The following is a 264,765-nucleotide window of genomic DNA, read 5'->3' on the forward strand; positions in this document are numbered from 1 at the left end:
TTTAGAAATGCATCTCTTAATTTCCAAGCATCTGGATAGTTTTAAAATAACTTCTATCAATTGGAGAGGCGACTGCATTACGGTTAGCAAACATACTCGGTCTTTTGAAGTTGAAACTTGATTTAGGACCTCAGGAAGACTTTTCTGACTGCCTACTTCCCCACCCCATATGCTCCTCTGTCAAGCATTCTCTTAGCATCCTGTACTTACTTACCTGTGACAGTGCTCATCACTACTGCTCATTACTTGTCCTATGTTCTTTTTTTTTTCTAGATTAAAACCTCTTCGAGGACAAGGACCACATTTATCTTTTTCATCATTCTTCCTCAATTCTTTGCTTAATGTCTGGTGCGTAGTAACCCATTAGTAAAGGTTTGTCTAATGAATGAATACATTTATTTCATTATAGAAGTAATTAATCAAAAGTATTTGGAAATCAGACCAAAGCAATAATAAATAGAGAAATTAAAAATTTTAAATCCATAAATACTAGCCTACTATTTTAAATGCCATTGTTGACATTTTTCTTAAATTTTTTGGATTGAACACGATAAACATTTATTTCTCATAAATCAGCTGAAAGTCAGCTCATGCGGCAGCACCAGGATCAAGTCTAGTTCTGGTTGTTCTGCGGTCTCCAAGGGCCACACCCTCCTCCGCATGGTCTTGATTTCTTTCTTTCCAGTCCTTTTTCCTATGTGGATTTTTTTTTAAACACTGAAGTAATAGAATATATATACTTTGATATCTTGCTTTTAAATTATAAGCACTTTCATGTCATTATATACAAATAAAGGGAAATGTAGCATGTGGCTAATAATCAACGTTAAGGAGAAGACTGCAATTATAATACAAATGAAAACACTTGAGTAAGTCCTGGGATGGGGGCTGGTAAACCCCCAGATGGTGAAGCAATCCAAGAGATGAGGGGACACATCTAACTTTGTAGAACCCTAGGATGGTGACCCGAATCCAGAGAGATGAGGACTGCATGGTAGGTCCAGGTAGAGAGGGCCTCGGGAAGCCTGAGAGTATCTCTTTCCCACGGCCCAAGGTAGGAGCTACCTAATGATCTCTCAGCAGTGGGGAGAAGCACAGAGCCTGAAGGGAGAAAGGCAGAGCTGGACCTGGACAATTCTTGTCACCTTGACTTTGGACTTCTGGCCTCCAGAACAGTGAGACATTTCTGTTTGTTTTTTTTTTTTTTTTAAGATTTTTTATTTATTCATTCGACAGAGATAGAGACAGCCAGCGAGAGAGGGAACACAAGCAGGGGGAGTGGGAGAGGAAGAAGCAGGCTCATAGTAGAGGAGCCTGATGCAGGGCCCGATCCCAAAACGCCGGGATCACGCCCTGAGCCGAAGGCAGACGCTCAACCGCTGTGCCACCCAGGCGCCCTGAGACATTTCTGTTGTTTTAAGCCACCCAATTTGTTGTGCTTTGTTACAGTGGCCCTAGGAAATGAATGCACGTGTGAAATAATACTCAGCATCACTAAAAATTTAAGAAACGAACAAAAAATCCCCACAAATCAGTGTTTTTTATAGTACTGTTAAATTTGTTAGATATCAGGATAAAACCAATCGTAGGTAAGAAGGAGAGAAGGGGCGCCTGGGTGGCACATTTGGTGGACATCCAACTCTTGGTGTTGGCTCAGGTCGTGATCTCAGGATTGTGAGACAGAGCCCCGTGTTTGTGTGCGTGTATGTGGGGGGGTGTCCGTGCTCAGCAGGGGGTCTGCTTAAGACCCTTTCTCCCTCTGCCTGCCCCCCCCAACAAGCTCACATGTGCGCACACATGCTCTTTCTCTCAAATAAATAAATGTTAAAAAAAAAAGAATGAGAAGAGAAAAGAACATTCATACAAGGTGATGATGTAATGATGTGAATGGTGGTGGGGACTTCGCTGTAGGGCAGGGCTAATGGCAAAAAAGTAAGCCATAAATATATAAAAAACTCCTTGACTCAACAATTCCGTTTAAAGGAGGAACCTAGGAAAATAATGTTTGGAAAGACATGAATATGTATGTTTACTATGGCGTTTACAATAGTCATATTTGGAAACAAGTAAATGTGTAACAATAGGAAAACTGATTAAATAATTAGTAAAAGTACCATGCAATGGAGTGCCCTGCAGGCATAAAGCATAATGCCGTAGGAGTATTTTTATTGACATGAAGAAGAGATGTATGTTGTATTTGATTGGGTGAAGAAATCAAGTGACAAAGGAGTGTATATCATGATTTTATATATATGAAAGTTTGAAAAGTTACACAATAAAATGTTAAGGTTTGTTATTTATGGGCGATGGGATTGTAAACGATTATAATTTTCTTCTGAGTGTTTACATGGAGTTTCTAAGTTCTCTGCAATTAATATGTCTCTCTTGGTTATATGTAAATTCTCTCAAGTTAAAACATGTCATCATAATCAATAAGCAAGAGAGCGAGGACTGATTAGCTCATGTAATACTGCGGCTCACTCGGCAACACTTTAAAATTGTTATTTTTGCTCTTAGGTACTTCCCCCACAAAGACTTAAGGTCATGGAACTGGCCAGATATGCTATGTGGACACGAGGTTAGCATGGGCAAACTCACCACGTGGCAGCTGCTGCTGTGCATTTCTGTTTCCATCCCGACAGGTCGGCCTGTCTGTGACCGTAGCCGTGCCCAGATTGCCTTAATGACAGACAGCCTCACCCGGCTTCCCGAGCGGGTGCATTCCTTCCTCCTTGGATCACAGAACGCTCTTCTGATTCCCGAGGGTGTGGCCCGTCCTAGCTTAGTACCTGCTCGCTAAGGACCCGCCCTGACTCTCCGTGTCTTTGGTACCAACAATCTGGTTGCCACCACGGGGCTTTATTTTATTTTATTTTTCTTCTCAGCTCCTTCGACTTGAAGAAAACACCCTCCTACTCACTTCTCCTGCTGTCCTGCCCATGTAAATCCCTCTAAGGTTTAACCGAATTCTCTTTCCTCTGTTTGTAACTTTGGAAAGACAGGTGACCTGGTGTGTGGCAGGTTTAATGGAATTGCCAGAGCACACAGAATATTTCTGATAGAAGTATCCTGGTAACGTGTTTACAGTAGATAATCATGAGGAGCTGCTGTCAACCTTTCCATAGATGCGTGTGCACACACGCACATAAACACACAACTATGAAAAGAACTACAAAGTGCCCTATAATTGTTATCTTATTATCAGGGATGCTTTGGGCTCACTTTTTAAAAAATTAATTTAATTTTTATTTTTTTAAAGGTTTCCTTTATTTATTTGAGAGAGAGGGAACACAAGCAGGGGAAGTGGGAGAGGGAGAAGCAGGTTTCCCGCTGAGCAGGGAGGCCAATGGGGGGCTTGACCCCAGGACCCCGGGGAACACGAGCCAAAGGCAGACACTTAACTGACTGAGCCACCCAGGCGCCCCTGGGCTCACTTTTCACTTCGATTCTTTTGAGCATATCAATGAAGTAGAAACAAAAGTGCTAAGGACAGACATGGAAGTAGCTTTTCCCCTTAAGCAGAGATTTGTGACTAGAGCCTAAGCCTCTCAATGAGGGCAGGTCCTGCATTGTATTTTTTTGTTCCTTAGTGACCATTGACTTTCTGGAGAGAGAATGACATTTACTGAACACCTGGTATGTGCCAGGTTCCCTAATAACCACTTTGGTTCCCAAAGAGCATGTTCAAAGACATGTTGTTTCATTTCTCCAAAAATGGTGCCTTTTGGGGTTGTTCTGAGGTGCATATGAAATAACCATGTAATCGGGACTGGCATATATTCAGTAGTAAATAGTTCATTTATTCACCAAAGGTTATGTGTTAATCAGTTGACAAAAATGTGATCATAGGCTTGCAGGAATCTGGTATTTCCCTGTATTCCCTATATTTCCCCTTGTAGCAGTTCAGTATTTGCTAATTCAGCACTCATGGCAAATTTATTGAACTATGTGAATAACGAGAATAGATTATCCTTTGCCTCACCCAAGGTAGTGGACCTTCATTAGTGCCTAAGAAGGTTTGAGTGCTGAGCTGGGCAACTAGAGGACCTCTGGAGTAAGACATCCATATTCCTAGACGCTGCAGCTTGGGCCCCAGGGCAGGCCCTGCCTTGGCCTCCGGCACCTGGTTTATGAGGCTCCGAGTGGAGTTCTCTCTCCTCTGCACCCTGTTGTCCAGGCACCAGCATAACGTTCCTGCCTGCTCCGCCACGCAGCCCACAGGTGCCTGGGGAACCTTATAATTTAAGCCTTTTCAGTCTGCTGCCAAGTTTTCTTTAAGGACCACGTACTGCTTTATAAATGTAATAAGAAAAAAACACAACCCACAACCCAGAACAGAAAAGCTCCTGGGCTGAGGGCTGAGGTCCTGGGGGGCTGTCTGAGCTTCCACCCGGTGCGCAGACCATTTCTCAAGCAAGTCACTGCCTGACATGGTGCGGGTCACTGGCCCTGCCCTGCCACCTGCTAGCTCTCCGCCCCACACCCATACCCCGGGCCAATTTCTCTTTGCTTTTTGCCTAGTTTGACAAGATTAGCAAGAGCCATTCCCAAGAATGGGTACCGAATTTGACAAAATTATTTTTCTACATTTATTAAGATGATCACAGGGCTTTTCTTCCCATCAATATAATACATCGTATTAATAATATTTATAATGTAGAACTGTTCTTACATTCTCCAGCTACTTCATACTTGGTCATGATATGTAATTCCTTTCAGTACTGCTGGGCTCAACTTGCTGTTGTTTTATTTAGGATTAAAAAATACTCTTCAGAAGTGAGAGTGGCCTCGTGGGGATACAATGTACAGCCGGATGACTATAGCTGATAATACTGTATTGTATATTTGGAAGTTGCTACGTAGATCTTAAAAGTCTTCATTAGGAGAAAACAATTCTGTGACGATGTACGGTGATGGCTGTTAACTCGACTTATTGTGGTGATTGTTTTGTAAAATATACAAACATCAAAAAATGCAAATATTGAATCATTATGTTGTACAGCCGAAACTAATATAATGTTCTATGTCGATTATACCTAAATTAAAAAAAAAATGGAAAAACAAAGAAATGAGAATGGTCTATATAGCTTTTTGCCTCGTACTTTTCTTGATTTTGGATTCCACATTATGTAAGGTTATGGAATCTTTCCATTTTCTATAACTTACTCTTATTTTTATTAATTAATTTTTTAAAAAGATTTTATTTATTTATTTGAGAGAGAGAGACAGCCAGCGAGAGAGGGAACACAAGCAGGGGGAGTGGGAGAGGAAGAAGCAGGCTCCCAGCGGAGGAGCCTGATGTGGGGCTCGATCCCAGAACACCGGGATCACGCCCTGAGCCGAAGGCAGACGCCTAACGACTGAGCCACCCAGGCGCCCCTATTAATTAATTTTTTAAAAATTTATCTTATTTATTTTAGAGAGAGAGAGTGCAGGGGGGAGGGGCAGAGGGAGAAGGAGAGAGAAACACAAGCAGACTCGTGCTGAGTGTGGAGCCCAACATGGGGCTTGATCTCACAACCCTGAAATCAGACCCCAGCCAAAATCAAGAATCGGGTGCTTAACCAACTGAGCCACCCAGGCACCCCTATAACCTACATTTAAATGAGTTTTGAGGAGGATGTCTCTGTTTATATTGCACTGACTAGTCCTCGGCCAATCAGCAGTTACTGTGTCAGTGGGTAGCTGGTCTAATTATCACTAGGTCCCCAATCTTCTGTCTCTCTGCTGTGACCTGGATGGTAACTTTTTGGGGTCTTGCTTCATCTTGTGTCCTGACCCCAGGACCTATCCCATTCCTGCCTTATTTAGGGCAAACTTAGCCTTGACCACAGTCTTCCTGAGTCCCCTCAAAGATGGGCAGCTGCTCTTCTGCCCCTTGACCCCCTCCTTATTTTCCAATACCTTCCTCTTGATTCTATCCGACCCCCTTATGGCAGATGGAGTAGGTTGGGCAATCTGGTAAAACTATCAGGGCCTAGTCATCCAGAGGGGAGGCCCAGAGACCACTGCATTGTCGATCAATCCAAATCTGTTCTTACTTGGGGTGAGGAGACAATTTTTTAAACCAGAGTCAAATTCTGAGCCTTGCATGCCCACCTTGATTCTCCTGATCACAACCATCTCTCCAAGTCCAAACTCAGTCCCCCCAAAGTGTCTCCATGAACCACTGGAAGCCTAGGAGTATTCTTGAGTTTGTACATTCTATACACATTTTTAATATTGTATTTCTATTTTATTGATAATCTTAAAAAAGTACAGTCATTTCTTAGACTGCATGGATGACCAAATTTTGTGTAGATTCTCCCATGTGATTTCAGGACCCATGTTTGCATCTCTGTTTACCACCACACCAGCACTAAATCACACCCCAAAATGTCTTTTTTTTTTAAGTTATAAATTGAAGTATTTTTTTCTAACTACAGCCTTGGAGAGGCACGTAGACAAGTCTGCAAAAAGAATCTTAAGTCCTGAAAGTTTCCTCCTCCAAAGAAGTCTCCACATTCAAGTTTCGGCAGAACTGCTCTAGATTGCTCCGTCTGAAACCACTCCTCTGCCAGGGGGCGCTCCTTCGAGTGCCTGTGCTCACTTCTATGCCTTTCTAGCCCTCCCTTGCTTCATAGGTTTTTCTGCAGTGTCACCTCCTAATCTACAGCTGGAATCTGCATCAGCACCTGCTTCCAATCCATGGGCTTTGGTGTGGGTGAGTGATGGCTTGGGCAAGACCTTTGGGTACGAGGAGAACAGAAGGTCCAGAGCCCCTCCCCAAGTAGGCGCCATGGTTTTCATGTTGCATCTCCAGGTCCCGACAGCAGGGGTCACTACACGAAAAGTTATAACCAGGTGGCAGCTTTTCACCAGCTTCCTGGTGTGAAGTCAGGGGAAATCAGGGCAGCTGGGAGCCAGTTGTTTACCCCATGGGGTCTGTATAACTATGCCACTGTACACAGTGGAGCTGAATGGGTCTGACATCATCGTGGCTTCTGCCAGCATTGTCAGCAGAGAGTGGGAGTATGCTGGGCATACTAAGGACACACAGGCAAATCAGATCGATCTATTTTAGACTGTTATTTAGAAACTCTCTAGATGGTTATACAGATTAAGAAAATAATAAAATAGCCAAACAAGCCCCAGGGACCAGAACTCTGTTTTAACTACTTAACATCTTGAAAATTCCAGTAATAGCTCCAGTTCTTGTATTCTCCCCATGAATGCCAGCAGCCCACCGGTCCCTCAGGGGGCCCGGGCCCCCCTCAGGATGGAGACCAGGAGAGGTCCTTAGCATGCCTGCGAATCTTCTCTAGATCTTATTTCCTCCTGAGAGTCTGAAACAAAGAATAACTTACCACCTTGGGCAGATCATTTCCTCTTCTTGGACTCAGTTTTCCCAACCAAAAATGAGGTTAAATCGGTGTAATAAATTTCTCTTCTGTGAGGTGATCCCCCAAATCCTAAAATCAACCAAAACCAAACTCTCAACACAAGGCAGGTGTTTTTTCTTAAATGTATTTAAAAACATGCAATAGGATAGAAACACACACGCACACTGTGGTTATTATTTTGTAATAAGCTGTCTCCGAGGGGTGGTGACCCAGGCCTGGGAACAGGAGGAGGGTATGCTGCCAAGGCAGGGGTGGAGGTCTGCCGTCTGCTGGAAGATCGCTGCCCTGTCAGGCCTCTTGTAATTTCTACAGAATTTTGTCAGAGGTGGTGCTTTTTGTTCTTCGTGCAAGAAAACTGATTTAATATTTTCACTCTATTATGAGATAAAATAACATATAAATACACATTGAATCATTTTGTGTAGCATTTAACTTCCCTGTGAGACCGTTTGACTGCTTCGTTGAAGCCAAGTGACCTTGCTCGCATTCCGTCCATGGGCGATGATTAAAGTTGGTAAAGCTCTTGAGAGAGCTCTGGGTTGTAGGACCTTTAAATTCCTTTTAGGCCAGTGAATCTATATTAATAGGGATGGAATTCTGGGAATGGAAGAAGGAAAAATGTAGGAGGCCCCATCCAGTAGGAACTTAGGGATCTATCAAAGCGTGTGTATGTGTCTACGCGCTGCGTGCACAGTGCGGACGAGAGACGGACACTCAGGTACAAGGAGGCTGAAGGTAACCTCGACGGATAAGGGCTGCTCCTATCAGGAAACACCTCATGTAAAGGGCCTACCCAGGGGTCCTTCCATGGCTACACATACGCCCGACACACCCAGAAACACACTCAAATACACCCAGACACACATACATAGACACACTCAGACCCACTGAGACAGATGTGCACACACACAAACACATTCAGATATACCGACACACACGCAAACAGTTTTGTATTCTTTTATGAGAATACAGTCAGGTGCCGCCACAAGAGGAGACGGGGGAGGCTCGGGAAAACAAGGTTTAATATACTCAGAGGTAGGTCCTGGAGACAGGAAGCATGGCATGCCATACGGGGCCACATGGGAGAGACAGCAGCATGGTCAGGAGGCAGGAGCAAGGGAAGCATTTAGCCCATGGCCTTTATTGGGGTTTCCTCGGGAAAGGCAAGGCGGAACAGGGTGAACAGTTTAGGATAGGCTAGTTTGAACAATTTCGGTGGGCTCTAAGCTCTAGGGGGTGGTTCCTAGTTGCTGGAGCAGATTGGGCCATCTGGTAAAACTTGCAAGACCGGTCTGCTCGAGGTGAAGCCCAGCGACCCTTGCAAAGTTTATTAATCCAAATCTGGTCTTACTCCGGGCAGGAGGGCTTGTGTGTGTGTGTGTGTGTGTGGCTGGTTCTGGGAAGAGTAAGGCACAGGAATATTGCTTCCCCGCCAGACGGAGGAAGTGAGGCCAGGCTCTGATTGCTTAGTTTGCATATCAATGGTATGCTCCTGGCGGGGCCCCAGGGAAGGGCAGTCCATCCTCAGTAGGAAAGATTTTTAAAGATGTCAAAACATGATAATGTACTGAAAATATGTATTATAATACATCTGGGTGTGTTCTATGTATATATCTGTATATATAATATATAATAGCAACATATTTTAATATATATTACAGGACATGCCCAGATGCACGCGGAGAATCACACAAAGACACAGACATATACTAGTCCTCAGAGATATAATCTTTCTTTACTTTATTTTGCTTTTCCCTTCCTTCCTTCCTTTTTCCTTCTTTCTTTCTTTCTTTCTTTCTTTCTTTCTTTCTTTCTTTCTTCTTCCTTCCTTCCTTCTTTCTTTTCTTTCTTTCTTTCTTTCTTTCTTTCTTTCTTTCTTTCTTTCTTTTCTTTCTTTCTTCTTTTTTCTTTTTACCAATCTCTTTTTTAAAAGATGAAGGTGTTCCAGGCTTGGCCCTCCCTTTCAAGGAATCCTACGCGAGTTTTCTTGACAATCAAGGCTATTCCCAGTTACATCCATGGTGCTGGGACACCTCTCAGTATTCCGACTGGCTTAAAGGCCCTTGAATGATAAGGGAATTCATTTTCTGGGGAATTTGAATTTCAAACATGCTGCTGACAATCCTCAGTGATTTAGTAATTCTCAAACTTTAGTATGCAGATGATGCTCTGGGGGGCTGGGTTGAGATGCAGTCTTGGGCCACATTCCTCTGATACAGTAGGTTGAAAGAGAGGCTGAGGGATCTGCAGTTTTACAAGCGCTCAAGTGATTCTGATGCAGGAGTTTCATGGAGAAATGTGTCATCAAACCGTTTCAGAAATCCCATTAATGTGGGGCACCTGGCTGGCTCAGTCGTTAAGCTTCTGGCTTCGGCTCAGGTCATGATCCCAGGGTCCTGGGATGGAGCCCCGCATCGGGATCAGTGGGAAGCCTGCTTCTCCCTCTCGCACTCCCCCTCGCACTCCCCCTGCTTGTGTTCCCTCTCTCGCTGTGTCTCTCTCTGTCAAATAAATAAAATGTTTTAAAAAAAATCCCATTAATGTAACAATATTTACTGAATCAAGGTACTAAGTGTTCTAGAAAAAACATGCACAAACCACCTAGAATACACCTTTCTTGGGAATCACCTTTTTCTTGCTGTCACAAGCAGAAGGCATCTCTGCTCCTTGTTCTGGTCTGGACACCTGTAAGGTGCTTATAAGGTACTAGAATTCCCAGGTTCTTGACTCACTGCGACTACAATGGCTTCAGCGGGCTTTGGTTTTTGTAACTCCTGGGATTGCAATAATAGTCTGGCTTCTCAAAACTTTAAACATCTTCTATGAGTCATGGGAACAAATACATTTTACTTCTTGATCCAGATACAAACACACACATTTACTGAAAAAATTTTCTCAATACTTAAGCCTTCATGATTATATTTTCCATTCTGTTCTGTTCTCTTCTACTTAGTTTTTATTTAAAAAATTTTTTTAATTTATTTTTTGAAGATTTTATTTATTTATTTGAGAGAGAGCGAGAACACGAGGAGGGGGATTGTGAGAGGCAGAGGGGGAGGGACAAGCAGACTCCCCGCTGAGCAGGGAGCCCTGAGATCGTGACCTGAGCTGAAGGGTGAGCCATCCAGGCGCCCCTCTTCTACTTTGTTTTTAAAAACATACTGGTCATGATACGCTAGATTGAATTCATGACCCACTCTTCTAATGTATCTATTGCTGCATAACAAATCACCCCAAAACCAAGTGTCTTAAAACAGCACCAATAATTTTGTTACCTTGGGAGGGGCTCAGCAGGGCTGTTTCGACTTAGGTCTCTAAGTGGTGGTAGTCAGTCAGTGACCAGACCGGGTCAGGGTGGGGCCGAAGCCGCTGTCTGCTGTCTCTCACGTAGTCTCCCCATGGGCTCTCGTGGGGTTTCCTCACAGTATGGCAGCCTCAGGGCAGTTAACCGATTACATTACAGGTGGCTCAGGGTTCCAAAGCTGAGAACCAGGAAGAAGATAGATTAGTCACACAACACCACTTCTTCCGTCATCACAAGCCCACCCCAACTGCTGGACAGAGAACGGGAACTCCATCTCTCGATGGGTGGTGGAGTGACATAGTCGCATTGGAAGAAGTGCCTGGGTGATGGGAGGTACTGACGGGGCCATACCCACCTAAAGGGCAGCATTGCAATTTGAAAAACACTCCTGTAGAGGGCACTGTTGTCATGTGACATTGGATCCATTTCTCTTTGGGGGACGGGGCGGGGTGTTGGGTAGGATTTTGGGAAGAGAGAAAAAGGAATTTGAGTATTGGCAAAAGTGGAGCAGCTCATCCCTTTTGAACGGATCGTTCTTTCTGTTGCATAGAACACATGATGCTGGGGTGGGTACATATGGCCTTGTGGATACCCTCGGGGAAAGGAACCCAGCAAAGGAGGAGGGCTGCTGACCTGCGTGCAAGGCTTTAGGTCTGTGCGCATTTCCCCCAGGACCTAGCAGAAGGCCTTGCACATGATCTGCTTTGACAGTGAAGTATAAAGTGCCGCAGATCACCAGGCAGAACTCCAAGCTGTGGGTGGGACAGTGCCACCCCAACACCCTCATGCAACCCACAATTCCCAATAAAGCGTGGCTGGCACCATGCCTCTAGTACTCAGGGACTAGAAATGATGATTTGGAAGAATATTGTGAGCTTGTCCAGGGACAGTGTATAAAGTGAGAAGAGAAAGGGCCCAAGGAGAGAAAACTGAGCAACCTTGGCATTTAAAGAGAAGAGGAGGTGGCGAAGGAGACTCAGAAGGTGAGGGATGATCAGAGAGGCAGGAGGAGAACCGGGGAGCATGGTGACGGGCTGGGACAGGCTTTCCAGGAAGAGGGAGGGGCACTGAGGGTCAAGTGTGGCAGCAAAAGCACGATTTAGGAGAGACCACCAGATTTGGCAACATGGCCACTCTTGGTGACTTTTAGGAGGACATTGGCAGGAAGCCAGGTGGGCAGGACATTATCGGAGTTCAGTGGTGATGGGTGGGAGGAGTAAAGTGTAGAAACTTGAGAGGGAGACAAAGGTCAAGATTTTTTTTTTCTTTCTTTTTTTTTAATCTTGGGCAAGACAAAATTTGTGCATAGGTGGGGAAAGGAGACAGGGGAGGAGAAACCAGGCTAAAAAGGAGCGATTGATACATCTGGCCTAGAGGGGATGGGGTTCCAGGTCCAGATGGAGGGTTAGCCTTGGAAGAGCAAGGTGGCCCTTTCTTCTGAGACAGAGAGAGACAAACCGATAAAACGGGGAAGAGGTCAAGGTTGAGGGAGAAGGAGGGGTGGTCGACTGAGCTAGTTCAAGAGGCCTCCGTTTCCAGAGTGCGCAGTGAGGAAGGGGTAGTTTGGCTTGGAGGAATTTTCAGTTGGTCCGATGAGTGACAAGCCTGCTTAGTTTCAACTCACACATATTTAGGACCTACTCTGCATTAAGAGTTTTCACAGAAATTACTTTATCTTTCCAACAATATGTAAAACAGAAAGCATCCCTATTTGCAGGCTTTATCCTCGTTGGTGAGTTCCTTGCTTCACTCATGCATGAAGAGACTATGGCTGTGAGGACGCAGGGAGCGTACTTATTCCAGGTCCGTCCAAGAGCTCACAGGAGGGGTATCATCTAGCCCAGGGACCCGTGGCCAGACAAATTGCCTATTTGAGACCAGAGAGAGCAACCCCGTTTTTGTTTTGAGTGTGGAGGAAAGTGTTCTTATGACATTTGTTCAGGGTCTAGGTAAAGCGAAGAGGAGGAGCTGGTGAAGTCTGCCCTCCGGAATAAACGTGGAAGAAAAGGTCCCCTGGGGCAGGTGGATTGGTGCAGTGAAAACAGCGTGGCCCTTTCGCTCGGTTCTTCCTGGCTTTGTACTCCTCAACAAGGCGCAGAATACTGAGCCTCTGGTTCTTCATCCACCAGAAGGGGTCAATTCTCCTGACTCTATGCATTTGTGGAATGCAAAGTACCTGCAAACCCTTACCACCCCAGAGCTGCTATGTTGTTATTTTATTTTCCATTTCAGAGACAGTCAGGAGCTCCTGTCTCAACACCAGGACTGCAAGAACGTGGTAAAACTTAAGACATATTTGTGACGTATACCTATTTTTATCCTTCTTTTAAACATTCCCTCTTATCCCGTGATGATAAACAATTCTTAAACCGGAGATTCCTGGGTACTTCATCTCTGGGGAGTAACACACAAAAAGAGGTGGGGGGACAATGTCTGACTCCACCACTTGAACTGGGGAGAGCTGGGGGGAGAACCCAAGGCTAGTGTGGCTGCAGCTGCAGGGAGAGGGCTTGCTGCTGGGTGGGAAGGGGACCGGCAGTGTCCAGGAGGCGCATTCCTGCCCAGCTGAGAGCCAGACCTGCGAGGGGCTCAGGCTAGGCCGCGCACAGATCTTATGCGAAGGGAGGGCTTCCTTGCCACTTCCTGCCACTGTGCCACCTGCACTGCCCGGAGGCTGGACAGCCGCCCTGATGATTAGGTTCTGTGTTTCCTTGTCCCTCCTGCGTTTACCTTGATCACAGTATGAAGCCTTCTATGCTCGCCTTACCTGCATCGCTTACCAGGCAGGAGCTGCTCGAGCTGGGACAGGTGGGGAGATTTTGGTGGCCTCTCTCATCCGATCCGGGAACACCAAGGTCAGACCCAGTCCAGCTCTTCCTTGCCTTGCTCCGGACAAATGACCGAAACAGCTCTGTGGGTGGACGAACATAAGCCCGCAGATGGCCCTGACTGAGAGAAGTACACAACCAACCCTAGGGCCACGGGAGTGGGGCAAGAAGTAGAGGGCCACTTAGTGATTTTTACTTCGTTTATCTCGATCAGCGGACCTCTGTTTTAAGAAGCAGGGCGCTAGGGGCACCTGCCTTCGGCTCAGGGCGTGATCCCGGCGTTATGGGATCGAGCCCCACATCAGGCTCCTCCGCTATGAGCCTGCTTCTTCCTCTCCCACTCCCCCTGCTTGTGTTCCCTCTCTCGCTGGCTGTCTCTACCTCTGTCAAATAAATAAATAAAATCTTTTAAAAAAAAAAAAAAGCAGGGCGCTAAATGCTTAATGGGACTGGCTGGGCCATGGGCTGGCCACGGCTGCCTCTCTGCTTCAGGCCACGGCTCCCATTGGACAGCTCTCTCCCACAGCTGTGAGTCTCTCTGGGTTCCAGCAACCACTCCCTCCTGTTCCCCACCAGGTCTAGAGACAGTAACAGCTCCCACGATTGCTAGTGGCAGGGTTCAGCACAGGATTGCTCCTTTCCTTTCCTCCTGTTAGAAGGCAGAGGAGGGTCAGTATAGTACCCTCCAGGCTGAGAAGACTCTTTAAGACTGAAGAGCGAAGCGAGCCCCCTCCCTACTCTTGACACAGAGTTTTATTCAGGGTATCTTACTGACGGGGGAAATTGGGTGAGCAATGCAGATGGTACGTAGCTATTCTCCACCCAGTCCGGACCTTAATCCTCAGCTTTTATAGGGCAAGGGGCATGGTGGTGAGGTCACAGGGTAGTTATCTATAAAGTGGGGCCCTCTGTGCACCAGTCATCTCTACTAGTTATCTAACGTGGGGCCCTCTGTGCACCAGTCATCTCTACTAGTTATCTAAAGTAGGGCTCTCTGTGTACCAGTCATCTCCACTAGTTATCTAAAGTGGATTCTGTGTGCCACTTTAGGGAAGATCAGAACAACCCTTCCCGTGTTCTAGTCAGGGCATACATTAACCTCCACGGGGCCTGGACATGTAGCCCTGAGGGAGGTCATTGTGCGAACATGAACAAGATGGAGGGCCCAAGATGGAGTCAGTTGTCAACACTCCCACATCTGTTCACATCATTGTAATTCATCTCTTTATTATACTCTCCTCATTTATGCTGCTGGGCGTGCCCCATTTTTAAGTTCAGACTCTTCCTTTGAGTTCTTGGTGCCCCAGTCTTAGTTTCATAAACATCTTGCTTAGCTTTAGGAGTCCTGGAGGGTTCCTCAGATGTTACTGGGTTTTCCAAGAATTCCTTCCCTGAGGTCCTTCCCTGGGGGCCCTATGAACACGAGAGTGGAAGAATGAGGTTTTGTAAGTAATTATGCAGCCTCCTTATTACCCCTTTTGCCCCTTATTCCCCACCCCCCCACGAAACCCTAAAACCCTGTCTTTAGAGGGTCTTCCTCCAGAAGCCCAGGGATATGTTCTGGAATGAGAAGGTGATGAATAGGTGTTCCAGTCTTTTCTGAGGGCCCAAGCCCCTTTAGAACAAAAATCACGATAGGATACAATGTTAAGACAAAGATATCAGTTATAAAAAAAGCATACTTTATATGATTTAGATAAAGCCCCAAACCAGGTAAAACTAACTGTGGTGTTAGAAGTCAGGACACTGGGGCGCCTGGGTAGCGCCGTCGTTAAGCGTCTGCCTTCAGCTCAGGGCGTGATCCCAGCGTTCTGGGATCGAGCCCCACATCAGGCTCCTCCGCTAGTAGCCTGCTTCTTCCTCTCCCACTCCCCCTGCTTGTGTTCCCTCTCTCGCTGGCTGTCTCCCTCTGTCAAATAAATAAATAAAATCTTTAAAAAAAAAAAAAAGAAGATGAAGTCAGGGCACTGGACCATGATAGATGAATGGATAAAGAAGATGTGGTATATAATACAGATGTGTGTGTGTGTGTGTGTGTGTATATATATATATATATATTACTCAGCCATAAAAAAAATTTGCCATTTGTAACAACATGGAAAGATCTAGATGGTATAATGCTAAGTGAAATAAGTTAAAGACAAATACTATATGATTTCACTCATATGTGGAACTTAAAAAACGAAACAGGGGCGCCGGCTCACTGAGTTGGTAGAGCGTGTGACTCATGATTTTGGGGTGGTGAGTTCAAGCCCAATGTTGGACACAGAGGTTACATTAAAAAAATGAACAAAAAAGACAAAAAACAGACTCTTAAATATAGAGAACACACTGATGGTTGCCAGAGGGGAGGAGAGTAGGGGGATGGGTGAAATAGGTGAAGGGGATTAAGAGTACATTTGTTGTGACGAGCACTGACTAATGTATAGAATTATTGAATTGTACTGTATACCTGAAAATAATACTATGTTGATTATACTTGAATAAAGAAAAAAGAAGTCTGAATAGTGCTTACTGTTGAGGAGAGGGTGGAGAGCTCCTGGGAGAGGGCACAAGGGAGCTTCTAGAATGCTGATAAAGTTTTGTGTTTTCTGTTGCTAGTTGTACATACATTTGTGAAAGTTTGTGAAAATTCAAGTTGAACATTTATGGTGTGTGCACTTTATCATATGAATGCTATGCTTCAATTCAAGGTCCAAAAAATATTTATGTTATTTCCCAGAGTAACAAAAACTATGAGTCCAACAATAAGCCTAAGCAGATATGCAAAACCTTTATGGAGAGCATAAAAGACCTAAAAACACAGAAAGTGTAATGGTTAATTTTATGTGTCAATTTGGCTAGACTAGGGTACCTAGCTGTTTGGTCAAACAGAGGTCTAGATATTGCCGTGAAGGTGTTTTTAAGAGATGAGATTAACATTTAAAGCAGACTTTGAGTAAAGCGGATACTTTCCATAGTCTGAGTGGGCCTCATCCAGTCAGTTAAAGACCTTAAGAGAAGAGACAGAGGGAATGCCTGGGTGGCTCAGTTGGCATAGCGTGCAACTCCTAATCTCAGGGTCATGAGTTCAAGCCCCACATTGGGTGTAGAGCTTACTTAAAAAAAAATAAGAAAAAAAAAAAAGAAGAGACTGAGGCCCCCAGTGGAGGAAGAAATTCTGTCCTTAGGCTGCCTTAGGACTCAAGACTGCAACATTAACTCCTGCTGGAATTTCCAGCTGGCCTGCCCTGTAGACTTTGGACTTTAGATTCTCTCTCTCCTTCTCCCTCTGCCACCTGCCTCCCCCCTGCTGCCACTGCTCATGCTCTCTCTCTCTCTCTTAAAAAAAAAAAATTAAATTAAAATTACAAGTTTTGTAGAGGTTTGATTTTCTGAGGTCCCCGTTTGTATATGGAACCTTGAATTTAATGGTGAGGCATTATGAATTATAGGGAATAATGGACTATTCAATAAATATGCTGAGACTCTATGATGGCTTTCCATAGAGAAAAATAACATTAAACCCTTCTCTCATAGGCCATACAATGTAAATCCCATATAGATTAAAGACCAAATGTAGAAAAGTGTAAAACATTTATTTATTTTTAAAGATTTTATTTATTTATTTGACAGAGAGAGCCAGCAAGAGAGGGAACACAAGCAGGGGGAGTGGGAGAGGGAGAAGCAGGCTTCCCTCCGAGCAGGGAGCAAGATGCGGGGCTTGATCCCAGGACCCTGGGATCATGACTTGAGCCAAAGGCAGACGCTTAATGGCTGAGCCACCCAGGTGCCCCAAAAAGTGTAAAACTTTAAAAAGAAACACTGAAGAATATTTTTGTAGAGATAGACTTCTCAAATAAATCCGAAAACTTCCATGAACCAATCTGACAATATTAAGATTGAAAACCTGGCAAATACTAAAACATTTCATAACCAAAGTTAAAAAGATAAGCTATAGAATGAGTGAAGATGTTGCAATGCATATAACTGACAGTTAGTACCCAGGATAAATAGAGATTTGCAAATCAATAAGTAAAAGACAATCCAGCAGAAAATTGGCAATGGATATCAATGGGTGATTCATACAGAAAGGACCTGAATATCCACAAACTTATGGACAGATGCTCACACCCACCGGTAATCAGAGAAATACCCACTAGAACAAGGTAACATTTATTTAATTTAAAAAAAATTTTTTTTAAGTAGGCTCCATGCCCAAAGTGGGGCATGAACTCACGACCCTGAGATCAAGAGTCGAATGCTCTACCTGACTGAGTCAGCCAGGTGCCCCTAAAATAAGATTACATTTCATAATCATCATACCGAGAGAAAAAAAAAAAAGAAGACTGGACTACCAAGGGCTAGTGAGTATGTGGGTAAATGGGAACTCTTACATATTGCTGGTAGGAATGTAAGTTATTTCAACTGCTTTGAAGAATAATTTATCAATGTCTAGGGGAGTTGAATATATATATCTATATATTTATATTTGTATTTATATATACATTGGCCTTAAACCCAGCATTTCCACTCTTGTCCATCCCCCATAGAAACTTTCACTAGTGCACAAGAATGGCCACTGCATTTCTTTGTAGAGGGGAGAAGTGGGAACAACCTAAACATTCCTCGGGAGGTATGGGCTATATTATTTTCTCTACTTTCTCTTTGTTTGAACAGTTTCCTCCACCCCTTCCTCCTCTTCCTGTCTCTCTCTGTCTGTCTGCCTGGACCTGGTGTGGGGGGTGGGTGTGGTGGGAAGGACCCAGGATTGGGATCCGGGTAGGCAAGAAGCCCAAGGAGCATGAGTCTATGAGGAATGTGTACAGAAGCCTCTGAGGCTGGTCCTGAAAGTGGGAGAAAACGAGGTCACTGGCTAAAACCAAACCAAACCAAACAAAAAACCCAGCTTTCTAGAGATATAATTCACATACCATATCGTTAACCCATTTGAAGTATACATTTCAATGTTTTCTAGTATGCTCACAGAGTTGTGCAACCATTACCATAATCAATCCCTGGTGATTTTATTTGATTTTTTTTTTGGCTTAAAACAACAGAAATTTATGAGGCGCCTGGGTGGCTCAGTCATTAAGTGTCTGCCTTCAGCCCAGGGCATGATCCCAGGGTTCCGGGATCGAGCCCCACATCGGGCTCCCTGCTCTGCTGGGAGCCTGCTTCTTCCTCTCCCACTCCCCCTGCTTGTGTTCCCTCTCTCGCTGACTGTCTCTCTCTGTCAAATAAATAAATAAATAAAACCGTTAAAAAAATCCCAGAAATTTATTCTATTGTAGAGAGGCTGGAAGGACAACAGATATCCCTTCCAGGGCTTTTTTTTCCTTTCTTTTTTTTTTTAAGACTTAATTTTTTTTAGTGCAGTTTTAGGTTTACAATAAAATTGAGAGGCATGTAGAGATTTCCCATATATCCCTGCACTCTCTCAAGCACAGCTCCCCCATTATCAACACCACTCACCAGAGCAGTACATTTGTTAGCAAGGGTGAGCCTACCTTGACTCATCATTATCACCCGAAGTCCAGAGTTCACACTAAGGTTCACTCTTGGTGTTAGACATTCGATGGGTTTGGACAAACGTACAATGATATATACCCGGCGTTATATTATCCTACAGCGTATTTGCAGTGCCCTGAAAATTCTCTGTGCTCTGCTTGTTCATCGCTGCCCCCTCCTTTACCCCAGGCAACCCCTGATCTTTTCATTGTCTCCATAGTTTCGCCTTTCCTTCCAGAAGCTTTAAATCAGTGGAATCAATTGCAGAGAAAGAACCCAAGAACCTTCTTTTCACTCCCTGAGATTTCTGAATACTCTAAAATTATTAAACATTAGTGATTTTAGTACCGCAAAAGAGGAGATCTAGAATAATGAGCACCAGTCCAAAGAAGAACCAAAGGATGACTTAGAATGAGTGTGTACCATACCAATGCCATGCTTTAAAACAACACTGACCATTTATTATAAAGCTGCAAAGAGCCTATTGCGCTCAGGGGTGCAAATAAGCCCGGGCCAAGCTCAGCACCTATCAGTGCATGATCGTCCTGACTGACTCAGGAAAGACTGGAGGCTTGAAAGATGAATCAGACACCTTGCAGAGAGGGGAGGGCCATGGCCGCTGGCCAAGGGAGAAAGAACCTGTAGATACTGATGCCAAAGCCTTCAAAATTCCCACGGAGCAAAGTTAAAGGGAAGTCCAAGGTATGCTTGAATAAACGTAAAGAATAATTTAGAAAGAGATCAGGGGCAGACTGGTCCCATAGTTAAAGGATCTGGAGAACAGCTGACCTGAAAGCTTACAAAGGCGAGCTGAGTTTGAAAGACCAGATGGCTCACATCGCCAAGACTTCAGTGTTCTGAGGAGCCTGTGGCAGGAAGGAGAACCAGGCCTGGTTCTGTAAGACGCGGATGGCGGCTCAATGGCTTCGGTCTGGAGTAAGATCGATGAGGGGTCAACCCGGATCCCACGCGACCATTTATGTAGCACTTTGTTGGAGAGCTACTATTTCGAGATGGTGATGCCTAGGGGCATTTCGCCCTCCGATCACAAAGCCGCAGACTGAGAACCGGAAACCCCCAAGTATTGAAGTGACTTGCACATGGTTAGACTGCCCCCAGCGTTGAAGTTTGGAAGGGTTCCCAGAGATAATGCGGCTTGAGCCACACAAGCCAAAGAACAACATTGGAGGGAACACAGAAATCAAAGGATTCGGGTGGATGGCATGAAGGGTTGGTTTCACTAAAAACTGTCTTTCTTTGTTTAATCATTGACCTCGTTCTAAGGATGAGGCCTCTGTCTAGTGCTCCTTTTTGTAGAAAGGTCAGCTGGGTGGGTCAGGCAGCTGGGGAATGTGTGCTTTTCCCTGAGTTCAAGCTTCTTGACTCATAGGGTGAAATTTAGCTTTCTTATTGCCTCTCTGAAAAGGATGAGCTCATTGGTGGTGACAAGAGCAGCCCTCTGTCCTTCCTTCTCTTCTCCAAATGCTGGAAGAAGTGGGATGTGAGTTCTCAAATGTCACAGAAGCCTACAAAACGCTGACTCCCGGATGCCAGGCATAACTGGGGTTGGCTCAGAACGTGGAGACAGGGCAACATCATCATCTGCTAAGAATTCATTGTTCTGCAACTTGTCTGGGACACAATGGCAAGACGGAGGCAGGAGGGCTAGATGTGGGGCAGGGTGGGGGCAGGCAACCTGGGTGTGTCTTTGCAAACACAGCCTTCTTCTTCGGGGTGGGGAGAGAAGCAGTGCGGGATTAGTCAATGGGCCCACTGTGTGTGGTTTAGGACACCAAGAAACAGGGACACAAAACCCCCTGATAGTACAAAGCACAACAAAACATATGTCCAAAAAACCAAAAGGAAGGGAGAGCATTGGTGTAGAGAGATCTTGATAGTCACTGCTTTAAAAAAAGCATTAAAGTAGTCATGAGAAAATTCAGAATTTTGTTTAGTGTTATGTATTTGAATCACAAATGGTGGGTGGGCACCGTGACCTTTGCAGAGTCTAGGGTGCTATTTGGATTAGGAGGTCTGGATTGAAGGGTGCCAGATTCCCTTGTGGGCAGAAGGGCAGCTGATGGCTGCTGGGCGTGCTTTGAATGGCCCTGAGCAGATCCCTGACGCTTTCCAAAGGGGCTCTAGAGGGTTAGCAGTTGAAGTGGGATTAGAGATGATTTTATTTGCTTCTTTGTTCATTGTGTGTTTTCCAGATTTTCTTTGGTGTATATGTATATGCGCATATATTTTTAAAACCCTAATTTTATTAATGTAAAATCACACAATTAACGTGTTATTGCATTCTTGAACAAAATGACTACTTTATGGTAAGAGGAATCTAAGTCCCCTTTGGCCACTGTTCCTTTTGGGACTTGTTCTATGCATTCGCACACATATATAGAAACACACACATGAGAATCAGATTGCTTCGCGTGAGGGGCTTGTTTAAAAACAGAAGTGACATCGGACTGCACATTTCTTTCCTCAACTCGCATTTTTCATTCAATAACATGTCTTGGATATTATGACACATTGCTCTGCTTCCCTTTTCATTACAGCAGGCTAGTCAATAGTATGACTTTATTATAATGATTTAGCTGTTCCATTTTCATGGACATGTAGGTTGTTTCCAATTTTTCACTTTTGCAAACAACGCCCAGTCACCATCTTTAAACACGACTCCTTGGGTACAGGTACAAGGGTCTCCTCAAGGCAGATGTAGAGGAACGGTGGGTCCTAAGATTTTCAATTTCAATAGACACTGACAACTTGCCCTCCATAGGGGCTGTGATAATTGATATTCCCATTACAGTATTAAAGTATCCATTTCCCTCAACTTCGTCAACACTTGATCATAAGGAAAAAATTGCCAGTCTGATGAATGAAAAGTGATGGCTCATTGGTTTTTTTTGGCATTTCCCCGATTACCAGTGAGGCTATTTTTATTTATTTCTTCATCCTTTCCTGCATTTAATTTTTTCCTCAGGAAACATGACTACTTTCGTAATATTGAAAGGAGTTCTCTTCTTCTTTTACTCTTCCTCCTCCTTCTTGTTGTTGTTAATGCAGGCCCAAGCACATAGATGAGGACTATTGGCTCTGATTGGACCACCCAAAGTCAAATGCCCATTTCTGAGCCTATCACTGTTAGGAGACAGGAGAACCTACCACTGTGGGAAGGTAAGTGGGATTCTCCTGACTGGCTTCTTGACTGCTCTTGAAGCTGGGGATTGGGTCAATTCCACGGTCCTCATGACTACTGCTGACTAGAGGAGGGCTTTGTTCATTGTGCAATGCCCCTTTCCAGTTCTGATACTCTCTGACTGCAAGAAGTACTGACATTGTTTGCTTAATCAATGATCTTTTGGTGGAAAAGAACGGAGACCTACTCAAGCTAGATCAAGTGATAAGAGGGATTTATTTGGGGGTGGAGGGGAAAAGCAGGGGGTATCTTTCAGAACGCAAGGTGGAAAAGAGAGCTGGGCTAGGATAACTGGAATGCCGGCAGAAACAAAAGTCACTCTTTCTCTCATCCTCTCTGTTTTCCTAGGCACATCTCCCTCTTTTTGCCCTTTCATTCTGACCAAGTGCTTCCGCTCATATATCTTGTATCTGGCCTAGGCTAGCCATCTTTACTTTGATTTAATTTAATGTCTTTTCTTGCTAAGTACCCACCATCTATTTCCTAGGAGGTCTGTCTGGGTCTCCTAGTTCAACTTTTATGAGGATAAAAATATGATTGGTTTCTAGCCAGCCAATGGACTGGCTGATTTTGAGTCATGTGTTCAAACCTGATCCAATCAGACTTGTCTGCCTGAGGTGGAGGACAGACCTGCCCTGTCCAGTGTCTATGGGTGTGGCAAGTCTCATTCATTCATTCATTCATTCATTCATGAGAGAGAGCATGTTGGCACAAGTTGGGGGGGGAAGGGGCAGAAGGAGAGGGAGAAGCAGACTCCCCGCTGAGCAGGAAACCCAACGTGGGGCTGGATCCCAGGACCCTGGGATCAAGACGGAAGCCGAAAGCAGATGCTTAACGGACTGAGCCACCCAGCCGCCCCTTGGGTGTGGCAATTCTTCCAGAAACTCCAGGGGCAGGTCAGGGAGTGGAATGTGTCTCCTACAAAGGCGTGGTCTTCTAAAATCTGAAGAATTGTACTGTGTTCTAAAGTATGTAAGCAGAAGAATAACATGAGCTCCCCCCAAATGTTCCCTTTTTTCTTCCTCCTCCTTTGACCCCCAAACCCAAATCCGGAAATTTAAGTGAAGTTTATGCACAAAGATATTTTATAAGTGTTATATATAATATTGATAAGTTGAAATGGACACAATGTCTTGTACACAGAGGATGGCTAAATAAAATGTCCATTGTATGCAAATTGTGTCATAAAAGTGACATTCATAAAAATTTTAAATAACAAAGCATATGCATATTATACTATATAATAATAGTAAGTATAAAAGCATATTTGTATATATGGCAATATGTACATATGATCACAGCTATATAAATAAAAACAAACATATATATATATATATATATACACACAAACATATATATATATATATGAATGATGTGGTTGATGACTCTTCTCAGTAATGTCTGATAATAGACACTGAGCAAATATTTGCTGAGTAAGTAAATGAATCATGAATGAATCTTTAAACTGAGGGTGATTTGGTGGGGGGAGATGAAGTCAGTGGCCATTATGCTGTGGGATTCCAGCCTCTTGCCTAGAAGTTTGAGTGAGATGTGCTGATCATTGGACACGGTTTTGGGAAGCCCTGCTTGATATAGCTGACTATGCTTCCAACCCCTCAGCTTTTCCAAACCAATAATCCTCACTGGAGAAGAGAAGCTCATTTGGAGTCCCATTATCACCTTCTCAAGGCCACCACTGGTAGCCCAGGGGACCCCTTTGGCTCACTCCCGTACCCACCAGTTTGCTGACATCCAAAGTGCTGGGGACTCCAGGCTGGGGAGCTCAGTCCCCCATCTATGCCCGAGAGCAGCGGCACACCCCGTGACAGTCCCCACTATGACACAGGTCTTCCCTGTCTCAGCACTGGGCGTTTCTGCAGTTGGACTGAGGTTTTGCTAAAACCAGAGCTTTCTATCCTGAGAGAGATGAGGATGCTGAACTCTATCAGTGCAAGAGATTATAGGTGTGTGTGTGTGTGTGTGTGTGTGTGTGTGTGTGTGTGTGTGTCTGAGAATCAAATTCTGAGATCAGTAAATCTACTGAGAAGGAGTTGTCCAGTGTGTCTAACATCTACTAGTATTTGTGTTGAATCTTCTTTTGGTCACTGAACACTCTCGATCCTTCACCCTTCTAGATTTCATCTCTTTCCTCTTTTACCCAGTTTTTTTTTTTTAAGCTTTTATTTATTTATTTGACAGAGAGAGAGAAAGAGAGAACACAAGCAGGGGGAGCGGGAGAGGGAGAAGCAGACTCCCCGCTGAGCAGGGAGCCTGACATGGGACTCAGTCCCAGGACCCTGGGATCATGACCTGAGCTGAAGGCAGACGCTTAACTGACCGAGCCACCCAGACGCCCAGGATTTAACGAATATTTACTAAAGACTTAACTACGTGTCAGGCATCTTTCTTGGTGCTGGGGGCACAGTCATGGACAGAGTGGAACTGGTTCCTGCCTTAATGGACCTCACTTTCTCCCTGGGAACTCAGACAGCCTTTGAGCAGCAAGGTTCTGTGCCAGTGGTTCTCAACCTTGGCTGCTTTTTGAAATCATCTGGGAGGTTTGAAAAATACTGATGCCTGGATGCCCCTTCCAGAGACTCTAATTTGCTTGGTCTTGGGTGTGGCCTGGGCATTGAGATTTAGACAGATCCTCCCGGGGGGATCTAATGGGCAGTCAGAGTTGAGAACCCTTGGTCTGGGCAGGGGTAATAACGTGAGTAAAACCCAGAAGTGGGAAGCGCTGTGGTACCTCAGAAAGTGGTTTCTCTGGGTGGAGGGCCAATGCTAGGGCAGCAGTGGGGCTTGGGGCAGACACCGTAGGCAGGGGCTGGGCCACGCTAGGCCCTCTGGGGATGTCAAAGGTTTTGCTTTCGTGAGCTAAGAGCAACGGGAAACTACTGAAGGTTTTCAGCATGGGGCTGAGCTTGGTTTAGGAAAGATCTCTTTGGCTGCACTGAGGGGAGGTTGGAGGGGAAGACTAACACTGGGGAGACCAGAGAGACACTTGTGGACTAATGCTGGTGAGAGATAGTAGTTGCTTGTTGCCTTTTGGCTTCCCAGGAGCAAACTCTGATGGAGTTGGGTGGGCAGGACATTTATTCTTTCCTGTGGAAGGGAGGCAGGAAATCCGGAATGGGCAGAGAGAGAAGCCCAACTGCAATGCAGGTGAGGGGGAGCAAAATATGTGACCCAAAATATGCCTCTGTGGCCCATGGGTGTTTTGAGCTGAAGGTTATCAAGGCCCAGCCAACTCAGGAAGAGGTTTTTTTTTTTGCTTTTTTTTTTTTTAATTTTTTATTTTTTTTACCTCTTCCTTAACTGTCTAAAAGAATTTAGATAGAGGGGGCCTGCCTGTACCAGGAAGATAGCTAATACCAGAGATAACTTTTTATATCAGAAAGACTTATCTGCCTGGTATGGCAAACATTTATTTACCAAACATTTGCTCTTCCCATCTTCCTGTTGAATTGCCTTCCACCCCTTTGAAGTTCCAGACCCTTACCCCCTTCTCCTTAGCTCAGGAGAGCATATAAGCCTCAACTGCCTGCCTGTCTTTGAGTCTCATATCGCTGGGGTTCCTGTACATAGGAAATTAAAGTTTTTTTCTTCTGTTAATCTGTCTTATGTCAATTTAATTATTAGACCAGCCAAAGACCTTAGAAGGGAGGAAGGGAAAAGGGTTCCTCCCCTCTGCACGCATGACAAAGCTATGGCCAGGCCCCCTGGAAGGTCCGCACTGTATTTGGTCTGACAGATGTCCTTCATTAGCCCAGAAAGGCCAGGCAGTTATACCCGTGTCTCGATCAGCTTTTGGGTTCGGGCTGCCGTAGGACGGTGGCTCTCTGCGGCTAATATGGGAGCGGATAGCCGGGCAAGTGCTTTCCTGGAGAGGGGTGTGCATGGAGCCTCTCCACATCTAGCCTGCTGGAGTAGTGTGGGGGCACTGAGACAGAGACCAGAGGATGAACAGGAGTGCTAGTAGAAGGTAGAACCAGTGGGGCCAGATGATTCATTAGATTGATTAGATGTGGGAGTTCATACATTCCTTCATTTGCTCGGCAAATATTTACTGAGACCTATTATGTACCAGGCACTGTTCAAGGCACTGGGGATTCAACAGTGAACAAACAGACGAAAATCCTTATCCTTATGGAGCTCGTATTATAGTAAGGGAGACAGAATAACAAATACACGCAAGTGAAACACACAGAATGTTAGAAAGCGATACATGCTAAGATACATGCTAAGAAGAACGATCAGGAGGAGGAGGAGGATTGAAGGTGTGGGCATGGGCGTGGGTGTTGCAGTCTTAGTAGGGTGGGCAGTGAAGGCCAGATTTAAAAAATGACTTAAAAAAAAAGATTTTATTTATTTATTTGAGAGAAAGGGAGAGCAAGAGATGGAGCGTGAGAAGGGCAGAAGGAGAGGGAGAAGCAGACTCTCTGTTGAACAGGGAGCCTGACATCGGGGCTCGATCCCAGGACCCAGGGATTATGACGTGAGCTGAAGGCAGATGCTAAACTGACTGAGCCACCCAGGTGCCCCCCAAAAGCAACTTTTGAGTGAAGATATAAAGGAAGTGAGGGAGCCGGCCATGTGGATATCTGAGGAAATCACATTCTCAGTGAAGGTACAAGCACAATGCCTCTGGAACTTGAAGTGACGGAGACAATATTAATAATGAAGGTTGAATTTACGAGTATCATATCTGTAGCTGTTATATCGGGAATAGCACAAAAGTGAGGAAATATTCTTCTAGTGGTATCATGAGCAAGCCACTTTTCCTGTAAATGAAATACAACCCACATTCATGTCAGAACCACAGCCATTTGCCAAGTGCTACCTTAGGTTGTCTACCCACACAAGAGCTTGGCAAACATCAGTGACAGCCTTTGGCTTATTGATTCATTGGATCTATGGGATTTACAATAAAGAGTATTGTATATTTTACTATTATTTGTAAATTACGTACTGGACATCCCTTGTATCAGTAAAATTTATATGCCAGAGGCCATCCCACCCAAGCTGGTGGTTCAACATCTGCCACTACAACACTGGGCTGGAGAAAGATGTGGAAGGGAGCTGAGCGGTGGTGCTGGCTTTATGGATTCCTGGCCATAGGTAACGTGAGGACTGTAGCACCCAGTAAAACCGAGCTGCAACCTTCCTTCTGAGGTCTCAGATTTCTTTAATCTCCTTCCACTTTCCACTTAGAACCGTTTGAGTTCATCCAGTTCCCATGGTATCCCTTTCAGCTATCTCGCACTCGGAGTCTCTTCCTCTCTGTCTTTGGGTGGTTGAGTCTCCTGGAGAGGCTGCCTGGCAGTGGATTCCTGGGGGGTACTGGGTGGTACCCAAAGCTGCAACATATTACCACCCCAGACGCCAGCTTCTCTGGGTGAAAGGATCAGACATCTTATCTTCCTCAAGAGAGTTTAACTTTCCTGCATGTAATAAACTGATTAGTAATGCCTAATATTTATTACGTTTTTTATTTTTAATGGTAGCTGATATTTTTTGAGCAGTTCCTCTGGGTCAGGTGCTCGTCTGAGAACTTTACATGTGTTATATCTGATGCTCCCTACCACTCGTGAGGTCATTTTACAGAAGAAGAAATTAAAGCTCATAGAAATTAAGTAGCTTAAGGTCACATGTCTATTAAGGTAGAGTTTGGATTTGAACCCAAGATCTGTGTGACTTCAAAGATAGCTACTTTAAACTACTATTCTAGGGGTGCCTGGGTGGCTCAGTTGTTAAGTGTCGGCCTTTGGCTCAGGTCATGATCCTATGGTCCTGGGATCGAGCCCCACATCAGGTTCCCTCCTTGGCTGGGATCCTGCTTCTCCCTCTCCCTCTGCCTCTTGCTCCCCCTGCTTTGCTCTCTCTTTCTGTCAAATAAACAAATAAATAAATAAAATCTTAAGAAACAACAACAACAAAACTATTCTATATTGCACATGGACTCTAGCCTTATCTACGATGTAAAAGGAAAAATTTTAAAAATACACAAAAAAGTGAAAAAAAATTAATTAGTTGACATTTTTATAGAACATTACAACCTGATAAAACTGTTTTCATATACAATATCTTCCCAAGAGAGAAGGCAAATTGGGCTGCCTGAATATGTCATAGAAGGTTCATTGGAAACGTAATTAGACTATTTTCTGTGAAATAGTCTCTTTGGACTGAGCAACCTGTTTAATGAAACAAAGCCAACTTCACTGCTCTTTTCCTGTCAGTCTGATTCCCAGGAGCAAACTAACAGTGGTGGGAACTGACAGCTTTGAGGTCTCTCTCTGAATTTCCCTATCTCAGTTCTGCAACCTCGCCTTGGGCACCCCTAGGGAAAGAATACAAATATTCTGTACTTTAAAGATTTTATTTATTTATTCATTTGAGAGGAGAGAGAGCAAGCAAGTGGGGGGAGGAACAGAGGGAGAGGGACAAGCAGGTTCCCCACTGAACATGGGAGTCCGATCTTACAACCCTGAGATCATGTCCTGGGCCGAAATCAAGAGTCGGATGGTCAGCTGACTGAGCCACCCAGGTGCCCCCAAATATTCTGTGCTTTAGCCAAGTGACTTTGCATGTATGTCCTAGGGCATCGCGTAGCCCGGATCAGATAGACAAATGTCTAAAGTCTTAATCTATCATAACTTAAAATTATTTGGAGATGTGGATAGAAGTGAAGATAATGGAAGGTTATTGCCCTACTGAATTTTTCCCCCCTCCCATCCTCCCTTCCTTCCATCTTTCCTTCCTGCCTTCCTACATTCATTCTCCGGCACTCAGAAGTCCTTGGAGGTTCAAAGATGGATAAGACCTGCTTGCTACCCTTGAAAAACCCACAGCTCGGGAAACAGACAATCTAGAATTACATTACAATAATTTTATCATTTACTTTATTTTCAATTCAAAGTGGTAGAGACCAGGACACCGGTCTTTCTCCAGCAAACATGACCCAGTTGTTCCAGTTCTAGCTACAGGGAAGCTTTAAGTAAGGGCTACTCCCTGGTCCCCATCCCCCGCTTCCTCAGAGGCTGCTTGATTCCACCCTGCAGCCCCCTCAGCCCAAGGAGGGGGTGGAAGGAGGCACCGGACCAATCCTGGGTGGCATTCCTCCAGGAGGCTACAAGAAGGACCACTCTTTTAGGCTGGACCAAATGACACTTCCTGTTTCAAAGAGAAGAGGCTTATTGTCCAGAGGGCTTCAGCGGCTTGGCGCCAGCCAGTGGAAGAGGTAAATATAAAGTCAATCGAGGAATGCAACTTCACTTCCTCTCGAAATGCAAACTAGGTTTAAAAATCCCAAGGTGTGTGCTTCTGGGCACAGCTGGATTCTTTCTTCTTTCTTTCTTTCTTTCTTTCTTTTTCTTTCTTTCTTTCTTTCTTTCTTTCTTTTCTTCTTCTTTCTTTCTCTTTCTTTTTAATATTTTATTTATTTATTTGTCAGAGAGAGAGAGAGAGAGCACAAGCAGGGGGAGCAGCAGGCTCCCTGCTGAGGGACTCGATCCCAGGACTCTCAGGACGCTGGGATCATGACCTGAGCCAAGGCAGATGCTTAACTGACTGAGCCACCCAGGCCTCCCCCCCCACCCCCCAGCTGGTTTCTTGAGGTGGGCCAAAGGGAGGAAGCCGGAGAAAGGCGCTGGGTGAGTGAGAGGGTGTGTGGGTTTGGTGTGGGCAGGCCTGCTCACCTGCCAGGGCACAGGGTGAATGAATGTGTAAGAAGCAGAAAGGTTTTCTAAATCTTTGATGGCCATGGATTGCCCTCTCCTCTGTCCCTGGGCGGCACATCTCCCAGACCTGCCAATGGAGGCTCACAGTGCTGCCTTGACATTGCTAGGAGCAGAATCCTCAGGGATTGAGTTCCCAGACTGTTCTAAATCAAGGTTCATTTCACTGAGCCACAGCTCCCCAGACTTCGGCTGGGTCAGCCTAGGACCTAGCTCAGACTTTAGCTCCTATTTAAGACCAGGTGATAAGTTCCCTGGGCCAAAGGCTGTCTTCTTAATTTTATGTCTCCAGAGCTTAGCATAATGTATCTGGCACATAGGAAGTGCTTAATGAAGTTTATTTGGTTTTACAAAATAATTCAAAACTCTTTCTCTTTAAAGAACCCATACGATGTTTTTAAATGCAATAAGGATAGCTGTACAATTTTTTATGAAAAAGCTACAGGTTCTTTAAGAACATGAGGGGTGGTGTCTTAGTCTCCTCTGGCCGCCATAACAAAATGCCATAGACTGGATGACTTAAACTACAGAAATTAATTCTCTCACTGCTCTGGTGGTTGAGAATTCCAAGATCAAGGTCTAGCACTGTGGGTTTCTGATGGGGCCTCTCTTCCCAGCTGCTAGATGGCTGCTGTATTCTCACAAGGCCTTCCCTCTGAGTACAAGGAGAGAGAAAGTGCATTTGCCAGTGTCTTTTCCTATAAGAACACCAATCGTGTAGAATCAGGGCCCCACTCTTATCACCTCATTCAACCTTAATTATCTCCTAAAGGCCCCATCTCCACATACAGTCACATTGGGGGTTAGGGCTTCAACATATGAATTTTGGGGGACACAATGTAGTCCATGGCAGGTGGTACAAGTAATAAACATGAATATCGCAAGGGTAGCCCCAAATGAGAAATGGTCAGGATGAGCCCTTTCTCTCAGCAACCAGAGGTGCTGCTCTGTGCTGCTCATTCTCGCAAATCCCTTGCTCCCCAAGCCCCCTTACTGCACTTCCGTCCTCGAGTCCTCTCCATCACTCTGTGAATTAATTTTTACCCAGGCAAGAGGGAGGGAGTCACTTTCATTGTCCACAAATGGATCACACTGGATTCCATTGCTGACCCTTCCCTCCTTTCCCAGAGGCAGGGGGTCTTGGGGCAAATGGAGGGTTTGAGCTACCAGTGAACTTCACAGGGTTACCTTTACCTTTGCCTTCTCTCCTTCTCTCTGAATGGGGAAGTGGGAGGGAGCTGAGATTCGGCCTAAGAAAAGCACCTGACAAACCTACAAATACACTGTTATTAGAAAGGAAGATATAAAAGTGGGTCTAAGCAAACTCATTACCTTATTTGAGTGTTAAACTTTGTCTTTACATGGCATGTGTCTTTTTGTACCAGTGACTGACATCTGTGAAGCATGAAGTTTTGGACTGTTTTTCTGGTGTATGTAATTCTGGAAGGGTCCAGAATGTGGTTCTGGTAGGTCTCCTGATGGGGGGAAAAAAAGGCCCTGGTACTATCTCTGAGAGGGACAGGTAATAAGCATTCACTAAACTGCCTAATGAGCATCTTGGTGGAGATTAAAGGCTGGGCAGGTGTTTTTCCAGGCCATATATATAATTTAAATTTAAATCTTTATTTATTTTACACTGATTAGTCTAGAAGTTGTTTTCTTAGGAGCAAACGCGGAGCCATGCATATTTCCATTGTAAAAAAGGAAAATAAAATATCCATGAACAGCAAGAGGCCCTTCAGGTTCTTGGCCAAGTGCCAGCTCCATCCCCCCTGTGCAGGCATTGGGTCATTTATTGTCTTGCAGGTGCTGTTTGTTTCCTAATCCCTGCTCTACCTGTTTCTCAGTGTCTCAGGTCTTGCTTTGAGTATAGAATATGTTTTATATTTTCCTCTTCAAGGACTGTGTGTGTGCGTGTGCGTGCGACTATAAAAGCAGTTCACATTCACCATAAAAATGTGCCAAGTGCAGAATGACACAAAGAAAAGCAGGAACAAAACCCCCACTCACGCTCCTAGTACTTAAGCACTGAGTATGGGCAATTTCCGTTCATATTGTGTTTTATTTCTTTCCATTTGATTGTCTTTGTCTTTTTGATGTGGTTGAATCACATTGTATCTTTCACTCTTGTATCCTGTTCTCTTCCCCTGACGTTATTTCTTAAACAGTTTTCTTATCATTCAAGCCAAGAACTCTGTAAACATAATTTTTAATGGCTGACTGATGTTCCGTCTTGTAGGTAGTCACTGGATCATTCTTCAGAGGTAAAATCATGACTCTCCTACAAATGTAAAATGAGCAGTCAGAGATTCTATTTCCGTCAAGAATGAATGAGGGACCCAGAACGATGCTGCAATTGGTTCAAAGGGGAATTGGAAGAACTACACAGATACTGACAATGGGGAATGCCGGAATGAATTGACAAACAGATACTGAGCGGGTCTCTCCAGAGGGCGATAGTCGATTGCGTTCCCCTGGATACAATTTATTTGCATTTCTAAGGATACAAGGAATTTGCATTTTTATCTGTTTCTACACCTTATTCATAGACCATGAAAGGCACTTATAACCCAGTGATCTTTTTTGGCCCCCTGAAAGTCTCCTACAATTTTTCCTGGCAAGACGTAATATGATTTTACTTCGCAGTTAGGACTAGGCGCGGTGCACCTACGCGAACGCGTGTAACGGGAGGACCGGCTTTCTTCCATCTGAGAAAGATGCCGCGAGTCGCTGAGCCTCTCAGGGCCCTCAGGGACTCATCTGTGGAGTGAGGAGAGCTTGGGCGTTTCTGAAAGGTTCCTGAAGCTCTGATGTCCTCAACTCCCCCAATTACTTCAAGGCAAAGGTCCACGTGGGATGCATAGCCGTTTCTTCGTCTATCTCTACTCTTATCATTCCTTTAGTGAGATCATACAGGCAGGATATTTGATTCTAAGTCCTCATAGATTTAACATCACAGTCCATGGATTCTGAAGTTAAAACAACTTTTTTTAAAAATCAACTCTGAAATTGGGGGTTTTCTTGAGAGATGATGTCTTACGACGGCTTTTGAGCAGGTAGGTGGGAATCATGATGTGGTGACCATGGTGCGGGCATACACATGTGTTCACTTGACTGTCATTCCTGGTGGCTTGACTGGACAGCTTCTACTCTGACTTTTCAGTCAGCGAATCGTTTAAGGAAGGAATTAGAACCTTTGGTTATTGCCTGAGAACCTTTGGTTATTGTCTGAAAACCTTCTGTTAACTTCTGGAAAGATTAGCCTTAAACCTTGCAGAATGGGTGGCAGTGGCTTGGGAGATAATGAAGCTCTCTTGGAAGGAGTACTGTGTCACCAACAGTCCGGGGACCCCAGAAGAGAATACGTACGTGACAATATGTATGGACATCAAGGACTCAGAGCTGAAAAGCGATTTGGAAGGGTTGGACTCGGAATGTGAAGATAGTTTAGGAAAATCTTAATTGATTGTTTTCACTTAATTTTCCTTTCAAATGTAAGCCCAAGGGTGAAATGAGATAAAAATCCACGTTCAGTTAGTCTTCAAAAGAACCCCTCTTTCAATAAGTTCAGATACATTATCAAGAGTAGCAAAGCATTGTGTCATAGATTAATCACCATTCTTTTTGCTTTCTTCACGTACATAAAATAATGGTGCTTCTTACTGTTGATGGTGTTTTTATTTTTATTAATTTATTTTTTGAAGATTATTTATTTATTTGAGAGAGAGAGAGAGAGAGAGCACGAGTGGGGCAGGGGCGGCGGGTCAGGCAGAGGCAGAGGGAAAAACAGACTCCCCACTGAGCAGGGAGCCCTGGGACTTGATCCTGGAACTCTGGGATCACAGATCATGATCCCAGCCGAAGGCAGATGTTCAACCGAGCCACCCAGGCGCCCCTGATGGTGTTTTAAAATTGAGGAAATAGAGTAATAGCTTTACAGACAGGAGAAAGAAACATCACTGTAGAAGTAAGTAGATTACAAAATGCATTCACATTTCAAAAACATTTAAAAAAATCGAAACCAAGAAACAAACAAAAACCATGAGACTTAGAGTTGAGAAAATATGGTATTTGCCTTTGGTCAGCGGCTGGAGAAAGCACTAGAACCCGAACCTCCTCCTGCCTCATGTACAGAAGGGATTTGGTAACCCAAATAGAACAAAACAAGCAACAGTCCGAAACTGTGTATTTTTTTTCCTGATTGCAAAAGTCATACTTGTTAGAAGAATCTCAACTGATGAGGTATACCCCTGAAGCGGAGCGTTACTGAACCATGACAAGGAATGAAGTACTGATACATGCTACGCCATGAACCTAGAAAACGTGCCAAGTGAGAGAAGCCAGATACAAAAGGACAAATATTGTATGATTCCATTTATACAAAATTTAAATGCAGAATAGGCAAAATCACAGAGTCAGAAGATAGGTGAATGCCTGCCAGGGGCTGGGAGGAGGGTGAATGAGAAGTGACTGCTTAGTAAGTACGAGATTTCCTTTCAGGGTGATGAAAATGTTCTGGAACTACATAGTGGTGACAGCTGCCCAATACTGTGAACGTACTAAATGCCACCGAGATGGATGATGTGAAATGGTTAAAACGGTAAATTATATGTCATGTGTATTTTACCACGATAAAAATAGCTAAATAGCCTCCCCCAAGTAGTATTTGTTGAAAAATTTAGAAAACTCTGAATTGTAAAAAAAAGAAAAAGTGAAGGCGTATTATTGATGGAGTCTTGAGTCCCATTAGTGATCAGAGCTTGTCGCTTACTTTCTGTTGCTTTTTGTCTCACTGAACCCAAGGGCTTACTAGTGAGGCTGACAGCAACCAGATACCTGAAGGTCCTTCCTCCCTTTACAGGGCCACTTCCATCCTTGGAACGACTTCTCTGCATCCATGAGAACCACTGGGATGGGCAATCAGTTTCTCGGGGCCTTTACCAGGGTTTCTGCTGCAGCGTCCAGAAGGCTGTGAGGTGGCTCTCCCATCTGCCCCAGCCTTTCCCCACCATCCTCCATGGCTCTCCTCACATGCACGTTAGAGTACACAGGTATTCATGATGGAGAGGAAGACAAGAGCCTATGCAACTTCCCCCAGGAAACTCGAGGTGCAGTAGGAGGAGCTCCTTTCCTTGCACGAAGAGAAGTTGCTGGGCACTACCTCAGAGAAAGTGCTCTGAGGGGTAAGGGAGAGAGGACGGAGAAAGCTTCTCAGTGGCTGAGAGCTGAAAGATGTGTAGAAGTTAGACACGCGAAGTTCTGTTTTCTAAAAAAAAAAAAAAAGTTTCTGCTTAAACTTTCTCTACATTCTACCTCAGAAGTAGCAGGGCATCTTTGCTTCAGGTGCATTTTGAACAAGCAGGAGCTGGAGCTGGAGAGATGGTTCCAGGGACAGAGAAGAACTGAGGAAGGCTGGGAGACGGGGAGACCTTGGCACGCTGGAGGAGCCCAGAGGATCTCCGCCTGGCTAGGGTTGGAGTCTGTGAAGGTCCCTGGGGTGAGGGAGCTCCAAGGTCAAATCATGGAGGGGCTTTGAGGCTTTTAGTACTTCATCCTATGATCAGAGTGAACCTCCTTTTCCTTTCTTTTTTTAAAAAATATTTTATTTATTTGACAGAGAGAGAGAGAGAGCACAAGCAGAGGGAGCAGCAGGCAGAGGGAGGAGAAGCCGACACCCCACTGAGTGGGGAGCCCCAAGGGGATCATGACCTGAGCCAAAGGCAGACCCTTGAACAACTGAGCCACCAGGCACCCCTCATTTTCCCTTCTTGATACAGGAACATTTAAGAAGTCATTTTCTGGGGCCCAGATATATTATGAAGGGCAATCTGCTTTACTCAATCTATCAATTTAAATGCAAATCTCATCCAAAAACATCCTCATGGAAACAGCCAGAATGATGTTTGATCAAATATATCTGGGCATCCTGTGCCCCAGTCAAGTTGACACATAAAGCTAACCCATCGCACCAGCTATGATTTGATTTTTTTCCATTTAACTTTCAATCATTTTGGAATTGATTTTGATATATGGTGTAAAGTAAGGATCTACATTGATTTATTTTATTAATAACCAACCAACCAACCACCCCAACACTCTACATTGGTTATTCCTTTCCATTTCCATTGAACTGGGTTTCAGTTCAGTTTGTTTCAGCTGAACAGATGTTATTCCTTTGTCTTGTCTTAAAAATCTTATATATTTTTTTCTTTTATATAAAAATCTTCTAGGCTATTTTACCTCCTATATGGCCAATGTCTTGAAGAAGCAGGGAATTCTCCCTTTATGAAAAAGAAAATGAAGAAACAAACAAACGAACAACCCCCCCCCCCCCAATTTACCCTCTGGCAGGGCACCACTCTGCTAGGGCACTCCATCCATATGAAAAAGCCTAGAGAATGTGCTACAATATAACTATATAACTAGTGACTTTATTTTGCATGTTGCAGAAAAGCAAGGATCAGCATAGACTGGGTTTTGGTAGGGACATGATGGAAGAAGGGGGTTTGGCCTGGAAAAGCAAGTAGTGGGAATCTAAGAGGAACATTTGAAGAAAGGTGGAAAATAAATTTGAGGGTGAAAGTTGTAGCCTGGGAACTTGTTTGGGGATCAGTTATCAGCATACTTGCTGCCTTCATTTCTGGATCTGTGAAATGGGTCTTATTTCTCCAGCTCCCTCCTTGATGAGGGGGTGGCATAGAGAGAGGACTGAGAGAGCATTTGCGACGCATTCAGAGTTCTTTAGAGAAAAGCCAAGTGGACTACAAGGCATTTATTCATTAAGTATGAAAACCTTTTATCCCCTACCCCACCCCCCACCTGGAGACCTTGGTTATAAAGAAATAATGCAATAATTGTGTTGCAACATGGTTTTCCTCTGGTCTGTTTCTTATTCCTCTGGAGTAAGAGGCATGGACATTTAGATCTCAACTGAAGGCATTGATTGGGAGGGTTTCTCCCAGAGTTGGCCCACTCGGAAACAAGGTAATCCAAGCTAGAGGAAAAAGGCGAAACCCCCAGCTTATTAGCACACACAACACAAAGCTTTTAACTCAGATCAGAGAGTTCAGTTGGCCTTTATGTGTGAGCCTGTGAGCCGGGGGCTGGAGGCGGTTGAGTTCGGTTGGAAAGGGGATGGCAGGAATGCTCTTGCTTTTCCTCAGTCAAGAGTTTGTTGGGGTGGGAGAAGTGGGGAGGGAGAGGGAAATTTGCCAAAATGGGAAAGGAGGAGCTAGAGAAGGGCGGAGCGAGCTAGGAAGTATTTGAGAGTTATCAGGAGCCGAGGCCTCCTTTCATGGAAACCTGGCTGTTGGGTTGGTTGACGTGTTTTTCCAAACTCCAAACTCCTGTGATTCAGGACTGTAGCTTTCGTAATTATCCAAGCACTACTTTGCCCTTGTGCGTAAATGGCCAATTATCTCAAACTGTCAAAAGGGCCCAGAAGTCTCAAATAAGGATCAGTTTCCTAAAGTCAGGGAAGGAGCTGACATACTTTTAAAAAGTTCCAGACATAGATCTGGAGACAGCATGGCTTTGTGCGGGTGTATGGAAGTGTGGGGCAGGAACAGAGTTTCATTTTTTTAAAAAAACGGCTTGATTGAGATATAATTCCCATGCCACACAATTTACCCATTTAAGGTATACAATTCACCGGTCTTTAGCATACAGACGGAGTTGTGCAACCATCACCAAAGTCCATTTTAGAACATTTACCTCTTCAAAAAGAAACCCTGTGCCCTTTAGCAACCCTCCCACCCCCAACTTCCTGCCCCACCTCAGGTCTAAACAGCCATGTACTTTCTGCTGCTATAGATTTCCCTATTTTGGACTTTCATATGAATGGAATCCTGCAATATGCGGTCTTTTATGATTGGCTTCTTTCACTTGGCATAATGTTGTCAAGGTTCATCCACGTTGTACTGCGTGTCAATATTTCATTTGTTTTCATGGTTGAATAATATTCCATTGTATGATTATGCTGCTTTTGGTTTATACATTCATCAGTTCATGGACATTTGGGTTGTTTCTACCTTTTGGCGATGATAAAGAACGCTGCTGTCCGCATCCACGCCAAAGTTTCTATGTAGACAAATGTTTTCAGTTCTCTTGAGTATGTATCCAGGAGTGGCACTGCTGGCTCATATGTTAATTCTAGGTTTATCTCTTTGAGGAACTACCAGACTATTTTCCACAGTGGCTATATCATTTTATATCTTCACCAGCAACACAAAAGCATTTCAATTTCTCCATAGCCTCACAAAAACTTGTTATTATTTTTAAAAAATATTGTAGTAGCCATCCTTGTGGTTATTAAGTGGTATCTCATTATGATTTTGATTTGCATGTCCTTAATGACCAGTTTTGAGCCGACTTTTGCGTACAGTACGGGATAAGGTTCCCACTTTGTTCTTTTGCAAGTGGCTTCTAGCATCTTTGTTGGAAAGAGTGTTCTTCCCCATTGAATACTCTGGGCACACTTGTTCTTTTTGACCATATATGTATGGGTTTGTTTATGGGCTTTTATTTTTACTTCATTGGTTCATACGTCTATCCTTGTGCCAGCGTCACACTGTCTTGATTACTGTTGTTTGGTAGTAAATTTTGAAATTGGTAAATGTGAACCTTACTTCGTTCTTTTTCAAGATTATTTTGGCTATTTTGGTCCCTTGAAACTCCATATGAATTTTACAATTATCTGATCAATTTCTAGACACAAGTTAACTGAATTCTGATAGGTTCTTTCGTTGAATTTGTAGATCAGTTTGGGGAGTTTTGCAATCTTACCAATGTTAAGTCTACTGATCTGTGAACATGGGATGTTTTTCCATTTATTTAGATTCTTTCATTTCTTTCAAGACCATTTTGTAGTTTTTAGAATCGAGTATAAATTTTGCTCTTCTTTTATTAAGTTTATTCCTAAATATTTTATTCTTTTTGATATTATTGTGAATGGATTTTTCATTTCTTTTTTTCCTTTCTTCTTTTTGTTAACTAAAACAGTTGACAATTTTATTTTCACATTTCACAATACAAATGAAAATTGCTTTTTTTTTTTTTTTTTTTTTTTGGTCCCACTACTCCCCTGCAAAAACTATTCTCTCTTTGATAGGAAGGGGGGACAAGTCTTCCTGGTTATCCTGTTAGAAAACACCCAGAGTCACAGCACCTTGATCTCCTGGTGAAGTACAAGAAGTAATATAAAATGGATATAAAGAGGTTCTCCCTCTCCTTATCTGTCTGATCGAGTCATTCCTGGCTGAATGGGTACCATCATGGGACAGGTGGGAGGTCTCATCGCTGCGGGTGCAGGCATCATTGGCATGTGGCCTTCCATAGGTGGCCTCTTTCCAGGAGCGGGTCCCACTGGCATCATCCCAGGGGAGGAGGACCCATCACTGGCATCATGGGAGGGCCCCTCCATATGGGATGCTGGCATCATACCAGGGCAATGAGGACCTGGGAGACTGGGTGGGGGGGGGGAGGTGGGATCATTGCCCCTACAGGAGGAGGAGTAAAGAATGGAGTAGGAGGTATCTTTTCTTATTGAAATGCAGTGGTTGTATTGTGGATCAGGCTCTGAGCCTGCTCTTCCATCCACTTCTGATAGTAGCCTTTCACATTCTCTGGGTTTCCTACCACTGACTACAGTGTATCTTTCTCACAGATGGAGAATCATGGGTGAAGTATGTGTTGCAATAGTGACAATAAACCTTAGGTATGTTGCTTTGCAGGCCGTTGGCCACTCTGTCCCTGATTTGTTTTCTTAATTTCGGATTATTCATTGCAAGTGCATAGAAATACAATTGATGTATTTTGATCTTGTATCCTGCAATCTTGCTGACTTGGTTATTAGTTCTAATAATATTTTTTAGTGGGTTTCTTAGGATTTTTTTTTAAAGATTTTATATTTTATTTGACAGAGAGACAGCCAGCGAGAGAGGGAACACAAGCAGGGGGAGTGGGAGAGGAAGAAGCAGGCTCCCAGTGGGGGAGCCTGATGTGGGGCTCGATCCTAGAACTCCGGGATCACGCCCTGAGCTGAAGGCAGACGCTTAACGACTGCGCCACCCAGGTGCCCCTCTTAGGATTTTTTATATACAAGATCATAGTATCTATGAATAGAGATAGTGTTACTTCTTCCTTTCAGTCTGGATACTTTTTATTTCTTTTGCTTAACTTTTGTCCTAAGGAATGGTCTTAAGAGCTCAGAAAGACTAAAATGTACCGGACCAATCTCTGGAGAGAAACTTAAAATGTACCCACTGTATGCTCAGCATGCTACGTGGTGATCATGTTTGTATCCATTTATGGAAAACAAAATAAAATATGTGAACATTCATGGTGCCCTAAAAGTCTAACGGGAGTGTTCTTTTCATTCTTCTCCTCTCAGGCTAACATGTTTCCTTTTCAGTGGACACTTATTGAGAACTTCTTTTTGACATATTTTCTAGGTATCTAGGATATGGTGCTGAACAGGAGTGGCCAACACTGAGCTCAAAGTCTAATCAGGGAGATAGACAAGCCAAACTGATGATTATATACTCATGAGAACAACACATTTTATGGGAGGGATGTACAGAGTGATAAAGGGAGCATAGAAAAGGGGAAAGGGAAAAAGATTCTCAATGAAAGCAGATTGGATTGGGACATCTTGAAAAGTAGGCAAGGGACCCAAGTGTGTTTCAGATACACAAAGCCCCAACTGGTCCTCCACCAGGACCAATTCTCCAGTGATTTCTCCTTTCCTATTTGATTAGTGTGCAAATAAGAGTGTGTAGACCCCAGTGGGAGTCCTCCGAGGACCCTGAAAGAGTAAGTCAAAGAAAGGAGAAATAGAAAGAACGGTTGAGGCCAACCAGGAAGCATAAACATGACTTCCTCTTGGCTTCTTGAGAGAAATTACTCATCCTGTTATTCTTCTCTTCCCAGCAACCCTCTTCCCTTGGCCTGTCATATGACTTTGTTCTCTGGCATTCTGCTCTAGTCAGAGCAAGGGGCCTCAGTTCAAATCCTGCCTTAGGTAGCCACAAATGTCTACTTTACTTTGTTCAGTTGAACAGGCCACAAATGGACCATCAAAATGCCTGATTGTAAGGTGGCCAACCATGCTGGTTTGCTTGAGGGTATCCCAGTTTTACCATGGAAAGTCCTGCATCCTGGGAAGCCCCTCGGTCCCAGGCAAACTGGAATGGTTAATCACTCTCTCAGTATGTCTAGACAGGAGCAATCTTCAAAGGAGTTTCATTCAACATCTGAAACCAAAGGTTTTAATGTATCTGGGAGCTACTATGTTCTATTGATGATTAGCTAAGACTCTGAGGTTAAGACCTAGGATAGACTTTCAGCTCTGCCAGTTACAGTTTCCAGGCTTTGGGTCATTTATCTGTCATTCTGAGCCTCACTTTTCACATCTCATAGCACTGTTGAGAATTAATTGAGAGAATGCCTGCAAAGTGCTCGGCACAGGACCTGGAACATTGTAAGGGATTGATAAATAATCAGTACTCTTGTTCAGCGGTCAGCAAACTGAAGACAGTGGGCCAAATCCAATCAGCCTCCTGTTATTATAAATAAAGTTTTATTGGAGCTACATCCATGTGTTCACACATTGTCTGTGACTCCTTTCAAGCTATCAAGGCAGAGTTGAGTAGTTACAATAGCTGCAAAGCTTAACATAGTTTCTGGTCCTTTATAGAAATAGTTTGCTGATTCTTGCTCCTATGAATATCACCCAGGGCTGTTAAAGGAGTCCTGACCAGGAAGCCTGGGCTCCAGTGTGACAGGCACTAGCTCTGTGACTTCAGGGAGATCACCCGACTCCTCGCTTGGCATACAAGTAGATGATGTATGATAAGGCCCACCCATGTGGCCAAACTTCAGGGACCTATATTTTGAACCTATAAGATGGTTACAGAAAGAAGTTCTGTGGAAGGTGGGTGAAGTGTGCAGTGAATTCTGTCTTTGATGCCTCATTCTTGAATTCCCCAGATTTGATGAGGTGTTCCCTTCCTGAGCTGCGCCCTTTACAGGAAGTCCCAGCAGCCTTCAGAAGGGGGCGGGATGAGCAAGCTCGTCCAACCCACCTGAAAGTCTCTGTCCGTGGCTCTGGAGAAGCCAGGGGCTGTGTCCTATCCCACAGGGAGCCTGGTTTCTGGTGTGAGGAAGCGTGAATCACAACCCACTCCTACCCGGTCTACCTGCCTACAGGGGGTTGTGGAGAGTCACCCCGATTTGCTAATGGTAATTTTTAAGTGGCTCTGAGCCACCTCAGAGGTCTGCCTCTACTCTCCTGAAGTGCTGATTACAGAATCATGTCCTCTGGTTTCATAACTGGACAAAATGCACATTAACAGATAGGAAGAGAGAGGGAAAAAGGAAGAGAGAGAGAGAGAGAGAACCAGGCTCTCAAGAGATTTCCATACATAATAACTCATTACATAGGAAACTCCCACCAACTCTTTAGATGTAACTCCATTTTATAAAGAAATCTCTTTCTCCCCTTTTTTTTCTTCCCCCCATTCCAAATGCTTTCCCTCATTTGTCTCCCTAAACACTAGTTTAAGGCCTTCTCCTTTGAGAACCTACTCTGGCTAAACCAGGCCACCCATCCCTCCCTTCTCTGTGTGCTTGGAGCCTCTACCCAGCACCTCCTCACACCTGGTCTGGGTTGTTTTCTGAGAGTTCTATGGGCATTTGTCTCCCCTTCCCAGGACTGTCATTTCCACAAGGGTAGGACAGGGCTGCGCTGTCTACCTCATCTGCACGCCTTGGGGGTTTGGGCTTGCGCTCGGCACAGCAGGAGTCGGGGGGCCTGGTAGAAGGTTCTCCTCACCTGCCTCCAGCCAGTTCCAGGGCTGGGACTTCCCATCTCATCCAGGTTCTGGAGGCTACATTTAAACCTCTCCTACACCCAGATTTCCTTTCTGAATTGTTATCCTCGTAGGTGGGTTGATTCATCCTGCCCTGCTCTTTCCTTAAGGCTGTAGTACGACAGGGCTGGACTTTTTCCCTGAGTAGGATAACAACGTCAGAGCTTGGCTGGTGGCAGCATTTCCCTAATGAATTAAAAAAAAAAAAAACAACCAACTGTACTGTCACCACGGATGAGTGCTTATCTGCCTTGTTCTCTTTTTGCAGAATAATTAACATTCTGTTGCTCGGAAAGCCATGAATGTCTTGGGGATGCCTAATTGCGTTTATCTACTGGCGCTCTTCTGAGTCTCTTTACTTTGGTGTCAACTTTTATTTTGATTATATGGGTAAAAACCAACCCTTTTTAATTTTATTGTTATTTTCTTAAGTTTATTTGAGGGAAAGAGAGAGCGTGAGTGTGGAGGAGGAACAGAGGGAGAAGGACAAGCAGACTCCCCTCTGTGCATGAAGCCCGATCTCCCAAGACCTGAGCTGAAATCAGGAGTCAGACGCTCAAGGGACTGAGCCACCCTAGCGCCTCAAACCCTTTTCATTAAACTAATGTGGCTATTAATGATTACCATTCATGTTCTAGCAGAAAAAACACACAATCAAAAAATAGGGTGTTCACTTCCTGCACTTTCCTGGGCAGCGTGTGGAGTGGCCCCTGGGAACTTTGAAGGCCGCACGGACATTTCTCCTTCCCACTGAGGAGTGGGAGGTGTGGGCCAAGCTAGTCGGGATCATTCTCGCACTCACTTTTTGTTGGGCATCTGCGAAGTACTAACAGATGAGAAGACAACACTTTCCACCTGGATGATCTGTGGTCCTCACATGGACTTTGGGTGTTCTAGTTTTTCGATTCCTATACAGCACACACCTGGTTAACCAGGCTTCCTTAGAATTCACGTGTAGTTGGACACTGAGAGGAAAAATTCACTTTCTACAAAGCAAAACACATGGGAGGTGCCAGGCATGAGGAACCATTTGCTATTCCCTGAACCGGTCATACTTTCCATGGAGGCGGTGCTTTGTGCCGGGCCCATAAAACGCCCTAGGGACTGACTACGGCTGATGACCACCGTGAAGCCAAGGGGCCAATGAGCTCTGGGGTGGGACGTCACCTTACCTAATTTGGGTGTATCTCCTGTGACCGGCCTGCCCCACCGACCCTGTAACTACAAGGGAGTGTGAACGCGAAAGGTTTGGGTGGCTTTTGGCATTTTGCTTTGTGTCCAATATTATCTACTCCTTCTGACAAACGGGGGCCAAAGGGCTATTTGCTCTTAGGTAAGCAAGTAACCAAAGTTTCATCTTACAGAGATGTGCACATTTTTGGTAGACAGGCTCATTTGTAAATGGTCCAATGAGTCCAGGAAAGCTTAGAGAAGCATTTTTGGTGTTGCCTTGAACCTTCTGGTCCCAGTGCCCCAAATACGGGGCATAATTCATAACATGGCTCCCACTGCCTGCATTTTTCTTTTTTTAACCAACACACACTTCGCCCTGTGTGCTAGAACTTCTGTGCTGCCTTTATGGCCAGCTTCTTATAGAATTTAAGACTATTTTTAAGACTTAAAACAACATTTCCTACTAATTTGGGGTACTGTTTTGCTCTTTGACCTTGTGGTTTTCCAAGCACAGGCAGGCATTAGCAGATTTGCTGCAGGAAGCTGCTGCAGATGTGGGAAGAATATGAAGAAAGTGTGAAGCCAGAGGAGGAGGGGCTGCCCCACCCCTGGCTCGCCAACTTGGTATAGGTTGGCCGGGTTGGCAGTGGCCTGACCCACCTCAAGGCCTGGGGCCGTGCTCGCCTGGGCTCAGGGCAGGGCCCCAGCAGAACCTCCATCTTGTCAGTATTTGCCTCTTACTCTTTAACTCCGGCCCCAGCAGAACCCGGTTTCTCTCAGAAAGTCTTCTGTTTATTCTGTACTTGCACATGGAGATCATGGACATTGGTGAAGAGAATCCGACAGGAGGACGTGGAATGATTCAGAGAAATAGCTCCTGAAAGGGTGGCAGGTGATTCTTCAGGGAGTCCTGCAGTCCTGCTCTGGTGGCTGGATGGAGGGACTCCAGCCCCACTGTAGCTTCTAGGCCAATGTCCCATCAGACTAACCCAAATTCCCTTTGCAGAATCGGGACAACTTGCCACTAGTGTATTCAGGAGAAAACATTACTGGGTGTTAGGAGCTGAACTGGGTCTCCCCTTCCCCCCACCATTCATTTGTTGCAGTCTGACCCCCTAGTACCTCAGAAGGTGACTATATTTGGACATAGGATCTTTAAAGAGGTAATTAAGTCTAAATGAGGCTATGCAGTGGGTCCTAATCCTATATGACTGGCATCCTTAGAAGTAGCGGAGATGAGGACACAGATAGACACAGAGGGAAGATCATGTGAAGATGCGGGGAGAAGGCAGCCATCTACAAGCCAAGGAGAGAGGCCTCAGAAGAAACCAACTCTGTTGACACCTCAGTCTCAGACTTCCAGCCTCTAGAACTGTGAGAAATTAAATTTCTGTCGTTTAAGACACCTAGTCTGTGGTATTGGTTATAGCAGCCCTAGAAAACTAACACGCTGGGTCTGGTGCTCCTTATTTTTCTGGCAAGTAGGAGCTTCTTAACCAATTCCAGGTGTTCTGTGGGACTTCTCTTCTGCAGTTCTTAGTGACATTGTCCTTCTTGTCCATCAGTTTTTCTTTTTTTTTCCTTTAATTATTGAAGTCTTATTGACATACAATGTTATATTAGTTTTAGGTGTACAACATAGTGATTCGACAATTCTATAAATTACTCAGTGCTCACCACGAGATATGTAGTCACCATCTGTCACCAAACAACGTTATTATAATATTATTGACTCTATTCCCTATGTTATTCTTTTCATCTCTGTGACTTATTTATTTTATAACTGGAAGTTTGTGCCTCCTAATCCCCTTTATTTCACCTCACCCACCTCCCCTCTGGCAACCATCTGTTTGTTCTCCATATTTAAGCATCTGTTTGGGGGGTTCCTGACTGCCTCATTCGGTTAAGTGTCCGTCTCTTGATTTGGGCTTGGATCATGGTCTCAGGGTCATGAGGTCGAGCCCCATGTTGGGTTCTGAGCTGGGCACAGAGTCTGCTTGGGATTCTTTCTCTCCCTCTGCCCCTCATCTGCTGTTCATGCTGTCTCTCTCTCTAAAAAAAAAAAAGTGCTTTTGTTGTTTGTTCATTTGTTTTGTTTTGTTTTTTGGATTCCACATGTAATCTTGTCTTTCCAACCAAAAAAATTTTTTTAAAGATTTTATTTATTTATTTGAGAGAGAAAGAGAGACAGAGAGCAGGAGCAGGGGGAGACACAGAGGGGGAGGAAGAAGGATAAGTAGACTCTGCGCTGAGCACAGAGCCGGAGGAGGGGCTCAATCTCAGGACCCCAAGTTCATGACTTGAGCCAAAACCAAGAGTCAGACGCTTAACTCGATGAGCCCCCCAACGCCAATCAAATTTTAACACAGAGTTTTACCCCACTTTTTTATTCTTTGCATTCTTTTCCTCCTGCTGTGCTGGGAAAACCTGGGACCGGAGATGAAGAGACTGAAGCCAAGAACATTGTTATCAAGCTGTGTGACCTTGGGGAGGTCACAAAAGCTCCTGGGCCTCAGACTTCTGGTCTGTAAAACCAGTGGTGGAGCGGGGGCTCTTTGAAGCCCCTCCCCATCTCTGACAGATACTCCTGAGTCTGCCATTAACCTCTCATGGACACTCTAGTGAGCTCTCTCTTTTCTCAGGTTGCTGATTTCTCCCGTTCATAAAGTAGTGAGAAAATTCCTTCTTGCTAATATCTGTAAAGGAGGCCCACAGAAAGAAGGTCCTCTCAGAGCTCACATGTGCTAGTGAGAAAACCAAGAAGTATGGTTCCAATTCCTGGAGTAGACCTGAAATTCTAGAGCTGTCAGTTAAGTTCCCAGTGCTGCCTCTGACTTCCTTTGTTCAACAAGACAAGTTAATGAATTACTTTTTGTTTCAACATAGGCAGTGGTTGAGGTCAAACGTTCCTTGAAACCTGGATGATCATGGAGATGTAAAATAGTGCAAAAATGAATTAATGAGCAGTCCCGTGAACCTGGCACCTATTCCTGGAAAGCTCTGCCATTTTGGCAGCATGGCTCAGCCAATGGTTTGGTGTTGAGTCTGGGTCCAAATGAAGTAGGGCTCTTCCTCCTTTTCCCCATTCCAGCGCAGCCACTCAATCCAGCCTTGAATGCTTTGTCAGCTTATCTGCTGTAACAGGTAGAGCTCGTGTCATTCTGGCACACACCTTGAGCCCATCCTAGGGTTTATTCACCTGAAATCGGAGGCCGCTAACCATCTTCCTGATGAGTGCCCCGTGGCTTCATGTTTTGCTGTGTGCCTCTCTTTAATTCTGTGTAGCTTAATGCAGCTTCAAAAATTTAAGTATTTCCTGATCTATTCAGAACCATAAGGATACACAGTATCACATATAAAAAGACTACATGACCCAGTTGTAGACTCCAGAGAGCTTATGGTTTCCCCAGGAAGATAAGATACATACATGAAACAATCTGAGAAAAGTCAGGAGGAAAGAGCTATAGTCCCTGTTGTGCTGAACAGAGTCTTGAGTGCTCAAATGGATAATTGAGTCAGTAAGTTCCGGGACTGGTGAGAAAAGAGAGATACTGGAGATGCCGCAATTTTAGGAAAGAGAAGATGTGGGCCTTGATCTACTCTTGGCATTTTTAGAATGAGACAGGTGATACCAATTTATGTGGGCATTTCAGGTGCTGGAGGATCAGAAGAATCCCCTAGACTCTGATGGAAGTGAGACATTGGGTTGAGGGAGAGAGATCTTAGGAGAGGTAAGAATTAGTAGAGAGAAGGGCCAGCGATGGAAAGTGGACTTGAAGAAACAGCCTGTTTAATTTGGACCGTGTGAGATGGTTTCCAAGAAAACACCCATCCCCTTTCTCCATCCCATACCTTTTTCACTTTCCAGACCCTGATGTCATGACTCAGCACAGCTGCAGTTATGTATCTTTTCCTTTCCGCTTGAACCCCCTCAGCTAAAGTACCATTTTCTTGGCACCCAAAGTGGAGTGCACTGCCAGTGGAGCAGATGAGAGATTGATTTTGGACTGTCAGCCTTGATGGAAAGCTGAGGGCTACTGCATGGCTTTCTGGGAGGTGGCCATTAAAAAATGGTGTGGGGTGGGTCTTCTAAGAGGGTGGAATTTGCAAAACTCTTTTCTAAAAAAATGGGCACTGGGAGACTTTCATCCTTTCTAAATCAGTCCGGACTCTGACCCCCTTTAGATGGAGTTCCAGGGTTTATTTCCATCCAGTGGGACAGGGATGCCATTGTGGTAGGAGTTAACGTGACGGTTTACCTGGTAAGGTCTGAGGGCTCCAGAGAAGAGATGGATGCTGGATGAGGCAATGGCCCCTACCAAGGTTTTATAGGAAACTACAAATCTAACAGGAGAGAACAGATTTTCTTTTTCACCCTGACAGGACAACTACTTCCTTGGAGAATGCCAGGAGCCATTGCTAACAGGTAACTTTGTTACTTAAAATATCATCGAGAAGAATTTGGGATGGGCCTTGGTCTTTCCTAGGTGGAGGAATGGACACCTGACCTAACGAAGGTTTCATTAAGACGAAGAGGATCATTGTTTCAGGGGCCTTAGAAATGGTACCTTCCTGAAATGCTGGAATATTCCTGTAAATTGATTCACCTATGCCCATCTCCTCCCAAGACAAGTGACAGAGGGGGAAGGTAGACCCATAGAGAGAAGACCATACGTGGATGAAAACACAATTTCCTTTTACGCTGCTGCCTCCATCTGCATTATTTTGGGGCAGTTAAGGGTTGGCACGGCTGGTCACCACTTTAGTTCTGGTCTGTGATAGCATACCAGGAACAGATGACCTTTGTGGCCCAGTCAACTCAGAAAGGCAGTTTTGCTGCTTCCCAGCAAATAACTGAACAATCTGGGTCTGATAGAATTTGGGCTTGATGTCCTTTCTTGTGAAATTTTGATATAAGAGGAAAAAACAGGCAATTCACTGATTTTGTTACCTTGTGAGAGGCAGTATACGGTGGCGGTGAAGAGCATGGGCTTTGAATTCACTTGACTCATATCTTGCGTCCCTTGCTTAAGAGCTATATGCCCCACACCAAGTTCCTTCCCTTCTCCAAGCCTCAGTTCCTTCATCAGTAAGACCGGGACAATAATCCTATCTAACTAAATCCAGACCTAAAAGTTGCTTTAAGAACTGAGATAATATATGTGTGGCACATGGTGATACACCCGGTGAATGACAGCCACTAGTAATAATGATTACTTACGGAAGATTTGGATAGGGAAGATATTCGGTGGATTCAATGAGATTGGCCATTTGGCACAGAAGTTCATTCTAATACTCATTATTAAAAACAAACAGGGTCACCTGGGTAGCTCAGTCGGTTAAGTGTCTGATTCTTGATCTCAGCTCTGGTCTTGATCTCAAGGTCATGAGTTCAAGCCCGCCTTGGGCTCCACACTGGGCATGAAGCCTGCTTAAAACAAACAAACAAACAAACAAACAAACAAACAAACAAATGTCAAAAACACTGGGAAGAGATATAAATAGGACAGATGTTCTTGACTTCCTCTATGGCCATATGGCAATAACCTTTGACCACTGGGCAGCTGACTGAGGCCGGCTAGCTGGCTTTCCCTACGCCGTGACCTACCCTGTTGTCTGGCTGGTGGCTAACACAATAGGTCTGAGTTGGAAACTAAATATAGCCCCTCAAAGACTATTTACTGATCTCCTGCTATATGCCAGACACTATTGTAAGAGCTGGGGATCCAGCAGTGACCAATGTCCTTGACCTTATGGCACAAACATAGAAGTAGCTACATGTAAGCCATTAACAAGGTCATTTCTGATAGTGATAAGGGCTATGGGGACATCTTCTTTTCCTCCAGACCCATATGTGAGAGGCTTTGCCAGAGCAAAGACTCCTGCTGATGTTGAATGTGGCTTTCAAGGCCACTGGGGCTGATTCCACTGCGCCTACTTATGCACACAGAAGACTCCAGAGCAAAGCTTCTGACTTGTGAGACATGAGGGCCCCTCTGAAATACAGAGCTCCACTCAGTGCGGGAGAGCCTTGCAAAATCCTTTTTCCCTCCTCCTGGGATTATGTGAATAGGTCTTATAACCTAAAAGGCCCCTTTGCAATAAAATTCATGTTTTTAACCAACTCAGTACTTTCCTGTCTTTCCCATTTGCACAGATCTCTGTTATTTGGAAGTTTAAAAAATGTGTAGAGTCCTCGGGATTACATGTTTCTTAGTCAAACCGAAATATGTTCCCTTTTTTATTCTCCATGCAGAAAAGTATCTCTGGAAACATATACCAACCAATGCCAAATGCCTGGGAGTCAGGAAAAGTGACACCTGCCAAACTTTTAAAGTTGGATTTTCATCCAAAGTGAAAATTAGGGAGCTGGCTCTCCTGAGCTTTGGATCTGTGACACAGGAAATTGAGCGGGCCCTGAACTAGAGGTCAGGGGAGCCCAAGTTCTCTGGAAGTTATTAGTCATGTTACATTGGGCAAATTGCTGAATATCTCTGGGGCCGTTTCCGCATCTGTCAAGTGGGACAATTCATGAGCTGCTGTGGGGGTAAAATAAGGTAATGCATCTATTTGCATGATCCATCCAACACCCTGGCTTTTTTGTTCCTTGACCTCACCTCCAAAAATCTCTTTCTGCAACCCAGTTCAGCCCTCCGCTCTCATGGTTACATCCTAGGCCATACTGTCGCCCCCAACTGCTCTTATCTCTAAAATTTGGTTTCAAGGATTCCCTCCTCTGAGAATGATCTATTCTTTCGGCTCGCTGGCACCCACACTGCAGAATTCCCTGAGCCCCCCAGGACCATGCATCCACGGCCCCTATGGGGTCTGTCATTGTTCCTCTCTCCCTTTGGCCTCACTTCCCTTCTTGTCTACTCTAGAATCCGTGCTTTATCATAACCACTCCCTCTTTTCCCTGTTATTTTGGCACAATCACAACTGTAGTTGAGCCCAACTCTTCACGTTGCTGCAGCTGAACGTAATTGGGGAAAATCACACAATGGGGCAATTTTTTTTCCCATTTAAATGTCCATGACCCCTTACCTTAAATATGCATTCATCGCAGCCTAGCTACCCCATTATGTTTCCCTAGTAGGGTTGCTTTGCAATTCATCAAAGTGGCTATTTTATACTCTCTTCTCCTTTCTTAAAACTCCGCTGTCTTAAAACTGCCACTGCTGGTGAACCTTACTGCATAATTCAAAGAGAGTTGAAGGATTGGGACAGAAACACCGTCTTTCTACCATCCAATCTACCAGCCTCTCCACACCTGTATTCACATTCTCCATCTTCCTCCCACCACAGAGGGAAATCTGCCCATTTTTGCCCAGAATTCCTTCCCTTCTCAGCAACTTCACTCCTGTGGTTAACTCACCTTCTTTCACACATCCATCTTCTCTCTCCTGGATCCGTTTCCCCACGTAGAAACATGCTGTCATATCTCCACCTTAACACAAAACAACATACATTCCCTTTTGACCCTGCATCCTCCTGCCATCCCAGTTCTTTGCTCCCTGTCAGTGAGAACCTCCTAGAGAGGTGTCTACACTCCCTGCCTCCACTTGGCCACCTCACATTCGCTCTTCAGCCCACCGCTGTCTGGATTCTGCCTCTACTGTTTCACTGAAGCCGCTCTGTCTGGGTCACCGATAACCTCCATCCTCTTCCGCTGTCCTCTTACTGGACTGTTTCTCAGCATCCAACAAGATTACCTCCCTCCTCCTGCTGGAAACAGCCACCTTGTTTAGGTTCCCTGATGTGCCCTCTTCTGGTTTGCTTTTAAACCTTCTGGTAACCCCTTCCCAGTCCCCTTGGTCTCATCCGCCTATTACCCAGTGTCACCAATATGCTGACGACTTCCTAATTAATATCTTCAGCTTTGACTTCTTCATTGAACTCGATTCACATATACAAACACAAACGAGACGCCTTCACCAGGATATCTATAAGCCATCTCAAATGTTAACTTTCTAGAACAGAATTAAGGACTCCTCCCAAAACTGGTTCTTCTACAGCATTTCCTACTTTGGGTTAATTGGCTGTCTTTTCCCCTAGTCTGTGAGCTCCTTTGGGGTGCTTATTCATCGTTGTATTTTAAAAATCGTCAGTGTGTGGTAAGTGTTGGTGCTTAGCAAGTATCTGTTGAGCGAGGGGTGAAGGAAAGAAGACACGTGGTTCATCTTCAACTCCACGCCAAGGAGAAGGGAGGTCTTTGGTGTCATGGAGAGAGACATTCATCCACACTGTCCCTGGGTGAGGCAGAGACCAGGCTCTTGTTTGCCCCCTCTGGGGTGAAGGAAAGTAAGCCAGTGAGTGGCAGTTAGGATGAGACACTGTGTTTTCTCCGTTACATGAGGAGATCTCAGGTGGCAAGGACTCCTCAGCCTGGGAAACCTGTGGACCCACCTGTACACAGGTGAAGTCATTTGAGTGTGCACCTGTAAAAATGGGGTTAACCGCAGCTGGCTTCGCCATGTCTTCTTGCCTTGCTCCACCCTCGTGTGAGCTCCTGTGCTATTCCCCAAACACCTGCCTAAGGGTGGTGATCGTGTGTGTTTAGAAAAAACTCCAGAGACCAGGCCTGATTTCGGCACAAGCCTCTAGCAGGGGTTCTCAAACTTGACAGCACTTTGGGATCACCCGGGAGTTTTTGAAAGACGTGGATACCTGGGCCATCCTGGAGATTTTGCTTTAATTGGTCTGGGTGGGGACCACAGATTGGTATTTTTAAAAAAGCTCCTAAGTGATTCTAATGTGTAGCCAGTCTGAGAACCCTGTTCTAAATGGATTAGATGGAATGTTCCTTTCTTGCTCAGATGGGAAGGAAGAACCTTGTCGGCAAAGGGGTAGAGGACTGGCTGCTCTGGAGGCTTTAGTCATGGTTCCCTAACCCTACCCCCCACGCCACCTCCATCAGGAGACCCCATCAGGACTTTTCCTCCAAGATAGGGGTCAGCACACTTTTCATACAAAGGGCCAGAGAGTAAATATGTTAGGTTTCAGGGGCCATTTGGTCTGAGTCATAGCTACTTAATTTTGCTATTATAATGGGAAAACAGCCATATGCAATATGTAAATGCACAAGCACATCTGTGTTCCAAAAAACTTCATTTATGGACACTGAAATTCGCATTTCATACAATTTTCACATGTTATGAGATAGTCTTCTTTTGTTTTTGTTTTTTTTTTTCAGCTATTAACAAATGTAAAAACCATTCTTAGTTTGTGCACCATATGCAAAAAAGTGGTGGCCTGGATTTAGCCTTCCAGTTCCCTGCTCCAGGAGATGAGTGGCAGCCACACTTCACAGCTTGATAAATGGCAAATGCCTTCCCACCTTCCCCTCTCTGGGCTTTCCCATTCTCCATTGGCAATGGTCAGCAAACCAGTTCTTCCTACAAGGAGTGTCAGTCAAGAGGAGAATCCTACTTTATCCTGAAACGAGAGCTCAAGTGTATTCAAGCAGGTGATCTTTAGAAAAGATAAGGCTTAGATTTTTAGCTCTTTGAGTCATGCATTTTCTCCAAGAGCTGAGGACATTGTAGCTAGAACTTTGAACAGACACTCTTCCTTATGGAATCCTCACAGGAAGGAGGAAGCAGCAAGAGAGAAACTTTAAGTGCTGAGAGAGAGAGAGAGTAACTAGAGTCTAGTTGTCTCATTTGTTAATCCTATCTTCCCTGACCAGATTTAGAGTTTGGAGCAGACACTGTTGGATGATGCCTACCTATGTCCTACTTCTTGCTGTCCACCTTCATGTCTTCAGAGGGGCCCTGTGCCCAGCTCCACAGGGTGAACCGCAAGTAGTCTAGTTAAGAAATAGATACCAAAGAAACAGTCCCTTTTCTCCTTCTGGTTATTGTCTTGGATGTCCGTTGATGCCTGCATGTTGATGCCTGGAACTGTGGGAGCTATGTTGGGACCATGAGGCAAGTTAGTCTGAGTAGGACCCACCAAGGATGATAGAGCAGAAAAGTGGAAGCAACCTGGATTTCTGATGACATTGTTGTGCCACTGAATGAATCAACTCTGGAGCTGCCCTGTGCTGAATAAATTTCCCTATTGTTTAAAGTCATTTTTAATAGGGTTTTCTGTCTCTTACAGCTTTAAACATTAAAACTCATAGAGAGGTCTGGAATGATACATCCTCCATAGCACCCAATATGGGGCACATAATGGGTTTCTAGTTGATTAAGGGAACAATTTAAAATGCATGCATCCAATTATTATCTAGCAAAACAACTTTTGGTAAAGAAGTCCCTCTGTAAAAGGGTTGCCTTCTTCCAGCATCTCTGCAGGATAGCCAGCTGCAGCTTAGTTACTTGAAGCCTTAGTGACATATAATAATAATTAGGAGGCCCCAAGCCCGTTTCAGCTGAAGAGCGTGTAGACTATGAGCCGACCCAGGCCAGTAACCAAGGCTTTGCTGGTGAATGCAGCATCTTCTGAGAATCCCACCACTTTGAGGGAAGGACTGATAACATCAACACACAATGGATCGGTTGGATAGCTGCAGTCACCCTGGTAACAGTGGGATCTACTTTATAGTTTGACATACAGTTGAGTTCCAATTGCTTTGGCTGCCCAACAAATTACTCCAAAATGTAGTGATGTAAACTACCATTTATTATGATCACAGATTTTGTGAGTCAGGAGCTCCGGGCACAGCGGGCCTACTCACCTCGGTGGGGCAGCTTGAAGCCTGGGGCTAGAAGCATTTGAAACATCACTCACTCGCCCACTCACAGGCCTGGTGGTTGCTGCTGGGAAGATTTAAGGATCTGAGGTTCCTTTAACCTCTCTCTCCTTATCGTCTCTCTATCTGGTCTCTCTAGTAGGGCAGCTTCGGGGTAGGGGACTTCTTACATGTCAGCTCAGGACTCCAAGGTATAGATCTGGAGAGAGAGAGAGCCAGATGGAAACCATGGTGACTTTTACAACCTAGCCTCCAAAGTTATGTAGCATCAATCCTCCCCCTTCTATTGCTCAAGGAGTTCAAAGGTCTGCCCGAGTTCAAGGGGAGGGAATACAGACTCCATTTCTTGATGGAGGAGTGTCCACATTATAGGACATTGTAAGAAGAATATGTGGGATGGGATATGAACGGGTTCATGCTCCAACCTGGACATTCACCATCTCTCTAGGACCTGTGGGGATCCCAGGAGGTGAAGGCAAAGAAATAGGAAGGAGGCCCTGCTGCTGACAGCTCGGCCAGTCTGCGTCCAGATAATGAGAATGCCCGCTCTCAAACTGCTTTGTCCCCGGTGGAGCTTGGATGGGTTCTTAATAATTTAGTGAGAAAGTTCCTTCAGGTTCTTGCCTCAGAGAAAGGGATGTAGATCTCTGTAGCTCAAGACAGCTCAGGCTGAAGTCAAACCCAGAGGAAGCCCTGGTGCTTGGTGACTGGAATCTTCTATCTTTGAGCTGTTGCCACAGATTCGAGTGGTTGTCAAGAGGCCAAAAAATGAATCAACAGGCGGATGCTGCCCGTGCAGGAATTTTTAGAGTTTATGAAGCATTTCAAGCTACACGTTTTATTGACAGATCATTTTAAACAAGCATTTGAAGTTCATTTCAGCTCACTAAGCAAACTATCAGTTACTGGAAACACACAGAGATGAGCGAAGAGGAAGGTGCAAGGGAGAGGAAGCTGAGTGGTGGTGGGGCCGGACCGGGAGGGGTGAGGCAGGCGGCCGAGGCGGGGAGCCCTCCCAGTGTGCTTTTAGGAGGCGGGCGCAGACCCTGACCGTGCTTCCCATGGGGAGCAGAGAGCAGAAAGGCAAACAGATTATACCCAAGTCAAAACAATGGTACTAGAGAGAAAAAGCTGTGTGTCTTGAATGAAAAGGAAAAGGAATGTTTCTTTTTTTTATTATTTAAATTCAATTAGCCAACATATAGTACATCATTAGTAGCGTTTAGTAATTCATCAGTTGCATATAACACCCAGTGCTCATCACAGCATGTGCCTTCTTAATGCCTGTCACCCAGTCACCCCATCCCCCTAACCCCTCCCCTCCAGCAATTCTCAGTTTGTTTCCTAGAGTTGAGAGTGTCTCATGGTTTGTTTCCCTCTCTGATTTCCTCCCAGTTTTCCCTCCCTTCCTCTATGATCCTCTGCGCCGTTCCCTATGTTTCACATATGAGTGAGATGATATAACTGCCTTTCTCTGATTGACTTATTTCGCTCAGCATAATACCCTCCAGTTCCAGCCACAACGATGTAAATGGTTAAGATTTCATCCTTGTTGATGGCTGAGTAATATTCCACTGTGTATCTATATACCACATCTTTATCCATTCATCTGTCCATGGACATCTGGGCTCTTTCCATAGTTTGGCTATTGTGGACACTGCTGCTACAAACATTGGGGTGCAGGTGCCCCTTCGGATCACTACATTTGTATCTTTGGGGTAAATACCTAGTAGTGCAATTGCTGGGTCAGAGGGTAGCTCTATTTTTAACTTCTTGAGGAACCTCCATACTGTTTTCCAGAGTGGCTGCACCAGCTTGCATTCCCACCAACAGCGTAGGAGGGATCCCCTTTCTCCACACCCTCGCCAACATTTGTTGTTTCCTGACTTGTTAATTTTAGCCATTCTGACTGGCGTAAGGTGGTATCTCACTGTGGTTTTGATTTATATTTCCCTGATGCCAAGTGATGTTGCACATTTTTTCATGTGTCTGTTGGCCATGCCTTCTTTGGAGAAACGTCTGTTCATGTCTTCTGCCCATTTCTTGACTGGATTATTTGTTGAGTGTTGAGTTTGATAAGTTCTTTATAGATCTTGGATACTAGCCCTTTATTTGATATGTCATTTGCAAATATCTTCTCCCATTCAATAGGTTGCCTTTTAGTTTTGTTGATTGTTTCCTTTGTTGTGCAAAAGCTTTTTATCTTGATGAAGTCCCAGCAGTTCATTTTTGCTTTTGTTTCCCTTGCCTTTGGAGACGTGTCTAGCAAGAAGTTGCTGCGGCTGAGGTCGAAGAGGTTGCTGCCTGTGTTCTCCTCTAGGATTTTGATGGATTCCTGTCTCACATTGAGGTCTTTCATCCATTTTGAGTTTATCTTTGTGTATGGTATAAGAAAATGGACCAGTTATTCTTCTCATGTGGCTGTCCAATTTTCCCAAAACCATTTGTTGAAGAGAATGCCTGTCTTTTTTTCATTGGATATTCTTTCCTGCTTTGTCAAAGATTAGTTGACCATAGAGTTGAGGGTCCATTTCTGGGTTCTCTATTCTGTTCTATTAATCTATGTGTCTGTTTTTGTGCCAGAGGAATGTTGAAAAAGAAAACCAAAGCTGGTGGCATCACAATTCTGGACTTCAAGCTATGTTACAAAGCTGTAATCATCAAAACAGTAAGGAATGTTTCTTTCATCAACATTCTTTTATTTATTTATTTTTTATTTTTAAAGATTTTATTTATTTATTCGACAGAGATAGAGACAGCCAGCGAGAGAGGGAACACAAGCAGGGGGAGTGGGAGAGGAAGAAGCAGGCTCATAGCAGAAGAGCCTGATGTGGGGCTCGATCCCATAACGCTGGGATCATGCCCTGAGCCGAAGGCAGATGCTTAACCACTGTGCCACCCAGGCACCCCTCATCAATATTCTTTTAAACACGATAAACCCAACCCCTTTTCCTACAACTTAAGCATTGTTGCAGTGAAACCAATATCACCAAAAATCAGATACTAGTGACAAGGAAGTTTTCTGTGTCACCTGTGTAACAATATTGGAAAAAAAGAAGCAGTATAGAGGGAAAGTGAATTCCTAAAGATAAAAATGCTAAACAAATCAACTTGATCTGGCAGACCTAATTAGTCTCAAGAGAGACTGATGCTTGGGTTCAGATAAATGGGATGGGAAGCCATGTCCAGGAGGTCCTGGAAACCAACATCTGGCCCAAAAGTGATGGGCATTGTTTAGGATGTGTTGAATAGCAAGTCTTCCTAAATTAGGACCTAAGTTCAACATGCACAGAGAATTTGAAGGTAAGTGTAATTTTAAGACCGGCAGAGCTAGTCTACCGTGAAGGCCTGATGAATCTCATCTAAGGGGGAGAGCCAAAGGCCAGACCCCTGGGAATAAAGCCCTAAAACGGGAAGATCAAATGAACCTGAGTGTTCTAGTTAGAGCTGTCATAGAAGAGAGTCCAAGGTCACCCAGAGTCTGACTTGGAGGACAAGAGAGTGTTTCCCTGGATTTTGGCACTATGAACGCTCTAACAAGTTGGGGTGCAGGCCCTCACACACTTGGGTATCATCAAAAAGTGACAACAATCCTCTTCAGTCAGGATGGCTGATACCAAGGAACTCAAAAGAACAGGAGTGATGCTCCCTCAGGGACAGGGAGAGACACTGGGGGATAGGTGACCACTGAAAGCCCTGTAGAGGACAGGCTTGCCTCCAACCAGAAAGGAAGCTAAGGAGGATTACGTGGTTGTCTAGGTAGGGGTGGTTCATCCCATTATTGTGATCTCCAGCTGCGATGGCCTAAGGTCCACGGACTACGTTATTGGTATGTATATATCATCTGCTGATTTGTATAAATACACATATAACTGCTATTCCTAATTCTGTGTAATCTCTTTCTGAGGACAGGGGAGACGCTGGGCAACAACGTGCCGGCAACAGCCGGCTCTAGCTGCAGGGAGAGAGACAGCGGCGCGGTATCGTGAGCGCGTCATCTCGCACATCCCTTTGGAAGATTCCAGGGTTTTGATCTTTAAAGTCTGGCCTGAAAGAAGTCAGAATTGATGTGAGAAATCCAAGGTTTCCAAGTGTCTCTCCCTCATCTTCAACTTTCAAGAGCTAGATTATAAAGATTAAACACTCATTTGTGTTGAACAAGACTCCTCCCTTCAATATTCTAATTTGGTTTATTTCATTTGAGTGTTCCTGACTGACTTTCTGTTTAACCATCCATATTTCCTTTTTTTAAAATTTAATTTAATTAATTTATTTATTTTAGAGAGTGAGAGAGAGCAAGTGGAGAGGGGGTGGGGAGCAGAGGGAGGGGGACAAGCAGACTCTGTGTTGAGCATGGAGCTCCACTCGGGGCTTGATCTCATGGCCCTGAGATCATAACCTGAGCTAAAATCAATCGACTGAGCCACCCAGGTGCCCCTAAACCATCCATATTTGCTTTTTAAATATGAAAGAGACTTTTGATGGCTGAGAAACTTCTAGGATCCTATTCCCATAGAATGCTCCGGAGAAGGCATTAGTGAGGATAAAGAAACACCAATGGGTAGGTTTTCATTTAGCTTGGATCCTGTAGGAAAAGTGAATTGTCCTCAGAAAGCACCCCTGGGCTCTAGGCCGGGCAACAGGTCCTGGAGGAGATGACCCATCCGTTGGAGTCAGCCAGTACCTGACTCTGGACTCTCAAAGATGATTCTTATGAGGTTCTGATATGAAGACTGAAAAATAAAGGTCACCTTGGCACTGGGAAGAGTTTAGAGAGAGGATATACGGCTTAGGAATAAACAAAGGAGGGCCACCTGGGTGACTCTTGGTTTCCACTCGGTTCATGATCTCAGTGGAGCCCCAAGTCCAGCTCAGAGCTCAGTGGGGAGTCTGCTTGACATCCTCTTCCTCTGTCCCTCCCCCACTTACGCTCAATCTCTCCCTCTTCAATCAATCAATCAATCAATCAATCAATCTTAAAAGAAAAAGAATCAATAGGAGCACCTGGGTGGCTCAGTCAGCATCTGACTTCGGCTCAGGTCATGATCTCAGGGTCCTGGGATTGAGTCCTGTGTTGGGCTCCCCACTCAGCGAGGAGTCTGCTTGTCCCTCTACCCTTCCCCCTACTCGTGCTCATTCTCACTCTGTCTCTCAAATAAATAAATAGAATCTTTAAAAAAAAGGAATAAACGAAGGAATTATAGGTAGGTTTCTCCATGGTCAAGTGTAGGGATGCTCTTTTTCTTAAAAAATATTTTCATAAATTCCCACATAAAGGTAATACCCAGTTTGGGGCGCCTGGGTGGCTCAGTCGCTAAACATCTGCCTTCAGCTCAGGGCATGATCACAGAGTCCTGGGATTGAGCCCCGTATTGGGCTCCCTGCTCCGCTGGGAGCCTACTTCTTCCTCTCCCACTCCCCCTGCTTGTGTTCCCTCTCTCACTGGCTGTCTTGCTGTCAAATAAATAAAATCTTAAAAAAAAAAAAAAGGTAATACCCAGTTACATCTGTAGTGTTTTTTTAAATAGGATTCCAACAATATTTATAAAGTAATGAGGTACTTAATATGTTCCGATCATTCTTCTCAGTACATTACATATGTTAATTCTCCACCACTTGCAAGCCGTGTGACCCTGAGCAAGGACTTCAATCTCTTCGTGCCTCTGTTTTGGCATCTGTAAAATGGGTGTAGTAATTGTATCTCCCTTATAGGGTGAATGTGAGGATTAAAAAATAATGGCTACCATTTGTTGAATTCATTGAATTCTTACCACATGCCAGTTATTATTTTAAGTCCTTTACATGATGATCTCATTTAAAAAATCTGTACACATGTAAATATTTATTTTATGGAAGTAAAATTGTACAGTACATAGTACTTTGTAAGCTGTTTTTTTCATGTAGAAAAACAACTGCCACATTTTGTGTCATTAAGTATTCTTATCTCTCATAACTTTTTAAAAAAAGATTTTATTTATTTCTTTGACAGAGAAAGACAGACACAGCGAGAGAGGGAACACAAGCAGGGGGAGTGGGAGAGGGAGAAGCAGGCTTCCCGCTGAGCAGGGAGCCCGATGTGGGGCTTGATCCCAGGACCCTGGGATCATGACCTGAGCCGAAGGCAGCCGCTTAATGACTGAACCACCCAGGCGCCCCTCTCATAATTTTAATGACTTCATAGAATGCCATAATATCCATGTTATAATTTATTCAACCAATTCCCTTTCGATGTAGTTTCTAGCTTTCATCTATGAGAAACACTTTCTAAAAAAATTATTATTATTAGAAACACTTCGACGAACAACCTCATCAGTGAAAGTTCTCCCACATTCATCATGATTTCCTCAGGATAACTTTCTAGAAGAGGAATAGCTGAGTATGCATTTAGAACAATGTCTTATGCTCTTCAGGCAACTTGTTCTATTAGCAGCTCATGTAAGAGGCTCTGTGCTCCCCGCTCTCACACCATGGGTGGCCTTCTGCCTAAAATCGACAAATTGATGGTGGAAAATCTGTGTCTCCATGTCATAATAACCTATATTTCTTCAGGTTTTGGAGCTTAATCTTCCCTTGGGTCGGTCTTCACTTTGCAGTTATATTTTCACATACGCCCTACACCATTTCCTCAGGAAAATTCTTAGAAGTGGAATTGCCGAGTCAAAGGAAATACCTATTTTTTTGGCTTTTATTCTCGTGCCAAATTGCCCTCCAAGAAGGTTGTGCCAAATTACATTTCCTCAGGTAGAGTAGGGGAGTACTCATTTCCCCACACTCTAACCAACATCCGGTATTATTGCTGCTATTATTATTATATATTTACAAATTTCGTTATGCAATGTGTCAGAAGGTGGGATATAAGGGGGCAGATGTCAGCCACGGCAGGGAGCAGGGTCCCGGAGGCCACACATCTACCCTTTAGTTGCTTAATCATGGGGGTGTGAAGCAGGGTGTCAGGGCAGCCAGTGAGGCCGGGGAACACAGGGGTCTGGGCAGCAGCTCTTTATTAACTAGTCCCGAGTATTCGCTGCGTGAATGGAGAGTCAGGCCTGAGCAGCAACACCCGCTGCGTGTCCATCCTGGTCACTGCATCGCTTCCGCTATTATGAAGTTGGAATGTTTGTCTTACATTTTTTGCTCCCATTCTAGTTTTTTCTTATTGATTGGTATAAACATTTTATAGATGGACTGCCATATATATTGAAAATGGTTTCTCCAGTTTGTTATGTAACTTTTCATTTTAGTTACTTTTTTTCTCCTATGAAGAGATTTTTAACATATTTTATCTTTTTTAAAGATTTTATTTGTTTATTTGAGGGAGAGAAGGAGAGGGAGAGAGAATCTGGAGTAGACTCTGCACTGAGCACAGAGCCCGACGTGGGGCTCGATCCCACCACTGCGAGATCATGACTGAAGCTGAAACAGAGTTGGACGCTCAACTGACTGAGCCACCCAGGCGCCTGAGACTTTTAAATGTGTTTAAGATTTTATTTATTTATTTGAGAAAGAGTGAGTGAGAGAGAGAGCGAGGGCATGAGTTGGGGGAGGAACAGAAGGAGAGGGAAAGGGAGAGAATCTGGAACCCGGTGTGGGGCTTGATTCTGTGACCCAGAGATTAGGATCTGAGCCGAAATCAAGAGTCAGACGCTTAACCGACTGAGCCACTCAGGCGCATTTAAATATTTTATATGTTAGTCATATTTAATTGGTCTTTTTCTTTGTATGGTCTTTGCATTTGGTACCATGTTAATAAAGCTTTAGTTTTCACCAAGATAAAAGTAGATTTACTTTCTTTTTCATGAATTCATTTTCTACACCTAAATCTTTGTCTGTGATTTATGTCGACATATGGTATAAAGTAAGGATTGGGGCGCCTGGGTGGCGCAGTCATTAAGCATCTGCCTTTGGCTCAGGGCGTGATCCCGGCGTTCTGGGATCGAGCCCCACATCAGGCTCCTCTGCTATGAGCCTGCTTCTTCCTCTCCCACTCCCCCTGCTTGTGTTCCCTCTCTCGCTGGCTGTCTCTCTGTCAAATAAATAAATAAATAAAATATTAAAAAAAAAAAAGTAAGGGTATGGTTCTTCCTTCTGCCCCCAAAGGTTTACCCAGGTGCCTCATACCATTTACTTGAGATGATTCACAGTGACATATCTAAGTTTTGTATTTCTTGGGGCTGTTCCTGGACTTTCTATCCTGCGCTGCTGATTCGTTGCTCTGTTTCTCTACCAAACCACGTTGTGTTCAATCTTTTACTTTTGTAGCCTATTTTAATATCTGACAAGGTGAATACTAAATGAATTGCATTTTCAAATATTTCTTTGCTATTTTATCTCTGTTATCTTTCAGTTGAACTTCCAAGTCATGATGTCAAGTTTCAAGAAAAGTCCATGTGCATTTCAACTGGTATCAAAACAAACTTAGAAATTATTTTAAAGGAACTGATGCCACATCATTAATTTGACAATAGATTCTTAGAAAACCCAAACCAAATAGTATGTTACATTCCGAATTTAATGATTCTTTGAAGTCACTTTTCTCCGTGAATAGTAATCCCAGTGGCAGGCTCCCTCCCTCTCTGCATTCCCAGCATAAGCAATCAGGAAATTGATTATCTTAAATATTTGGAAGTTCTGAGGTCAAACACACTTCAGGGCTCGTTGATTCAGCCACCCAACAATGTCATCAAGGTCCCAGCTGTGTCCATCTTTCTGCTCCGCCATCCCGACTCTACCGGCTTGCCCTTCAGGCTGCTGGCAGGGGGCTGGAACAGTTCCAGAACACTGCATCCAGACACAGTGAGGTCCAGATAGAAAAGGGCTGTCTCTCAGTCTTTTTCTCAGGAAGAGGGAATTTTCTGAGAAGCTTCATGGCTTTTTTTTTTTTTCCTTTTTCATTCCAAGAATGGGGTCACCAGCTCCATCTGAAACCAATCTCTGTGGGGGAATGGAGGCCACCATAACTGTCTAAGGCTGAACAGAATGTACCCTGGAGGTGGTTGGTGGTGCTGGTTGGTCACGATTGGAGATCTTAGACCGTGAGGTCCTAGAGGATAAGCGTGAGGGGCAGTACAGAAGACCTGCCTATTAAGCTGCCTAATTTAATCAAACTCTCAGTTTCATTGCATTAATTTTATTGGAAATTAAAAATGTCTTTTGACTGGTGCATAGTCGGCATCTCATGGATAATTCTTCACAACAGGTATGACTTGATCACCCCAATCTCTCCTCGCTTTGGACATTCTAGTCTATTCTGAGGGACAGTTTAACCGAGCTGCTTTAAATGTGGCAGGAAAAGTTCTACATGACATAGCTTTCTGTGTCAGTGCTTTATCGTGATGTGGTCTGTTTTCAAAGGTGTTTTGGTTGGTAATTAGGGATACAGACCTAAGTTAAAAGCGTGAATGGCACTAAAAATGCAAACGTTCAACTGAAGTAAGAGTCAAGTGAACAAATATTTCTAAGCATTGGGTAATTTCCCATATGCATGGCAAATAACAACAGCATTCTAATTTACTTCTCTGCTTGGTAGCGGTTAGGGTTCTTTTGACATTGACAGTAAGATGATATCTTGCTTTTTCACACCATTGACATGAAAAATCCTGTATGTTGGAATGGAGGCGGAAGAATAGAGTGGTGGTTTATACCCTACGTCGGGTCACAGGATCAAACTTAAAGTCCATCCTGATAATAATTGACTGAAATTAACGGGAGGCAATTCAAGAGGGTGAGATGTTAAGTCACACTGTGTGTTAAAAAATAATCAGTATGATGGGGGGGATAACTCTTCACGGCAGTACACTTGAACAAGAGGTGAAGGGCTCTGATAACATCAAGTTGAACATGAGCTTGAAGATGCGGTGGGTAGTGGCTGGCTAACATTTTCAGATACTATTTCTACCCTGGGTATTCGCTTTACCCATTTCTACACTTAAGCAAGCAGTTTTCAGAGAGCCTAATCTTTTAGAGGAACTCAGTCTGAGGAGCTCAAAGGGAGGAGGGTAATTGAGGGCAGAGTCAGGAAGATTGGTATCCGCCCCCAAGCGAGAGATTTTTCCAGACTGACAGGGGGTGGAAGAGGTAGAGAGCAGTTGGACTGCAGAGAACGGCCGGACTCCATGCACATGGATCCTCACAAAATGTTCATTACCTCGTGTGGCACGGTCTCAGCAGGGAGTCCCTGGATCCGGACAGCCACGGGAGCAGGAGGCAGTGAGCCTCTCAGGGAACCTGTGGGGACAGATGGCTGATGACCAATGGGTCCCTCTACTCCTATCCCAGTGATACCCTGGTGCTGACTGCATAGAATCCTGGAACTCTTGACATAACACACCGAGAATACACCAAGGATAACCAAGTTAAATTTTCTGCCATCCTGCTAACAGACACATGAAAAAATGTTCAAAATCATTAGCCATCAGGGAAATTCAAATCAAAACCACACTGAGATACCACCTTACGCCAGTTAGAATGGCAAAAATAGACAAGGCAAGAAACAACAATTGTTGGAGAGGATGTGGAGAAAGGGGATCCCTCCTACATTGTTGGTGGGAATGCAAGTTGGTACAGCCACTCTGGAAAACAGTGTGGAGGTTCCTTAAAAGTTAAAAATTGAGCTACCCTATGACCCAGCCATTGCACTACTGGGTGTTTACCCCAAAGATACAGACGTAGTGAAGAGAAGGGCCATATGCACCCCAATGTTCATAGCAGCATTGTCCACAATAGCTAAATCGTGGAAGGAGCCGAGATGCCCTTCAACAGATGACTGGATTAAGAAGTTGTGGTCCATATATACAATGGAATATTACTCAGCTATCAGAAAGAACGAGTTCTCAACATTTGCTGCAACATGGACGGCACTGGAGGAGATAATGCTAAATGAAATAAGTCAAGCAGAGAAAGACAAATATCATATGATTTCTCTCATCTATGGAACATAAGAAATAGGATGATCGGTAGGGGAAGAAAGGGATAAAGAAAGGGGGGTAATCAGAAGGGGGAATGAAGCATGAGAGACTATGGACTATGAGAAACAAACTGAGGGCCTCAGAGGGGAGGGGGGTGGGGGAATGGGATAGACCGGTGATGGGTAGCAAGGAGGGCATGTATTGCATGGTGCACTGGGTGTTATACACAACTAATGAATCATCGAGCCTTACATCGGAAACCGGGGATGTACTGTATGGTGACTAACATAATATAATAAAAATCATTTAAAAAAATTTTTTCTGCCATCCCGATGGGAAGGGGGCATGGAATCTGAAACCAAGTCATAAAAAATCAAGAAGGGATACTTCTTGCACCCTTGAGCTTGGCCACCGCAGCTCATGACCTTGGGCTGAACGGACAGTAGCAGTGCAGCTATGACGTAACCCATGTCCTGTGCACTGGGACACCGCATTTCGTTCCAGGGTTTTAAGTACACAAGCCGAAGGCGGTTCTTGCCTGCTCTAGGGCATGCTCAAGATGCCCTCCCCCACCTCGCTCTCCCCCTTTCCCGGGGTGTGGCTCACAGGCAAAGAACTGAAAGGCCTTCTTGCTGGGGCCTGGCCTCTCTTTGGAGGAGGCTTGTTCTTCTCTTGTGGGGTCTGTGTGAGAAGACACTCCAGCAGCTTCTGCTGGCCTGGGAAGCTGAGAAAGCCTGAGTTGGGTTGGTTTTACTCCGACCTTTATTCTGAGCCCTGTCTTTCTCTCTGGAAAGGACTGAGTAAGTGTGGGCCTTGGGAATAAGGGCCCAGGAGGCAGCTTCCATTCGGTTTTAAGACAGGGCCTTAGGCTCACAGCTGGAGGCTCATGGCTGCACACACTTCAGTCCAGCTCACCCGGAGACCAACGAGAGCTTGGGGCAAAAGTGTTATTGAACAAGGTGATTTGAGGGAGGCTGACAGAGCAGTGTGTTCTCTGTAAGCGGGAAGACCACCATCCCTACAGACTAGCGAGCTGTTTCACTACTACGGTGTCTATGAGGGACCAGTCCCAAGGTGGAGAGTCGCCTTCCCTCAAACACATGAAGACCAATCCCATCAACCTGCATTCCTGTTCATGGCCGTTCCCACCAGAAATCTGAGACTCCCAGGGAATCTACCACCCAGAAAATCTACCTCTGCAAGGTGGCTCTGTATATTCCCAACCTGACCAATCTCCTACCTCTCTCTGCCCCCAGTGCTCCTACTATGCCTTCTAGAACTCTCGGTCTGTCACCAGAAACACTGCTTGTGACTTCAACCTGTGCTTTGAACAGAACTGGACCTTGCTTCAACCTGGCTATCTCCCGAGGACAGTGTTCTTTGGGCATCTTTCGTAAGGCCAACCAGGGTACAGAAGCTGGGTAGGGACCCTCCTTGCTCCTCATGCCACTTCTAGACAGTTTCTCCCTCTTTCTTCCTCAAAACCCTGCAGTTTCGGTGAAGCATGTGCCATCAGACTCTACTCACAGGCTGTTCCTCTTTCTTAAAGTCACTGACCCTCCTTCAGTCATTCCCCCTTCTTCACGAGGATTTCAGCTGCTGGCTCACTGTCCTTCTTTCCACTACTGCTCCTATTAGGCGTTGTTGGTGACTTAAAGCAGTCCATCTGATCTCATCGCCTTCCCCTCTCTGCCCTCTAACCAACTGGCCTCTTTGTTCTCTTCAAAAGCAAACTAGTTCCTTCCTAAGGGTCTTTGCATGGGCTGTTTTTCTATGTGTAATACACTTGCCTCATATGCTCTCATGTCTCTCCCTCACTTCATTCAGATCTTGATCTTAAGAATTAACTTACAGGTGTTGGGGCGCCTGGGTGGCGCAGTCGTTAAGCGTCTGCCTTCGGCTCAGGGCGTGATCCCGGCGTTCCGGGATCGAGTCCCACATCGGGCTCCTCCGCTGGGAGCCTGCTTCTTCCTCTCTCACTCCCCTGCTGGGTTCCCTCTCTTGCATTAATAAATAAAATCTAAAAAAAAAAAAAAAAGAATTAACTTACAAGTGAGACCTTCTTTGACCATCCTATCTAAGAGAGCTACCCATCCCCATGGCTTTTTAGTCTCTGATCCTGCTTTATTATTTTTTTCTCATAGCACTTAGATTGTATACAACATTACATTACATATTTGTTGTTTTTTGCCTGTTTCCTCTGCTAGAATGTAAGCTCAGGCGAGACAGCAGGGACTTTTCCTGTCTTCTTTTTCATTGCATCTCCAGTGCTTAAGCAGTGACTGGACATAGAAGGTATTCAATAAACCTATTTTGAATGACTACTTGAATTAAAGAGAATGATTGCTCCTGGCCTGGCCCTGCGCATAGTTTCTTTAAGAACCTTCAATGGAGGTGAGTGGCCCAGGTTCTCAAGCAAATACCACCTCATGGCAACTAGCAAGCATAACCAGGGCTGGTGAAGGGTCCTGTAGCCTGATCTGACTGAAGTCACTGAAGGCACATCTTCTGAAAAAAAGATGATTTAGGAAGGACAGGCTACTGTTTTTAAATATTAAGAAGTATCATGTGAAAGAGGGATTCGTTTCATTCGTTATTGCTCTAAAACTCTACTCTGCAAATTTTAAAAATTGTTCATCTGTATCAGTAAAATATTTTCAGCATGTTTTTAGTAAATTCATCTTTATTTCCAAATTAGATGCATATTAATCATGGATGATGACAAGTTCACGCAACTTTCTCTCTTGGGAAGAACGAATGCCCACTTCCGAGGGTAGACCACCCGCTGGGTCCCTGGGAAGGCCTCCTGCACCTGATGACAATTGGCTCTTGTTTCAGGTCCCCATGGGGGACCCCTACAGTCCTGTCCCTAGTCCTGTCTTGGAAGTCCTCTCTCCCTCGTTCTGCACGTGGCCTTATCACCTACGGTCACCTGAACACATGTCTTCCCAGGACCTGAGCGCACCTCCCCGGAACACTGTTATAGAAGGAAACACTCTCGAATGCTGAGAGCCACCCAGCAGTGGAATGTGGCGGCCTCTCAGGAAGCGTGTATTGTCTACGCACTGAGCTTGTTTCGCTCAGGCGGCATAGCTTCCTGGAAATCTGCATCCCCTGGAAATTTGGGCCAGACCAGTGTTTCTCAAAGAGTGCTGTCTGCATCCCAATCAGCTATGCATGTGAGGGTGCCTTTGCGGAGGGGCTGTTAGAAATGCAGATCTCTGGGCCTTTCACAGACTGCCCGGTCAGCATATCTTGGGGAAGGATGTAGGAATCAGCGGATTGAAGTTGAAGCCTGGCTGCCTTAAACATACTGGGATGTCCGTCCCCACTCTAGGAGTCCCGGATTCAACTAGTGCCGTTTACTAACTGGGACCAGCTGGAAGCCCTCCAGCATGTTAGTTAACTCTTTGAGCCTCTGTTCTGTCATCCTTTTTTTTTTTTTTTAAGGTTTATTTATTTGAGAGAGAGAGCACAAACGAGTACACATGAGTGAGGGGAGGGGCAGAGGGAAAGGGAGAGAAGCAGACTCCCCACTGAGCAGAAAGCCCAACTCAGGGCTCGATCTCACAACCCTGAGATCATGACCCTGAGATCATGACCTGGGCCAAAATCAAGAGTCAGATGCTTAACCGACGGAGCCACCCAGGCGCCCCTGTTTTGTCATCTTTACAACAGAAGTTAAGCTATAGTCTCTCTTAGCTCTGGAATCCCATGCCTTTCTTTTTTTCTTAAAATGTTTTATTAACATTTTTATTTTAAAAGTTGAGATAAAATTGATACATCACATTGCTTTAGTCTTAGGTGTACAACATAATGATTTGACGTTTGTATCTTGTGAGATGATTATTGGAATAAGCTCACCCATCACCACACATAGTTGCAAATTTTTCTTTCTTGTGAGGAAAGCTTTTAAGATCTACTCTCTCGGCCACTTTCAAATGCATGCTAGAGTGCTGTTAACCATAGTCACCACGCTGCGCATGACATCCCCGGGACCGTGCCTCTGTTTCCCACCTTGTCTCTTATATTTGAAGCTTTGCTTCTAGCTGGGTACACGTGAGCATGTTTAAAAACGTTTCGTTGCAGTGAAATGAAATATAGTAAGTGCTCAATAAATTTTTGTTGCTTGATAGCTTGGTTTAGGGTTAGTCAAAGGAGACCATTCAAAGCAGGAGGAAAGCCACATCTTAGAAGCCTGGAGCTTCCCAAACCTTGGCTCACTTCAGAACTTAACATGAAAGCCGTTCTTTAAGTTGTGTTTCTGAAGTGGGCTGGAGGGAGGGGCCTGACTTGCCATCACAGGACTGCTACGGGCCAGTAAACGCTCTGTTAGCCGGGCCTGCTGCCTGAAAGAGCTTTTCCCTGTGTGGCTTTATCAAAGGCCACAGGCCAGCAGCTCGCCACACAGAGCGGTTCCTGTGTGGGCACAGAGAGTCCTTGTCGGGCTGCCCCTCGGAGGAGCCACAGGGCTGGTTTCCATCCCCTACGCAGGGAGGAAGACGAAGGAGGAGAAAGGGGCCTGTGGTGTTTCTCCAGGTCCCACAAACAGCAGGCAAGACGCGCAATGTTCACGGTCACACCTAGGGATGAGGAAGACGGTGGCTCTGGCTGCAGTGTCCCCATCTACTTTGTATTTAAGATGACACTTAGGAAAGAGGAGAGCTGCATTTTTGAGTCAGGGACATTGTATGTTGCTGGAAGCCTGAGGGAGGCTCCTTTCTGCGGAGACCGACGGGGCTCCTGTCCGCCAAAGACAGCCGTTCGCAGGCAGTTTGCCTGGCTGGGCACCTGGGCTCTCTTCTCAGTTTTCCCTCCTTTTCTGGAGAGTCTGCATTCAAAACCCTCTGGGTGAGTTGGTGAGTTGTTTCTGCCGACGGCCTTGGTGAGGACCCCAGGAGAGTGACTCGGTGACTCTCGTCCCTTGCTGTCAGGGTCTGGCCTCACACAAGCCAGACTCAAGAGTCCTCAAGCTCCCGCCCCCCTCGCTTGGGCCCCTCCGTTTTCTTCCCTGAGTCCCCTGCTTACAGAGATAAACTTCCAAGATTCACCAGAGAGGTGAGGACTGGATGACATCCCAAGTGTCTTTTTCCAAACACGCTCCCCCCAGAGAAGAGAATTTGCATTAACTAAGCACCTACTATGTGTGAGGCACCCATTATATGTTTTACACGAATGCTCTCCAAACTGGGGGGTGAGATCCCTAAGGATGACCCACTGGGGAGCAGGAAGAACATACCAGAACTTCTATTTATATTTATTTTCTAATCTAAAAAACAGGAAAGAGATTAAGAACTCTTGTATTTAATGGAAACCAGCCGCTTTATGCTGGCATGTGAGGCATCTTGAGGATGGAATGGCAGTTACAACCACTCGGAAGGCTGACAGTGGCATCCTTGGGTGTTCATTTGTTCATTTCTAGCATATTGAGACAAACCGCTATGAACATGACTTATTTAGGGATTTAAAAATAATCCTCACAATTGGCAAAGCTTGGAGTTGGACCAAGTTGACCTGACCCCTGCTCGTTTTAGCCGGTGAGAGAGATGTGTAAGGGAACGATCGGTTTCATGTTGGTACAGCTCCCTTAGGGGGCCCATGTGAAGAATGGAGAGGGCCAGGGTGGGTGGTGAGACCAGTTTTGCTGGGACAGTGACGGTTTCACAGAAGGGGAAATGTTTTAGATGGCTCTAAAACATGTTCTTAAATTTGGCTGGCTATCAGAAACACCCAGAAAGGTTAAAAGAAAAGAAAAAAAAGGCTGATTTCTGGACTTCTCCCCAAACCTATGAGGTCAGTGTCTCAGTAGGGAAAACTGAGAATCCACCTGTGTTGGTCCCAACAGCTTTCCTGTAGCCAGACAGAGAGCCTGGAAGGGCCGGCGGGGCAGGGCAGGAGCTGGGACCAGCCCCAGGGGCCTCCAATTCTATGCAGCTGCAAGCTGCCCTCTGCAGCCCTGTCCCCTGGGGCTGAGCTTGGGGCCTTCTGAAGGGAAGGCCGGGGTCCTGCCTGCTACTCTGAGCACCGAACTGGGTCCAGGGACCAAGGTCCCAGGGTCAGGGCAAGAGCCTCCCAACTCCATGATCTATGCCGCACGGACTCACTTACTGCCATCTGCCCTTGGCCTGTGCTTCCAGAAAAGATTTCTTTGTCAAAACACACAACAGTGAGCCTGCTTTGCCCCAGGCTTCTGTGTCATAACTCCTTTTTTATTGGAGCAAAGAGAAGTACCACAGTATTGTTCTTCTGCTCCACGTTTTCTCATGCATCAAGAGAGCAACAAGCACTTTGTGCGAACAGAAAAGCCTGCTTTGTTGTCTGAGGACAGGGAGGTGAGAGAGCCAGGGAGGCCTTTCACAGGCCATAAAAGAGACACGCCACACAAAGCAGGCTTGAGGCGCCTGGGCAGAGGGCTTGGGAATGGGTGGGAAGAAATCATTTGCACCTGTTCACTGGCTCATCAGGGTTTCACACATTTCACTAGTAAAAGTGACCTTAGCAGGCCTGTGTCAAGGTTCTCTTGCTACCGGGAGGGTCATCCTGGGACAGCGTGGTGCAACGGTGATGTTTCTGAAAAACGGAGTGAGTTGATCAATCTGTTGAGAGCACTTCGCGGTTCTAAGACACCTTGGTGCTAAGGATGTGACAATGAGTAGTGTGCTTTCCACGGGTCCTCTCTTCCCCATGGCCTGCGAGGGGTCAAGGTGGCTGTTGTCATCATCGGCAGTGACAGAGGAGGCCACCAAGGCTCAGAGAGCCTGAGCTCGCACAGCAGAGCCAAGTTCAATTCCCAGTGCATGTGTTTTGCTTCACTCCAGTGACGTCAGAATCCATTCAGTATCGTAAGGACTTCCCTATGTTCTTGGCTTCACAAATCTGCATTTTTACGCACTGGACGTTCTTCAAGAGAGCATGAGGTCGATTCCACTGATAAGTTAGCATAACCTAAGACGTGTACATGACTTTGAGAAGCAGTCCTCTTTAACATAACTAAAATTTTCAGCAGCGCAGAATGAATAAACAAGTAGAAATTCCCCTGTCAGCTAGGTCTCTTCTCTTTCTACCTCCAGAAAAAGGCTCTTACTGGAACAGCGATTCTCAAAGTCTAGGGAGCGCGGATCACCGGAAGGGCTTGTAAACCAGATTGCCGGGCCTCACCCCTACAGCTTCTGATTCAGCTGGTCTGGGTGGGGCCTGAGAATTTGTGTTTCTAATAAATTTCCTAATAAAGCTGATGCTGCTGTACGGGGACCTCACTTTAAGAATCACTGTTTTACAGTGTTCTTATTTTTCCTATGTATATCCCTGTCGCTCTGCACGTATATACACACAGTTACTAAAAATGAACCCATTTACTTAGACTTTTGAAATTTGTTTGTTATCCTAGACTTCATTCCAACCCTATAGATTGGGGTCTACATCATTCTTTTTACTTTATTTATTTTTTAAAGATTTTATCTATTTATTTGACAGAGAGAGAGAGAGCACCCAAGCAGGGGGAGCGGCAGGCAGTGAGAGAAGCAGGCTCTCCACGGAGCGGGGAGCCCGACACGGGTCTCGATCCCAGGACCCTAGAATCATGACTTGAGCAGAAGACAGATGCTCAACGGACTGAGCCACCTGGGTACCCCTACATCATTCTTTTTAATGACTGCATAGATTTCCATTGTATGCCTGTACCATCATTTATTTAACTAGTCTCTATTGCTGAATGTTTCGATTGTTTCCATTTTTTTCCTACTACAAACAATAGTATAGCTCTTTTCATCTATCTTTACACATTTGTGCTAACAATTATGAAGGATAAATCCCCAAAAGTGGAGGAGATGGCCGACAGTGATTACGTGTCTTCAGATGTTATATGACTGTTCTAAATTATATTCCTACCAATAGAATTTGAAGAATCCTTCATCAACATCAAATATTCAGTATGATTTTTATTTTTGCTCATTGTTAGGTAAAAAATGCTATATTGTTATTTTATTTTATTTTTTTGAAGTAGGCTCCACACTGGGTGTGAATTGGACCCTGAGATCAATACCTGAGCTGAAATCAAGAGTCGATGCTTAACTGACTGAGTCACCCAGGAGCCCCTATACTGTTATTTTAATTTGCACGCCTATATTAATAAAGTTGGGCATATGTTATCGGCCAGTTGTATTTCTTTTTCTGTAATATGCCTGCTTATATCCTTTGCCTGTTTTTCAGGGAAAGGGCATTCAGAAGGGCAGAAAAATTCATGGCAATGTCTTCCCTGCATTGGGCATAGCTTGGGCTCCTGACACCTTGCTGAAGCATTTTGGAGGTACTACAGAAGAGAAACAGGAAACAACTCAACACCAAAAACACCCCCAAATAATCCGACTAAAAAATGAGTGGAGGACCTGAGCAGACATTTTGCCAGAGAAGACACCCAGACAGCCAACAGGTGTATGAAAGATGCTCAACATCACTCATCATCAGGGAACGCACATCACAACCACGGTGAGATCGCATCTTACACCTGCCAGAAGAGCTGGAGTCGAAAAGACAAGAAGTAAGCATTGGTGAGGATGTGGAGAAAAAGGAACCCTCACTCACTGTTAGTGGGAATACAAGCTGGTGTAGCCACTGTACAAAACAGTATAGAGGTTTCTCAAAAAATTGAAAATAGAATTACCATATGATCCAGCAATTCCACTACTAGGTATTTACCTAAAGAAAATGAAAACACTAATTTGAAAAGATACATGCACCCCTATGTTTATTGCAGCATTATTTACAACAGCCAAGATATGGAAGCAACTCGTGCCCATACATAGATGAATGGGTAAAGAAGATGTGGTGTGTACACACACACACACACACACACACACACACACACTGGAATATCACTCAGCCCTAAAGATGATGAGATATTGCTCTTTCTGATAACATGGGTGGATCTAGAGGGTATGATGCTGAGTGAAATAAGACAATCAGAGAAAGACAAATACCATGTGATTTCACTCATACGTGGAATTTAAGAAATAAAACAAAGAAAAAAAGAGACAAAAAACAGACTTTTAAACAAAGAGAACTGGTGGTTGCCTGAGGGGAGGTGGGCAGGGTGGGGGGAGGAGGCTGAAATAGATAAAAGGATTAAGAGGAACAACATTCCAATTCCATAATAACTACGTCACAGCGATGAAAAGTCCAGCATAGGGAACATAGTCAATAATCCTGTGATACTGTTGTTTGGTGACACACGGTGACGACACTTACTGTGGTGAGCCCCAAGTAATTCACGGGGTTGTTGAATCATGCGTACACCTGAAACCAATCTGACACTGTTATGTTACTTGTACTTCAATAGAAATACAATGAAAAAAAGAGAAACAGGAAACAAGCCACAGAAATGAGCAAACACGATTAGAGGAGTGAGTTTAGAAGATCAAAATGAACAGAGATCGTTTAGGCCAGAGAACAGAAGCCCGAAGGGGCAGTGAAAAGGAGAAAAGCCTCAAATTTCCGAGTGGTGAGTCTTTCGAGAAGGGTGGCTGATGTGTATGCTTTCTGCTGGAACGTGGGCCAACTTGAATTTCCGTAGGTGGGCTTTCTTCAGGTTAAGGAAGGTCTTTCTCATTCTAAGTGCCAGCCCTAGTCTACATTTCTATTCTCAGAGACGCGGCAACTCAACGGGAGGTAATTTTGATGCGGTTCCTTCAAATCGTGGAGCGTGGTCTTCCAAGTACCTCTGTGTTCCTTTTTTTTTTAAGCTAGAGAAATTTCAAATACAGTGGTCAGGTCAGTCTGATTTCATGTAATGTAAAGTTTGGGGCTCTTTGTACTGTAGTGTTTGGAACTGTTCCTCCAGCCTTCCCAGCAGCATGTGGCCTCAGTGCTTTTCAGGACCCATTTCTGGTGCTATGTCCTCTGCCTGGATGTTGACTCTGGCACCAGAGTCAGTAGGACAGCAGCCCGGCCCAGCAGCTGAGAGGTCCCCTCTCTCCACAGGACCTGAGCAAGTGTTTTGCATTCAGGGAGTTTCCAGGGATGGCATATAACCCAAACATCAGCCCTCCTTGTGTGTGCTCTGTCTCGGCTTCATTGCAACAGTCTTGACTCTGATCTCATTACTGGGCTCTTACCTTATTCCTCAGAAAGCATCCTCTTGTACCCAATGCAGGAGTGAACAATGCAGTAAGAGGAAGGTGCTGTCAAGACTTCGGGAGCCCCTGACTTCCCTCTCCTCTGAACAGACTTAAGAATCCAAGGTAGAAAACCTAGGCACTGTCAGCTCCTTCTGACTCCTCACCCCCACGTCCCCCCAGTGGCTAGATCCTACCAAATCTCTAAGATCTATGATCCACTTCTTCATCTTTATTATCCCTGGTTTAGTCTAAGTCCTTTCTTCCTTTCCTGAGCAAATGTATCCGTCTGGGGACGCCTGGGTGGCACAGCGGTTGAGCGTCTGCTTTCGGCTCAGGGCTTGATCCCGGTGTTATGGGATCGAGCCCCACAACAGGCTCTTCCTCTAGGAGCCTGCTTCTTCCTCTCCCACTCCCCCTGCTTGTGTTCCCTCTCTCGCTGGCTGTCTCTATCTCTGTCAAATAAATAAATAAAATCTTTTAAAAAAAATGTATCCATCTGCTGGCTTCCTCCAGTCACATCCCCCTCCTATCTATTTAATCATATATTCATTCATTCATTCATTCATTCATTCATTCATTCATTCTGATGTTCTGTGAGAATTGACTTGTCTCTGTGCCCATATTCAAGAAATGCCACAAGACTCTGAGTTATTAGTTACAAAGAAGATATCCAGGCTATCAACCCTCCTGGTTCGAAGGAGTTGGGGACCCTCCGGGGTGGGGTTTCACAGGCAGATGAACTTGAGGTGGGCCCTGAAGTGTGTGTAGGTAATGTGGAAAACTCCACGAGTCAACTGCCTACTAGTTAGTCCCCATTCTTTCTTGCTGCTGTGGTGTGATTTGTTCACCTCTATGCCCAGCGAGGCTGCTTCTGACTTCATTAAGGTCACTTTTAGTTGGGTCTTCGGTTATTAGGAGCCCAAAGTACTGTGCAGGTGGGCTGTAGCCCAGTGCAGGTGGGATGGCTCTTTCCTGGCTTGGAGTCATGAGGTCACAGGAGGTGCCATTTGTTTCTCTGATTTTCCCAAGGTCAAGCCTGCAGACTGGCCTGAGGGAGGAGACGAGGGTCAGGAGCTGGCACATGGGTCAGGGAGCTTCTTTTTCATTCTTATCTTAAGCCAGGGAGTGCCCAGCACATCCAGAAGTCAGGAGCACCCAGGCTGGGAAGGCATCTTGGCCATCCTCTAGGTCAGAGGTCAGGCAGGTGATGTAAATGAAACAGATCTGTGTTTGCACGATGAACATGGAGGAATAGCCTTCATTTTATGAAGAAAAGTGCTCCCTAGAATTTGTCCTGATGCAGATGGACCTCTTGGTTGGCTGTTCATTTTTCTTATGGGGGACGGAAAAGAAAAACAGTCTCTCCTGAAAAATAAACCACCTAACACTCAGCTTCCAGGCTGCAGGGACAATAGGCTGTGCGGGGAACGGGACTGGGCACGGAATGACCACAGGTGGCACCACATGGTTGTTGCCAGATAGGAATCCTGGAGCAGATGAGAGGTCTTCCGATTTCTCAAGAGAAGCCTGAAACACGATTTAAAAAACTAAAAAAAAAAAAGTCCCTTTGTTTCCTGCACGTGGGCGCTATAGGAATACACAGCGGGCGGCAGGGTCTGGAGAGAGAGGCATTTGGGGTTAGGAGTGCAGGGGGAGTGGGGTGAAGACGCAGGGAGATGGGGCCAGGAGCAGGGGCTTTTGAGGGACAGAAGCTGAATTGTGGTCTAGGTGAGAAACGGGCAAACGAGATCAAAGAGCACACATCGAAAATGCAGAAAAGCATAAAGAAGAAAATGAAAGTCACAATCCTGCTACACAAAAATTAAGAAAGTGAAATTAAGAAAACAGTCCCAGGGGTACCTGGGTGGCTCAGCTGGTTAAGCGTGGGACGCTGGGTTTTGGCTCAGGTCATGTTCTCAGGGTCGTGAGATCAAGCCCCACACTGGGCTCTGGGCTCAGCATGGAATCGGCCTGACATTCTCTCTCTCCCTTGCCCCTGCCTCCCCACCCCAACGCACGCATTCTCTCTCTCTAAAAAACAAAACAAAATCCCATTTATAATTGTTGCACTGAAATCAATAAAATATCTAGGAATAGACTTCACTACAGAAAAAGCCCTAATTTTTTTTTAAAGATTTTATTTTTGACAGAGAGAGAGACAGCCAGCGAGAGAGGGAACACAACAGGGGGACTGTGAGAGGAAGAAGCAGGCTCCCAGCGGAGCAGGGAGCCCGAAGCGGGGCTCGATCCCAGGACCCTGGGATCACGGCCTGAGCCGAACGCAGACGGTTAATGACTGAGCCACCCAGGCCCCCGAAAAGCCCTAATTTTTAACATTTTTCCTTATGGTCTTTTTTCCTCTTACAGTCAGTCATCTTTCCCGATGTGAGATTATAATCATTTTCCCCTCACAATTACAGTCTCTCTGCAGCCTTACTTTTGAACGGCGGTATCTCAGCGCAGTGCGGGGGGCAATGGCTCATACAACTGTACGTATTCGAATTCTGTCAGAATAAAACTGGTTGCTCTGTCTGCTCACTGAAGGGTCACCTGTCAGGCTACGGGGGTAGAAGGGCTGCAGGCCGTGCTTGGGCAGCGGCTGGCATGTAGGAAAGGATGAAAACTAGCAGAGAGAGAAATCTAGGCAGGGAGAGGGGCAAGGCTGAGCCAGTCACTGCAGATCTTTAAGTGGAGCTGAAACCAAACTTAAATCATGCCCCGAGTGTGAATCCCTTTAGGAACGTTTAATGACATAAACTGCGTGAGTATAAGCCACACATGCTCCTGGGCTCCTCGGGGGCTCCAGGAGTGGGAGGGAAGCTTGGACCTTCGCCTCCTGCTGCTATTACTCTCAGATGGCAGAGCTAGGAGCGGAAGAAAGGGTACAGCAAATCCGTGTCCAGTCTGGAAGGACGACTCCAAGTGCTGGCTAAGGAGCCATTTCTAACAGGGCTGCGAGCCCCCCCCCCCCCAGCTGTCCCCTCTGGGGCAGGTGCCCCTGGGGCCTGCTGGAGGAGAGGGGGCCAAGTGAGGAGGGCCTGCCGAGTCCCTCAGGAATGAGGCTGTCACATGCCCTCTGAGTCTCATCTTTGTGTCTGTCACCTCTCACTGCCCTCTGGTTTGGGGTGGGGGGCCCTGGCAGACACACTATACCTGCTTTGTGACTACGTGCGTCTCCCCGAGGGTGTGTTCCCGGTGTCTTGTGCAATGACGGCTGAGTCGCGGGGCACACGTCTGAATGCATTTCCCAGGCAGCTGGCGTGATGAAACCGGGCTGGCCCAGCTCCCCTGTGAACGCTTGGCTCCCCGCATCTCTACTGTGTTCCCTGACATGGTAGTGGGAACTGGTTTCAGAGAGTGTTCACAACACACCTGTGTCGAGTGAGATTCTGCTTTGTGTGTGTGTAGCACGATTCCCAGGGATCAATGAGGGGGAAACCAACAAAACAGATGTGTAATGTAGATTGTTCGTATCACTAATAATAATACAATAGCTATTTACTGAGTATTTGCTATGTGCCAGTCTTTGGGCTAAGAGCTTTAACGCATTAACTTATACAAGACCTCCCTGAGTTAGGTACAATTAATATCCTCATTAAAAAAAAAATTGTTCTGGGCCACCTGGCTGGCTCAGTTGGTTAAGTGTCTGACTCTTGATTTCGGCTCAGGTCATGATCTCAGGGTTGAGAGATCGAGCCCTGCGTTGGGCTCTGTGCTCCGCAGGGAGTCTGCTTCTCTCCCTCTCCTTCTCCCTCTGCCCCTTCCTCTCCCTCTTCACTTACCCCCCTTCCCACCGCTGCACGCTCTCTCTCTCAAATAAATACATCTTAAAAACTTCCCTGAGTTTTTTAATTAAAAGTTTATAAATTAAAAAAAATTATTATTGAAGTGTAGTTGACATACAATGCTATATTAGTTTCAGGAGCACAACAGAGTGACTCGATAATTCTATACACAATACGCACCAAGGTAAGTTACTTACCATCTGTCTCCCTGCACCAGTATTACAATATTATTAACTGTATCCCCTATGCCATGCTTTTTCATCTCTGTCACTTATTTATTTTATGACTGGCAGTTTGTGCAAAAATAGGTGAAGACGATTAAGAGGTACAAGCTTCCAGTTATAATACCCTCCTTTTAATAATGAGGAACCTGAGAGCCAGGGAAGATAAGTAAACTGCCCAAAGTCCACAGTCATGGGGCCCAGACTTAAAGACATGTCCAGGCACCTGACCATGAAAACATGTTCATAGGAATTAACTGTAAAATAAAGAAAATATTGAACTTACATCATTTATATTGTTTTATTTATCACTGTCATATATTAAGTTTTCAGGGTGTAAGTTTAAAGGAGAAGAGGAAAACTTTCCTGAGCAAGACAGGAAACCCAGTACATTGGCAGATTTGAGGATTTGCAGAAGTCATGTTTGTGACTCATTTAACATACACAGAAAACGAGCCAAAAAAAATTGCATGTAATTGACTTAGATGATGCCCCTTTTCTGAGTGCAAAATTTGGAAGACAGCTTGTACTTGGCTGGAAACTGTCTAAAATGCACACAGATAATCAATGGCAGTGTGGATGTTGATTCTAAGAATAGCAGAGAAGAAAACCTGATTCAGATGGAAGAACTGCTAAAGCTTTGGGGTCACTACAATTTGCAAACCCACGAAAGCAAACTGAATTTGCTCCAGAAACTGGAAAAAGCAGCTCACAAAAAAGGCAACAGCTGGTTCTGAGAAGTAAGTAATACCAGCGAAGAGTAAGGTCTGTGATCACCAGGGTCTCCTGATTTTCAGTGGAATGGACTTGGTGACTGCCTCGATGAAGACCGTGTGGGATGTTTCCATGCTTGTCCTGCCTGGGGTTCCACCAGATGTGGAGCTCAATGCTGCTGAGACCTCAAGCCGCAATAAGAGCAAATTGAAATCAAAGGAGGAGAAATCATTCATAGCAAACATGCTGGATAATTTGTGGTATCAAATTATGGGATCTTTAAAGATCTCTTCTCTATTTCTTTTTTAAAAAGATTTTATTTCTTTATTTTAGAGAGCAAGAGATGGAGGGGAGGGGAAGAGGGAGAGGGAGAGACTCCCCACTGACCGCAAGCCCCGTACGGGGCTCCATCCCACCACCTCAAGATCACGACCTGAGCTGAAACCAAGAGTCGGACGCCCAACTGACAGCCACCCAGGTGCCCCGAAAGTCCCTTCTGTATTTCTAAAACTGTCGTTCTAAGATGCATTTTAAAGTTGCCTGCCAATGATGAAAATTCGAAAACCACCTCAACACGCACTCAGTGAGCACTAATGTTGCATTTAGGGGGCAGTAAGATTCATTATCCGGGGTACATTTAAATGGGCCCTTACTCAGCAGTCAGATTTAAGCCTGTCTGGGTCAATGTCAACAAATAGGTAAGGGCGGTCCTCGATCAGCACCATTCAAATGTCAGTTACCACCGCATAGACTGTAGTAGCTGCCTGGACTACGACCACCCTGCTAGCTCCCTGGTCCACAGATCATTACGTAACAGACGTGCTTCGCGATCAGTGACCAATCACGGTCCTTCTCTCAAATTCTGCTAATGACTGGTTACTGCACATCCCTCATTCACTTTGCTCAGAGACAGCAAAGCATGGGTGTGTTGTCTCCCTGTCACCCACGTGACATTTTACAAAAATGGATCTTCTAAAGAACTGGCCAACAAAGATGAAAGTTCGGTGAAGAAATGAAAAACGTTAACGCTACAAGTGAGATTTGAATTGAACGTAAATGGAGCTGTAGAAGAAATCACTGATGGGAATGTTGACGCTGCTGCTATTCCAGAGCTGAAACATGCAGCTAGAGGAACCTTGTGAAGGCAAACAACCTAAATGGGGAAACTGGTTGTGATGAAAAGGATGAATACGGCCCAAAGGAAGTGACGGTAAAAAAAAAAAAAAAAAAATTCACGGTAAAAGGAAATTGCAGAGTGATTTTACAACATTGAAAGCACAGCTGATAAAAGGGCAGAAGCGGATCCAAACTGAGAGTATGACAATTTGCAATGGCAGAGAAAACATGCTTACTCAGTATAAGGTAACAAAAGGCAAGTACCGTTCAAACTACTCTCGATTAGCTGTTTACAATGAAATAACACAAATTCTCAGTTTCTAATGTTTTAAATGACAGTGTACTAAAATACTTTTTACAGTTTTTCAATTTATTTTACACTGATAACTGACGGTAAGAATTTTTAATGTTTTGACAGATTTTTAAAAGGCACAGAACAATCATTTCCCCATCGGTTATTAAGATTGCTTTGAATGGCCATTTTTATGGTCCGACACTACTGTATAAGGCAAGGACTGTCTGTAGCTGGGGACGGTGACTACTTCAGGGAAAATTAATTTTGATAAAACTAGGTGGTTGAGCATTAAACTATTTTGGAAACAATCTACATATCTAAGTGCTAAAATATTTCTTCTCCCTGCTTTCCCTCAAAAAAAAAAAAAGTTTTGTATTGTATTTGTTCATTATGCCTATTCAGGAGACCAGACTTCTAGTGAGCAGGCAGAATGTTAACAGAGAAAAGTATATCTAATTTAGAGTACTCTGTAATGAAAGCTGAGTTTGAGGAAAATTTAAAAAAAAAAAAAAAGACAGGAAATCCAGAACCAATTAAGAAAAAAGTAGACAAAATCGACTACATATAAAACAGTTTTTTAAACATGGCAGAAGACACCATAAATAAAGTCAAAAGACAACAAATATTTTGGGAAAGTATTTGTAATACAAACGACAGAAAAATAGTTAATATCACACAAAAAGATTATACAGGTTATAAGGAAAAGAAAAGCCAATTAAAAATGAATAAAAATTTTGAATAATAATTCAGAGAAGAGGAAATCCAAATAGCCAATTATCATATGACAAGATGCTCAATCTTCTTGTGAGGAAAAGTAAAATGTCATTGGCATACTTTTTCATATATCAGACCAGTAAAAGTGCAAAAGTTTTCATATATGGGGTTGATAAGGATGCAGAAAATGAACACTCATTCTATGAAGGAACTGTGAATTATTACAATTTATTTCGAAACTGTCCTGGCAATATCTATTAAAATAAAATATACACTATGGTGGACACTGTTAGTTGCCTACCCAGCATCCACAGCTTTTTTCTTCCTTTCCAATAGAATCGTAATTTTGTTTATGAAAGGATGGCGATAAATTGTAATTGATTTAAACCATCAGGACAATACTGTTCTTTTCCAGTTACTCAATTTCCCAGTCTAGCAGTAGTGTTTTAACCCACTTCTGGTCAGAAAATGTAAAGGAAAGAGTGCTGACAGATCTCTGGGAAGGCCTTAGCTTTGCTTTGCTTATTTAAGACACAAAGGTGGGTGTTACAACCTTTCCCCCTTTACCTTGAATATAAACGTGATTGATGCCTGGAGTTGTGGCAGTCATTTTGTAACCATGAGGAAGCAAGTGCGAGGACAAAATGCTAGCTAACACGCTTAGAATAGCAGAACAAAAAAACATGTGAAAGCTTGGATTCTTTAACCAATACCCATTACTACTTACCTCCAGACCTTTGTTACGTGAAAAAAACAAGCCCTTGTTTGTTTAAGTCTCTGTTAGTTGGTTTCCATTATTGATCGCCTCATATACCTCTAATTGGACGCATACATTCCTTTTGACTCAGCCATTTCTGTATGTGACTCCACCCTAGAGAAACGAAAGTACCAGTATGTAGAGATTTATGTAGAATTTATGCACAATACTGTTTTTGGAAGCAAAGAACTGAGAACAAATGGAATGTCTATCAGTAGCCAGATGGCTAAATAAAATGTAGTCTATCCATACAATAAATTGTTATACAACCATTAGAAAGAATGATCTAAAAGGAAGTCTATTGAACTTGAGGGATGTTCATGATGAATTATTAGGTAAAAAGAGCAAATCGAATAGTTAATATTTATAGTACAATCCATTATTTGTGGAAAAGATCTCCATATGTGTGTAAATGTTTGTATAATTCTACACAAGCATAGGAAAAAGGGATAAAAAATGCCTGCAGGAATGAGGGGAGAAACACATTTGAATGAAATAAGGCTGGTAGGAGAAAATAATCTGCCTTAAATATTTAAAAAAATATTTTATCTATTTATTTTAGAAAGAGTGAGAGAGAGCGCGAGAGAGTACACACACACACCTGCGTGCACGTGCATGAGCGTGAACAGGAGGAGGGGTAGAGGGAGACAGAGAGAGAGAGAGAGAATGAATCCCAACCAGATTCTGTGCTGAGCACGGAGTCCGACCCGGGGCTCGATCTCATGACCCTGAGATCATGACCTGAGCTGAAATTCAGAGTTGGTCACCCAACCAACTAAGCCACCCAGGTGCCCCAATCTGCCTTAAATATTATCAAACTTGATTTTTATTGAACTATGAAGAGAAGCATCTAACGCAGCATAAATATGCATGGTACTGGCAATTATGTTTTAAATACGGAGCTGAATAGAAGAAAATAATTTTTAAACACACAAAACATAAATTTTATTATATAATAATTTTTTTAAGTAGACTATTTTTTTTACACTTTTTCAAAGTTTTTTTTTAATTCCAGTATAGTTAACATACAGTGTTATATTAATTTCAGGTGTACAATATAGTGATTCAACAATTCCATACATTATTCAGTGCTCATCACAAGTACACTCCTTGATCCCCATCACCCATTTCACCCATCCCCTCACACACCTCTCCTCTGACAACCATCAGTTTGTTCTCTAGAGTTAAGAGTCTATTTTTTGGTTTGTCTCTTTTCCTTTATTCATTTGTTTTGTTTCTTAAATTCCACATATAAGTGAAATCATATGGTATTTGTCTTTCTCTGACTTACTTCGCTGAGCATAATACTCTCTAGCTCCATCCATGTTGTTGCAAATGGCAAGATTTCATTCTTTCTTATGGCTCAGTAATATTCCATGCTATATGTACACTACCTCTTCTTTATCCATTCATCAATCGATGGACGCTTGGGCTGCTTCCATAATTTGGCTACTGTAAATAATGTTGCAATAAACACAGGGGTGCATAGATCTTTTCAAATTAGCATTTTCATATTCTTTGGGTAAATACCGGTAGTAAAATTACTGGATCATAGGGTAGTTCTATTTTCAACTTTTTGAGGAACCTCCATATTGTTTTCCAGAGTGGCTGCGCCAGCTTGCATTCCCACCAACAGTGCATGAGGGTTCCTTTCCTCCCCATCCTTACCAACACTGTTGTTTCTTGTATTTTTGATTTTAGCCATTCTGACAGTTATGAGGGGTCTCATTGTGGTTTTGACTTGCATTCCCCTGATGATGAGTGAGGTTGAGCATCCTTCATGTGTCTGTTGGCCATCTGCATGTTCTTCTTTGGAGAAATCTCTGTTCTTCTCGTCTTCTGCCCATTTTTTAAATTGGGTTATATGTTTTTTGGGTTTTGAGTTGTATAAACTGAATAGAAGAAAATTTTTAAATTACACATTTTTGTTTTCTCATAGTTTCTTACTCCCTTTTTTTATAGAACATGAATTCCAATTTTATTTCCTTCTGTACCGAGAATTCAAAGATAGGTCTGATTTTTCCTTCTAATGATGTGATGGCAGAATTTAGTTCTGAATCTTGTACCTGGTGGTGATAGCTTTCAGAATGAAAAATATCTGTTAACAGCTTACTCCTAAACAGAAACACCGTGTTTGCACAATTAAACAAAGGAATTAGGGTGACTATCACAGGAAGACTTGCGGAGTTCTGGTGTACCAATGTCTTAGTTTTCAGGGCCAGATCTTAAAAACTCTTCATAGTTCTTTATACCATCAGTGTTAATTAAGAAAGACAACTGAGTAATGCTAATTCATTTTCACAACTTTAATGACAATGGCTCATTTACGGAATTCAATCTTCACTTCCTCAAATTAGAGTGAACTTGAGATCATCACTTTCATTACTAGAAAACTGATTTTTGTGTAGGAAAATGAACCAGGTTATTTCTTATCAAGTACGTTTCCCAAAGACATTTGAGACCATGTGGATGGGTCTTGAGAGAATTATGCTAAATGAAATAAGTCACACAGAGAAAGATAAATACTATATGATTTCACTTCTATATGAAATCTAAAAAAGCTGAACTCAGAGCAACAGAGAGTGGAACGGTGGTTGCAAGGAGCTGGGGGTGGGGGAGATGGAAGCTGTTGGTCAAAGGGTACAAACATCCAGTTATAAGAGGAGTAAGTCCTGGGGATCCGATGTACAACAGGGTGACTATAGTTAACACTACTGTATCATACACTTAAAAGTTCCTGATAGGTGAGATCGTCAATGTTCTTACTACTACAAAGATGGCCATTATGTGAGAGGACGGAGGTATTAACGACCTTCGTTGTGGTAATCATTCTGCAGTAAATACGTGTATCAAATTACCACACTGTACACTTTCAACTTACATAATGTTATAGGTCAATTATACCCCAGTAAAGCTGTGGAAGGAAAAAGAGGAAAACAGAACATTCCTGTCAGATCTACAGGGGCTGTGACAAAGTTCTTGGTAAACCACTGGTCAGAACGTGTAATGCATTCTTGCCGAGAAGCAAGGCTTCTCAGGGTAGATAGGGAAGCAGGAAGGGTCCCCACGACCTTTTGACCTGTGAGGTGTCTGACCGTAGCAGTCGATGCCAAGTGTCTTCATCTCATCCCCCGGCCCCGCAGGACCCAGGGGTCCCATAGGACATTGCTCCCCTGCCTCCAGGGACATTGCTGAGTCCATCAGTATAGCCGATGATTTTGTTACACAAAATATTACTGCGTTACCTTCCGTCCTCAGGCATCAGGCTACATGCTCGGCTATAAAGACAGAGGACGGAGGTTCTTGACCTTGAGGAGCTCATGACCTGGGGCACAGGACAACTTGGGGAGGACTTGTCACCAGACGTGGTGGCAGTGGGCTATGTAACAGAAGGGCATATACCGTGAGGCCTCTGTACGGGGGCTCCGGGCAGGCCTCAGAGAGAAAGTGAGGCGTGAGCCTTCTGTTCCAGAAGGAACAGAAGTGTGCTCTGACAGAGCAGCAGAAAACAGGCGTTTCCAGCAAAGAGAGCTGTGCCGGCAGAGAGGCGTGAAAAGGCCTGGCAGAGCCGGAGCCCAGCAAACAGCTTGCGAGTGGAGGCAGCAGACGGATGGTGACCCGCAGACAGATTTTGGTGGGGCCACAGCGTGCTTTATACATTCGAGCTGCATTTAGAAATGGAGATATTTTATGAAAAAGTCCAGATTTCCTGCTTCTCTTGGGAAAAAAAAAAAAAAGGAAAATCTGGCCACCGTGCTGCAGACCCAGGCGGAGCTGGAAGGGCGGCGTGGCGCCCCCTTCTGAAGAGGTCTGGGCACTCCAGCTCCTCACAAGGGCCGCCGCCCTCCCCAGATTCCCAGACTCGGGCATTCGCGCGTCCACCAAGCAGTCCCACTCATTTGGATTACCAGCTTCACTCCTGGAAGCATCTGAATTTCTTGCCTCTGGTTAAACATTCTTAGAAATTAAAGAGCAAGCAGGGGGAAGGATTGGCAGAGTGTTCGTGGACAGCCATCACCAGCCCCTGGGCTGAAGGGACGAGGGAAGGAAGTGGGGTGAATGAAGTGTGGTGAGGGCCCAGTCCCGGGGTGTGATTCCTGTGGAGCATGGAGGGAGTGGGGGTGCACCTCAGTTCCATCCTGGGGCCTCCCAGTGGCCATATCAGAAGCCATGGGGCAGAGAGGGCCCTGGGCAGGCTGTCCACAGGGGCACGGGGTGGACGGTGGATCTGAGAGGGCAAATCACCAGCACACCTAGGCACTTAGGGATAGAGAGACCCAGGAAAGGCCCTCTCCTGAGAGTCATTTGGGCTGTGGTCCCTCTATGGGGACCCTCCTAAGGATGGTAAAGCCACAGGCTCGAATGCCAGCAGATGGGAGGGAAGGGCTTGGGCAGGGCCTGAGATGCCCCTTCCATTACCGGGAAGCCCTGGGAGGCCACAGGACCCATAGCAGGACAAGGGGAGGATGGAGGCTCAAGTCTGGGCTCACAGACTGTTCCAGAAGGGGGCTGTGGGAAGTGGAGGCTTGAAGTGCTGGTAGCCCATGGACCCTTGGAGGGGAGGCAGTGGTTAGAATGCTGGAGGTGAACTGGACCCCAGAGGTTTTCCAGCACATGTTCTAGTCCACCAGGGGACCCTCTGTGCCCTGGTGGCGACCCAGCCTCTGCTCGATGGCTTTGGTGTTAGGGAGTCCCCTAGGCCAGGAGGAGGCTCTGGCTATGAAAAAGACCATCTCTTGAGCAGAATTTTGCCTCTGGCTCTACTCCTTGAGGCCACACTGCACAACATTCTATGTCCAAGGACAGTTTCCTCACTCAGAGGGTCCTTCGCTTCTAAAGGTCACACACTGGGAGCACGACCCTCTGATTATGGTCCTATTTGCCACTGGCTCTCTGGAAATAGTTCTCATGACACGTCCCTCTCCCCACGCCTTCTACCTTGAACTACAGGTCGGCAGAGGATAAGAGTAGAGCCTCCCTTGAACTGGACAATATATTGGTGGCATTTAGGATTGCACTAGATTTGTTTTTATTCCAAAAATCAGGCTGAGCAAGTGGGAATTTGTAAACTTTACCTCACCGGCTCCCTCAGCTAAAGAGGCTGGAGCTAGATAGACAGGCACTGGGGGCGCAGGAACACCCCAGGGTAGCACTGCCAGCAAGAAGCAGACCTGCAACCGACCCGAGTCTTCGCCCCCGGGGCCTCCTTCCACCACGGGGTCCAGAAGCTGTGCGCTCTGGTTCACTCTGCTGTGGGGTCACCTTTGAGACCAAAGGCAGGTGGGAGAGTCCCGCCGCTCCCTCTGTTCTGATGGGACAGGTTGAAATGATGCTGGCTCCGCCCAGCACAGCCCTCGGGGGAGGTCACGTTTCCAGACCTGAGGATTCCCTTTCTGGAACATGCAGGGCAGCCCAGCTCCAACGCAGTGGAGCTGCTCCTTTGTCCCGCTCTCAACTCCACTGCCCTGACCTCCCAGGAGGGGCTCCCCTGCAGGACTGGGACTTGGCCCGGAGGACTTCACACCACGGGGCAGCCTCTGGCCCTAAGGCAGCGACACAGCTGCTCACCAGGGCCTGAAGCTTCCACTGGACTAAGTGTCCCTGGAGAGAGGCTTTGCTTTGCTTTTTCTCTCTCCTGTTTCCCTTTTGGCATAAATGTCACCATGTTTTTATTCCCAGTTGCAAAATTTGGTTCCTGAAAAGCTGTCGCCCACTTGTGCATGACCTCAAGGGCTAGCCACGTGGTACTTCTTACAGGCTCCTGTTCTCACAGTTTTCTCACTTCTCTGCCCTGGATGATCCCACCTGAAAGGAGGTCCGAGACGCCATGCTTCCCTAGGGGCTACCGCCTTCTGGATCTATGGGGTACAGAAGCATGGACGGGGTGGGGGGTCGGAATGCCCCAGGTGGGGACCAGGGACTCACAGCTCCAGCCACCACACCTCTCCTATGCCACCTGCTCCCTGGGGTGTGGTGTGTTCAGAAGGCACTAGGGATTGGATTAGACTCTCCAGGAGAGATTTTAAAGACGCCCAAGCCCCACCCCGACAGATTCTATAGTTTGATTGATTGGGGGTGGGAGATGCTAGCTTCGTGGAAAAGGCATTGCTAGCCCCAGGTTGTGTGCCCACGAACATATCACTGTTTCTGAAGGTGAAAGGCTGGGACAGAAACCTCAGGGCCTGCCAGGGTAACAAGTGCAGAGAGCAAATGAGAAAGAGTGAGTTTCAGAAGATGGAGGAGGGAATGCTGGTGCTGGAATTCCTGGGGGCTACTGGGCAAAGAGCTCAGGGTTGGCAGGAGGCAAGGTGAGGTCACACACACCCCAAAATGGGGCGAGGTAGGAGGCTGGGCACGAAGAGACTAGGCAGAATGGGGTCTGAGGTTTGGGCCAACAGCATCCAAAAAGACTAGCCCGGTCAGTCCAGATCATGGATTCAAGCTGGCAACCACAAGTCACCTGGATAAATGAGGGAAGATTGGCCTGGCTTGACTCAAAGTTCATCGGCGCTTTTTCCTGGGGGGAGTCCTGCCTGCAACACCCCGGACAGTCCAGGGAAGATGGCTAGAACCAGGGGCGGCCACCCGATACTGGCTCTGGCAGAGGGGGGGCCTGGCAGGAGGGCTTGGAAATCATGGAGAAGGAGCTGGACAAGAAGAAAATCCCATGGGTTAGAAACAAGGCCTGGAGAGGTCCCTGGAGGCGGAATAGGGTCAAGGGGTGGGAGGTGTACAGGTGTCTCCTACAACCGAGTACAGGTGTCTCCCTCCCTCTCCCAAGAGGCGGGTAAAGGCCCTGCTAAGGGACAGCTACCAGGCCAGCGCACGTGGGACAAGGAGTTGCCTCGGTTTTCGTCTTCCTGCAGATCAGGCAGCTCCTAAGCCCTCCGGGGCCTGGACAACAGGCTCTCCAGGCTCGCCCTCGCTCCCGAAGCTGGGCGTCCCTTGGGGCCAAGATCTCTCGCTGTTCCGCCACCGTGTCGTCTGCATGAGCTCCTCCGAGGTGGCACGCGTGAGGTCCACACGTGGGGTAGAAACGCAGGGGCCTTAACCAGGGGATTCAAGCACAGCGAGGCTTGTAAGAACTGGGCTGACAGTTGTAGCAAGTTCCCTACAGTGAGAAACTGGGCAGTGGGGAACGGGGTGGGTGACTGAGGGTGGGGTGGGGTGGGGGGTGGACGGTCCTGTTTTTTTCCTTCAACTAGCTGAGAAATTCCAAATAAACGCAGGCCTCAAGTCACGACCGTACATTCTGCTGGCCATTAACTCGGAACACCTAAGGGGCAAACTGCGTTGCTTCACTTGCTCTGCAAGGCCTCTCTAAAGCTTTTCCTAAAAACTGTGTCCCCACACTGACTTGCCCTTCGCTGAGTCTGAGACTACAGTGGTTCTCAAACTTGAGCATGTATTGGAAGCACCTAGAAGGTGGAGGGGGCATGGGACACCTCTGGAGTAGAACAGATCTGGGATGGGGCCTAAAAATTCACATTCCTGAGAAGGTCCCAGGTGATGCTGATGCTGCCGGTCCGGGGAGCCCCCCCAAGAACCACAGCTGTTCACACACGCTCGCTCTCATACAATTTAGGCCTTCTTTGCATTTTGTCTGCGATTGGTCCAGAATTAGTTTTTACACGTCAGTCTCTCAGCCAGATCTCAATTCCTTCACGGGCAGGGACTGTGTGTTTTATATTTTCCTCTGCATCGTTTAGCCTATTGTCAGACACATGGTGGATGAACGACTAATACACTGGGAACTCCGGAGGATTCCGTTTCTTCAAGCAGACAGGGATCAACTCTGGTTAATTTTAGGATTCCCACATTTTGCAAAAGAGCATCTAATTTTTCCTCATCACTCACATGTGTGGAGAAAATTCTTAATTTGCTTTTCAGCAACATGCCAATCTCATGAAAGAAAAGCTCCAGTCTTGATTTAGGAAAAAAAAAAAAAGAGAGTTCATTCCTTCATCCTTTCAAACAAGGTACAGTACAACTGGACAACGCACGTGACTGAAAAACACAGCTGCATTTTATATGCTCACTACTCTTTAAATAAGTATAATGCAGGTATTAAGGAAAAGAACTGCTAATCACATTAACACATTACAGAAATCAAAATTAACTTATCACACAAAATAAATTAAAACATTAAATATTAACCTTTTCAGTGCAACATATACAGAAGTCAGAGTAACAAGTTCTAAAAAAAAAAAAAAGCATCGGGTTTGTTATAATAAAGATAATGAAAAGTTGAATACTTCAGTAAGTTACTACCCTAGGAAGAGGGGCTGCTTTTCAGTACTGCATGTATGTTCACCACGATCTTTCAGAGAGCCTGGTAAAATCAGCGGCTAGAGAGGACAGGTCTTATGTTCCAACACTGAGAACAAGCATTATGTGTTCGTCTTCCTTCTGCGATGTCCCCTTTGGTGCCGGGCTTTGGAATCCTCCCCCTTCCTTGGCTGAGCAGGTTGGGAGAAACCAAAGCTCAGACGCTATGGGCGGGCAGGGTCTCCTGAGTAGTGCTGGAACCTTGTCGATCCATTTCTGCCAAAACTGCCTGGAAAAGCGACTCATGGCCCAGGCACACTGAGACAACCCGGCCCTGGAAGATCTGGCTGAAGATGCCAGCTACTCTTCTCCACCTGCAGAGCAGTTTCCCAGGAAGCTCTAGAAGCACACCTCCTCCCATCTCCGCAAGCATTGGTGGCGGAGTGTCAAGCCTACTTCCTCCTTTCTTAGGAAAACGGACTCTGGGACACTGTGCCCACCTCCTCTGCTGCGACACAATGGCCAAGATCATATCCTGCTTGAGTCCATGTGTGTCAGGAGTATCTTCCGGATCAGGGTTGGCCGCTATCTTTCCATCTAGGAGAAAAGGTGTCCGGCCAGTATGCTTAGAGGCGTCACAGCCTGTCAAGCAGTGGGAGAACCTGGGCTCCACAAAATATTTGCAAGCACTCCCTCCCTTTTTTTAATGGGGGCTTTTCATTTCTCCTGAGATAGACATTGGAAGCAGCTCTGCTCCCTGTTCCCAGGTGTGCGGCTGCTGGCCAGGAAAGGCCTCCGGAACAAATCCCTAGTCATAATCCTTGGCTTTCTAGAGGCCAAGGAAACACAGGGAATCTGCAAAGATGGGTTCGAAGATGCATTTTTAAACCTCAAAAGGGGGCATTTTTACAGCTAACTCAAAACGTACCAACACCATGAAATGGCCCAGGAATCCAATGCTTGTTGGCCATCTGAACTTTTAAAGAGAAATCACCAAAGAGGCAAGGCTCTCCTATCCTGGGCATGGACAAAGGTCCATCCAGGCCTGCCTTCACCCAGCCTCTGCTTCCAGCTCTTTTCAGACCTGCTGGTTTAGCAAGAACTGCTTCCGGAGCCACTCACAGGGAGGCACACGCTCGTTCACTGCACGGTTCCCTGCACGGTTCACGGAAGGATTGCACAGGCTCGAGGAAAGGGGCGCTGGCCACCGTATCGTGAGGACTGGAGCATTCATCGTGAGGACCGAGAAGGTTCCCATCCTCCTCTCTTTTCACACCTCTGCAAAGGCTCTTGGCCGCCTGGAGACTGAACACGGGTCCTGCCCTCCGTCAGGTGAAGAAAGCCCCACACAACATTTCACATCAGTTCCTAGTCTCTAGAGGCAATCAGACCTCCGCTAGTCTCTCAAAGACTGAGGAAAGATTGTCCTAAAGTAAAAACGTGACCTTAAGTTAAAAACACACGACGCCACTGCCATCGGTCTCTCTCGCCAGACTCTCAGACTTTCAGGAGGGTCTGATGAGAGAGGGGAGTGAACACGGGGGGTCTGCAAACCCGCGTCAAGGGGACCGTGTCTGAGCAAGACGCTACAGGTGAGTCTCCGCCCGCATCCCCGCCGCTGCAGGGTGGGCGCAGGAAATGCAGCCAAAGCCTGGAGCTGCGCCGCGACACCGTGCGCCGGCCAGCTGGCGAGCAGACCCCGTTTCTGCCCCCACTGCTTCACGGGCAGCAACATCCCCTCAAAGTGCCAAAGCTAAGACACGGGTCACGCAATTGTCTCAACTGTAAGAAATAAAGAGACAATTCATCGAAACGGACAGATCGGGGAAGAAGAATTAGGGGAGGACAAAACAACCTGACAGAAATGTTAAGCCAACTTGACATATTTTAAAGGTCCCTTTTGTGATGGGTGAAGCTCGATGTGCTAATAGGTAGAAATCTCTCATTTTTCAATTATTAGTGAATAAAGAGTTCCCTCACATAAGGACTTCACGTATTATTTCACTGTTATGCTGTTCATAATTTTTAATGAACATTCCTAGGGATGAGCTCTCTGCTGTTCAGGTGGAGGGAACCAGTGTTTTCCACAGGCAAGCCCAATGGGTCACATCATACCCAGATGCCCATGAAAACAATTTCTCCTCTCAGGGGAAAGCAAGACCCACCCCGGCGGAGGTGACTTGTTAGGGTTTTTGTTAATAAAACCAGCATCCTGAATGGAAAAAGGGAAAAACAAAACAAAACAAAACCCACGAGGATATTTCTCCTAATGCTAGAAAATAAATAGGAAAGTTAAATTTCTCCTTTTAAACATAAAGCCACAAATCAACCAAGCAACAACATGGAAAGTAAATGACCAGCCCCCCTTTCATGGATGTGGCCCCAAATGCCTGTGGCTCTCTGCTTGCGCTCTCTTTCTAAACGTATGTGCTTGCAGGGAGCACCAGGAAGTTAATCCGCTTAATCAGGGAGCAGGGCAGTCCCGTGTCTGTCCCGGGTCGGTGCACGCACAGGCACTCTCTTCCTCTCTCCCCTAACAAAGCTACCAATCTCTGCGGCTGGACTGGCTACCTTTTCTACTGGAATGTATCGGGGGGCATTTCCTTGCGTTGTGTCTTAAATGGCAAGACCTCTGAGCCCCAGTCTTCGCTCTCATCAGCAACTCCTCCTCTGTTTCCATCTCTGCACCCCCGGGGGGCTCTTCCCAAGCCTTAGCTGTCCCAAAGAGGCCAGATGGTGGTAAGCAGTCAGCTAACTTCTCAGCCAGCATTACATACATCAGTAATGTAGAAGTCTGAAAAGGTTTTATGCTTTTTACATTGACTTAAGAGATTAAAAATGAAACATCATCCATCACATAAATAAGAAATTATCTCCGAGGCTGGTGACGTCTTGGGAAGGTCCTCGGTGTCGTGTGTCTGTGGAAGACGTCAGGCTGGTTGAGGGGCTCGTGGACAGAGGACATTCGTGGCTCCTCTTACACTTGGCATCTTCGTGTAACCAACAGTTACCCTTTTTTCACCTTCTTCTCCAAAAAACGGATGAGAAAAAACTCAACTACGGCAATCTCCGGGGCCGGGCAGGATGGATACCGTTGTGGGGAGATGGGCCCATGACAAAGAAACACGGCCCAGCATCTGTGACTAGCAGAAGACGACAGCACACACACCTGGGCTCCGACGCCGGCAGACGCACACACCTTAGCTAGGTAAACAGGAAGTCCACCCCTTTGCAATTCTTTTTTGAGCAGTCTTTAAACCGTGGTCCATTGACTTCTTCTCTAGGACACACCAAATAACCCCAAGCAGACAGAGTTCTCGACAGAGTTGTGAAGGAAGGCCCACAAAAGACGAAAAGCCTGCACAGGTGATCGCTGGCAGAGGAGCAAGGTCTGTCGGCTCGTCCTGAAGAAGTCCTTTCTTCCTCAGGCTGCCACAGTCTACCTGGCCAAACTCCCTCTGGGCTCTTCAGACCACTGGAAGGAAGGAGAAACAAGTTAAGTGCCACAGGCCAGCCCCCAGCCGTGCTAGGAAAACAAGCTTGGGACAGAAACTTGGAGATGCGTCAGCCAAGGTGACCGGGTTCTCTTGGGCAGCAGGCCCATGTCCAAATTCCTCCGGTTCAACCTCAGGGGCAGCAGCTTCTGAAATTGTGCTTCTGGAGCCAAAGGCAAGGCTGACAGAAAGTGAAGCGAGTCATAGCCGCAGAGAATGGGGACGCACCGTGTTGTGAGGGCCTTCGTTCAACTGGAGGAGAGTCAGGGCAGCCTGCGGTCAGTTCCCCCAGAAGGGGGGGGGGCTTGGCGGGCAGCTCCTGAGCTGGTCCCCGACTCTGGTGGCAGAATGGCTTCCCCTCAGGCCATCTAAGAATGGACCCTTTTGTTTCTCAATGGGTGGGGCTCTGAGGCATCCTCTGCGGCTCCCAGCTCCCGGGAGGGAGGCAGCATGGCCCTAGCTCCTGGCAGCTCCAGAGCCCAGCTCAGCCTGGACATCTTCCTGCCCTGCTCCCTCCCACGGTTCCTCTGGAGGTGGAGAGGTGTGCACCATCTCAGGGAGGGGGCTTCAGCCTCAGTGGCCATCTCTGGAAGGCCAGACCCATCTGAGGCGCAAAGCTAATGGCCTTCCAAATGTGGGCAGAGAAGTAACATTAATAGGAAACTTCCTCTACCTTACACGGCTCTCCTGAGGTGCACACAAATGGGACACAATCTACTATAAACTTTCTTTAAAGATTTAAACTGTTTTTCTCTTGGTTCCAAACAACAGTATAAAAACTTCATTAGCTCAGTGGATGGTCCTCTGAGGCAGCAGAAGAGAGAGGTGAGGGGGGCCTTCAGAGGCCCCGATTCTCATCCTAGCTCCCCCGTGGACTGATGGTTGGACCCAGCAGACCTTTGGCAGACTCAGTTTACCCTCATCACTCACAAATCCTCCTCCTCTTAAGGCCATTATAAGGACTCATGGATTAGCATCAAGAGCTGCGGGCCTCCGGGCCTCCTAACTGCCGGGAACAGCTCACGCACAATTACCAGGCTCCCGAAGAACAAATAAACTGCTCCTGGGCCTTCGGTGCCTCCCAGGGCCGATTGCCAAGAGGTTTAATGGACGCGTCGGAGCTCCAGCTTCCCAGGCACCCTTCTTCCTACCCTCTTCATGCAACCTTGAGCTTCTGGAATGCCAACTGTTAACTAGAGAAGGTCACCCTTGGGGGATTAGCCTGTGGTGACTGTCTCCTGTCCACTACTTCCTGAAAAGGAACTTCACATTTGTGATGGGCTCTATGGGTCACAAGAGCATTCAAGAAAAACTTGTTGGTGTGTGACTTTCCAGGCCTTGTCTGGAAAAAGGAGCCATTTGCCTCCATGAGCCCCAAGCCGGTCATGCTCAGGGCAGGACTCCTGAGACGCAGGTTTGGTCCGACTTCCAGATGCCCAGCATTCTTCATGGATATCAGTGCAAACAGTCATCAGACAATGGTAAGCTTAAAGATCACAGGATCCAAGAGCTAAAGAGTCCTGTAGACTTGTGGGCCAAATCCCTCACTTCACCGATGGGAAAGGGGAGGGGACTTTCTCAAGGGGAACAGAATGAACATCGGTTGTGTGTCTACAGTTTGTGATACGCTCTACTCGGTCCTTTATAACAGTACTCATTCAATCTGCACGTCTTTTAAACAAGAAAACGGAGGCTCAGAGAGGCCAACCAACTTGTCAAAGGCCAGACAGACCAGTCAAGATAAAAGAGCTTCCTTCTGAGTAAAACATACCTTAGGATAAACTAAACCTGACTTGGGAGGGTAAACACCCTTTTCCTGCTTCACACTCTAAGAATGTCTGCCCTGCCCTGGAGAAGGCGGTGCTTTCCTCCACCCAGTTGTGTCTCCGAGGGGAAAACGGCCCTCCTCGCTGCAGCCCCTTACCTGTTTCTGAGTGGCAGCAAGCGGTCCTTCCCTTCAGCAGGGCACTGGGCTTCTCGTGCCGGCAGATGAGAGCCTGGCACCACTCACAGTGTTTTCGGACCTGGCAGCAGCTGCGGACAGAAAACACGGGCTGGGCAGGAGCCTGGTGGGGGTGCTGGCTAGTGCCTTTGGGCTCTAAACCAGCTTCCCCGTGGAGGCCTCTGGAAGGCTGGCCGCACACAGCAGGGGGCTGAGTGCCTTGCGGTGTGGTGGCTTTTGGGGCAGATGCTGGCCCCCCGCAACAAAAGCACCTGTTGGGCCCTCAAGTACCGGCTCTGTGAGCACAGCTCCTGGCTTGTGGGGCAACCTGGCCGCCTACCCCGATGCTTTCTCCACAACACAGCAGGTGGGGAAGTCCACCAATGTAGCAATGGCCTCAGAACTGCTGTCAGAGCTGGGACAAAGCAGCCACTGCGGGCTGGCAGGGCTGTGAGGGTTTGGGGAGGGGAAGCATCCCTCAGTACTGCCAGCGGCAAAGCAGGGAACGTGGATGGGCTGAGTGGACCCATGGGAAGAATGGAAGAACAAGTCACGAATCTCCATGCCCTTGAATCTTTCCGTGGACTACCATTCTCTAGCTGTGGCAAACCCAACCTCTTGGCGAACCCGTGTTACCCGGAGCCCTGAAGCATCAAGGTCACGAGTGCTCCTGCCTCTCTCTGTGGGCAGGAAGAGACGGTGTGCAGAGTTCGCATGAAAAAAGAACCAAGGAACCCAAAAGAGAGGCAGAGAAGAAAGCACTGAGGAAGACACTGATTACGTAACACTTAGAGCTGTTTCCCATGGGATACCATGGACTTGTTTCTACCCGTTTTACCCATGACATGTGTCTAATCCATGCGTCCACACACTGGGGCTGGGCAGGGTCTTCTGGTAGACAGGAGCCCAGAAACAAATGAGAAAACAAGCCTGTTGCTGGACTTCCCTCTAGGAGCCTGGTGGCATTTCATGATCCCCACCCCAGCCCCTCTCTCTTGGCACTGTCTTGGGAAGGCTACCAGGGCCCCCAAATCTTTGGGAAGCAGAGCTGAGAAGGAGCCTGAGACCTTCCTGCCCAATACACTTCCATCCTGGGTGGCCAGAGCAGTCTGTCTCCACACGGTGCCCTCCGGAGTTGCAGAGTCCAAGATCTGGAGGGATCTAGAGGACCTGATTCCAGATCCATCATCAGAGACTGCTCTTCTGCAGTTGGCTAGCAGGGGGCTTATTCCAGTCACTTCCTAGCAAGGAGCATCCCAGGGCTATGAAACCAAGGCCTCCAGGTCGACTGGCATGGGATAAGCTGGTCCCAACCAACTCTGCCACTCAGGAGGGCCCCGTGCTCAGGCAGCCAGCAGCTTGGTTAGGGTAAGCGCTTAGTCTCTGGCTCAGGGATTCTGGACTTGGTCTCTAGCAAGGGTGGGCTGGGAAAAGACAGAGGGGAGGTGGGACTGGCTGCCTCCCTGGGAATGAGAGAGGCCATCCAGGCATCTAGACTGTCCCTGTCTCCAGAGAATCTGGCAAAATTAGCTTTTAAATCCCTCTGGAGGCGTTCGCAGGGGCACCCAGTTCTTGCTCCTGAGGCTCTGGGGCCCTCCTGGCCACAGAAACAGAGGACTATGGATGTGATGGGTGAGCACACACAACCAGACGGCCGTGAGAACTGCCCTCATGCGCGGCAGAGCCTGGGCTATGTTCCAGCCCGAACAGGGCTGCCTGTCCACCACCTTCTCCAAGACAGGTGGGAGTGGAACACATACTGCTTGAAGAGGAAGGGAAGGCCAGCTCAGTTCAACCTCATCCCTCACCACTTCACACTGGCTTGGGCCAGGAGGAGTGAAACTATGGCCACCATCAACAGGGTAGGGCTCTAAGGGGCACTCCATCCGTTGCCAGAACCAGAGGTGTGCATGTTGCCCCAACAGCAACAAACCAATAAACAAACAGGACAGAGACTCATAATTATCTGTCCAAACTCCAGACCACCTCAGAGGGCTACCGTCTGGCTTCCTTCATTGACACACAGCTGCTTCCTCCAGCCTTTGCCAGAACGGCCCATCCACTACCGTCTCTATCGTGAGTTAGTCTACACTGCGCTGACTGGGAGCCTCTAGCTCTTCTGTGAATTCCTTATGTGTAGCCAAGTAGGTATAAATTCTCAGAGGGCTTACTCTGTGAATTAGATGTCTCTCGATATTTCCAGGGACTACATCTGGCCAGGTGCTGTGAAGAGACACTAGGGCGTCTCCCTCTGTGGAGCAGTCTAGTCAGGAGATATGGGCAAGCAAATAAGTCCAAGAAAAGGGTCTCTATTGGTCTAGGGCTCAGGAAGGCTTTCTGGAAGATGCAAGATGTGTTTTGGAAGAGGAGGAGGGACAGAGAAGTGGAGAAAGGGGGAAGGGCTGCCATTAGCCCATCCAAATAGCAACCGAGACCTTTTTGGGATTTGCAAAGGGCCTTCGGCAGAGAGGAAACACTTCTGCCACTTGGCAAAGGAAGGTGGGAGCCACTGCGAGTTCACCTGGGAATACCTGCCCGTCCCCATCATAACTCCGAAGGCTCCAAACCCAACAGTGGGGAGAGAGCGTGCCCCTTTGCTTCTCCACTGGCTTCCAAAAGCATACAGACCCACTGTTGGGGACCCTCCCAGGATGCGTTCCCTTGACACGGTGTGGCTTTACCAAAGTTCTTCTCAGCTTTGCTGACACCACTCAGACACCACAACACTAAAGCACGCCGAGGTGGCCCTGTCTTCGGGGCATGCTGCAGATGGCCCTGGGAGGGGGACCTGGCCTTAGGGGCGGCACATACTTACTGTATCAGCACACACGCGATGATGAGGACAGCCAGGGCCACGATGGAGACCACCACCAAGGCGGTGATGGCCTGCTTCTTCTGGCTGGCAGCCACCACGGCCAGGAGGTCGGCATGCTCACAGCGCGCGCCCACGTACCCAGAATGGCAGCTGCGGAAGAAAGGACCGTCAGCATGCTCTGCTGACAGAGGTCTCATTCCCCCAACCCCCGCAGGGAAAGCTGGGCCAGAGCGACCCAAAGCTCTAGGAAAAGCCCCAGGGGGCCCCTCCAGCCTCTGCGACTGGAGGCAAAGGTGTCCGCAGACTCGCTCCTGCTTCCCTGCACGGGCACCTGTTGCTTGGAGCGTGAGGCACCACTGATCAGCCCGCTCGTGGGAGGAAGCCCTCCACTACTATCGTTACCGCGTCAGATGCTGAGGATAAAGGAGGCAGCAAATGTGTCGAGGACACCAAGTTCATTTTGGCAGTTCATAAAAATCCAGGTTATTTTAAAACTATTCAGAATTGGATGATGAGAGAAAGAAAACACGCTAAACCAGTGGGAGACACGGGCTGTGGTTCGCTTTTTTATGGTCTTCATCAAATTTAATTAGCCCTGCGAGCATTTATGGGGGGGGGGGCTCAGTGCACAGAGTAGTGAAGTAGGGGCCAGTGCCACCATCTGGTAAATGCAGGGCCTGGGAAGCCACCACTCTGCTTCTCATTTCCAACAACACCTGGCCTCGTTCCACTGGAAGATCAGTAAGGGCACGGAAGAGGTCACGCCCTTGAACGTGCCTGTGACCTTAAAGGTCACTACCTACACCAAGGTGATGTCACTGGTATTACTAATATCCAAAGGCTCTTCAGTAATGGCCTCCTCCTGTGTGCGGAAGGCTGATGCTGCTCACCCCCAGCCCCTCCTGGCGCCGCCACCAGGGGTTCTTGTACGACGTTCCTCAGGACTGGTTCCAGCCATAAGGAAGGGATGGTCATTTTCTGATGCAGGCATTTCTCCCCCTCCAACCATATGAGTCTGCTCAGCGGAAGACACTGCACTTATGCACGGGTCCCTTTGGCCGGGTGACTTTGTCATTGCAAAGAAAATGTTTGACCACCACTGTCTTCCCAGGTGGGGAAGCTTCCCTCCCACAGGGACTTCCGCAAGAGCAGCCTTGCATCAAACATCACACGTTGGATTTAAAGTTTTGTTTTTTTCCCCCAAGACAGGTCGACAACTAAAATTTTTTTTTTTTAGGAGTCTACCTTTTGATGGAATAGCCAGTCTGTCACCTTCACATTTAGATTAAAAGGCCTTTGAAGAGGGGCGCCTGGGTGGCGCAGCAGTTGAGCGTCTGCCTTCGGCTCAGGGAGTGATCCCAGCATTATGGGATCGAGCCCCACATCAGGCTCCTCTGCTAGGAGCCTGCTTCTTCCTCTCCCACTCCCCCTGCTTGTGCTCCCTCTCTCACTGGCTGTCTCTATCTCTGTCAAATAAATAAATAAAATCTTAAAAAAAAAAAAAAGGCCTTTGAAGAACAAGGAGAAATAAGAGGGGATTAAGGGTCCTGGTTGCCTGCTATTGTGCCAGGGGCATTACATCTGTGGTTCCCCTAAACCTGTACTACTGGGCCGCCAGACCCTAGAGGCCAGAGGGAGACTTGGGGCCACGTGATAAACACGGTCGATTTTTCTGAAGCATAGGTTTTGCTCAATGTTAACAAAAATTTAATCACTTTAATGTTAAAGGAACAGGTACGGTGTGGTTTAAGATTTGTGACAAACAGGAGATGATGCAAAACTTGCTGCTTAAGGCTTCACCCTGGGATACCAGAGCTTACAAGCTTCACGGAAGTCTTTCACGGAGCTCTTTATCCCATAGCCCACTTGTTATATACTTAAAGGTGTTTTTTAGTTTGAATTCAGGCCCTTGCTTTTCTGTTAACGGTTACTGTACATTTGACCTACGTTTTGCCTTTTAATCCTTGCACAGAAAAGTCATTTGCCTGTGCCACCGTGCTAGAAGAGAGGGACATTCACACCCAGGTCTGCTCAGCCCGGAGTCTGCGTTCCTGCAGAGCCCAGTGCCCGCGCAGCTTCCTCCCCAGGCAGTGCAGTGACGGTCTGGACGCCCGTTGGTGAAAGGTCCAGGCTGCAGAAGGGGAAGCACTCCCATTTCTGAAACGTTCCTACTCTGCTCTGCACACCCTGGGATAGAAGGGTTCTAACACCTCCCCAACCACTTGGTTCTGGGAAACTTATGGATTAACCTATCAACACTGGGGACTCCAAAAAATCCCATTTAAACAAAAGAGTGGCATCCAAGCGCTAATTACAACACATACCATTTATTGCTAAGCTCCCATATCAATCGATCTCTTTTATTGCCAACAATCACAAATCATGTGAGGTCAGGGCTGCTATTTACCTTCTTTATAGATGAGGAAACAGGGCTGGGGGGCTTCTGGGTTTAAAAACTAACGATCTCAACCAGAAAGGCTGCCTTTCTAGGGTAATGCAGATTGGTATGGGAGATACTCTGGGGTAGTGATTTCATGACAAGCTCACAAACCTCACTGCAAGAAGACAGACAGATTGCTCACTGCCCCATAAAGAGGTGTCCTTGCTGTGGGTGTGGCAAGTTGCCAAGGTTCCCCCAAACAGTGCCATCTTAACTAAGAGAGATAACCCTCTGGGCTGGGTCACCTTCTGCTGACTTTCCGTATTCTCCTTCCAGAAGAACACTCCCCATTTGTGTGCTGGCCCTTCACAACCAGCCTGGCCTCAAAACTGTCCCTGGCAGGGGTTCTAGCCCATTGGGAAAGTCTTCATATCAACAAGAATGTCTCTGTCACCTACTGTCACAGCTGTAAATACTCACATCTCAGGCTCCCTGAATTAGGGAGCCCAACGTGCTTGTGAACAAACGCTTGCCCCACGGGGCACACGGTTGCTGCCTCACAGGGGCGACTCCAGGTCACGGGCTAGGTGAGCTCTGAGGACACCGGATCTCTGCCCCAAGCAGCCCAACTATAACTGGGAGACAGAATAACCCATGGTCCAGATCCCTGGGCTTTTCCCAAGATCAAAATCTCTCTGAAAATGGGTGTTTTGAAGAAAAGGCCAAAGGACTTCTGATGAAGCCAGAGTTGAGAGCCACCATGAAGGTTTTACTAGTGACATCCACTTTGGCTGCCCCCTGGAACTGCCTGGGGAACTTGAAACATCCTGATGTCCAGGCCACACCCTGGACCAACGACATCAAAATCTCTGGGAGTCAGGCCTGTCATGAGTGTTTTTAAAGCTCCCAGATGATTCCCCTGGGCAGCCAAACTTGAGAGTCACAATTCAGACTCTTTGGCCTTGGGGTGGACGGAGGTCCTTTCTCCTCCCCAACCATCTGTGATAGTGGGGATGCTTCCCAGTTGCTTTTTTATGAGGTGGGGGAAAAGAAAAGGTTTGGTGACATAACTTTTCTTTAAAAAAAAAAAAAAACTTCCCAAGCTTCTACTGAAATTAGACTTAATTATGCTGATTATATGAGGTACAAATCACATAAGGAGGGTAAGAGTCACCTCACCTGGCTGCAAATGAATCAGGCTTGACTCAGCGGCTGTCCTCTCCTTTCCCTCAGGTAGGCCCTGGTTCCCACCTGACTGCACAGTGGAATCACCTGGGACGATGTGGAAAATGACAGGGCCAAGGTCACACCCGCAGAGATGCTCATGCGATTGGACTAGGCACCCAGGTGATTCTACTCTGCATCCAGGCCCGAGAACCACTGAGGCAGAACCATCGTCTAGGTACACAGAGTCAAGAACCAACAATTCAAAACCTGCCACGTCCCCTTCTCCTTTCTCCTTCCCTCCCTCTCTCTGGGCATGTCCCCCAGGTGGCGGCTGTAAAAATGGGCCCCCTCATATCAGGCGCAGGAGGAATGGGAGATGCTACGCCCGTTTCACAAAGGAATCTGAACGGAACTGGAGTTGTGTTATCACAAGGGGGAATGGAATATGTGTCAGGAATGAACATTTTCTTACATCATCTGACCAATTTCATCTGTCTGCAGTGGCTTTTACCAAGACCCTGGAATGCTGTTTTGTCTTCAAAATTCTGAACTGAGGCTCTGGAATTCCATTCAGCTATTTCTTCCAAAGAAGAACCAAAAAGAAAGAAGTGTACAAGGAAGAAAGGGTGTAGCACGGAAGGGAAAAGGAGGCCGGCGGAGCCGCAACAGGAGCCATCGTGGCTGGAGATGAAGGCGTGAGCTCCGGCCAGGTGGCTCCCCCAGGCCTCTCCATTTTTGTTACTCAGTCAAGACTGCTTTGCTGCTTTTCGTAGGAGTGCACTGTGGCTGTAGGCCTCTCCATTTGAACAAGAAGAATGAAATTACCCACAATGTGCCTTTCTCTCTCTCTCCTCTGCCCTCCAGTCCGGTAGACTTGCTCCATTTTCCCTGTAAGTCCCCGTTTAAGCCCTTTTCCAATTTTCAAGAAATATGATAATGCATATAGGGCTATATGCTCTTAAACGTTTTTTTCTTAAAAAACTTCTCCAACTGGAAAAGGGTTGTTTCTAAGCAAATTGGAAAGTACGTAAATTATAATAAAGCAGAAAGAAAAAATCAGCTCACACTCTTGCCAACCCCACTTCCCCCAATGGCAAATTGACATGTTTCTCTCTTTAAACTATTTCTATCTGGTTTTTGACATATATATATATATATATATATATATATATATATATATATATATATATATTACAGCTTTGCATCAATATCTCATTTCACATTTCCTCATGATGTTACTATGTCATTAGAAAATTGCCAGGTCACTTAACATGTCGTCCAGTAATACATGTACACAGTTTGTTTCACCAAACCCTTACCATTTAGGTTGTACCCAGTTTTGATATCATAAATGCTGTCAGGTGGTCACCTTAATGTACACAGCCTTGTTTGCATTTGAGATTATTTCGTCAGGATATGGTCCCACGAGAGGGCACAACATGGACAAATTGTCATGGGTTCAAATCTCATTCCTCACTTCATGCCTGTGTGACCCTCGGCAAATTACTTAACCTCTCTGTGCCACTGGTTCTGCATCTTTCAAACATGACAGTAAAACTTACAGAGCTGTTATGAGAACTGAGTTCATGTCTCGTGAAGTGTCTGACCCGAGTGCAGCGTAAGTGTTAAAAATGTAAATAAAAGGATGGGAGCATTTTTAAGGCTCTTGAGAGACGTTGTCTTTATAAACAATGACGTATTCTCTGGCAGGAGGCTAGTCCTCTCTGAGCCAAGTCTTTTGGCACAGGTCCCAAGATATGGGCTTCAACATGAGGGCCAAGGACTGAATTGATTAAGGACCCAGGACCATGGTTTTAGATATATATTTACACGAACCGGCCTTTAACACGGAGAAATTGCACAGGGCTGGGGTAGGAGTGGGTCTGAGCACAAGGACACCTGTCCTGGGCTTACATACTACTGGCCTTTTAAGAAGTGGATTCGCCAAGTCCTGTAGCCTCTCCACTTCGAGGCCTGCGGAGGAGGGAGGGGTACAGGCTTCCTCTCTGCAGCTCTGATCCCGGGGCCTCACGGACAGCCATGGGTTTGGTAGTCTACCCGACTTCCACTCCTCCCTTCGGCAGGGCCTTCCAATACCCTCCAGCCATGGCGATGGTCACCGTGTCTGGTAACCGAGCCCTCCTGCTCTGTGGGGAACGGGCTTGAATGTTCTCCAGCGCTATCTCACAGAACTGTTACAATGGTGGAAACAGTCCTATACCTGTGCTGTCCCACAGCGTAGCCACTAGCCACCTGAAGCTGCTGAGTACTGGCACTGTAGCAGGTGAGCCCTGGAAGCTAAACGTTAATGAGTTCATGTAACTGGCCCTGTGTGTCTAGTGGCTCTCATCTTGGACGGCAGCAGTGCTGCATGCATTATGGCGCCTGGGTCCTAACAATCCTGTGAAATATTAATATCCCCATTTATGGGGCTAAGCCATTGTTTGAGAGACTCAGGTCTGTCTGACCTCCAAATCCATTCACTGCTATGTTATCCTGCCTGGTGCACGGCCCTGAGTGTCTGCTTCCAGGGTGGGCAAAAGAATGCACTTTCTCCAGACATATGGATGGAATAATGTCATAACCTTTTTTTTTTTTTTTAAGATTTTTATTTATTTATTTGACAGAGATAGAGACAGCCAGCGAGAGAGGGAACACAAGCAGGGGGAGTAGGAGAGGAAGAAGCAGGCTCATAGTGGAGGAGACCGATGTGGGGCTTGATCCCATAACGCCGGGATCACGCCCTGAGCCGAAGGCAGACGCCCAACCGCTGTGCCACCCAGGCGCCCCAACTTTTTTTTTTTTTTAAAGTAAGCTCCAGGGACACCTGCGTGGCTTAGTCGGTTAAGCATCTGCCTTCGGCTCAGATCATGATCTCAGGGTCCTGGGATCAAGTCCCGCATTAGGCTCCTTGCTCAGCGGGGAGACTACTTCTCCCTCTGCCAGCCATTCCCCCTGCTTGCGCTGACAAATAAATAAAGAAAAATCTTAAAAAAAAAAAAAAAAGTAAGCTCTATGCCCAACATGGGGGTTGAACTCATGATCCCGAGATCAAGAGTCCCATGCTCTACCAACTAAGTCAGCCTGGCGCCCCAATGTCATAACTTTTTTTTTTTTTCAAATTCTAGTTCTATTTTCTTTTTTTCTCTTTTCTTTTTATTTAATGATTTTTTATTATATTATGTTAGTCACCAGACAGTACATCCCCGGTTTCCGATGTAAAGCTCGATGATTCATTACTTGCGTATAACCCCCAGTGCACCATGCAATACGTGCCCTCCTTACTACCCATCACCGGTCTATCCCATTCCCCCACCCCCCTCCCCTCTGAGGCCCTCAGTTTGTTTCTCAGAGTCCAAGTCTCTCATGGTTCATTCCCCCTTCTGATTACCCCCCCTTTCTTTCCAATGTTATAACTTAACCCTGCTACCCCACCATCCGCCTACTGCTGGGATGACAGAAGATCTACCGAAAGTGGCTCGAGCCCCAAACAGCTCCCTATCTTGATCTCTTGGGACATCCTCAGTCACATCGCAGCTTGCTGGTGGATGACAGACTCTTCTCTTTGGATGTTTGACTCTGTTCAGATCCCACTAGAACGCACCGTGGCCAGGGTCATGTGAAATGTTTTCCTTGGCTCAGCAATTTGTTTTCACACTTTGCTGTGGGGAAGTTAGGTCAGGGAGTTCAGTCACTGAAGAGCATTTTGGGCAGGTGAGAAACTTCAAACTGGTTGCCACCGGCTGATGACACTGGAACTCTTAAAATATGTCACCTGGGTGTCTTCCTTCCACTGTTTCCCTTTGTTTGAAGGCTTCTGCAGGCAGCAGATGAGCAGCCTGCTGAATCTGCCTCAGGGGGAAATGGTGTGCAAGTCCTAGCCTTGCATTTCTATGGCTTTACTGTATTTGGAAATCCCTCTCCCATTGTTTCCTGATGTGGCTGGGTTTTAGCGCTGATTTATTAAAGGAAGACACAAAATACCATCTAGGAGTTCAACTGAATGTTTAAGGATTTTGTTCATTACCTTTGGCTATTTCTAACTAGTTATATTTGTTTTCACTTTTTTTCTTTACCTCGTATTTTAGTGTGAGATGTCATTTTAGATTCTCTAGAAACCTAAAGACCGTTGTTCTTATTTAAAAAAAAACAAGCTTAAGCGTGACAGTATTTTAGAAAGAACTCCCTCTTTTTAGACTATCATCTTGGGTCACTGTGGGGTTTTCTTTATAAGGCCATGACATATATGGCCTTACCTCAAGGTATGTTGGTTTTATTGACCAGAATGTGTGTGTCAGCAACCCAAAGTCGGGCCGGTTCATACACGAGTGAGAACAGAATGTTCTGCTTTCTCTGCACGGACTCAGAGTTTCTGGTCTAGTGGGAATTAATGAATTATCACACTCTTCTAGGTACTGTAATTACAAAGGGTGTAAGGTGTGGTCCTGTCTTCACCAAGCTTACCAGCTCACATGGCAGAAGGGAGCAAAGTGGGCTGGCGTGAGGCGAGCAGAAGCGGCAACGGATGGTCAGGCCGACATCGGCTTCAGCGTTGGGGAGCAGTGGGGAGAGGTGGAAATGAGGACCAGAGAGGGCAAGCCCTGTCTGGGGATGGTGGGGCAGGCGCACCTGTATTCTAGCCAAATGGCACATTTGGGAGTTCAGGCCTGATCTGATGCTGCCATGGGTCTGTTCATTCGATAGGGCTGGGCCTCCAGGTGGAGAGTGAAACATGACTTCTAAAATGCTGACAAACTAATTAAAACTACCAAAGAACAAAGCAGACCATCATGTTCTGCCCCACAGAAAACATCCGTGGCCTGAATACCACCCCCCGGGCTGCCAAGCTCCATGGGAGAAACTGAGAGAAAGAGGGGGTAACTGCTTGCATGGCTGGGCACCCCACAAACGGACAGCCCTTCCAGACCACAAGGATGGCCCAGCTGTTTCCTGAGATCCCGCACTCAGCCTGTGGAAAGGACCTTAAGAGTCTGTGGTCAGGGCAAAGAACTTGGGAATGACCTAGATGTGTCTCTCTACATGCAGGGGGAAGATGCCAACACCCTTCTTGGAAAGGAAACAGCTTAGTGATTTGAGATGTTAAAAAGCAAAATTCAACTGAGTAAATTTTAAGATCAAATTGGCTTTATTCGGTGATTTATGAATGGGCTGTATCCCATCTAGCAGGTAGAAAGGAGTTCCGAGGAGCTGTACAAGATGGGAGACTTGTATAAGCAGAAGGGGGCGGGGACAGGGAAAGAGTAGATGACCTCATCTTTCTTTGGGGGACAGAAGGGGTCTATCAGGCGGACAACCTCACTAGAGCTGATCAGAGAAATTCCAGACTGATTGGCTAAGCATATTTCTGGGGCAGGTTGAAACTGCAATTGGGTTAGGTATTACGTTTTGGTTTGGTGATATGGGCTTAGCACAAGTGACTCCATTTTGGACCCGTTGTCTCTTTTTTTAACAGAGGAAAACTTTTTAGGGCTGAGACAGAGTGCCCTCCGGGGCAATAGCTGAGAACATGGGTTTGGGAGTTGGAATCCATCAGACTAAATCCTAAGCTCTGCCATTTACTAGCTCTGGGACTCCAGGCAAATTGCTTCCGTGAGTCGGCTCAGTTTTCTCATTTATACAAGAGCAAGAATTCCCACTTGAAAAGGGAGTTGTAAGGACTCTATGAGTCACTATATATAGAGTGCTAGGAGCCCGGTCTAGCACATAACTACAGCTTTTATTGAAAGCTTATTATTAATAGCAGTATCCATAATGTGAATGGGGGGGAGACGGTTAGTCATCCCGATTATGAAAATGCAATGGTGTCCAAGCGTGATGGACAATTAGCTCGCTGAGCCAAGAGCAGGGCTTGGGATCCAGAGTGAAGAGAACAAGAAAGCACCTGCCCCTGCTACTTTCAGAAGGCTTCCACCAGCTGATGGGGGTCTCAGCCACAGATGAGGATACTGCTTTGGCCCATCTGATGATCCAGGCTTGGGGCTATTGACTCTCACAAAATTTATACCAGCCCCTGATCTGCAAGCACCGGAGGAAGAAAAACTAAGCTGAAATCTGGTCAGAACTTGGCAAAGACTTGCCCTCTTTCTCCAAAGACGATTCTTCCAACCCATAGCTGGGTGCACTGAGCACTGCTGGAGGGGTGAATGCCTTCTGCCTGCCCCACTGAACCCTGGGCCACAGGCAAAACTTCTCTTCTGACCATCATCATCATTGTGCTTTGCATTTACGGGGCAGGGAGGGCTCAAACTCTGCAGACCCGACCTGGGGGCCTCACACGGTCCTCCGGTCAGGAAGAAGGCAGCCAGCACACTTTCCCAGGTGAGGCTTGAAGCCACCCAAGGGGCCTGCCCACATTCACACATCTGCCCCTCGGGAAGAGGAAAGCCCGGCCCACCGCTTTTTCTGCGCAAGCTCTCCAGAGCCACAGTATCTTTTGGGCTAATGCATCGGACACCCTTAGCACCGTGGTTTAAGCATTCAGCTTCAGGAGCTAGACCGTCAATGTTTGACTGTTCTGCTCTGCGACCTGGGCACGAGCTCTCAGTGCCTAACTTGTGGGGTCATAAGGAGGATTAGCAAAAGAGCATGCCTGGAATGGTGTCTGGCATGAAGCAACAAAAGTTCAATAAATGCTAGCTTTTGTTGCCATTTTAGTATCACTGAATGCAACTATGAAGTTGGACCCTATGGCATTGCTACCTTTCCACCAGTCGTGCCCTATAGAAATGGCAAATTCATATAGATGGCTGGTTTTAATTGGGGGTGGAGGGCGGATTTTGTTTCCTCCCACCCCCCAGGGGACATTTGGCAATCTGGAGACATTCTGATGGTCACCACCATAATGTGGTGCTCCCGACACCTCGTGGGTGGAGCCCAAGGCTGTCAATAACGTCCCTCAATGCGCAGCAAAGGATTACCCAGCCCCGAAGGTCAACAGTGCCGAGCTTGAGCCCGGGGCCACCTAAGAGTATTCCACGATGGACAGATTCATTTTCTTAAAACATCCCTTCCCCAAACCGACATGGCTCCCGCTGCCTGGAGAATAAAGGCTCATTTCCAAGAGGCTCCGGCCTCCAATTTGTCTCCAATCTTGTCTCCTCCTGCTGCAGTCGCAACAGGTAGCCTGTAACAGCAGGTCCTCCGACGCTCCAGGCCCGAAATAACCTCTCTACTCTCCCCACTAGGCAAACCCTAACACCTGCTCTGGGGAGCTTTCCTCAAGGGCCTTTCTTCCCCAGGCTGGCTGACCCTGGCAATCCCGGGTGGCTCTTAACTCATGTGACTCCCGGGTCCCATTCCTAGAGATGATGAGTCAGTGGGTTGGGTGGGGCTCGGCTATACTTTCAGCAGCAGCCCCAGGGGGCTCGTGCTCGGCCTGGCGTGTAAACCACTGCGCTCTGGCATGCATCTTGATTTCCAAGCTGTTCTTTGTTCTGTTACGGCTTATGTACACTACCGTTCACGCGCACTTCCAGCTTATTTTATTAGCTGTGCCGTAAAGATGCTGGAGGGCAGAGACCTCTTTTTGGAGATGCTGGCTACTCAGGGATCCAGCCCAACACCTTGCCCTCCAGAAATTCTAATGAGTGAAATACACTTGAATCCAGGACTTTTCAGACTTTGTAATAACCCAGGAGTGACCCGAGGTGCTTGTGAAAAATGCAGACCCCCCAGGCTCCAAGCCCCAGGGGTTCTGCCTCAGTAGCTTTGGGCTGGGGCCCTGGAACCTGGATTTTCACCAGCTGGGTCTGAAGCAGGTGTCCCTCAGCCTGCTGTTCTGACCCTCCTTATCCAGCTTCCGGGGTCTTGGGCATGGCTCGTGGAGGTAAATGTTCTCGTAACTGGTTGCAGGGACACCCCCAGCCCCAGAATCCCAGGACACCAGGGAACACTTACACGCACGCTGGCTTGTCTTCCTGCACCAAAAACCTGCAGGTTCCATGGAAGCAGAACTGACTGTGGGAATCTGGGCAGTCATTAAAATGGGACACCACAGCTGCGGCCACAGGCGGGTCTGCTGGGGGAGAGAAAAGACATTTGGCTCAGACCCATGGCTTACCAAGACACACCCACAGGCCCCCAACGATCAAGGAGCAGGGGTGCCCTCCTGGCCAGGATTTCTGGTTCCTCCCCACCTGTCGTCTGCAGCGCTCCCTCACTTTCTAACAGCCATTCCAGGACCAGACACACTCGCATCACGTGCTTTCTAGCAGGGCTGTATTATGTACTTACCTCGGTCAAAAACAAAATTGTCTCCCCAAAAGATTCAGTGTAATTCAAAGATACCAGGGCAACTTTAGCCACCAGGGCATATAAAGCCTATTCCCCGCGCGGCCCGATTTCACTTTTGCAAAGCGACAGTGATCATTTTTTTGAGAGAGCCTTCACAAAACTCTGTTTTAAAGGCAAGAAACCAGCTCCAGAGTACTAAATGGCCATTAAATTGATGCTGAGGAAGAACAGTTCATGATGCAGAAAGATGCACATGATACATTATTGTAAGTGAAACTGGTACATTTTCCATTTGGTCTGGATCGTATGGTTCTATTGAAATAAACAGAAATTTAGATACAAAGAAGTCTGGGAAAGCTAGACATAAAAATGGTAGCAAGATACTCTCTGGGGACAGGAGGATTAGGAACGATCCTGCCATGAAGATGACGTAAAGCCCAGAAGTCCATCCGGGAGCAGCATACACAGTACCGGGAAAGCCGGGAGCGGCGGGAAGGGCAGCAGAGTCTGGGGAAGAGACGGGTCCCCCTCACAGCCTTGGCACCGGTCACTCACAAGAGCCGGGGGTGTCACCAAACCTCTCTGGGTTTTCCTTCCTTGGCTTTCAGACGGGAATGAAAACAGCCATCCGGGAGCACCGTATGCAGCAACACATGAAAAGACCCGCTGACCGGCCCCCAGGGCATCACTTCGGATTTATTTTAATGGACTCCAACAGCCTTGTTTTGTCCAAATAACACTTGAGACCCGGTAGGTATCTATTTCCAGATGGCATGATAGATATAGTTTCCATGCTTTTTCAAAAGGTCTTCTTATGCTTGTGTTTTGGAGAGTGTGTCTTTCTCACTTTTTTTTCTTTCTTTCTTTCTTTTCTTTTTTTTTTTTTTTTGGAAAAAAGTATGCTCTTAGAGCTCTTAGTCTTTGAGAAAAAGAAGACCATTTCTTATTGTGGGGTTTTAGGCTACCACTAAATATTAAACTCACTTTCCACTCATGAATTGCTCCTAGAAGTGTCATATTTGGAAATCCTGAAATTCCAGTGGAAAAGCTGGAGGCTGAAAATTCAACAGATTCCCTGATGCAGAAGGTGAGAGACTGTTTAGTGGCCATGAGCCCGGGCTTAAGATGCAGCGAGACAGGGATCAGTCTGAATCCTGCCTCTTCCACTATTTGAACTTCTCTAGCCTGCAATTGCCTTTAGAAGATGGGGAGTCCCCCCGCCTCCTGGCTGGCTCTGAGGGCTGAAGGAGGCAAGAGTTGTCCAGTACTGTACTCACACTGTCTGGTACACACCACTCGGCTGTTAGTTCTTCCATCCCTGACAATCCCAAGACGCTAATGAATCCCCACGTGTCATAAGACCGTTATAGTACATAATCTCTCCCTCCCACCCTAACTTCAGTGTAGTGTAACAAAAAATCCGAGTGTCCTTATATACTCTCCCACATGAGGACAGGCAGAGACACCCACAGCCAGGTGGAGATGCCGGGCCGAAGCTGCCGGCCAGCCTTGCCCCCGCTGTGGCAGGTCACTGTCCCCAGCAGCCCCCAGGACATGTGGTCCCATGGTCTCAGTGGGTAACAGCAGGCCTGCAAGTCCCAGGCCTGGGTGCCTGATGAGGGGCTGGCTCGCTTGCTGATCGTGGATACCGGGATGTTGGGGCGGGACGGGTCTGCTTCAGTTCACCTAACTGGCTTCTCTGTGTTCATTAACCTTGCTGAGGAGCAAATGCAGAGAGATTAGGGGCTGAAGACTAGTGGATCTAATTTGATTCAGACCCTGAAAAAGGCTTTTGATAAGCTCCACAAAAGGCCATTTAGACCACTACCTCCACGCGGCTAGTGGGAGTCCCTTGTCAGGGTTCAGAGTTGGGCAACTCCAGTGTCTGTGGACCGGCAACTTTACCCCCCTGGAGCTCATTGGAAAGCCAATCTCACAGGCCCCACCCACCTTGGACCTACTGAATTAGGCTCTTTGGGATGGCACCCAAGATCCTGTTTGACAAGCTCTCCAGGTGATTTTTTCTTTAAGTCAGGTTTATGGAGATAGAACTGATGCAGTGTACCCGGGCCTCCAGGTGATTCTGATGCGCACTGATGGGGAGACCCAGGCTCCTGTTACACACGAGACGCATTGTTTAGAGACAAAAGACCTCTCCGAAAAGCAAAACAACAGGGGTCTTGAAAGGGACCCTTTTTGGAGCTGGTCCTCTGCCAGCTCTTCACAATCCAGGTGACTCTCAGGTCTGCAATCTGCTGACATTCTTTGAGGTCAAGTGTCAGGTCACTCGACACACACTAGAACGACTCTGGATCTGTCCTTTGGGAACGCTACTCTCCAAAACGGATGGGTAAGGGGCAGACTCAACGCCATGGTCTCAGCCTGTATTTACGGATAATCTGCCTCATCTCATAAAGGACTCAAGGAGTCTTTACAAAAATAGGTCTCATCAAAAGGGGATGCAAATGGGAAAGACGTGTGAGAGAGACAGAGGCAGAGAAGAGGACGGAGCGGGGAGAGAGGAACAAAGGGAGAGAGACAGGCAGTGCGAAAGGGAAGGCGAGATCAGGGCAAAGAAGAATAAGGATGGGGGAAAGAGCAAAGAAGCTGGGTGTCAGGCTCGTATACGCAGACACACATCAGGAAGTCACACTATGTGGCAAATGGAGCCCCACGCCTCCGAGCGCAGCCTACGCAAGGCTGCACGTGGGCCCTTAGATGGAAATGCACTTGTTCGGCACGTGCGGGGCAGGCTCGGCTTGGTCCAGGTCTACAGTCACAGAGCAACTCTTCTTCTGTGGCTGCTTCTGAAGGGCACTTTACGTGTTACGGTGGACAATATCCTCCTCGATTTCCTGGTGACGATGCAGAAGCATCCTCCAGTGTAACCCTTCTGTGTGTCACCCAGCTCACTAAGAAGCCCGAGAGCCCAGGCAATGAGGACGGTCCCTGCCATGGTCACGGGGACGGCAGCCGACGCACGTCAGAGACCAGCATGAGCACAGGCATCTGATGTAGAACTCGGGCTCTGTAATCCCACCTGCCTGATTCAGCCCGAGGCACTGACGTGCCAGGGTTGCTCGATGCCAGTCGACGATCATATCACGAAAACACTGTTTTATTTTTAAAAGCTTCTTCCTGATCACAAAAGCAATACATCGCTGTAGAAACCTTTTGTAAATGCCAATGTAAAACTAAAGAAAAGTTCCTTAGAGTATAAAGAATAAAAACACCACTTAGAGAGAATTACGTAAGTACATACTGCACACATGCACTCATGTAAACTTACTGCTTCCTTCTGTTACCGGCATTGTCCCCCCTTGATAGAATCACAAACACCTGAAAAGCAAGCCCTTTGTTCAAGCATTGGCACAGGGGGAAGTCCTGGCCCGTGACCCCAAGAAGCTCCCCGTGGGTCATGTGCAGGGCGGGTCCTGTTTCCAGCGGCACAACTGGCAGCATTGGGGGGACGTGATCTGCACTTGAGAAGTGGATGGGAAGGAGGGAACCAGACAGCGGTCCCAGCGGGGAGGCACCCTGTGGCTCTGTGCTCTCCCTGTGCCACCTCAGTGCGAGGCAGCTGCAGAATGAGGGCAGGCAGTGGGCACGCTGTCCCCCAGAGCTGCCGCACGGGCTCACGGGCTCAGGTGCCCAGGAACCCCATGTGAAGTGCGAAGCAGCCCGCAAGCGCGGGACAGTGACTGCTCTTGTCCTAGGGCTTTTAAAGATGTGTGCCTCAGACACCACGAGAATCAGCAGAGAAAACCCCAACGTTGCAGCATGGTCAGGCCAGACAGACAAGACCACTCCTGCTCACATTCCCAGCAGCTTCCCCAAGGTTCCGGAGCAAAGGGAATCTGGGGAAGGTCGGGAGGGGGAGCGGAGGGGTTCCCACTTTCTGCGTGTCTGCTATGTCCCGGGTGCTGTTCCAGTATCACCTCTCAGATCCAGGCAGGGCAGGCAGTCACGCCAGGTGGAGGATTTGCTCAGTAACTCTGATCAAAATGAGCTTTACAAGGAAACCCCCAAATTCCCAGCTTTTTCCCAGAGAATGAGTCTCTCTTTTCCCCTTCCTCCTTATCTCTCTCTCTCCCCCCCTTGTCTTTCTTTACCTTCCTCTACTCTCTCACCCTCTCACCTCATAATTTGTTTTTCTCTTCTTTCAGAAAACCCAAGGATATATCAAGTGGAGGAAGGAAAGGCCTAGATACTTAAAATGGAAAAAACCTCTTACATAGGAAAGAAAGGCAGTGAAAGCCAACAGGCAACTCCAGGGAGGGCCCCCCAGAAGTCGAGGCGGAGGGGACAGACAGCTGGCTGTGCTCCCCAGGGCTCTGGACCCTGCATATGTCTTCTCCAGGCCCCAACCCGAGTCTGATTAGTCCTCAGGGCTGACTGGAAAACTAAATGCTCCTGTTTTCGGAACACACCTCCTACCGAGCCCGCCCACAGCTGGGATTTCAAAGCTGTTCAGCTCCTGTCGCTCTGAAATTTACGAGAGCCCTCTCTGACATTGTGAAGCAAAGGGACAGACATCTCAGACACCACTGTCTCCAGGGAGGCTGTGAAAGCTTTGCCCAGAGACCACGGACCCACTTATAGGGCCCGGAGCCCAGCTCCACTCATGGGAAAAGGGTCTGGAATAGCAATCAAGGGGCATGAAAACCAGGGATTCGATTCATAGGAGGGGTGTCTCCAGCCCGGAAGGGTCAGGGAGGCAGCCATCTGGACAGTTCCCCGAGGAGCAGCATCCACACCACCAAGTGCAAACACCCCCTTTTCAGAGCAGCCCTAATTGGACGTTCTGGGATGGTTGGGGGAGGCGGCCGAAGTGGCGGCTCCTTGCTCTCTTCTCCAGATGTCCGAGGTTGCGCACACGTTTGCCCGTTGCAAAGCTTACGTCATTTATAGCCATTTCATCACTTCCTCAAATATCGTGGCTAACTTTGTGACAATTTAATAACGACGCCTGGCTTTTTAGTTGGAACTTTCAGCCAAGGTTTTTGACCTGGGACTAAATATTTTCTCTTCAGACACTACAATGGCAAAACCAACTAAAGCTTCTGGAATGTCTAGGAGCAAAGGCAGTAGATGACTTTAATGAAGATGGGAGTGAGCAAGCCGCCCCTGGTGAAGCCGGGGGACGGCACGCAGCAGAGACCTGCACTCTGATGCTCCCCGGGGCCGGGGTCCCCATCCCACCCCAGCACCGTGCTCAGTTCTGGGATGGAGGAGGTTTGCTTCGGGCCACCCTCAGGCCCATCCGACAGGGCTGGCCTTCCAAGCTCATGTGAGGCAGCGCACGAACCTACAGAATCAGCCAGCACGGGAAGGAAAGGCTGGCGCAGAGGCCTGCGTGCAGGGCGGCAGAAGTGCTAAGTCAGGGCTCAAAGAAGTCAGGGGTACAGCACGCAGATGCGCCAGATACAGAGGGCAGAGCAGAGACTCTGGCCCCTGGGGGTTGAGGGGTGAGAGCAAGAACTCTCAGAAGACTTGCGGGTGATCCTCAGGGCGAAGAGCGTGGTCCGTATTGAGTGTGGCGACGCCGCAGACCTCGACCTCACGGAGGAATGCCCCATGAAGAAAGACGACGAGGATGGGCAGTTCCTGAGGCTGTGCGCGTGGGCAGATCAGGGGGCAGCTCTGAAATGAGCAGGGGGAATGAGCAGAGCACAGACAGCAACCCCAGTCACACTTCCGGGAGGAGGACAACACCCCTCACTCCCTGGGGCTCCTGACCAGGGAGCGGGTCGGTTTTGCGGTTCTGGGGATGGATGTGTAGGATGAGATCAATACCACCATCCAGCTCGTTCGCTATTAAAGCTAAGAACGGCGAATACTTTCAAAATCACAGATAAAGCAATTTGAAAACATTTTGGCTTCAGAGCTTCAGTTTGGCTTAAGAGAGAAGGGACATTCACTTTACTCAAGCAATGAAAGGAAAAAGTTACTTTCACTAGTGCTGCGGTTCCTCCCGCGATCCACTTGAGGAGGGGACCGTGTGGGGGTGGGCGAGGGAAGGCAGTGCCATTTTGGACTATCATCCCCGCCCCCAAGACTGTCAACTTCCTGAGAGTAACTCCTATATGTAAATGCTACATATTTTTCCTATAACACAATCCCTGAACACAGATTTACTAATTCTTCAGCAATCTTTCCCAACAGTCTCATTTTGACCCAATTTGGCCTTCTTAAACTGGCTTTAGACCCTACCCACCCCTCCGCCTCCACTCAAGGGCTCGGGTACCACATCATCTCGTTAAATCTCCAGCCGCCCTTGGGGTAAGCGTTGCTAGTCCCTGTTTAGTTCAGGTAACCTTGTCAATGGACACATAGTTACGACGTGTTAGAAAGTACTAGAATTGTAATTTTATCTGCGTTCTTTATGATCTGAAGAGAATTCGAAGCTGTAGAACACAAGGATAGTCTTCAAGTCCAGGAAGAACTTTGGGAAGGCACACAGTCTAAGTCCACAAATCACATGGCAGTGAGGAAGAGCGCTTCACTTGCTAGGCCGCTTCTAGTAATCAGAAAGGAGCACTCTGGGGAGAAACAAGAGGAAGCATTACTTTGTTTCAGGGAGAAGTGGGGAAACTTCACATATGGAACTTATTTCCACAAGAAGCAGCGGCTGGGAAGCATAAATGCAAAAAAGATTTCTATACGTCCACGGACGGTGGTTAACTGAGGGGAAGCTGGAAGTGGGGTGGGAGCTGACTCACAGGATGGTACGAAGCCCCCTCACAATGTACACCCCCAACACAGCCCCAACCTCTGGGCTACGTGGTGCTCATGCCCAAAAGACCGGGAGCTTCTGGCTCAGAGCACAGTTAAAATGGACCCTTGAATTGCTTTTGCAGCTGATGTGTCTGTGTGTGTGTGTTGGGGGGTGGAATCGCTAAGGGAACACTTAAGCTAATTCGATTCCCTCTAATCATTACTCTCTTTGGGTAAAACCCAACGGGAGCATCAGATGTGATGGAACTGCATTCACAGAAAGTATGAATAAAGAAGCTGATGACATATTTTCTTTCTTTTTTTTTTTTTTAAAGATTTTATTTATTTATTCGACAGAGATAGAGACAGCCAGCGAGAGAGGGAACACAAGCAGGGGGAGTGGGAGAGGAAGAAGCAGGCTCATAGCGGAAGAGCCTGATGTGGGGCTCGATCCCAGAACGCCGGGATCACGCCCTGAGCCGAAGGCAGACGCTTAACCGCTGTGCCACCCAGGCGCCCCTGATGACATATTTTCTACTTTCCCACAAAGACACTGGGTTTTAATAACACAATGTGTGTGTGTGTGTGTGTGTGTGTGTGTGTGTGTACGTGTGATGGGAAAACAGATACACATTCAGAGAGAAAGTCATGGGTGGTATGTGGCCCCAGTGGGGTTCATCCTGTTTGTGCTTATTCCGAAGACAGAACTTGCCTCACCTTTTCCTGGTCCAACAGAGAGAAGAGAACAGACAACATGAACACAGAAGTAACTTGCTGGGTTCATATCCCACCTGAAGTACCTGGGCTCAGGTACAGTTTTGAACCCAGTGTGGATTTGCTGAGGTTAGATTATGACGATGTTAATGATGGTGATGACTCATTATTAATGGCAGCTACTGTTAATAAACGGTCTACTAACTGCAAGCACTATTGCCCAGCATTGTATCCAGAGAATTCCATTGAATCCTCACAAAAATCCTGTGAGGTAGTCATTCCCATCTCAGTCTTATTGATGAGGAAAATGAAGCCGAGGGAGGTAAAGCTTGTTCAGTGCTGCTAAGTTAGTGAATGGTAGAGCTGAATCCAGAACTCATGGTGGGCTGTCTCTAAAGCTCTTGCTCTTTCTAGTACACCATACTGTCACTTCAGAGGGCATGTGTGTGTGTGTGTGTGATAGAGAGAGAGAGAGAGAGAGACAGACAGACAGAGACAGAGCCAGAGACAGAGAGGAGGGAAAATATGAATAAGTTGAGGGTTAAGAAATCCTTAAGGGCCCCTTCTGTAGTTAAGACAACTCCTCCATTCGAAGGATAAACAAATCAGGAATTACCATGAAACATGAAATCCTCAGGACAATTTTAGAAGTAAAAGAGCTAAGAGTCCCAAGGCGAAATGGTTTTAATTAGCAAAGAGGCTTTAAGAATCTAAAATACAATCTCAGCGTAGTCATGTGAATTACAGGCTAAAACCAGAGTCTGCATACTCCTCTAATGACGTCCAGCATACATATTTCAACTTGGCCTCTGACTTGCACTCAGCCCCACCAGTAACACTACCTCCTTCCCCAAAGGGCATGAGGAAGGGAGAGGCATGTGTGAGATGCCCCAAGTAGTCCCCAAACTGCATTCTAGTTCCATTATGGATTAAAAAAAAGATGGGAATAGAAGGGGAATACACCTGACCCAGAAGATAACCCCTCCTACTGAGGAGCTCTTCCTCCTCACCACCCCGTTTCTTCAGCCCCCAGCTTGCTCCTTCTCTCCCTACCTTGGCCTTAGTAATTTTAAGCAAAAAACCAATTAAGAAAATTGCAGGTCATGATTTTGCTTTGAAGACTGAAAACCAAACCTCCCCTCTCTCTTATTATTTAATAATTTGATTTCAAAGAGACAGATCATTCCTTTCTTTCATATCTTCAAACCAGAAAGCCCCTTATTCTAATTACATCCTCTTGGGTGTCAACCAGCATTTGAAACTTCATTTCAAATTTCCATTTACAAAGTAAACAAGGATATCTATGTTTGGCTCTCATCAGTCGGCTTTGAACCAAAACGTGAATGGCTCTGGGAACTACAGCTGAGTCCTGCTGGATGGGGAATTCTGTTTCGGCTTTGTTGAAGGAACAGCCCCGTTGGAGCCCAGGGCTACCTGGCTTTACAGTCTGTGTCTCTCTGTTCTCCTCTTTATTAATATCAAAATTGTTAGGTAAAGTGGTTGGCAGGAAACCCTCAATCCACCCTTAGGAAAAAAATGCTTCCTCTTGTTGAGTCTTTGAACCATAATCGCTTCAAACCTTCCGCACTGAGTACATGTAACACTACTGGGATGATTGTTTTTCTAGAACATTCTATTCCCTCAGAACTTCTGACAGATGCCTTTTTCATTTAGTCTGCAGATGCAGTCTGGTAGATGAAGAATACTCTTCATTTTAATGAGGAAATTAAGGCAACCAGAGGTTAAATTGAAGGCAAAGCTCAACAGCCTTAAAAACACAGATGTGAATTTGTGGCTGGGAATCTGTCCCATGACAAAAATGTGACTCTTCTTTTTTCATCTGGGTGTTACAGTGATGATTTGTGATTGCCCTTAGATAAAAGCCCTTCAAGATTATATTCCAGAGGGAAGACACCTACATTTTAAAAGAGGGGTGGGATTTATGGCAATCATCTTTTTTATAATTTCCCAAATTTTATAAAATAAACATTTGAGTTTGAAAATAAACATTATTTAAAATCAAAGCCCTATGGGGCATCTGGGGGGCTCAGTCGGTTAAGCATCTGCCTTTGGCTCGGATCAGGATCCCAGGGTCCTAGGATGGAGCCCAGGGAGACTGCTTCTCCCTCTCCCTTTACCACTCCCCCTGCTTGTGCTCTCCTACTCTCTGTGAAATAAAATGTTAAAAAATAAAATAAAATCTAAGCCCTACATCCAACGCTATAAAGATAATTAAAATTTAAACAACTTTTTTATTGCTTTGCTCACAGGAGTGTAGTGTTATAGGAGACTGGCCTTAAGGAATCTAGATTGGAATCTGCGTAAGATAAATCACGTTACTGTCTCATGTTTTATCATTAAAAGTGGATAAGGTGGAAGGAGACACAAGATAAACATTTAGGGAAGATGGAGGATGCTCAGATGAAGGATATCTAGTAAAGGTTGAGTTCAGGCTTGGCCTCTAGGCATAGAAACCTTAAATGCCTCTACCATAAACAACGAACCCCAGAAAGAACATGGCCTAGGTGATCCACTCCATGTCCAACCCTACACCTATATCTTTTTTGTTGTTGTTGCTGTTTCACTTAAAAGCCAACAGCAGTGAAACTATTCTATGAAGGAGGCAGGAGATGGAAGAAAGAAAAATATACAGAGCAGAGATTCCCATGAGTTTTCCCAAAACCATGTTCCTTTCTCTGCTGGGCACAGCGACTGCCTTTCCCAGACTCTCTTTGTAGGCAGGTGTGACCATGCACGTGAGCAGAAGTCATGTGTGCTCCTCCCAGGTTTGGTCCATAAAAACTTCTGAGATCTTTTTCTTTCCTTAGCTGATGGTGAAATGGAGAGAGTTCTTCCAAGGGCATGGCGGAGGGATGAACCACAAGGTGGAAATAGCCTGGGTCCTTGACTAACTGCATGGAAAGAAGTCTGCAAGGCCAGGAACACCTGCACAGACTTTGACGTAAGCAGGAAATAAATAGCACTCAGGGCTTATCTGTTATGGCAGGGAGTGTTACTCTCAAGTCTGCACAGTGTCTGGGGGTTTCTGCACAGTGTCTGGGGGTTTCTGATGAGGGAGATATCCTCATAATAAATCATATCCTTTTCTCCCTTTCTCCCATTGTCTCTTCTGGGAACCTCACTCAAACACCAACATGTCTCATACTCAGAATCTGAAGTCAATCTGGCCCTGATGGGAAGCCTCCACTTTGAATCCCTTGCTCTTCAGCTGAAAGTAGGTCCTGTCCGTCCTCCAGCCTGGAGGGGTCACCCTCACAGATCTCTGAAAGGGTGGTAATAGTCTTTTGGGGGCTAGGAGCGACCCATCCTGGCTCTGAATGTTTATGAGATCAGCATTTGTAACTGAACAAAGCATGGATGGAGCAAAGGTTGCTTCTTCAAGGCGAAGTCTGAGAACGAAACAAAATATAGGACAGGGCTGCCACAATCAACATCAGGCAGGACCCAGCTGTTTGGACTGAAATGACACTGCTGATGTCAATTTCCTGGGATATCAAAGCGCTTTAGACAAAAATCACCAAGGCAGGCTAACACTGTAACTACTGCAAGTTCAGTCTTTGTGAGACAGAAGGCGTAAGCCCTACAATTTCTCCAAATTGCCATATCATGCAAAATCTTAAATTGATACCACTGGGAAAAAATACGTGACCACCTGACCCAGGATATCTTGATAATATCTCATCATCAGGGGCTTTTTATCTCCCCTTTAGTATTACCGGTACTGTGTCCTATGTAAAGCAACTTTTATAACAACCCCACAAAGAATTTTTATAGGTTATTTGAAAAGTAATACATGTTCATTGTAGACATTTTAGAAAATTCAAAAATCCCAGAAAAATTACTTGCCGTCTTATCACTGAGGAATAACCACTGTTTTTACAGAACATTTTACGAGTGCTTATTATTTCTAGCAATTTCCCTTGTTTTGTCCTTTGCATATGGGACTATGTTTCTTTGACTTCTTTTCTCTTGTAGCGATTTATTTATTTATTTTAAAGATTTTTATCACGCCCTGAGCCGAAGGCAGACGCTTAACAACTGCGCCACCCAGGTGCCCCTCTTGTAGTGATTTAGAATAGATGTATTTTCTTCTCAGTCTATTGATGGTGGTCTTTACATTAAAAGAATTTAACTTATTTACTCTAATTATTATTAATGTTAAGGATGAAATGTGATGTTTCATTAGCTTTTTCCTACCTCCTTCCTCTTGTCCCCAGTTACCAGTTATTATAACTTGATTTCCTATCCCTACATTATTTTTATATGTAACTTCTACTTGAATAATTAATTTTGTATTTGCTATAACTAACCTGACATGTTACTTGGACACACATTATCACTTGTTTTTCTGTCTTCCCTATTTTGGTTTTTTTTAATCTTGATACAGCTGTTTGTCTAGCCAAAGAGGATCTTTAAATATTTTTTTCCAGGAAGGGTGGCCTGCGAGGAGTATGTCTACAAATGAAATATGGTGTGTCTAGGAACATCTTTGTGTTCTCATCCAGGCTTATGGCTTTGCAAATGAATGGCAACTTGAGTCACAATCTGTAGACTCCACAGACCCCCTACTATTTCATTGTTTTAATAATGAAATTTGTTTAATTACATTGAACTTGAATAGTTTTAACATTAAGAACAAGTGTTTTTCAGCTTGAGAAAGTTCTCTTTAATTATTCCTTTGATGATTATGTCAACCTTAATTTGCTTTCTTTTCTTCTTTTGGAATCGTTATTCTGTATATTGGATCATCTAGTTCTATTTTCCAGATTTCTTTTTTCTTATTATTTTTGTTTTTTGTTCTTCTGAGTTCTGGGAGATATTTACCAGGTCATTTTTTTTTAAATTTCACTGATTTATTGTAATATCCAGTCTATTGCTCATTGGTCCACTGTAAATATTCAAAATTGGTTGTCATATTTTTTATGTCCTTGTAGCTATTTTTTTAATACCTACTTGACTAATAACCTGATATATTTCAGACTTCTAGACCAATTGTTCTTAGCTTTTAATACACAGTAGAATTTGCCTAAGTAATGGGGACACTTTTTATGGAGGTATAATTGATGTTATATTAGTTTCAGGCATACAACATAATGACTTGATGTGTATATATTGCAAAATGGTCACACAATAAGTCTAGTTAACCATCACGATCCAGTTACAATACTTTTTGAGATGAACACTTTTAAGATCTACTTCTTAGCAACTTTCAAATATGAAATACAGTATTAACTATAGTTGCCATGTTGTACATTATATCCCTATGACTTATTTTATAACTGGAAGTTTGTACCTTTTGATCCCCTCCATCCATTTTGCACGTCCTCCAACCTTTGCCTCTGGCACCACCAATCTGTTCTCTGTATCTATGAGGGTTTTTGTTTTGTTTTCCATTTTTAGATCCCACATATAAATGAGATCATATGGTATTTCTCTGTCTGACTTATCTCACTTAGCATAATGCCCTCCAGGTCCATCCATGTTGTTGCAAATGGCAGTTTTCGTTTTGTTGTGTGGCTGAATAATATTCCATTCTGTGTGTGTGTGTGTGTGTGTGTGTGTGTGTGTGTGTGTGTGTGTGTGAGATCCACTCATCTATCGACGGCACTTAGCTTTTTTCCACGTCTTAGCGATTGTAAATAACGCTGCAATGAACAGGCACACAGGTGCACGCAGAGGTTTCTCACTTACGGCTCTCCGGTATGGTTTCATTCACGCAGTGCCAATTTCAGTCTTAAAGACACAAATGAGAGATGACCCAACATGTGCTCCCATCTGTTAGAGGAGTACAGAAGTCACTGGAATTCCTCAAGAAGGTTCTTCTCATATAAGGAGTCTTTTCACATGGCCGGTAGTTTCTTTCGTCACCATCTCCACAGACCCAAATCTACACTGTTGAGTATGATGGGGAGTTAAGGTAGGTTGCACCAAAGACTGTGTGGTCCTGCTCGATATTTTAGGTCCAAATCAAGACAGAGAAGGGAAAGTTTAAATGTACTGGCTTCAAAGATCTGAGGAATCTATTGGGTAGAAGCAGGAGACTGAGCAAGCACAGCAGAGGGTTTCATCTTTGGGCAAGAAGGATTTTGACTGTTTTCTTCCCTTGTTTGCCAGGCATCCAAGCCATACCAGAAATGAGAGCTGACGGAGTTCATCACGTAGTGCAGCCCCGACTGGTGTCCTTTCTTGAGGCATCAGAAAGATCCAGGCTCACCTCCCCTAACCCCACTGCCACACAGCCTGCCCTTATCCCCAGGCCCCGGCCTTCCAAGGTTGGGCTGTTGGTGTGATTTTGCTCGTAACAGTCCCCTCACCTCCTGGAAGAGTGCTGCAGCAGGGCAGAATGAGGCCCATCTGTAGGTTCAGTGACAGAAATTCTTCAGAGCTTCTACTACTGATAGTTTCATATTCTAGTGATCACTCACTCCAATAGAACAGTACCTCACCACCCCTACCAAGCACTTAAAAAGTTTCTCCTGGAGGCTATTTAAAAAATGAGTGCATTGTCTGCTCTCCCTATGGGAATCCCCAGCAAAGTGGCAGCAAGAACTGTTGCATGCTCAAAGAGTAGACTGGTTTCTCCTGCTGGAAGCCTGAGCCTTACCTGGCCAGTATCCCTCAGAGCTGCATCCCCATCCCTCTCTTCAAGGTCTGCCAGATTCCCAGTGAGAAAAACTCAGGGCCAATGTTCCTGCCCCTTCTATGATCTAAAGGCTTTGCCTCATAAAAAGTTGGGAATTCCTAGTTTAAATCCCACAGGCTAAGTATAAACCAACCATGTTGGAACTTTGTTCTTTAAAGAAATGTTCGACGATTCCAGAAACACCAAGGTCATTTTCTCTCTGAATAGTTTCTCCAAGCCATGTTGGTTCAGGAACAAAGACCTTATATTTCAACAGAACGTTTCTTTTCTATCAAATGTAAAAGAATATGAGTAAGCCCTAAAGATCTCTCTGCCCGTTGGTTTGAATTCTGTCCCTGGAAGCCTCATCTAAACGATAGGCCTTTCATCTATCTGCAGTCAGCCACCAAATCCGAGTCTCTGTGGTGATCAAACTCCCTGTGACAGCCAGCCTCCAAGATGGCTGCCGGGATCCCCAACTCCTGGTATCTGCAGCCTTGTGATGTCCCCTCCCACACGGTCTCAGGGTGTGTGACTTCGGAGGCTAGGTCACAAAAGGCACCGTAACTCTGCCTCGAACATGCTCTCTCACTCGCCTTCTCTCTCTTCGCTCACTCTGGGGGAAGCTGCCTGCCAGCAGGCAGGACGCCCAAAGGAGGTCCATGTGGCAAGAAATGGAGGCCTCCTGCCAAAAGTTATGCGAAGGAGCCATTATCCGGCTTCCGGTCAAGCTTCCCAAAGACAGTGCAGCCCCAGTGCTAGAAGAGACCCCAAATCAGAATCTCCAGCTAAACTGCTTCTGAATTCCTGACTCGGAACTTGTGATAAATGTTTATCGATTTAGGCTGATAAATCTTGGAGTAATTTGTTATACAGCAATAAATAAACGTACACTCTAAGTTCCTATAAACTCTAAGTGAATTTAAACACTCTACCTCAGGATGGATTCTGACTTTTTTTAGTACCCATCTTAAAATAGTCCACTGTAGAGTAATGACAATAACGACACCAATAACAAAAACATTTACCAAGCGCTTTAGGGGTTGGCCTCTGTGCTAAGAGTTTTACATGTACTGTCTATAGATTAATTCTTAGAGGAACCCTGTGACATCATAGTTCTATTATTTTATCCATTTTACACATGAGGAATACAGGTATAGAGAAGTATAGGGCCTTGCCCAAAGGCATGGAGCTAGAAGAGGCTGAGAGAAAATCTAAAAACAGGCAGTGTGACCCCAGAGCCCATGCTCTAAAGCTCTGGGCGACGGGAAACAGAGTACAGTAGGAATACCATCTCCCATGATCTTATTTCTACACTAATATAACTTAATTCTCCATCAATTTTGCCAGCAGTCCTAGAATGCTATTGGGTTACATAAACTTGTGGTCAACTAAGGCCTCTAGCTTTTCTTCACACAATCTGCTGTCAAACTTGGCCTCCTACACTTCCTAATTAAATCACTCTTTTCCCCCAATTAAATCATTCTTAACCTAAATAGTGTTAAATGTGTCACTGTTCAATTTAACCTGGTTGACTGGCTTTGATCCAACGTTCTAGCAAAATACATTTTCCTTTTTGTTTTTTATTCTCTCATCTGACACGCCAGCTATCCCTGTGGGCTACCCATCATCTCTAAATGTGATAAATTTGCTTTACAGGTCTTTTTTTGATTTGTTCTTAAAATTCTTGCCAGGAGTGGGAGATGAATCCTGGTGGCTCACCTCAGACATCCCAGGTCATTATGAGTACATCAGTGAACATTTTCTGGGGATGTTCTGGCTAAAAACTTCCTACCCTTCCTAAGAGCTCCCTGGTGAACCCAGGTAGGATATGCCTGAGGGTCCACTCGTTTAAGGAGGTCCCTGTCATTGTTCTACCTTGCTGACCAGCCACCCTTCTGACTCTCATTTCTCCATTCTGTCCTATTGAATACTTCGATCTTGTCGTGTGCCTTGCTGAAATCAGACTATTTTCTTGGTAGCATGACCCTGGAAGCAGCATTTCCTTCATCGGTCCTATAATGCTAGGAAGTTAGTCTGCTCTAACTCCTTTTTCGTGGGTTCATTCAGGGGCCCAACTATTCATTCTCTGTTTGCTGCAATAATTTGGGCTAGAGTTGTCTTCAGAGAATCATCAAGTTTTATCATCCATAGGCAAAAGACTCTTCAGGTGTTTTCACTTAATGTCAAACACTTGCCTTTTTCCACCTTCTAAGCAGTTTTCACAGTTGCTACTGTCTCTTAAAAATTACCAACAGACATGGAACGATCTTTGCTACAACTTTCCTCAGTCTACTGAGGTGTAATTCATCTGTACCCTTGAAAATTAATTCATTAATAGCATTAGGTGGTCTTTTACTAAGATCGTTTCTCATTCTTCTATTTCTTATTTACTTTTATCTTCTCTATAGTTTGAAGATCCTGCTCTTTGACAGAAAATATGAACACAAAATTATAGCTAGGAGCAGTCTTTTCCTGGTTCTGCACTAACTATATTCTACCTGCCTCGAAGAATGGACTTATTCCTTCCTTTTTTACCTGTCTGTTCCCAAATAAATATCGCTTTAAAATGTCCTTGATTTGTGTGTGGCCAACAGCCATGCGGACAATCCTCAGGTTCTTCTGTCCTTCAGTTTTCCTGACATTCTCGTAAACACCTGCCGGCACCCACAGTAACACCTGCCACCCAGGAAGCACCAACATCCTCGTTCACTCAACAAAGTGTCATTCAGTCCCATTCTTTGTCATACCTCTTGGGACACGTCTTTCTTTTGATCTTCCCTGCACAGCTTATTAAGTGGTATACCAGAGAACTACATCAGAGAACCCAGATGCACGTGGGTCTTTAAATGTGGACTCCTTGTCCTTCTCAGGCACACTCTGACTATAAACTTGGAACCATTACAAGCCTTCCAACCTCTCCAGGCCATGTTCCTTTTTAGAATTCTAATCATGGGATCGCATCTGGCTTTTCTCTGAGGTTTTGTACTGCTATCCTGTAGTTGAACCATGCCCAGCGTTTCCTTCTTTCACGGTTATAAAATTCAACATGACACAGATATCAACCTGCTATCCTTTCTGGACAAAGCAGCAGGTGTCCCTGTTGTCTTCTGCATATTTTGAGGAATATCACAACCAACAGGTATGTAAAGAATTTTTCAGGTGTTCAATTTGTGGCACACTGAAATTTCCAGAAAATGTACCAATCTGAGGTTTGCTGTCAAACCACATTCTCTCCTTATGACGACTTTGGAATCAGCATCCAGCCACTATTAATTACTTGGATAATTCAACCACAGAATTGATCCATGATGATATTACTTCTGATGTTCCCGCCTTTTAATCTTGACTCAAACATACATGTCTCTGTTCTGTGTGTGCTCAACAGTTTGGGGCTGCCTGGCAAACATTTTTCTACTTCCTAACAGCACAGATTTTTTTGGGGGGAGTTATCTCTTCCATCAGGGGTTTACACTGGTTTAAGGTTACAATCGGATGCCCTATCCTCCCATATATGCTCTCTCTCTCAAATTTGAATCTTGAGAAGACAAAGAGATAGTGCAAGTGGAATTCATGCATACAACTGTGGCGTGTTGAGCGCCATCTTTGTTTGGAGATGGGTTCTGTAGTTTCCAATTCCTAGCTCCCTGGAGCCACCTTGGTTACTGTTCTTTTCCAGTTATGATTCTCCAGCTTTTTTGCTGATTTTGTGGGCTTCCAACAAGGTTGTTTTTGTTCAAGCCAGAACTGATTGAGGCAACCAAAGAACCCCAGCTGGTGTGCTCCAGAGCGAGGCACAGTCTTCCAATGATTGATTCTAAAACCGTTGCCTTCCACCAAGTCTCTGACCCACAGCATCTTGGAATCACCGACTCAATTCGTAGGAGTCATCCATTTCCATTTTCAAAAAACATTTCCCCAACAAGCCCACGAGACACAGGAGAATTAAAATTTCAAGTCTAATCTATTGGCTGCCTCCGAAGTCAGCTCGAAGTCTATAGTTACCTGAAGTCTTAAGTATTGTTTATGGTAATGCTGTGTTCTACATCATTACTGTTTTTTTCTTCACTCAGGCTCTCCCTAAGCAGATAAACATAACTTCACGGCCTCCTTTAATGTTTTATGAAATTTAAAAGTATATTCTATATTGATTGTATCTGAGAACTGAGAATCATTCAAAGGGCGGGGTGTTACTTAGTTTTCAAACTACACCTGCTACCCTCTCCATAGCATCTGGTTTTCCAGTTTTATTTGAGTCTTTCTCTCTCCTCCAAATTTCTGTTTAGGGACATACAGACCAGGTGGGTTGGCTCTTTTGCCAAACGTGTACTTATTTTCCTGTCTCTACATGCTATAGTCCATCTCCTGATGGAATCTTTATAGGCCATGGTCATAGTTCTACAGAATGTTTATATAGGCAGCAAGACCACTTTGGTGGCTGTGTTGGCCATTCCACATCATGTGTCATATGGATGGTCAAGAAAAACCAGATACCTGCTAATTAGCTGCATCAGGGCCAACACCACAGCCTTCCATAGGAAATCACAATTCCCACCATATTGTCTCCTCCTGGAATTGAGGACTCTTTGGATCTTCTATTCTCCCACGTATCAAGGTGATGGTATTTGAAAGGCAAAAGCTCACAGAGCAAGTCTCTTCATTCATGTGTCCTGAATGTATTTTTCTTAGCCTGCCAAGTCAGTAAGTCATTGCTTTCTACTCTCCAGTGAAGTGGATCTTTTCTGCGTATGCCCACCTGTGAGATATTTCATCACAATGGGGAAGGTCTATATTTTGCCTCCAGACGACATAGCAAAAATGCCCTCTGCAGACCTCGATGGCGAAACAATGAACATTCACATCTAATCCACGCCAATCCCTATGGGAAGGACCCAGGGAACAAGGGCAGGATATTTCACCTCCTTTGATCTTTGTTTGGGCACCTCCTTTCATGGTGCATTCCCTCCTGTACCAGACCCCAATCACAAGCACCTAAGTGGTCTCTCAAAAACATGTGAGTAAATCCCACCCAGATTCTTACTGTAGTTCCTTTATTCCCCCTTGTTTTAGTGACTTTTGAAATTGCCAAAGCAACGCGTCTTCAAGGCAAATAACTTGAGATAACAGCAAAGCGCAAAGAAAGATAAAACCTAAGTCACCTGTAAGCCCATCTCACGTAGATAATCACTATTAGGACGTTGAAGGATAACCTTTGTCTTTTCTTTATTCTGTGTCCCCACTTTGTCCCCAAGAGGGAATAAAATGATACTACCATGAACATTTCCCTAACTCAGTAAGTATTCTAATGCCCACTGCCAGGTAATCTTCAATGGCTGAAGCTTTCCACGGATATATTTTCTTCAGCCAATCTCCTCCTGTAGGACGCTGTGACAGCTTCCCAATGTCTCAGTTTTGTAAATAATGCAGAACTGAATACCCTTCTACAAAGATCTTTGTTCATGCACATCTGTGAGGATTTTCCTGGGAAAAGAATTAGTGTGACAAAGGAATGCTTATTTCTAAGACTTCTGAGAATGTCAAGCTGCATTCCAGTACATTTGTAACAATTCACACTCCCCTAAGGGGGAGACAAATGGTTCTTCCACCCTTCCCAACACTAGATATTATCTTCCATTTCCCTCTTGGCCAAGGTCATGCAGGTAGATGGGAGTCTCATATTGCATTTTCTTGATTACCTATGATGCCCACTGCTTTTTCCATGTGATTATTAGCATTAGTATTTCAACTCCAGTTAATTAGTTCTTTATATCTTTTGCTCATTTTTCTACTGATATGTCCTTTCCTGTTTAATTTGTAAGGAGTCTTTAAAATAAGAACTTGGTATCCTGTTACACAGATATTGCAAACGACTTGTGGTTGTATCTTCATTTTGTTTAAGCAGAAGTCACCTTGTGTTATGATTAGACGCCTTCCCTTAAGATTATATAGATATTAACCTACTTTTCCTTCTATTTTAGTTTACATTTAATTCTAAACCATCTATAATTTTAGTGTATAGTGTATACTTTATTATTTTCTGAATAGCCGACCAATTTTTCCCAATACCACTTATTACCCAGTGCATCACTTCCCTATTGATCTGAAATGGTACCTTTATCATATACTAAGTACTCCCTTTGTAGTCTGTTTCGTTCCATCGAGGTTCTGGCAATTTCTGCATGAGTACCAAACCGTTTTCTTTACATAACCTTGTACTATGGTGGACTATCTGGCAGTACAAATTTGTCATTCTCTGCCCCCAGCCCTTATTTTTTAAAAACAGATGCTCTCGTGTTTACTTTTTCCTGATGAACTTTGGGTCATTTACAAGTTTCCTCCCCCATAGCCGAATCTTTTGGAGACGGACATTTTAAATTAGCTTAGAGATGACTGGCTCATATGAATCGGAAGATTTCCTAATCACAAGCGCTAGGTTCGTCCGTTTATTCAAGTCTCTTTAGCGCATCCTGCGGGGAAGTTCCATGGAGCTCCTGCACATAACCACCGCTGCTGGATTTATTTTTTCTATGTCATACCCTCAGCTTAGTGTTAACTGTCCCTGATAGGATCTGCAAAGGCCTCCAGCCCCTCTGCCTACTGCCATAGCGTGAACTGGAGGCTGTGAGGCTGGCAATGCAAAACACTCCAAGCCGGCAGCCTGAGTCCTGGGCTGGCTAGAACCACCCACTCTTGATGACTTCGGCCACGTTGTTCCCTTCCCTGAGTCTCTGTTTACTCCTCTGTGAAATGAGTTTCCACGTATAGTCAAAGTTCCCTTCTCGTTAACATTATGATTTTACCAAGAGTGAGATGGTGGATGAGAGAACCCACCGAGGAGGATGTTGTCTCCTAGAAATTAAAACAGGATGTGATGTCTGTTATTAGTGGCATGCTTAGGTGCTGAAGGAGTCAAGAAGAGAGGGGTGTCTGCAGCTAGTTGAATCCGAGAAAGCTCGCTGGAGGAGGCGAGCTTGAATGCGGGATCTTGCGCGGCGCAGCAGACATGGGGAACCGGTGCGCCAACGCAGAGCGCATGCGCACAGTACAGGGACACAGGCCGTAGGGGGCGGGGGGAGGCAGATTAGACCTAATGCACTGGAGAGAGGGGGTATGGTGGACGCCTGACTTGAGAGGAACAATGGAGGAGTACAGAGTGCCAGCTTGTTGTCGTAGATCTGTTTCTTCCAGCTCGGTCTTGGGAGGCAGCTCCACAGAATCTCCCCACTCCACACAGAGTGCGCCTCGTGCAGAAAGTGCAGCCCAGTCCTAAGGTTTCTTTGGTTCAAAGATGGTCACAGAATCCAGGTACATGAGCTTAGGGGTCTTGGCCTTGACTCAGACCTTTCCAGGCGTTGAGGGGGCCTGGGGAGGCAGAGCAAGATGATCTTTCCTGGCCCAGGAGACATTGCACGGAGACAGGACGGGGCACGGAGACCGTCCGTGGAGGGCCCGGAATGGGAGGCTCAGGCAGGAGCTGCCCCCTTCACCCCACACCCGGGCCCCAGAGTGAGGCTCAGACAGGCCGCGCACCCAGAGCTAGGCCAGAGCGGCCGGCCCAGCAGCCCTGCGGGCACACGCGTCCCGATGCTCCGCGCTGTGCGCCTCCCTGGGCAGGTGAGCGCCTTCTCCCAGCAGCTGGTGGACAGGTGGGCGTTGGAATGCTGCTCCCAGGCACCCTGGCCTCGCTCAACCTGGCGTTTCACACACCCATTCCTTAACCTCATTCTCTGCCATTTCATTCCTCTTCCCACACAGTGTTTACTAAAATCTCTCCTCCCCACCACACTGAAGCACGGGACCAGGACTCCCTGGGCTGCCTGGGGAATGTCCCCACAACTGGGCGAGCCGCCAGAGCACAGAACACAGGTTGCCACCCTAGAGACTGCAGCACCCGGCCACCCACTCCAGGGTGAAGGACCTTGGGGGTGGCCGATGTCCTCAAGGACGAGAAAACCATCAGGCCATGTCTGAGGAAGAGGGGCTTTTCCTTTGGGGTTTGCAAATAACCAGAAAGGAAAAAAAACCCTTGCAGGAAAACGAAGAGAAAGAACCTGAATGGCTTTGCTGTTTGTTTACAAAGCAGGAGCCAGCAGTCAAGGGACAAGTGAGAACCCGTGTGTCTACAATCTGGTGTCTAGCTGCAAGTTCTACAGTGTAGGACCTTGCTGCTTGAAGCGCGGCCCACACACCAGCAGCGTTGGCAATGCCCAGGAGCTCGTTAGAAATGCAGAATCTCAGGCCCCACCCCAGACCTGCCGAATCAGAATCTGTATTTTAACCAGACCGCGCCCCCCCCCCCCAAATCCCTCAAGGCTGAAAAGTGCTTCTCTGGTACCGAGCTTCTCAATCTTGGCTGCACATGGGAACCACCTTGGAAAAGTACCCATATGTAGATCCACCCCCAGAGATTACAATTTAATTATTCTGGGGTGCAGCTGAGACAATGGGATTTTTACAAGACTCCCCAGGTGATTCTAATATGAGGCAAAATTTGCGAACCGCTGGTCTAGTATACAGGTAAACAGATTCAAAGAAGAAATTAAGAATTCTTCCTTGGACTATAAAATGGAATCCACAGAGAGCTTTGCAAACTAAGCAAATTCACTAAGAAGAAACTGAACATATCACCACTGATTTGATATGTCTCTACCACATAGCATCAATAAATGATGTCCTTAAGAAGAATTAAAAAAAGATTGAATCATACTCTTCAGTGAAGTTGAAAGATAGCACTTCCTCTCTTATCTTCTTCCCATCTTGTGACTAATAATAAAAAATCAGCGACTCCACATATGACAAATTCAAACCATGGCAAGGGGGAATATTTCTGTGCTTTAGTCTTACTGCAATAATTTGATTTTTGCATTGCACATTTCAGGTCTGATAATGCGCTTTGCTTTACGGTTACAGAAATACAGTGGAAGTTCTTGTGTTCCCTCACAGAATACAGAGTTTCCTTTTACTCACACACTCCTTTAATGTAGTTGGACATCAATCTTTCTAGCCTAAAAAGGAGGTTTTATTTCACTGCCAGGGGACAGAACTTCCAAAAAACACAAATGTCTTTCAGCATCATGTTGAGTAAATAATCAAGGGGGTATGAATTGGTCTCTCTCTGACTTCCTGCCTTATTTTGCTTTAAACTCATAAGTGAGCTATGAAAAGACATCTGCCCTAACGTTCCAGCCACTAGGTAGGACATCGGCCCCGGTGCTCCCTGCGCGTCGCACGATTATCTGGTGCTGGAGCGAGCCAACACGACGACGCATAGACGTGTCCGCGTACCAGTTAGCGCCTTCCTTTCAACTGAGTTCTTCATTAAAGTCACTCAGCAAAATATCAAGTGACTCTTGGCTCGGGTCTCCCCAGTCATGTCAGGTTTTACACATGACCTGACTACATGCAGTGGGAACTGGCATCGGAAAAAAAGGTCAGTATTCAGTACTCCAAGCCCAGGGGCAGCACAGAGTTCCCACGCCCACCGACCCACCTTTCATTTAACTCCTACAGAAGGCACTATTAGCTCCCGTGGCCCCACCACAAACCCAGGAAGTGAGAGCCGGGCCAAGGACAAGGACCTGGGGCTGCTGCACGGTGCTTCCCTGGGCTACCCGGCCCCCAGGTGTGTGGTGTCAAGAATGGCATTGGACAGGAGTCCCCTAGGACAGCCCCGCGTTGAGAGAGGCAACGGCGAGGTGTCAGGAGGGCCAGGACCAGTGCCTTTCAGTTCTGTAGCATGCAGGGGACCAAGCATCCCCCAGACTCAAGCCAAACTTTCCAGCTTGGCACGGCCCAGAAGTTCACTCCACCACGCATGTGCAGAGCAGGCCTGCTCTACTCCAGAGGGCTGCACCAAAGCCCACCTGTGCTTCCGTGAGTCCCCCTGGATTAGGAACTGGCCTAGCTGAAAATGTGGCTTTTAAAAACATGAATTCTCTTTATCTTCATGAAAATTCAAGAGGAATACAAGTGTATGCTGTGAAAAGTCTTCCTCTCACCCTGTCCCCTGCCAGCCAGGCCCCTTTCTGGAGACAGCAGAATAACAGGATTCTGTGCACAAGACTGTTGGTACCACCTTCCTTCTCAGAAGGGCTCTGCTCTGATGAGTGAATGTCCCTCTTACCTGTCCTTTGACCCCCAAGGAAAGGCTTACGCATACAACTTCTTTGCCATGTGACAAATACCATGACTCTGTCGGGTCCCTACCTTCATCCCTCGGGAACTCCCAGGGCACCGGTCCACATGGCACGGTTAAGAGTTCACAAAGCCCAGGAAATGAGTTGCACAAAGGTACATCTCCAGTATCTTACAGTGTCTGAGACCTGCAACTCTACATTTTTTTCCCCACCATATTTTACCTGAGTGGGTTATATTACCTGTGCAGGAAAACTTACTGTAGAAGAGAAAAACCATGATATTGAGAAAAACAAAGATAACTAAGAAGGACTAGAGGAAAGGAGGGAAGACTGCAGACAAAACCTTGGCCTCAACACAATAAGCGATTGAGAACGGGAAGAAGAGCCACAGAGCGTGTCTCATACTGACTGGAGCCTTCCGCAGCCTACCACGGGCCTTCACAGGCACTCAAATGTGCACGTCCTTCTCCACACCTGGCCAAGGGGGGGCCCAGGGGAGAGGATTCTGGAGCAGGAATTAATGAGTACTGTCTTGGATCCTGGTCAGTTGAGCATGGCCCTGGCATCGTCTCAGCTGGCTCATGCCTCCCTTGTGGTCAGGCACAGACAAGATGAGTAGCTTCATGTGACAGCCGTCACCCCTCTCTCTCACCACCACTAGACAAGCAGGTATTAGCTTTCCTGTTTAATAGACAAGGAGACAGCCTCAAGAGGTTAAGTGACTTGCCCAAGGTCACTCTGCTGGTTGGTACCAGAGCCATGGCAGGGACCCGAGCCTGTCTGGTTCATCAAGCCTGGGACTTTCCTCCCCTTTTTCACTGTGCTAGGCTGTTTTGTTCACCTCGATGTTCCTTGATATTCCTTCTGATTACTGAACTGCATCTGTGTAAAGTAGGGGTTTTCCATATTCCCGTGTTTAACTTCAAAACCCCAGTTCCATTTCACAACCTTTCCACACGTTGGGAACAAGTTATAACTATGACCCCCTCCTGCATGTTTCTCAATCACCAACCGTGCTTCAAATGTGCTCTGAAACACAATGGTGCCTTTCATGTAATTCCCCCATAGAAACAGCTTTACTTTTGGCGTGAATGCTAAGTTCTACCGTTTGTTCCCAATGGTGATAAGATTAATTCATTCTTATTTTTAAATGTAGTCCTGATCCTTTGTAGGCACAAACACCAGTTTGAAAACTGCATGTATAGATTGACCTTTCACATATTCAAACTCGAACAGTAATGGGTATTGATTATGGTTCCTGTACTAATGAGGAAAGAATGTACATGAGAAAACCCCTAAATGCCCACATACCAAATAATTAAACACACATACACTCTGTGGTATCAAGTGATAATTCTCACTGCTAATGTTTCCAAGCTTTCTTCGGCAGCACGTACTGGGCACCTTCCGTGGGCCAGAGGGCAGACCGCATGTGAGCAGAGAAGACTGACACCAGGCCCATTCCCATGCAGGGCCCTGCTGTGCCACTATCACCGCCAACTTCTCATTCTGTGGGTGCAAAACTCTGCAGCCATTTGGAGGAGGGGTCTGAGGAGGAGGGATCTTCCAGAAGATCCTTCAGGAGGGTCTCAGATCATCGTGGGAGACCCTGTGAGCTTGTGTGCCCAATATCAGGTTCACTTTGCTATCCTTTTGTCATGGTTCTAATGGCTTCTAAGCCCTGTGTGTGTCCTCCACAGCGCTCACTGCAATATTCCAGGCTCCTCATGCGAGAACATGCCACACACCCGGGCGCACACCCCAAAAAGGAAAATGCTAATAACAGTGTAGCCAGCTTCCAAAACAAATAAGCTAAAATCTACTCACCAGCCTCACCCATACTTATCAGTGTCCTAACAGCCACGGAGCTAATGGTGGTAAACAAATGCTTAAGGAGGAACAGAACTTTGGAGCAAGAAGCAAACCTTAGGGACGAAGAAAAGGAGATCAAGAGAGGTCGTGACCCAAACTCAGGTCTTTGAACTTCTCACCCAGGACCAGCTGATGTCTAACTCTAGCTCAAGCTTTGATTTTTTCATCTTTTCCAAATGTATCAGTTTTCACTTGCTGCTGTAACAAGTTACCACAAATTCAGCAACTTAAAATAACACAAACATATCATTTTACAGTTTTGGAGGGCAGCAATATGAATGGGCCAAAATCAAGGGGTCATCAAGGGCTGATTCCTTCTACAGACTTCTGGGGAGAATGCGTTTCCTTGTCTTTTCCTGCTTCTAGGGTTGGCCAGAATTCTTTGACTCCAATCTCCATTTCTCGATCTTCTTTCGCACTCTGATTGGGACCTTCCTGCTTCTCTCTCCTAAGGGCCCTTTGATTACAAGAGATTTACGGGGATAATCTGGGATAATCTCTCCATTTCAAAGCCTTTACCCTAATCAATCTGCAAAGTCCCTTTTGTCATGTAAAGTAACAGTCACAAATTCGGGGGCTCAGGATGTGGACATTTTTGAGGGATTGTTATTCATTCCACCACACCAAACAAAAAGAATACTCTTGTGTTTGCCCAGTCATGTGTTGTCCCTAGAAGAATATTTGCAAATTTGACAGCCCTTCTAAAATGCAAAACTGGGTAGAGGAGTAGGAAGAAACTGGTGTTCTGTTTGTACAGTTATATTCTGAGAATCAACACAAATTAGAAGTTGAGGAAATGACCACGTCTACTAGTACTATGCAAACCTAAGCAGAGGTTCAATAATAAAACTGTAAATTTGGCCCCAAATTCACAGTAACTTGGAAGATACAAACTTGAAAAACATCCATCAAAATGGAAAAACAAAACAAAACAAAACCCTCCAAACAATAGACTTTCAAATGCATCATTGCTGCTTATTTTCATGTATGCCTCATTTGACCCTCAGCCAGTGACCTGAGCACTAAATGTTTGGTGTGGTCCAGTAATATGGACACAGGCCCTGCCCATCCATTTCAAAGCAATTCTAAACCTTCCCCAGCACTTCTTACCATCTCAATGCTTGGAGTTCTCCTGGTCAATATCTCGCTGCAATGAACATCATCGTAGCTAAGACATAACTCAAATCTACCCATGCTTATTTCCTTAGGATAATTCTTAGAAGTGGCATTTCTGGGTCAACAGGTAAGCAGGGCATTTTAAAGCCTTATGACGAGTATTACCAAATGGGTCTCATACAAGTTGTAACAATTTACACACCCAACAATACAAGTGTCCAACCTTATCTACTCTGTTCACCAACACTTATTTTTATCTTTGCTAATCTGGTTAATGAAAATGATATCTCACGTTAATTTGCATTTCTTTGAAGACTAGAGAGGCTAGACACCTTTTTCAATGTCTACTGATCATAGCTGTCATTTTGTGACTTAACTATTCAAATAATTTGCTTATTCTCTTATTGGTGTGTTAAAAGTTTTGTTACTGGTTTCTAAGAGTACTTTGTTGTGAAAGATAGGCCGCCTCTTTAGGATTCACAAATATTGGCAAATATTGCCCATGGCTTTCCCGTATAGTGGGTTTTGGGGGGAGGGATTGATGGTCAGAAAATTTTAATTTTTATGTACTTATTTTCCTTTATGGTTTCAGTCTTCCATGTTCTGATTAGTTCCCTTTTTAAAAAATAGGTTACATAAATAGTCACCTGTATTTTCTTAGAGAAATTTTATACTTCCATTAAAAGGTATTCCAGGGGCGCCTGGGTGGCACAGTGGTTAAGCGTCTGCCTTCGGCTCAGGGCGTGATCCTGGCGTTATGGGATCAAGCCCCACATCAGGCTCCTCTGCTGAGAGCCTGCTTCTTCCTCTCCCACTCCCCCTGATTGTGTTCCCTCTCTCGCTGGCTGTCTCTCTCTCTGTCGAATAAATAAATAAAATCTTTAAGAAAAAAAAAAGATATTCCAATAACCTAGAACTTATTGTAAAATGTCATCAGGTTTTCCTATTAAACTTTATTTCGTTTTCAATGTTCTGACCCCAGAATCGTTTATGACCTCTCCCCCTCTTTCCCTAGGTATGTGAAATGCTACTTCGTATCACATCAAACTGTTTCTGTGTAATTGGCTCTTTTCAGGAGCTTTCCACGCTAGCTTGAATTGATTAATTCTTGTGCTGGTGTCACAGTTTTAATTAGAGCAGTTCTATATTATTTATAAATATTTGATAGGATAAAACCTTCTACCTTTCAAAACAACATTTTCTTGTGCCTTATTTATTAAGGTAAACTTTAGAAACCTTTAGTCAAATTCCCTCTTACCTATTCTGAAAGACTAGAACTCACTTAAGTTTCTAAAGTAATAATGGGAAGAACTGACAATTTTATAATATTACACTTTCCTATCGAGGCACAGGTCTCTATTTAGTCAAATTATCTCAAAAGGAAAGTTTTATGGCATTCTTCAAATAGATTCTGAACATCTTTTGAAGTCTATTCCTACATAATCCATATTTCACAACTTTTTAAAAAAGATTTATTTGAGAGAGAGAGTGCGAGTGAAAGCGCACGTGTGAGCTTGAGTGGAGGAGGGGCAGAGGGAGAAGAAGAAAGAATCTCAAGCAGACTCCCCACTAAGTGTGGAGCCCGATGACATGGGGCTTAATCCCAGGACCCTGAGTTCATGACCTGGGCCGAAATCAAGAATTGGATGCTTACCTGACTGAGCTGCCCAGGTGCCCCTGTATTTCACCACTATTTTGAAGGTGATCTTCCCCTGTATATTTTTAATTGGTTATTGATGATTTATAGGAAAACCACTGATTGTTTATTTTCTTACTTGCACCCTCCTAAATATTCTTAATATTTCTAACAGGCATTCTGGTAGTTTGTGTTTCCCAGGTATGTAATTCTATAGTTTGTAAAAGCAGCAATGTATTTCCTTTCCAACCAGAGTTTACTGAGCACCCCTGGTCAGTCCTCCAGTCTAAAACATCTGGCTGCTGTGCAGATCTTAGCAACACGGCCGAGCTGCCGCCACCCCCACACGTGAGAAACTCCGAAGCTCCTGCCGCTGGGGACGTGTTGCTACCAGAGTGTCATCAATGGTGTCTGGGGCTTGGCCCTGATTTCCGTTTGCTGCCACAATTATTTTTATTGTTTTCCAAAAATTAGACTTGAAGACGTGCCATACTTCTCAAATAAGGATCATCCAAAAATCTCCTCGCTCAAGCAGAGGTCTACAACTCTCTCCAAAATATGCTTCCATCGGAGTATTCCCTTGTTGCTACCATGTGCTTTTGCACAAAACTGTGGGAAATGACCCGTTTTCATAGGCCATGGACAAAAAGTTTTGAGCCACAAGAATAAGAAAAATACTTCTTACTAATAAATCTATCAAGGTACAGAATAAGGCAAAAATTTAGGATCGAATCCGTAGCCTCAACCCCGACGCTGGTGCACACTCTTGTAGGCGGGTAGCCGGAGATCAAATCACAGCTCTTTTTACTAACTCTGACCTTGGACAAGCCACCGAAACCCTCTGGGCCAAGCTGCCTCATATATCAATAGTGAATGTTACAAAAACGTGGTGATGGAAAGCACTAGGCCATGCTCCGTGCTCATTCCCTCACTCACTCGAATATCAAGTGTCTCCTGCGTGCCAAGCACTGTGCTGGACACTGATACACGAATGAACCAGACAGACAAGGTCACTGCCTTCAAGGAACTTAGGTCCACTGGGGGAGGCAGGCAAATGATGAGTAAACAAACAAATGAAATCATGAAATCATGACAGACAGCAGTGAGCGCTCTGGAGGACACGGACAGCAAGGTGGCAAAGAGCTGCTGTGGGAGGTCACCGTTCAGCAAGACATCTCTAAGAAGGGGAAGCAGATCTGAGATCCGAAGGACACAAAGGAGTCCAGTATGGGGGAAACTGGGCAAAGAGCACCCCAAGCAGAAGGACCAGCAAGTACCGCAGCCTAGAGACAGAGAAGGAGAGGAGGCCAGAGAGTTGGAGCAGGGAGAGGAAGAAGGATGGACCCGTGAGCTGCAGCTGGAGAGGGAGGTGGGGGCTACAGCCGGCATGGCCTCTCGGGGCCAAGATGTGCCTGGGTCTTACTCTGAAAGCACATTGCTTCTGCTGTTCTTATAACTGACGGTGACACGGGAGATACCCCATTGGGCTGCCATTTGAACCGGAAACTCAACTACACGTTCACAATCTCGTTTGCAAGAAGGGATTCCACACAGCTAGACAGAGGCTCATTTTAAGATGGCTAAGCATTTCTGTTAAATTGAGTCTCCAATATCACTTCTAGACCTAACATCACGCACAAATCAATGAAAAAAACACACCAACTGCACCTCCTACATGGGAGGTGGACATACAGCAAAGCTGCACCGGGGTCTCTGCCAACGAGGTGCTGGGCTCCTTGGGCATCTTTCTCTTTGGGCACATTGCATTCCAGCCCTGCCGACTTCTGATGAAGAGCCCATGGTGGGGACGAGGCTCAGGCTACCGGGTAGGTAGGAGGTGGGCTCCAGCTTTTGGACAGGCTGGGGTGGCCTATGATCCGATGCTGGACATATAGTCTCCACTGCCAAGGACCTCAGTGCTATTAGTCATACCACTAAGAATCATTTCAAAGGATCTTTATCACAGCTGTGTAGGCCAAGGGATTCTTTCAATCCTTTTATAAGCCCATGATTCGTATCAAATGCACAAATCTATATTTTTATAAGCAGTATTGCATTTATTTCCTGCGAGGAACTCTTGCATTGTTCTGCCTTGAAAACTGTTGGACATGAGAGGAAAAATAATTAAAAACAGCTTATTTCGGCATTAACTCTTAGCTGTGTCAATGGAAGAGAGCCAATGTGGTCTTTTTATAACTAAAGAAAACCAACTTCTGACGCAATTTCCAGGTTACAAAACACCAGTGTTTCAACAAGCTGTTTGTAAACCAGTTGGTTGGATCTCAGGATCTAACAACACTAAATATTAAACTACAGGAAACAAGATATTACAAAGAGTGGGTGAGAATGCTAGACCAACTCACCAAAGCTGTTCTGACCTATTGCATACCTTACCTCTCAAAACTGAGTGTTGTCGAATCTGCCATTCCCAACAATACTGCTACAGGACAAAGCCCTGGAGACCCACTTCCCGAGGATCTGGGTTTCCTATGCTGCTCAACCCATCCGAGAGCAGGAAAGGGCCTCCCCCAGGGCCAGGGTGCTCGTTTTCTGTCCTGCATGGGACTGGCGTGTCAGTGGAGGAATGAGCTACAGGAAGAGGTTGGAAACAGGGCTCTAGTGGGTTACAAGTCTCAGACCAAAAGGGAGAGTGAAGGGACCGGGCCTGGGAAAGGCTATGGTGGAACAAAAGCCCTGGCCTAAGGGCTAAGGGCTTGCAACAGGCCAGGGAGAAGAAAATAGAGGCAGAGAAGGAGTTTTTTTCCCTTGCTTTTCTCTCCTTTGTCACTAAGGTCTGTGGAAGGGAGGGAGAAGGGACCGGCCATTTACTGACTGGAGGAGGAGGCTGATGCAGAGGTATGGAGGACGCTTTCCTTCTTCTCCTGGCTGTGTGTGTGTGTGTGTGTGTGTGTGTGTGTGTGTGTGGTGGTAGTAGTAGTAGTAGTAGTAGTAGTAGTAGTAGTAGTAGTAGTAAATAGCATGTGTGCAGATCCTGTTTATATAAATGTCCACGCCTGCTAGTGTATAATAGTGGCCAATATTTGTTCAATACTATAACTGACAAAGATTTTCACACTTGTTTGATCTTCACTACTATTGACAGATAACACAAACTGAGGCTCGCTCAGTCAGCATCACAGTCAGGATTCAAAGCCCTTGTTCTTTTTCTTCCACCTGTAGTACATACTAGAATCCTCTACGAAGACTGAAAAAATACTGATGCTTGGATTCTCCTCCAGCCCCTGTGCATTAGGATCTCCAGGGGCGGGGCAGGGCCAGGGCATCAGTGTTTTAAAAAGTCTCCAGGTAATTTTGATGAGCAGCTAAGGTTGAGAACTCCTGTCCTTCCCAATGGTCCTCAAATTATAGCGTGAACAGGGATCACCAAGGGAGTTAAAAATGTAGGTGCCTGGACCTCACCTTCGAGATGCACGTTAAGCTTGTGTAGCAATATACACATACCTCTCCTTCTAGGCACACGGAAGGCTTGGTCTTCCTCACCCCCGGAAGTTTAGAATGGCTATGTAAGTGCTTCAGGCAATGAAACGTGAACACTGAAAAGCGACACATATCTGGGTAAAAGTGTCAATAACGAGCACTAGACCTTATACCCCCCTCGCTCCTATGAAGGTCTAATCTGAATCGTCAGTTTCCCTGGAGAGTGACCCAGGGCCCACAGTGGACTTTGAGAATTCAACTTTTGCTATTAAGGTAATGCCATCTGTCACTGCAGCACAACCTAACATTTCCTGATTGAACCTGTAGGTCTGGAGTGAAGTCTGGGGCTATTAATTTTTATAAGCATCTAGGGGATTCTCATGCTAGCGGCCTGCCGCCTCCACTTTTAGAAGTAAGCCCAATGCTGTGTTAACTTTGTGTTTCATGTCTTTTGTGTGTGTGTGTGGTTTTTTTTTTTGTTTGTTTGTTTGTTTTTACAATTTTGAGGGAGAGAGGGAGAGAGGGAGAGTGGGGGGAGGGGAAGTGGAAGAGAGAATCTCAAACAGACTCCCTGCTGAGCATGGAGCCTGACATGGGGCTCTATCTCATGACCCTGAGATCATGACATGAGCTGAAATCAAGAGTCGGATGCTTAACCAACTGAGCCACCCAGGTGCCCCGTGTTTCCGGTCTTTATACAGAAATTGGCAAGCTCAGAGAGAAAGAGGATTCATATATTTGTTCAACTTCTGATGTGCACTCACCTCTGTTAGGCATTAAGTGTTTACCTTATAAACAGATGAAGAAGACAGAGCCTCTCTGTCCTCAAAGAGCTTACCATAAAAGAGAAGGCAGCGGGGGAAATACTAAATATTTAAAAAACAAAGGGACGGAGACAGAAGAGGAATAAATTCATTTTGCCCAAAGAGAGGCAGAGCAGCTTTCTGAAAGGGGAGATGTATGGCCTAGATCGTCAAGGACAGGTCAACACTGTCCAAGCCAGAGCGTTTTCACAGGTACAGCTTTACAAGAAAGCATCAGACAGCTGGGCTGCAGCAAAATATCGGGATGAGATGGGGAGAGGGCCCGAGGGCTGGCATTCAGGGAAGGCCCCATGATGGAGGGAAGTAAAGTGAGAGGGAACCGAGGTGCCACACGGTTCTAGAACTGTGCTCTCAAGGAGAAATAAATGTGAGCCAGATAGGAGATTTTACACTTTTTTAGAAGCCACCTTGAGGTGGGGGAGAGTGAGACTGATTTGAATATTTAACCCAATAGAGTCAAGATAGTGTCTTTTCAATAAACCACCAATATAAACATTAATAAGAGAATTCTTAAAAAGAAGAATGAATAAGTAGTCTTCCAAGTCTGGTGTATATTTGATATTTTTGACACACCTAAATTTGGACTAGCCACAAGGGTTCCATAGCCACTTGTGGCTGCAGTACTGAACGTGGCCACTCTAGGCAGCTGCCAGAGGTTCCTAAAGACATACTTTTCTGGGGCACCTGGCTGACTCAGCCAATGGAGCATGCAACTCTTGATCTCGGGGTTGCGAGTTCAAGCCCCACGTTGGGTGTGAGGCTTACTTAAAAAAAGAAAACACAAAAAAACACACTTTTTTCAAGGAGGATACAGTGAGCATTGGGCACTCATTCACCTAAAAAGAAAACATGAATCAGTATCCTCCTTGTGCCAGATTTTTTTTTTTAACTACATAAGCCACTGAACAGCAATAAAAATACAGTGATATTTGAGAATATCATTGTCCCAGCCCTCTCCCCAAAACATCCTGGTTCAGGGGATTATATTTACTCACACATTGCACTCCTTAAGCTAAGTTCAACAAAGTCAGTCAATCTGCAGTATTAAGGGCAAAAACACACCTCTGAAGACTTCTTACAAGAGGAAGTATTTGGACAGCTCTGTAGTCCCAACACTCTTTACCAAGGTTGATAATTTTAACTTGAAGAGTGACCAGCAGGGAGCAAGACCTGCTCAGCTCAATGAGAACAGGCTGTCTGGTGCTGCCTCCGCTTTATCCTAATCAAAAGTGTCCTTCATCCTTTCAGGGAGGCCAGCGGGGGCACAAGGCACACCAAGGTGTACTCGGGTAACAGGAGGCCTAGACATTTCACTGCATTTCAGAATCCTTAACAAATATTAAATTCGGGGTGCCTGGGTGGCTCAGTCGGTTAAGCATCTGCTTTCTGCTCAGCTCATGATCCCAGGGTCCTGGGTTCGAGCCCTACGTCGGGCTCTTGCTCAGCGGGGAGCCTGCTTCTCCCTCTCCCTTTGCTCCTCCCCACCTGTACATGCTTTCTCTCTGTCGCTTTACTTTCTCTCAAAATAAAATCTTAAAAAAAAAAAAAAAACATTGCCTAACTTGTTGAATAATGGTCTAGAGGCCATACCCTTTTCCACGGTTCACAGATAAGAGATCCCAGATTCTGAACCAATCAGGATGCTCTAAACACATCCTCAAGCCCCCAGTCATTGCTGAAATGGTTCGGAACAGGAAGACCTTCTAGGTGGTACAGCACACATTAAAGACACCCTCCAGGGCGCCTTCTTCAGTCCCCTCAGGCAGAGCACAGCCTGTGCTTGGCCCTTCCTGACACTGCTCTATTTATAACTCTGGGGGGAAGTCATTTAATTCAAGTAACCTTTTGCCGTTCTATTGCTCCCCCCCCCTCCACACTTAAGGGCCCTGAGGGCAGGGACTGCCCCTTGTCTGTCTCTGATGCCCAGCACAGCCCTCTGCAGTCAGCCCTCACATTCAATCGCAAGGATATTAAAATATTCTTGACATCAGAATACCGACAGAAACAAAGGAAGACAGACTCAACTCGAATTGGGCCAAAGATCCCTTCAGTATGATATCCCCTTTCTCAAGGGTGCCAAAGAACTATTTTTTCTTTTTTTGAAAAGGTACGCTTTTCTTCCGTGTTTTCACCTGGATGGTTAATCCTGAGCCACTGAATCCCAACAGCTCTGGCTCCTCAATTAGGTACACTCTCAGTTTAACTGTCTAATTATTACCCTATCTTTAGGCATCTCGAACCTGTGCTCCCACTTAGATTCTTAAATCGTTTCAAGTAAAAGGGGAATTAGGAGCACACTGTTCTCATATGAATCACTATAAATAGTCCCCACATGTGATCACCAGCGTCTCCCTGAACCCTGCCCATGAAGTGAGAGCAGCCGGTTCATACTTGCAACAACAGTGTCTAAGGGCTGCCATGCAGCCGAGCAAGAATGCGAAGTCCTCAAGCAACTGACCACGCCACCTTCACTTCTGGGGTCCTGTGACATGTGCTGGGCACTTCGCACAGGAAGCCAAGACCTTCTCAACCTTCCTTTTCTCTCCTCTGGTGCCTTGGCTAGCCTCCAGCCGTTCCGCGTGGTGGCTCTCTCCCATTTCCCTCTGTTACCCCTAAATCTCCCTGCTCAGAATAGAGCGCACCAGCCCACGCTTCCCCTGTCACCGAAGGGGCAGGCTGCTTCCTCTGCGTTGGGTACTGTAGTTCGGAAAGTAAAACTGCATTTTTTGGCATCTACTGGCGTGGCAGGCTCCATAACACCACTTCGAAGCGGCCGAGTGGGGCTGCCTGACCTGCTGGTGTCAAGGGCACGCCCCTGAGCACGAAGTTGTGAGGCTGACCCTGCTGCAGCCACAGCCCTGCCCTCAAACTCTAATCACGTCCCTGCCACCAGCTGGCTCAGGCCATCTTCCTATTTCGGATACCACTTCTCACATGACTGTTCCTGCTTTCTCACTCTCTCTCTCTAAATCGAAACAAAAGGAACTTCCTATGTACCTGGCACACTTCAAATACTTTACACATGTCATCTCATTGGGTCCTCATCATGACCCTATGAAGCAGGCTTGGTGGTTGTCTCCACTCTACAGGTGGGGAAACGGAGGCACAGAGTGGTTAAGGAATTCGCCGGAGCTCAGACCCTAGGGGCCCAGTTTAGGCTTGAACCCTGGCTGTCTGGCTCTAGCCCGTACTGCCACCGGCGTGCTACCAGATTCATCTGATCTTCATTTTTAAAGATGGTATTTATTTATTTATTTGAGAGAGAGCGCATAAGAGCGCACAAGCAGCGGGAACAGCAGGCAGAGGGAGAGGGACAACAGACCCCAGGCTGAGCAGCGAGCTTGATGTAGGGCCCAATCCCAGGACCCTGAGGATCATGACTTGAGCTGAAGGCAGGTGCTTAATCAACTGAGTCACCCAGGCGTCCCCTGATCTTCATTTTTAAGCATCTCTCCATCAAGCCAAACTGAAGTAGATGAAAAAGGCATAATTCCCTCACCTGCTAATGAAAAGCTGAAATCAAGGAGAGCACAAGCTCAGAGAATAATGTGAGAACTTCTAACCTAGAAACCATCCCCACTGGACAGACAGCCCAGGCGGCTAGCAAATGGGGAGCACTGCGCAGAAGACAGGGAGGACTGAGTTTTCAGCCATGTGGACTTCGTGACCTTGGGGTCCTACAGGTTTAATCCTCTGCATTTCATAAGCCTAACAGCAGTCATTTCAGAGAAATCTATGAAAAGATTCCTTTAGGAAGCACCTATCTGACTCAATATTTGTGTACATCGTGAAACACTCACGTCAGTCTAGTGTCCCCGCTCACCAAAGTCACATAATACAAGGTTATTGACTCTGTTCCCCGTGTTGTACATTACATCCCTATAACTTACTCAGGACTGGAAGTTTGTACCTTTTGAACCCCTTCTCCCATTTTGCCTACGCCCTCCTCTTTGGCAACCACTGATCTGGTTCTCTGCATCTGAGTTTTATTTTGTTCATTTGTTTTGTTTTTTAGATTGCAGGTATAAGCGAAGTCATGCAGTACTTTCTCTGACTTACTTCACTTAGCATAATACCCTCAGGACCATCCATGTTGTTGCAAATGACAAGATTTCATTCTTTTCTCCACATCCTCACCAACACTTATTATTTCTTGTCTTTTGATGGTAGCCATTCTGACAGGTGTGAGATGATATCTCCCTGTGGCATATCACACCCTTTCGATGTTCAAACTGGGTCTTTATTCTGGAAAAGGTTGGGAAGTACTAACCTGGAGTTAAATCCCTGGGAAATTGCCTGCAGTGACAACTGCAATACGGTTATCATTGGGTTAGAGGTGCGCCTAGGTTTCTAGAGCCTCTCACTTGTGCGGGGCTGTGTTTCTCTAACAGGAGAGCCTCCCATGAAGTGCTGTGTGATTCACGATTATATTTCCATTTGTCATGCCTCAGAACACCAGGAAGAGTCATTTGTGGCAGATTTCATAGTAAGATCTAACACCTTCCACTTTCACGATTCCAAGAATGCCATCTGAGACCTACTGCGTAAGGCAAGGAGAGATGTTCATTATATCCCAAGCACCTCAAAGTCAGGATGGAAAAAGGCCCAGAAAAAGAGATTCCTAGCCAGGCTGCCAAGTGACAGCTGGGAAGAAAAATGTCCTCCTTCTGAACCCCGGGCTCCGTGGCAGCAGCATGTGCGCAGACTGAGGCCTCTGTACGTCATCTTACCCGCTTCTCCCCTTGTTCAGCGCTTTGGTATTTAGGAAACATTTGAATCAGTGCAGCCTGGTGGAAAAAGGGTCCAGATGTGAGAAATCACCTCCCACCACACATTCTGATAGAGGAGTAGGGTCATAACCTTCAAGTCAGGAAGCTAAGAGGAGAGATTCGGAAGGGCCAGCAAATCAAACAGCTGCAGAGCCCGCTGAGGAGGACCTGTGAGCCGGGCTGGATTAGAAGAGCAAGGGGCGGGGGGCGCCTGGGTGGCTCCGTCAATAAGCATCTGCCTTTGGCTCAGGTCATGATCCCAGGGTCCTGGGATCGAGCCCTGCATCGGGCTCCCTGCTCAGCGGGAAACCTGCTTCTCCCTCTCCCACTCCCCCTGGTTGTATTCCCTCTCTTGCTGTCTCTCTCTCTGTGAAATAAATAAAATCTTAAAAAAAAAAAAAAGAGCGAGGGGGCCCTTCTGTGGTAACTAACTGGACCCTCTGGGTGGTTTCCAAACTCCAAAGCTGGAGGTTTGGGCTTGGACCCTCAGAAAACAACGCTGTCGGGGTCATCATTTCATGCCTGCAAAGCTAATGAGAACGAGGATCTTTTGAGGTGGTGGGCTGAGTTCTGAGGTTGTTTGAGGCTGTTTTGCAAGCTCTCTGGGGAATGATGGGCATGAAGGAGGGCACGTGATGGGATGAGCACTGCATATTACACGCAGCTGATGAACCACTGAGCACTACATCAGAAACTAATGGTGCACTGTATGTTGGCTAACTGAATTTAAATAAAAAAACCAGAAAGTCGGTTCTGGAAGAGGAGCATATCGCAGACTCCAGAATCAGCACTGTCCAGCTGAGGAGGAGCAAGGGTTCCCAGGAAGGGACGCGTCCTCGCCCTCAGGAGAAGGCTCCGTAGCCCACAAGCTCGTGCACAACCGCCTTCCTCCCACTGGGCCTCCGCACAGCGTGGCCAAAGACAACACGCGCAGAATTCGGGGCCACGGAATCTGAGTTTCAGGTGTCCTCAGGATGGCTCTTCCGCACGCCGACACTGCCTCAGGACAGAACTGAGGCGATAAAGCAGCATGAAGACACAGGTCTCGCTTCACACTATGCACGTCACCAATAACCCAGTAAGCGAGGCGGCAGCGGCAGTTAGCACTTGGAGCGCCTACTGTATGCGCACACGGCTCCAAGAGCTTGACGCAGAAGCTCTTAATCTTCAGAAGAGCCCTACGAGCAGGTACTGCTAGATTCCTAGGTTACAAGTAGGGAAGCTGAGGTACAGAGAAGTTAAGGAGTTTACTTAAGGTCTCACAGCTAGTAAGTGGCACGGGTGGCATTTGAACTTAGCTTGTCTAGTTCCAAATACTCACATTCCAGAGACCGACCCCATGGCCCAGAAAGGCCCAACTTCTCTGTGGAAACCCAGAGGTGTCAGGCACTTTGAGTTTCTGCAAAGTAGATCAAGATCTAGGAGCCAAAGGGCTATTAGAGAAGAGTCTGGAGAAGCAACCCCAGAAGTGGGAGGTGAACTGGTGATTGTCGCATCAGGGCCCATCTTTCCGGACAGCCAGTCCCTGGAGGACCTGCCGTGCAGGGGAGCAAGGTGTGTGCTTCAAGCGGCAGGGACCAGGCAGCCCTCGAGCAGGCCGGGAGGGCAGGTCCCCGTGTTCCAGAAATAGCAGCGCCACCTGAGCCTTAGTGACCGCGGCAGTCACTGGACAAGACAGGAGTGCCTGCGCTCAACCCACACTGGCTGACAGACTTGCAGGCAGATAGCAGCGACTGCCTTTTCTTTCCTTTGAAAAATAGAGCCCCCACCCCTTTCTCCCTGACTATAGTATTAAAATATGCTCATTACCGATATGGCCAAAAACTAGAAAAGTACAAAGGAAATGAAAATCACCTCTATTCCCATTAGCCAGAGATAATTCTCTTCCCAACGTGGCCACAGCATCTGAGAGATCACCTGAACAAGGAAGACAAACCAATCTGATTCTCTCTGGAGACTAAGCAAAGAGGCACAGAGATGGGATGAGTTGGTACAGAATTCTCTTCGAGGTAGGTACAGGGTACACAATATAGCCAGAGCTGAGATCCCTACAGTCTCTCTGGCTCCTGCACACCTCACGGCCAGCCTGGGCAGCATTTCCAGGGATTCTGTGAGGCCCGATTCCTTAAAAATCAACCCCCTCTTTACCTATCCTGCTGTGTAGCTGGGTTCTGTTCTTGCAACATGGGGTGCCTGGCAGAGTCCAAAGAACAACCAGTCGCACGGAAAACCGGCCCAGCACCGTGGGCCACACTGAGCAAGATGCAATTTTTCCCCCTCAAAACAATACACGGCTTTTACTGCATCTTTAAAATACCCTAAGTCTGAGGAATCATCTGGCATGTTTCTGTAGCTGGACAACCTAGATTTTATTCATCGGCCTGCTGAACAGTTCCTTTTTCAGAAACATAGATACCATCCAAAACTTTTCTGCTATCTTTGTTTTTAACTGTTACGGCTTGCTGAATCAAAACAGGGAATTTGATACAAGTTCAATGTTGCTTCCTTCAAGAATGAACTCATCTTTCTAGGCTTGAGATACTAAATGAGCACCCTTGGCCCCTGTGGATGTATTTTTCACCCACGAAATGTTGGAGAACCACTCTCCTGAATAATGACATTGTTGGGGAAGTCAGCATACACAGACCTCATCTTGCAATGACCGCCCAGTGGAAAGCCCTTGATCCTGTTCTGTATGTGACTACAGATAGAAAGTAACAGGCTACAGTTCACACTATTTCCCCACTGTTAGTTGACCCGGAGCCTCTTGTTTTTCCCTCCAAGGAGACTGAATTCTACACTGACGTGACTGAAGTCCTCCCTCGGCAAGCTCCTCTGGGGCCCTTCACAATAACAGCGGGACCCTTCACAGAGATGCTGACGGTTTTCTGGAGTGATGGCTGGCAGTGGTCTTCACACTCGTAGTAGACGCAGAAAAAAAAAAAAAAGGGAACAAGACCCAATTTAACAAAGAATAAAAAGTGTAGGTTGGAAGTCTGAATATAGTAAAAGCAGGTGTTTTCTTCAAGGACATCCATCCTGATAGATCACGGCTTTGTCTATGTTTATGCTTTATTTTGGGATGTAAAGATCATCCATATTATCCGCTGACCCTATGCCTTCTGATGGCAGAGGCTTCTTTAATTCTCATGTGTAACCCTGGGGTACCTGGGAGGAGGCAGTACTTAATAAATGTGTGCTAAATAAATGTCCAAAACTAAAAAGTGGGAGAACAGTGTCTATTGGCCTTGATTTTTGAAAAACTCACAAGTTGTGCCACTTGCCTTGCTTCTTTCAAAGACGAATGACGGTCTCTTAACTGAGCTCAACCTAAACCAAGCTCCTGATTTACTCAATCCCATTCTCTCCTGGAAACATCAAGCCCAGTGCCCTCAGCATGCAAAACTGAGTTCGTGGGCTAGTCTGGTTTACCAGCCCATTTCTGTTTTTACCAGTTAAGCTGTGTATTTACCAAGAGGACATTTGTGTTTTGTTCCCAAACCTGTTTACGTTGGTTGTACTCATTTACGTATTTAAGTAATGTAATTACATATTACATAAACTAATGAAATATCTGTGCCTAAGCTGTTGCTTCTATTATAAGTTGAGTGTTTTGGAAAGACTTGTTAAAGGTGAATAGATGAAAAGAACTGCTTTAAATTAGAGGTGAACAAGAGAACTATAAAAATTAGGTATACGTGGAGGGGGAATGTTTAGGTCTAGAAAGATTTATGGCACTTTAAATGTCTAAGTTCTTACACTAAAGAAATCAGACCTGGAAATGATAGAGAGTGCAATACAGGTACGTTTATACAAGCAAATGGTGCAGAGTGCCAGTCGGTAGGAGTCCATTCATAACTAAAACAAGAATATCATGAATCATTCCTTGACCCTCCTTCATAAAATGTACTCTGGAATTCTCTAAGCTGTCCAATCTCATTTTTTAAAAATGTTGGCTCTGACCCACTAAAGTGATTTTGTGACTCACGGTTTGAGAAGATACTGCCTAATTTCATTGATGGGGAACTGAGGTTCAGGGGTGTTGAAGAACTCTACTAAGGTCAGACAGCTCGTGAGTCAGAATTACAAGCATGGATTCCACATCCTATGTCCTGTCTGCTACCCTGAGCAACCTTCCCTCTCATCCAGCATGGTTTCCTTTGCAAAAAGTAGAAGGTGAAATGAGGAACTAGATGACAAGGATAAATCCTAGAGAGGAAAGGAAAGAATCCCTCATTTTTTCCTGAGGCTCCACGTTCTTCCAAACATTCTCTGAAGCAAGAAAGTCCCAGCATACACAGGTGTATGCACTTTTTTCCTGTACCAAGGCATTCCCACATCTCCTGTGTTACAGACACATACTTGGAACAGTGAACCGTGTACCTGGGTAGAACACGTGAGCCTTCTAATTTTAGAATGACTTCAGCTCCACGTGGGAAAACTCCAGACAATGGAACGGGGAAGCAGTTTGCAGTTCTGAAAAGCTTTTGTTAGGTGAGACGAGCAATAAACAGATCTCTTGCTTGCTGGCAGACCCACGTTCTACCTGTTTCCCAAACAAGTAACGCCTTCAAATACTTTTCCCTCTGATCTGATTTCCCTCCTTCTGTGCACCCCCAGCCACAACTCACCCTCTCTACAGAGTTAACCCCAATATCCTCACCCAAATCTGACCACCCTCTCCCCGAGCCAGTGAGCCTGGTGACCTTCTCCATGAATACCATCACATGACATCTTAGCCATGTTCCTTCACTACCGCCTCGGAAAAGTCTCCCAGACACTCACAGAAGCAAGCCTTCAAACACTCCCCTGTTCCAGCTGGGTGGGTAGACACAGGAGAGAGGAAGGAGAAGTTCAGAGGTTTCAAGAGGCATGTAGATCGAGCCAGGCAGATGGCAGAGGGAAGCCCAGAGCCTGCTGCCAGGTGTCTGAGCAAGGGCCTCACCACACCCCTCGGCCATTACACTGAGTCTCATGAAAACATGAGAACCAGATGGGCGGCCTGGGAAATGCGCAACATTTCAGAGGGTTAAGCAAGGAGCCACCCAACAACTTAACCAGCTGCGTTCTGTCCCTTTTAAGGGGTATTAAAAGGTGCCTTTTGAAGATAGGTCATAACTCCTTCTTCGGGAGGGTGTGACAGACGTTCTAGGCTGGAGCTGCTGCCACTGTCATTCTGCCTCCAGCTAGGTTTCTCTGCAGGCTTTACAAATGAACAACCAACCAGATAAAAATTTTCTGTCTTCACCCCCACACTATTGACTCGACTCCCAAAGCAACTATTTCCTAAATCACCTACTAAGCAGTCAGCGGAGGTGGACTTAGGTCATCGTGAGGCTGACATTATGAGCTCCCATGCTATCTTTTCATCGGTGTGGTGGGCTCCCTGAGCCCAAGGATGGAGAAGGACTGCTTCTTCGTATAGTCCCCGCAACTAGAATTTTCAAACCTAAGTATAAAAGAGCATCTGACTCCAAGAGAGTGAAATACGCGGCAGTCACACTATTGCTTCCCTACCTAGAGTCCATGGCAGGCATCACCCATGCATCATGGCCATATTTCCTAAGAGCCTGAAGGCAGCCTCATAATCCCTCTCAATAAAGCCCTCCAAGCAATCTCTACCAAGTTATCAGAGTGGTCATGTGAAAAATCTTACAGGCTATTCCTGATTCGAGTCCAACAGATGAGGAGACTCAGACCCAAACGGGAGACAGATGGACAGCTTGCCCAGGGGCTCGGCAAAAAACAGACCAGCTGGACCCAATCCCCAGATTCCTGACCTCCAGCCTAAGGCGTGCGTCTCTCCAGTATCCCACTCAAAGTGGATGTCTGAAAAGCATTTACTGACAACAATAATGCCAGTTTCCTATGCCTCTGGCATAATTTACCCTTCACATTTGGGGATCTAAGAGAGGAAGACTAGAAGAAAACAATGAAACTTCAACAAGAAAGGCCAAGGGCAACTTTCAAGTAATAAGATCATGGAAATTTTTTTTTTCCAAAAGCACAAGAAAGCCACATGGGATCAGCCCCACGTTCCCTCAAGTTCATGCGCCACCCTTCACTGGCACACAGAGTTTACAATTTTCTCTCCATGCTGCTCCATTGAAACGTTAGAGCTGAATCCGGAGTGTGCCTGTGCTCCAGGACTAGCATTTAAGAATGTTTCAAACTTTCTTATGTCCATCACTGTTTCTCATTCTTGTCAACCCTTAGAGTGGAGAGACTTGCACATTCGTGGATAAAGCCTTGTATAGCTTCTGTCCTACAACAACCCATCTTTACACCCAAACGGATCGTTCTGGGATTTAGTCAGGGAGCCCAGCCACGTCCAGGGCATAAGGGGTTAGGAGGGACTCAGACGTGCAAGTCAGTGGCCCGGTCTATTAAGGAGCACACTTAACAAAAACAGTGTTCGCCCAAAAGGAAATATAAAGCAAAAGGTGAAAACATTAAAGGAAATGCAAATTAAGTGAGGTAAAACGAAACACCGAATGCGGCATCATCCACCCTCCAAATTTAAGGATCTAACAAGAAAGGATTACTGTTGCTTTTGTTGGTGTAATGAGACTACGGTTTTGTTTTTTTAAAAAAAACCCTTACCTGTGAGCTAGAAGTACCACGCACAAGTGAAATGGACTTTGCTTTAAAAATATCCCAGCAGGGGCACCTGGGTGGCTCAGTCATTAAGCGTCTGCCTTAAGCTCAGGATGTGATCCCAGTATTCTGGGATGGAGCCCTGCATCAGGCTCCTCCACTGGGAGCCTGCTTCTTCTTCTCCCACGCCCCCTGCTTGTGTTCCCTCTCTCACTGGCTCTCTCTCTCTCCAATAATAAATAAATAAAATCTTAAAAAAAAAATCCCAGCAAAGGAAGAAAATCAAAATGGTGCGAGAACAGAGGAAAGAAAAATGGCTCATGATGCTAACTGCTGAAGCTGGGTGATGGGTGTACGGGGATTGATGTTACTATTATTTCTCTTCTGTGTATAAAGATTTCCATAGTACACAGTAACAAATCGTTTTACTTATTGAATTAGGCAGGAGTTCAGTACGCAATCCAATGTTCAGGGTGGTGAGTGTGGCTGGTGGGGTGGTCCCCAGTTTGCACTGCACCCACAACAGGATTTCAGTTATGTCTGGTAGGGACAGAGTGGGGGTGGTCAAGGCCTCCCAGGGCCTGAGGAATCTTCAAGGAGAATGAAGGTCACCCTAAAGGAAGAGGAAGTTGGGCAAACAAGCCTGATTCAGTCGCAAAGCCCTAGCCCTTGGAGAGGTGGCTCTGACACCATCCCTGCCACGTAGACGGTCCCCTCGCCCAGCCCTCTCTGGACTCCTCTCTGGGTCCAGTGGGGCAGGGTGGAGAATAAGTAAAAATGCAAAGAGCTATTCCATCGACCTCTCTGGGGCCCAAGTCCCCTAGCTAAGTGACCTATCAAACAGTAAGGCAGAGGCCAGACAGGCAGCCCACTTCCCTTCTCCACAGCTCTGGGATCTCGAGGCTCCCCGGACGCTAGAAGTCGTGGCACTGCCCCCTCTCTCACCCACCACGCTGGGCTACAGAGCAGCCCTCAGGCCGTTAGAGGGTAACGTGCAACACAGTAGGGCGTGACGAGTTTGTGAAGATATATCATAAAGAGGAAGAATAAATATCAGGTACTTGTTGATGTCAGAGACATTCTCATAAAAGCAAGTCCAGAAAGATGGAAGAGAAGCTGGTCACTCGTGCAGCAAGTCATTTTGGGATGAATACAGCAGGTCTTCCCATGTTTGCTCAGGAGAGACTGGGAAACCTCCAAGGGGCCCTGGTAGGAGCCAAACCTGAGGCAAGAGGCTCAGGCAGGACACCCCTAGGCCTCTCCTGTCTGTACAAATGGATGGAGATGGGGAGGAGGGTGAACGGGCCAGGAGCACCTGGTTGCATCAGCCTCTGCCATTGCCAGATGGAAGTATCAGCTCTGCCATCGCTGCAACCTACCACCTGCGAGTGACTCAGCCAAGAACCTGGCGCTTTGCCTACTGGGTCCTGCAGTGAGGACCGGGGGGGGGGGGGCTAAGAAGGCACCTGGGGGTAAATGCATCCTAGGAAGAGAGACGGGGCAATTCTGAGACCAGCGTGGTAGAGTCACAAACCAATGCCCCCACTTCAGAACCCCAATATATTCACGTCCGAGCCCTTTGTGACGGGGGAGGTAATTAAAAAGTGGAAACTCTGGTAGGTCTTGGACCTCAGAAGCACTGCTCTCAGACGGGCACACCCTTTCGCCACACATAACTCAGAGGAAGTAAAGCATTTCCTTCTGTGGCATCGTGGGCCACCAAGTGGCTTGGACACCTTAAGGGATTAGCTGCATCAAGGATAACCGCTCCAAGGGGGAGAGTGTGGGGCCAGTGGGAGTGGCAACCTCCCCTCCAGTGTGTTTGGAGGGTGGAAGGTGTGGAAGGGGAGAAGGGCAAAGTACCAGGGACACTGTGAGCTTGTTTAGAGAATTTATGAATACATAAGAGCCACCCCCGTCCCCGCCATATGCACCTTTCTGAAATAACCAGGGACAAGCAAAGCAGCAGGGGTCCCCCGCACTAACAGGTGGGAGTACACGCCACGTCAACAAGGGAATAGCGAAACTGGCAGACTCATGCGCTGCTGGCATAAAAGTTAGCTCAATTCACTTGGAGAGCTATTTGGCAATTTGTTACAAGGGTCATAAATATATTTAGTCGTGCTCCCAGAGACATACCCTGAGGAAAGAATCCAAAAGAAGGGAAAAGCTTCTAGGCATGAAGAGGGAGCATCGCAATTGAACCTGGAGGCAACATAAATATCCAACAGAGAATGCTTCATTGAATTACACATGTCCATCTTAGTGGAACATCATGACATTTTTAAAAAGATTAATTTATTTATTTGAGGGAAACAGAGTAAGCCAGCACGCGTGGAGGGACAGAGGAAGAGAGAGAGAGAGACAGAATCTCAAGCAGACTCCCGGCTGTGTGTGGAGCCCAAAGTGGGGTGCAATCTCACAACCCTGAGATCGTGACCTGAGCCAAAACCAAGAGCTGGATGCTTAAATGCACCATCCAGGCGCCCCAAACATGACACATTAAAAGGATAAACTTCAAGACTTTCCAGCAACATGGAGAAAAGAACAACTTGAAAACTCGAGTTTAAAAAGCAGGAGTCACAACACCTGGCACGTGTTGTGAGGAGCACTGGATGTTATACGGAACTGACGAATCGTTGAACACTACACCGAAAACTAATGATTATACACTGGCTAACTAAACATAAAAAGATAAAATAAAATAGATGAAAAAATAAAAAGCAGGAATCAGGGGCGCCTGGGTGGCACAGCGGTTGAGCGTCTGCCTTCAGCTCAGGGCGTGATCCCGGCGTTGTGGGATCGAGCCCCACATCAGGCTCTTCCGCTATGAGCCTGCTTCTTCCTCTCCCACTCCCCCTGCTTGTGTTCCCTCTCTCGCTGGCTGTCTCTATCCTGTCGAATAAATAAATAAAATCTTTAAAAAAAAAAATAAATAAAAAGCGGGAATCAAAATCGTCTCCTTACCACAACTAACGGCTGTATAAAAATATGAGCGCCCCCAGACAAAGGCTAACAGCGCGCGACGTGACAGCGGACGCTTCTGCAGTATTCTGGCCAGGAGACGCTCCCCTTCCACACTTCCCAAACCTCCCAGTATGCTGATCTAGGATCTTTGAAATGAAATAAGGGAAATATTACTAGACGTGTCACAAGATAAACCATAACATAACGAAACAAAGATCACCAGGCAGAAGCAGACAAAGGGCTCGGGACCCTGGGCTCCTCTTTAGATACGTGATGGTGTGAGCTGGGAGACTGGGGTGGTCCCGAGCTCTCGGGTCCTGTAGGCTCCACTGTCCAGCACCCTTGCCCACACGGACTGTCTGGACAGAGCTGAAAGAGGACAAGCCTTCGGGGAGGGGGAGCAGCCCCCTGGGCCCTGCAACGAAGACCCCCTCAGGAGCGCAACTGGGCCCCTGGTGCGAAGGGCAGCCGGGTCGCAGGGGACAGCCCTGTGTGAGCGGAAAGGGCAGGAGCCCCACAGGAGGCTCGGAGGGCAGGCTCCACCCACCAGCCGAGGTCTGCTCCCATCCATCGCATACATCCCCCACGAGGGGACGGGACTCACCACTCAGAGCGGACGTGCTGTTCTCCAGGGCCTGGCACACAGCCAACAGGAGACCTGCGTGGGGAGAAGAGAGGAAAGGTGAGAGTCTGCTTGGCAAACTGCTTCCAGGACTTGAGGGCAGGCCCCTTGAAAGGTAAAGACCAGGCAGTTTTACGGAGAGGCCGAAAGGCAGGCCTGGCCACATAACTTGGGGGGCTCAGTGCAAAAGGAAAATGTGGGACCCCTATTCAAAAAGCAGCAAAAAAAGTGCCATTAAAGGTACTCAATATAAAGCTTTTACCTTCCTTCCATGGTCTCTCTCTACCTGTTCTGGAGTTTTTTTGTTTTTCTAATACTGTATACATTTTTTAATTGTAAAGAAACACACGTAAGATTTACTGCCGTCACCATTTTTAAGTGTGCAGTTCAGCAGCATTAAGCACATTCATGTTGTTGTGCGTGTCACGATGGCTGTTTCGCTGTGTATGCCGCCTCTCTCTGAGATGTGAGCATCCTTTTAGGCTGAGCACCGCACCTCACAGGCCACCAGCCACCGCAGGGGCGAGTGTGCAAGTGCACAGGTGACTGCCACGGCTGGTTTCCCTTCCCGCCAGCAGCTGGACAATGTGCCGTGACCCAGCCAGGGCAGGGCCATCTAGACAGGTCTTTCTTCTTCCCAAGGACTCCGACTGAGGCAGACAGCTGACCCCCAAGGGTATTACAACGTCTGTTTCTGGATGCATCGGGTACCTGGATAGGGGTAGGGGAGAGCCTTGCCCTTGTCTAGTGACCCACTGAAGAGGCCATAGAGCTGCCAGCCTGGGATGGGGACAGCTGTCACCACGCCCTGTTCCAAGAGGCCGTGAGGTGCACGCACCTAACACCAACTTTTCTTGTGTCCGGGCCCTGCCAGGGGCAGAGTGTGGCAGCGGTGAGGCAGGGAGGTGGCAGTCAGTAGGATCATGGGAGCCAAGGCTCCAAGTCCCTAGGACACACTCCGTTGTCCCACTGGACTTCACTTACGAACTACAAATTCAAAGGTAAGACTATTAAGAATTTCAAGACTGCAACCACGTGGCATTAGACCTCAGCCTCGGGGCCCATGTGAGCACGGGGACTCGGTGAGACGACAGACGCTGCACGCTCACGAAGATGCCCCTGCCAGCAGCAGATGACTTTCTGTGCCCTCCCATTACAGTACCGGAGGTTTCTGGAAACAGCAGCAAAGTTCCAATAAAGAAGGAACCTCTTGGGAGTTATGCAATCAGCATGCACTAAATTAGAATGACTTCCTAAAACTGAAATGCAGAAAGATAGCCCAGTGGCCGTGCACAGGCCGGGCCACCTATGGGTTCGCTCACACGCAGCTGGACCCCGACAGCACAGAAAACAAGCAGAGTCGTGGGCTGGTACTGCTCCACCGCACGCGACTAGCACACACTCTTGCATGCAGGTTGTGAGGGCTCCTTTCCCCCTTTCCACTCAGGGTGTAGACACGGAAGGCCTGGAGTCTCCGGGGAGAAATGTATTTGGAACAGGGAAAGCAATCAGGCTCAGGGCTTTCCTTTTGGCCTCTGAAAGAAGAAACATCACAGAAACGGCAGCCTGCTTTTCCTGGAGGTCTGGCATGGATTTCCCAAGGACCCCTACACAGCCCAGAAACCAGAGACTGAGGCTAGAGTAGGAGCAGCGGGCGAGGAGAGAAAGTGGGTGAAATCAAACGCCTTCCTCCATGCAATTTTTTCTTGCTGCTCATTTGGAAGCATGGCCCTTAAGGGTTCCTTGGAATCCACACGCCAAGCATCCGAGCGAGGCACTCCTGCCACGGCCAGATCCACATGGCCAGCTGGGGACCGGTCATGATCTGACTTTGCTGGTACTGCCACAAACCACTCCGGGCCAAAGTCAGCCAGTGACCCGTAGTAACATAGAGAACATGGGGATTCTTTGCATAACTCTGAGGAAGCACCGTTGGCCTGTCACCAACTGTCCCCGAACCAATGACTTATCTTGCCACCTCCCTCCCCGGACCCATATCCTGTCAATCAGCGAAAGCAGAGCCGGTACAGTTCCTGGTCTCCATATCAACCGCTGCTTGAGCAAAGCCAAGACAAGAAAGCAAATACTGTCCAACTGCCACCAGGACAGCGCGGAGACGGACACCGACTCTGGCGTCTGCGGACGGGCCCCTCCCCCAGCTGCGGGGCAGGTTACTTCGCCCGCTCTCTTCCTCACCAGTCAAGCTACCAGCTGCCAAGCTCACAAAGGCATTCTGGGAACTCATCAGTTTGCAAAACCACCATGTTCCACAGATGAAAGACACTGGGTGTTTTGAGCAATATGGAGAAGAATAGTTCCTTTCTATACCTGCAAAATCCCACAGTAAACAACATAATGCCCTGAGCTGCTCCCTGCGATCTTGGTTCAGGCGCAACTTCTGTTGATGAGAGGTGAGGCCTCTGCTTTCCCGAGGGTCCCAGACCAAAAGACAGGGGTCAGACCTCTTTCACTGCCCTCCCCCCCCACCAGGTGGGGGTGCCTCTTACTGGACAGGCACCAGTTCCGAGCCCAGCATTCAGGGTTTATGTGTTAGTCAGTCATGATCACCCATGATGTGGCTCCTCCCAGCCTCCCTGCCTTCTGGTCCAGCCTCCGGAAACATGTGGTTTTTACAGGCAAGGAAATGGAGGCTTACAGAGGTGAAGAATTTGCCTAAGCTCCTGCAGTCAAGTTTAAGCTCAAGGCTGTCCAAAAGCCCGTGCCCAGGACAGTGTTTCAGCATCACACCGCTCACCATCCTCTAACCATAGTCTGTCATGAAACACGGGCAGGTGTGTCTCAACAGCTACGACCCCCAAATGAGTCTGAACAATAAATTCAGCAGGCCTAGCAGCAAAGCTTGACCCCTCTGTTCTGAAGGCATCCACTGGAACTTTCTTGCTGCCTCCAGTTCCCCCCACTAGGAGCCAGGTCTGCCAAGGGGCAAGGGTGTGAACAGTCCAGACCCCCAGCTGCCTAATCTGCATAAGGCCAGGTGCCCAAATTGCCGGCCCCACGGCTGCGCTTGCAAAAGCCAGGCTGTGTGAAGGCCTTCCAGAAACCTGTGGCTCTGGTAGGCTCTGAGGCTCATCCGAAACACAGGCAATCCTTCCCTGGGGCACCTGTGTGCAGACGGTACAGCTGCCACACGCAGTGGCTCCAGGAAGAACACACACAGTTCAGATGGAGGCCTGAAGGCCACAGCCACAGGCTCCCCTCACCTGCCACGGGGCCCCACCAGTGGCCTCCCTCAAGGGCAGGAATCTCTTCCAGGCTGCTCTCGCCAGCATATTTCTGCTTAAGGAGCTCCAAAGAGGGGAATCCCTGGATCATGAACTTCAAAAAAGAAAAAAGGGGAAGTAGTGGGGGGGGGGGGCAAACCAGTGAAAGTGGCTCCCCCAACCACAGGAGTGGAAACCCAGGCCTGCCCTCAAGGGGGATAAGGGTTGCAGTGCTTGTAATTCAGCTGTTTGCAACTTAATGTTTCAAACAGAAAGAATGTCAAAAAAGAGGCTAACATATTTACCTTGTGAATTCCCAGACCGAAGCCACCATGAAACCTGTCCACTGATGTGTCAATGGTAACTGCTGTTGAGAGGTGCCAGGCCCCTATCTCCCCTGGGCCACAGAGCAGCATCCCCCCACACATCCCAGTCCCTCAGTGCAGCCCTTCACTCATGCATGGGATTGGGACACCCTCTATCCTCTCCCACCCGTCAGCCTCGTGACCACCTCCTCTGGGGACACTCAGCTCTAGTGCCCAGATCTGGGAGAAGCATCCTTAGGCCCCTGGCAACTCCAGCGGAGTTGACCTTGCCCTGCTCTGGCACCTACGACAGCCAGTATTTGCTTCCCGGCTCTGACCCAGTCACTGTTTGGATCGTTGCTCCCCCCAGAGATCCAGAGTTCCACATCTCATCCATTTTAAGTTCCCACAGGCCAGGCTGCCTGAGTGAAAGGGTAGAGGGTAGGCTGTGGTGTCACGGAGATGTGGAGGGGGTGGCGAGAGGGTTCTGTAGATCCTTCTGGATAAAGGATACCCTGGATTTAAAGGAGATGCTGAAAAAAGACCCATGGGTAAAGGAACAATGCAGGCAGGGGAGAGACGCAGAAGAGAATGTGGGTGCTGGGGGGAGGGCAGCCAGGATCCACCCCCCTTTCTCTCCTGCTGTAGTCAGGGCTGGAAGGTCATAGGGGACACAGCCTGAAGGTCATAGGGGACACAGCCTGGAGCTCAGGAAGTGGTGGGTGGTACTTAGAGTCTTACAGTTTGGCCTGAGGTTTACAGGGACACGCACAGGGCAACTGTGTGGGCACAAAAATGCGTGTGAGCAGGTCACGCAGGACCCAGGACCTACTGGTATGGCTTCTAAGGCCTCTTCCCTTATGAACTGCATTCCAATATTTAAGATTTACCTGCAAGCACAGCAGGATTTTATGTGCATAGCAAAAACTGTAATATTGTAGGACTTTATCAGTATTTTTAAATGCAAGAGGTTTTGATCCACGGGACGATGCTGGTTTCAGGGTAAGAAGTGGTTAGGAAGAAAGAAAAAGAGAACAAACGCACTGCAGGTAGGACAAGGAGGGAGTCTGGTAGGACCGGGAACTAGGAGCTTGCCCCTGGCGAGAACACCCATAAATGTCATGGCTGAAAGTAGCCACCCGCATCCCCAACACCCCTGTGTAGGGAGCATGGCCTTCACAGTCTACGGTTTCTCTCCAAGGAAGAGGTGACAATTCACATTTGTCCCTGCTTACAGAGACATAGTGACACTTGCTTCAGAGGATGTCAGGCAAAGCTGCAGAGGAATCTGTGGAAGAACTGGCCAGACAGGATTAGGAATACTCTGGGGATAGCAGGGAGAGTTTAGAAATATGTGACACGGGAATGAATCATCCTGGGCAGACGGGCTTATGGGACAGAGGGCTCTTTCTTCCACGGTCCCAGCATCTGGAACACTGCTTTTAAAACACAGGTTGGACCCTGCTACCCAAGGAGAGAGCCTTACAGAGAATTTATTTGAAAGAGTTAGTGTCCTGTAACAGGTGGCGGGTCGCAATGCACAGCAAAGAAACCAGCGATGCAGGGAGCGGGCAGCTTTTAGCTACAAACCCACAGAGGTGAGGTCCTGACCCCTTTGCCCCAACAGAGCCATGACATGCAACAAGTGAAGCAGGAAGACATTTCTATGCCAGTGGCAGGTGGTGGAGGGAAAACCACTAGGGCCTGATTGGTCTCCTGAGCTCCCTCCTGACATGATTCAGTCACAGAATTACCACAGCGGCTGACAGCTTTAAGTAACAGCTGTAACATTTGCTCGGGCACTTACTCCATGCCCTGCAGTCTCGCTCGAGAGTCAATGCAAGCTCCAGGAAGTGGATACCGTCGTGCTCCCATTTCGGAGGTAAGAAAGTAGAGGTACAGGAGATTAAGTAACCTGCCCAAGGTCACCTAGCTTATAAGTGACGGCCATTGCAAGCTCTTGTCACAAGGTCCAGTGGGCCCCACTTTGCTTCTGCTTCTCCTGTGAAGTACAAAGAACACAGACATGCTAGAAAAGACCACCGCCTCCTCCTCTCTCCTGCAGAGAAGCCGGGTATATGTTGTGACACAGGGAACACAGGCTCACAGGGAGCCCGGAGATGAGGGTCAGATGGTATGAATGGCGTCACCCTTAGCCAATCACTTCACCTCTCTCAGTCTTAGGCTGTTTATCGTTAAATGACAGAGTCGGGCCAGAATGTCTGCCAGTCCATAGAGTCCAGGCATCTATGAAGATACAGGGTTGTCCAGCCATCCAGCCAGGGACGGGGGGACACAATGGCTCCATTCCAACACTCCGTAGGTGGATCCCCACCTTGAAGAAGGATCAGACAAAGTAAAGCCTCCGTGTGCTTGTTTCAGCCAGCGAGCTTGGTTTATGGTAATTTTGTCCTTCAATTTAGCATGGCGTTTACATCAAATATCGGAAGACAGTGAGACCCAAAATTGGACCCTAAACAAGCACTTTCTTTCTTTTTTTTTTTTTTTAAAGATTTTATTTATTTATTTGACAGAGATAGAGACAGCCAGAGAGAGAGGGAACACAAGCAGGGGGAGTGGGAGAGGAAGAAGCAGGCCCATAGCAGAGGAGCCTGATGTGGGGCTCGATCCCATAACGCCGGGATCACGCCCTGAGCCGAAGGCAGACGCTTAACCGCTGTGCCACCCAGGCGCCCCTGAACAAGCACTTTCTATCTTTACGTTTTCAACACAGTCTTGATAACATACTCCAAGCTCACAACCCACGAGGGAATGCACTTGGGTCAGTGAGCTTGGGACTCTCCGCCGCCCCTCCTAATGACCCCTGGGGTGGCCGTAAGTGGCAAAGTCCACCTTGATGAGTCTAAGGCAACACCTCATGATTATGACATCATGGAGAATAAGCCAGTGTTACCTGAAGGCTCATAGGTATTTTCCATATCCATCTCAGTATATCTGCAGATGGGAAAAAGCCAAAGTATTCAGGATGAACCTTCAGGGTCAAGGAGGAAGACATGAGCAGATGGGCGTCTCGACTGCAAGGTCTACCATTTTCTAATTCTGACTCAGGGTCTGTTATGGCAGAGCAGAAAGGAGCCTTGCGCTCAGAACTGGGTTCAAATCCGAGCTCTGCCATCCCAACTGTGAGACCTTGGGTGTGTTATCTAACCTTATCGAGCCTCGGCATCCTCATTCATAAATAAGGATGACAACTCCTCACATGGCTTCGGCAAGGATTCAATGCAATAAAATGGAGTACACATAGCCAGAGAAAAATAGAATCTTCCATACGAAAGCAAAGGCAGATGAGGATGGGCTGCCAAAGTCGCCATACTGATCGCATGTTTCCACAGACGCTATGCCTCCAGCACCCTGACCACTCTCCAGAAGCCTGTACCTCAAACCATGTGTTCAAAAATAAACTCATCTCATCCCTGACCTGTTCCACCTCCTCCTGGCTTCTAGGTGGGTCTGAGGACCCGAGAGCCACTGTCTACCCCTCCCTCCCCTTTACCCCATATCCAAGCCCAGGCCTCCTCCGCAGCCTGCCTCCACATCGTCTATCTCATCCATCCCCCCCACCCCGCTGCATCCCTACTGCCAATGCCCCAGTTCAGGCCTCATCATCTCTCCTGGGCTATCACAATAGTTGCCTGACTGGTTTGCCTGCCAACAGCGTTTTTACCTTTGCTCCTGCTGCCAGGGTGAGTTTCCTGAAACACTTGCTGGACCATAGCACTTCTTTCCTCTCAACTCCCCACAGGCTTCCTGCTCACAGAACCCAGTCTCCAGTCCTGAGCAGAGATGGGAGGTACAGAACCTGGTCCCAAACCCCATTTCCACCTGCTACTCCCTCTGGACCCATGGACTCCAGCTGCCTGTCATAGTTCCCTTTTCCCTGCACACGACCTGCCCTCCCTTGGCTTGGAGCTATGGGCTCACGCGACCCGGGTCCGGACTCCAGTCCCTGTGGCTCTGTGGTACTTAACTGCCTGAGCCCTAGTTTTCCCTGCTGTAAAAAGAGCTGAAGATAGCTCTTTGCTGCACAGGGTTGTAATAAAGATTAAATGGGGGGAGGGGACCCATGGAAAACGTGTGGGATACAGAGTGGCACATAATAAACACACAATGCATGGAGCTACCACCGAGAGTTGCCGGAATATTCTGATCTCTCAGGTTGGCACGTCCCTCCCCATTCCTCCAACCGTGGAAGTCAGAATTGCCCCTCGAAGCGCCACCCAAATGTCAGAAATAATCAATTCTTCTTCAGAGCAGGCCTTATTTGATTCTGCCTTGTAATTTCGAAGTTTTCCCATCTTCTCGGTCTCCCCCTCCGGTGCGGCCAGGAACCATATGCGGCTCATCTGTACCCCCCCACCGGGCACCATGCCTCATGCCTAGTTAGGTCTTTGACGCATGTCTGTTGAACTGAGTTTCTCTAAGAGGTCACCAGCTTGAAAACCGAGTGGAGGGGTGAGTGCTGAGGGTGTGCAGATGGGGCATGGGAAAACCAGCTGATCCTCGGAATTCCTTCCTCACGTCTATGGTAGGCCCTCCAGAGACACAGCTCTAACTCCTGGTTCTCATTCTGATTTCGGCGGAGACGAACGACTCTGGAAACGTGGCACCCGGGCATGCATTCAAGTACTTGCTGAGCACGCTACACGGCCGACTCCGGCCCAGGTGCCGCAGACCGAGAAAGGCCTAAGAGTGCCTTCTCTTACAGTGTCCACAACATACCCTTCCTATGAGAAGTAATGCTCCCAGTTCCTGGCGAGCCATTCCCACTGCACTACGTGATACATGTCTGACCGCACTATCATTCCTGGGCGGTGAGGGGAGTTAAAATGTGTCTTTTTTTTTTTTTTTTTAAGATTTTACTTATTCATTTGACAGAGAGAGAGAGAGAGCGCATGCACGCACAAGCAGGGGGAGTGGCAGGCAGGGGGAAAGGGAGAAGCAGGCTCCCCGCTGAGCAGGGAGCCAGATGTGGGGCTCGACCCCAGGACCCTGAGCCGAAGGCAGACACTTAACTGACTGAGCCACCCAAGCACCCCTCTGTCTTCTATTTCAATAATGATGTGAACTAGCCTCGGTAGAGGAGAGGAGTGCGGAGTGCCATCCTTCTCTGGAGCCGGGAGGGAGTCTCCGGAACCCATATGCCAAGATGACCCTGACTTGCTTGGGCACCTGCTGACAGACTCCAGAGAGGTTCATTTTCACATGCTTAACTCATTTTGTAGGATTTTCACGAAAACTTTATGAGAAAACAGGAAGACCTGCCCTGGTGACCACAAGGAGGAGGAGACAGAGTCAAGAGGGGGCCAGCGCCGAGTGGAATGGCTTGGAGCAGCAGAGGGCCAGCCCCAGGACTGCGTGCTGAGCTCTACACGCCCAGGGGCTCTTCGAGCAAAGGCAGGACTTGCCACAGGGGTTCACAGTCTAGAGGATGAGACGCAACTGAAGCCAACACACTTACGTTCAGCAAGTTTCTCTCATGTTCCCTATTCAAGCCCTTTGCTCCCCCCAAATGCATCTACCTGGTTCAGTGTCCTAAATGTCCTCATTCTTTCTGCTGCCCCAGCCCCTTGGACCCAGCCTTCGGGGCACACTAGACCCCGACGTCCTCCACAGCACCCTCCTGACCTCTCCAGCAGGCACGCCCTCTCCTTTCGCCCTGGACACGGTCAGTCCCGTCAGCGCTGGGTGGGAGCGGGGCCCACACAGTCACTCACGTGAGCCGGCCCCATTGCGCTCCCTCTCTCGGCCCAGACCTCATCTCCCGCCATGTCTGGTTTAGGAGAACTGGTTCCGGTGTTCCTTCCCCTACCTCAAGGGGCAAATGGGAATATTTGCAAAATGCTTTGAGCTCTTTACACTCGAGATCTTAATTAATGCCCAGGACCGACACCACGTGCACAGGCATCAGAAACCATGCAGCTGCAAAAGGTGATGTGTGCCCTTCCCGGCTTCTGGAAAGGCATGCAGAAGAAGAAAGGGCTAAATCAAAAAGCCAGAGAGACCCTCTCAGGAGGATGCGGAGGCTGCCCGCTGAGATACCTTTGTTTCTGAGATCTGGTGGGTGATTTCACACCTCACACTGCCACGCAGACATCTTCCTCTTCTAACAGCCCACCCACTTCCAAGCCTCCTAGAACCGCGCGGCCACTGATTTGGTGGTCTGACAGCACCCGCTCCTCTGAAGCAAACAGCATTCAGGGACAACGTATCTTTATCAGAAGATGGGCTAACCAGGAGGCAGCAGGCATCTCCTCTGGGCAGGAATGGCCCTGGGCCCGCTCCCACCCACACGGACCGATGCTACGCCCTTTTTTGTGGGGAGGAAGCAGTCGTCTCTTGGGCAGAGCTAAAGCCTTAGCAAAGACCTGGGCCAAGGGCTGGGTACTGAGTCAAACTTCCTTTGCCAGCAGGCCTGCTCCCGCGCTGGCTGGCGGAGGGCCCTGTCCGGGCACTGCGGGGCAGCGGGGTGAGGATCACGGAGCCCTCCCGAGCCTGCTGGAGATCCCCGGGTGCTGAATCACCAACAGGCTCAACCAGGGCCGAGGTCTGCGACCGCAAGCCGCTGTGCCAAGCTGAGGCGCTCCGAAACCTTGTGCCAGCTGCCTGACACCGATTTGAGGCATCAAAGCGGCTGTGGAAAGGGCTACGCTTGACTTTCCCAGAGTCCCAGAGGAGAGAAGGAGTGGGGGAACGGGCTAGAGACCAGGCCAGGATGAAGCGGAAGATGCAGTGGTCCTACCTGCAGGGCTCAGTTCCCTCAGTACTGGGACCAGGTGGGCCGAGACCTGGCTGCCAGGAAATTCAGAAATCAAATGCCAGCTCTGGCAGTGTCCCCCAGGACCTTATAATTCCCCCCTCCCTCTCCACGGAGGCCCATGGCCATGTCTCAGTTTCCCCTGGCCTTGTGGCCCCAGAAGGTCCATCTGCCAGGCCCAGGGTCAGCAGTGGCTCGGCTTGGACCTTCGACCAGCAGAGTTAGCCTCTCAGCAGTCCCCACAGAGCCCGGCCAATCCTTCAGCTATGTCACGGCCATAGGTACACACCATTCACTGCAAGTGGCTTGGAAGGCTATGTACCAGGAGGAGATAAAAAAAAAAAACAACAAAACGCAATCCTTGAACTCTGCCCCATTTCCTCCATGCGAATAGCTTGGTGGTGACAAACTCTTCCCTTCCTGATGCTTCACTCGGGACACCCCCAGAACCACCCTGCGAAAGGCATTGCGATGCTTGGGCCAAGATAAATACCAGTGTGACTTGGAAGAATTTCAGATCGATGCAGCATCAGCCTGGGAAGGGGTGGTGGATGGAGGGGACAGCCAGCCTTGCACCAATGCTAATTACCAATGGCCAGGCCTCCATTGTGTTCTGTGTTCTCAAGGCTGGCCACAGAACACCCCTGAGGAGAACTCACTTGATCAGATGGGGGCCACTGATTGAGAAGCAGGGGCTAAACAGGGGCTAAATAGGTTCCCAGAACCACAGATTCGTAAGAGTTAAGGGGAAAACAACCTGAGGTTCTTGTAACCTTACATTTCTCAACCCCCATCACACTGCTGACTGGGAAAATGTCTACATGCTTTTCCTTGCACCCTGGAGAGGAGGGGCAGGAGGAGAGGAAGAGGGGAGAATGGGTGAGAGAGGGCCCGGGGGACAAGTGCAGGTACCAGCTGCTGAAAAGGGTCCAGACAAGGAGAAGGCAGGAGGTGCTGGGTTGACAACCTTGCATGGGGAGACCCTGAGCTGGCCACCCCTACCCTGGGGCCCTCACTGCTGGTAGTTCCCCCTAGGGGGCCTCTGGAAACTCGTGGGGTAGCTTCTGATGGTCGCAATGACTGGGGGGCACTCCTGGTATTTAGGCAGTAAGAGCAGGGATGCTAAGTTGAGGTAATGCACAGGATTTTGTCCTGCGTAAGATGCTCAGTGCACCCCCATTGAGAAATCCTGCTCCCCACCAGGGATAGTCCCTTCCAGCACAGGACATTCAGCCTCCAATTGCACATGCGCAGAAGTACCCAAACTCAGAGGAAATGGACCAAGCCGGAAGTCACGTGAATGGATGGTGGCACTCATTAGAGCCTGGTGAATGGTCTTCGAGAAGCTCGTGGGGGGCGTGGGGGGGGGTCCTGCTGATCTGCCTGCTCTCCTTTAACTGGGATGCTCCCTTCCCCCTTCGCAATTCCCTGTATTCTTATGTTCATCTGTCTCTCTGCACTAACCCGGAGCACTTGGGTTGCACGATATGAAGCCTACCTATAAAGTAACGAGACCGACAAAGCACAAACAGCACCCACTCCCAGTGTTTTACAGTCGTGGGCTTCCAAAGAGACTCCCAGAAGCCCTAAGGGGGAGGAACTGATAGAAGGAGGGATGTATTCTCGTCTCTTGGCCCACTGCCCAATTTTAGGGCCCCTGACAAATTTCCCTTGGCCAATGTGGATTCTTCCAGACGCAGGGGGCACAGCCATTCAGTGAATGCCCCCAAAGCACTCAGTCATATGGGCCAAGTCTTGTCTGCCTCCAGGACACAAACAGTAAGGAACAGGGCATGCCTGTCCCTACATTTCTGGGGTGGAGAGCATCACGTACCTTTTTGTGGTGTCAACTTAAAGCATTTTAAAGGAAGACGAAAAACCTGGGAAGACAAAGTAGCTCTTCTCTTTTTGGAAATGGGAATGGGATCTCTCCCCCCAATCTGCTCCTGCCCCTTTCCCTATTTACTTTTTTGAACTTTTGGAGGGAGAGAAGGGTAGAGAGGAGAAGCAAAAGGGAAGAGGGAACAGGGAAAAGAGGACATTTTCTACTAGGATGGTTCAGCTCAGGCAAGAATAGGAGAATGACAGAACAATGTGGGTGGCAGCCTGCACGTTTAAATCCCAGATAGGAGCGCAGTGAGAAGGGGGTCTTGATTAATATTCAGTGTATTCCCAAAGCATTGCCTAGAAAAAAAATTGGACTCCTCTTAGAAGAAGGTGGTATAGGAAGCAAAACCAGCTGGTGAGATGGTATAGCTACTTTGGTGGACAGCTGAGTGGTTTGTGGCAAAATAAAACATCAGAGAAGCACATGGTCCAGCAACAGAGTTTCTTGGTATTTACCCAAGTGATTGAAAACTTAAGTCCACAGAAAAACCCACACACGCTTTTAGTGGCTTTAGATGAATGGATAAACCGTGGTACCTCCAGACAATGGAATATTCAATACATAGTGTTAAGTGAAATAAGTCCATCAAAAGAAGCTCTAAACTGTGTGGGAGTCCACCTATAGGACATTCTAGAAAAGGTAAAACTATGGAGGCTGTAAAAAGATAGGTGGTTGCCAGCGGTTTAGGAGGAAGGCAGAGATAACTAGGGGAAGACAGGGGGCTTCTGGCGGAGCAACTTACTGTGTAAGCGGGGGATCCGGGTCACTATACATTTGTCAAAACTCCTGGAACGTACAACACAAAGAATCAGCTCTGGTGTACACTAGGGACTTCAGCTTAAATTTAGTTGGAAAAAGCGTGAACTTTTTTGGGGGGGAATACCACTTTTATTAGCAGTTTGGAATTTCTCCCCCTGAATATATGCTTGTAGGCCTAGATCTTGATTCTTTCCCGCAAGTACTGTCCATACCCCGGAACCGCACGGTCCACTCTACGGCGGTACCATACTTTCTTAAGCATTTTCCCAACGGCTGACCATCGTATTTATGATTTTAAGTAACACTGTAGTTACTATCTTTGAGCTTATAGCTACTTTTTAATGCTATTCTGATTATTACTATTTTTTAATTTGGATATAGTTGGCACACGTTACTTGAGTTTCAGGTGTACAACACAGCGATTCGGCTTTTCTATAGGTTGTGCTCTGCTCGCCACAAGTGCGGCTCCTCTTGGTCACCCCACGGCGCTCTCGATACCACTGACGGTATTCCCTGTGCTGTGTGCCCTTCATTCCCGTGACTTAGTCATTCCCTAACTGGAGCTCTGTATCTGCCCCTCCCCTTCACCCATTTTGTCCATCCCCCTGCCTCCTCCCCTCTGGCAACCATCAGTTTGTTCTCTGTATTTACATAAGGTCTGATTCTGCTGTTTGCTTGTTCATTTGTTTTGTTTTTAAAAAAAAAAAAAAAAACATTAACTTTAGTTAATAATAATGTACTAATATTGGCTCATCAATAGTAGCAATTGTACCACACTCAAGCAAGATGTTAATAGTGGGGGGATTATGTGGGTGGGGTAAGGAAGTATGTGGGAATTCTCTGTACTTTACACTCAATTTTTCCATTAAACCTGAAACTACAAAAAAAGTCTATTAAAAAAACAGCTGTGGACAATTACAACACTATGAAACAGAATTATTTTACTCTACGTTCTAAATTGTCCCATCATACTGCTTCCCTAAGATCAGGTAAAATGTCCTCCTAAGAAGGCCATGGCAGAAGCAGCTTGAATCGGACTTTTCTGGAAATGCAGAGAAGACACTGCTCAGCCTTCCACGGAGGCCCACGGATCTGGGCCTCACTCCCTGTCCATCGGCTTGGCTGAGTGTAAATACAGAGGCCAAGGCCCGCTTCCTGGCCAGGCTCTGCCATCGCTATGAATTCCAACTGGCTGAAAGCTCGGAGGCCAAGAAGTACAATTAGCTCCTTATATCATGAAGTGTGTTGTATGGGTGTGCTCGATAAATCTTTCCTGATAGCGGCTCCCTGGGAGAAGCCCTGAGCCGCTCTGGTCAGGGACTGGTTTGGGCTCCCGTGCGTCCTCAGTCTCACTCTCAAACCAAGAGCATGGCGGAGAACAGGAAGCAGAGGAGAATCCCGTTCCTTAGAGAGATAGGCCAGAGATAGGGGAGGGGAGGACTCTTCCAGTGAGAGGCTAGTAGGTACCATCAGTAATCGGAGGCCTTCAAAACAACCACAGAAATCCAGTATCTTGGTTTCAGGGCAACTGGCCTTGCTTTGGTGATTTTTGACATAAAATAGATAAAATATTGTAGACACGCTGTCTCTCAGCTGAGGACAAGTTATGAACGCAATTTTCAATCTGTTGTCAACTGGCTGTCAGCTCTGAGACTGAGGGAGCAGAATACAGGAGTTGCTAGAAGGGTGGTTTAAACCATTCCAATTTCTTGACCCTCTTGCTACATCAAAGGGTGGGCTCCCAAGTGGGTGTCAAGCACAACCTTTATCATACCAAAATGAAGCTACGGTTACAGAGAACGCTCCATCCCCGTTCCTGGTTTTTTTTTTTTTTTTATAATTCAGGCAGGAAAGGAACAAGAGAGTGCAGGGAGCCTTCTAATTATCCAACATCATCCTTCTGTAAAGACCTATAAGCAAGCTGATGAAGTCAGTGGCTTACTCCCCACCCCCAACATGGTCGTAACCTGACATTTTATTGTATGCTTATTTGCTTATTTTCTGTCTCCTTGGGACCAAGTGGGGGAGGTAAGAGTTTTTCACAGTAGGCTGTATTCTCAGTGCCAAGAACAGTGCCTGACACGTAGAGAGCTCTCAACAATACTTGAATAAATTCAGTTCCTTTTCAAGCCAAACCTGTCAGACTGTTCCAGAGCTGGTCAGGTAGTGTGAACAACAAAAGCCAACACTTGAACTCCTATTTGAGCAGGAACACTTCATAAGGACTTCATAAAATCTAGGTTCCTTCATTCTGAAATAAGAAGACACCATCAGAACTGTTCTATGGTGACAACTCTCCAAGAAATAGTTCAGACAATGGAGTGTTTTCTTCATCATGGAGGGGGGTGTGTGAGTAAATAGAGTCATCATGGTCTGAACTGGTGACATCTAATGGTGACTCGAATACACTGAGGGAACCAGTCCTGCAAATATCTACTGGGGGAAGAGCATTCAAAGCTGAAGAAACAGCAGGTGCAAAGGTACTGAGGTAGGAGTAAACTCAGCGTATTCCAGGAAGAGCAAGAAAGCTGCAGTAGGACAGTGGTGGGAAACAAGGCTGGGGAGATGCCAGGGCAGAGCTAGGAGTCTGGATTTCGTTCCAAGCTGGATAGGCACTGGCAGATTTTGAGCAGAGGAACTATGGCACCTGATGTCGGTGTTAGGAGAATCACTGGGGAGACTGAGAAGGGAAGCAGCTTTATGGAGGCAAGACTGGAAATTGGAGGAGTGGGGATAAGACCACTGCAAAAGTCCAGGTGAGAGGTGAGAGGGGTGGTGGGGGAGGCCAACAGAAGTGACCTTGGGAGGTGTGCTCCGGCCTCGTTCCTGCACGGCCCTCCTCTCTTCACCCTGTCTCTGCCTCTACTATTCCTCTGTTTTCTCTTCACCTTCTTAGGCCATGGTCAACCTTCATGGCCCATATCAAACATCAATGTCTTCGAAAACCTTTCCTGTCTACCTCAGATGGAGGACCCCATCTCCCTCAAAAAATTACAAAGCAGACAAAAGAAAAACAAACAAGAATGCAGGTCTAGAGAAACCCACTAGCAGGCTCAACACCCACAAGAGTCAAAGCCACAGAAGTCAATTTTATCTTGATCCTGATGTTCTCAAACTTCTCTCAAGAGCTTTCACTGACAGTTACCTTCCAGAGTCTGCCCAGAATCCCTGAGATCCCCCAGAATGCTACAAACTGGAATGAAGTTTCTGCCCCTGGTTATCCCCAGGCAGGTCTCAGGAATCTCTGTCCAAGATAACCGCAGGCTCACACGTGAGACACACATTCAACATCCAGGAGAAGGCAGCCTCTGGGTGGTGACAGCTGGGCTCAAGGCTTTCGGGAAGCTTACACGTTATCTAACCCTGCTCACCACAGATCCCTCCCACTCCTGCCTGCAGGCTGGACTAAAGCATCCTGGGCTCAACAGAGAAGGGCCCACAAGGAGCAAAGCAAATGAACTCACCTGGGACCCAGGACACACAAGCTGCAAATGTACAGACCAAGAGATTATTCTCTGCTCTGGGTTTCTCTGCCCTAAGTGTCCTGCCTCTGCAGCAACCTTTTATGCCCCGTGCAAGCACAGACCAGCTCTCTGCTGTCCTTCATAGCTGCCCCACCCCCCAGTGCCTGCGGGAGACACAGAGACAGTCATCCCCACTGATGCGGGTGTAGCAGTGGTGAGATGGGTGTGGGGCTGGAGCGCTAGGACAGGCCACATAACCTTGGGAACAGCGTCCTTCCCTCTAAGGAAGGTAGAAGTCAGCGTTCCTATCTGCTGCTGTGTCAGTACTATTTTGGAAGAAGGGCTAAGAAGGAAAAGGAAAAGGAGAGAGAAGAGGAGAGAGGCTCTGGGAGTAAATTATTCATCATCAATAAAAATGTATCTGTCAACCATTAAATATTAGGCATCATGCAAGGCACTGCAGAAGCTGAGAATAAGGGGAAGAGGGAAGGTGAAAGAAAAAGTCAAGAAGTAGGAACAGAAATCTCTAGATGAAACACACACACACACACACACACACACACACACACACACACGATTACTGTCAACGGAGCAAGAGGTCACCTGGAGACATCCCAGTGGTAGGACTACAAAATGAAAGTAGATTCTTCTCCCCCTGTATAAGGGAGGCAGTACCTAAGAATATCTATAGCTGTTCGTACCAATTTATCTACACCCTAAAATGGAAGGTTTTTACATAAACAAAGCCTTAGATTTTCAGAAAATTTCTGCCTGTGGAGCCTCTGAAAATAGCTCACCAGGTGATAAACAGCCCAGGTACAAACAACTGAGCCCTTTCTGAAGAGGCTAAAGTGGGGAAAACCAAGAACAGTGCACGGGTAGGTGGTTTAGAACAATCCAGACTTCTTTAATGCTTTCTAATGACCTCACTGGGCGCCTAAACACGCTTTTACACAAAAGTTAATGACTTTATCTTTAAGGCCAAACAGTGAGGCCATTCGCCCACTTCTCCGCTCGCAGAGGAGTCAGATGACATCACGGCCCCCAGAGGGCATTCTTGGCCGAGCCAGGACCAGCCTCTGCGATGAAGACCGCAGGCGCAGGAAGGGCCTCCATTCTGCACCCCAACCCTCCTCCCCGTTTGCAAGGGCGGCTGGTACCTGCCTCATTTAACGAGGCACGTTCAAGGGAAGACCCTTCTCACGTCCTAGGCCGCGGACTAGCCCGCCGCGCGGTTCGCCTCTCCGCCCGGCCTCGGACGCGCTGTCCGGCCGCAGGGCTCGCTGGCGGCCGCGGCGCTCAGACACGGCGGCTCCATCCTTGGCCTGGGAACAGTCGCCCACTGGAGCAGAGCCCTCCGCCTGCTGCGGGCGGCGCCTCCCACCCGGGAACAGAAAACAGCCGGACGGGCTTGTTCCCTGGTGAGTAGGTGAGGCACAGCTACGAGTGATTCAGCGCCTTTATTTTCTTTCCTGCCGGACAGCAGCGGGGCTCTCCCGCCCCCGGCTCGTCCTTGCTCTCACTCGGCAGCGCCATGCGCCTGGGGCTCCTCGGGGTCTGCGGTGCCCGCTGCAAGCACGAGGGCATCTGGACCCAGAGGGCCTGCTCCGTTCCAGAAGGCGAAGCCGTTCTTTCTTCTTTCTCTCCTGCTGAATGTCACAGCTCCAGAGCATCCATCGCAGGAAGAAACGCGAGATAGCGGCTGCTGGAGATGAGGTGACGCAAGCGAAGGCCAAGGGAGCGTACGGGGCAGCGGCGAGAAGCCCCGCGGAGAATACAAGCGGGCCTTCTGCTCGGAGAACAACAGCATTTTTATGAGGAGGTGCTATCTGGGTGCTCAAATCTCCGGAGATAGTTGAGTTTCCTGGCTGCCTAACACATCAACTGTGCCTCCGCCGTGGGCCAGCACGATGGGCTCGTACACAATGACCAACGGGTCAACTCTTCTGGAGGGGCTGGCGAAGCCACGGCAGTGGGGGCAGCGTGCTCTACGCCCGCCGGAGAGGTGAATGATTTGGAGTTACAAAGTAGGGAGAGAGTGTTCTAGAAAAGGATGACCAAGTAAGGTCCTTTGAAGAAGACAGTGATTTTTAAAACCTGCATTTTCTTTCCAGAAAGAGGTCTGTCATTGCAAAAGTGGTCCATCCCACTGCCTGTTTCGTGTTAATAATACATACCTGATGAAACCTTCTGTAAGCCGCAGTGGAGCAAAGTGAAGGGGCAATCACCCCTAATTTGGATGGAAACATTTCTTTTTGAGAGAGAGAGAGAGAATCTTAAGCAGGCTCCACGCCCAGCATGGAGCCTCACATGGGGCTTGATCTCACAACCCTGAGATCGTGACCTGAGCCAGAATCTAGAGTTGGAAACTTAATTGACTGAGCCACCCAGGTGCCCCAATATATGGAAACATTTTTGAGCATTTCTAGACCCAAGAAATAATCTCCAGGGCTTTTTTGATACTACAGGACACCTCTTGCTAACAGATGCACCAAATAAATAGAGATAACACACAGATGCTCACAGACACAGTTGAAACATACAAAGGCTGGACGCGGAGACGCTGAGTGTAGTTTGGGGGAATGAGCTTGGTGGGGCCACCCTTGCTGCTTGGGGTACACGCTGCCTCTCTAAAAGCTTGCCGCAACACAAATGCTGGAAGCTATTTTCACTTTTACGATTTCCCTTTATAGATTTCTTTCGGTTAGCAAAAAGAGGTACGGATGTAGGTCTTTTGTAAAAGTGAAGTGGCCCAACACAAACTTTCATGAAGGGGAGGGGGTACTTGTGGATGATGGGACAAAGGGGATGACTCCTTTACCTAATGGAGAAAAAACCCCACCTTTACTAAACGTTGACAAAATGTCCACACGATGGCCCTGCTCACACCTGAGGATCCAGATATGAAACTGTCTATTTAGGGCGGCCACCAGCCGAATGAAGGAAGTTCCTACGTACAAGCAGTGAATGCTCTTGCTGCTCTGATCTGCTGCTCCACCAAGTCAGTGGAAATGTCTGTGTGTTTTGTGGGTCGGTGTCACGGCTGAAGTGCAGGGTGAAGAGTGTTAGAGGAAGCCAGCTACTAGCGAATGTGCTAACACAGATTCTATCTTTAGTGGGGCTGTGAAGAGCGAAAGGTGTGAAAGCCAAAGTGGTAAAGACTCTGCCATCTTCTGCTATTATTTGGGGGACAGGTCGACTGGAGAGGCACAGAAGGACAGGAGGAGAAGCCAGCACTCGAGCAGAGGCCTTGGGGGCTACAGCTCACGCGTACTGTGACTTACAGGCCCATCCCTCTTTGGAGGACAGGCTGCCTGCAAAAATGGAAGAAATCCCCCTTTAAAACAAACACCTTTTAAAAAATGTACAGTAGGTGGGGGAAGGGGTAACAGGGTGATGGGTATGAAGGAGGGCACGTGGTGGAATGAGCACTGGGTGTTATATGCCGGTGAAGAATCACTGACCTCTACCTCTGAAACTAATGATGCACTATATGTTAATTAATTGAATTTAAATAAGATTAAAAAAAAAGAAAGAAAGAATATGCACGGTATAAATGCATACCAGCCTCCATGAATGAATTTGTTCTTAGAGGTGCCCCGGTCACAACAAAATATGTCAAGTAGCAGATGCCTCATGTGATGATCTGTCTCTCGAACAGCTAACTCTTGACCGGAGGAGAGAAAAAAAAGACCTGGACCACATTTGTTTCTATTTCCCAGCACTGGGAAGTGGCAACATGGCTTGTTGGCCAGTGTGACAATTACTCGCATGGCAATTACTCTCACGATGGCAAAAAACTTGAGGGAGCGGCTGTTTGCAAAGTCTGATTACATTTAGCCTACAGTCCGCGACAAAAAGGCACTTTCACACATGAACAACGCTAGGCACCTCAGCATTCACAGGCTTCTGTGAATGACACAGAGCAGCAGGACCACGAGGTCAGCAGGCAAGGGACCTGGGTTCAAATCCTGATTCTGCTACTTGCTGGCTAGGGGACCCTGGGCAAGTCAACATTTTTGTGCCTCAGTTTCCCCATCTGTAAAGTGGGGATAATCACAGTATCTCATAGGGTTGCTAGATGGGCTAAAGGAGTTTGTGTGACACATAAAACTCTTAAAGAAATTACCACCCACCAGGCACTGTTTTTAGCGATGGCCATCAGCTCCTCAGATCGGGCCCTGCCCTCTCATACTCCAAAACCCTGCTCTTGAGCTCAAGCAAGGTGCCCACCATGTACCTCATGTCATGTTGTAAAAAGAACTGTGTCTGGCTTCTGCCACAATCTGCCAAGAATCCAGGGCTTGAGGGCAAAGGCTAGGGCATGGCCCTTTTTGCATTAATATCACCAAACCCAGCAGAAGATCTGACACACATTAAGGGTTTGCTGAAGTGAACAATCCACATAGAAAATAAATCACCTGGGGCGCCTGCCTGGGCAGCACAGCGGTTAAGCATATGCCTTCGGCTCAGGGCGTGATCCCAGCGTTATGGGATCGAGCCCCGCATCAGGCTCCTCCGCTATGAGCCTGCTTCTTCCTCTCCCACTCCCCCTGCTTGTGTTCCTCTCTTGCTGGCTGTCTCTCTCTCTCTCTGTCGAATAAATAAATAAAAATCTTTAAAAAAAGAAAGAAAATAAATCACCTAAAATAAATAAATAAATAAATAAATAAATAAATAAATAAATAAATAAATAAATAAATAAATATCATCCATCATTTCAAGCTGATCAATCTTATTTTGGTTATTCCTCCCTTTGGCTCTATAGCACAGCATTAAATGAGTGAAGCAGCCAGTTTGGGTGAATTACGAACCAAATGTTACACGAGGCTTGGTTCATGAAAATCGCAACTACTGTTTGATCACTTGGACATATTCTACGTCGGATGACAGCTGAGATACTCCAAATGCCTCTGTTATTACTGTTAAAAGGAAAAATGGCCTGCCTTTTATCTGAAATCCAAAAAATCCAATGTAGTTGAAAGGACTGTTTTATTTTTCCCTCTCTTCCACAGTAGAGGAAAGAGGCACTTCACAAGAAAATAAGCTCACATTACAAAGTGAGTTGATGTTGTTTTCCTAAGAGTAAGTCTCGAACTTTCAAGTGGTTCACTGGGGCATAACCAGGCCATTTGCCAAAAACTTCTACAACCTACAGAGGATTCAACATAAGAACATACTTAAAATGATGGCCTCTATATCGGAGAAGATCCCATTATCGTGATCCTGATGGAGCACTCGTCCGGGAACGTGGAGTAATGACTTTTTTCCCCCTTCCCTCCATAAGGTAAGTTAAAATAGAGCACAGCTCTGCTACCCAAGTCAGGAAGAAAACCCTCCTCACTGGACTTCTCATTCACCGGTAAAACCTGAAGTGTTGCATCAGGTACCACGTGGGGCTGAAGAGTTTACCAGTGATGACCTTCAGGCACTGAGAGACCCAGAAATAGCTTCCAAATCATTGAAGAATGGTGAAGTGACTTTACAACCCTAATGTGTAATGTGCCTAACGACAGAACGTCAGCATATAGGAGGAAAAAAATTAATAGAACTACAAGAAGAAATAGATGAATCCACTATTATAGTCAGAGACTTGATTACCCCCATCAGAAATGGGCAGATTCATCAGCAGAAAATCAGTAAGGACATGGTTAAACTCAACAGCACCATCAAGCAACTCGATGTCACTGACATCCAGAGACGGACTACATTCAACAAGAGAATACACAGTCTTCTCAAGCTCGCACGGAATTCACCAAGACACACCATATTCTGGACCATAAAACACACCTTGACACATCTGAAAAACTAGAAATCATACAGTGTCTGCTCTCAGACCAGAATGGAGATAACCTTGAAATCAATGAACAGAAATGCAGCTGGAAAATCCCCCAAATACTGGAGATTAAACAATACACTTCTAAAGAACACATGGGTCAAAGAAGAGATCTCAAGAGCAGTTAAAAAACATTTCAAACTAAATAAAAAATGGAAATACAACTCATCGAAATTTGTGGGATGGAGCAAAAGCAGTGCTTAGAGACAAACTGATACCGTTGAATGACTATATTAGAAAAGAAGAAAAATCTAAAATCAAAAATCTTAGTTTTCATCTTGGGAAAACTTAGAAAAGCAACTTAAATCTAAAATAAGCAGAAAAATAATGAAGGTATTAGTTTTAGTTACTGTTTTTCCTACTTTAAGTATCCCAAGGTCAGTCATCTGTATGACAGTACTCCTCAAACTTTTTCGCTAGACCCCCCCCCCAATGGCAAAGAGAAGAACTCATACCTATTCTTCAAGAGTCTGGGGGCACACTCTGAAACATTCCAAAGGGAAGAAAAGAATCACAACTTATCCTTATGTCCTAAAAATTAATTCTGTTTTTTCCATCTTGCATTCTATCAACTAGTAGAGCTGAGTTTAATATAGAAAATATTATGACTTGCCAGTTAAATTCCTTTTTGATTCTTTTAATTATTCCCTACTCCAGGGAGATGTACCAGGTTTCGCCTGTGGCTCGGAGTATGCTGCTGCATACTCCAGAGTACTCCCGTGTGAGAAGTGGACGTGACAATCTACAGTCTCGGTTAACCAGAACATTACAGGGAGGACTGCAGGCCTGCCTCTGGACCCCCAACTCCTGAAAAGCACAAAGTTCCAGAAACAATAGGAACACACAGGCAGGTTCGCCATGCCTTCCAGGACAGTGAGACCCAGCACCCACCAGGCTTCAGCCAAGCTGAGGAATGAGACAGTCATCCTTTCTCCCCAGGGATTCAAACGCAGGAAGTATCCTCTCCACCACCACAAGTGTTTCTTCCTCCACTATGCCCTAGGCGGGACGGAAGTAGAAGTCTTGTCATGAAAGGGAGACGGGAACATGAATCGATATCCAACGGTAATCCACTGTCTACTTTCCTAGTTCTCAATATTTTCTGACCCCACTTCCCGGGGCAATGCCGCGTTCCCAACTCAAAAGAACGGTTCGCTATAGGATGAGCCTCGAATGAATGCAGCAGAGCAAAACCTCCACAAATAGACTCAAGCACCCCTAAGAATGTATCAAGTGACAAAAGTAGGATTTGAAATCACTGAGTAGAGAATAAGTTGTTCAACAAATGGCATAGAGTAACTGGACCGATATTTGGCAAAAAAGCAAGTTAGAGTCTTAGCTCACATCTTACACCAAAATACATTCCCAAAGAACTGAAAATTTGAAAAGTAACAATGTAAAAGTAGGAAGGGAAATGAGATATCAAAGAGGCACAACAAATACCTTTCTACCCCAAGAAGAAATCATAAAGGAATGATGAACAGATTTTAAGTCCTTAAAAGTTAAAAACAAAATACTTCTGAAAACCCAAACACAAGACATATAAATGTAACCAGCAAAATGAAGGAAATATTTTCAATATATATATATTTTTAAGGATTTTTTTATTTGAGAGAGGAGAAAGAGAGAGCACAGAGCGTGTGAGAACACGAGTGGGGGGAGGGGCAGAGAGAGGGAGAAGCAGACTCCCCGCTGAGCAAGGAGCCGATCATGGACTCAATTCCAGGACCCTGGGATCATGACCTGAGCCGAAGGCAGATGCTTAACCAACTGAGCCACCCAGGCACCCCTCAATATATCTTTTTAAAAACTGTTTACAAATCAAGAATTAAATAACCTACCCTAAACATGGTCTAAGTCACAAGAAAATAAATTCAAATACTCAAACATGGAAAAGCGTTCAATGTACCAAACTTTGGTTTTAACCAAACAAATACAAATTAAAACAATCAGATACCATTTGGGCAACACAATGAACAGAATCTAGAAAGTTATCATATTAATCATCGGCAGGCTTGCCAACAAATAGGCATTCACAATAGGTGGCAGAAAGTAATAAATCTGTACAGCTTTTCTGGAGGGCAGACTGTCAAAACATATTAAGCGTTGAAAAAGTGTCTAACTTTTGACCTACTAGCCCGTTTTTGGGGATTTAGTCATAGAAGATAATGAAAAGATAATGAAAAGCTAAATCATTAGCTGCAGGAATTTTCATTTCAGGTTTGAGTATCTGAGTTTAAGGCAATCTACATCTCTGGCCATAAAGGATGCGTAAACAATGACAGACTTGTATAATGGAAGGTGTTATAGCCACCAAAAAAAAAAAAAAAAAAAAAGATAAGTCGATAGATATGCCTGTATTTTTGCCGCAGAAATATTTTCCCTATAGACTGTAAAGTAAAAAGCAGATTTAAAAATACCAAATGCTTTTTTGTGTGAAGGGAAAAAGTGAGCATATGAATATCTGTATCCACACAGAGAAAGAGATCTGGTCGGATACTTGCTAGTTGAACCTAGTAAGAGGATGTCTCTGGGTGCTTTTTTGATTCTTCTGTTTGTAGACTCTGATTTCGATTTCACTTTGGAAAAGGAGTGAGTGGGATTTAGCCAAGGCTAGCCGAGAAGGCGCGTCTCCTGCATGGCCCACGTGGGGAGGTGGTGCCCAGAGCGTGCCCATGTTCTGTGAATGCTAAGGGGCCTGCCCAAGAAGTGTGCTTGTTTTGGGGTTTTCTTTGCATGGCAGGGGAGTGGCTGATGAGGTTTAGGGAGAGCCCAGATCCAGAGGATTCCCCATCTGTGTGGACTAGGAGTTTACCTTACCTCCCTAAATAATGCTCAGGCCTGAAGCTTGCTTTCATTCCAGTCTCAGGGGCCTATGATTCATCCCCTGAAACACTAATTATAACACCCAAGGTCTGCTATGTGCAAAGAACATCTGTCATTGTTTAAATGTGCTGGCAGGGAGTGTGCACAGCATGCAAGCCGGCCCGATGATACGCTCCTCCAATGCAAAAAACAATAACCCAGAAACTGTTCCGAGGTGAGACGTGTTCAAGCCCCGAGCCGCCAACTGAGCTCGGTGACCTAGAAGGTGAGCAGGTTAGGCCCCTCCACAGTGTATAGGCCAGCTCCTCTTAGCCCCCGCCACGGTAAAAGTTATAGGTCTTGTGCTTTTTCTTTCCACCAAAAAGCATGTTCTGTTTGTTTTTGCCCTGCTGGTTCCCAAGGCCTGGCAGAGGGAGGGGAGCGGAGTGTGTAATTGCAAACCTCTCATTTATCAGCTTCAGCCGCTTTTGTGTCACCTTATGACGTGTACCATTTAGCCGGTTAATCTCCCGCACCCCTTGGAAGTACAGTAATTACCCGGAGAAAGCCTCTGACCTGGCAAGAGAGGCTGAGAGAGCCGTAAAGGCGCATCTGTCCTTTACGGGCCCAGGAGAATGGTTTACTGACCTCATTCGTACTCAGATCAAAGGCCCTAAAGAACTCAAGCTGAAGATACGGTCTCTTTGTAAGAATCCAACATTTCCACCTAGAGGTTCTGATCTTAAAAACACAAAAATCATCCCAAAGCAAGTGAGCCAACAACAGCAAAAATCTCCCACACCAGCACTGGTTGTCTTGCGACAAACACTCCCGTCGCATCTAACGGACACAATAGGGTAGCTGGAGGTTTTTAAACTTTGTAAAGCTTAAGGAACCAACAGGGAGCTGGTCAGCAGCCTTTGCTAGAAGTTCCAATGCCATGCACCATCCCATCAGAAATGGCATTACTGTGGCAACCTGGGCACACGCAGTTGGGCAAATAAACGAGTTATTTCCCTGGGCTCCTGGGGACACTATTAAAATGAAGTCTTCCCTTGAATTTGGTTTAAGATTGAAAAGAAGGTTTTTTGGTTTTTTGTTTTTTTCCAATTATCATCAAGAAAAACAAACTTGATAATGTATTTTATTTTGGGGGGCCTAGGTGCTTACTTATTTTCCTATTTGGTAAAGTCACATTAACCGGGGCCACTGATGCAAAAGAAAACTTTAAGTTAAAAGGAGATTCTTTATAAAATCCGTGCCTAAAAATTTCGAAATCTGAATTGAATAGATTGTGAGGACAAGGACTACCAAAAATGACTCAAGAGGAGAACTTAAACTGACCACTAGCAATTTCTGTCAAGCCTTCACAGAGCCACTTACTCCCCTGATAGTTCAGCTACTCAAGAGCATTAAACAGATGGAAGGTTTTAAAATGTATTGTATAAAGTGACATAATGCTGGTATCAAAACCTAAAAAAGAAAACAAGGCCCCAAACACTTCAGAACGGATCAAACCTAGCAGCAGGCACAGAGAATAATACCACGGAGCCACGAGGGGTTCATTCCAGGAATTTAAGAATGGCTTTAACACAAGCAAGTCAATCAAAGCCCTCAAAACATTCGGGGAAAAAAAAAAAAAAAAAAAAACCTAAACCCACAACTTGTATTATCTCCCCTGCTTTAAAATACAAATCAAAATGCCAAATCTTTTAGTAAGTTATGAAGAGAAGTACATTTTATTAACGCGATAAAGTTTATTCGTATATATACACATATGTACATTTTCGTATTTATGTGTATATAAAGTTATTCTCATGTATATATAACGACAAGGTCACTCTTGCACTTAACTATTAAATACTACAAACACTATCCGTAAGTCAAGAAAAATACAAGGATATCTACTGCCTTTTTAAAAATGTTCTTGAAGTTCTAGTCAGCACTATAAGTAATAAAAGATAAAAATATTGAAAGGAAGGAGGCAAAGCTATCACTATTCAAGATTACATGTACCTGCAAGCCTAAGAGAAACTGGAGGCCTATTAGAATTAACAAGACCCATTACAAAATAAATGTATATTTTTAAAAAAGCTTTAAATGCTAGCAACACCAGTTACAATAGAGAGCAGTGGGAAATGTCTAATTCACTAAAACACAAGCTCCATGTCTTATTCTCGGCCGATTCCCCAGCATCTAGAAGCAGCCTCTGCACAGAATAGGCGCTCAATAAGTATTTGCAGAATTCATGAATGAACAAATGCACAATATGTGCAAAAATACAAAATAACAGAACCAAAATAAAATTCTACAGATTCAAGTACTTATAAGAATTTAGCATGTGATAAAAATGGAATCTCAAACTACAATAGACAGATTACTCCATAAATAGCAATTGAGACTATTAACCGGTTGGCTGTTTTTTATGAAATGTGAGTTGTACCTCACACCATACACAAGAATAAATTCTCGGTACAATAGTTCAACATGATATAGGAGACATCGGAGGGAAAAAAAAGTAAATATTTGCCTTCTCTTAGGCCAGGGAAGGTTTTCCTAACTATAGAAGTGAAAGGTAGAAAGCTTAAGGGGAAAGATTTATATTTCTAGTTTCTGCTACATAAAAATAAAAATCTGTGGCATGTCAAAAACACCATAAACAAAACAGTAAAAGACAAAGGGGGGGAACACTTGCAATAAAGTATTAATATCCTTTTTATATAAAATGTTATAAAGCTCCAAGAAAAGGATAATCAATCAATAAGAAAAAAAAAAACCTGAAAAGGTTAAGAGAGAAATAAGACGACATGGACAACAAACAAATCGAATCATCCTAACAAATGTTAAATATGCAGATTGGGCTGAGGTCTTTTTCTCCCAACTTGGCAACTGTTAAAGCTAACTGCTAGTGTTAGGGAAGATTGAGGAAAATGGCATTCATACACTGCTTGTGGGAGAAAAGGCCAATTGGTAGGAATTTATCGTAAAGCTGTGCCAAACACACACCAAAATGCCTGTCGTATTATTTATCTTCCTTGACTTTAGGCTTTGTAAATTTAATATAGGCTTGTTTTTAAAAAGTTAACCAATTCAAACCAAGGCACTGTACCATACATATGGTTCTATGCCTTTCTAAATTTAAGATTTCATGAAACCTTTATTCTTTTTAGTAGACACATAGTAAATCAATATACTGTTATATAAAAATAACTTATTTAAGGAATCTCCTCAAATAATTACAGCAATAGGTACTGGCAACTTGCTACTGTTATAAACAAAATCAACAATCACCATCCTTTACATTTTTTCTTTGCACATTTAGGCAAGTATTTACATAGGATATGCATCAAAAAGTGGAATGATGACCCAAGTTATGCCCACTTAAAATTGATAGCTACTGCCATACTGACTTCCCAAAAAGCTGTATCAACTAATATTCCCAACAGTGTGTGGGTTCTTCGTAAAAGTGAGAAATGGGAAAAATTTATATGGCCAAAAGGGCTTCAAAATGGGTTAAATTATAGTAAATATAGTCAAGAGATTACTTGCCGGCCACTAAGAAGGATGTAAATGACACTAAGAATGAATGTTAAAGAACCTAAAAATGTCCATTACGAAGGTTGTTAAGTTGCAAAAACAAATGAGTTAAACAGTGTGCGGTCATCAGAACTCACAGATGCTTTCAGAGAATATCTACCTATACTCTCATCCACAGGCTGTGTAACGAAATGTTAAGCGTGGTTATCATTAGATGGTAGAATAACAGGCCATTGAAACACTTCTCTTATGCTTTCCAGAATTTTCCAAATAGTAGAAAAAAAAAAAGTTTCTGCAATCACTAAAAAAACTAAATCCTAATCTATTTTTTTAAAAATAACAATTATTCTGAAAACTAATTGCATCCGTGTGGTTAGAATTTATATGCAACCACCCTTGGCGATCACAATGAAGAATTTTCCAGCATGAATGTTAACTATGGGGCCTAATGTTTGCCAACTGAGTCTACGCTTGGGAGAATCCAGGACCAGACACCCCAAGTGGGTCATCAAGGGCTTAGTGATCTCCTTTAAGGATCCACCTGTTCTCTAGATGGGCCAAGGGCAGAGATGAAGACCCAGGATCTCTGCCTCCAAAGAACCCTCAAACTACTAGAGAGGACAAGCACCAACCAATATCAATCCACGGCAGGACATGGAGGGACCAGAACTCTACTGCTAAGGTTCCCAGCAAGAAAAGTTAACACGTTCAAAGATTAAAACCAAAAAAGGCAAGGCATTAGTAGGCTGGTGTTCGGTGAGTTACACAAGCTTGTTACACAAAGCAGTTATATGTACATCTCTCCTTGAGGAAGTCCTGAACCATCTCTCTACAAGTACTTGAGAAATGCAAACACTAAGGTGAGCAAAACAGAGCTTTTCAAGGTAAGGAAGGGGACAACAAAAAATTAAAAGCAAAAATGCTGAGCAAAGAATTCACTTGACTGGGGAAAGACTTCATGTGAAATTGTGTTTCCTCTGACTTAAGAAGAAAACAAAAAAGGCACTAGCAAAGACATAAAATTCCATTTCAACGAACTTCCAACTTTTTCTAAGCCCAGGTGACAACTCTTTAAGTTATAACCAATTCATAATGTCTCAAAAGACTACCCAGATATATTTTTTAAATTTTTTAAAAAGATTTATTTATGAGAGGAAGAGTGCAAGCACATGTGAGTGGGGGGTGGGAGGGGCAGAGGGAAAAGATCTCAAGCGGACTCCCCAGTGAGCACGGAGCCTGATCTTTCCATGTGGGGCACCACGTGGGGCTCAATCCCAGGACCCTGAGATCATGACCTGAGCCGAAATCAAGAGTCTGTTGCTTAACAAACTGAGTTGCCCAGGTGCCCTAAGTCTACCCAGATTTTTAGAGCTCATCTAAAGGGAATGTGCCTTTTACTTGAAGAGCTCCTAAGAGATGGTTCTGGTAGCCTGGATTTTAGGCTTTCCTGATTCTATGAAAGATTTTTATACTTGACATTTCACAAGGAGAGAAAAAAGCATAACAAAACCAGAAGCCACTGTAAAGTACTCGAATTCTCTATCTAGATGCAATTTTTAAAAATATTTTATTTATTTATTTATTTAGAGAGCAAGAGTGAGTGAGTGGGAGGAGGGGCAGAGGGCGAGGGGGAGAATCTTGAGCAGACTCTGCACTGAGCACGGAGCCCAACGCAGGGCTCCATCTCATGACCCCGAGGATCACAACGTGAGCCCACCGAAATCAAGAGTCGGACACTTAACTGACTGAGCCACCCAGGTGCCCGTGGATGCAATCTTAACCATGTTAGCCTTTAGCACTATTAAATTCATACTTTAAACTGAGGTGATTAAAAATATTGGAAATGGCAACAAAACAACGGTCAATTTTTGGCAGCTCCCCAAAAAAGAAAGTGTGACATGCTTAGTGTTGGTCAGCTTAAGTTTAAAAGCAAAGGACCGCCACATTTTCCAGTGGCGAAGGTCAAGAACACTTAGGACAAGGGGCGCCTGGGTAGCGCAGTCGTTAAGCGTCTGCCTTCGGCTCAGGGCGTGATCCTGGCGTTCCAGGATCGAGTCCCACATCGGGCTCCTCGGCTGGGGGCCTGCTTCTTCCTCTCCCTCTCCCCCTGCTTGTGTTCCCTCTCTCACTGGCTGTCTGTCACATAAATAAAAAAAAAAAAATCTTTAAGAACACTTAGGACAATTAAGAGAGCTCAGCAAAAGTTCTAGCTCAGCTCGGGTCAGCAAGACAGGCTACAGAAGCACCTTTAATAATGGCCCACAGCAGCATTCATAAATGTCAGATAAAATGCAACTGGCTAAGCCAGAAGCTTCCCTAACAGCAACTGGCTGAAGAGCGGCGGTTCTCCACGTGTCCCTCTCTCCTTCCCCACCAGCGGCATAAGCCACACCTGGACGCTTGTTAGACATGCAAACTCTCCCACCCCCTGCAGGACAACCTGATTCACCAAGCCCTCCAGGTGCTGTGATTTGAGGGCACTGCTGTGGAAGGTCCTACAGAGGTCTTACGGGGGAAACCAAGCACAAGATGCCCAATTCAGTGTGTCAGGCTTGTCCCGTTTCGGCTGAGCCAAGCTCCACTTCCCATTGCCCATCCCTTTCAGTGGGCAGCCCAAAGAGTAGGACTTTGTTCAAACACACTTTCAAAAGGCCCTTAGAGATAGGTCTAATGGAAAAGTCGGCTAGTTTTCCTATGTTACCATAGTAACAGGAAGCATCATTTACTCTTGTAAGAAAGGTCCCCTTTGCAGGGGACATTGAATATTTACAGAAAGATCTCTTTATCCTAGGAAACCAAATATTGGAAAAGCAAATATGGGAAACAGCCTCTAAGGCTTCCATATACACCTTTACAGCCCATGTTCTAAGTGAACCTTCCCTAATTATGGCTGCTCAATAAGGAAAACATGTGTCCTGGGCAAACCTCCACTGTCTACTCTGAAAGACATCATTTCCATGTAATGGAGAAGAGGACTGTCTCCATTCATGCCCGCTACTGGTCCCTTGGTCCCAAATCCACAAGGACACGCACCTGTTTCATGTCTACCCATCCTTGATGACACTTAGTGTCCTAGGACCCTTCTTTAGGCTACACCCAGTCCTACTTCCGGGAGCTGCCATAAACATACCAATGATTGTTTCTGGATTATAAAATCAATTTCATTTCGTGTGTAGTTCTTTATTTGCATAGTTTATAAATAGCTTCTGTATTTACCATCTTATCTAGCTGATTCTCGTAACAACCTGTGGGGGGGGGTGCAGTTTTATTATTCCCACGAAGAAAACTGAAACAGTGGTGACTTCAATAAAGTGGCCATTGAACATTAAGGAGGAAATACAAATGTATCAAAGATTAAAGAATTCATGACATCCAAAAAGAAAATCCCAAACTTGCTTGAGTTGGTATCTGCCAAATGAGACTGACTAAAATCATTAAGTAGGTTTTTAGGTTAGGTGAAATTTCCTGGCTTAAGAAGGGTGCAGAGCTAGAAGGCAAGACAGACAAACTCTCCCAGCTACAGAATGGGCACAGCCTGCTAGGACATCGAGAATTCTATGGGGTTCAAAGTTACAAAAACAATGATGGTGACGGCGCTAAGATTTTTTCACCTCTTACTACGAGATAGGCACTGTTCTGTGTCCAATAAATATATCTAACAACTCTATTAACAGCACAATTTTACAGACGAGAAAAACAAGGCACAGACAAGCTAAGTAACTTGCCCAAGATCACACAGCTTGTCCCTGCTCACAGAGGAGGATGTGGGACTGGAGGTGCCAAGCCCCTGTGAGGTGTGCTTGGCCAGTGACAGAAATCTGACATGGAGGGCAGCCACCACAGGAACTTGGATGACGTTTCCAATGTTGCCACTTAAGCAACAGTCTCCGCACGCTCTCCGCCAAAACATCCATCCACGCTCAGGTTCCAAGTAATCAGAAGCATCAGCTGAGACTCCAAACAACCAGTTCCTTTTCAGACTGTCCCTGCGAAGGTCGGGAAGGAGGGGAGGGATCTTGGTTTTCTAGATTTGCTGATTTGCCTGGAACTGCCTTCAACTAATTTAAGAAAAATTAGAGAGGAAAGCAGCACTGGCGGAAACATGCAAATTAAAGACGCATGTGGCACTGATGAGTGCTATTTAGTAATCTAGCAGAAAGTGAGGTGGGAGGCAGAAGTTGTAGTCAATGATCAGAACGAATGGCTTTTTTTTTTTTTTAAACAAAAAAATGGTACCCTGCCTTCTTTTTCTCCGCTTTTTTTTTTTCAACTGCTTATATCTTGGAACTGTATGAGCCAGCTTTTACATACTGATCAATTTTTTTAGGTTTACACATCTTTCTCTCAAGGAAGGAAACAAAGATCAGGTTCAACCCTTAGGCAAAAAGGAAAAATAACATGATGAATACATGCAGTCTTCATGGGCAAGTGCAGTATGGGGGGCAGGGCAACTTTCAAAGGTGCCCTTAAATTTGCACACCAGCATTTCTTGCCTCTAATTTTCACCGAATAACCTAAGACCACCTTGAGATCCTAGGAGTCCTCCAGAAAACCCAATTTAAACAAGTTCTCGGATATTCCATATAATCTCTCCTTCAAGAAAAGTCCCAAAACTGGGAAAGGGGACTATAGTGACCACAGTTAGGTGACATTTCAAATCCTCGATCCTCCCACACTCTAATAATCCTGACCCAAGTACGTACTAACCGTGGGCCTTGTGTACTTTCCTTCCCTCCTCTGTAAAACGGGGATGATAATACCTTCTTCGTCATGCTGGGGTGAAAATTAAACGAATCCATGTGAAGCACTTCGAATGCCTGGTACAGAATAAGTGCTCAAATAGCATTAGCTATTATGATTACTACTGCTAGAATTTGCAAAACACACTATAAGGGCACCCGCAAACGGGAGGCTTCTGAGGTACTGGTCATGTTTTGTTGCTTAAAAAAAAAAAACAACACCTAAAATCAGAACAACCGTCAATACAAAAAACCTAAAAGGGTTTTGGGAAAAGGGCGGGGGGGGGGGGCGGGTGGAAGCCGCCCAGAATCATGCCACCTGTTGGTGAGTTTCAGGTGAGGGTACAGCTCAGAGCACTGGATTCCACTAATGGCCCGGTTCTCCCCGTTCTCAATCAGCATTTCATGGGCAGGATTACAGGCGCTCCGTGAGCCCCCTGAAACTGAACACGAACTGGGTGAGGCTGTGGCTCTGGACATTTTGGGGGGGAGGGGTTCCACAGCTCTTCTCAGGCTCCAACAAATTCTCCAGGTAGGAGTAACTTGCTTTACAGGGTTAAACTCGGGGGATATCGACTGAGGAATTCATTTCACGGAAGCTGCACCAATAAACCTGGACACCTGGGCTGTTAACCGGCGATCTCAGCACCCCAGAGGCCCGGCGCTGAGAGGGGCGAGAGCCGGCCGGCCAGCGCACTGCGCCGCACCCCTTACCACTTACATGCAGACCTGTGAACTTCACCGCGGAAAAACTCAAGGGCTCCACAGACAAGACCCAGGTTTGCCGGGTTTAACTTCCCCTCCCTTCCCCCATCTCTCGTTCCCTTCCAAGAACAAACTCAAAGGAAACTGGCAAAGCTCCGTCTAGGGTTTCACTCCTGCCCTCGGCTGACACTTCAACCGCTTCTCCCAGGGAAATTAATTAAAAGAACAATTAATGCGCGCAAAAATCCAAAACATACCCCAAAGCTCGAGAGCTCCTAAAGTTAGAAGATTGAGGGCGCCTCTGCTGATTGTGACCATCTGCCCGTCACTGCTAGGCAGGGGGTACGACCGGGACGCAGGCAAGGTCCCGCCATAGGGTCTGACGCCGGCCGCGCTCTCCGCTTCTACGCTTCCCGCCGCCCGTGTAGACGGGCTAGGTTGGAGACAGCCAGGTATGCAGGTAGGTGTGAGCAAGTGTAGGAACACACAGCCGCGGCGGATTAAAGTTCAAGCCCGTTCACACACCGCTTCCCCTTCCCCGGCCGGCGTTCTCACGCACGGGCGGCCACTCCCCGGGGAAAGCCCGGGCGCTCGACGGTCCCCCTCTTCGGAATGGGCTCCTCAAATCCCTAGTAAGCCCTCGTGACTCCCCTTGCCCCCCAGCCTCCAACCCCTGAAAAGCATGAGCCTCCCTCGACTCTCCCAGGCGGGCGCAGAAAGCCCCCGGGAAAGAGAAATGGAGGGGGGCCAGGGGAAAGCGGGGTGTCGCCGAGGGCAGGTGGCTCGGGGCGCGCAGCAGGCAGCGTACGTACCCAGCGCGAACAAGGCGAGCTGTCCAGCCGAGGGGACCATCTTACGGGCGGCGGGCAGCAGGCGCTCCAGCCTCCTGCCCTACCTGCGGTGCCCGAGTGGCGAAGCGGCGCCGCGCTGCGGGGGAAAAAGGCGCCGGCGAGGCAAGGCCAGCCCCCGGCGCGGGCGGGCGGAGGCAGGACCGAGCGCTCTCTGCTGCACTCACCCTGCTGCGCGGCCGGCCGGGCGGAAATGGGAAGGCGGTTACCGTCACCTCTCCGCCACTCGGCGACCGGGCCACGGCGGACCACCCTCCCGCCCAGATGGGGGTGCCCCCCTACGGCCACAGGCGGTGGGGGTGTGGGGCTGGGGGCGGGGACGCCGCGCGCACCGTGCAGGGCGCGGGCGCCGGGCGGGGCGGGGCGAGCGGGGAATCTCGGAGCCCCGCCGCGCGAGCCCGGCACCCAGGCGGACGGGAAGGCAGGAAGCGCCCGACTTCAGACACCACCCTCAGACCAGCGGCGCGGTGCGGCCGCCGCGGAGCTCCGGCGTCCGGGCGCGGTGGTCGCTTCCAGGCTCTGCGCGGGGGAGCGGAGCCGCGCGGGCGTCCGGCACCTGCGCGGACGGCCGCTGCGGGGGGCTCTCCCGGCAGGGACTGGGGACGCGGGCCGGAACGGGACCGGCGAGCTTTGCCCGCCGCCTGCCAACACTTGGCCCATGGAGAGGGCTCCCCAGAATCAAGAGAATTTGTTAAACCAGGTTTCCCACCCGCACCCCCATCCCGGTAGAGAATTCTCGATTCTAGGGATGCCGGCCTCCAGGGCACATTGTTAAGATCAGCGGGCTTTCATGTATCTGGCCTGGGATTAATAATGAAGACCTCTCAGGGTACCTGGGTATCCCCCATTAGTACCACCCCAGTCCACCCCACCCCACCCTGCCACAGGCAGCTGAGGCCAAGAACAGGGTAGCATGCAGCAAGGGGACCAAAGAGAGGGATGTATGGGCTGGAGCCACCTAGGTGGCTCTGTCAGGATTTATGGCTTGGACCTGGCCCCTGGTGCTGGAATTTGGGCAAGTGGAGGGGACAGAGGGAAGGCATTCTGGGTAGAGAATGGAAGACCCATAGGTTTCTTGGGGACCATCCCCAAGTTCCCTGAGGATGGCCCATCGGGGACAGTATGCCCCCAAGAAGCAGTGACCCATCTTATTCTCCAGATGTCCCAAGGTGAGGGACTAGATCTCTTCTCTTGACCCTCCAGCCTGGCTGCTGCTTAGGGGAGACCCACACTCCCTGGGTGGATGGGTGGATGGTCAGGAGGGGGGGTGGGGAATCTCTTGCTGCTTTCTTGGCCTAAAACTCAGACCCTCAGGGTTGACTTTTGTGAAGTTTTTTCATATGAGCTGAGGGGCCTCGTTTGGAAAAGGAGGCATCAGGCCTTTGGCCTCAGCATTCGGCAGGAAACACCAGTGTAGAAAGGGATTTTGTAAACAGCCTAAATTTACTCTGAGAAACCATTCCTTTCAATACATTTGTCAGAGGATACTTTGCTGTTCTTTCAACCCTTAATAATCTGCAGTGAGGGTTGTGTGGTAAGTCCTGGAGTACATCCTTTCCTGTGTCCGCACCATGCCTGCACAGGGTAAACACACACACTCTCTTTAGTAAGTGGTCCCTGACTCCCTTCAGGGCCCACCTCCTTCAGGCTGGTGTTGACCGGTTCTGGTGGCTCTTCTGTCTCCTTCCTAGACTAGCCTGCCTTGGTTACAGGAGGGAAGAAATCAGTTTTCAATGCCCTTCTCCTGTTCTCCAGGACCCCCAGCTAGGACTGGAGAATGGACCCGTCACCTTGTTCCCCGCGACGAGGCACACAGCAAGTTCACCATGGCTGAGAGCTAGCTGCCCAGGCGGGCAAGAGTCAGCTTCAGCAGTCTCCCCTTCTCTGCCCACTGCCCACACACAAAGTCGTGGGTGGGGGGAAGTAGCAGCAGAATTAAACCAATGAGCTTGTCCCCTTTAGGACTGTAACATCTTTTTAACCAAGAGATAATTTGATATCTTGTAAACTAAAGAGTACTCCAATCAAAGTGCATCGAATGCTTTGAAATCCTTAATTCTCCGCCAACATGTTCAAGAGCCCGTCCACATCTATGGTTTTATAAACCTCATAAAACTCATTCGTGTCAAACAGATAATCAGCATTTTCTTACAAAACGTGTACAACATTTTTTTAAGTAAACTGAATTGAGATAATTTTTGAACATTTATTCATAGAGCTGAGAGGAAACCTAATACCCTAAAATGCGAACACTCTGCCTTGGGTATCTTCCATGTCTCATTCAATCCTCACAACAACCTTGTGAGATAGATTCCGTCTTCCTTTTATTTGAAAATAATTGAGATCTAGAGAATTTAGTGAATACCCAGAGTCGCAAAGCCTACAAGTGGCAGAGCCCAATTCTGAAAGCAAAATGAGCTGGTTTCTAGGCTGATGTGTTGGCTTCTCTGCCCAGCTGCCTCAGTTTCCACATTTTTAGTAAGGATAACACTGAACTCACTGGTTCGATGTGAGGACTAGACACAAGAATCTATCTGTATGCTTAGCACAGTATCTGTTATCAAAACTTAGAGCTACTGTTGAAAGAAAATCTCTCTCAGTGGACATACCTTGCCCCTCTCTCAATTTCCTCGCGTTATCCTTATTTAATTATTTCCCTATCGCTTTCTTTGCTCATGCCTGCCACGTGTGTGTATGTGTGAGTGTGCCTTCCTATGGGGATAGTTTCACAGGTTCCTCAGGAGCTATGAATTTAGTTTCTCAGCCTGTGGTGTAAGAGCAATGAGGGGGGGAATTACAGGATGCAATTTAAAGTCAAGAAATCATTTTTCCTAAAGGATGGCGTGATGTTTTTGTATTTTAGCAGTATGGAATACCGTTGCTCTCTGAGCTGAGTGAAGTTCTAGCATTCTTCGCCTATAGGCATGGCAGCTGTCTCGCCAGGCCACCGAAGGTCCTGTTTCTGTGCGCCTGTGGTGCCTGATGAATGTGTGGCCTTCCCACTAGGAATACGCCTGGGCTGCCTTTGCACACACTCGCTTCAGCTGGCCTTGAGCTCAAGGACAGTCCCTTCTGTCCTACGCCAATGACAGCCTCTCCTCCCTGTGCAAACAAGAGAACTAGGTTATGCTCTACTCAGAGGCTGGTAGAATCCCACTGTCAGTTTTTCCTTTCCTTTCCTCTACATACTTATTATAGAGCATATGTTTATAGAGTCCCCTTCTTCACTGTAATCAGCCTCCCCCTCTTTCCTGATTCATCTGGGAAGTGATTGTGGGCCCACAAGCACCAGAGTCTTCCCTGAATGATTCAAGCCAGCTGAGCTTACTGTTGAGCTTGGCAATCACCCAAGATATTAGTGAGTAAATGGGGCGGACATTCTTAGGGAGGAGGCACGGCTGTGGGCCCCAGCACTGACGGGATGGCAATCCCTGCAGACAAGCTTCCAGGGCAATGACCAGAGTTGGCTTCAGGTGGCTGTGGGAACTTCCTCGGTGGCAGCAGCAGACGGGGTGCTCAGAGGATGCCTGGAAAGCAAAATGAGCTGGTTTCTAGGCTGATGTGTTGGCTTCTCTCCCCAGCTGCCTCAGTTTCCACATTTTTAGTAAGGATAATACTGAACAGGCACCAGGAAAGGGTGCCTGGCCCAATAGGATGGCAACGGTCGGATGTCATTTGTGTGTGTGTATGTGAGAGAGAGAGAGAAAGGTTTTATAAAGAACTCTGGGGAACTGTGTTTAGACAGAGTGAGGAGACCTTACTGTGTCAAGGGATTTAGGAACAGAAATCTAATCCAATGTAAGGTATTGTCCGAGTATTAGCCCCCTCTGCTACCGCAGGTATTAGTCTATTCCTTAGCTCTAGTCAAAAGAAAAATAGGAAACCTGTGCTGAATCCATTTTTACAGTTTTCATCAACAAAGTGGGCGGCATATGAAGCCGTGAGATGCATTTGCTTCGTCCCTAGGCCACCTGGGTGATTCTCACGGCCAATGTTGTCCGAAGACTGGTTTGACCTTCTGCTTAATGTCTTCCACCGCCGCCCCCCCCCCCCCCCCCCCGCCCCCAGCTCTCTAGTCTACCTTTGGAATGCACACTGAAGTTGTGTATTAAGCTTGACTCCTCCCTCCCCAAGGAATATCCCAGCATGGCCCTAATGCCCAGTAGTGAAGTCTGGAGGTTGATGGGTCCATGGGGTTCCAGGCAGTTCCAAGACATCACGGCGCTGGTCAGTGTCTAAGACTCAGAGTTACCAGCTGGCTGTTAGGACTAAAGACATCATTTTCTCATGCAGCTTGTGAACTGCCTAGATGACCAGGCTGCAGTAGAGATACCTAGAGGATTCAGCCCAGCTGACGTCAAACCATCAAGCACGTTTGGAGGCAGAAGGGCTGTGTCTTCAATCCTGTCTTTGTTGCTGTCCCCCCAGCAGCCACACCTTTCTGAGAAGATTGCTCCCAGAGTTCTTAGGAGTGTGGAGGGGAAAGTCCAAAACGGAAAGCCTAGAAATCCTTAGGCAAGTAAAACTAACAAGGTTGGAGGAAATACTGTAGTGATGATCCAGAGAGGCAACAGGGAGATGGGAAAAAGAAAGCAGAAGGAACAGAGGAAGGAGGAATTAAAGGGAAGGAGTTACAACGGAGACTCAGTGATTTGTTTTTCAATGATGGCTCAACCTGCCTGACAAACTCAAGAAATTCTCCCCAAGCTCAGAGGAAAGGACACAAGAAATTATAAGAGATAAGATTTGGGACCGAGAAAGACAAAGCAAGATATTAAAAATCTTTTTCATAGGGCGCGCAGCAAGCTGGGCAGAGAGCTGGTAGAGGAGAACCGTTCTCGTACCCTGGATGGGAGGGGTTAGTGATGACAGGAGGGGCTATACCTCTCATAGGTCTGTAAGGTGGAGCGGACTTTGTCTAAAGAGCCTACGAAAGGTGCAAGGACAGACTTCCATTCGGTGACATTTAAACCCTCACACTGAACTTCTCATCCTGCCTTTCTTCCCAACTCCCATTGAAACAGCCAAAGGAAAATAATGATAGGGGAAAATCTGTCATTGTTCAAAACTGAACAAGGATTACACCCACATACCAGACATTTCAAGGAATTTCTGTGAGACTTAATGCAGATGAAACCAGTTTGAGAGAAGGGTTTGACAACCTTCAATTCCCCTCACAGATGAGAACTGCCTCTCCAGGGAGGGACCCCCACCAGAACCCAGTAATGCTCCCAAAGTTGGACGTAACAAGGGCTGTGGGCAAAATTAATCCCAGGAAAGTCAGGAGGGGCAATCTCCTTCCTCTTGAAGCGTCCAGGAAGTGCCCAGGTACGGGGCTGCATGCAGGGCAGGGGCCCACTGGGGGGCTCACATTTGATGCCTGACATAAAAGAACATTGCTACAGGGGCAGTGGTGAGGACAGCCAAAGACTCCCAGCTAGCTTGATGTGGTTACATGCAGGGGAAAGAAACTCTTTAATATGAAGGCAACTGCTCTTTTGAAAGTCTCCACAGACAACTGGCTCTTAGTTGTCTTCTTTCATCCGTTCATTCCATGACAAGCCTGTTATGTTTGAGGCACTGAGTTAGGCACTAGGGATTCAACAATGGACAAGTAAAGTGTTCTCTGCTTTACGAAGCCACTGAGAAGAATTCAGCTTACCTCAGGAAAAAAAAAATCATCTTTGTATTTGCTATGTCGATGCCAAAGACAACAAAGCAATATGCATGGGATTTTGAGGGGGAAATGATTGTGACACAAATTTCTGTTTCTTACCAAGATATCTTAGACAAGCAGCTCTAAAAACATAAACCATTCAGACACCACCCAACTGAGAAAATAAAAAAAATGACCCCACAGAAAGTGTTCCAGCAAAGCAAATAAACTCAATAATGCAAGAGAAATAGTATAAAAGAAACGGCAGAGAATGATGAAAGCAGAACTTAGCGAGCCTAATGCCTGATGTTTAATACACTGTGGCACGCACGGTTGGATACCAGGAGGATGCGCATTTTCCTTCCCTTCCTACTAACAGAATCCCAATTTTGTGTGATTGACAGCATGCCCTGACGCAGAGGATGAAGCAAGACAATTCATTGCCCATTGTCGATGTCTGGCCTACGGCTGGGTCTGTGACTAAGCTCTGACCAATGAAATGTCAGAGACGGGGCGCCTGGGTGGCTCAGTGGGTTAAGTGCCTGACTCTTGATTTCAGCTCAGATTATGATCTCAGGGTCGTGAGATCGAGCCCCACGTCAGGCTCTGTGGTAGGCGTGAAGCCTGCTTAAGATGCTCTCTCCCTCTTGCTCTGCCCCAACCCCCCCAAAAAAAGAAATGTCAGGGAAAGTTTCCTGTCAGGCTTCTTGGGGAGGAATTGCTTCCTGATAAAGACAGACAGTGAGGTGGCCTGACCTCTCTTCCTGCCTTGAAGATGGTTGTTTAGGGATGAAGTATCTGGACTATGACATCCATCTTGTGACCACAAGGAGAAGACCAAGAGAATCTGAGAGATGCCCACATAGCACCTTGACATGGAAGAGCTGCTGAATCAAGCTGGACCTGCCTCCCACCTCCGTCCTTTCTGGACCATATAATTAAATGCCCTTAATGTCTGAGCCACAGTTATGGAGTCAGATATGTGAAGTTGAAGGTATGGTTGGAAATTTAATAAATCTATTGAAGATCATTCTTTTCTTTAAAAAATTTTTATTTCTTTATTGGAGAGGGGGCAGAGAGAGTCTCATGCAGACTCCGTGCTGAGCCCAACGCGGGGCTCAATTTCATGACCCTGAGATCATGACCTGAGCCAAAATCAAGAGTCGGGGGCTCAACCAACCATGCCCCTCAGGCTCCCCTCAAAGATAATTCTTGAAAGAAAACATATATGCATTGGTTAGGAGTTGGGATTAAGTCAAAATAATCATCTAAATCTAAAGGCGCAGGTTATTATAGAAATGGGAGGACAGGGTGGTATAGGAGAAGGGGAAATAAAAATGTGCTTATCTTGTCCTTTTTCATTGAAGAGCTACTGTAAACTTCCTCTTGGATAGATACATAAATTCATTTAGAAAAGGTAACTAGTAATAGAATAAAAATAGAATGTGTGGCATCCAAATTTCTAGAGGAGAAAAGGGAGAAGAGGTAGAGAGAGGAGAAAGGCTGAGTTAGCAAGAAATGTGGAAGCCAGAAGTCATATATATGATCAGATGGTAGAAGTAAGCATACATGTGTCTGTGTTCCCATTAAACATTAAGAGTTTTAACTCACCTTTTAAAAGACAAAATCCAACTAGAGGCTTTTAAGAAACGTACTCAACGTTGATTTAAAAAGCAAAAACAATTGCCCTATAAATGCAAATCAAAAGAAGTCCGATGAAGTAATATCATTACGAGAAAATGAAAATTGTAGCAAAAAAAAAAAAGGAATTAATCTCTAAACAGGATTATTTTGGTCAAAACGATTAGAAATATGAGGAGAACTACAAGGACAAATTCTAATCCATTTGTGTGGCAGACTGTCACATAAATGGCCCCCCACTGAAGCATATTTCCCGTTACTCACAGTCTTGGATAGTCCCCTCCCAGACTGAATCTGGGTTTGGCCATGTGTCTTGCTTGGTTCAGTGGGACTTTAGTAAACAGGATGGTACAAGTAGAGATTTAGAAACACTCTTGTGCATTACAGCTTGCTCTCCTGGAATGTTTCTGCCACCATGGGTAGGAGTGCAAGCTCGTCCGCTAGAGGATGGGAAGGCACATGGAGCAGAAACAAGCTACCGTTCCTTAACCCACCCCCATCTGGCCCACCAGTTGAATTCAGCTGTAAAAGGGAAACCAGCCAACTCACAGAATCAGGAAAACTAATAAAATGTCTTTGTTTTCAACCATAAATTTTGGGGTGGTCTGTTATGCAGCCAGAGATAATGGATATGCTTTATGAAACCTGAACATTTCTTTCTGTCCCAGGTACCTCAAAAGGGTAAAAATGAGGTGAGGTCATGATGAATTGAATAATTTATCCAATACAATGAATTTAATATCTACAGATCAAGATTTTCTATTCTGCAAATATAAATACATTCCTTTTAAATATTCTCAAAAGATATTTAAGAATCGATTGTATGCTGACCCCCAAATGAAACCTTAGTAAATTCCAAGAGAAAACTGTTTAGGCTACAGTCATTAACTGTAATACAATTAAAGTAGAACTTAATAACAAAAGGATAATTCACATACGATCACTTGGAAATGAAATTTTTTTCCTAAATTACTCTTGGATCCAAGAGAAAATTAAAATTATGTTACAAAGTAAGTGATGAAACAAAATCAAAACGTGTGGGATTCAGCCAAAGCTATGCAAAGAAAAATTTGCAGCCACAAATTTTCTTTTATTATTAAGAAATAATAAACTAAATGAAGTAACAATTTAAAATAGAAATTAAAAAAAGAAAAGTCTAAGGAAGACAGAAATACAGGGTCACAATTAAAGCACAAATTAATTAGGAAAACCAAAAATCAGAGAATGCAAGAGCATTTTTGAGGGAAAACAGTAAAAGCATGGCAAGACTAGTCATGAAGAGCGAAGAGGAAAAAACGTACAGTGTTGAGAATGAGAAGTGGGATAGAACATATGCAGAAAAGGTTTCTTGATTATAAGAATAGAGTATAACTCAATGAATTTGAAAAATCTCATTAAAATGATTCACTTTACTAGGAAGATATAAGTGCCAAATTGACTTAAGAAGTAGAAACTTGAAAAGACTAATAATCAGGAAAGAAAGGGAAAAGTTGTTAAATAATTACTTCATGAAAGGTGCCTGTTCACAGTTATAAACTGTATTTCTCTTAGCTGGATTGGGACGCTTTCCATCCTCTTTTATGTTCTGGACCATTTTAAACAGCAAGGACATTAACTTCCTCGAGGGCTAAAAGAAATATAGTAACTTTTTCTTTCTTTCTTTCTTTCTTTCTTTCTTTCTTTCTTTCTTTCTTTCTTTCTTTCTTTCTTTTCTTTCTTTCTTTCTTTCTTTCTTTCTTTCTTTCTTTCTTTCTTTTTCTTTCTTTCTCTCAATATTTTATTTATGTGTTTGAGAGAGAGAGAGAGCAAGAGAGCGCAAGCAGGGGGAGCAGCAGAGGGAGAGAGAGAAGCAGGCTCCTCATTGAGCAGGGAACCTGTCTCGGGGCTCAATCCCAGGACCTGGGATCATGACCTGAGCCAAAGACAGACACTTAACAACTGAGCCACCCAGGTGCCCCTTTCTTTCTTTCTTTCTTTCTTTCTTTCTTTCTTTCTTTCTTTCTTTCTTTCTTTCTTTCTTTCTTTTCTTTTCTTTTCTTTTCTTTCTTTCTTTCTAAAAAGATTTATTTATTTATTTTAGAGAGAAAGGGGGGCAAGGGCCGAGGGAGAGGGAGAGACAGTCTTAACCTGACTCGGTGCTGAGCACAGAGCCCAACGTGGGACTTGATTTAAAGACCTTGATATCAGGACCTGAACTGAAACCAAGAGTCAGGTGCTTAACCGACTGTACCACCCAGGCACCCCGCCCCCCAAAATCAGTCTTTCAAAGTAAAGTAACCCTGATAGCTCAGACTAACAAAAGTAGTAAAAATAAACAAGGGGGGGGGACAAACTAAAAGCCAATCTGACTTAAGAGCACAGATGAAAAAAGGTAAATAAAATGCTAGCAAGTCAAATCCAAAACATTATTTAAAACAATTTGCTATGACCAGAGCGTCTAAGCATCCAATTCTTTGATTTCAGCTCAGGTCTTGATCTCAGGGTTGTGAGTTCAAGCCCTGTGTTGGGCTCCAGGCTGGGCTTGGAGCCCACTTAAAAACAATTTACTATGACCAAGTAGCATTTGTTCTGGTAATTCAGGTATTATTTAATCAGTGTGAATAATTACATTTTAAACTGATACATGATGGACATAGAACATATTAATTTTGGCTGTAATGCTGCAATATTTGTATATAATGCAAAATGATCACCACAATAAGTCTAGTTAACATACATCCCACATATCATTACACATTTTTCCACATTTTAAAATCAAAGATAAAATACAATTGTAGTTGTGGGAAAAGTTCTTAGTTAACTAGAAACGGGCTGCTTCATTAGCATAAGGAATACCTGTGTCAAATGGGCACTGATAAAATCCTTCATTTGAAACATTAGAAGCATTCCTATTAGCAGGCAGGAAGCAAACAAGGATACTGATTAACATTCTCCATTCGGTTTGATCTGGTGGTGAAGAACTTCAAGGGTTTGGGTTCTCATTAACTTCCCCATTCTTTCTGCACTGGTTGCACTCATTCCTTCACCATCCCACAGATCTGTTACGCTCTTGGTCCCGCCCGCCCCAGGCTTATATTCTGTATTACTGACTTGTCTCTCTCTGTCCCCCAGTTTATACTATTGTGCATTATTTTAGCTTCATAATATGTTCTTACATGTATTTTAAACCACACACACATGAGGGTACCCAAACTTCCCTACAGAAAAGTTTAACAAATTAAACTCCTCGTTGTGTGGTAGGCCCCTTCCTATATTAAGTATTTTTCCCCAAGCCAAGTTAATATAAATTGTTGGTTTTGGGGTCACACATATACACTGGAGAATCTGATGAAAACGACAAAGGGTCTTTCCCACGCTCCCCAGACAGCTCTGTCTATAACTATATTCATACCTACATCTAGCTACATTCATATACCAAATTGTGCATATTATTACATGCATTTACGGGCTCTCTGTGACGCTTGTGCATGGACCCCGGGTTAAGAACAGCTGAAATAAAAATTCATCTACATTTATTCCACCACCTTTTATACTTAATTCTTTTTTTTTTTAAGATTTTATTTATTTATTCGACAGAGAGAGAGACAGCCAGCGAGAGAGGGAACACAAGCAGGGGGAGTGGGAGAGGAAGAAGCAGGCTCATAGCGGAGGAGCCTGATGTGGGGCTCGATCCCCTAACGCCAGGATCACGCCCTGAGCCGAAGGCAGATGCTTAACCGCTGTGCCACCCAGGCGCCCCTTTATACTTAATTCTTGAATCCAATTGACATATTTTGGGGGATTCTTTACGATACCAGCCTAACAGATGTCCATATGATCCAAATGTCGTCCCTTCCCCTTAAGTATGTTAATATATGTGCGTAGAGAAACAGAGGCTATAGAGATAACAACACGTCTAACCCTTATGGCTGGGTGGTTAAATGGAGTGATTCTTTGTCTGTTCTCTGCACCGATTTAAACAGTCCACAATGAACAAACTGATTTCTTTCAGAGAGGAAGGCAGTGAGGCAGTTTGGTGGGATTCGGGGTGGCTGAGAAAGAGCCACGAGAGGGTTTCTTTTTTCTTGTCACGGTAGAGACGATCACGGGGTCGGGAGAGATGAAGTTTGAACGCCAACTGTTTGCACTGCTGCACCAGCAGCAGCAGGAATCGGGCCCCATCTCTCCCTCGGGACACAGGGCCTCAGTGTGCGCTGGGTCTGTGATGGGTCCATACCGCGCTCCCCGAACAAGGGCCCTGTGTCTGCCACCGTCCGACACAAAGGACAGAGGTCCCCTGTTTACTTTGGATTAGAAACGTTCAAATGAAGGACAGCAAAAACATTTGAGTTTTCCCTCTTTTCGCTTTCTTACAAAAAAACAAATTGTAGTGAATTGGGGACTTTTTGGCATCTTCCCTGAATAAAAATCAATCAGACTAGATTGCTGAGGGACTCTTAAAGAGCTTCCCTTGTTTATTTATTTATTTATTTATTTATTTATTTATTTATTTATTTTAGATTTATGGCTTAAAAGCTAAGAAGTAGCAGTGACTGACTAGGCCCCTGAATTGTCCATTCATTTCCCAGGAAATGGGGCATTCCCAGTACCTTGGTCAGCTGGAACAAGTGACCTTTGACCTTTTGCAACAAGCCCATTCTAGGCTGGAAGCACCCACATATTCATGGCCACGCCTTGTCCCTTCCGCCTAAACTCCCACACATTGGAACGCTCTCTTCCTTGCAGATACTCATTCAAATCCCCATCTCTTGGAAAATTAGACCTACAAAACGATAGAAGTTTTATCCGGCAAAGGAGTCTTTCAATCATAACAGTCAAGCTGGTTCTACATCAAAAGACCGTCTGAGACTACAGGGAATGGGGTCTCGAAGGCCAGGAGACAGGGTCCCAATTTCATGAACTTTTGCAGGTACTGGGTTCAGATCCCAGCTCCGGCACTAATAAGCCAGAGACCACTCTCTGAACCTCTCTACTTGTCAGTTTGCTCGCCTGTAAGATGGGGATCATCATAGCACTCGGTGCAGAGTCCTCGATGGAGATGACAGGAGACGATGTGTGTGATGGGTGTACTCCGAGCCTGATGCCTAGAGCCGCTCCGCGCACGGTGTGTGACTGCTGTGACCTGCAACTGTCGTCACCTCGTAGGGGATGCACAGTTGCAGCGTTCACCCAGTTTGGGAAGATGGGGCTAAACCGGTATACATGGAGCCCTGGCAAAGCACAGCTCAGAGGGACACTGGCGTGCTGCCTGATGCCAGCTTGTTCTTGAATATTACCGTCATCTGTAACAGTGAAAGGGCGTGGACGGAGAAACCTAGCGGAGGGGCTTTGCACTCCACATCTGATCCTGCCCTCACGTCTCCGTCCTCTTCCAGCAGCGTGAGATTGCTTCCACCTGCGATGAGCGGTGACCCCACCAGGGGCGTGTGGTGTGCAAAAGAAGGGTATGGGAAGGGGAAGGTGAGACACTAATTGATATCCATGTGACCATCCCCTGCCTGGTCACCAACGTCAGGGGCCAATATCTGGAGAGACATGTTCTTGTCACATTCCAGATCTAGAGAATTCCTCAATCAGCTCTTCCAGGAATGCTCTTCGGAGATTAGCCCCTGAGGCTCTGCCACAGAGCAGGAGGACAGCTAGCCAGCCAACAAGGTGCACATTCCCACTTCTCTTTAGCCACTGAGTTGTTCCTGTTGGCCCCCAACAGGAACATGGGAAAAAAGTAAGCCAATTTTAAGATACAACTAAGATTTTAAGATATAACATAAGGATTTTAAGATATAACTAAGATACAATGGATTTTAAGACATAACTAAGATCACACAAAGAAAACTCCTAAAATTTAAGCCATTCCGGCGCACATCACACACTTTTCAGAGTTGCAGTGGAAACAAGCATTTCTTCCTAAAACAGGTAGATGAGCTAGAGCAGAAGCGACTGCTCTGAGAAATAACCAGAAAGCCAGGCAGTAATAAGTTATTTGGAGGTCCACATGTCAAATGACAAGTGCAGTTTCTCCGGCTCCAGACTAAATCCAGAACCTTCTGTTGGTTCTCCTTCCCCTCCCCTCTGCTCTATTTCAGCTTGCTCTCCTGCTGCCTTGGCCTGCCCCTTACCCTGCCCAGCTCTCCGCCGTCCTGCCAGCCTCTCCTTTCCCTCCTTCCCCTCACTCTGCCATCTCTCACCTTCCCCCCCTGTTCACCAGCAACATGAGAAACTAAGCATTCCAATGATTATTTATTTAATTCTAACAAGTAAGGTTTCAGATTTTGTCCTTAGTTTTAGGACAGTATGTTAACATTTTATTTATTTGTTTTAATTTACATTTCGTTGGCCTTTGTCCAGATGGGATTCACTTCATTTTTTCCCCTTTTAGTGTGTATGTTATTCTCCATTAACCACAACAGCAACAACAATCCTTTGACCTCTATCCCGGTCTGAAAGATACTCTATACTGTCGTTCTATTTCTTACTCTCATATAACTGGTCTCTGGTTTTTAATATTTTTTTTCTTATGAGCATTCATATAAACTTAATGGCACATGTTTGCAAATATAGGAGTAAACAGCTCAGTGGAAGTGGGTTCCTGCCCGTGACCAAGCCTTTTCCTGAGTCTTGAAACCGCATCCCAGATCTAAGAGCAAGCATGCTTCCCTATGATGTCTCTTGCCCGAGCCTTGACTTAAGTATCACTCAGATCTGGCCTGCTGGCTCTCACAGGCGTCCTGATGCAGACAGGGGTCCGCCAAGTGACCTGCTTCTCCTGTTAGGTGAGACCTTGGAATTGCCCTGGATGGGACCTCCTAGAAGGGACAGATTCTATGGTATTGCTGTTGGATCACACTGAGGAAGATAACCAACATTTCTCTCTCGTGGTGCTGCTTACAAAGAGCTCCTGAATAATTATCTCAGTTGATCCTTACCTCACGTGTGGTAAAGCTACTGACGTAGCCCTGTTTTATAGACGTATAAGCCGAGACCCAGAGAGACTGAGTGATTTGTCTAGGGTCACACAGCCAGGAAGGGTCAAGGTGAGCTTCTGAATTCTGGCCCCTGAACTCCAAGTCCAGGATGTGGCACAGAGTGGGCTCAGTAAACATTTGCTCTCCTCTTACACCTCCCATCAGTGAAACGGAAGTCATTGCTTCTCTCTTAGAAGGCCACCTCTCCAGGAGAGGGCATTACCACCACCAGGAGCCTCCGCAAAGAGGAATTAAAGACAAGATCCTCTTGTGACATGAATTATTCAGATCTCAGAATGTTCTTGGCCTCTTTGGATTTTCCCTGCCAGCTCAGTTGATGAGACTGCTGTTTTATGTAATACCTGCATGAAAAAGAAAGGAATTCCCCCATTTTTCACAGAAACAACAGCCGGGCATCGTCACCAAATACTAGAAATGTTAGCAACCAGATTCACGTGAGGACTAAGTGGCCCTCAGGAATCACATTCGACTCTCATTTGCCACCTCATCGTCTCTACGGTTTTCTGGGTAACAGAGAAAGCTTTTTCTTTTTAAATAGCAACGGGATTGGCAAAATTGGGAATGAAGAGAAAACTTGGAACCCAGTTAGAGAAGATGGAGTGTATGTAGAAGGGCTGATGGAAATGTAAAACTAGAAAGAAAAGAAAGAAAGAAAGAAAGAAAGAAAGAAAGAAAGAAAGAAAGAAGAAAGAGAAAGAAAGAAAGAAAGAAAGAAAGAAAGAAAGAAAGAAAGAAAGAAAGAAAGAAAGAAAGAAGGGAAGAAAGAAAATGTGAGACTTGGCTGCATTATTTGTGGGGGCTCAAACTGGGAAAGGTTAAATACCACAATTTTTCCATTTGTTTTGCATTTTGATTCTGAAAAGAAAGCTGGCTTTGCCCATTTTTTATTTTTAAAAACTTATAAAAAAGAGAGAGGGAGAGAGAGAAAGGAACAATAAAAAAAAAAAAACCTTTAAAACGTGACAGTCAAAAGAAGGTACTGGAGAAGCCGGTGACTAAGGGCGTGAGGAATGAGGAGCATGTCTCCCTCTGGGAGGGGCTCTACCTGCGCAGATCGCCACACACAGGAACCTCACCACCAAACACGTTCTCACATGTATGGTGGTGGTGAGTGATTTGAAAGAAATCGAAATCAGAACAAGGAAGAGTCTAGAACATGTTTAATGATTTACCTCTGTAGAGCATTCTGAACAACCTGAAATCTGGGAGACATCTCTGGATTCCTTGCCTCTTGCACAATTCAGCTGGGAAGTAAGAACCAACACCTGTTTCCTTGGGAATGTCTCCACAAGTCCCAGGAAGGTAAGAAATATCGAAACACGAGATTTAGTTGAAGTGCCCTACTCACCAAGCTATGATCACAAGCAAAAGGTCATCCTTCAAATTCATTAATAAACTTCTTACCCTTAACTATGTTCTCAGAACACACACACACTCTCTCTCTTCCTCTCTCTCACACACCCACCCCCCACACACCCTTCCACGCTACTGAGTCTAAAGCTTTCCTAGTTCACGCCTACTCCCTTTCCTGGCTCAGCCTAAATGTCACTTCCTCCAGGCAACCTCCTCTAAGTCCTCAGACACGGTCAGGGCCGCCCACGAACTCTGGTCTACCCTGCAGGCTCCTCCAGGGCACCCCTGGCATTTCCTTTGCTCCCATCTCAGGGTGTTGCATCTGCCCCCCAAGTGCAGATACGGGTGCCCCTCCGTGCTGCCTCACCCCTCACTAGGTTCTCTTGGGCTAACAAGTATCCTAGGGTAGTAAGTAGAAGGATCCCCAGAAGGATGTGGAGACCGTGGGCCTCCTGGATGTGAGTGGGAGCCAAAGTGGGCATTGGAACCATGAGGGACTGAGGCCGAAGACACTAAGGCTGCCAACTTAGGCCCTTCAGTGGGCTTTCCTGATCAAGCTTAGGAAGAGAGAGTAGAACATCCAGAAGAATGAGCCGCCACTTCAGGGATACGTGAGTCAGGATAAGAGGCAGCCGAAGTGGGAGCCATCCAGCCTGGGCAACGGGGCCCGACCCTGTTTTCCTGGATGGCATCCGCTCCAGGGTAGCAGGAATTGCCGGGGTGAACTCCATGAGCCTGGGCAAGTGGATTCTTCAGCAATATTTAATTTGACTGAGGAAAAGTAAAGGGGTCTTTTATCTAAATTCATAACTATTATACTTATCCCACAATTGTAATTATATAAAGACTTCCCAAATTGTCAGTTTTATGTCTCCCTTCTCCTGTTAGAAGCTTACATACCTGGCACAGTCTGCAGTGTGGTCGATTCTCAACACTCACGCCACGGATAAAAAAAACCCTCTTGTTGGGAACTTATACCAAAGCAAAACCATAAAACTCCCCTCACCCAACATGTTTTTGAGAAGTCTACATCGGCCCTGCAAGTCTAAAATCACACATTTCAAAAAAAGGTTTTTTGGTGTTTGGGTTTTTTTCAAGATAAGAAGAATAAAGACACTTTTACTAAGAGTGGAGGCACTTTTACTGCGTGGAGGGCTGCATTCTACGAGGTTTCAACTGATGGGAAAGGCCGTGGTCCAGTGGTGAGAAGAGTGTCTCCGGGGGAGGGGAGATAGGAAAGGGGGCCTGTTCGTGCTGAAATCAGTGCAGCGACATCTGAGGTGTATAGACAAAATCAGGTCCTATATAAACAGCTCATGGAACGTGACAAGATAATAGCATTCTCGGAGGTCTGGACTCTATTTCTCCATACCACTCATGCCCAACCAAAACCAAACAGTCCTATTTCACAGATTCTGGCAACCTGCCTCCCTCCCTAATGACACACATATAAAAATAGGTAGCCACAAAGAAGTGACTTCAAGCTTTAAATGCCATTTAGTTAGCAGTGTATGAGACAGTCTCTCCCAACTTTTTTTTTTGTGTGTGGTATTTATGAAAACAAAGAGGAAGACAAAAACTCGAAAAATACTAGAAACTTCGACCCAATCAATGGCTTAACTAGATTTAGGAAGCATTTTCATTCATTCTAAAGTGGAACACACTAGATTGGTATAAACCTATCCAGGTAAAATCGCACGCAATGGAGGTTGATAGGAAGCCAATGGCCCTACTTTTTGTTAGAGACACAGAGATCCAAGGTCTACACCAAGTAAAACGGGTGGTGGATACTCGCATGCCATGGACGCGCTGCTTTTCCAGGGTGCTGATACTACATCTGCTTGGAGGCAGCTCCTCCCAGGAAATAACCGGTCAGGAAGTGTGTGTATATGTGGGGGAGGGGTGGGAGGAAGGAGAACCAGCAATTTTGTATTATATCCTGGGAGGTGCAATATTTACCAGTTAAGCACTGCGGGCAGGGGTGGGGACAGGAAGATCCCTAATAGCAGCATACGCTATCAACTGCGGGTTAGCAGGTAACTCCTTGGGTCAGAGGAGTCGAGAATTAGGCGTGGGAATGTGCCACCTCAGGAGAATGGAACCACGTTAGGTGCTTTGCCTGCAAGAAGCTAAAATTCGGTCTGGACACTATGCACGTCAGCTCGTACTCCAGCTCTGGAGAGGAGACGCTCACCACACCGCGGGCTGGGAGCGTGGCCAAGCGCAACACGCTTACGCTCACTGATGACCAACATCTAGTCTGGACAGACCATCTTAGTTCAAGACGAGGACAAAACAAAACAAAACAAAACCCAAATCCTACTCTTTATACCTGGAAACAGGCTATATGTAAAGAATCCTAGAGATCAAGGAAAAGGAGATAGAGTTCTGAAGATTCTTGGAAACAGTCTGTCGTAGAACCAGAAGAAAATTTCAGGAAGGTTACAACTTCAGTAAAATGCAGGAAGATGTAGTATTCATTAGGGTGATCATTTAATTTCTTCTATTCAGAGTGGAAATGTGGGGGCTGTTCATAATTACAACAGTTGCAGGGCAGTAACGCTAATAAAAAGAGATGGAAACTTCGAAATAAAATTTTAGCACATAGAACCCAGAAAATGCATTTTTAAAGGACGCTACATCATGACAAACTGGGATTTATTCCAGGAATGTAAGTCTGATTTAGCATTGCAAAAATCAGTGTAATTCATGTATTAGCAGAAAAGAGAAAAAAGATTTTTTTGATAGATGAAGAAAAAGAACTTGATAAAATTGAACATGGATTAATGATCAAATTCTCAGGAAACTAGGAATAGAAGGGAACGTCTTTAATCTGGTTAAAGCGCATCTCAGAAAACTCACAGCTTCTATTATAATTGATGGTGACGTAATAAATGTTTTCCCTGTGCAACTGGAAACATGGCAGGGGTGTCCACTGTCACCACTTCTGTCCAACATGGTACCTGAAGTCTAGAGGGCAGGAGCAGAGCATACAGCTTGGAAAGAAGCAAAACTTTATTTGTAGATGGCGTGATCGTGTACGTATACGTTCAATATAACGTATAACTAGAATTAATAAGTGACTTTCAGCAAAGATGCAGAATACAGGATCAATATAAAAATCAGTTAATATGAAAATCAGTTAATTTCTAGGTACTAGCAATACATAATTTAAAATGAAGTAAATCTGGGTTCCTGGGTGGTTTAGCGGGTTAAGTGTCAGACTCTTGATTTTGGTCTCATTGTCAAGGCTCAAGGCCCGCGTCAGGTTCTAGCCTCAGTGTGGAGCCTGCTTAAGATTCTCCCTCTCCCGGGCGCCTGGGTGGCTCGGTCGTTAAGCATCTGCCTTAGGCACAGGTCATGATCCCACGGTCCTGGGATCGAGCCCCGCATCGGGCTCCCTGCTCAGCGGGAAGCCTGCTTCTCCCTCTCCCACTCCCCCTGCTTGTGTTCTCCCTCTCTCGCTGTGTCTTTCTCTGTCAAATAAACAAACTCTTTAAAAAAAAAAAAAAAAGATTCTCTCTCTCCCTCTCCCTCTTCCCACACCCCGCCCCCTTCTCACTTGCATTCTCTCTCTCTCTCTAAAAAAAAATGAAGTGAAATGACTATGCACGATAGCATCATCAGTATCAAACACTTAGAAATAAATGGAACAGAAGATGTTCAAGATCTCTCCACCGAAACCACAAAATACTGGAAAGTAAAAAAAAAAAAAAAAAAATTAAAGACCAAAATTAATGGAGAAATATACGATGCTCACAGGTCAAAACACACAATACTGTTTAGGTATCAATTCTCTCCAGATAAGATCGCTATCCCTACGCAAATTCTCCATGCTCTTACAACGTGACTTTGCTACCGCCCCATCACGCATGGAGTCTCACGTCCGTTCTTTGACTCTAGATGGTTTGTATGCCGCACGACTCCCCAGGCAGATCGTAAGTGGCAATGCAGCTTTGACCTGGATTATTGGAATACTCCCTCTTTCAGACTTCAGTTGCCATGTAAGCACTCCAGCTGCATGGAGGCGCCACGCTGTGAGGACCAAACTAGTCTATGTCAAGAGATCATGCAGAGAGGCCCTTAGACTCCATGAATACCCGGTCAGCCCCCCGCAGCTCCGGTTCCCTGGTGTCTGAGCTCCAGCCATCATCCAAGTACAACTTCATGAGACCCCAGGAGCAGAGAGCTAAGTCCTTCCTGCATTCCTGACCCCCAGGTGCAAAAGGAGAGAATAAAATGATTGTTGTTTTATGTCACTACATTGGTTGTTTTTTTAAACATTTTATTGAGCTATGATTGACATGTAAAAAGCTGTGCATCTCTAACCTACGCAGCTTGAGTTCGGGCGTAAGTATACCCCACGAAACCATCATCCTCGTCAGGGCCGTAGACATGTCCGCCACGTCCCAAAGTTTTCTCCCGCGTCTATTATTACTATTATTGTGTGTGTATGTAGTAAGAACACTTAACAGAAGATCTACTTTCTCAGCAAATTTTAAGTATGAAATACATTATTGTTATTAGAGGTACAAGCTGTGTAGTAAAGCTCTTACTTCTCTCGCGTAACTGAAGCTGGGGCTCTTTGACGATCACCTCCCCGTTGCATGCTCCCGGGTCCCTGGGAATCACCACTCCACTTCTCGCTTCTGAGTTTGACTATCCCATGTATGCAAGTGAGGTCACACCACATGTGTCCTTCTGCGTCTGGCTCGTTTCACTTAGTGTCTTCCAGGCCTATCCATGCTGTCACAAAAGGCAGACTTCCTTCTTTAAGGCGGAATCGTATTCCGCTGCATGTGTCTCAGTCTGCTTGGGCGGCTGTAACACCAGAGACTGGATCGCTTATAAACGACGGAAATTCATTTTCCACTTTGCGGAGGCTGGGAAGTCTATGATCGAGGTACAGACAGATCCTGGTCTGGTTAGGACCCATTTCCTGGTTCGTAGTTGGTGTATTTCCACTGGGTCTTCACTGGCGGAAGGGAAAAGGGAGCTTTCTTGGGCCTCTTTAAAAGGGCACTAATCCCACCTATGAGAGCTCTACCTTCATGACCAAACACGACCGGAAGGCTCCACATCCTGATGCCATCAGCTTGGGGGTTCGAGTTCAACCTACGAATTTGTGGTGGGGTGTGCACACTCACTCAGTCCACAGCAGTGTGGACCTACCACATCTTCTTTCCTATTTATCTGTCACTGCGCTTCAGGTTGTTTCCACACCTTAGCTATTCTGAACGCTGCTGCAGTGAACACTGGAGTGCAGATATCTCTTCAAGATCCTGATTTCTATTCCTGTGGGCGAATTCCCAGAAGTGAGATTGCTGGATCATATGGCAGCTCTATTTTTAATTCTTTGAGGGACCTCTGTGTTGTATTCCAGGCGGCTGTGCACCAATTTACATTTCCACCTCCACGTACCCTTGTTCACTTTTCTCCACATCCTCACGAACACTTAGCTTTTTTTTTTTTTTTTAATTAATAAAAGGCATCCTGGCAGGAGTGAGGTGATATGTCATTATGGTTTTGGTTTGTATTTCTCTGATGACCGGGGATGCTGAGCACCTTTTTCTATGCCTGTTGCCCATCTGTATCTCTTCTTTGGAGAAATGTCTATTCAGATCCATTGCCCATTTTTAAATCTGATTATTTGTTCTCTTTGTTATTGAGTTGGGGAGATCATCATCTATTTTGGATATACAGTTGCAAATATTTTCTCCCATTTTTTGGGTTGCCTTATCATTGTACTGATGATTTCCTTTGCTGTGCAGATTTTTTTCCCATATCGTCTCACTTCTTTATTTTGCTTTTGTTGCCTATAATTTTGGTGTCATATCTGAAAAATCATTGCCAAGACACATGTCACGGAGATTTTTCCTGGAGGGTCCAGTCCAAGGGGGTAACCTAGGAGGCTCCTTGAACTCACCTCCTTCCATGGACACATCACATCTCTAGCATTCATTCATTTATTCATCAGTGTGGAGTACTTATATACCAGGCACTGTTCTGGTTGCTCACTCCACAGTGGTAGAAAAAACCTCCACCAAAGTGCTGGCCTCATGTAGCTCACATTCTACTGGGCAAATGGATAATAAACTAATACATAAAATATGTGATGGCAATAAGTACTATGGATAAAATAAGACAGGGAAGAAGGAGCGAGAACAAAGGGGGTGAGTAGCTCTTTTAAAAAGTGTAGTCAGGGAAGTTTTCACTAAGAGATGACATTTGAGCAAAGGTCTAAAGGAGGTGAGGGAGTAAGCATCGCAGACATTTGGGACAGGGTGGTCCAGGGCAAGGGAAAGTCAGCGCAAAGCGCCTGCTGCAAGAGGATACTGCCCTTTATGGGGAACGACAGGAGGGCAAACGGAAGCAGGGGAGTAGTAGAGATGTAATTGATCGTGGAGCAGGCTGTGTAGGGCCCTGCGAGCCATTTTAAGGACTTTGCCCATTGTTTGAGTGAGTTGATGGGAGCCACTAGAGGTGTTAGGCAGAGGAGTGACATGACCTGATTGATATTTGAAAAGGACCACTTTGGCTGGGATGCTGAGAACTGAAGGAGGGTGCAGGAGCACGCAGGACCTCAGGCAGAAGGCTCTTGCGATGATGCGGGTGGAAGAAAAAGGTTACTTGGAACGGGGTGATACCTGTGGAGTTGGTGAGAAGGGCTTGAATTTTGGAAAAATATGGTTGATAGATAGGAATGGCAAGGTTAGCTGATGAATGTGTGAGAGGAAGAGATTTTTGGCCTGGGCAATGGGGAGTTTGGAAAAGCCATTTACCGACATGTGGAAGACAATGACAATTATGTACCAGGCGTTCTTCTAGGTGCTCAGGAACTAGACCATGTTTTTTGGGGGGAATGTCAGTTTTGGAGAAGCTAAGTTAAAGAGTGGCTATCTAAGCAAAGATGTCAAGTAAGTGGCTGAATACACGTCTGGCCGGAGGTATGAATTTTAAACCTTCCTGAAATAAGAGGTCTGCTTATTAGCTGAGATTTTGTCCTACTCATACTGAAAACAAGCAGGAAAAGGCAAATTATCATTTCCGTAATTAAAGCTTTTAGGATTAGGTGGTTTCATTTCAATCACACAGCTGTAAATAACGGATTGCCTCCATCTGGGGCTCCACCCAGGCTTCAGACCACAATTGTGTTAACCTCAACATCCACAGGAATTTCTATTGCTCTGTAGCACATTGAACTGTGATCTAGAAAAACATAAGTATCCAGTTTTTAACTAACGTGATGTCGGTGAATCAAGTCAGAGCGATAGATCCGAAGTCGAAAAATAGCCTCCAGATGAATGCATTCTGGGAAGTCACCCGTAGATGCTACAGGCCCTTGTTAGAGGCCGGGGCTCATCAAGTAAACAACCTGGGAAAGTAGTATTATTAGTCTATTTTAAAATTGTAGTATTATTAGTCTATTTTAAAATTGTAGTATTATTAGTCTATTTTAAAATTGTTTCTTTCCCTTTCTCAGACTTTTTCCCTTTTAAGAAAAAACATGATGGTCAAGGTCAAGGTCAGAGGACCTCCAGCAGCCTGTGCGGTGGTTATAATGGGTATGCCTGTGGGTGCTCTCCACTCTCAGCCTTGCTGTCTCTGGCTTTGGAAGCCTGGTTTGGGTACCAAGGGCAATGCTTGGATTTCCTGAGTATGACTGTGGCTTGTAATTAAGGGTGACCCAGATGACGATTTGGCCACCGTGGAGGTTGTGTTCTCACCTGAAACTTATGAATAATCACTTTCCACGTTGTCATCAGCACTCTGCAAACAACTTTCTCACTATTTTTTCACCTTTGCCAACTTTTAATTTGCATTTCTTCATATACTAGTGGGGTTGGTCACTTCTTAATATATTCATTGTCAGTTCCTTTTTTTTTTTTTTTTTTTGAGAGAGAGAGCACGAGTAGGGCAGACGAAGAGGGAGAGAATCCCAAGAGAGACTCCCCTCTGAGCACAGAACCTGATCCGAGTAGATCTCACAACCCCGAGATCGTGACCCCAGCTGAAACCAGGAGGCGGAAGCCTAACCCACTGAGCCACCCAGTCACCCTCACTGGTGGTTCTTATTTCTCCTTTATGTCCTGTCACTTTCAACCACAATTCTTTTTTTTTTTTCTTCCAGATTTTTATTTAAAATGTCTGGAAAGGGAAAAGGAATATGTATGCAGAGAAACTATGGGTAACTATGACAAGTGGTTTCACAGGTAGTCTACTTTTAATTATTGCTAATTTGGATACGTCATCTCGGAGAAGGAAATGTGTAGTATACGTGTTTGCAGAAGCAGAACTAATCCATCACACGCATAATGTAATGGAAGTAGTGTATGCTTGCGTATGCACGTGTGTGTATACGTGCACGTGTGCGTATAGTTGTACGTACGCATATAAATCCTGGGACTTGCAATTTCCCAGTGACTCAGTGAATTACAGAAGTTAACCCCACTGCGTTATGGCAAGTGTAGTGTAATTTTGAATTACCCACTCCCTGTTTCCTTACCATGTGCTTGACTAAAGGACGTGAATACAGCCACAGAGACGTACATCATTTTTCTTCGTATCCGCTCTGAGAAGATAAGTATAGTCAGGTCTCATTTTACACAAACATGCATCATATACTACGTTTCCACAGTCTCTTTTCCCACACTAACGTCCTTCTCACCCACTGCAGTTTAGATGGTGAAAAGAGTTCCTTTGGATTTTGCAGAAAACACAGTGGTCATTTGTATTCTCTTGTGCCAATCCCCACTCCAGGATAGGAGGAATTACTTGTTCTTATTCACTCCACAATCCCTTTCCTAGTCCCTTATCCTGGATAGAAGTAAAGATAGGGAAATTTAGATTCCTCTTTAGACTGGTTGCCTTATTTTCATTCTTTTATTTACTCTCTATTTTTTTAGATTTTATTTATTTATTTGACAGAAATTGCGCACAAGCAGTCAGAGCGGCAGAGGGAGAGGGGAAGCAGGCTCCCCACTGAGCAGAGAGCCCGACATGGGGCTCGATCCCAAGACACTGGGATCATAACCTGAGCTGAAGACAGACACTTAACCACTGAGCCACCCAGGCGCCTCTATTTATTCTCTTTTTAATATCTGAGTCCAAAATGTGCCTTAAATATTCTGTACCACAAGCCTTCTCTTTCTCCTTTCTCTGCACAAAGGACAAAAGGGGAGTCTGGCCACCAGTCACGATCAGGGGATCTCAGCCTAGTACTAACTAGGAGAGGTAAAGAGACACCTGGAGCATCTCAAAGGGGAAGTGGCAGCTCACATGTCCCAGCTGTTTATTTCTATGGAAATGTTTCACAAATTAGGCTACAGATCTCCCCATGCATCGCCTGTCAGGCACACAGCATGTTTCATATTACATGACCTCTGAGTGTCAGGTCCCTTTCTTCAGATAAACAAGAAATAAAAATTGATATTAGAGGTTGTCCTGTATTAACATGGCAATTTAATAATCCTTTATCAACCACAGTTCTTGATATGTATAGGCCATTGGTTTTGTTGCTAGTAGACCATGGGTTGAATCTGTCTACTCTGTAAGAGCCTCTGTGTTCTTTCCTGTTATAAATGGTCTCTGGATACACCTTTAGTACTTTCTTTTGAATATTTCATTTCATTTCTGGTAGTAGCAGTCTTTAAGTGTGTCCTGATGTTTTAAACAAGCTCATTTGTCAACCCTATGAATGACCACCTAGAGGAGATAAAGAAGGCTTCCTTCCAGTCTCCTCTAATATCATGCATGTGCTCCGTGAGCAGGGCTCGTGTAACCCGAGCAAGACATCCACGGTCATGGCCTTCTCTGAACGGCCTCGACAAGGTACACCTGCACGCACCGTTTAGCCTTCCCAGCTTTTGCATTTTGGATTCTGCACAGTCTTCAAAAGTGAATGCCTGAAACCAAAACACCTGACTCACTCTGCACACCTTCTTGCACCTTCTACGTATGCAATTGGACATGGTGGGTGCACGCAGGGCTGGATGGCCAGGAAATAACTAGTAGGGCCCCTGGAGGTTCCTGGAGGAAATAAAAAGCCATTTTAAGCAAAGCAATGACACCGTGTTGTCACCCGAGTGTAGGTATTTCCCAGACAACGAATAGCAAGCAATCACTAACCCTACACGCTCATTTGGAGTTTGGCTGTCTTTGTCCAATCAGGATAGCTGTAAAAAGAGTCCAGCCTTCACCACATGCCGAGCTCACAGAGCACGGCGCTGCTCCCTATTAGCCCCACCGTCTTGCTGAGGCTGGAGACACTGTTGCCCTGGTGGTCCCTAAAACAAAACTATTCTGACTGCAGGCCCCCTGATGCCACAATTTAGGTAATGGCATAAAAGAATTAATAGATAAATCCAGCATGCTCTGTAAGCTCCCTACGCTGATGTTGATGTCGACGGCTTGCTGATAGCTTGAAAGGGGGCAACTGAACACCAACCAGACCCGCCTTTGAGCCACAGCAGGAAGGATGAGTGTTGGAATCGCTGACAGGTCAGTTCTGCGTTAGACTGTTAATTTGACCACCTGGTCCTGAGAGACAGGAAAAAACGGTTGACACTTTTGAATCGTGAAGTCACTTTTTGGGCTGGGAGCTGACGCTTAGAGACGCCCTGGTAAGACATCAGCGGGGGGCCAGGGAACTTCCACCCAGTGAGTCCGTGATGAGGTCTCTCCCATGTCCCCCCTTTCTGCTGCTTAAAGCATCTGCCTCAACTGCATAAAGCTGATCTTTATCCTGATGTCCCACTTGAAAACAATTGTCCCACCATCCATCTCTGTTTCTATGCCAACAAAAGAAAGTGTATGTATAGTATGCATATATTTGTGACTATATATGTGCTTGCTGTATATATGCTTGTAAATATATATATTTCCCTTTCTTAACCGGTCTATAGAATAATATGTTTTCTGACAAACTTTAAGCAAATGTTTAAAACCTGCGGGATAGTTTTATCCCTAAACCCAAGCATAGCAGTCCAAGGGGAAGCATTAACCTCCCGATGTCCCTTCCTGCGATCAAAGCCGATTCAGCAATGCCGGATGTAGTGCTCTTGCCGAAGAGGAGAATCTGAAAACTCCAAATCAGAAGACAGCTGGAGCTTCTTAAAAACACCCTGAGTTTAGGTGCATCTTTAGATTTGTCTTTGGAAAGTGTAATCACAAGCCAGGCATTGGAAACCCTGGGAAGTCATAAGTAGTTTTAATTTTTTTAAGATTTTATTTACCTGAGAGAGAGAGCGCGCGCAAGTGCGCACAAGAGGGAGGGGCAAGAAGAACCTCAAGCCGACTCTGCGCTGAGCCTGACACGGGGCTCGATCTCACGATCCTGAGATCGGACCCGAGACCATGACCTGAGCTGAAACCAATAGTCAGACGCCCAACCGACTGTGCCACCCAGGCTCCCCAGTAGTTTGATTTTTTTTAAGTGGGCTATACTGTCCTGTAGAGAATGTGTCAAGACTATAAATTATAGTAAGCAGTTACATGGGAACACCTAAGGGTGTTTTCTTTTTTAAAGATTTTATTTATTTATTTGACACAGAGAGAGACAGCCAGCAAGAGAGGAAACACAAGCAGGGGGAGTGGGAGGGGAAGAAGCAGGCTCCCAGCGGAGGAGCCCGATGTGGGGCTCGATCCCAGAAGGCTGGGATCACGCCCCGAGCCGAAGGCAGACTCTTAACGACTGAGCCACCCAGGCGCCCCTCTAAGGGGCTTTTCTAACTGCTTTCATCAAGCAGGGATCCATCCACCTTTCCTCTGTCTCTTCCCCTTTCCTGATCCCTCTGCTCACTGTCCATATTTTCCACACACTGAACTCTGCAGCTGCTTTCCCACCAGTTGACTACTTAGAAAGCAGAACCACACTCAATGTATCTTCTGCAAATCAAAGATGGCAGACCAACCTACTCGTCTTCCTCAAACCCTTTTCTATGTTCTATTCTTTTTACCTTCACTTAATTCTTCTTTGAAGCTTTTCCCTTCTTTATGTTGGTCTGAGTTTCTGCCTTATTCTTTTCCTTCTCTCTAAAGAACTTCTTTTGACATTTATTGCCAAGCAGGTCTACTGGCAACGCATTCTCTCAAGTTTTGTTTGTCTGAGAAAGTGTTTATTTCTCCTTCATCTTTGAGGGTTAATTTCACGGCGGGTATAGAATTCTGCAGCACTTTAAATCTTTCACTGCACTTTCTCTTTGCTCGCATTGTTTCTGAAGAGAATCAAATGTAACTCTTTGTCCCTCAATCCAGAAGGTAGTTTTGGGTTTTGTTTACCCCTAGCTTCTTTCATGATTTTTTCTTCATCTTCAATTCTTCTGTAATTTGAAAATGATACGCCCAGGTATAATCTTTTTGGCACTTATTTTACTTGGTGTTTTCTTAACTTTCTGAATCTGTTATTAATTTTGGGGGAAATCTGTCATTGTTTTAAATATTTCTTCTGTTTCTTTCTGTCTTCCCCTGGTATTCTCATTACATGTATGTTACACCTTCTGTGGTTGAGTCATGTCCTTGGATGTTTTGTTCTGTTTCTTCAGCCTTTCTTCCCTTTTTCGGTTTTGTAGGATTCTACCGAGATACCCCCAAGCTCAGAGATTCTCTCCTTAGCTGTGTCCAGTGTTCACTAGTAAAGCCTATCAAAGGCAGTCTTCATTTCTGTACAATGTTTTATTTCTAGCTTTTGGGGGTTTTTGGTTCTTTCGGAAGATTTCTACTTCCGTGCTTACATTATCCTTGTGTTCTTGTATGCGGTCTCCTTTAGCCACTAGAGTTCTTAGCATATTAATCATATTTGTTTTAAATTGTTGGCCTGATAATTCCAACATCCCTCCCAGTCTGGTTCCGATGTTTGCTCTACCACTTCGGATTCTGTTTTTGTGCCTTCTGCTATGCCTTGTAGTTTTTTCTTGATAGCAGGACATAATGTACCAGGTGAAAAGAACTCCCTTTAATAACGTGGTCGTAAAGTGCAGGGGGGAGGACAAATGTTCTATAATCCTGGAATTAGGTCTGAGGCTTTTAGTGAGCCTGTGCTGTGAACTTCACAAACATTTAAAAAATGTTTTCTCTTCCTTTAGGTGGAAAAGGAGGGTAGAGTGGGCTGGCGAGGCTGGTGGAACTTTAGAATCAGATGTAAACCCCAGGGAAATAGAACCCCTTTCCTGGGCTTTATTTCCTCACCATTCACCTTTACAACACTCCCAGAAATACTTATCTGAGACTTCAGGGAGTAAAGCGCTTTCTGAGAGATAGGTTGGGTAACGGTAGTTTGGGTGAAATCTCTCACCAAGCTGGGAGGGAAAGAGACCTTGAACATCTCTGTGTAGTTTAACCATAACGGCTACAGGCTCCCTTGAAGAATGAGGATTAGGAAACATAACCCAAAACCGTTTGCGGGGGTGGGCTGGAGTGGGGAGCTGATTAAGGGATTAGCTTGATGATATTAACATGAAAGGGGGGGCACGACAGAATTAATTAGGAACACATGGCCAGAAGAGTATGCTACAGATGTATTTTTGCAGTTTAAGACTTCTGTTCTTGGTTAGAGTCAACGTGGAAAGAACTCCTCCGGGCAGAGTCATTCCTTCCGCGGCTCCTTGCTTTGCCCTACGCATTCAGCCACGGGGCGCACATCTCCGTGTCAGGACCCACACGCACAGTTACATCCTCACTAAATTCTCCCCGCCTCCACTGCATCTCCAGACACTGTGGACCCAGACGTGGGGAGGCTTTTCTTGGCCTCCAGTCGCCGTACAAAGGGCTTCTGCTTGAGAGACCCAGCACCCTCCCAGGTCAGTGCCATGTAGGACTGACATCATTCTTGAACCATCAGCGCGGGCCACAGCAAGGTCAGCGTGAAGCAAGGGCTCTGCGAACCATCTATCTGCAGGGTTCAAAGGTGGACCATGGGCCCCGTCCTCTCCTCGGGGTTGGTGACTCCCGCAAGCTGAGCTACGTCACACCCAGTGCTCATGCAGGAGCACGCCGGCCACCTTACTCAAAAGATGCTTGCAAAGCGTGTTGGTGGAGACGGCCTCGCACGGTAGCATCTAGGCAGAGTGAGGGCATGTTATTTGTTTGACCTGGAGCCCTCTGCAGTTTCTAAACCTGGGTTAGCCAGCATCCCTTAGAATGGGCCCTGAGAAAACAGGAAACACTGTGGTAAGTAGTTAAAAAAAAAAAAAAAGTATGGAGGCAAATGCTAGTGTCAAATATAATCAAGAGCTGCCCTAGCTGTAGGTCCCCGCATAGAATAGAAACCTGGGGAACAAGTAGGTAGGGAGTAGTGCAGGGCAACGACTGCCAAGGGGTGTAGGATTTCTTTTTGGGGTGATGCGAATGTTCTAAAATTAGAGTGTGGTAATAGTTGTAAAACTTTGTAAATTTACCAAAAATCACTGAATTGCACACTTATGGCATGTGAACGTTTACCACAAAAGCTGTTAAATTAAAAAAATTTAAAAAGGCAGAGCATGGAGAGCTATTCTAGATACAAAGTGTTATTTCTCCTGCAGGATGGACAAGTGCTGGGAAGCCCAGCAAAACCCAGAGGCACGTCGAACAACCGGAGAAATCCCGCTTTCTCTGACCAAGACCAGTGGGTGGAAATTCCAGGGATGCAGATCTGGCCTTGGTATCAGGAAAGGCCTTTTGATTGTTAGCAAGGCCCAACAAGAGAGAGAATTATTTTTGTGAGGTGGTGCGCTCCCTGGCCCTGGGTTCAAGCACACTGCTCTACCCAGGGAGGGGCCCAGGGACTCTGCAGTGCCCTGGGGTGACAGAGGCCTCCTAGGGGCATTTCTGGCTCTGAGGCCCAGGGATTCCACTGTTGCTATGGGGAAGCCCCTGTCCCCTCCAGGGCTCCGTTGTCCATCCAGAAGCCGGGATGGTCTTTGCCACGTTTCTCATTCACCCGGAAGGGGATGTTTGTGTACCGCCCTGAGATTTGCTGATGAAAGAGACCAGAGGGGCACAGGGACTCCCTGAAGACTTAGACTCAGGTAATAACAGGAACTCGGCAACCGACAGACTGCAATTGGGCCTCCATAATAATAGTAATTAATGTAAGAATAATAACTCCATTTTCGATTTCCTATTGCCGCTTTTGTCCTGGGCAGCTAACAAGCCACTTCTGGGGTATGACCTTATAGTAGTTCTTATGTTTGTTTGTTATGGCATTTACGGTTTTCCAAAAAATTATAAAAGTGCTATGTTGCCTATTAGCAAAGGCAGAGGGTCATGAAAGATACTATAAATTAAATGGGAATCCCACAAACCAGTGTTACCACTACTGACCTATATTTTGTTATGTTTAATTTTATAAAAATAAAAATGTGGTACACATGCTTAGTAAACTGCTTTCCGATTTAACAATATTTTGTAGTCTTTCCAGGTCACTAAGGATGCCTGTAAAGCATTATTTTTAATGCTTGCCTAGGATTGTATACAACAATATATATAAATATATTTAATCTACTCCCTGTTGTTGTAGATTTAGATTGCTTCTATTGCTTTTGCTATTGGCAATGAGATTTTTGAGGTCAAAGCCTTTTTTTGAAGTCAAAGTGCATATTTTTAATATAAATGCTCTGGAATGGACACCAGATGTTGAATTTCTGGTTCAAAAATATATAAACATTATTTGGGTTTCTGATATTTATTTCCAAATTGTCCTTCAAAGAGTTTGTTCATATTATACTCAAACTATCAGGAGACTCATTTCCTATGTCTTCCGTAATTCTACTTATTATTTTCATTATTAAATATTTACCGAACTGGTAGGTATACAATGCTATCCCATTTTTTAAAATTTGCACTTCCTGGACATTTTAAGAAACATTTATTTATTTATTTGAGCAAGAGAGAGAGAGAGTGTCCACGTGCGCACAAGCAGGAGGAGGGGCAGGAGAGGGAGAGAATCTCAAGCACACTCCGCACTGAGCACAGAGCTCACTGTGGCACTCAGCCTCACGACCCTGAGATCACGACCTGAGCCAAAATCAAGAGTCAGATGCTTAACCCACTGAGCCATCAGGCGCCCCACACTTCCTGGTCGTTATTGACCTTGACCATTTTTTTCATGTATCATTTGTTTGTCTTCTTTTGTGAATTTCATGCTCATGTTTTTTGTTCATTTTTCTCTCCCACCATTCATCTTTTCCCTATTAATTTATAAAAGCATTACATATATTATGGATATCGAATATTTGCTTCCTTTACAAATTGCAAATATTTTCCCCCCAAATTCTTATCTGCTGTTAATCTTAAGAATTTTTTATATATTTTTTATGTTGTCAAAATTTAGTGATCTAGTTCTTTTATAATTTCTGTCTTAGGTTTTTATAATTTCATTTTTTACATTTGCGTCTTTAATCTACTGGTTGTGATGCTGATTTCTTATGTGAGGCAGGAACTTCATGTTTTTACAAATGGTTAGCCATTTTACCAATTATTGAAAATTTTGTCCTTTAGTTAATTGGTTTGAAGGATTACCTTTATCATGCACTAGAATGTTATGTATATTTTTATCTGTTTCTGGACTTTCTAATGTTTTCCATCAATCTTTTTTTCCATCAAGCTTTTGTTGCTCCAAGACTATCTCAACTAATGTTATTTACAGTAATATATTGTTTAGTTGCAGATTGTATTGTCTAAGTGGGCAAATTGCTGCTTATTTCATATGAAGTTTATTTTTAGATATTTTACAATTTCTGTAACTGTGGTCATTGGGAACCTTTCTTTCCATTGGATATTTTGAGCTAGTTATTACTGATATATAGTAAAACCTTTGACTTTTTAATATATGTTTTAGAACATAATAATTAATCATTCTCCTATTAGTTCAAATATTCTATCATAGAAAGCAGAACAATAATTTATTCCAAAAGATGACAGATGAAACCTGCAGACAGAGTTTGGTATGGTACCATCACATTAGAACACATTTTCCCCTCTGAACATATTCTCTTTCTGATTATCCCACTGGAGTCTGGAAGAAACACTTATCTGGAAACTGTGTGGTATATTTTCAAAAATATACTGTTCAAAAAGATTTGCTAATATTTTATTTAGGTATTTCTCCCCTTGTACTGATAGTAGAAATTGATCTGTAATTTTTATTGTCATTTTTGCCTTCAGGGCTATGTTAGCTTTATTTTATAAGAGTTTATTTTATAAATCGGAAAGCCTTTATAGTTTTGTATTCTCTGGAGCAATTTATTTCTTTATTTTTTAAGATTTTATTTATTGATTTGAGAGAGAGAGAGAGAATGAGTGAGGGGAGAGGGGCAGAAGGAGAGACAATCTGAATAGGCTTATATCTAATAAAGAAATTGAATCAATAATTATTAACCTCCCAAAACAGAAAGCATGAAGCCCTGATGAGTTCCCTGGTGAATTCCACCAAATATTAAAGGAAGAGATTATACTAATTCTCCACAATCTCTTTCAGAGGATAGAAACAGAGGGAATACTTCCTAGTTCATTCTATAAGGCTAGTATTATCTTTTTTAGAGGGGGGAGGGGCAGTGGGAGAGGGAGAGAGAGAATCTTAAGCAGGCTCCAGGCCCAGCATACAGCCCGATGTGGGGCTTGATCTCACAACCCTGAGATCAGGACTTGAGCTGAAATCAAGAGTCGGACACTTAACCAACTGAGCCACGTAGGCATCCTATGGTCAGTATTATCTTAACACTAAAACCAGACAAAGACATTACAAGAAAACTACAGAGAAATCTCTCTCATGGACATAGATGCAAAATTTTTCAACAAAATATTAGCAAATTGAACTTAACAATACAAAAAAGAACTTTATGCCATGACCAAGTGGGATTTATTCCAGGTATGCAAGGATGGTTCAACATCCAAAAATCAATTAATGTAATCCATCACATTGACATACTAAAAAAGAAAAATTACATGGTCATATCAATAGATGTAGAAAAAGCATTTGACAAGGTCTGACACCATTCATGATAAAAACTCGTAGTAAACTAGGACTAGAGGGAAACATTTTCAACTTGATAAAGAATGTCTACAAAATCTCTACAGCTAATGTCATACTTAATGGTGAGAAACTCAAAGCTTTTCTACGAAGATTGGATACAAGACAAGGATATCCCCTCTTACTTCTCCTTTTCAACATCATCTGGAAGTCCTTGCTAATGCAATAGGCAAAATAAGATAAAAGGTATGCATATTAGGAAGGAAGAAGTAAAATGATCTTTGTTCACAGATGACATGATTCTGTATGTAGAAAATCTGAAAAGAATTGACCAAAAAACCCCTCCTGGAACTAATAAGTAATTATAGCAAGGTTGCAGGATATAAGTATATATAACACAAAAATAATATAATATACAAAAGTCAATCACTTTCCTGAATATTAGTAATGAATATGCGGAATTTGAAATTTAAAACACAATGCCATTTACATTGGCACCCCAATGTAAATAGTTTGGTATAAATCTAACAAAATACATACATGATTTATATGAGGAAAACTACAAAACTCTGATGAATGAAATCAAAGAATAACTAGATAAATGAAGAGATACTGTATGTTTATAGATATGAAGACTCAATATTATTAAGAGGTTAGGTCTTCCAAAATTCATCTATAGAGTCAAGGCAGTCCCAATAAAAATTCCAGCAAGTTATCTTGTGGGTATTGACAAACTGATTCTGAAGTTTTTATGGAGAGGCAAAAGTTTTTATGGAGAGGCAAAAGACCCAGAATAGCCAATATAATGTTGAAGAAGAACAAAGTTGGAGGACTGACACTACCCAACATTCAGCCACAGCAATCAAGATAGTGTTGTACTGGCAAAAGAAAAGGCAAATAGAGCAATAGAATAGAATAGAGAACTTGGAAATAGATCTGCATAAATATAGTCAACTGATCTTTGACAAAAAAGAAAAAGCAATACAATGGAGCAAATATAGTTTTCAACAAATGGTGCTGGAACAACTGAACATACACTTGCAAAAAAAAAAACCCTGGACATAGACCTTATACCCTTCACAAAAATTATCTCAAAATGGATCATAGGCCTAAACATAAAATTCTATATTATAAAACTCTTAGAAGATGATGGAAGAAAACCTGGTTGACCTTGGGTACAGTGAGAACCTTCTAGATACAATACCAAAGTCCTGGTCCCTGAAATAAACACTTGATAAGCAGGATTTTATTAAAATTAAAAACTGTGCTGTTGAAGACAACGTCAAGAGAATGAGAAGCTAAACCACAGACTTGGAGAAAGTATTTGGAAAAGATACATCTGATAAGGGAATGTTATCCAAAATATACAAAGAACTCTTAACACTTAATAATAAGAAAACAAACAACCCAATTTTTAAAAATGGGACAAAGCATATGACAAGATGCTCCATATCATGTGTCATCAGGGAAATGCAAATTAAAACAACAAGGAGATACCAGTACACATCTATTACAATGACCAACCTCTGGAACACGGACAACCCCAAATGCTGACAAGGATGTGGCACAACAAGAACTCTCAAATATTGCTGGTGAGAGTGCAAAGGAGCACAGCCACTTGGACGACAGTTTAGCAGTGTCTTATAAAACTAAGCATACTCTTACCATAGGATCCAGCAATCACACTCCTTGGCAATTACCCAGAGGTGTTGAAAACCTGTGTCCACATAAAAACCTGCACACAGATGTTTATAGCAGCTTAGTTCATAATTGCCAAAACTTGGAAGCAACCAAGAAGCCCTTCAGTAGATGAATGAACATCCAGACAATGGAATATTCAATGCTAAAAAATAATGAACTATCAAGCCATGAAAAGATATAGAGAAAACTTAAATGCATATGACTAAGTGAAAGAAAGCAACTGGAAAAGGCTACATACTATATGACTCCAACTATATGAAGTTCCGGAGAAGACAAAACTATGCAGGGACAGTAAAAAGATAAGTGGTTGTCAGAAGTGGGGCGGGGGAGATGAAGGAGGGAAGAATAGACGGAGCACAGATTTTCAAAGTGGTGAAAATACTCTGTAAAATGTTATAATGATGGAGTCATGTTATTATATACATTTGTCCAAACCCATAGAATGTACAATACCAAGAGTGAACCCCAAGGGGAACGATGGGCTTTAGGTGATGATGATGTATCAATGTAGGGTCATCAATTGTAATGAATGTACACTCTAGTGAGTGATGTTAATAATAGAGGGATGCTAGGCACGTGTGGGGGTAGGGGTATACAGGGAATCTCTGTGCCTTCCTCTCAATTTTACTGCAAACCTAAAACTTCTCTAAAAATTATAAAATCTTTAAAAAAGAATAGGTGCATATTAAGTTGATGTAAACTCAAAAGTATTAATAATTACACTAAACATAAATGAATTAAATATGCTATGTAAAAACTAAGATTTTCAAACTGAAAATGAAATCAAAAGCCAGTTGGGGACGGGGGGGAAGCAGAGCCTGAGACCAAGGCTCATGTATGATTGTTCATCAGAGAGTATAGACCTGGGACTGGGATAGGAGTGAGGGAAGGATAGGGAAATGAAACAGGGAAAGAAGGAGAGTCCAAACAAGGATGTGTTATCAAATGGACTTACTGCTCCAGGATGCTCAATCCAATGGACAGTCTGAACTTTATGACATGCAGCTCAGTGTCTTGCTCCTAGGAAAAGAAATGGGGAAGCATTTAACTACTTGTTCCCCCCAGCCTCGGTCAAGGGTTGCCCCAAAGGACATTAACTACTTCTTACCCTGGCTGATCAGGCAGGGTCCCAGTGGCATCCTACACTGAAAGAAGAACTAAGATCTAGAGGATTCCAAGTAGTGCCCAAGAGGTGTCCAAGAGATCCATCCTAACATGGTGACTAGAAGTTTTCTTTTATGACTTTTAAATTTCTTTAAGGATTAGTAGTGCAATCAGGCTTTCTACCTCCTATTTAGTCCATTTTGGTAACTTACACATTCCTTTGAAAATCAGCCCATTTCGTCAAGATCCTCAAGCCAGCTAGCGTAATTTTCCCCTTCCTTCCTCCCTCCCTCCCATCCTCCCTTCCTTCTTTCTTTCCTCCCTTCCTTTCTTCCTTCCTTCCTTCCTTCCTTCCTCTCTATTTTTTTTTTTACTAATCTTTTAGGTGTTATCAATTCATTTTTGTTTTAAAGAAACAAAATTGGATTGAATTATTAATGATACTTTAGTGTTTTTCAATGAATTAATTTGTGCTCTCATTGTATTAGTACTTTTTAATAGCTTTACATATATTTTATATTAAAAAAACACTTTCCTTCTGAGTCTTAAATAGTCAAACACATAGAAGCAGAGAGTAGAATGGGGGCTGGGAGGAGAGGGAATTGGGGAGGTGATGGTCAAAGGGTACAAAGTTTCAGTTATGCAAGATGACTAAGTTCTGCAGAGCTAATATACAGGACTGTGACTATAGTTAACAACACTGTACCGCATACTCGAAACACACACACAGACACACACAGACATACACAAAAAATAGAAAAGAAAAAAATGGTAACTATATGAGGTGATGGATATGTTTGATTGTGGTAATCATTTCACAATAGATATGTAAATCAAAGCATCAAGTCGCATATTTTGAATATATACAATTTTTATTTGTTAATTACGCTTAAATAAAGTTGGGGAAAAAAGAATATACAGTGAAGGCTGTTGGACAGAGGTGGGTGAGTAAAGAGATAAAATCACCCTCTCTGATTACACAGGAAACAAACAACAACAACAAAACTTTCCTTCTTGAGATGAATACTTAATTCATTATTTTCATTATTCCGTTTGAAAAGTAATAATAGCATTCTAGAATATGATTCTTTTTTAGTATGGCTTTGTCACAAACCAGAAGTTTTGAAACCTGGTGTTATTATTATGGTTATTTTCAAAACACTATTTAATTACATGTTTTATTTCCTTTATTACCCAAGGGTTATTTAGAAGAATATTGCTTAATTTCCTGGTATTTGGATTCTATTATTTAATATTTTTCTTAGTAATCCTTTGTTTTGCTGGATTATGGTCAAAGAGAGTTTACATCTAAGAATTTATTGGGATTTCTTTTATGACCTAATATATTACCTTACTTTATAAATGTCCAATGGCTATTTTATAGGAATATGAGTTAGGTTTTTGTAGACTATAAAGGTTGAAAAGCTTGTTGATTATATTATTTAATTCCTTCATTTGTGGGTCCACTCAATTAATCAAAGTGTGTAAAAGAAATGATAAATATTGAGGCGCCTGGGTGGCACAGCGGTTAAGCGTCTGCCTTCGGCTCAGGGCGTGATCCCAGCGTTCTGGGATCGAGCCCCACATCAGGCTCCTCTGCTGGGAGCCTGCTTCTTCCTCTCCCTCTCCCCTGCTTGTGCTCCCTCTCTCGCTGGCTGTCTCTATCTCTGTTGAATAAATAAATAAAATCTTAAAAAAAAAAAAGAAAAGAAAAGAAATGATAAATGTTACCATTCGGATTACAGTCCTATCAATTTCTTCTTGATTTCTCAGATTTTTATTTTTAACATTTAGATGTTATTTTATGCAGAACACAAACATTCATAAGCCTTATATCTTTTTTGTGATTTATACTCTTGTATTGATACACTATTCCAAATTTTTCTTTGATATTAATATTGTCATCCTTACCTTAGCTTTTGCTTTGCTTTGTTTGTTTTATATCTTGTCATCCTTTTACAGCAGAGCTTTACGGGTCACTTTATTTTAGGCCTGCCTTTCGTAAACAATACACATTACTCAGATTTCTGTGGAGGACATAGAAACCATCTTACGGGGCGCCTGGGTGGCACAGCGGGTAAGCGTCTGCCTTCGGCTCAGGGCGTGATCCTGGCGATCTGGGATCGAGCCCCACATCAGGCTCCCCCGCTATGAGCCTGCTTCTTCCTCTCCCACTCCCCCTGCTTGTGCTCCCTCTCTCGCTGGCTGTCTCTATCTCTGTCAAATAAATAAATAAAAATCTTAGAAAAAAAAAAAAACCATCTTACGTCTTTCAAGTGGATAGAGAGTTAAGGGAGAAAGTTGGGTGCTTATTGGAGCTTTCGGGAAAGCTGGAGGAGTGGAGGTTGATGGCCTCCCCTGGGTTATGGAGTCCAGCTTCCTACACAGGGGTCAGGAAGCTGCCATTGCTGCCACCACAGCCCCAGGGCACAGGCCTCCCCGTCTGATTTCCTTTCCTCTGTGTTAAATCCTGATGGGACTTCCTATTAGCTAAATGTAGGCCACCTACCTGGGCTCTAGTCTCCTGGGGTCTAGGGGGACAGTGTTTAGCTTTTTCAGCTCAGTTGAGAAAGACTGGCCTCACCTCCCTCTCCCCAAACCTAGGAAGGTGTCAGAGGCTGGTATTCACACTGAAGCGTCTATGCACACGCCCCTCATGGTGAAAGATGAGAGATTTCGTCCATCTCCCTCTTTCTTCTCCTTAGTCTGATCACCAGGCATGTAGTGACCGTCTTCTATGAATCAGAAGTTGCTGTGGGCACAACATATAGAAATCAAACAACTTCTGCCTTCAAGAAATGTATAGTCTGACGTGGAAAGTTAGGTCCTTAGCGGTGCTATTTTAATACCATGAGACACATGCTAGAAACATATATGTCCACAGGTGGGATCAGAGCAGTGGGAAGGGAGGCTTAGCCCAGTCTGCGTGGGAGAGGACTGAAGACGGACCTGATTTCAAGGGAGGAGTATTTTCTGGGGGGTGGGAGGCACAAGAACCCTGCAATGTGGAACCCCACGGTGCACGCGAAATAGAAGCACTCTGCTGTAACCAGCGCATGAAATGCAAGCTGGGGCCAGCACAGCTGAGGCTGGAGAGGTCAATGGAGCACTCACACTAAAGAGGGGTGACCTAAGAGAACATGGACCTCCACCAACTTGGGGCCTGGTGACTCTCTCTTTCTGGGATTTGTTGAGTCTTTGGACCCACAGACCTTCTCACTCTGCTGGATCCTGGAGACAGGGGTGGCAGAGAGCTGGCAGAGCTGCTGTAAGGGTGGCCACAGGACTGTGGCACCCCTGTTGTTCGGCTCAGCAAAAGAAGAGGGTTTCCCACAGTACAGCAGACACCAGAGAAGGTGGCTAGGCTTGAGCAGTCTTTTAGGGGAGAAAACCCCAGCTGCGTTTTCTGAGAAACAACCACCCCAGTCAGGGAAATGCCCAAGAGAGGACAGCATTGGGGTGTCTGACCCTCAGAGGCCACCAGGGCTTGTCCGTGTTACCTAGAAAAGTAACACCATCCACAGAGGGACCACTAGAGGGACCTCTTCCTTGTCTCCCCTCAGAGCTGAGGCTTGAGACTGGATGAGAGGCACCTGAGTGTTGACCCCCCCTCCCCACCCCCAACTCCGAGCTGCTGGGGCCACAACGGTAGCCTGGAGTTTTCAGTATCGGAGTAAGGCTGTTTCAGTAATTAAAAGTGGTTAAAAAAAAAAAAGTTAAAGAAAGAAAAGGAAGTTCTGGAGTTGACAAGTTGTCCGTAGGGGAGCTGCTACCCATGGGGAAAGGGCAGTGTGACATAGTACACAGTTGGAGGCTAACTGAGGACGCGGATGAGGGAGGTCGTGGCTACACAGGGTGGAACACTGCGATAATTCCTGAAGTTCTCCTGGAATCTGTTTCTCCTCCTCTTCCACCACCCCCGAAATCTTTTTCCTCTCCGTGTTTTCTCACCTAAAGCAATCTACCACGGCCATCGGTTCCTCCCCACCCACCAAACCTGTCCTGTCAGGGCCTGACCTCAGCAGGCTGAATCATACCTGCCGCACGGCTGGGGCCCAGGCCCGCGGCCCTCTTCCGGCCTCTACCCACCCAGTTCCGTCACCTTCCCTGAGGGGAGCTGCTTTCTCTTCCGCCTCCTGAACTGGATTCCCCCACAGCAATCAGGCTTCCTGAGGAAATCTCAGGTTGCCCGGGAGCCTGACCATCAGTTGTTCCTCAGTGATCTGAGCCAGCTCGGCCTGCCTTTCCACAGGGCCCTCAGCTGTGGCCTTGAATGAACTGCGGCAGAAGGCCCCAGGCCCTGACCACACGGCCTGTTCCCAGCTCCCCTTCACCGGGCCGCGCTGCGAGGAGCTCCTCTGAATTCTGGCTCATCTCCGCTCTGCCGTAGAACCTTCTAGGGCTGGCAGGCTTTCTGCCACCGCGCTGGTCTCTGTGGCTTTGTGCCCACAGGTAATTACTAGGGCAGGGCCTCACACACCCTCTTAACCTCCCCTGCTGCCAGCCTCCGGCCCACCTCCCCTGCCGCCCCGGAGCAGCTCTGACCACAGACCGGCCACATGTGGTACAGCAGGTGGTCTGCTTGATCCCTAGTCCCTCCGTGACCTCCTGCCCTCCCGAGGCCAGACAGGGGCTCTGAACATGTCCAGTCATGTCTGCCACTGACCTCCTCATCCAGGAAAGATCCCAGGCTCTGCAGACATTGTGTATTTGTATACTAATTCCCAGCCTGTGCCTTCTGACAGACTTTCTTAGACCCTCTCAGCCTCGCTTACCTGAAGCCACGCTAAGTGTGGTTCTCCATTTCACCCATCTGGGCCCTACAAGTCCATGCCCTCCCCCCATGGTCCTAATTCCGATTTCAGAATTTCCCTCTTCCTGAAGGACTTTCCAAGAATTGCACAATGGCTATCAGGCCAACCTCCACTCCCTTGTACCACGAGCATAACAACTGGATGGTCATTCTGGTCAAAGTTCTAGGGGGGTAAAAACCCAGACAAACCACCAAATATGACCTGACCATTCCAGCCTGCCTTGCAGACCATTGCTATGGTGTCATATCCAAATAAACACAAATCCCACCAAAAAAAAAAATTAATAAGTAAACGCAGTATTTACTGACGTTTTCTTCTAGAACCGGATGAAAGGTTTACGTGGCATACCATACCAAATACCCCCTGAAATCTTTTCTAAAAATTCTTCTTCTGCCCAAACTTTGATTTCTCATCAGTTTCTTATGGCAAGTAACTCCAGATCTAAGTCTCTCTGGCTTTTCCTCTGTTTCTCTGTCCCTTCATCCCTCTTTCTTTCTGCCTCACTCTGTCTTTTCCTCTCTCCTTCTGTCCTGTGTTTCATCACATCCACTTCCTTGGCCAACAAGATGAAACTGTCTTCCCTGAGGTGGCAAACCCTAGTGCAATTTTACAACCATGATATGGTCATTGGTACAGTCAAGATGCATTCCCAACACCACCGGGATCCTTCCTGTTCCCCTTTCAGAGCCGTGCGCATTCCCTCCCAGGCCCCTCTCAGGCTCCCAGCCACCACTGATCTGTCCTCCATTTCTGTGTCACTTCCAGACCATTGAAGAAATGGAATTACACGGTATGTAACATTTGGGGATCGGTTTCTTTGACTTAGCATAATTCTCTGGAGATTTGCCCAGGTTGGTGCATATGTCTGTATTAGTAATTTCTTTTCGTGTTGAGTAGCTGTCTCAGTCTGTTTGGGCCACTATCGTATTTTTTTTTTCCTTAAAGATTTTATTTATTTATTTGACAGAGATAGAGACAGCCAGCGAGAGAGGGAACACAAGCAGGGGGAGTGGGAGAGGAAGAAGCAGGCTCATAGCAGAGAAGCCTGATGTGGGGCTCGATCCCAGATCGCCGGGATCACGCCCTGAGCCGAAGGCAGACGCTTAACCGCTGTGCCACCCAGGTGCCCCCGCTATCGTATTTTTAATACCGCAGACCATTCAGCTTAGAAGCAACAGAAATTTACTTCTCCACCATTCTGGGGCCTGCAAGTCCAAGACCGAGTGCCAGCAATGGTCTTGTTCCCATGAGGCCGACTTCGTGGTCATAGCCGCAGTGCTTTCGGGCTGTGTTCTCACACAGCGGAAGGGGCTAAGCATCTCTCTGGCGCCTCTTTGATGACACTGATGACCCTCCTGACTTGAGCACCTCCCCAAAGCCCCACCTACTAATCCCCATCACCTTTGGGAGTTAGGGTTTCATGAATCTGGGGGACAGCACCATTCATACCAGGGCGGTCGTGTCCCACGGTAAGGATGCACGGCCGGTCGTCTACCCATTCCACCCGGGAAACGCATCCGCGTTGTTTGCGGTGTGCGGCTGTTACAAAAAAGCAGCTGCAAATACCTGTGTGCCCGTTTTTGTATGAACAGGAGCCATCGTTTCTCTGGGATAAACACCCAGGAGAGCAATTGTTGGGTCATATGGTAGTCGCACATTTAATTTTTAAAGAAACTGCCGCACACTTTCCCAGAGCGGCCGTATCATTTTCCATGCCCATCAGCCACGTGTCCAGTGTCTCGGCGCCCTCGCCAACATTTGGCGGTGGTACCATTTTTAAAAAAAAACGTCGCCATCGTGATAGGTACGTACCGATATCTCACTGTGGTTTGAGTTTGCATTTCCGGGACGGCGGACGAGCCTGAACATCTTTTCGGGTGTTCACTTACCGTTTGTACATCCTCTTCAACGAAATGTTTCTCCGTGTCTTTTGACCATTTTCTAACTGAATTTTTGCCTTTATTACTGTAGAGTTTTGAGAGTTCTTTATTTTAGATACTTATCTTTTGTCAGATATGTGGTTTAAAAATATTTTCTCCCGCCCTGTAGCTTGTCTTTTCATCCATTGGACAGGGTCTTTCATAGAGCAAGCATTTTTAATTTTGGTAAAGTCAAGTTTATCAACTTTGCCTTTTATGGGTTGTGATTTTGGGGTCAAATCTAAGAATTTGCCTTGGCCTAGATCTCAAAGATTTTTTCTCTTGTTTTTTTTTTTTTTTTCCTAAAAGTTTTATAGTTTTCGATTTTAGATTTAAGTTCATGATCCAGTTTTGAGTTGATTTTTATGCAAGAGGTGAGATTTAGAGAAAGGTTCTTTTTGTTTTTCTTATTATATCCAATTGTTCCAGCATCATTTGTTAAAAAGGCTATTCTTAAATTGCTTTTTTCTCTTTGTCAAAAATGAACTGGAAAAATTCACACAGATCTATTGCCATGTTCTCTGTTCTGTTTCATTGATCTGCGTGTCTAGCCTTTCATCGGTACCAGGACTGTCTTGGTTACTGTAACTATGGAAGTCTCAAAATTGGGTAGACTAATTCCTCCCACTTTCTTCTTCTTTTTTTTTTTTTTCCAAAATTGCTTGAGCTATTCTAGTTCCTTTGCCTTTCCACACAAATTTTAGAGTAATCTTGTCTGTATTTTTAAAACTCCTGCTGAGATTTTGATAGGAATCATGTTAAGCTGGTATATCAATTTGGAAAGAATCGACATCTTTACTATGTTGAGTGTTTTAATCCATAAACACATTATGTCCCTCCTACTATTTTAGATCTTCTTTGATTTCTTTCATCATTATGGTGCACTGTTCAGCACAGAAGCCTCGCACATGTTTTGTTTGATTTATATCTAAGTATTTCTTTTCTTTTTAGTGATTCTCAGTGTTCTCAATGGTAGTGCATTTTTAGTTTCAGTGTCCATGTGTTCACTGCTGGTATATAGAAATACAATTTTTATACATTTATCTTATACCCTATGATCTTGCTGGATTCACTTATTAGTTTGGGGAAGGTTTAACAATTTTTTTGTGTGTGTGTATATTCCTTAGGATTTTCTATGCGGACAATCAAGTCATCTGCAAATAGGGTCACATTTATTTTCTCTTTTCCAATTTATATGCTTTTATTTCCTTTTTTTTTAAAGATTTTTTTTTATTTATTTATTCGACAGAGATAGAGACAGCCAGCGAGAGAGGGAACACAAGCAGGGGGAGCGGGAGAGGAAGAAGCAGGCTCATAGCGGAGGAGCCTGATGTGGGGCTCGATCCCATAACGCCGGGATCACGCCCTGAGCCGAAGGCAGACGCTTAACCGCTGTGCCACCCAGGCGCCCCTATTTCCTTTTTTAATTCTGTTGCACCGGCTGGAACTTTGAGAACATGTTGAACAATAGTGGGGCAGACAGACGTCCTTGCCCTGTTCCCAATCTTTGTGGGAAAATATTCGCTCTTTAGTTCGGGTGTGTCTTGGTCTGGATTTCTTTGGGCTTACCCTGTTGGGTTCACTTAGTTTCTCGGATCTATGGGGTATGTGTCACCACATTTGGGGCCTTTTCAGCCTTCATTTCTTCGGCTGCTTTTTCAGTCCTGCCCTCTTCCTTCTCTGCTTCCAAGATTCTAATAATGCGAATGTGAGACCTTTTGTCATAGTTTCGCAGCTCCCTGAGGTTCTGCTCATTTTTTTTCCAGTTCATTCTCTTTTATTTAGATTTGCCAATTTCTATTGTTTTCTGGTCCAGATCACAGATGCTTTCCTCTGTCCTTCCATTCTGCTATTAGGACCATCCACTGGGGGTTTTACTTCGGTTACTGTATTTTTCAGTTCTACAATTTCTATCTGACTCTATCTTCTATTTTGTCGCTATGTCTTTGTCTTTTTTCATATGTTTGAAACATGTTCATAATTGCTTTTTGGGACTTTTTTATCATGGGTGCATTAAAATCTTTGTCAGATAATTCTACCAGCCTGAAATCTTGATGTTGACATAGATTGATTAAAAAAAAAATCAGTTTGAGATCTTCCCGGTTGAGAAATCAGATGACTGATTCTCAGTTAAAACCTGGATATTTTGATATTGTGTTTTGAAGCTCTGGATCTTATTCTGATCTTCTGTTTGAGCTGATTTTCTCTGAAATCACCGTGGAGGTTCCTTGGGTTCGAGGTCCCCAGCTTGTCTACCTTCTTCTCTATAACTTTCAGAGTCTTTTTTTACATTGGTTTTCCATATAATATTCACGGTTTTTAGTTGTACTTGGCAGGAAGAATATGGAAAAGTGCACTGACTCTATCTTCCCAGAAGCAGAAGTCAGGCAGGAATTTTAAAACTTTAAATTTAATGTATCTGTTCCTGTCATAAGTGGAACCAAAACAGTAAGATATTTCTTTTATGCAAAGTGTTCTAGAGGCTTTGTGGCAGGGAGACCTGAACATGACCCAAATGGAATCTAACAAATTGAAAAGTTATTGAAAAGAGATAGTAGTTGGATAGCTGGAGAGAAAGAACAAATTCTAGGAATATTTAGGAGATAACACTGACATAGGTGATTATTGGAAAGCGGGGAATGAAGGAAAGGAAGGGGTCTAGACTGTTGGGTTTAGAGCTTGGGATTTTTTTTACTTGTTTTTTTTTTTAATGTTTTTTTATTATATTATGTTAGTCACCATACACTACATCCCCGGTTTCCGATGTAAAGTTCCATGATTCATTAGTTGTGTATAACACCCAGTGCACCATGCAATACGTGCCCTCCTTACTACCCATCACCAGTCTATCCCATTCCCCCAGCCCCCTCCCCTCTGAGGCCCTCAGTTTGTTTCTCATAGTCCACAGTCTCTCATGTTTCATTCCCCCTTCTGATTACCCCCCTTTCTTTATCCCTTTCTTCCCCTACTGATCTTCCTAGTTCTTATGTTCCATAGATGAGAGAAACCATATGATTATTGTCTTTCTCTGCTTGACTTATTTACTTGGTTTTTTTTTTTTTTTTGAGAGAAAGAGAGCGTGCACAAGGTGGGGGAAGGGGGAGAGAGAGAGAGGGAAAGAGAGACTCCTAAGCAGACCCCATGCCGAGCAGGGAGCCTGACATGGGGCTGGATGCAGGGCTCCATCTCATGACCTTGACATCATGACCTGAGCCAAAATCAAGAGTCAGACGCTGAACCAGCTGAGTCACCTGGGCATTCTTACAGCTTGGGATTTTAAAAAACAAATATACTATAAGATTGGGAACACAGGAGGAGGAGCAGTTCTGGGAAAGGGGAAAAGGAAGATGGATTTTAGATGTATTGGTTTTTTGAGATGTTTACAGAGCCTCCAAGTGGAGACACCTGCCAAGCAGTTACACCCGCCAGTGGGAGGAAGTGGAGCAGAGAAGCCACGGCTGCTGCTATCTGTTTGCGTGGCCTCAGCATAACACGGTAGTAAAATGATGAGAGGGGGAGATCATGTGGTGAGAACAGAGAGGGAAGAGCAGCATGCCAAGAAGGGAACCCTGAAGAGGAGCAGTGAGAGGCAGGGGAAGAGAGGAGCGTTGTCCTGGAAACCACAAGAAGGAAACTTTGAAGACAGGAGTGATCAGTGCATCAGATTCTGCAGGAAAGGGCACAATGGGAGAAGGACAGAGCTTCCTGCTTTAGCCTTCCAGAAGGCTCGTAACCCTATCCAGAGCAGCCGCAGCAAGGTGCCAAGGCAGGAGCTTGAATGCACAGGAATAAGTGGAGGGTGCGAGGGAGGAGGGAGAGCAAGTGTAGACTCGCTTCTCAAAGGCAAGGAGAAGCTAGGGTGGGGTCTTGTACTCATTTTTTAAGGTAGGAAAGACTTCATCATTTTTATAGGAAGAAGGGAAAGAGCCAGTAGAGAAGGGGAGCCTGAAGATATGGGAAAGGGAGGCACTGGTTAGTGGACCGAGGTCCCAGAGGCAGGGAGCAAACAACAAATCAGGAATGTAGGGGAAAGGTTGGCTTTGGTGTCCAGACACCTGGTGCTCTGAGTCTGGAGGGATGGAGGTAAAGATGGTGGGGGGTGGTATTTGAATAAGTTTGTAGGCAGGAGAAAATGAAAGGAAATTGTTTGTTGGTGCCCCCCTGCCCGATTATCCTAATAAAGTGGATGATAGGTCCTCTGCCAGCATAAGAGTTAGGGGGTTGATGGAACAGGGAGCTTGGAGACAGTTCTGAGGACTTGGAAAGAGAGAAGATGCTGACCATGGACAGGAAGAGGGGACACCAGCTAGGTCTGAAGACAGCTCAGGTTGGACACATGGAAAAAGAAAGAAATGAAGAAGACAGCTTAGTGGTGGCCTCTCAATGCAGAAAAAAAAACGGGAATGTGAAAATTGGTCTGTAAGACATCCATTGGCAAATACCACTGGTGGCAGGCTTGCAGAGCTTGTGCTGTGTAATTACTGTGAAAGAGAGAAAGGCATTCCATGAATTGCGTGTATTTCACTGTTTGGGCATAGAACCAACTGAGGTCAGGTAATAATAAGCAGTCCTGCTACCAGCCTTATTCATCTCACCATCTCTTCTGCTGCCCAGACAATGCTCCTCTTTATGCCACGTGGAGGCCCGGCTGCTGTGACTGTAGGAACCCCCGCCAACTCAGCACTTGGCTGGGTGACCCGAGGGTTCTCAGGCCACAGCATCAGAGGCGGCCGGTGCCACGGACACATCCGCTGTCTTGCTCCCCACACGATGGCCATTGAAAACCCCAGGGTGGGGACGCAGTGCAGAACCTCTCTTCAGTCTGTGCAGAGCCCCAAGGAGAACGGGACTGACGTCAGCCTGAGAGGTGAAAGGCCCAGGCCCAGAGAAGGCAGGCTGTGTTCCGGGACACGACAGTTTCTATGGAGAGAAGATGTATGGCCCTCTTTCTGCTCCGCATGGCTGAGGCTGGCAGAGCAATGAACATAAGCTTGCTGAGGAGGTCATGCATTATTCAGGAGGTTGCCAAGAAAGCCCGAGATGGCAGAGGGAGAGGGAAACAAACTATATATTTTCAAGCTGGAGGCTCTGCTGTGTGACCAGATCCTACTGAGATGAAGCCCTGAGACTGGTCATCCAGACGAACCCAGGAGTGGAAGGAGCCCGGGGCGGCCTGCCTCTCCCCGGGCAGTGCACCGAGTCCTCTGTTGGTCCTCCACTGGCTGTGTCATCGCCTCCTTCCGCTAACGAAGGAACAAGAACGGGCATTTATTTAACACCTACTACGGACACATCCTGGAACAGGCCGTCCTTCATCTGCACAACCCCTGTGAAGCAGATCCGAGCTCCCCATCCACCAAGGGGCGAGCGGGGAGTCAAGCGGGTTAGGGAGATTACCGACGGCCACGCACCTGTGAGCGGTGGGGCTGCGATTCGAACGCAGGCTTCGAGACGCCGAAGCCTGTGAATACTCTGCCCGTGACATACAAAGAAATCCGCAGGTGAGGTGTTTGGTGTTTCCTTCTGCTCCGAGGGCCTATTTAGACGTCGTGAGGAGTCGCAGCTCAAGACTGAATGACCTCGGAGAGCAAGCGGGTATTTGCCCGGCGGCCGAGGGGGTGCGAGAGTCCGGCAGGCTTGGGACCGGGCGCCCCGCGTGTCTTTGAACTTACGGTGCTCACTGCCCGCAGCACCCCTTTTCACGCTTGTTCCTGCCCTGGGTCCGGTCGGGCCTAGCCGACGGGCCTCAGTCACCACGTCATGTGTACAGCCGGGAGGGGAGAGGGTGGGCTCTCCCGAGTCAAGTCAGGACGCATGGACCGACCAGGCCTGTTTCTGACTTACGCGTGTGTGCGGATCAAAGGAGTCACGACGAAGGACAACCTGCTCACGTGCACGTTGAATCGGTGACTTTTATGGAAGGGTTCACAGTTCCCGGACGTCTGCCTGGCTGCACAGCGATGCCGCCTTGCGGAGAGCAAGGGTGTACTCGAGACATCTGGGCTGAGTGGAAGTGGTTTCATCGGGTTGTGCAACCGCCCGGCCGTGGGAAGGCCCCCCGCCGGCTTTTCAGATGGGCTTCCTGCCCCCGCCGCAGTTGGGAGATGGAAGTCTCAAATCAGTTTCTATTAATAACCACGAGTGGGTGGCACGTTGGAAGTTTTTCTTCAGAAATGTTGCTCATTTTCTCAGAAAGTGAGTGTCTGTGAAGCTACTGGATCTCCTTCCCTCATCTCCAGCGCCTGGTGCTGGTCTCTGGGGCCCACGGCCTCCAGTGACCTCTCTGTGGGGCACCGGAGTGACCGTGCCCTGCAGCCTGTGTGTGACCCCTGACCATGGCTCCGGGCTGCTGACTGCTGCTTGGGCCCCTCCGCGGCCTGGACGTTCCTCAACCAGCCTCCTCCCTGCCAACGAGAACTTTCACACCCGCACCTGTCGCAGCACTCTGATTTCTTCCCTGCTTCTCTCCTCCTTGGATAACGTCCTTCCCAACCCTTTCCAGTAATGGGAACAATCCCTTAGCACAGTCAGCCATTGTAAAGCGCTGCTCCGTATGCCCACGTCTCCAGGCTCTGCACAGAGCCTTCTTTCCACCTCCCGCCTTGAACATCTTGCTCTCTGGGAAAGCTGGGGCCTGGTCGCACCAGGTGTAGCCTGGGAGGTTGAAAAATCTATCTCCAACATGACACCTGAGAAGTGCTAGATTCGTGGCTCACTGAGGCATCTTGGCAGGTGGACCTGAGAACAGTTTCCCAGGGGCATGTGCCCCCAACGTGGTGCAGGGAGGTGGGCAGGAGGGTCTGCTGACCCAAAGAGGCCCAGGCCTTGGGACGAGGAGGATTAAGGTCATATAACCCTGGCAATCGATAACCTCACTTCAGTAACGGATGCAGCTGGGAAGCAAGAGCATGTCAAGACCTCATGGACAAGCTGCCCCACAGCAGAAGCCAGTGAGGCTAGAGGACGGCCAAGGACCATTCCCACACTTCCCCTTCAAGGTCACAACCGTGTCATCTGCAAATAGAGACTTACTTCTTCCTGTCCAAGCTGGATGCAGTTTATTGAGTTTTGTTGGCTCATCTCATTGCCCTTGCTAGAGCTTCGAGTACACTCTCGAATAGAAATGGGGAGAACAGACATCCTTATCGTCTTCCTGATCTCAGTGGGAAAGCTTTCAGTCTTTCTCCGTTAAATATGTTGTTAGCTGTGGAATTTTCAAAGATGCTCTTTACCAGATTGAGGAAGTTCTTGTCTGTTCCTAGATTGTTGAATGTTTTTATCATGAAGAGTGTTGGATTTCGTCAAATGCTTTGTCTGCATCTATTGAGATAATCCTGTGAGTTTCCCCCCTTTATCCTATTAATCTGGTGTATTACACTGATTGGTTTTTGTATGTTGGACTTACCTTTCAGTCCTGGAATAAATCCATTTTATACACTGCCTGTCTCCCTGTGCAGGTGAAATCCCTTATCTCGTTAGGCCACCCTTGCTGGGTGTCAGCTGGAGGTCAGGATGACCGTGAAACTCCCCCTTCCTTAGTTAACTAAAAGGAAAGGATCCTTCTGGGGGAGGAGCCAGGCGTGAGCTACACCCGGCTAGCCACATCTGAGTTCACCCTACTCATCAGGTGTGAAACTTCTTTGGGGAATATTCTAGTAACTCAGCAGAGTGGCGTAATTAGCCTGCTCTCAGATAGCTGTCCTAGCTGGACAGTTCAGGCTGACATCACTTCTGGAAGCCAGGCAGTAAAGCTCAGGCTGTGTGGCAGCCTCCAGGTTTGCCACTCCAGCACGTGTCCGGGGAGACGAAATGGAAGTGCTGAGCCTGATACTCTGCAGGGCTCACTCCCAACAGCCAGTCTGGCCTCTGGGCATGGGACAGGGTTCCACCTGCTTCGCTATGAAACTGGCCCAGCCTGCCTGTGAACCACTGCCCCCCAGACAGGGCAGAGCATAAATAGTTGGCCTTGGGCTCACCAACATGGAATGCGTGGGGGCCTCCTTGCTTCAGGCCCCCCTGTGCTACTTGTTCTTGGAGAACTGAAGACCCAGGGAAGGAGCCCTACCCTCCTCACAGAGCTTGAGTGTTTCCCAGGTTTGAGTCCACCAAACCCTGTGGCCCCGAACCTGGGTGCCCCTACAATAAAAAGACACCCCCCCCTTCAGACATTGACTGTGGGGAATGGACTTACAGTGCAGTAGTTACTCTGAAACGTCCGTTTTGTCCGTCCATCAAATGGTGTGAGCCACTCCCTTGAATATCACATTTTCTAGAACAGAAGTTAGGAGACAGGCAGGTGAGAGGTTGTAATGTATCCATAGGGACAAGTGCGTAGGGCTCAAGACAGCAGCACCACCCTGCAATGTCCGGATGCCATAGTTGCTGGCAAAGGAGAAGGGTCCACGTCTGCTGAAAGGGGATGACTTGCCAGAGAGTTCCGGGGAAATGGGTACAGAGAGTCGTGGAACCGTTCACAGAATTCTAAATCCAGCCCCAGCGTGGTGCTTACCTTAGGTAAGTCACAGATTGGCTTAGGGCATCTGCTTTTTTACGTTTCGGAAAAGGGCTTGACGATACCTACTCCTTGGATGTGCACCCAAGTATTTAATTAATGTTTGCACATCACTTGGAGATGCAGTTGTGGGGCCCAGAGCCAAAACCAAAGCCGGGTTGTTTAGGTTGGCGGTAAAAAAGCGAAGCACTCTTTACTAATTAACACCCTATTAGTATAACAGCAAGATCCACGTAGAGTTACTCAAGATTATGTGTATTTTCATCACTTGGCTTGGGTTGGTTTCCAAGCTAAGTAAACTGGGGCTTACCTGATGGGGTGAAGTAATGAATTTACTGAAACCTCCCTTCAAGCCAAACTCAAACGACCAAGAAATATGCTAAGACGGGTCCGGGCCAGGAAATGCCAGTCAAACAGGTGCCTCTTGGGGAACTGTGATAACCAGAAACCCTGGGCAAATGTTTCCCAAACCAAAGCTCCCCTGGACTCCGGAGCACACTTCCTGGAAGGAGTGTGGGCACAGTGAGAGTGCCCTCTGCTGGCATCAAGGAGTATTTTCAGCGATTTGCCTGCTGACTTGCAGGAGTCTCCGGGAGGCGGATTGGAGAAACTTCGAGAAGTTCAGGGAATCTGATTAGGCACTCCTCCATTTTTATAATGGCAATAAAGTCCCACATAACGATTTTGAGAAAGTAAAACACACAAATACAGGCCCTGTTATAAAGTATACCTGGAGTTTAGAAGGGCACACAGGGGGCTGTTAGAAGGCGGAGGGGAAGCTGATGACGGGTGGGAGGGAGGGGGCCATGCAGCGGTGACACCTGCAGCAGATGAGAGAGGATGGGACCTGACCCACAGGTGAGGGTGTGATTCTCCGCTGGGGTCATGCGCTGTTCACCCTGTAACAGGAGGGAAGGCCGGTAGGTGGTAAGTGTCGTAGTGGGAGTGGCTGGAAGGTTTCTTTTGAATTTATCAGTGAAATGGGAAGCAAATGGATCAGCTGAGAGTGAGTTTTCAGGAGGAAGAGGGAGAAGTTTCAGTCATCTAGAAGGACAGAATGATTACACCCAGGGTGGGGGGCCTGAGTAGGACCTCCCAGCTTCAGTAAAGGAAATGCAGTCATGAATTTCAAGTGCAATCGTGGAAAGACCACTTCTGCTTAGGATGTAGAAAGCGACAATTGTCACCCATCCTAACCTATTGCACAATCACAGTTTTTCTAGAAATCAGCAGAGAGCTGAGATCACAAGGCAGCAAACTTTTTAGCCCTTTTGCCAAGAGGTCAATTGTAGGAAGCCTTGCATTTTCCTTCAGACCCCAAACTATAGGCCTCTTCTCTAAATATATTGAACTTACTTCCAGGGACCAAATAGGACTCCAGGCGGGGTCCCAGTGCCAGTGAGTAAAGCCCTCCACAAGTGCATCTGGGAAGCCCCAACTTAGGTCTGGCTATCTGCATGCGAATCCGAAAGAGCAGCGTGCCCACAGCTGAGCCCTGCCAACCCTGCAGAACTGCCAGCCAGCATACCCCCTCCAAGCCGAGACCTAGGGAGAGAAACAGCCACACCCCCACGTAAGCAAGGAAGACCCACTGGCTCTGGGGGAAAAGCAACACTGTTTCCCATTATTGAGTGGGAACTGACAATCACCAGATAGAAGACAGGCACCTGAGTATGAAACAACAAAGACACACAAAATCTAACTCAGGTTAACTCAGAGAAGAAAACATAAGAGCAACCCTCTAATTAATGTCCTCAGAGTTTTTGAGTTGTGTGGATATGAATAAGAACAAGAGCAGGGTGCTATTAAAAAGAAACAATCAGAAAATTATTTGGGAAAAAAATTAACAGAACAGTTGGAAGACAGAGTCCAAGCAATTTCCCAGAACACAGGCAAAGAGCAGGAAACCTGAGAGAAAAGTTAAAAGGCCTGAAAGTATCAATCCAGAAAGTCAATTACCTGACTCACAGACGTTCCAAAGGAAAAGCAGAGAAAGTGGATCAAAAAAATAATATACTTTCTTCCCCAAGGCTCAAAAGAAACATAATTTTCAGATTTTAAAAGTTCAAATAGTATTGACTGTCACACACATCTGTAACAAATTTCTACATCCTAAGGATGGGGTATAGCCTAAACAGGAGAGAGGGAGTGGGGCCGGGGATTGGGGGGGGTGGGGAGGCAAAGAGACATTCTTTAAAAATCAGAAATCAAGGGCACCTGGGTGGCTCAGTCGGTTGACCAGGTGACTCTTGATTTCGGCTCAGGTCATGATCTCAAGGTCCTGATCGAGGCCCAGGTGGGCCTCCACACTCAGCAGGGCATCTGCTTGAGGAGTCTCACTCTCTGCCTCCCCCTGCCGCCACCCCCCGCTCATACCCCCCCATCAAATAAATAAATAAATCTTTAAAAAAATAACAATCAGAAATCAGATTGTCATCAGGCTTCTCATCAGCAACAGGATTTTAGAAGACAATGGATCCAATTCCTTCAAAGTTCTAAGGAAAAATTATTTTGAATCTAAAATTCCAATCAAATGTGAGGCTGAGGGGCACCTGGGTGGCTCAGTCAGTTAAATGGCCGATTCTTGATTTCCTCTCAGGGCCGTGAGATCAAGCCCTGCATTGGGCTCTGTGCTCAGTGTGGAGTCTGCTTCAGATTCTCTCTTCCTTTCCCTCCAGCTTGAACTCTCTTTCTCTCTCAAATAAATAAAATCTTTTTTAAAAATGTGAGACTGAAATGAAATGTTTTCAGAAATGCAAAGCAAATGAAGTATGGCTGCCATGAAAGTGCGCCCTGTAGATCTCTGATCATGGGGACTATGATTGAGGAGGGCCCGCTTTTGTGCCTGAAATCTGTAACACGTTTGTCAGCCAGTGACTGAATGTAGCAGAGACACTGAGGCAATCCTGCTTCTAGGAGACAGGGGACTCTTCAGTGTCTCTGCCAAACCTTTCCTTTGACTCAGTGGCCGTCTAGAACACTTCTACCCCGCCTTCTCTCCCTCTCCCCATCACTCAGCATTCCACCTGCATCATGGTCTGATGGCCTTCCAGGCCTTGCCCAGCTCCTTCCCTGTCCCCTCATGCAGGTACATTTAGTCCCATCTTGGAACCCACTAACATTTAAGATGTTAACAAGGATTCAGAGAAAATTGGAGATCTGAGATGCAGACAAAAGACATCCAACATGCACATAACTGAAGAAGAAAACCAAAATAATGAACCATGAGTACTTTGTTAAATATTTGGACACGCGGAAAGGGAGTGATGGTGTATGCTCTGGTCTCTGGTATTGACAAATGCCTCCCAAAATTCTGAGCATACCCCAGAGCCCTCCTTGGTTTGAAGCCATATGATCTTGAGTTTGAATCTTGTCTCTTCCAGTTACTACAAGAGATTTCAGCAGGTTGTCTAACATCTCTCCGCCCTGTTCTTATATGGATAGTGGGCCCATGAATAACTACCACATAAGATTGCAGGGAAAATTGGCCGCCTGGGTGGCTCAGTCGGTTAGGCGTCTGCCTTTGGCTCAGGTCATGATCCCAGGGTCCTGGGACCGAGTCCTGCATTGGGCTCCCTGCTCAGTGGACAGCCTGCTTCTCCCTCCCTCTCTGTCAAATAAATAAATAAATAAATAAATAAATAAATAAAATCTTTAAAAAAATCATTAAGGATGCAGTGAAAATTATATGAGAATGGACACAGTGCCTGATACATAACAGGCAGAGTGAACAAAGATAGAATTTAACTAGAAACAAGTTGTTAGAAGAGAATCAGAGCAGATCCTTCTTTGTCTTTTGGTAACTAGGTCTTAGAGTAAATATAGTAACATTTCTCAAGCAAGACCGTGTACCGATATGGGACCAAATGTAGGGGCTTGAATCCCAGCTTTATCACTTGCTGATTGAGAAGCCTTACATAAGAGCTCCGTGCCTCAGTTTCCCCATTTGATAATAATAGTACTTATCTCTTAGGGCTGGTGTGAAAATTATATGAGTTAGTACATGTGAGTATTTAGACGACTGCCTGGATCACAGTAAATCATAAATGTTGTCTGTCATTGAGTTTGGATAATTAGTTTTGAGACCCTCTGGGTCCAGGTGCCTGATTGAAAAGAATACATGTCTAACATTTCTCCCCAGTAAAGACACTTCAAAACAAAACAAAACATAAACTCATGATGACAGGGAGACTAGAGGAGACAAGAGCTACCCAGGTTGTGATGCTGGAAAGCAGGGGATGTGCAGGAGCTGAGTTAACAGAGCCCATGAGGCTGAGTGTTCAGCTGTCCGCAGAGAACCTGAGAGTCCAGCCGGACTCCTCCACGGAACCCTTGAAGGGCTCAGAAATGGGTCACCTTGGGCGCCTTCAGAACAGGGGGTGAGGGAGGGGCTCAAATAAGAAGCTGGGGGGGGGGGGTGTGGAGAGCTGTGAAGGAGTAATTAGATTTCTTCCTTACTCCACACTCCCTGTGGCTGCCCTTTTCCCAACCTGCACCAGCCTGAAGGCTTCTCTGCAAAGAGGGAAACAAAGGCCTGTGTGCTGCCCAGAAAACAGGCTTCTGGGGCAGGGGTGAGGGGTGGACACATAGGCTCTTCCTTGGGGAATCTGCCAGCCCGAGAAGAAAGAGACTGAGTTGGACGTGCCCAGTACACAACGCTTCAGACCACCCAGGACAAGCTCCAACCTGCCACGGCCTTCCCACATTCAGGACTTCCAGTTGCTTTTTAGAGCCCAGTCTTAGTCAAGAGTAGACAGCCAAGGCTTGTCAGACATTGAGAAAGTTCTCTGGTGTAGAATAAAGAGGCCCAACAAATTAATAATGAAAGTGAATCGAGGGGTGCCGGGGTGGCTCAGTCTGTTGAGCGTCTGACTCTTGATTTTGTCTCAGGTCATGATCTCAGGGTTGTGAGATGGGCCCTATGTTGGGTTCCATGCTGGGTGTGGAGCCTGCTTGAGATTCTCTCTCCCCTCTCCCTCTGCTCCTGCTCCACCCCACCCTCTCCCTCTCTCTAAAAAAAAAAAAAAAAAAAAAAAAGTAATCTAGAGGAAATGGAATGAATGCAAGTTAGAAGAAAACCTCCTTTAAAGCTATCGTGAACACTCCTGGAGATCAGGGGAGATGACTTCTATGAAGCAAGAATTACGTGTCAGAAAACCCCGAATAACGGCAACAACAACAAAAAGCTCTTGAAAATTAAAACAGGCCGGCGGAAATGATACACGCAGTAGAAAAATCAGAGGCTAAGTAGGAAGAAATTTCCTGGAAAATGGAACAAAAGAAACAAAGAAATAGAAATTAAGAGAAGGGGGGCGCCTGGGTAGCGCAGTCGTTAAAGCGTCTGCCTTCGGCTCAGGGCGTGATCCCGGCGTACCGGGATCGAGTCCCACATCGGGCTCCTCCGCTATGAGCCTGCTTCTTCCTCTCCCACTCCCCCTGCTGTGTTCCCTCTCTCGCTGGCTGTCTCTCTGTTAAATAAATAAATAAAATCTTTAAAAAAAAAAAAAAAAAAAAAAAAAAAAAAAAAAAAAAAAAAAAAAAAAAAAAAAAAAAAAAAAAAAAAAAAAAAAAAAAAAAAAAAAAAAAAAGAAATTAAGAGAAGGGACATAAGAAATTGGGGGGTAAGTATGAAAGGTCCAAAACCTGACCAAGAGGCATTTCAAAAGAGAACAGAGGAAGTGAAGGGGACTCGGTCATGAACAGTAGTTTAAGAAAATTCCCCAGGACAGGAGAACATGACTTTCAAAGGGCCCAGTGAGAGCTTGCAAATGGACTCAAAATAAATCCACACGAAGGGCCATCATTGTGAAATTTCAGAACAAAGACAAGATCCTGCAAGCTTCCAGACAGAAAAACTAGATCACATATAAAGAATTCAAATGGCTTTGCACTTCTCAGCTGCAGCACTGGTAATGAGCTGCCAGTAGAGAAATGCCCTCTGAACTATGAAAAAGTTCCAGCCTAAAAAATCATTTCCAACTTAGAATTCTAGAGTCAGTTAGCAATCAAGGAAATGTGGGGACAGACAGAGTAAAAGACATCTTTGGGTTCAAAAACTCTACCTCCCATGTACCCCTTCTCAGGAGGCCATTGGAAGTAAAGCAAGAAAGAGAAGAACATGGGATAAAGAGGATTAATTTCAACCCAGAGAAGAAATCACTAGAAATACGGTGAAGGGAGATCCCAGAGTGACAGCCGTAGACCAGGTGACAGGGCAGGCGTATTGTCCAGATCGGAGCAGGCTCACTCAGAGGGTAGGTGTGACGCGCGTGGCCACAACCTCGACTAGGGGACCATCTTTTTAACCTGATGAAGCTCCTGGAGCATGTATCCCATTCCCACAAGCTATTAAACTACAAGTGGGAAGACGGGAAGGAAACAGAAAATCCAACCCAAAGAGAAAGGCAAAAATAAGTTCGGGGATGACGGCAAAGAGACGTCAGTCCCAGGAAGACAGCTATGCAGCAGCCTACGGACCAAAAACCGGCCCCAATAGGAGAAAGCAGGTCTTCACGAGGGGGTGGTTCCAACCCCAAAAGAAAAAAAAAAGAAAAGAAAGAAACAAATTGCTTGATGTTTGTTGACCTTGTAGAAAAATGTTCTGAGAGACTTTTGGAAGTTGTAGGGTGAGTTGACAAGTAAGAAAAATTCAGTAAATTAAAAAGCAAGGCAATTATTAACTACAGGTAAAACAAGAATTAAGAAAGGAAATGTAATCGGAGTGCACTGCAATGCTCGGCGGTGAATCATATTTGTCCTAGGCAGACAATGTAAACAGTGACTATTGATCTAAAAACTGTAATCTACACGGGGAAGAGGAGGGACAGGAAACAGAGGATGCGGATGGGGGTGTCAGAGAACTAGATCCTCATCTACGGGGAGAGGCAGTCAGTGGACTGCATCTAGAATGGATAAAGAGAAAGACAACATTGTATACTTGTTATTCAGAAACATAGCGATGAGTAAACCTGGGGAAGCAGCCGTTCGCAGCAGCAGCCTCCAGGGAGGGGACCCTGTGCAGAGCACTGAGAGCTGGCACAGGGACTCATACTGTGTCCTAAATATGCTAGCTCAGGGGCATCTGGGTGGCTTGGTCAGTTAAGTGTCTGCCTTTGGCTCAGGTCATGATCCCGGGGTCCTGGGATCGAGTCCCACATCGGGCTCCCTGCTCAGCATGGAGCCTGCTCCTCCCTCTGCCTCTGTGCTCGCATGCTCTCTCTCTCTCTCTCAAATAGAATCTTGAAAAACAAAAGCTTAGTTCAGTTTGACATTTGAAACTGTGTGCACTGCTAAAAAATTGGTTTTATAAATGGATCAATTTCTCTGAGCACCTTTGCTTGCCAACCTCGTGGCAGCCTCCGAACAGTTCTAATGGGCTCCCCTTGCCTTTGAAAGACAAGGACAACCCCTCCCTTAGAGCAGTGTCCTGCTCCCTGCCCCTCCCCCCCAAGCCTGGTGCAGAATCTACTCAGGGATAGTTAACTGAATGAATGAACTGCTTGAGTCACCTCAGAACAATCCTCAGAGCGCTGTGGGAGCTGAAGGGTTCCTCGTCTATGCCATCCCACCACCTCCGGCTGCGGAGCCCCTGACGTTTGCCAGCATTAGCTCTGGTCACATGGTCACTCAAGGAGGTGTGTATACTCATTCCCGAGGCTGCTGTCACTAAGTTCCACAAGCTGGGTGGCATTAACCAACAGAAGTTGACTCTCTCATGCTTCTGGTGGCTAGAAGTACGACATCCAGGTGTGGCCATGGCCATGCTCCTTCCAAAGGCTTGAGGGGAGTGAGGCTTGCCTTACCTCTTCTGGCTTCTGGGAGCCCCAGGAGTTCCTTGGTTGTGAAGGCCTCACTCCCATCGCTGCCTCTGTCTTCACATGGCTTTCTGTCTGTGCTGGGGGTCTTCAGGCGGACCTCATAACCTCACATCTTCTTAAAAAACACAATTACATTGGATAAAAGGCCCAACCCTACTCCAATATGACTTCGTCTTAACTACATCTGCAAGACCCTATTTCCAAATGAGGTAAGATTCTGAGGCAGTTAACGACTTGAACATACCTTTGGGGAGGGAACACAATACAACTTATAAGAGCATGGAAAACAGAATTTCTGTTCTCTAAAGCAGTTTACCACTCGGTTGCCTGCTTGCCCCTCTGCCCGAGCTGGATGGGCCGGTCCACCGGGCTCCCACCCCAGAAAGACAATTCTTCCAGTTTGCTGCGAGGAAAAACTTTAATATTACTTCAATGTGAGTCTGCATTTTAAAAGAGTCTCTTAAAAAACAAAGATTCCTTTGAGAGCTAAACAAATGGAATGACTGATTAAATGAGAGGCAGATTTTCAAACTCGGTGAAAGGCAGTGGGGGAGATATTTGAGAAAGTGTCCTTCCTGGAACCCTTCCATCACACTTCGTGAGTTTCTCCCCTCTGCTCATGAGCTCAGACGTGAAGCAGGCATGTGCGGACAGAAAGGCTCACCCTCATCTGAGAGCATAGATCTTCCCTTCTGCTTCTGCATACCCTGGGGCTCCAGCGGTGCCTGGGTGGTCGGAGAGAGCAGGTGGTAACAGAACGCTCCCCTGAGGCTCACCTTCGTCCTGTCATCTGTGGCCTGTGCCTCTCTTGCCTGCATCCAATGGCCTGTTCCTCTCCAGTTGCCTCATTGACCCCACCAGGCCCATAATGACACGGAGACAGGAGCCCAGGGTCACGGGTCTCTTTCTCACCATGGAAGAGCAAGAGTGATGGTCACACCCTTTTAGGATGACACAATCTTTGGGGCTGGAACGTGCTGTCTCTTCTTTTTTAAATCGAGACCACAGGCCTCTGTGGGTAAGGACAGGCTGTCAGGTCATGCTAGCCCTGCGGTGTTTATATTAAAAGCCACAAGAATAAATCTGATTCATGTCTTTAATGATTCAGCCTTCCTTGTAATTGTGAGGGAGGAGAAATTTTTCTCCACTTCCCCCTCCTCGCTCCCCTTCTCCCCTTAGCTGTCCTAAGTCGCACCAGTCCTTCTAAAAGCAATAGCCCACGCCTGCATGTTAACCGGTGTCAGCCTTCCAAGAAGGCTTTGCACTATTAAGAGCAAAGAGGAAAGAGGGACGCAGAGGCACCAAGCCTTTTGTACAAAGAAGGCGATTCGGAGTGGGGGGGAGGGCTTCCAGTTAGCCCACCACTACTCTGCTCAGAACTGATGTGGACAGTGGGCTTTTGTGTCGTGAGCCCCATCTGCTAGCTGGGAGGGGGATCTGGAGGTGGAGGCCCAGGGGCTGGCAAGAGCCATGGTGAGCCCAGGGCCCGGGGGCTGGCCACATGGACCAGATGTAGGGAAACCATTATGTTCTTCCACCAAAACAAATTTCAAAGGCAGTGATAAGACAAAACTGCTGGGTAATGACATGCCAGAGCTTTCTTTCATCTAAGCATCTGGAGTCTCCTGAAAGCATTAATTACATCTTCCTCTCCTCGGATGGAGGAGGAATCATGTGGTTGTCACCATGGTAGGACATCTCAGCTCACTGGGAAAGCTGAAAGCCCTGAACGGAAGCCTCCAGGAGATTGGGTTCCAGCCTTGGCCCTGTCCACAAGCGGTTCTCAGGCAAATTCTTTGACTGCAGTCTTGGTTTCATTATGTGACGAACGGGAGAAATAGTAATAATCATAATAACCTCTGGTGTGAAACACTTTTGTGAAGCCCTTGCTGGTGCTGGATATTGTGTGAGGGCTGCACCTGCTTATCTCAGGAGGCTGGTACCACCATGGAGCCCATTTTGTGGATGAGAACATCGAGGCCTGGAGGGAATGCCTGGCTTTGGGAGTAAGTAGAGATGCTGGTGCAGGAAGGCAGGTCAGCTGACTGCAAAGCCAGGGTTGCAAGGAGGATAAGAAAGTCTAATGAGACAGTATGTGGCACAGTGTTCAGGCAAGTTCCACTCTGCACGGAGGTGAAAGGCATCTCGGGACCAGAGTTCCAGGCTGGGCCTGCCATCCCGCCTCCCACCCCAGGCCACGGGCTATCGTATCACTGGGTCCTTTCTTGGGGTTGGTACTTGTGCAAGACTTAGTCAGGTCTCCAGTGGCTTGATTATGTGGGAGGAACAGCATAGAATGTCCCAGATTAAAATGTTATTTTGTTCCTTTCAAAACCCCCACAGGGCTTCTGAATCCTTTAGTCCATAAGAGCCAAACCGTTCTAGCCTTAATTAGTTCTGCAAAAGCAATTGTCAAAGTGAGAAGATAATTGAAAAATAGTATTCTGGGTGTTGCTTTCTACCCCTTCCCAAAGCTTGAGAAGCATTGTTGGATGGAGGAAAAAAAAATCGAGGAGGGATGTGAAGTGTGTCTTCTTTCAGTAATGGAAAGATGGCTGATTTTGTAATTCATGACGTGCACTCCGAATTAGTGACATCAGATTCCACAGCACCACGGCGGATTCTCGCCTGAGTGCATGTGAATAACCAGCTGGGAGAAAACTCCCCAGGACCCGCCACGCCCCCCCAGGGCCTGTCCTGGATTGTTCCTCCCCCACACAGGTTCGCTGGGCACGATCCTGGGCGCTGCAGTTACGCGGGGGGCGGGATGGGGAGACCCCTGCGGCAGTGGTGAGCCCCAGGAGTCCGCACCGGGCGCGAGTATTGGCAGACGGCCCAGGTGGAGAGTAGGCGAGGCAGGCAGAGGAACACAGGACGGCCGGGACACAGGATGACGTTCTAGAGGCCAGCAGGTGAGGCTGGCGGCGCGCTTAGGGCCAGATCCGCTTTAAGCGGTGTGGCCCACGGGGACGTGATGGCCCTTGACTATCTGAAGCAAGGATGTGAAAGAAGGGATTGGAGTCGTGTGTGCGCGGGCGCCCCCTGGAGGCCGCGGGGCAGTGCAACCAGCCGGGGGCGGCGGGGGCGGCGGGGGCGGCGGGGGCGAGGTGGGGAGACTGCCTCCCCAACCCCCGGGGGGACAGACCACAACCAACTCACTGGCGACAAGGGCCGTGTGTTCGTGTGTTCTTTTGAACCTTTGTCCAACTTTCTGCCCAAGAAACTGCTGCGTATTGAATCACGCGTGTAGTTAGTGAGAATTTAAGGCACGAAGCAAGATTTCCTCAAAAGCCGTTCGTTTCATGACTGCTGTAAGGGTCCCGGCACAAACTTGAATAGATGAAATCAAACATTTATCAAGGCATTGTTCAATCCTTTTAAAAAAAATACCATTGCTGCAGCCGTCCTTCACTTAGGGGTTCACTTGGTGACAGTCATGACAGCAGCGAACACTCAGAGAACATGTGCTCCACGTCCTGCTGTGCTCTGGGGGCTTCCAACAGGTCAGCGTGCTCGTGTTGGTGGGGACCCAGTATCTCCAGCTCACTGGTGAGGACGCTCAGCTAGTAGATGGCCGAGCTGGGACCTGAACCGCAGCAGCCCGGCTCTGGAGCCCTGCCTCGGCCACTGACCCGTCATCTCATCACCGACATGCCCAACCAGGCCAGCGTTTAGTGGCACTGCCCACGGAGCTGCAGGGGCTCCTTCAGCTGCGAGGTACATGCAAGGTTTTGTGTTTAGGCGTATTTTTCTGGAGACAGGGTCTTTGCTTTTGGCACTTCCTTGGTCTCCATCACTGAGCAGCAGTGTGGCTTTGGGCAAGCTGCGTCACCTCTAGGCTTCCGTTCCCGCATCTGTAGAACGATGAGCCGGCAGTAAACCCCGTGACCTCCATGACCTCTTGCAGCTCGGCTATGTGCTGCTCTAAGTCAGTCTGAGAACCAGCAGAGCCCCTACCATGCACGGTCCGGCTGCTGTGCTGGGCCCCGGGCTCCAGGGAAAAATAAGACCAGCCTGGGCCTCCAAGAAGCTTGTGCTCCCCAAGTGGGCCAAGAGCCATGAGGTCCAGTCTCCCTCGCTGACAGCTGGGGGCTGGGAGAGGAAAGTCTGAGGGGATAGCACCCTGATCGAACATAAAGGCAGAGCCCAAGCTGGAGCACTGGTGGCCATGGAGCCCGAGAGTGCTGGAAACATCTGCCCCCGGCTGCTGTGAGAGCAGTCTTGCGTGTGAGGCCAGCGGGCCCCCGACGAAGCCCTCAGGACAAAGCTCCTGCGGCCCTGCATGGCTCCCAGGGGTGATCTGCCACCGAGCACTGCCTCCCTTCCTCTGGGTGGCTCCCTTCCTCCGGGCGGCTTTTCAGTCTTGGTTCTTTCTCCAACACCCAGTGTTATCATTTTAGGATCTTCTCGTCCATCGGCCTGAGCCACCCGCCCCTCAGCGTCACACCTGGGCTCGTCAGGACCCCAGGTCCAGACTCTGCCCTTTGGTGCTCAGCCGTCAGCCTCCACCCGCCCTTCCTCACAATCGCAGAGGCCATCAGCCAGCAGGCCCTCCGCGTCCCTCCCTGTCCCGTCCCTCTGCCCTTCCCCTCCCAGTGTTCTCTTGACAACAAACGAGATGCCTGTGACCCCCTGGTCGGTTTAGTTCCCTGCCGGCCGACCACCCCAGCAGCTCCCCTGACAGTGTGGGTCCCAGCAGCTGCGAGCCAGCAGCAAGGGTCCCGCCCAGGACGGCTCTGCAGGGCGGTCACTCGATGCCCACCAGCTGCCTGCCGGGCAGGGCGAGGGGTTTGCCTAGGGAGCACGCTCCCCCACTGCCCCCTCAATGGCCTCTGCTCTCCGCACACCGCTAGCCTCGCCTCCCGCTCCCCCCTGACTCCCAGCAGATCCCCTTGCCTCCTGCTTCAGAGGGAACGGGTAACAGGTGCCACCGAAGAAACTCCCTCACCCACCCGCACCTCACCCTGCCTGTGTCCCTCCTCGGCAGGGGCTCCTGTGGTGGCTTTCCTTAACTTCATCTGTTTAGTTTACGTATCTATAACTTCATTAAAAAGATGGCATGCTGGAGGTGTACTTTTTCCGTTTAATATGCATTGCTAACACTCATCCGTGTGCTGCACGTACCTGCCCTTCGGCTGCTGTAACCACAAACGAATGACAAAACGGGATCCGGGATGGTGGTTACTTTCAGTGGGGCGAGGCCAAGGGCAGCATCGCGAAGGAATACATTGTAAGTTATTGTCAATAGGCTTGTTCTTACTTTGCGTGATAGTTTCACAACTGTTTCTTATAATATTAATTTAAATAAATAAGTATCTCCCATATATATGTACCTAAGATGAGAATTGCTATGAGCTGAGACATATAATTAATAATATTACATTATTACTGTGACATAATCTTTTATAAGTATATTAACCATAATCCTTACATATACTATGATGTGTATGTACATATACACAATATGTAATATATAATACATAACATGTATTATATGCTATATACTCATAAATAAAATATGTTCTATATACCATTGTTATGTATTATACAATAAATAACATACTGTATTATTTTATATGATGTTTAATCCTTAGTAACATAAAAATTATATTATCATATATAATGAGAATAAATTAAAACACCCCCCGCCCCCGTCATGTCGCCCAGCTGTCACTGTTTTTCCTTCCCTTTTCAGAATCAAAGCGTGGCCATCCTCCCTATCTGCATTTCCCTATCTTGAATCTTCCTCCTCATTCCATCCCATTCTGCCTTCTGACCTATCATCCCTCTGAAGCCGGTCTTGCCAAGGTCACCAATGGCCTCCACGTCACTGAATTCGATGGCACTTTCAGGCCTGCCTGTCACCAGCTTCTGCCACTGCTGACGACTCCCACTTCCTCGGCACGTTCTTCCCCTGGACCCCACGGGCCGCACTCTTCTGCTTCCCTCCTACTATGTCAGCTGCTCCTTCTCAGCCTCCTTTACCAGTCACCCTTCTCCGCCGTGGCTTGGGGGGTCTCCTCAAAACCTCATCTAATGCTCTTTTCTTACTCTCTCCCTTCATCCATTTCCTTGTCCTCGTCTGTCCCACAAGCTGGGTCATTGATCATTGGCAACATCTCCAGCCAGACGCCTCCTTTGAGCTCTAGATTCAAACATCTGGCTACTCCACTTGGATATCTTGGCCCTCTGCAGCGTAGCATATGCCAACACAGAGCTCATGCCCTCCTCCAGCCCAGTCCTTCTCCAGTGCTCCCTGTCTCAGCATGGGACAGGGATGGCCACCCCTGTCTCTAGAAAGTGGCCCTGGAGTGGGCAGGGGCCCTCAGCCAGGCCGATCAGAGCCCTTCCCCAGGAATTTTCTGTGCATCTCAAGGAGCATACTCCCTTGCCTCTTGCATTATGAAACTGATGGGATATGAGATGGAGGGTCCTGGAGAAAACCTGTCTGCAGCAGAGATAATTATGAGTCCAGGCAACGTTGAGTCCCAGGGCTTTAAGGGCTGGTTCCAGTCCCCAAGGCTCCTGCCCCCATTCCTGCACTACTTCTTCAGGTTGTTGGGCACTTCGATATCCATCCAGTAAACCAAACTTTTTGTTTATGTTAGTTTCTGTTAAGACCCAGGGGCACTTACAGAGTGAAGAGGCCAAGACCTTATAAATTCTCCTTGTGTCTCGATCATTGGGGTAGACTCACCCGGGTAACCTAGGTCTGTTGGCTGGCAAGAATGAGCAGGCTTCTAAGTAGTGTGGCTGGTGCCTGAGCCAAGCAAAGTCCTAGGAGCTGGCGGGGGGGTGGGGGTGGGGTACTGAGGCCTGACGCTCCACTGGACCCAGATCCCCCAGCCTCTGGTCCCTTTGGGGAACATGGTGGCTGCCTCAAGGCTTGATCTCTGTGGGGACTGGGCCAGTGTTGGAGAACCACTCAGCTGTAGACAAGCATCCCCCAGACCATGTGGGATCCATTTCCACAGCCGTGCAAGCCTCAGTGACAGTCACAATGGCAGAACTGGGTTCATGTTACTCTCTGGTTATCTTCCTAGTATTTGAATGCCACGCTTCAGACCCAGTCCCCCCAGCCTGGGTGTTAGAACACTTCTAGAGCAGCTGGCCTTTCTGCCAAAATGGTCCCATGTAGACTGAACAATGAATGGGAAGAAATTAGGAGGCGTGATGACATCCGTGCCCGAGGCTGAACTGTGGGTCACGGGTGATATTTATAGACAATACAGGGCGGCTGCGGGCGCAAGCTGGCGGCCACGTCAGCAGATGCCACTGCGAGTGGTGGCACTAATGAGCGTGGAGATGTAGAGGCTGGGATTGGAAGCCTGCAGTGTTCTCTCAGAAGGAGCCTGTGTTTGGGAGATGCCTGAAGGATAAGATGAAGGTGCCTCCCTACATGTCACCAGGAAGTAATCACCTGAAAATGCGATCTGGGGAGAATAAGCTGTAATCCCCAACCGGCTCAGCCCTGGGGGATCTGATAAAGTCAGTTTTCTGGCCCTACAAAGGGGAGAGGCAGATGGGTAGTGGACTAACCAACAATCCAGCGCTGTTTGCTGTCTGTGTTCGCCACGTTTCAGCAGCCAGGAGCGGGAGGGAGAGAACGGGAATGGTTCCATGAGAGGGTTCCTTGTCTCGCATCAAAGGAAGCAGCTCATGCAGTTTAGATGCAGTGAAGGCACAAAAGACAGCTTGGTTTCTTCCAGCCCTCATAACCTGCTAAATCAAGCAGCCATCTTAGACCGGATCTTGTCAAGTCTTTGTCTTCCCTCGTTCAAACAAAACACTTCTCACCCAAGCCCGTGGTGAGTATTCGGTTTACGGTTAATGGGAATACAGATATTGTACTGCCTTCCTGGCCCCTCCCTAGGACTTTGGGCAGCCCTACTGCCCTTAGATCTGAACAAGAGGGGCCCCTGCCCTGAGTCCTGCACTACTGAGGGTCCTGCCCTGACACTTTGTCTAGCCACACCCTCTGTGGGGGTGGAGCCAGCAGGGCCACGGGGACGAGCCCACCGAGCGCTTCCCCATGCTCTGGCTATCCAGGACCCCAGAATGCCTGCCCTAGTGTCTGTACAGGTTTTGTACAGAGTTCATATCCCCGAGGACTCACAGTGTAGCCAGAGGGCAGCGATTTGCATGGGGGTTATGGACAGAGCCTGGACACGAGGTCCAGGTGTCCACAGGTATGCCCGCAAGGCCACTTGGGGCAAGGGATGGAGCCAGCGTTTGGAAGAGAAGGGTAACAGGCCAGAGGCTAATAGTTAGAAACTGGGGAGTAGCTCTTGCCACGCTACTGTTTTCCTCTGCAGAATTCCAACTCTGAGACTTTTAAATTTGAACCTGGCCTTCGACCTCATTATGAATGTGTATTTGTGAAGGTAGGAGAATAGAACATATTTAATTTAAAATGTTTAGCTTGATTTAAAACTTTTCGATGTTTATAGTATGAAAGCCTCCAAGTGTACTCTGGGCCTGCACTTCCCAAGGTCCAGAGTGGGTATGTTGGTCAGCGGTGACCTTTGTTACCTGCTGAGACAGTAGAGGCAAAGACCCACCTCAAGAGAGGAGGGACTCCTGCTGCTTTCTAAGTCAGGATCTTTTGAGCAGATAAAACAACGGAAGCTGAGATAATCAATTTTAAATTCATTTAGAATGAATTCAAGGGTAAATGAGAGAGAGAGGGAGGGAGAGAGTCTGTGCATGTGTTTGTGTGTATGTGCATGTATTAGTTTTAAGAATAGTGGAAGCTGACCTTTAGAAGCCTGAAGGAGTGAAATTTTTATGGTGTCCTTCAGTGTACAATTGAAAATTAAAATAATCTTAAATCACCAAAAATTAGTCCCCCAAATTCTGATTTTCCGTACTGATTATTTCCTCATTTTGCAGATGAGGGAAGAGTAGCTTGGAGATGTTAAGTGACTTATCCAAGGGCACAGGATCAGGATTCAGCCCAAGCAGTGTGGCTCAGAGCTCTGGAGCCCTGTTCACTATCTTGCATGGCCTCTTGGCCAGGAGAGCAGAGCTCAGTGAGCTGGGGCCAGTGGTCAGGCTCCTCAAAAGATGGGCACTCTGGGAACCAGGCAGAGGATATTAGGTCCGTGTTAAGGGCTGCTCAGAAATCAGGTTCTTAGGTCTTAGTAAGTAAGGAGGCTCACTGCTCATCCTTGATCCCTTTGCTGGTGACAAAGGGGCTGAGTTTTATGACAACTGCTAGGGTCTATCTGCCAGAAAATGGGAGTATGGCTTGGGAGGTTTCTGCAAAGTGGAAGCAGGGAAGGGAAATGTCGCCTCCTAGTGGTCATCTTTGGTAGTGGCAGTAGGAGGTGTAGCAGTCTTCGCTTTGGGGTGGGTGATAAGACCTGGAGGCTTTCTTGCGTCCTCCCGAATGATCATTTTCTGGTGTCTTAAACATCATTCTTTCATATATCTTATCCATTTTGGGGGTTATTTTAGGCAGTATGGGAAATATAGTGTCTGTTACTCCATCTTAGCTGGGTTCCTATTGATTTTTTATTGTTTTTTTTCTGTTAAGTGATTTGGAAGCTATAATGTCTTTTAATGAAAATTATCTTTACATTTTTATAAGTCATCTCTATGTTCACAACTTTATATGTAAGTGAACCATTATTCCTATAGTAACAATTTACAAAATGAACTGATCTATTATATTCCTCTCTTCAGTAATGATAAATGTAGCGTCGTCTACCTTTCTGCTGACCCAAATGTGTGTGTGTGCCAGTAACTACTTCTTAGACAATTGCCTTAGGTTGTTAAATTAATAATAAAAAACTAGACCCAGCTGTAAATTTATGTGCTTTAATTGCTCACTACCATTTTTTAGTTCCATGTTTTCTCCATTCTTGAACTATGTACTTATATCGATTTCCCAATCAACCCAAGACATGATTGGCTTTTTTTTTCAAGTGGTGGGCTTGGGATCCTTACATGTCTAAACTCCTCTTTATGTTCTCCCCATTCATCAACAATACGGAACCTGCCATTGACTGTCTATGCCTCATTTTAAAATATGGCATTGTTTTCATCACTAAAAAATGTTTTCTTGATTTAAAATACTCCCTTTTCATGACTAGCTGATAAGTGGATATTAACAGAGATTTTCTTAACCTTCCTCCTGCTTCTCGCAGTCACTCTGCTCCACTGGGGAGCAGGTCTTCCAATCTGTCAGACTGGTCTCCTGCTTTTGAGCTGTTAAATCTTTATGACATTATTTTTCTCCATGCTTATTCTTGACAGAGTGAGATCTCTGTCAGATTGAATGTGGTTCCCGTCCGAGATGTGTGGATCCAGGTCCAAAGGCCCAAAGGAAGAGAAAAGGAAAGATTTCTATTACTGGTGGTTACGTTTTGTTAGATCAGAGAATAGTTGTGTGGTAGCAGTGGCCTCCACAATAACCTGGCTGAAAGTTTGCTTTTGCATATTTATTAGGGTAGCCAGGGTTAGCTGGGGTCCCGGCACCCTTCTCTGATGCTTGTCAGCATTCTGGTGCTGAAGCATCCCCCTCCCCGCCTCCTCACTTTGACCTCGCAAGCAGGGGTCCACAGTGTGAACCCCGGCAACCTGCGGCCGCTCTCGAAGGCAGCCCTGGAGCCCACCGCATTCCTCTGGTGTCCAGGCCCCCCTCACTGCTGTCGGCCAGCTCCCGGTTGAAGCTGGCTCCCCCTGCCTGGGCCTTCCCTCTTCCTGTCCAGGCGGTGCTCCTTCCACGTGCAGGGGATGCGGGTGGCTGGGCCCTAGGCCT

General features: G+C 46.2%; 1 protein-coding gene and 2 pseudogenes across 4 annotated transcripts; 1 reads left to right on the forward strand and 2 right to left on the reverse strand.

Annotated features, from left to right (window-relative positions):
- Positions 1–39,074: 39,074 nt before the first annotated feature.
- LOC123786157 (uncharacterized) lies at positions 39,075–39,724 on the reverse strand (annotated as a pseudogene).
- A 28,248-nt stretch (positions 39,725–67,972) lies between these two features.
- Positions 67,973–80,670, forward strand: LOC123786158 (ARL14 effector protein pseudogene; annotated as a pseudogene).
- A 4,919-nt stretch (positions 80,671–85,589) lies between these two features.
- Positions 85,590–194,790, reverse strand: TGFA (transforming growth factor alpha). 4 transcript variants are annotated; one of them, XM_045788213.2, is made up of 6 exons: positions 194,515–194,790; positions 159,651–159,704; positions 111,282–111,399; positions 99,818–99,967; positions 96,985–97,094; positions 85,590–95,041 (listed from the first exon to the last, which is right to left on the reverse strand). In XM_045788213.2, exons 1-6 carry the CDS (start codon positions 194,552–194,554, stop codon positions 95,034–95,036), a joined length of 480 nt encoding a protein of 159 aa, XP_045644169.2. In that variant the 5' UTR covers positions 194,555–194,790; the 3' UTR covers positions 85,590–95,033. The 4 variants fall into 4 exon arrangements, with proteins under 4 accessions (XP_045644169.2, XP_045644168.2, XP_087719632.1 ...); XM_045788212.2 differs by having other exon boundaries at positions 111,282–111,402; XM_087863506.1 differs by lacking the exon at positions 194,515–194,790 and adding an exon at positions 193,960–194,346.
- Positions 194,791–264,765: the final 69,975 nt, after the last annotated feature.

This window comes from Ursus americanus, chromosome 7 (genome assembly GCF_024610735.1).
Source record: "Ursus americanus isolate L20-20 chromosome 7, mUrsAme1.1.p, whole genome shotgun sequence".
NCBI classification, from domain to species: domain Eukaryota; kingdom Metazoa; phylum Chordata; class Mammalia; order Carnivora; family Ursidae; genus Ursus; species Ursus americanus.

Bases quoted from the DNA above. Each gene is read 5' to 3' on its own strand.
- TGFA (XM_087863505.1), bottom strand. From the start codon at position 194,020: ATGGTCACAATCAGCAGAGGCGCCCTCAATCTTCTAACTTTAGGAGCT. The intron at 111,403-159,650 runs GTGAGTCCCGTC...TCTCTCCCCCAG, and splicing joins CAGCACGTCCGCTCTGAGTG to CAGACCCGCCTGTGGCCGCA. The intron at 99,968-111,281 runs GTAAGTGTTCCC...TTTCTTCCGCAG, and splicing joins GAAGACAAGCCAGCGTGCGT to CTGCCATTCTGGGTACGTGG.